At 35.8% G+C, this 228,450-nt stretch overlaps 10 protein-coding genes and 2 long non-coding RNA genes across 17 annotated transcripts; 2 read left to right on the top strand and 10 right to left on the bottom strand.

Moving 5' to 3' along the window:
• Positions 1–9,962: 9,962 nt before the first annotated feature.
• Positions 9,963–13,600, bottom strand: LOC128204444 (CD180 antigen-like). The gene has a single exon (XM_052905860.1). It carries the CDS (start codon positions 13,134–13,136, stop codon positions 10,896–10,898), a length of 2,241 nt encoding a protein of 746 aa, XP_052761820.1. The 5' UTR covers positions 13,137–13,600; the 3' UTR covers positions 9,963–10,895.
• A 9,956-nt stretch (positions 13,601–23,556) lies between these two features.
• Positions 23,557–46,978, bottom strand: LOC128206090 (peroxisomal acyl-coenzyme A oxidase 1-like). Of its 2 annotated transcripts, none has more exons than XM_052908256.1 (14): positions 46,815–46,978; positions 42,675–42,837; positions 38,221–38,381; positions 34,989–35,096; positions 34,235–34,354; positions 33,299–33,414; positions 32,401–32,570; positions 30,695–30,857; positions 29,977–30,167; positions 28,294–28,446; positions 27,136–27,241; positions 26,152–26,298; positions 25,036–25,242; positions 23,557–24,582 (listed from the first exon to the last, which is right to left on the bottom strand). In XM_052908256.1, exons 1-14 carry the CDS (start codon positions 46,939–46,941, stop codon positions 24,502–24,504), a joined length of 2,013 nt encoding a protein of 670 aa, XP_052764216.1. In that variant the 5' UTR covers positions 46,942–46,978; the 3' UTR covers positions 23,557–24,501. The 2 variants fall into 2 exon arrangements, with proteins under 2 accessions (XP_052764216.1, XP_052764215.1); XM_052908255.1 differs by lacking the exon at positions 38,221–38,381 and adding an exon at positions 36,096–36,256 and having other exon boundaries at positions 46,815–46,977.
• Positions 46,979–49,509: 2,531 nt separating this feature from the next.
• LOC128206091 (uncharacterized) lies at positions 49,510–54,773 on the top strand. Its single transcript, XM_052908257.1, has 4 exons — positions 49,510–49,680; positions 51,735–51,859; positions 52,458–52,608; positions 52,954–54,773. The coding sequence occupies exons 1-4, from the start codon at positions 49,647–49,649 to the stop codon at positions 53,370–53,372; spliced, it is 729 nt and encodes a 242-aa protein (XP_052764217.1). The 5' UTR covers positions 49,510–49,646; the 3' UTR covers positions 53,373–54,773.
• Positions 54,774–57,619: 2,846 nt separating this feature from the next.
• Positions 57,620–58,105, bottom strand: LOC128204443 (uncharacterized). Its single transcript, XM_052905859.1, has one exon. The coding sequence runs from the start codon at positions 58,103–58,105 to the stop codon at positions 57,620–57,622; it is 486 nt and encodes a 161-aa protein (XP_052761819.1).
• Positions 58,106–63,853: 5,748 nt separating this feature from the next.
• Positions 63,854–73,372, bottom strand: LOC128204195 (COX assembly mitochondrial protein homolog). Its single transcript, XM_052905575.1, has 4 exons — positions 73,164–73,372; positions 71,452–71,550; positions 66,507–66,600; positions 63,854–64,529 (listed from the first exon to the last, which is right to left on the bottom strand). Exons 1-4 carry the CDS (start codon positions 73,240–73,242, stop codon positions 64,373–64,375), a joined length of 429 nt encoding a protein of 142 aa, XP_052761535.1. The 5' UTR covers positions 73,243–73,372; the 3' UTR covers positions 63,854–64,372.
• Positions 67,782–69,434, top strand: LOC128204196 (uncharacterized). The gene is made up of 3 exons (XR_008256119.1): positions 67,782–68,183; positions 68,526–68,934; positions 69,178–69,434. It is a non-coding gene; the product is annotated as an uncharacterized LOC128204196 (long non-coding RNA).
• Positions 69,028–71,415, bottom strand: LOC128204197 (uncharacterized). Its single transcript, XR_008256120.1, has 2 exons — positions 69,892–71,415; positions 69,028–69,274 (listed from the first exon to the last, which is right to left on the bottom strand). It is a non-coding gene; the product is annotated as an uncharacterized LOC128204197 (long non-coding RNA).
• Positions 73,373–88,657: 15,285 nt separating the features above from the next.
• Positions 88,658–94,863, bottom strand: LOC128205477 (microfibril-associated glycoprotein 4-like). Its single transcript, XM_052907141.1, has 5 exons — positions 94,543–94,863; positions 93,848–93,981; positions 92,871–92,967; positions 90,600–90,764; positions 88,658–90,247 (listed from the first exon to the last, which is right to left on the bottom strand). The coding sequence occupies exons 1-5, from the start codon at positions 94,853–94,855 to the stop codon at positions 89,997–89,999; spliced, it is 960 nt and encodes a 319-aa protein (XP_052763101.1). The 5' UTR covers positions 94,856–94,863; the 3' UTR covers positions 88,658–89,996.
• Positions 94,864–106,436: 11,573 nt separating this feature from the next.
• LOC128204441 (angiopoietin-2-like) lies at positions 106,437–131,999 on the bottom strand. The gene is made up of 4 exons (XM_052905858.1): positions 131,855–131,999; positions 131,407–131,540; positions 130,433–130,529; positions 106,437–106,525 (listed from the first exon to the last, which is right to left on the bottom strand). The coding sequence occupies exons 1-4, from the start codon at positions 131,997–131,999 to the stop codon at positions 106,437–106,439; spliced, it is 465 nt and encodes a 154-aa protein (XP_052761818.1).
• A 38,833-nt stretch (positions 132,000–170,832) lies between these two features.
• LOC128205476 (angiopoietin-1-like) lies at positions 170,833–184,590 on the bottom strand. Its single transcript, XM_052907140.1, has 8 exons — positions 184,514–184,590; positions 181,271–181,391; positions 179,637–180,240; positions 178,517–178,684; positions 177,158–177,285; positions 175,193–175,289; positions 172,156–172,320; positions 170,833–171,919 (listed from the first exon to the last, which is right to left on the bottom strand). Exons 1-8 carry the CDS (start codon positions 184,522–184,524, stop codon positions 171,669–171,671), a joined length of 1,545 nt encoding a protein of 514 aa, XP_052763100.1. The 5' UTR covers positions 184,525–184,590; the 3' UTR covers positions 170,833–171,668.
• Positions 184,591–189,421: 4,831 nt separating this feature from the next.
• LOC128205475 (golgin subfamily A member 4-like) lies at positions 189,422–217,475 on the bottom strand. 5 transcript variants are annotated; one of them, XM_052907135.1, is made up of 26 exons: positions 217,265–217,475; positions 215,391–215,482; positions 215,034–215,165; positions 214,713–214,809; positions 213,783–214,407; positions 213,407–213,451; positions 212,510–212,590; positions 211,034–211,108; positions 209,446–209,520; positions 209,155–209,229; positions 208,453–208,527; positions 202,339–202,413; positions 202,058–202,120; positions 201,504–201,569; positions 200,826–200,909; positions 200,628–200,676; positions 197,949–198,013; positions 197,252–197,435; positions 196,765–196,860; positions 196,050–196,071; positions 195,025–195,123; positions 194,262–194,360; positions 193,926–194,003; positions 193,094–193,225; positions 191,902–192,007; positions 189,422–190,918 (listed from the first exon to the last, which is right to left on the bottom strand). In XM_052907135.1, exons 2-26 carry the CDS (start codon positions 215,424–215,426, stop codon positions 190,753–190,755), a joined length of 2,700 nt encoding a protein of 899 aa, XP_052763095.1. In that variant the 5' UTR covers positions 215,427–215,482; positions 217,265–217,475; the 3' UTR covers positions 189,422–190,752. The 5 variants fall into 5 exon arrangements, with proteins under 5 accessions (XP_052763095.1, XP_052763096.1, XP_052763097.1 ...); XM_052907136.1 differs by having other exon boundaries at positions 215,397–215,482; XM_052907137.1 differs by lacking the exon at positions 209,446–209,520.
• Positions 217,476–217,864: 389 nt separating this feature from the next.
• On the bottom strand, positions 217,865–222,675 carry LOC128204440 (uncharacterized). The gene is made up of 7 exons (XM_052905856.1): positions 222,485–222,675; positions 222,107–222,151; positions 221,191–221,271; positions 219,741–219,815; positions 218,669–218,743; positions 218,394–218,453; positions 217,865–217,895 (listed from the first exon to the last, which is right to left on the bottom strand). Exons 3-7 carry the CDS (start codon positions 221,262–221,264, stop codon positions 217,865–217,867), a joined length of 315 nt encoding a protein of 104 aa, XP_052761816.1. The 5' UTR covers positions 221,265–221,271; positions 222,107–222,151; positions 222,485–222,675.
• Between the last annotated feature and the right edge of the window lie 5,775 nt (positions 222,676–228,450).

The raw sequence follows: 228,450 nt of genomic DNA, 5'->3' as shown, positions 1-228,450 counted from the left end.
ACGCGGAGTAAGCTGTTATGGCATACTCATTTGGAACTCCTCGGCCATTTTCTGTCGATAAAAACCTCGATGTATGCCGGTACATAAGTAGAAGTTGTTCGTAAAAATTTAAATAACAGTTAAATTTATTAAAAGAAGTGTTATAACTTATATTCTGTATTACGAAGTTTAAAATGATTGCTAGTGAAATGTAAAATTGCATAAACAATTAAGATTCATACGAGTAAAGTCATATAAGTTAACTGCTTAATTGATATTACTACGCGATCTACTTGCATAGATTGCTGGCATTGTAAACCGTCTATATACACCCGAGGTTGTTTTCGATGGAAAATGACCGAGGAGTTCTGAATGATGACATACTGTGGTATTGTATTTCGGTGGACATCGGCGAACATATCGCTGCTCTCGACCCACAATATTATTAAGGTGAAGGTATTATAATGTGAGGGACTGGGACTGCTTCTTGACATGGATTGGCAACTGTAACACAATGACCCTCGCCAATCTGCTAAGGTCATTACTCTTTTCTTTAGCTACTAAGTGGTCAAAATGCCATAGCGTTATTTTCATTTGAGCTTCATTACCGTTACCGGCAGGTGTCAATTAGGTATCCTTAGAATAGATGGAAAGGTTAATCTCTTTATCATATGTTAATAACGACCCTAAGGCTTGAATAATTATTATCAAATGATCTGCTTTCTGATAAACTCATATATTACTTGGTGCCATCGAAGATCAATCAGGAACGGCCAAGGTCAACCGCTAATGGCTAATTTAATTACTGTCTAGAGATAAGCTTAATTACCTTGGGTACTTAAATCCTATCAAAGGGGTTTGGTCTATTCCATTTTGACGTCACTAGATATATTGATTGAGGAGCTCCTTTTTGTGGCGATTGCCATAAGATACTTTGAGTAAGGTCACGTGAGGTCAAATGTATCACCTGATATCCTTAAACTATTAAGGAAAATTAGGAAACACTTCTGAATGGTCAACTGCAATTTGGGTCAATTGCGAAATATGAAAACACTAATCCAGAGCTTGAGGGAGTTTTTAGGGTTTGGAGTCTGCTCTCGTTAGGATAGTCAAGAATGTAACTGGGTTTAAATCTTCAGGTCTATGGACCGAGATCAGGCAGCCTGCCAGCTAAAGATCTCAGAGTCAGCTTTGCTCTTCTTTAATAGATCAAATTATTTGGAACTAAGAAACAAATAATTGCTAACAATAAAACGTGTATCATCGGACGTGGTTGTTTTGACTTTATAACTATACGATAGAACGGCTAAGTGTAAAGGACGGGGTTTAATAGTGAGGGTGTTACAGTTCACACAACAACGATGAACAATAACTTTAACTATACTTACATATTCATCACGATTTCTATAGATTTCTATGTGCCAAGTTTCTGACAGTTTTGACCGGTCACGGAAATATATTACATTTGCATGTAAATAACCATTGAAGAAGGTTTCATGCATATATCACTATAAAATATATTGTCACTTGTGAAAGAGTATATCTTACACTATTCGTATCTCATTGGTAACGTCATAATTCCATTGGAAAATAACTTTTGAATCACATATATATGTGGCGCCATCTGAACATGTCTGTTTACGAAATATTGGTTCGTGAGATTTGCGAAGTAACACAGCAAGTCATGTAAGGTTAATTTACACTATGGTTATATATGGCAGTATTAATATAGCAGAACAGTTTTCGTATATTAGATGTTTAAATTAGCGATGTCTTTAATGTTCGGCCTATAACTATTTCTTGGACAGCGGACTGACACAAGGTAGAAGACTTTTGCCGCGTCCTTTTGATTGGCTGAGAAGAGGGAAATTGGCGAATGCAGCATTTTCATTGGCGGGAGCTGACGAAGTACTGCTACGGTGGCTGCTGAAGATGTATCCAAGAGCTGGATATAAAAGGGAACGCGCAGACGAACGGGGATCTCTTTTTGCATTTCTTTAGGCCTGACAACATCAAAATTTACACTAACATAACTAACAGTAACTTACACAACTTAAGACTACTACGGATGGCGTCGCAAATTTAACTAGATTGCTTCATTGTTGGTTTATTATAACAAATAAAATAACATTTAACATATTTTCGTATTTTTATTCTTGTTCAACAATAATTAACCTTCACAGATTAAAGACTAAAAAGGTGTCACTCTACCAGTAGCGAAATAATATCTTGCATTTCATAAACGTGGTAAACTTTATACTCTTACACTGGTGTCAGAAGTGGGATGCTGATATATTTTTAGCATCGACGAACTTTTGTTAAGATATCATTTCTGGGGAGAGTGACAGAACGGGAGCGGCAGAACGGAAAAGCAGGGCGGGGGTGGCAGAACTGAATTATAGAGCGGGACCGGATTTACAGAGCGGGAACGGCAGAACGGAAAAGCAGAGCGGGAGCTGTAGAACGGAATTGTAGAGCGGGAACGGATTTTACAGAGCGGAAGCGGCAGAACGGAATAGCACAGCGGGAGCGACTATACGGAATTGTAGAGCGGGACCGGATTTACAGAGTTGGAGCGGCAGAACGGAAAAGCAGAGCGGGAGCGGCAGAACGGAATAGCGGAGCGGAGCGGCAGAGCTGAATAGCATAGCGGGAGTGGCAGAGCGGAATTGCAAAGCGGGAGTGGCAGAACGGAATAGCAGAGCGGGAGCGGATTTTACTGAGCGGAATTGACTGCTTTATAAATATATACAAATATATACAACTGTTTAATGCTTATGTACTATCATACATTAAAGGAAGGAAGTTCGTAACCATCTTCATTTTTCTTCTTCCTTTCTGTACCCAAACAATTGTTCTACAATGTGTGATAATAGTGACCAATCCGACTCTGAGATCGACTTTAATATGAACCAACATGAACATGGGGACGATCATCCAGGTGATGATGGTGAGGGTGACCATGCTGAAACAGAACCGATGTTCAGGAGACGCCCACGCCCAAACATCAAACCCGACCCATTTACAGGAGAAGAAGATTGGGACCAGTATTTTACTTATTTTGAAGATTGTGCGGAGCTGGCACAGTGGACAGATAATGAAAACTGTTGTTCTTGGCAACCTCCATTAAGCAACAGGCACGTGTCCACTACAGGTCTCTACCTGTTTCGGAAAAACAAGCTACTGACAAGCCGACTTGAGCAGAAATTTGAAAAGAAAGAGGGGGAAGAAGATCAAGAACCACTTGAAGATACCATAAGGGTTCTAACTAGGAGCCAAACAGCAGCACAATCATCGCAACTGAAAAGGGCCGACTTTCTCTTGAACGACTGGGAACCACTAGACATCTCACGAAGTCAACAAGCTGACACTAACATTGGCACAATCAAACTTGCAAAAGAAGAAAACAGAACAAGACCAGACTGGAATGATGTTTCAAGTGCAACAGCTGAGACAAAAACTCTTTGGAGACAATGGAATCGGTTGCAAGTTTTAGGGGGAGTGCTGTTCCGGAAGTACGAAGAAGATGATGGGGGAATATTGCACCAGTTGGTTACTCCATCCGAAAGGCGTGAAGAGGTGTTAAAATTTCACCATGGCTTGGCAACTGGAGGGCATCTTCGGGTAATGAAAACCCTTTACAAAATAAGACAATCATTTTACTGGCCTGGGATAGCTGAAAGTGTAAAAAGTTACTGCATCACGTGCGACATCTGTTCGGTTAACAAACTTTCGAGACAGTCAAATAAAGCTCCACTGGGACAGTACTTGGTTGTAGAAAGAGGAATGGAAAGAGTACAAATGGACATATTGGGGCCACTTCCGGTCACGTCCAATGGAAGCCGGTATATTCTGGTTATGATAGACCGGTTTACCAAGTGGACAGAGTACGTGGCAAATTCAGATTTAGAGACCAAAACTGTTCCCAAGGCGTTTGTGGACAACTTCATCTGTCTTTATGGCATCCCACTTCAGGTGTATACGGACCAAGGCCGAAGTTTCGAGTCAAACTTTTAGAAGATGTGTGTACCTACCTGGGAATACAGAAGCTGCACGCAACATCGAAGAGACCCCAGGAAAATGGACTAGTAGAGAGGTTCAACAGGACATTTTTGGCGATGTTGAAGTCATATTGTCAAACTGAACAGGACAGTTGGGATACCCACCTTCAACACGTTTTAATGGCATATCGATCATCCCCACAAAGTAGTTCCTCAATAACACCGAACAAAATGATGTTTGGACGCGATATTCGTCTTCCATTACAGGCAGTAGCTGGGTAGCCTGAAAATAACCTAACAGACACAACACCAGAAAACTATGTTGCTGGACTACAAAGAAAAATGACACTTTTTCATGAGGTGGCGCGAAAGCATCTGAAGTCTGCAGCCATGTATCAAAAGAAACACTATAACTGCAACGCTAAAAAGAGAACATTCTTGGCGGGACAAGTAGTTTGGTTGCACGATCCCTCAAGAAAAGTCGGAGTCAGCTCTAAATTAGCCGTTAAGTGGAAGGGTCCATTTCTTATCACTAGGGTAATAGATGACATGGTATGCAAGGTGAAATTGTCATCTAGAGCATGTCCAAAGGCGTACCACGTGGACAGACTCTATCCATACAGGGGAGCAAACATTCCACGTTGGATTACCAAAGTCCATTCAAAATGCACATAAATTTGAACATACAATTATATTAACCAATAAACAATTTGTGTTAGTCTGTGGAGGTTTGTTTAAATAATATTAAAATTGTAAAAGCACACATCATTGTATCAAACTAAAGAACATTAAATTCAGTTTATCCCTTCATTCGCTATTCTATGGTTGGATATTTCAGGGTAAAATGCTGGTTGTGTGAGGTCTACCTTCAAAGCCAGAAGATGCTGCGTGCCCACATCATATCAGCCCACCGTCGATTATCGGTATACTGTCCATGGTGCAAGGCATCGGAGCGGATTTACACCAGGATCGGAGACTGTGAGGTCCATGTGAAGGCTGTACACCCAGAGGTGAAACTCCCTAAGGACAGATTTTACAGGGCTAATGCGTTCTACTTCGCGCAGCATCCAGAGGATTATGCCAGGGTAGCTGACTATGTCACAGATTATGATTCGTGTGCCGCGGATGAAGCCAGGAAGGCAATGAGGGAATGGGCTGATTCATTTCCTGACAGAAAGGAACGTACAGAACGGATGGCTGCGGGATGGAGATCAGGTGTAGAAATAAATTAAGAGCTGCGGAAGAACTCCAAAAGTACATCGTGGGGGACAACACCAAGCAAGGACCAGCGAAAGGGAGTGGACAGAAGAACAAAACATGAACATGGTAACACCAGTCAAAGAAGTCACGAAAGGAGGACGGAATGTGGCAAAGAGTTAGTGACCAATGGACAGGCGAAGGAAAGAGAGGGGAGAGAGGAGTCTAGTGCTGAGCCGGGAGAGAAGACCAATGTGGAGGAAAGATGGCAGAAAAGAAAGAGGGCGAAAGAAGAGTTGGAATATGTAGATGATATTGTGTTGGGGGAGGAGACGGCTCCACAGAAAGAAGCAGTCGGGCCATTTGGAGATGCTGGACATACTAGTAGTACACCAAGGAGCATTACGGCCAGTTCGTCTTCCTCATCATCAGAAAGCAGTGTACAGAGCCAGGGTGGATTTAAAGGCAGAGCAGTCCGTCTCGTGATGAAGGGCTGTATGCCTATGTGTCCACCGGCTAAGAGGGATTGGTCAAATGTCAAGGAGTTTTCGTTCCAGCGAGGTCATCAGAAGTTATGCTGGCCTCCAGCAAACTGGCGCTCCATGACAGCTGACCAAAGACTTATGGCCCAGAAGTATGCTGCCATCTTCCTGAAACAGTCGTTGACAGCGACTCCCTTCCCAACCCTTACCAGAAGGACCCTACTTGACAAGTACCAGTTCATGGCTATTGAGGCGGAAGGGAAGCCCGGGGTTGTAGAAGAGGACTGCGATAAGATAGACTCGAAGATACGTTTCTCTAACTTTGCATATCTGAAGGGAATAGCAAAGGGGGATATTACTGAAAATCGAGTATCTCAGGGAATATTAGGAAGCCTTGAGCGTGTCGAAAGGTGGACTGACTGCGACATGATTTTTGAAGGGATGGACACTAAGAGCATTAAGATTAGACTTTAAATTGTGTGCGTTTATGATATTTCCCCTCATTGAAGAGTGTGTTTAGGACGGTTTATATTCATACTGAGTAATGCTCAGTTAATGCGTTCCTGTTATTATGTGTTGTGTTTTAAAATGTTTGATGTGTTCTTAAAAAGTATATAAAGTTAGATATTTAAATTGTCTTATCAATTAATGAATTATTTATTCAAACTGTTGTATAATCCAGGAGGATTATTTGTAATAAAGAGAGGGGAAGTATAATGTGAGGGACTGGGACTGCTTCTTGACATGGATTGGCAACAACGATGAACAATAACTTTAACCATACTGACATATTTATCACGATATCTATAGATTTCTATGTGCCAAGTTTCTGACAGTTTTGACAGGTCGCGGAAATATATGACATTTGCATGTAAATAACCATTGAAGAAGGTTTCATGCATATATCACTATAAAATATATTGTCACTTGTGAAAGAGTATATCTTACACTATTCGTATCAAATTGGTAACGTCATAATTCAATTGGAAAATAACTTTTGAATCACATATATATGTGGCGCCATCTGAACTTGTCTGTTTACGGTTCTTGAGATTTGCGAAGTAACACAGCAAATCATGTAAGGTTAATTTACACTATGGTTATATATGGCAGTATAATTATAGCCGAACAGTTTTCGTATATTAGATGTTGAAATTAGCAATGTCTTTGATGTTCGGCCTATAACTATTTCTTGGACCGCAGACTGACACAAGGTAGAAGACTTTTACCGCGTCCTTTTGATTGGCTGAGAAGAGGGAAATTGGCGAATGCAGCATTTTCATTGGCGGGAGCTGACGAAGTACTGCTACGGTGGCTGCTGAAGATGTATCCAAGAGCTGGATATAAAAGGGAACGCGCAGACGAACGGGGATCTCTTTTTGCATTTCTTTAGGCCTGACAACATCAAAATTTACACTTACATAACTAACAGTAACTTACACAACTAAAGACTACTACGGATGGCGTCGCAAATGTAACTATATTGCTTCATTGTTGGTTTATTATAACAAATAAAATAAGTAACATTTAAACATAATTTCGTATTTTTATTCTCGTTCAACATTAATTAACCTTCACAGATTAAAGACTAAAAAGGTGTCACTCTACCAGTAGCGAAATAATATCTTGCATTTCATAAACGGGGTAAACTGAATACTCTTACAGTATCTTTCTACAAAAATAAAATTAAATACTTTGTTAAACCATTTTTTCCATTCTGATGGTTTATTTAGTTTGTGGTATTTGGTCCATCATTGGCGCAGATGGAATGGGAGCAGGTCTTTTCAACCCCAATATTTTTCAACCCCTTCTCAAAACGAAGACTTTTAAAACCTTAGACTTTATAACCAGTGCAGACAAATGACAAATGACAAAGGGGTTGAAAAGTCTTTGATTTCATAAATGACAAAGGGGTGGAAAATCTTGGGGTTGAAAAGTCTGACAGCCGGAAGAACAGGTAGATATTTCTTTCATTTATATGAAAAGGACATCAATTGATGAAAATAATCTGGCATTCGTCATCATAATTATAATACCGAATATTACGGAAATATTTTAAGCTTCTTATCAATACATTTCCTGAAATCGTTGAATAAAATTGTGTATTATATGACGACTCCTGACAGACCCTTTATATATGTATAAAAAAGACCAGTCAACCCCTTCAGGGTCGAGCATGCTTTTCTCTGAATGGATCTGTTGGCCTTGTTGGCCGTGTACGTTACAAATGGTGGCAGCGGTGGGATGAAGACAACTGCCGGACCGGAGTTGCCTTACCCGAGAGTTTTCCAGGCCAAGACTCGGGACGTATCTTCTCGGAGGGGAAAGTAATGTTACCGATCGCTATAGGTGAAAAAGCGTTTGCAGTACGTTGATGTACTTGATTATATGCAAATTGGCCTCGTAACCCTCTGGCTGAAACCCAAATTTTAGTTACTTCACAGCCTTATACTTGTCACAGTGTTAGCACTCTGAGGTTTAGACTTTGGAAATCTCTGCCAAAGGTCAAAATTGAATGGGACTAGTAAAAAATGGTCTGAATATTATTGTGTCACATGTACAAACAGTATTGAACATACTGACATGAAAGTCTTTCAGCACGGGCTGTGGTAAACCTGCCATTTCTGTCACATATCACTGGAACTAATTAGAGTTATGGTCCTTGACCTTAGTAAAAACAAATGTTTTTTGCACCTGCCGTTTCTGTCACATATCACTGGTACTAAATAGAGTTATGACCCTTGACTTTGTTAAAAAATATGTTTTTGCACCTGCTATTTCTGTCCTTATCACTGATACTAATAAGAGTTATGGCCCGTGACTTTGTTAAAAAATGGTTTGTGCGCCTGCCATTTCTGTCCATATCACTGGTACTAATAAGAGTTATGACCCTTGATTTAGTTAAAAATGGTTTGTGCGCCTGCCATTTCTGTCCAAATCACTGGTATCAATAAGAGTTATGGCCCGTGACTTAGTTAAAAATGTTTTTTCACCTGCCGTTTCTGTCACATATCACTGGGCCTCATAAGAGTTATGGTCCTTGACTTAGTAAAAAATGGTGTGTGCCCCTTCCATATCTGTCCTTATCACTGGTACTAATAAGAGTTTTGGTCCTTGACCATCGTAAAAAATGGTCTGATTTTTTTTGCGTAGCATGTTGCAAGGTAGTGTTCCTACAATCGTAAAACTTCACAATTTGGAATGTTGGTCACCATGACCTAATTTCTTTCACATACACTTGGTCTCACAAGTGTTATGGCCCTTGACATTAAATAATGAATTAAAACTTTGTGTTGCATGTAGCTTCACAAGTGTTGCACCTACATTAATGAGATTTCAAAGGAATGCTGGTTAGCATAGGTTGTTATGCACCTGCCATTTCTTTCTCATATCGGTTGGCTTTGTTCAAACTTGTTTCATAAGGAAAGAAAAAAATATTGCTCAATCAAAATAAGATGCACGACGGACATTTGATTAGAGATGTATGATAATGTAGTCCAAATAATTGTACATTGACGGATCTTTTTACGATTTTTGATATGGAAAATCCTTTCCTTGGAAGAATCCCGTAAAACACGTCTCTTATTTTAGTCTATATGCTAATGTAGACAATTTTTGGTGCTCCTCTTTCATCAGCCTGGTGGGGTATATAGGCCTACACTTATGAGAAACATCTCTGCTGATTCTAACTTTATTAAATATGTTGGGATGTGATGTGCACACATTTTCGGCCGCGCTCCCAAGTTTTCGTGTTCACTTTGCTTGCTGATAATTTTAAATATATGTATAGATAAAATATAATTACTATTCATAAAATTCTAGTTTAGTTCATTCATTCCTTTCATTTAGTTTCAATAATTGTAGAAATGTGTACACAAGAATGCGAATTGTAGTAACATTATATGAGATATTTCATCTACAATATTATTAGTATTGCAAGTTAAACAATAGCGTTACTCTCTAGATGTTCGGTTTCTGGCATACCTAGCAGTCTGAATACTCAGTAGAAATACAGATAGTCTTAGTCTGCAGAAATGTAAGTGTGTATATATATATTTTAATGTGATTATTTAGATTCTTGAACCGCCACTTCTGAAACTGACATGGATATATGTTTTAGATATTTTCTAATACCTAGTTAAATTAGGTGTAAATAGTCATGGCAATTAAACCACACATTTCGATAAATAAAACAACAACTAAAAACTTCATATTTCATTTCAGATCCTCTGATATGTAAATGAAACATTCAATTTATTATATAAGCTACCTTTTGCATCTATTTATAGAGGAACAAATATGAATGCAAACTGTTTTTTTTGTAACAGTGCGTGTATACCACTTGATAAATTGCGTCATAAATGCTAAGTCAGAAGGCAATATTTTGCTTCGAATGAAAACTTTAAACAAAAATAACTTCACTATTTCTTCACCATTTTAAAGAAACTTAGCGCAGTCTACGCCGCTTACATAGCCCCGCTATAGATTGATTGAGAGTTAAGTTTATATATAAAACACTTTGACAAACCTTTTCACAATACGGCCGTGTGATGGAGAACTGTCAAAATATTATTTTGGAAACAGGTTTGTCGGAGTGTTTGATAAACATAATCACCTTAAGAAACTTCGGTAATAAAACGAAAACGGGGCTCTTTAAGCGACATAGGCTGCCCTTGGTTTTATTTAAAATGGTGTATTTAAAGAAAAGTTATCTTTGATTTAAGTATTTATTTAAAGCAAAATGATGCCTTCCGACGTAGCATAGATGATATAAGTCATCACGTGGTATACACACACTTTATAAGAAAAAATCCTAAAAGCAAAGCGTTTAAAAAACGAACTTGCTTGCGCTGGGATATGAGATATTCCCCCGATCTGGCCTTTTCAGAGTGATATCCCATAGACCTTCAAGTGTGCCCTTGACCATTAAGGCATAAGCACGAATGCTATGACATACATTTCCGTGCTGCCATTTACTTCTGTGAGGTTTGATCCTCTACACGAGAATAAATGAGGGGGGGGGGCATTGTTAAGACTGAGATACTTACTAATCGTTGTATAACACTGACCCCAAAATGTAACTGTGTCCCTAACGATATAGATATATGAACACATAGTCATACAATATGACCAACAAAAACACAAAGCATATTTCCATAAAACAATTCTTAATCCAAAACAATTCGCAGTTTACCACAACATAATGTACGCTATATACAAAGTTCAACTAATGCTTCTACAAATTACAGTTACAAAGAGTGGATTTGAGATCTTCTACGAACACCTTTCCCCGTATCCCATTCTTGGTGTCGCACCATTTTCCTGAAGACGTTTTGGCAAGCAACGAACACCACGATTTCTTCATGGATTCTTGATTAAGTTGACTCAAAATGACAAGAAACATTTTCTTTCGCCCATCCGTCTCAACGTTCCCCATCAAAGCAATGTCAATCTGGAACTCGCACCAAGCATCTTTGAAGATATTGTCAGAAACGATTATAAGCACATGTCTGGATGCTTCCATTGCATCAAAGTAGGAATCTGATCTTGCATTTCCAATACTGCCGTCCCTGTCCCAAATATGAAGCTTGAAATTTAGTTCTTCTTCAACAAGCTTCCGGAAATCTCCAACGACAAAACCGCAATCGTTTTCATTGTAAATAACGAATGCGTCGTAAGTTTCCCCATCGTGATTTAAAAGGTGAGTAAGTTCTGGGTTGGTTGTTGCCATTTTTCTATTACAGCCTTTCTTAAACTTGTGCAAGTAGTACAGTATATACCATCTTTTCCAAAAAGCAACTGCTACAATAATTGAGATTCCAAGCAATGTACATGCAATAAAAATGTAAACAGGTATGAGTTTGTTTGGTAGTTTGCAATCTTCCTCAGTTCGTCGATAGTTTTTGAGTAATGTCCTAGCCATATGCCCGGGGAAATGACATTTATAACTATCTGGCCAGCCGACAAGTCTTACGTTCTGAAAGGTGCCTGAAGGTATTTCTTTAATCTGGTTCCTCAACCATATGGAACTCTCGTTACAAGAACAGTCAAACCAGTTGTGACCTATGTAAAGTTTCCTTAATGAAGACATGATTGGTTGAGGAATTAATATTTTGTGCCAAAATTGTAGTCTGTTATACGATATTGACAGGTATTTGACTGAAGAAGTAAACTGCAAGGACGACAGAAGAGACGTCAATTTTATGTTGTTCTGATCCAAATAGATTTTTTTCAAAGTCTGAAACCTGCGAAATATTTCAAAAGGAAATTCTTTCAGCCCTACCCCTTTCAATGTAAGCTTTGTCAGTCCCTTTAAAGGCGTGATCATATCCATTAGAGCAGTAATATTTTTCACGTGGTTGTCAGATAAATGCAGTGTTGCTACATGCGGGCATGGGACAAAAATGTTCTTAAGTTTACTTCCACTAACTAACAAAAAGTTTTTCTTCAAGTTCAATTTCTTGAGAAGTAAATTGTTAAAAGCATGGTCAGCAATTAGTTTTATACCAAACATTTGGCTATCAATATGTAAAACCCGAAGATTTGGCAAGTGGGCAAAAGCGTTGTCTTGAAGTGTTTCTATTTCATTCTTGCTGAGATATAATTCCTTCAGTTTTACCAGACACTTTGTGTAATTACTTGTTATTTTGGCGATAAGGTTGTTGTTAAGGTTCAGAATTGTAAGGGTGTTCCGTGCCATGCTGTTATAGGAACAGAGCTTTGGTGTGTACGGCCCAAGCTGGTTGGCGCTTAGATCCAAATGATTCAAATTTGGTGGAAAGTTTCCTGGTATGATTCCACTAGACGATTTAACCCAATTCTGTTTAAGGATTAAGTGCCGAAGCGAGCTTAAACATTCGATGCTTGAAAAATCCAGTATAATAATATCGTTATGCGTGAGGTCAAGTGTCTCCAAACTATCTAAACAATGAAATGTTGCGTCTTTTATATTTGAAATACGATTATATCCAACATTTAAAAGCAATAAGTCTGGAAATAAGCTCGTTCCATTTCCAAAACAAAAACTGACGGTTCTATCACTCAATCTGTTGCTCTGTAGGTCTAATGACTTTAGACCTTTGAGTTGTGTTTTACTAGCGGAGAAACCACTGATACTGTTCCGAACTACGGACAGATGTTGTAGACGATTGAGTTGAGCAAAGTGACGAGTGTTTAATACTGAAATATCGTTTCTATCCAGAGTCAAATTTGTCAGACTGGCTTTACCAGGCATCTTAATATGCTTATCAGTAAAAGTCTGCAGTCGCATGCCTTTGATAGAAAGGGTAAGGTTAACTCTTTCTGTCATACTGCTTATGGCGTTAAATATTTCTGTTATATTTTTGACTGTACACTCTGAAATCGATACTTCATTTAGGGAGGGAAAATGCAAGAAAGTATTATTATCCATATGCCATATGTCATTTTCCGTTGAGTAGAACTTTTTAACGTTGAGCGCAGCAGGGAACGTTTCCATTGAAAGGTATGAGAAAATAAAGTTAGAGACGTAAAGCCTATACACACTGTCTGGAAGTCTTTCATGGCGAATTGTATGGCGAGTTCCCTCTCCGTCGCAATAAACATTAGTATAACTAGTTTTCCTGTGTGTTTTACACTTGCAGAGGCTTGATCCAGGGCATTGGGAGCAGCGTTTGCAATCAGGCTCTCCGTGGTGAGAATCAGGACAATTAACAGGATCCCACAAATGCACACAAATTTATCCATTGTCTGCTTTTATACGAAAAGGATAATTAATTATAGGTTTAGCACTATTTCATGGCTTTTAGGTTATAAATGATGACACAAAGTTATTTTAAGTCCAATACTAAGCATTAGAACATGTCAAAATAATCCGTTTGATATCATTCAATGCAAATGGCAACCATCAAATGCGATATACACAACGCACGGTTCGTTGTTACGTAAATAAGATTCAACTTATTTTTTTTGGTCTGCTCATTACAAATGATTTTCCTGATTGCTTTTCAATTTCTTTCACATCCTTTTTTCAGTGATTATGAGTCACAATGAACATTAGACCCGATAACAATACCGACCACTTAAGACATTCCCATCTTAATTGAAATTGTACATGTTAATGCATATGACTGAGTGTTTAACAAAAATAGTAATTACAAAATGCAAATTGATGATTTGGTCAAGTGGGTCTATAACACAATACTAGTAATCACGAATTAGGATGAAAATGCTTGTATAGCGATAATGCACCATTTAATTTATCCTCTTAGATCTTCAGCATAACAACATTGCATATGCCAAATAAATAATTAGTTTAAACCTTTTCAGTTACAAACGATTGTGAATCAATGTAGTTGTGCCATATTTCACTAACAGCGCTAAGTACTCTATTATGGCATACTTATTCGGAACTCCTCTGCCGTTTTCTGTCGATAAAAACCTAGGATGTATGCCGGTACATCAGTTCAAGTAGTTCGTAAAATTTAAATAATAGTATTGATTGATTTTAGTGTTTTCACTTGTATTTTGTATTACGAACTTTAAAATGACTGCCAGTGAAATGTATAATTGCATAAATAATTAAGATTCACACGAGTAAAGTCATAAAGATAAACTGCTAAATCGAATCTATAAAAACAACAAAAAAAACTAGCGGTTCTATCATTCAATCTGTTTCTCTGTAGGTCTAATGACTTCAGACCTTTGAGTCGTGTTTTACCAGCGGAGAAACCAGTGATACTATTCCGAACCACAGACAGATGTTGGAGCCGATTGAGTTGAGCAAAGAAACGAGTGTTTAATACTGAAATAAAATTTCTATCTAGAATCAGATTAGTCAGACTGGCTTTACCAGGCATCTTAAGATGCGTATAAGCTAAAGTTAGCAGTCTCATGCCTTTGCCTGAGAAAGGGTAAGGCTAACTACTTCTGTCATACTGCAGTATCAGCGTATTCAAGACCGGGACGTATGTATTAAAGTTCACTGATACTATCAAGTCGAAATTAAAGTTGTCTTATTATGCATATTTCTTTGAGAGTTACTTTAGGGAAATGCTCTAAGTTTGCATGCCAAGTACAGTCATTAGAAAGGATTAAGCCAAGGTGCTTATGAGATTTAGTTTCTGAAATGTGATTGCCATACATAGACAATTCAGTATAGATACGTGGTTGTCGTTTTCTAGAGAACAGATTGTACATTGTTTTCGCTGGATTTAATGTAACGAGCCATTTTTTGTCTTAGTACTTAAGCTATCGATGTCTCTTTTTTAGTAGCCTTAAAGGGTTCTTTAACAAAGATTTAAAGACTGGCATTAGCGTCAAATAGTATAATATTACTTCCGATGTTCACAGCAATGTCGTTTTTGAAAATCAAAAATAATTTTAGGACCTTAAATTGACCCTTGCGGTTCTTCAGTCTCATTAAAGACCCAACTTGGTTTAGAGCCGTCGAGAACAACACGTTGTCTGCGATCGGTGAGATTATCACGAAACCATGAAAGTAAGTTGCCGCGAACACCAGGTTCTTGAAACATGACAAGCAGACCAATGTGACAGACGTTGTCAAAGGCTTTGCTGATACCGAAAAACACCGTTCTGACTTCAAGAACGTAATCTAAGACCTTAAAAATGTATTATAGAGGAAAGTAAGTTAATTGACAGTGGTATCAGCTGGGATAAAGCCGGACTGGAAGGGTGTAAAAATGATTGAATGTATGCTGATATATAACCCGTTCAAACACCTTTTCCATTGTATTCAGTAATGAAATAGGACGACAGTTTAAAGAAAGTGTCGAATCATCTTTTTGATAAGCAGCTCAGACATTAGCATTTTCCCACTGTTTTTGGAAAAATACAAGTTGAGAGAGAGATAGATCCTAGAATGTTAAAGAGCATAATGGCTGAGCTGAGCAGTGCGAACATTCTTTCAATATGCGATTGGTATACCGTCTGGACCCGACGCTTTATTAATTGTCAGTGTTGCAAGAACGTCTGTAATCTTTCTTGGAACCAGCGTAATATTTTCAAGAATGTCCATTTTAGGACAGTAAGTAACAAGTGGTACGTAATGACATCTATCGTTTAGAAAAGTTTGATTTCTAAAATTAGTATAATGAATTTCCGCTTCACAATATTATCTAGAAAAAGCTCGTCGCTTGAAGGATATAAGGATATACAAAGTTATAGCATACTCAATAATAAATGGTTTTCTTTCTGAGGTAATTGCTGAGAGATTTGCATAGAAAGTTTCTATTAAAGCGTTTCAAATGGCCGAAGTAGTTTCATTTCGAAAGCGTCGAAATGTGTTATTCACTTTTATAAAAGCGTAGCTAGCTATTAATCACCACTGCACCTTTTATTCAATTGCACATGTTCCTGACAAAGCGTCGCTTAGAAGTCATACCTGGTAATGTTTGACAAACATCTCTTTGAGGTAAAAAGATAAGCTTTGATCGAGATATATGAGCGTGATAAAAACTATGGTAGATTTGCTGTTTTTGATTATCTTGTCGATATGAGTTTTCCTGAAGATATTGCAATCCATGTGCAAACCAATGGTTTTTTTGGTAGTAATCTCCGTGTCTAGTATGTTGCCTTTAAATGTGTAATTATGTGTAAAATAGCCTTAAGTTGTCCAAATATTTAGCGTTGTGGGTTAGTATCACGTCATTCCGCGATAGATAATGAATACATTAATTTGTCCCTGTAATTATAAATATCATTGAAAAACAGTTGCGCAAGCAATAACGTTCTTTTATTTAAGTGTTAGGATTGGATTCGACAAAGACGCTAAGTAAAATCATTTTTCAAATGTTTCTGTTGAAATTTCTTTGTTATACCATAAATTGATTTCTTTCTTATACTTTTGAAGAATTGGCTCGACAACGTTGTTTCCATTGTGTTAATAAATATAGCTTCATAGGTTCATAGTTTATTTCAATGCATGAAGGCCATAGGCCCATGAGCATACAATAATTATGCATATATACACATATCATGACAATTCCTAGATCAGTGGTCAAATACAATTTCATAAATACAATTTTTAGAATAACTAACACTATATTATTATATAATTCAAACTATAATATATATTATACTATAATACTATCACAGTGATGAGACAGTGGTTGCTATATAGATATAAACTTATTACATATGTTAAATATGAACAAACGTATTTCTTAATTCAAAAGCTTTATGTACATACATCGATAATTTTCTACATGTAGCTTTCCTATCACTGGCAATAAGTTCAACACATTCAGTACATTTGGTCTTTTCCAATTATATTTACTGATGTATTGTTTTCTTTATACAATGTACATATAAGATGTAGTAACATTTTACAACAACGATCACAACTTTATTTGGTCGACGCCTTTGTCCTTCAACAGACGTGGTTTTTTTTTATTTGACGTGACGCCTAACAACCCAGAAAAATAAATATTCATGTTTAACCAATACACAGTTTTATTAACCGAGTGTTAACGTTTGACAAACAAAAACACGTGGACTTCGATTTAATATATATTATTTTGTTAAACAAAGTAAGTATTTATCCTACTTCGATTGTTATCCAGTTAAGCAACATATCAAATGGTATAAGGATTCATCAATCTGTGTAATCCAGGTGCTCGTGTCGTATCATTCATTCTGCATGATCGCACCAACAATACGTATTCATCTTTAATTCCACGATGAAATACAATAGTGATGTATAGCAGCAAGTATCACCTCACATTGAAAACTTTATCCAGTCTCTAAATAACAATTAAACATCCAGCATGAAAAATAGCATTGTTTTAGCTTTTCTTTTCTTTTTATACGGTACATACTCATATGATTTGTACGTACTTATATGAGCGGTGCATATTTACATGGGTACTTAGATATAAAATTCAGCCTTATATCTATCTTTTTATCCGCATCCATCTGTCTCAATTAAAGTTTTACAATTTTCTGCATTCATCTCAGTATACTATGGTTCTATATTACATACTGATTTTGTTTTTCACCCGTTATTATTCATTGTTACAGCTTTTCAATCTTCACTCTGTAGAGCAAAGTACCTCAGAATGAAAACTTTTCTCTTCCTGAAGCACTTCCAGTAACTATGTACACACAAGGTCTATAAGTATCTACCATGGCCGAGAGTGTAAGATAGGTTCATTCCGACCCGAGCGTAGGGTGTTTTGCGGAAACGAGGTTTGAATGACGGAATGAACCTATCTTAAACGAGCGGCTATGGTAGATGCTTTTTCTCCCATCTCAGTTAAACAAAATTAAGTGAAAATGTAGTTTTTGCTGGAACTCTTTTGTACTCAGTGAAAATAATTGCGTATGGATATGCGATAATTCCTGGTTGTCATTGATATGCGCGCAGTGATATAGATTATGTTAATAGTCAAATCGCTCTTCAAATAGTTCTAAGGAGAGTGAAGCATTATTTCTCGAAAGGTGCGTGAAAACTGTTTTATGGTTACATTTGAAGCGAGAAATAATTAATTAGCGTTCTAAATATTGCCACAAGACAAGGGTTCCATGATGCTACAAACGACAGACTTCAACAAGGGAGGTAATTATAATGTGAAACCTTTAAAAAGGAGTTCCATACGGGCATTTTATCTTCGCCCGTGGGCAAGATAAGAATTTCTAGCATGGTTATATTATTGGATCTACTTATCTGAGATGGGAGAAATAATGAAGTTACATGAAAAAAATAAATACTGTTTATGTTTTTTATCGCATCTATAAGTCAATTGTAAAACACACACACAAAACACAATCATATAAGAAAGACATTGAAGGATAGCACCAGCTGCGTCATCCAGGGACTATCAAAAGATATGTGGGTCACCGCCATTAAATGGTAAAGAAAACAAAGGGATACGCAATAATTTAGCACCCAAACAAAAACTTAAATTATTTTATAGATTGCCAGAGAAGAATGGCTGAGTATCATCTACACTGTTGGGTTAGAAGAGGTCACGCTTATCGGGAAAACCACCAACAAATAGTCCAAAGACAGAAGTAAATGGCATCGGGACACAATCTCTTTGTATGGGATATAAGGGCATTATTTTTGTGTTTCATATGTGTATGTTATTAACGAAACAAAGCATAATCGTTCTTATTTTAAAGCCACCTGATAATACAACTACACGAAACAAAATAAGATACTAGCTCATATTGACAATTCTAGTCTTGTTTTGAGGAAATTCTGTATTTGCCGATTTTGGAACCATCTGGTGTCTAGTTCCTTTAACGTTATATATTATATAACTTAAAATAAGGATTATTGTCTTATTTGTTTCCAGTTATTGCCTTTTAGTATTCAAAACCGTTTCCGTTGCATTCTAAAACCTGAAAACTATAAAACCGCTTTATAAGACAGACAGACAGACAGACATTTTTATTTAGACTTGTACAATGTACATCATCTACATAAACATATATATATTCATAAAACATGTCAACGTGTATATACAACATGTAACGGTAAATGCGTTTTTGTTTTAAATAACACAACATACTATGTGTAACAAAGCAATACACTATCATTTACTATGTGTAACAAAAAATGGAGGCTGAACTTAATATTTATCTTTCAACATTCAACAAATTATTTCGAATAACAAGAGCATATTTTATATACAAAGCTAGTTTAATTAATTCATTTCTATCATTTGATTTCAATAATCGTAGAAATTTGTATACAGAAGGGTGCATATAGTAACAACGTTTTAAATATTTCTTCCTAACATAGGAATAACATGGACATATGCATATAAAATGAAATTCATCTTCAATATCGTTAGTATTGCAAGTTAAACAGTACCGTTCCTCTCGAGGTATTCTGTTTCTGGCATATCTACCGGTCTGAATTCTCAGAGGAAATACAGATAACCTTAGTCTGGAGAAGTACAAGCGTAAATTTGTTGGTAAAATATCGATGTATTTTTCGTATTCTAATAAAGGTTTAATCTCTTTATATATAGTTAAAACTGTACTATTGTTAAGTGTTCCGAGCCAATTTTGCTGAAAAATATCTAGTAGTCTACGTTTAAATTCATACAAAAAAAACTTTACAATCTATATTGGCAACATTGTCAAATATATAAGAAAAACCATGAGCGTCTAACAAATTCTTAACATTTGATACCCAATTTCTTTTACCATTATTACAGTCTGACAAAGCTTGCTCATATACAGTTTTTAAAATAATATTATCAGTTTTAACTACTTTAAACCAATAGTTCATTATTCTCATATTATTATATACAGCAAACAGACAAGTCAGGAATGTGACACCTTCGTGTTTGAATACGATCTGGACATCACCATGCGCCCTATGTGACTTCCAGTAGGCATGAAAATGCATGATTATGTTATATTTTCGCCCCGCTTTTTTGGTTTATTTCCCCCTGCCACTTTGCCGATTTCCGCATTTTTTCTTTTAGCCGCAAAAAGACAATACCGCGAAATAACAGAAAATAGCCATTGTACCCCCAGGGCGTCTATCACGCCAAAACATTTTTTTTTTAAATTTAACCGAGCAAAATAATCCCCGAAAATTATGCTTATTCTAATACTGTTTAAATGATCATCAAACTTTACACATCTCATCTACCATTAGATTTCTGACTTTTGTATCACGGTAACAGAGTTTGAATATTTCTTGAAACAAACATCCAGGAAAGACCGGTGAGATGAACCTGGACGGAATTCCGTGGGACAAAGTGGTTACAATTGACTGGTGCATAATTGTCAATACAAAGTGTATTATGCGTTGCAAACACTACTTGAACCATGCAATCATAAAAAGATACATCGTACTTGACGGGTTTAACTTAAACTTACGAGTAAATTGTGAGTGTACTTCACAATTAATTGGTCGTTGATACTTTTCTTCTATCACAGTAATTACAGATTCAGTAATGATCTGCATCTCGCAAATCAACAAAAAATGTGTGAGAATATGGCTGTGCTTAGTAAAAGCTGCACTGTCACAGATATACCATTTTAACAACTTTTTTTATTTTTTGTCTTGGAAAGAGCAATTGTACACCAAAGATTGCTGACAAAAATTCAGATCACAGATTTGCATATTTCCGTTCGGAAATTAATGTTTTATGGCTTAAACCGTTACTGTAACGGTTTAAGAAAATTGCATAAAACATCATTTTTTTTTTAATTTAAATATAAAAATCTGCGATCTATTTTTTTGTCAGCAGTCTTATGTAACTAGTTTCCATGGATTTTCGCAAACATTGGTTCGTTCTAAGACAAAAAAATGTTGTCAAAACGTTCAATCTTTGAGAGTGCAGCTTTAAATCTAAAATGCGTGTGTTTTAACCCTAAGTGGCGTATCCGTCATATGGTATTACTAATACGTGTGTCACCATCTCTGACTAATACGATTCAGCCTCATATGATTTAAAACGCCAACGTTTGAAAAAAGACGAGACAAGTATATGCAATTCTGTGAAATACTTATATAAGGAAATGATAGTTCCGTGTGCCAGGACGTTCAATATCTATCCCAGAGGCGTTTATATTGCACATACAGCAATGATAAAAATACATCTAGGCATTCATCTGTTTAATTACATTGTTTGGTGGGCGACGTTTAAATTTAAGAGTTATTGGGGATATTGAGCGCAATTCAAAGTATGGCTTGAACCTTTGACCTTGACCCAGGGCCCTGGAGTGTCGGTTCCGCATATCGTGTAAATGTGGTTAACATTTTACCGAAGTTTCATCAAATCCTTCAAGGGGGGTAAGCAGATATGCAGCAGAGATGAATTTTATTCCAAAACACCTTTGACCATAAACTGTGGTCTTGTCCTTGAGCTGGTATGCCTGAAATGTAGGTTCTGCCTATTGTCTTTATGTGGTGAACATTTGATTAGAGTTTCATGAAAATCCTTTAACGGGTTTAGAAAATACGGACCTAAAATCTATGGCTCGAATATTTGACCTTGAACTGTGACCTTGTCCTTGAACCGTCATGCCTGAAATGTGGGTTCTGCCTATTGTCTTTATGTGGTGAACATTTGATTAGAGTTTCATGAAAATCCTTCAACGGGTTTAGAAAATACGGACCTAAAATCTATGGCTCGAATATTTGACCTTGAACTGTGACCTTGTCCTTGAACCGGCATGCCTGAAATGTGGGTTCTGCCTATTGTCTTTATGTGGTGAACATTTGATTAGAGTTTCATGAAAATCCTTCAACGGGTTTAGAAAATACGGACCTAAAATCTATGGCTCGAATATTTGACCTTGAACAGTGACCTTGTCCTTGAACCGGCATGCCTGAAATGTGGGTTCTGCCTATTGTTTTTATGTGGTGAACGTTTGATTAGAGTTTCATGAAAATCTTTCAATGGGTTTAGAAAATACGGACCTAAAATCTATGGCTCGAATATTTGACCTTGAACTGTGACCTTGTCCTTGAACCGGCATGCCTGAAATGTGGGTTCTGCCTATTGTCTTTATGTGGTGAACATTTGATTAGAGTTTCATGAAAATCCTTCAACGGGTTTAGAAAATACGGACCTAAAATCTATGGCTCGAATATTTGACCTTAAACTGTGACCTTGTCCTTGAACCGGCATGCCTGAAATGTGGGTTCTGCCTATTGTCTTTATGTGGTGAACATTTGATTAGAGTTTCATGAAAATCCTTCAACGGGTTTAGAAAATACGGACCTAAAATCTATGGCTCGAATATTTGACCTTGAACTGTGACCTTGTCCTTGAACCGGCATGCCTGAAATGTGGGTTCTGCCTATTGTCTTTATGTGGTGAACATTTGATTAGAGTTTCATGAAAATCCTTCAACGGGTTTAGAAAATCCGGACCTAAAATCTATGGCTCGAATATTTGACCTTGAACAGTGACCTTGTCCTTGAACCGGCATGCCTGAAATGTGGGTTCTGCCTATTGTTTTTATGTGGTGAACGTTTGATTAGAGTTTCATGAAAATCTTTCAATGGGTTTAGAAAATACGGACCTAAAATCTATTGCTCGAATATTTGACCTTGAACTGTGACCTTGTCCTTGAACCGGCATGCCTGAAATGTGGGTTCTGCCTATTGTCTTTATGTGGTGAACATTTGATTAGAGTTTCATGAAAATCCTTCAACGGGTTTAGAAAATACGGACCTAAAATCTATGGCTCATATATTTGACCTTGAACTGTGACCTTGTCCTTGAACCGGCATGCCTGAAATGTGGGTTCTGCCTATTGTCTTTATGTGGTGAACATTTGATTAGAGTTTCATGAAAATCCTTCAACGGGTTTAGAAAATACGGACCTAAAATCTATGGCTCGAACATTTGACCTTGAACTGTGACCTTGTCCTTGAACCGGCATGCCTGAAATGTGGGTTCTGCCTATTGTCTTTATGTGGTGAACATTTGATTAGAGTTTCATGAAAATCCTTCAACAGGTTTAGAAAATACGGACCTAAAATCTATGGCTCGAATATTTGACCTTGAACAGTGACCTTGTCCTTGAACCGGCATGCCTGGAATGTGGGTTCTGCCTATTGTCTTTATGTGGTGAACATTTGATTAAAGTTTCATGAAAATCCTTCAACGGGTTTAGAAAATACGGACCTAAAATCTATGGCTCGAATATTTGACCTTGAAATGGGACCTTGTCCTTTAGCATGCGCACATGGAATGTGCGTTCTGCACGTCTCCTTCTCAGCATGTCTCCGCTTAAATTTGTGTACAGTGCATGTCCTCCACTCAGCAGCAAGCACGGGGGGCGGGGAGACTGTGCAGATTCCAAATTTTATTTTTATGAAACCACACAACTTCAGGATTAAGGAATCAGTTAGGGGGATTTAACTGAATGGAATATAGGGTACTGTTATCGCCATGAATACCAAAACGAAACAATGATTTAATAAATTTCTGTTTATTTGTATAAATATGCCTTTTTCATCTTTATATATATAAATAAGCAATTTATAAAATCATCAACAATCACAATGGTTAAAAACGTATTATCATGAATCTACATTAAATAGAGTGTGTACTTACATAAAACAAAAACTTGAAAATAATACTTCCTTGCGGTTGTTGTACACATGCATGGTGAAAATGTTGTCACTGGTAGTTATATACAATTTAAAGGAATATACTATAGATATTCAATATAAATAAGATGAACATGGTTTATGAAGATTACAACAATACTGTGCTAAATCTTTGATTCTAACACTTTACATCAGATTTTTTTTAATTCAGACAATCTTTCCACTTACTGGTAATTCTTTTTATTGTACAATGATTTCACAAAGAATTTTGCAATTATCACCAATTTCAATGTACCTACACATGTAACACCTTATTTAAAAAAATCACTCTCATTAAACAATAAGTTTGCTTTAAAGAAGTCCATTAGTCCATCTTAAATGTATGTATTGTACTATTTTCTCAAATAAGTATTTCTCAGTACATGTAGTTATAATATGAATGTCGAGATTTATTGGTCAGTTTTACAGCAAAGTTTATAAAAGTTGCAAGAATTATTTTCAATTTCATTATATATCACACAAAAACTGTTTTACTGAAATTCTAGCTCTTGCAATTGTCATACGCTATTTGATAAGAAGACCCCCATGTGTGTGGAATGTCAAGATTTGATTGGTTTAGGTGTTGAATTTTAAATAGAGCAACTAATCATTATGTATATAGTTCCAGCATAAAGTCGTCTATAATTAAGTTCATGATTTTTTTTCAAACAAGTATCATCTAATGTGCCATGCCCACACAACACTCAATGGACATCATCGAACAACTGTTAGGTCAAAAGTTAGCTCCCCTGTAATCCAAGAGAGATCACTACATTCTTGCAGTTGGAGGATCAAAATTGAGCTCCCCTGACATCAGTGGTTTCAGTGTTGTGTAGTACGATGGCAAAACCTGCAAAGAAAAAAAACTGAAGCATACTGACGAATCTTAACTCATATGCCAACACATAATGGACTTCACAAATTCCTATGAACAACTGGTAGGGATTGTGCACAATGCCTTATATCCTTCAGGCAGACTCTGCCACAATGCTGTAAAGGCAGCTCAATAGCAAGTACAAGTGCTGCTATATATGGTAACAGTCAGATATTTATGGTATATCCAGTTATAAACAGTTCATTATATATGGTTTACCCAGTTACAAACAGTTTGTTATACATGTTATACCCAGATACAAACAGTTTGTTATATATAGTATACCCAGTTACAAACAGTTTTTTAAATACAGCATGTATGTTAAGCATTACTTAACTGGCATGTCTTAATAAGTTATTAGTAATATCATTGAAATTTAAATTACCTCTTCTAGTTTAGAAAAACGGAAAGCAAACTTAGTTCACTTACATCCTGTTTATTCAATGGCGAGTTTTTGGCATACTCGTACAACGCTTCATATACATTCCCATCATATCTTCCAAGGCAGCTTCCGAGCACCTGGTCAGGGTAGTCAAAGGCATCTACTAGTGCAACAGCATTGGGCCTGATGTCGGCAAACAAAGCCAACTGCTTATCAGCCAACATGGCTGCCTGCTGGCCTGACAAGTAGCCATCCTGAAACAATTGTGGCATTTAAAGCATGGTGCCTTTATAATATCTCAAAGTTTATATGCAATTGATAAGGTACAGAGGTTTTACCAAGGTCTCTTATTATAAATCACTGTCATGATATGGGTCTTTTAAGTTTGATTTAATTCTGAGTGTTATTTCTCAGTTAAGGTGAATGTAAGTCTGGTATGGCCCATGTCTGGTTTATAACAATGCAACACATGGGTCTGCTGATTGATTTCACACCAAAAGTTGATAATCCAATTAAGCTTCATAGCAGGGAGGGCATTACTTGTAACCATGCTGATAAAATCAGCTCTCTGATAAAGTTTGCGACTTTTTTACATATATACGGTATATATATATATTCTTTGAATTCTAGGGGATATTCGTGTATGTATGGGTTTTCCAACGAAAGAAATTTGCCGTTTTAACTGAAAACGCTGTTATTGCTTTTCTACAAAGTAGTGCTATAAGAATACAAAACCTTTTAATTAAGTCGAGCATGTATAATAAGAAAAACAACATTAGCTCAATGAGCTTTTTTCCGACAGCCTGAAACTTTTCTTTTGCTTTCCAAGTATTTAAATATTTTGTTACTGTATCTTTTGCAACTTAATATCATAGCATATTAATCTAGCTTTATTTTCAAAAGCAGATCAAACATTTTTATTAGAATCTCACACAGACCTGCCCCTGTATAAAACTCCCTAATATATTATTGGACAAATGTCCGGCTTAACAGATCAAAGGGAGATAATCTGGGAAATTAACAAATACTACATCTAAACAGTAGAAACTCCAATCACCTCTCCAAGTGTTTCAAAAAATCTGAATGAGAATCTAAAAATAGTTTTCTAGGCCCTATAGAATATACTAAACTACATAAAGTTCTTACAAAATTCCTGCACAAACCTGTAAAAAGTCCCCGAGCCTCTGTAAGATGCCGTTCACAGCAAACAGCTGACACAGGGATGTAAGAGCCTTCGCCACATTCGGGTCACTGGCACGAGCTTGGATGACGGCATTAAACGTACGCACTGTATATGCGTAGCTGTGCATCTGGAAATGTTACGAAAAATGTAAGTAAAGCTGAAAACCATGTTTATCTGTATCTGACCTTTCTTTGTACACAATGATTTACAGAGGAAATATTGTATACGGTCAAACTGACCTGGCTTAGTAACAATAACAATTTCAATATTGCCAGATTTTTTTCCCCCCACATGATGATATTCAACATTTTTATGTTATCATAGTCCAACATGATAAAAAGAGAGGTTAGCCTTATCATTATTAATTTCTAAAGCAGTATATTATGTGTTTTTGTAAGATTACTACTGTGATTCTATAATGCCGTACTTAACAAGCACATACAAGGTTTCATATCTTTGGCTGTATGTGAATTTGGTTTGTGGTCACGAAGCCGGTCAAGTGTATTTACTTTGTGTTCGCAAGTGTGTGTAATTAGGGTACTCTGGTTTTCCCCACAATATAAGACCAGACTCTCACATGACATAATGCCAACAAGTGGATTCAATGTTGTAATTGTCCTTTCCGATAGCACATTTATCTTCCCTGAATACACTTATACCGGGAGATTTAGTCCCTGGAAGGAGAAGTTATTATTCTTTCTTTTTGGTGCAGCCAATGTTTCTTGCATACTTCTTTGTTTAAAAACAAATACTTATACAAGAAAATTTGGCTTCACCCAAGCAAGCCAAAATTGAAACAAATTTGAATTATAATTTTTCTCCTTCCAGGGACTTAAACTCCCAGTTGAACTTTATTCAGGGGTAGATGAATGAGTTATTGGAAAGGAGAGTACTTGTTTCATAATCGGTTTAAATTTAAATGAAATTTAACTATTATAATTATTAATGGCAACTATGAGAGAACCTTGGCAGCCTGGACCATCTGAACGCCACACAGGTTGCGTGCTTCTTCCACGGATGTGCCGGACTTCAACAGTGCCTGTAGCCGTATAGCCACCACCTTGATCAGCCTAGGAAATATGGTACGGTATTTAGAAGATTTTAAGCTAAACGTACGCAAGAATTCTGTAATGAGGCCAGCTGTAGTGGAAACAGCAACAAAATATAGTTTAATTTTTAATTTACAGAACATATATAATATATCAAACTTAAGATTGCAACTTTATATATGTTATTCCATTATATGAAAATGATATATTAAAACTGATTAGAATGAAAGTAGGGCTTATTATGTGTCCCTCAAATTAAAACAACAATTAGTATTTAAACAAGCTGGGGTATTTAAAAGGTAGCTAGATTGGGCAATAAAACAGAGATAATTTAAATTTGCCAGTAAATTGGTTGAACAAATTACATATTTTTACATTTTTTTAATCTTTTCAATATAGTAATCAAAATCATTATTTCAAAATTAATAAAATAGTTTGAGTAAAATATATGGGTAGTAAATATGCCTTCAATGTGAAGAACAGATACTTTAGTAAACCTTATTTGTTGATGCCCTTAAAAACCTTGATTAAATTTGCAGTAAATTGCAGCCAATTGTATTAAAAAAGCTTGAATTTTTGTTTTGGTCAAAGTTAACCAAAACGTTTATTGATTGGTCAATATTTATCCAATAATTACTTCGAACCAATCAAATCATATTATGTGTAAAGCAGCCCAAATAAAACCTGTGAACAACTTATTAAGTTTTTTTGTGGCGGATCCATGGTCTAGTGGTTACACACTTGACTATCATTACAGGGGTCGCAGGTTCAATTCCCCGTCTCATCACTAAAAAATACTAGTCATCTTCCGGAAGGGACGTTAAATGGGGATCCCGTGTGACAGTGCTATACACTGGTGCACGTTAAAGAACCAGGGTAGCTCTAACCAGGGTTACATACTGTCTGTGCACTATGCTCCAAAAACCTAAAATGACTAATAATCTTAACGGAGCACTCGCCGAATGGGCAAGGCCCGAGTGCGAGTATAAATAAGCTGAGACACCCACCCATAAGTTTTTTATACAGTTGACTGCAGAAGTCCTTTTAAAGAATGGCCTTAACTTTAAATATACCTGGCAGCGGTGTGCTCATACAAGTCCACAAAGTCCTCCATGTTGAGGGCCTGGGTAAGGGAACTTTGTTGTTTCCCTGATCTGTTCAGGTAACTCATGAATCCTGGCAGTTGTTTGCCTGTGGCTACCAAGGCGTAAACCTTCACCAGATATCTAAAAAGAATGGTTTGAGGTTACTTTTTCAACCCTTAAAGGATTTTATAATTTGAAAGTCAAAGTAGATTAAGAAACATTGCAATGCAACGAAACCAGGTTTTCAATGGTTAATAGTAAAATATGACTCAGAAAAACACATTTTGTTCTTTTAGGAACAGTTACACGGTTTGTCTATAATAAATGAACTGAAGCTAAAAGTATTCTATTCAATTTTAACTATTTTTCTATTTTTTTGGCAACAGTGACATTGACCTTGACTCTAGGGGTCCCAAATACCATCAAATAAAAGGTCTTCATAAACTCTTCATATATACTCAATTTGGTCATGATATGTCAATCCAAACTAAGATATTCAGTTTCAACTGTTTTTTTTTTTTGTACATTGTGATAGTGACCTTGAACTTGACCCTATTGACGCCAGAAGCAATCCCATGAAAGATCTCCATAAACTTCCTATATACCAAGTTTGGTCACAATATGTCATCCCAAACTAAAAATATTCAGTTTCAATCATTTTTCTATTTTTAGTAAAAGTGAACTTCACCCAAGGTGTCCCAACCAACATTTGAAAACCTGGTTAAAAATAGATAGGGATCATCTGCTGGCCTTGATCAACCTCCCTGCAAAGCTTGAGGACCATAGGACCAAGCATACTCTAGTTATCAATTGGACAAACTATTAGTGTTCATCATTATAACCATGACCTACTGACCCCATAATCAAAAGAGGTCATCTGCTGCTCACAACCAACCTCCTTATCAAGTTTGAGGAGCCAAGAATCAAACATACTCTGGTAATCAATCAGACAAGCTTTTTGTGCCCAATGTCACTGCGAACATGACCTTTGATCTACTGACCTCAAAGTAATTGGGATCATCTGCTTATGACCAGCCTCCCTGACAAGTATGGCCCATATGACCATCATTCTCTTATTATCAATTGGACAAACTTTTCAGTTCACCATTACCCTGACCCTTGACTTACTGTCCTCAATATATTTAGGGGCCCAAGCACACAAGGACAAGAATTTTGTATGAACAACCATGAATTGTGACTTACTGCACATTATGCCACATACCGACTGAATGACATGTGCAAAGCAATGTAGCCTTCTTTGAAGCTGGGCATAACAATACAGAAGATATCTGACCTGGTTGATTAATACTTATTAACCTAACCTTATATACCAAATACTGTATTATTCAAACAAATTCCATTGAAAAGGAAAGTAATAATATGTGACACACAGAAGAAATATAACGACGTTTTTCTATTAACATGTTATTTTTGATAGGTAATTTTCTTGCTACAAATGCTTTTCAGAACAAAATGAGTAAATACTTTTCACTCAGAACAATGGGCTGAATGTTCAAATTTTTGTTGGACATTTCACTATTTTTGTAATATTTCATAATTTTGGTTTTGCAAATAAATTTCTGTCATTGTTGAATCTCAGCAACTATGTAAGTTTTGTTGATTGCAGAATAAATAATCAACTGTTAACGTTCCAAGTCCTTATATAATGACCTTGCACACTGCAGGTACATGACCGTGTTTTCGCCCTCGTATGTGCACGCAGGTGTAATGTTCGCCCAGATTTTCCCCAGCCCGCTGGCGTTTGTGTATCCATGACCCCCACATGCCCTTCTGAGCTTGTCAATGCCGTCGCTGGCAATATCTGATGACAGAGCCTTCAGTCCTGCTGCCAAAGCATGCAGCTGAAAGTCAATTCTGATAGTGATGATCAGTGGTCGAAATTAACACAAGCCCGCAAGCCCTGCACAGGTAAAATGTCTTCCCGGCTTGCTCAAATTCTAAATTTTATGTAGCACAGCCTGTTATAAAAAATGATGCCAGCAATAGTATAAAAAATCGGGCTTGTTCATCTAAAAATCTAATTTCAATGGCTGAATTATAGTGGTAAATACATGTGTATGTAATATGAACATCAATGTTTTGTACTCACCGGTAGCCAGAATATGTTCATACTTTACCTTATGTCTAAAATATTTTAACAGGTAGTAAAAGCTTTGAATGGTTTATATATACATATATATATATGAGCAGACACAGCCTCTCACCCAAGATGTTATGTATAGGATCCCCACAGGGGGAACTATCTCATGGCCTCCAAATGCAGAGACCAGTACTGGTTCTACCCAAGAAAAAGAGCATCACTCTAAATGCCATCAACATTCATCATAAATGTAAACAAATACATGTATAATATATTCACAAGACTTACCGACTGCATCTCTTCCAAGTTTCCCTTCTCAATGTCTGCTGTCACTCTGTTGTACTCCAGCCCCATGAAGATTCCGGTAAAGTACAAACCATAGGAAGCAGCGATCATAGGAAACAGCTTCTCTTGCTGGGTCTGGTAGTCTATCACCTGAGGTTCCGGACCACTAAATTTGGGAAATTGAATTTTTATGTCATTAAAATAACAATATTGCAGGATTATCATTGATATTTATTCAAATATTTTAAAAGCATCAGAGTTTTAAAGAATAACTGTCATATTTCAAATAATGACCTAGAGTTTCTCTACAAAGCATTTCCAAAACTATATTTCTGCAGCATAGTTTTGTCGAATGTTGAGGAAACTGTCAATCTTAACATAGAAAAAAGCCTAATTTAAGATCCTTCACGAATACAGCCACTGAAAGAAATATTTCAGGATTTTTTTTTCTTACTTGATTTTAAGAGAAAACGCAATTATGACACACTTGAGCAGGAACAGGTAACTTTCCTTCATGTAAATCATGCCACTTTTTTAGTTCAGTATTTCAGCAAATATATTATATTTCCTTTTGTTTTTGATTGGTAAACGATATTTTAATCAGATCAAGCCGTGGATATAAACAGTGGCTGACCCAGCTAGTGGGTAGTTTACAAATTATTATGTAGATCACTAAGTACAGAGTAAGAATATTCAACCATAACTAAAAAGGAAAACTATATGGGCAAGTGGTTGAGAAAGATGATGGTTCTTTAAAACTTGTACCTTAAAAAATGCTTTCAAGATGTTAACAAAATGTAATAAGTTCAGTGTCCCTGAACAAAGAATGTTGGGGAAAAAAGTAACATTTCTTCCAAAATATAGAGCACATATCCCCATTAATTTTAAGTAGATCAATATTTTTTTAATAAAATTAAAGAAAAAATATTGATTGTAGAAGCATATTTTTTCCTCAAATATTTCTTTCACTTCAACAACACAAAGACAGAAGGTTGGTTGTCCAGTTAGTGCAGTGGTTAGTGCACTTGCTTCTCACCAAGGCGACCTGGGTTCGATTCCCAGCTTTGCTCATGTGAGTTGGGTTAGTGGACAACATGCCGGACAAGTGGGTTTTCTCCAGGTACTCCGGTTTCCCCCACAACACAAGACCACACTCTCGAGCAACATTGTGCCAACAAGAATGACTTAGTATAAGTTATCATAGCTTTCTTCACAATCCTTGTAAAATATATAACGTTTAAACTAAAGACAGAAAGTACAGGCAAATATTTACACCCTATCGCCTCATCTTATCAATGCATGTATTGTATGATCACTTTATCGAATTGAGAACAAATTCTAAGTACTCATAATAACTTTTCTGAAGAGCTTTATGGGTAATTTTTTTATTATCCAAGTAAATTTTCGTTTTGATTTGTGACAAGTATTTAAGTATTCAACTGAAATTATTCAATTTATGATTTTGTCATACCTTGTTGGCATGATGGCGTCAATGGCTTTAAATAATCAATTAGTCAAATGAACTGTTACCTAACACTACACAGAATTAAAACCATATCCTATGACAGATGCGAGCACTCAGGGGTCTTAATTTTGCACATTTTACCGAGCAAAGTAATAACAAATATAAAAAGTATAAAAAAAGTCATATAACATATTTATACACCTACATTCACTTCTTATAACCAAAATAAGGACAATTTTTTTACCCAGGTCTTATTTCTGTTTGTCGCCTGACTGCGCTATATCTTGTTGCTATGGTTGAGGCCTGTGCGCAAGAACGTCCCATATCTCCGACAATGAGCGCTCGAATGTACACCATGGACCCATACGCTATCTTAGCATTCCTGGGAGCCACATAAGTGCCATCTCTCTCAACCTGTGAGGGATAAAAAGGGAACCAGATTCTTATTTGTACTGAGTACACTGTGTAGACAAAGCCCCATAATATAAGGTTACATACAATGAAAACTAGCAATATCGGGGCAATAATTGCTAACTCTAGCCATACCAAAGGAGTGAATAGGAGTCATATTGCTTATTGCTTGAACAAGTTATTACTAACCATAGAAATATAACAAGAACATTTATTAACCATACAGCTATCACAGGATATTGTTTTGTATTTCAAACAAAAGAACTTCTAGTATCACAGGATTTTTTTTAACTACAGAGTTATTGATTGGAAATTAATTAACTAAAGTGCTATCACATGAAATCCTGGTTTTAGGATTAATCGTGAACTTTATAAAAAAAAACCTGTATATGCCTTGGCATCCATGTGAGTATTGTCACTGCTAATTTGTGTTCTTAATCTTACGTGAATATCATAACTTTTTTTTAATATTAGCCATTTCTCTCCACTTTTATCCGGATCAGGCATTTGTCTTGTTAAAAGTTTTATTTTACCCCAAAATAACTTGGGATTAGTCATTGACATCTCAAGCCCCAAAGCTGTGCGTTTTTGGAACTGTAAGTTTTTATATATAACATAACTGACCAAAGAAGATAACATTGACATTTTTCTTAAAAAACCCCAACAAGCATGCAAAGACTACATTCATCAAGACATGAATATATATGACAACAGATAAATGGCCCATTCACCTTGGCGTATCTCATAAGCATGGCATCCCTGGGTACACGGTAGTTGTTGAACATGAGGAAACCATTGTCCATGCCTTCATAACCCAACTTGTTTCCGATGTCACCAAGAGTAACGCCTGTATAGAGAGAATAATAACTTTAATTTCTAGAAAAAAAATCCTTAAAAATCCTGTATTTATCTTGTCCGAGGTCCTAAGTCTGATCCCAGTTGACCATGTTAAAGCTGCACTCTCACAGATACTAAAAAGTAAACAGTTTTGACAACTTTTTTTTATTTTTTGTCTTGGAATGAGCCAATTTTTGCGAAATGCATGGAAACCAGTGATGTAAGACTGCTGACAAAAGATCAGATCGCAGTTTTTCATATTTACGTTTAAAAATCAATGATTTATGGCTAAATGTGTTACTAACGCTTTAAGAAAAACACATAAATCATCACTTTTTTAAAATAAATTTATATGAAAATTTGAGATCTGAGTTTTTGTCACCAGTTGTACATACCTGGTTTCCATGCAATTTTGCAAAAATTCGCTCGTTCTGTGAGAGTGCAGCTTTAAACAGCTGATTCTTTAAATAAATCGTTTTTCATGTTAAAAACTAAAAATTCACTAAGGGGGGTGTGAACTAAGATCGAAAAAGCTCTGTTTCTCCTTTTATTACCAACATCCAATGGCCGCTTTCATCAATGCAAAATTGCCCTATTGCCAATTTGCACCAGTGTCTTATAACCAATAATTACATGTAACTATGTCCTAATTGCCGACTTTAACCAATCTCTATTGAAACATTAATAAATGTGTTGCATTATGGGATTTTTGACCCACAGTTTGAAAACTGATGTGGAAAAGCAATCATTTTCTCCCCCAAAATTATTCCTGGGCCACATTTCCTGTCATGTGACACACATGTCATGTATTACGTCGTCCATGTTTTTACCTGGCATGGGCTTGTGGTCTTGCAGACTTCTGATCTGGACGACGAAGGCATGGATTCCCATTTTTTTACCCTTTGTGTATAGCTGAGCCATCAGAATCACATAGTTACATGTCTTCCCCACTGAAATGAATAAAAAAAAATATATTCAGCTGTACAACTGCTTTTTAAATTTTGTTTGCAATAGTCACCATCAGATAATTTGTAAAAATCAATTTACAAGTCATTTTCAAATTTTGTTCTCTTATTTGGATTATAATATATGAATTTAATCATATAATGTAGATTTCACCTGTATACCCCCAGCAGCCAATGTTTATGAACATTGTATGACCAGTATAATATTCTGGTTCTAAATAATTAATAATATCTTTATTATTATCCAGGATGTAATTCTCTTTTTTCCCTCAATGAACAATGAAGGAGAAAATCTATAGGGGGGGGGGGGGGGGGGGGGGGCATAAAAATAGATATCTGTTCAATGTCCATATTTATTTGAAGGAGTCACCCCACTTTCACTTGCCTGCAGAACACTCCAATAAATACCATCTAAATCCATTATAACAAAATTGATCATGAAATATTTTTAAACAATTTTTAGTGTTTTTTTTCCGATCCCATAATTCCATTTTTGAGTGTGTGTGTGTACTTTTTACTACCCTTTCCTGTACCAAATACTCAAAAAGCATCAAAGAAATTAGAATACAAAATACCAGAACATGGGGTTTTTGAATAATAATGTAACAAATTATCTTACAAGATCCTGGCCAGTATTTCATGGATGTGATGGTTGGGCTGTTAATGACGAATTCTTCAGACGCAGGATCATATGTGGCCATTGTTTCGAGCCCTCTGATAAACGTCCCTAAAGAAATAAGTCTTCATAATATTGTTTGATATTTTGCTTTTAAAGTATTTAAAAAAAATTTTTTATTGAATTATGCCTACACATATTAGTAAAATACAATACAATAACATAGAAATTAAACGGCAATTTCAAAACTATATACATGTACAGATCTTATTTTTATATCTCAAACTTGAGACTTACTGAGTAAGAGGTAATCACCCTATCACTAGACCACTCTTACCCTCAGACTCAAACTTGAGACTAACTGGGTGAGAGGTGAACACTTTATCACTAGACCACTCTTACCCTCAGACTCAAACTTGAGACTAACTGGGTGAGAGGTGAACACTTTATCACAAGACCACTCTTACCCTCAGACTCAAACTTGAGACTAACTGGGTGAGAGGTGAACACTTTATCACAAGACCACTCTTACCCTCAGACTCAAACTTGAGACTAACTGGGTGAGAGGTGAACACTTTATCACTAGACCACTCTTACCCTCAGACTCAAACTTGAGACTAACTGGGTGAGAGGTGAACACTTTATCACTAGACCATTCTTACCCTCAGACTCAAACTCGAGACTAACTTGGTGAATGGTGAACACCCTATCACTAGACCACTCTAACCCTCAGACTCAAGACTTACTAGGTGAGAGGTGAACACCTTTTGACTAGACCACTCTTACCCTCAGACTCAAATTCGAGACTTACTGGGTTAGAGGTGAACACTTTATCACTACACCACTCTTACCATCAGACTCAAACTGGAGACTTACTGGGTGAGAGGGAACACTTTATCACTAGACCACTCTTACCCTCAGACTCAAACTCGAGACTTACTGGGTGAGAGGTAATCACTTTTTCACTAGACCACTCTTACCATCAGGCTGAAACTTGAGACTTACTGGGTGAGAGGTGAACACTTTATCACTAGACCACTCTTACCGCAGGCTCAAACTCAAGACTTACTGGGTATCCAATAAAATCCAAAATATTTGTAACTGACCTACCATGACCCAATTCTGTCTGTGCATATGTCCCCAAAATCTTGAACTGTTTTGCAGGCGTGACATATTTCTTTATCTGTTCCTTTGTGCCCTGTTTTTCAATGGTGGGAATAAACATGTCCTGATGAAGACCGAGAGGGTCGTTTTCCTGATTAGACGCAGCCCTGTAGATGACAAGGGTGGTGGTTGTTGAAGTTTTTGGTATTATTGGTAGCGAATTTGAATGTTGTTAGTGCTAGTGATAATGGTGGTGGTGGTTGTGATGTAGTGGTTGTGATGTGGTGGTGGTGCTGCTGGTTGTGGTGATGATGATGATAATGGTGATGGTGATGATGGTGATTGTGATGGTGATAATGATGATATAAGGCTCCCCTATCATATCACCAGACCACTCTTACCCTCAGACTCAAACTTGAGACTAACTGGACGAGAGGTGAACACTTTATCACTAGACCACTCTTACCCTCAGACTCAAACTTGAGACTTACTGGATGAGAGGTGAACACTTTATCACTAGACCACTCTTTCCCTCAGACTCAAACTTGAGACTTACTGGATGAGAGGTGAACACGTTATCACTAGACCACTCTTTCCCTCAGACTCAAACTTGAGACTTACTGGATGAGAGGTGAACACCTTATCACTAAACCACTCTTACCCTCAGACTCAAATTAGAGACTTACTGGATGAGAGGTCTCGTTCCCTCAGACTCAAACTCTAAATTAACTCGGTGAAAGGTGAACACTTATCACTAGACCACTCTTACCCTCAGACTAAAACCCGATATTTACTGGGTAGGGTGAAAACTTTATCACCAGACAACTCTTACCCTAAGACTAAAACACAATATTTACTGGGTGAGAGGTGAACACTTTATTACCAGACCACTCTTACCCTCAGACTCAAACTTGAGACTTACTGGGTGAGAGGTGAACACTTTACCACCAGACAACTCTAACCCTCATACTAAAACCCAATATTTACTGGGTCAGAGGTGAATACTTTATCACAAGACCACTCTTACCCTCAGGCTGAAACTTGAGACTTACTGGGTGAGAGGTGATGACCCTATCACCAGACCACTCTTACCCTCAGACTCAATCTCCAGACTAGCTTGGTGAGAGATGAACACCCTATTACCAGACCCCTCTTACCCCCAGACTCAAACTTGAGACTTACTGGGTGAGAGGTGAACACCCTATTACCAGACCACTCTTACCCTCATACTCAAACTTGAGACTTACTGGGTGAGAGGTGAACACTTTATCACTATACCACTCTTACCATCAGGTTGAAACTCAATACTTACTAGGTGAGAGGTGAACACTTTATCACTAGACCACTCTTACCATCAAGTTGAAACTCAAGACTTACTAGGTGAGAGGTGAACACTTTATCACTAGACCATTCTTACCATCAGGTTGAAACTCAAGACTTACTAGGTGAGAGGTGAACACTTTATCACTAGACCATTCTTACCATCAGGTTGAAACTCAAGACTTACTAGGTGAGAGGTGAACACTTTATCACTATACCACTCTTACCATCAGGTTGAAACTCAAGACTTACTAGGTGAGAGGTGAACACTTTATCACTAGACCATTCTTACCATCAGGTTGAAACTCAAGACTTACTAGGTGAGAGGTGAACACTTTATCACTATACCACTCTTACCATCAGGTTGAAACTTGAGACTTACTAGGAGAGTGGTGAACACTTTATCACTATACCACTCTTACCATCAGGTTGAAATTCGAGACTTTCTTGGTGAGAGGTGAACACTTTATCACTATACCACTAATACCATCAGGTTGAAACTCAATACTTACTAGGTGAGAGGTGAACACTTTATCACTAGACCATTCTTACCATCAGGTTGAAACTCAAGACTTACTAGGTGAGAGGGAACACTTTATCACTATACCACTCTTACCATCAGGTTGAAACTTGAGACTTACTAGGTGAGAGGTTAACACTTTATCACTATACCACTCTTACCATCAGGTTGAAACTCGAGACTTTCTTGGTGAGAGGTGAACACTTTATCACTATACCACTCGTACCTCAGGCTCAAACTCGAGACTTACTGGGTATCCAATAAAATCCAAGATATTTGTAATTGACCTACCATGACCCAATTCTGTCTGTGCATATGTCCCCAAAATCTTGAACTGTTTTGCAGGCGTGACATATTTCTCAATCTGTTCCTTTGTGCCCTGCTTCTCAATGGTGGGAATAAACATGATCTGATGAAGACCGAGAGGGTTGGTTTCCTGATTAGACGCAGCCCTGTAGATGATAAGGGTGGTGGTTGTTGTAGTTATTGGTATTGTTGGTAGTTATTCTGAATGTTGTTTGTGCAAGGGATTATGGTGGTTGTGAGGGTTTTGGTGGTGGTGGTGGTGGTGGTGGTGGTGCTGCTGCTGGTTTGTGGTGAGGATGATGATGATGATGATGGTGGTGAGGATAATGATGATGATGATGATGATGATGATGATGATGATGATGATGATGATGATGATGTCAGGCTCATCTATCATATCACTAGGCAACTCTTACCCTCATACTCAAACTGGAGACATATTGGGTTAGAGGTGTACACCTTATCACTATACCACTCTTACCCTCAGACTCGAAATTACCTGAGTGAGAGGTGAACACTTCATCACTAGACCACTCTTACTCTCAGACTCAAACTCGAAATTACCTGAGTGAGAGGTGAACTCTTCATAACTACACCACTCTTATCCTCAGACTCAAACTCGAAATTAACTGAGTGAGAGGTGAAAACTTTATCACTAGACCACTCTTATCCACAGACTCAAACTGAAGACTTACTGGGTGTGAGGTGAACACCTTTTGACTAGACCAATCTTACCATGAGACTCAAACTAGAATGGGCTTTTGAGAAAAGCGCATGTCTCCCCCGAAGGCTTAGTAAACAGACACTTACCATAAAAATGCAAAGGCCTTCAAGTGCTGCTGTTTCTCAGGGAAAAAACGGCAGGTCTTTTATGGACAAAAAACAAAATAAACAAAATGCACGAAAGTTGAAATGAGACGCCAGTTATTGATCGGAAACGGTTTTCATCTTCAAGCCCTTGTGGACTTGACCTTTGACCCAGTGACCCCAACTACTGCATGACCCTTACAAGCATGCAAAGTTTGGAGACTCCAGGTAAAGCAGAACTTAAGTTATTGATTGGAAACCGTTTTTCATCATCACTCTCTTTTTGGACCCAGTGACCCCAAAATCAATACGGATCATCTGCCCAAGAAGACCTACCAGCATGCAAAAGTTCAAGACTCAAAGGCAATAGGAACTCCACTTATTGATCGGAAACCTTTTCTTATGTTCAGGTGTCTGTGACCTTCACCTCTGACATAGTGACCTCAAAAACAATGCGGGTCTTGTACACCCGAGTAACATCTCTACAATTTTTGGTAAACATATGTGAAAGATATTACACGCAAATGATTTTTACATGGAAGGTCACCACGACCTTGACTATTGACCTTGTTACCCCCAAAACAATTGGGATCATCTAGACATCATGACCAACCTCACTTCAAAGTTTGGTGAACCTAGATCAAAGCATTCTCCTGATATTGCACGGAAATATTTTTTTACATTAGAGGTCACAGCGACGTTGACCTTTGACCTTGTGACCCCCCAAAATATAGGAGTTTTCTAAACCTCATGATCAACCTCCCTACCAAGTTTGGTGAACCTAGGTCAAACCATTCTCAAGATATTGAGCGGAAATGTTTTTTACATTGGGGGTCGCCGCGACCTTGACCTTTGACCTAGTGACCCCAAAAACAATAGGGATCTTCTACACCTCATGACCAACCTCCCTACCAAGTTTGGTGAACCTAGGTCAAACCGTTCTCAAGATTTTGAGCAGAAATGTTTTTTATATTGGGGGTCGCCGCGACCTTGACCTTTGACCTAGTGACCCCAAAAACAATAGGGATCCTCTACACCTCACGACCAACCTCCCTACCAAGTTTGCTGATCCTAGGTCATGCGGTTTTCCAGTTATCGATCGGAAACGAAGTGTGACGTACGGACGGACTGACGGACTGACGGACTACCGGACTGACGGACAGGGCAAAAAACAATATGTCTCCCCCAGAGGACTACCGGACTGACGGACAGGGCAAAAACAATATGTCTCCCCCAGAGAGGGGGAGACATAATTTAAGACTTACTGGGTGAGAGGTGAACACTTTATCACTAGACCACTCTTACCCTCAGACTAAAACTCGAGACTTACTGGGTGAGAGGTGAACACTTTTTCACTAAACCACTTTACCTTAGGCTAAAACTCGAGACTTAATTGGTGAGGTGAACACTTTATCACTAGACCACTCTTACCCTCAGTCTCGAGACTTACTTGGTAAGACACTTTACTAGGTTAGAGGTGAGCGCCCTATCACCAGACCACTCTTACCCTCAGACTCAAACTCGAGACTTACTGGGTGAGAGGTGAACACTTAATCACTAGACATCTCTTAACCTCAGATTTAAACTTGAGACTTACTTGGTGAGAGGGAACCATTTATCACTAGACCACTCTTACCCTCAGACTAAAACTCAAGACTTACTGGGTGAGAGGTGAACACATTATCAACAGACCACTCTTACCCTCAGACTCAAACTCGAGACTTACTGGGTGAGAGGTGAACACTTTATCACTAGACATTTCTTAACCTCAGATTTAAACTCGAGACTTACTTGGTGAGAGGGAACCATTTATCACTAGACCACTCTTACCCTCAGACTAAAACTCAAGACATACTGGGTGAGAGGTGAACACTTTATCACCAGACCTGTCTTACCCTCAGACTCAAACTCCAGACTTTCTGGGTGAGAGGGAACACTTTTTAACTAGACCACTCTTACCCTCAGACTCAAAATCAAAACTTACTGGATGAGAGGGAACACTTTATCACTAGACCACTCTTACCATCAGGCTCAAACTCAAGACTTACTGGGTGAGAGGTGAACATTTTATCACTAGACCACTCTTACCGTCAGGCTGAAACTCGAGAATTACTGGGTGAGAGGTGAACACTTTATCACTAGACCACTTTTACCTTCAGGCTGAAACTAGAGACTTACTGGGTGAGAGGGAACACTTTATCAATAGACCACTCTTACCGTCAGGCTAAAACTCGAGAATTACTGGGTGAGAGGTGAACACTTTATCACTAGACCACTCTTACCCTCAGGCTTAAACTCGAGAATTACTGGGTGAGAGGTTAACACTTTATCACTAGACCACTCTTTCCGTCAGGCTGAAACTCGAGACTTACTGGGTGAGAGGTGAACACTTTATCACTAGACCATTCTTACCTTACCATACGGCTGAAACTCGAAACTTACTGGTTGAGAGGTGAACACTTTATCACTAGACCACTCTTACCGTTAGGCTGAAACTCGAGACTTACTGGGTGAGAGGTGAACACTTTATCACTAGACCATTCTTACCTTACCGTTAGGCTGAAACTCGAAACTTACTGGTTGAGAGGTGAACACTTTATCACTAGACCACTCTTACCGTTAGGCTGAAACTTGAGATTTACTGGTTGAGAGGTGAACACTTTATCACTAGACCACTCTTACCGTCAGGCTTAAACTCGAGACTTACTGGGTATCCAATAAAATCCAAGATATTTGTAATTGACCTACCATGACCCAATTCTGTCTGTGCATATGTCCCCAAAATCTTGAACTGTTTTGCAGGCGTGACATATTTCTCAATCTGTTCCTTTGTGCCCTGTTTTTCAATGGTTGGAATAAACATGGCCTGATGAAGACCGAGAGGGTTGTTTTCCTGATTAGACGCAGCCCTGTAGATGATAAGGGTGGTGGTTGTTGTAGTTATTGGTATTAATGGTAGTGATTTGGGATGATGTTAATGCTAATAATTATGGAGGTGGAGGTTGTGGTGGTTTTGATGATGATGATGGTGGTGGTGGTGGTGGTGGTGGTGGTGGTGATGATGATGATGACGACGACAACGACGACGACGACGACGACGATGATGATACATTTTGAACATTGTCAAAATTAAGTGAATTTTTAATTGGAAGATTTTAAGTTACTTGAGTAAATGTCAGGCTCATTATATCAATGATTGTATCGGAAGATCAAGAATTTCATTTTGATATTTAGTGTAACAATATGAACTGAATTTTAACTCACAAAAACATGTGTACACCTAAACTGAGTAATAAAGCTTTTATTTTCGAAATACATAGTAAAACTACTCAGATTTATTAATTCGAAAAAGCAATTGTATGAAAAATGTGTTGATAGACAGCAATTACAAGAGATGTTTGTCAAACATTATGCCACCCTGAGCGCCATATTGTCAAGAATATTTGGACAATTAAATGAAACATGCATGGACTGAAATGACATATGTCTGGGAATTGTCAAGTTTGCATTAAAGGTCACTGTGACCTTGACCTACCAACCGATTTACCAACAGACTCACCGACATGTGCAAAGCAATATACCCCTCTTCTTCGAAAGGGGGCATAATTATTGATGCTAATAAAATGTCATACTCCTTAAGGTAGAACATTTCTGCTCCATTCTTAAGATTAAGCTTCTGGACAAGACTGTTCAAGTAGACAGACTTCTTCACTGCCACATCGTACTGTGTCTCGCGATCCATATTCCACCATGGTGGAAATGATTGCAGATACCGGTCCTGGATTGCCAAATTCTCTGGAAGTATATTACAATTAAACTGTATTATAAACATTGTGCGGTTTTATTTTATGCTTTCTTATAGTTTATAGACATTTATTTGCCTGCTTTATTTTACATCAAACATGGGTCACTGTAAATAAGTCAAGCAAAAAGGCCACATATACATATATGGCCAAAAAAAAATGGTTTGGTTAAGATTACATCCTTTTCAAAAATGGGTAGAAAAGGTAGGCTTTTAAATATTATTTTTTATAAGGCTTTATATAAAAACGTTAATTTCTTAATTGGAGAATGGTGTTAAAGTAATCTTCTGTATAAAGTCTTTAAAGTTTAAACTACATATTAAAACACATTTTAATTTTTTTTAATATATATATATTTATATATATATCATAAAATATAAAAAAGTAATACCAACTGACTATAAAAACGGTAGGGTCTGTGCCAATTTCATAGGTGAGGTCAGGTCACAAGTCCGAACCAAAAGTGTTTTTTTAGAGATGGTTTCCCTCATATTCAATTATGAATAGACTTACATCTTGATAATAAAGAATGGTAAAGATGGGAACCTCAATATGGTTAATCCCATATTCAGTAATCGCCTGATTTTATGTGCAAGGCATAAAACCTTTAAATAACCATGAACTTTAAGGTATAAACAGTGAAAAAATCAATTTTATTTTGTGATCATCAATTTGAGCTATGTAATTTTGAACTTTGAACTTAAATTAAAATACTCATGGCCTTTTACAGGCATACAGAGTTAACAAACAGAATGCAATAATAATAATATGTAATTTTAAACTCTAAGCATCTTAATCATAGGTTGTTAGTTGTCTTATAGTGTTTCAGGTTAAGAGTGATGTCCCTTTAAAGATGCACTCTTACTCCCAGATAAGATTTACCACAGTTAATGTGTATGTGTTGATTTTTGAATAAGAGTATCACCTTTCTTCCATCATGGAGACCAGTGTGGGTACACTTTTGTCTTTTTAGAATAAAATTCTTAAGATCTAAATTCTTATATTACTTTACTTAATTATTGTTTACTTTCTGTCAAATTTATTATTTTTCAAGATCTTCCCAAGCCAACACAATGTGCCCTTTTGACCCTTAGCACCCAGTCCCTTGTCTGCAGAAACCCTGCCCTTTTGACCCTTAGCATCCAGTCCCTTGTCTGCTGAAACCCTGCCCTTTTGACCCTTAGCATCCAGTCCCTTGTCTGCAGAAACCCTGCCCTTTTCAATATTAGCACCCAGTCCCTTGTCTGCTGAAACCCTGCCCTTTTGACCCTTAGCACCCAGTCCCTTGTCTGCAGAAACCCTGCCCTTTTGACCCTTAGCACCCAGGCCCTTGTCTGTAGAAACCCTGCCCTTTTGACCCTTAGCACCCAGTCCCTTGTCTGCTGAAACCCTGCCCTTTTCACCCTTAGCACCCAGTCCCTTGTCTGCAGAAACCCTGCCCTTTTGACCCTTAGCACCCAGTCCCTTGTCTGCTGAAACCCTGCCCTTTTTAACCTTAGCATCCAGTCCCTTGTCTGCAGAAACCCTGCCCTTTTCACCATTAGCACCCAGTCCCTTGTCTGCAGAAACCCTGCCCTTTTCACCCTTAGCCCAGTCCCTTGTCTGCAGAAACCCTGCCCTTTTGACCCTTAGCACCCAGGCCCTTGTCTGTAGAAACCCTGCCCTTTTGACCCTTAGCACCCAGTCCCTTGTCTGCAGAAACCCTGCCCTTTTCAACCTTAGCATCCAGTCCCTTGTCTGCAGAAACCCTGCCCTTTTCAACCTTAGCATCCAGTCCCTTGTCTGCTGAAACCCTGCCCTTTTGACCCTTAGCACCCAGTCCCTTGTCTGCAGAAACCCTGCCCTTTTCACCCTTAGCACCCAGTCCCTTGTCTGCAGAAACCCTGCCCTTTTCACCCTTAGCACCCAGTCCCTTGTCTGCAGAAACCCTGCCCTTTTCACCCTTAGCACCCAGTCCCTTGTCTGCAGAAACCCTGCCCTTTTCACCCTTGGCACCCAGTCCCTTGTCTGCTGAAACCCTGCCCTTTTCACCCTTAGCACCCAGTCCCTTGTCTGCAGAAACCCTGCCCTTTTCACCCTTAGCACCCACTCCCTTGTCTGCAGAAACCCTGCCCTTTTTAAGTCCTGGCTAAAACTATATGTCTCATTTTCATGAAAGACATGTTTAATGATGTAAATGTTTTTTTCTTAAAAAGTTAGATTCACCAAAGAAGTAGATTCAATGTAAGTTATTATCAAAGTTTGACCTTTTTATCTTTTCAAATAATCAATATATCATTTCATATTCACACTTCTTCATTCAGACAAAATATGTTAAACATTTGTATGTGAAGTACAAAAATTAGAATGCTGGTTTTTACTACAGTGTAACATCTAGATCTAATTTCTGACCCTAAGCTTTCATTATCAGCATTTGACATTCAATATATTATTGTCCTGATAATTTTGAAATGTAAATTAAAAATCATTCAAATATCAAATTAACTGCAGTTGAATTTACTTTGATGTTTAACTCAAGCATGATTTTGTGAGCAACATATAGCAATTATCGAATGATGACATCACAAGTTTACAAGTAAACTTAAGATTTTTCAATTCCATTCAGGACAAATGAAATTGTTTTTTAACCACAATAAAATAAACCTGAGGGCGCTTTCACCTTCTTAAGACAGGGCCATAATTCAGCTACTTCCCAATTGTAAAATATATTTGTTTGTCAAAAATTATTAATAAAAAAAATGTAATTTTTCTTTTTTGTTTCTTTTAATCATGTGGAATCTTTGTTTGTGCTTATGCTATAGTGGTGTATTTCCCATTATTAGAATAAATAAGCTTGAAGCATACACATTAAATTTACCTTATTTGATGCACCTTCATGTTAAGATTTCCCAAAATGAATAGGCAAAGACTTTAACCAATTTTTGCTGAAAAAACTGGTGTAAACGCATGATAATATTCAAAATGTTATAATTAGACTTTACTTATACATTTCATAATACATTGTAATATACCGGTATATCTTTATTGGTTATAACTATGAGGCACCCTGATAGTTATGGCATTGGCAGATATTCTTTACTAAAGTTTAGTATGTCACATATTTATATATATATTTTACCATAGCATACTTGTCAAGTCTCACGGTTTCACTGTGAGTCTCATGATTTTGGCAATAGAATCACAGTCTCATGCTGACTTTTTAATTTTTCACACATTTCAATTATAACAAAATTCACGAAAATAAATATTACAGTTATATGAATAAATCGGTAATGCACCAGTCAATTGAAACCACAGCACCCACATGTCCGGGGAATTGCAGGAACTTTAACTTTCATCCAGCCAACCCCGGGTAAAATCCCCGCCCTGCGGGAACGAACTGATGGTAAATGCCAAATGCCCCGCACCCCAGGGACCCTACATAAAGCCAATTTCCCGCTATATTTTGTGCGAAGACAAAACCATCGCATTCACCCGGCACTACAGGGTCACCTGGAAGGTAAAAACACGGTCCATTTCCCAGCTATCCCCGGTATACCCCCGGACCTGGGGAGCCGTGGTTACAATTGAATAGTGCATAAATACTATAGTTTTCTGAATAGATCGGTAAAAAATTTGGTTTGTGTGTTAGTTGTGTCTGACCTAATGTTAACCATGGGAACCGATGTTAGCATGTTAACATGACCCCGAAACTATTTGTTTCTAACTCTTAGTGTCATTTGACCCATGACAGCTATTATTACTTGAAATACTGACTAAACTCACCTCTTTGTATTCTTATCAATATCTATACAATTCATGCTTTAAACTTACACATGGTCATGACATTGAAAAAAGACTCAAATACGTGCCGATTAGGTTTATATAAAATGTATAACGAACATCTTACTGTCGTTCCAGATTTTGAACTTCACTAAAGATGGAAGTAATTGTTATATTACAGCCAAAAATACAATAAATTCAACTTACGAAGATATCGTCTTCGTCTCACACTCTCTTTGCCTCCATATATCACTTCTGTGAGGTTTTCACGATCGAAAGAAGCTGTTTTCCTTTCTTTTGCTAAGTCTGGGTTGACTGAAGTCTGAGAAGACATGTTGACAGTTCGGGTGCTCTTGATTAACTGCGACGTCGCACGTACTAAATGTTAACCGATTACTTGATCCTCCAATCAGGTGAATGTGCTCCGTTCCGAAGTTTAAATAAATAAAACAAAAAATACAAGTACAGATTAAACAGTAAGAATAAACGCCCATTTTTATTTGACAATGGTTGATCAAGAAGGTGTTGTGAATCCAGAATTTAATTTTTAACTTGATAACAAAAAACGAGCAGATAAACATGTATTGATTGAATCATATTATATTTGATTGCATGTAGATAATTCAACAAGCAACATATTTCAAACTAACAATAGGGTTAGGCCACAAATCACAAATGTGTACCGCCACCCGCACGAAAGAAATGGCTTAATGTATATATAATTTCCTACGTTTGAGTAAAACGAATAAGAAGGAAATAATTTCCCCTTGTTTGTAATGAATTAACCGCCTGGTGGCGATTGATAAGCACGAGGAATTCGTGCGGATATGATTGTAAAGGCATTCAGTTTGGGGAACCGATCCGTTCACATCGATTCAATTGATTGTTAAATTTTACAAGAACATGTTTAAATTGTGAAAGTTTTCTGTCACTATACAATTTCATCATATGAATGATTAATCTGTTTTTCATTTGTCTTTAAAGAGCATAACCATGTAATAAAATATACATTTGTATAACTTGATAAAGTACGTATACATGAATCATAGAAATGATATGTTTTCTATACATCTTTGTTAAGGAGCTTATGGGTGGTGAGGCCCGACATCTAGTGGTACGAGAAAAATCCTGTAAATCTGGATGACAAACGGGCAGAGGTTTCTTAGTTTTCCCCAGAAGGAGGGTTTTTCCTCGGCCAGCCGACCACGTCTGTAAGCTCCATTTTTTGTCAGGCATGTTGTTACCTAGACATACTTTGCTCATGTTGCTAGTTCATGCTGTATGTGTTAATCGGTTTCCCGAGTGCTTCACTGAGACTTCCAAAATAATACCATTGAAATTCAAAAGTATTGATTTTGTTGTTTTCTATAGGTTATAAAATGGTTATTCTGGGAACATCAGTTTTAGTCTAAACCGTCACATGCATCTTGCACGTGCAGTTAGTAAATGCACAAGTAAACAACGAGTAAGGCTGCTAATCCCAAGATATAATATACAAAAGACTTAATAGCCTGGTATAATAATGTGTTGTTGGTAAAAAAGTGTATTAATTGCACGTTTTTACCTCACCAATCTTTGGAAAGTAATGCTTGAAAGTAGTAAATTTATCACTGTTATTTAAATACAACTAGAAATTGCGGACATTATCAGAAACACTAGCGTGCTATTATCGGGGGGGGGGGGGGGCTCTCGTGGTGGGGGCGGCGGGGGGCGCAAGATTCGGGTAGGAAATGAACAAGAGTGTAACCACCTTTAAGAACGCGACCAACTCTCCCATACGTACTGATACCTCTTCATTTTCTACCGTCCAAACCTTGCTTCAAATTAATATAGTGAGTTAAAGTTATAAATCGCGGTCCAATTTTTAGATTTTGCATATCGCATTCCGCCCTTTTGAATCCCGAATACTTCAAGGGGTGGTAGTGTTGGTGGTGGTGTTGTTGTTGGTGGTGTTGTTGGTGTTGTTGGTGGTGGCGTTAGTAGTGTTGATGTTGGTGTTGGTGGTGGTTTTGATGGTGTTGTTAGTGGGAGTGGTAATGGTGGTGGTGGTGGTGGTGGTGATGGTGGCAGAGATGGTGATATGGCAGAGTCATCAGTGGAGCACAGGTGATCATCACATACATGTAGCTTGGACATTAAATTATGGCCAATAAGTACGTTGATATTCTTTATAAAAAAGCAAATATTTGAAATATGACATTTCAATAAAACCCTAAGAGTTTGATTATATATTCTTTATTTAAATGTCATATTACTACTTTTTATTTTTAAAACAATATCAATGGACTGAAGTTCCATCATTCGGGGCTCCTCGGCCATTTCTATCGAAAACAACCTCGGATGTATGCCTGTACATCAGTACAAGTAGTACTTATTATTTTTTAAATTATATCATTAATTAGATGTAGTGTTTAATCATGTTTTTATTGATCTAAGTTTAAATTGATTGCCAGGTAAGTGTATTATTGCAAACACAATTAAGATTCCCAAGTGTTAAGTAATTAAGTTTAACTGCTTAATTAAATTACTACGCGATCTACTTGCAGCGGACTTAAATATACCGATTTCAGTGTACAGTAAACCGTCCAAATACATCCGAGGTTGTTTTCGATAAAAATGGCCGAGGAGCTCCGAATGAAGTTCCATATTTTAGTGTCCAATCTATGTGACGATCACCTGTGCAGTACACGTGCATCTAAATTCTTTCAGAACCTGATAGCAAATCTACCAAATATTAATTCTTCAAGGCATATAAGTGTATATACTTTTATAGATTTTATTAACAATTTATTTACAGAAGGGTCTACCAAGTCATATATACAAATAAATTTAAATCGAAAGTAGTCAATCTGGTAAAAACCCTGGGTTAATTTATACTGTATTGACGACGTGGCAATTAAATCACTGTCGGGATTTACCTGTAAAATTCCATATTGGCTACTTTCGGTTTAATTGCCTTTAACTTGTTTTTCAATTTCATTTAGAATTGATTTAAGATAATGGTTATTATGGTAAAGAGAGTGATAGTGTTCTGTTCTGATGCTTTGGGCTATTGTGTTTGCGTCGGAGGATGGTAAGTTGTTTTCCCTTTGTATTTTCATTACGACGATCGAATGTATTTATACATATATAACTTCAAAACTATAAATATCTGTTGGAACAATATATATATATATATATATATATATATATATATATATATATATATATATATATATATATATATATATATTATTCCCTCAGATATTTATAGTTTTGAATGTATGATGCAGAACCAAACAGCTGCCCCTAGCTCACTTTAAAGGGACTAGACACCAGATGATACAATTGCTAGAAAAAAGAAAATTGTCAAAAACTCTCAGAAAATTGACATCATTGTGTACAACGCATTGAATCTTTCTTACTAATGTATCACATCGCTTACGACACATGCATGATTCGCAGTTTTTAGCATTTTTTCCAAATCGAAATTAACTGGGGATTTCTACCACGTAAATCCCAGTACGTTAAAAATAGCGTCGGTACATTTATCTGCACTCATGAACAGATATGATTTAAACTGGGAGACCATTGTGCGCTATTTTTAAACAGGGAAACTGAGACAGCATAATGACTGTTGAATTAATTCTTTTAAACATGTAAAATGATGTATAATCAGCCTCCTACCACATTTAGCTCGCATTGACATTTCTAGGCTTGTTTAGTGGAAATAATGTATTTGCAGATTTTTGGACCATCTGATTTCTAGCTCTTTTAAATATTTGCATGTGGTCTCTGCTGGGTTACACGTACAGTGCCGTCAAACATTGCCTTGAAAATAACAAATACATGACTGCCATATCCCCCTCCAATTTAAGAACAGTATTTTCAACTTCGCCTTAAGACTAAATATTACATTTAAACAATGGACAATACCTCTAAATGCTGCACCAAGAGTTATTGTTCATGCGCAGTGGATTTCTCCGAAATGAGATCTACCAGTATATAGTTTATAGTCCATAACTCGAAAACTTTTCAAGAAATGCTCAAGACAAAAAGTATGACAATTAACAAAGGGCAATAACTAAATAACTATTGCACCCAGAGTAATGGTTCTTGTGCAAGGCACTTTTTCCTTCGCGTGAAATAAATGTATATGAAGTTTGAAGTTTAATACTCAAGACTTTTCAAGAAATGCTGCGGACAAAAAATAAGTATGAAAATTAACAAAGGGCAGGGACTAAAAAGTACTGCAGCCCGAGTAATGGTTCTTGTGCACTACAATTTCCTTAAATGAGTTATATCTGTGTATGGAGTTTGAAGTCAATAACTCGAAGAGTTTTCAAGTTATGCTCTGAACAAAAAATAAGTATGGAAATAATTCAAACAATATTGCAGCCAGAGTTGTGGTTCCTGTGCATTGCACTTTTCTTGAATGAGATCTATCTATAAATTAAGTTTGAAATCAATACCTGAAAGTCATTTTTAAGTTACAATGTATGGCCCGGACTAAAAATAAGTATGAGGCTCGCCGTATGCCGAAGATAGTCGACGTATTCCGAGTGTAGGAATTTACTTTATGATCGACTTCATTCGGAACTGCTCTGCCATAGTTCATCGAAAACAATCTCGAATGGACTGTTTACAATTTTAGAAATCTTTACATTTTAACTGCGCTGCAAGTAGATCGCGTAATTTCAATTTAGCAGTTCAACAGATGACTTTATTCTTGGGAATCGAATTATTTATGCATTAATTCACTTCACTGGTAATCTTTTTAAACTAAGTTATACGAAATACACTTTAAAACTCAACAATTAAAGAAAACTATTATTTACTTTTTACGAACTACTTCTGCTGATGTACCGGCATACATCCGAGGTTGTTTTCGAAAGAAAATGACAGAGAAGTTACGAATGAATACGAATTATTTTAGGTCAGATGTCACTAAATTTTACACAGGTCGAATGACATAAATAAAATCTAATTAACTAAAATAGTAAATTCCCTACTTGAAACTGTGATACTGAAACCAGTGTGACAGTGTACTTCACAAAATCGTTGGCACTGCTTGGGATTAAGAACGTTTACAGTTTTATTCGACTCTGTTTTGTTTCTGGCAAAATTTGTTTGTGTTTACTTTAATAGCGTGTGAGAGACCCAAGGAGGGAGAGAAGGCATGTGGCTCTTCGGACACTTCTGACCAGAACAACAACACACCCGAGGAAAGTGGTGTTTGGGACTCGGTGAAGAAAGGACTTCACAGTGTCAAAGTTAGAAGAATCAGTATAGCAATTAATATAAGCACTGTGTATATGTTATATTTTCAATATTTAACCACCGAATCTGAACGTTTCATTACGGTTTTATAACAAAATGGTAATTATTGAACTGTTGTGATCGCATATGGCTGTTATCAACACTTTATTCAAACACTTTTTTGGAAACAGTTTAATTTCTTTAAAACTTGGCCTGAAAGTTTTCTTGCGTTGGCCACTATCAAGACCTTTCCTAGCCACAATAATGCGCGTTTAGGGCACTTTTTAACATTTAGACATTCATTCGCCTGAACAAAAATTGTCAAAGACTCGGAAGAGGCTGTTAATATGGACTAGACTTTTCATTGAACAACATAGTCTTCCGATTGGAGCTTAACGGTTTTTGTCCAACATGTGTCCAAATCCGCTAGCCCGGCCGGCCTTAAGCAAAAATATTCGGCATGTAGCTGTAGCTGTCTTGTAATACTACTGAACCAGAGATGAAGAAACATCCGCTGTATTCATTTACCTGCAAGCATGAGTCGCTTCTGAACTAAAAAGCCCTATTCATTTGCCCACGCAACTCATACTAAAATGCTATGATTTCTCGAAGGTTTCCAAGTATGATGCAACTGAACTCGAGAGGCAACTTCATGGTGAGCTGTTTGACAGTTGGAAAGAGTCATGCGAAGTTATGAAAACGTCTAAAATTCGAGTAGAAAATCTCCAAGCCTACCTCGATCATCTAACAGATACTTATGAAGGTAAATGACAGGGATAATAACGTTATAACCAGAACTGGACTGGTATTCAATATTGCTTAATTGGATCTAAGAACGATGTAGCCGATCGGATTACTTGTTTGAATTTAAACACGAGTGTCACTTTCCCCCCTTAATTTGTCCGATTGATATACCAGTTTTTGTTTTACAACTGTAAAATGAACATTCTTTTGGGTGCCGTTAGAATTAAAAAATGCGTCGCCAAAACGACCCCTTGAGACGATGGTTTAGTTATTATGTGGCAACGGCAAGAAAACGCACAATTGATTATTTATCGTTGTGAAGCATCTTATTGTTACAATGTAAACATTTGTGTATCTGTTATAGGAATTGGCAAGGACACAAGAAAGAAAATGAACGGCGTGTTGTTTTCTGATGGTAGCTGGGAACACAAAGTGGTAGATTGGAACTTTTCACCAGGAAAAACAAGCGGCTCTAGGTACGGTATGCTTGCATTTGGCAAATCTGCTGATGCTAAATACGTAGATGCCATGTTTGTGATGTACAAAATGGATTTCAAAATCTCCCCTAAAGTCATCGTCACTGAAAAGCAAAACTCTGCGCTCTTTGGTTTCATCAAGTGGACTTCAAAAGAGGAGCACCTTGAAGAAACCAAACTTGGCCCAGGAACAATTAAGAGATTGCAGAATTTCTTTCGTGTTAAAGCTCTAGAAGGATTTTACAACGAAGGAATCATCGATGAGATTAATTATACTGCTACGCTGGACGAAAATTCAAACAGCTAAAATGTTATGATTAGAGCTTTAGCTCATGACTAAATACCAGCTTTCAATGAAAATCAGTTTGTGAAATATACCTGGAATAATATTTGATTTACAAAATAGGTGCAAGTAAAGTTAAAAGTAAGAGTGCGTTGTATTTTGCGTATTTTAACAGTAAAGACACGTATAAAACACGGATATGAAGGGGGAAAACTCCGATAAACTGGAAAACTCCTGGCAGTTATAGGCTCGATCTCATTAATTGGAACTAGATTGCATAATAATTCTAAAAAAACGGTTCTACAGGGGAGGGAATGGCTTAATGGTGAGTTTGTGAGTGAGTAAGTTGGTGGGTGGGTGCGTGGGTTGCGGGTGGGCAGGCGATCGATCGAGCGATTATCCAATAGAAGGCATAAAGCCATTCAGCACTATCACAGTGCTTTCATTTTTTGTATCGGGATTACTTTCTCCGGCGTCTTCGTCATCGTCGAAAGTTTGTTTCCGATCAAGAACTAGTCAATGGCTTTGTTTAACCTTTTGAGTCAGGAGTTAAACATTGTATGCACGTTTGTACTTTGGTCAGTAGGTCAAAGGTAATGGAGACCTTGTTAAGAAAATCGGATTCCACTCAATATTATGAAAATTAAGTGTTGCCAAGCATTTAAACACTGACTGTGCGTTAGTAATGACCACTAGATAACTCATATATGCATTCGGGAGCGGACAAGGAAACTTTTATTAAAATACTTTATCGGACTGGTTAGTCAATGACCCTTATTGACTCTGGGATCAGTAGGTCAAGGGTCAAGGTGGCACCCTTCAATCTTTAAATGCACGTTTGCCATGGTGAGTTGATGTCCCCTGTTGATTTTGGAGTCAGAAGGTCAAAGGACGAGGTTGAGATAAATTGAGTTCGATCAATAACGTGTGTATGCCATGTTCAAACGTTGTATGATTATCTGCATGGTCAGTAGATGATTTCTATTAATTATTGGGTCAGTAGGTCAACGGTCATAGTGAGCCTTTTTTTTTAAAAAAACCCAGATTTTTCCTTGATATATCCAAGACATTTGACCATAAGATCCTCAATCGTAGCATGGCTATTAGATGACACAAATCTGTTTTGAGGTTGCGGTTTTATTTTGGTTTGACAACATCGAGCGCTGCCGAAAGGCAACGCATTCAATCCGCAGGATCCCAGTTTCCTTAGTGTCTTAATAGTTTTGCAGTTTTATTCTTACTGTTGTTTCGTTTTGATATATTATTGATGCACCGTTCAACTGTCTGTCTGAAAAAATGTTTCACATTCTGGGTAAATATCACACAGCTCATAACTGATATTTAATGATTGTGTGTGTTATGATTGTACATGTAGTTGGAATTTAGAAATTGATAATAATTTCCAAAAATGAGAACACTATTGTATGCTTGGTACATAACTATATATTAAACATATGTTGTTGTTTTTTATCGTCACCTTGAAGCAAAATCAATGCTTTTTCATGGATTTCTACAGAGCATTAGGAAAAGAAAGAAGTTTTCGACTCACAGTCAGAGAATTGCACTATTCATAAAATAGTTATGGCCTTTGACGTTTTCGTCATCGTCAAACTTTTGTTTCAGATAAAATCCTTCTAAATGGCTTTGTTTTTGGATCTTCAAATTTTGTATGCACATTGGTACCATTCTATAGATGAGTCATCTTGATATGTGGTCAGTAAGTCAACATTTATAAGAAATCGCTTAATCGTGGGTAAGCTTATTTTTATTCGCACTCGGGCCTTGCCCATTTGGCTAGTGCTCCGTTAAGATTTTTCGTCATTTTAGGTTTTTGGAGCTAAGTGTTACCCTGGTTAGAGCTACCCTGATTCTTTAACGTGCACCAGTGTTAAGCACTGTCACACGGGACCCCCATTTAACGTCCCTCCCGGAAGACGATTAGTTTTTTTAGTGGTGCGACGGGGAATCGACCCACGGGATTGATAGTCAATTGTGATACCACTAGACCACGGATCCGCCACAAAAACACTCGCACCACTACTAAGTCGCCCCCCCCCATATAGATTACATAGGCGTTTAGGTGTGAGATAGTTATCAGAACAGAACAGAACAGAATGTTTATTATCTTATGCATATACAGCATATCGATGATTCAATAGAAAGTTTAGACATAACGTCAAGAAATGTACAAATACATAAACACGATAATGAATACATGTGTAAAAAAAACCACATTCAAGTCAGTGCATGATAGAAAAGATACATAAAATAAGCTGAGAGCGATAGGTTAACAAATACAATTGACAGGACTGTGATTTGCGTTATTAAGTTATACTATTCATTAAATTAAGACGTTTAATAAAACATTTACACAAGAAATTAGATAAACTGTTTAGAATTGTCTTATTTTTAGTTGACAGTAACTCAACAAATTTAAACATGCTTGGTCGAATCCTATATCTTGGGAGAATAAACCTTAGTCTAAGTCCATTGTATGCTTCACACTCGATAACGAAATGGTATTCATCCTCGGTCACACCTTTGTCACACAAAGTACACAGTCTATTTCTTCTTTCAGTTACTCTATGTCGCCCATGTTCAATTTCTAAACAGTGGGATGATAGTCTTAATTTTGTTAATGCATGCCTATGCTTCTTGTTATTTATAATTGATAACATAACATAACATAACATAACATAAAGTTTATTCTGATGTAAGCATGTACAGCTTATTATCAATCACACAATTCTTCAAATATACATGTATAAAAATGGTATACAGTCAAACAATAACATAGATAATGATACAAACACAGAAAACAAAATAATAAGTTAATTGACATGAGAGTGTATAATACAAAATATAACATGTCACACAGGAATGTTGATAGCAGAGTTTCTTACTTTATTTGCCTTTATCAAATAAGTTGCTATTTTGTGTAGTAAGTGTTTTTTCGTTGTATTCAGCATGTTTACAAATTTGAACATATTCGGTCTTCTCCGATAATACAAAGGAATATATTTTTCACGAACTTCCCTATATAATTGATAAGTGTGGAGAGAACTCAAATACAAGTTGAACTTCCTTATATAATGCGAGAGTTGGTGAGTTGTTTACAGCTAATCTCCAAGAAGTAATGAATTGATCTAACAGTCTTTGCCTTAACAAAACCATAAATACGTTTACATTCACAGATTGCGGATAATACCAACCATCATTAAAGCCGTTATAACACAGTAAATGTTTCACTTAAAAAAACAATTTTCAACCCCATGTTCACACTGCCTACGGGCTTCATTATACACATTCGGAACTCCTCGGCCATTTTATCGAAAACAACCTCGGATGTATTTGGATGGTTTACACACTCAAAAAGTGGTACGTTTAAGTCCGCTGCAAGTAGATTGCGTAGTAATTTTATTTAGCAGTTAAACTGTGTGACTTAACTCTTGGGATTCTTCATTATGTTTGCTATAATACAATTCAATGACAATAAATTTAAACTTAGATCAATAAATACAACTCTATAACACTACATTTAAATAATGATATAATTCAAACTTTTACGAACTACTTCAACAGATGTACCGGCATACATCCGAGGTTGTTTTCGATAAAATGGCCGAGGAGTTCCGAATGCATTATACAAAGAGCTAAGAATGCAATTCCCGTTATAATTTGTAACAAGCTTAAACCAGTACTTAATAATTTTGCACTGCCTAGTAATGATTAGCGGATAGCGTCCGGTCTCTCCATAGACCGCTGCGTTCACTGTTGACATCTTGACACCAAGAATTCGTTTGATGAACTTCTTGTGGAACATTTCCGCCTTTCCGGCTACTGAGAACCCCCATACTTTGCCACAGTAGCATAAAATTGATGTCACATATATATCAAACAGGTTTATCATAATGTTTAACGGCACGTCAATCCCCTTTGTTATGTCAAACAATGAGTTATCGGCGGGTACACGATAGAAAACTTGATTGAGAGTAATCACCTATTCTATATATGACAATGGGTCGAGAAATGAAGTAGAATAGGCATCCAATCAATATTTATTTACAAACATAAATAGCACTGGTGATTAAAATCATTCAAAATAAATATAAATTATATTAAACAAAACAGATTGATTTAAAAATATGTAAAGCAGGCATCGTACACTAATATAATATAAAAAGTAGCAAATATAAGTATTAACATAGAATAGCACTACATGGTGATAAAAATAATTCATTACAACATACAACAAGTAATTGATGAACATATTAATCTACAATGGGTGCGGTCTGTCGCTCAGTGATAGGCGCAAACCCTGCAATAAAGCTGACTTCTCTTAAAAGTTTGCTTTTTGTCATGTCTCCATCTTCGTAGTCTTCCCATGACTTGTGGAGTCGGCCATGGGCAGTCTTGTATGTCGCACGTTGGTAGCGGGTAAGGCTTTGCTCTGATAACAGTTTGACCTTGACATCGACGGTCCCTGCTTCTGAATGGAGTAGAGGAATCAGAACGTAAAGTGGGGCGCCAATTTTCCCATTTATTCGCCTATGCCATCCTTCTAACTCATTATTTGTTCTGACCGTTTCTTTGAAAGCTGACCGATTTTCGAGTCGCCGGACTTGTCTCTCGAACCAGTCGACCTTCACGTATGACATGAAGGTCTGGAGTGCTTCGTGGCCGGATTCGGTCGCGATGTCCTTTAATGTTTCAACCGCTGCCCGAGTGTGTTCAGCCGTCAGGAATGGAAGGGACATAACTTTGCGCATGAAACAGTATTTGTCTTGCCGCTTTACATATGCGGTTGATAGACCAAGTCCTTGATTTTTTCTGTAGAGCGCGTGTGTTAAATGGAACACGAAACCTTGTATTGTGTTGGGAAACACAGATCTGACTGCGTTCCAGACAGCTTATTCGAAGTCCATCATGAACCACTGCGCAGCGGGTTGGGCATCCATGGCGTTAGTAATAGCTGTGAAGACTCGAATGTAATCTTAAAGTGTTCTTCTACTCATCAAAATGTAGGTTGCGCTTTAGTCGACAAGACTACATGCCTTTCCCCATCGTCAGTTTGTATGTCATCAACGAGGAATTCGCCCACTTTGATGAAGTTAGTATCGAGGACAAAGTTCTTGTCTGTCAGTACTGGATCTTTAGGGCGAAGTTTCTCGCGAGAAGAGTTGACCATCCTTGCAACGTTGTACAGTTTTGGCAAGCAGTGGTCCCCTGGTTTTTGGATGGTTTTGATCACTGTTTCAGCAATATCAGCTTCTGACCGCATGAGTTGGTTTTTCCCTAATTCTTTAGCCAAGGTACATATAAGTACTTTATTTACCGCACCGGGATTAGATACGTGGGTGTGTTGATGCAAGCCGCGAATGTATGTTTCTCCAAATCGTCTTACTATGACTGGGCAGCTTACCTTCTTGTTTCGTACGCTATATATCCAGTAGACCTACTCGCGCTGTGTACGTTTTACGGTGTATGTAAAATCGTCACTGCTTGCCAGCTTTGATCCCCCACGTTAAGTACCATTATTGACTGTCGTATATGTTACTGACCCAGTCGCATCATCGATGACACCATTGTCAACTTGTGGATCGACCATGGACATGTCTAAGATGGTCTCTGGACGATTGATATGTCTATCCCCGACATCGAATGACGCGTCCAGGCTGGCTCCTTGTGGTTGCTGGACAGGCGACTGTGGGGCTGGTGATTGTGGCTGCCGGGCTTGCGAATGTGGCTGCGGGGCTGGCTACTGTGGCTGCGTCCATCTCCGGCAATTTTGTTGGTTTAATGCCGAGATGTTTCGATTGTAAGTTCACTTTACAGAAGCATTTCCTCTCCATTTAAACACTCTTTCTGAATGATTTCACTAACCCAGATTTAGCTTTGACATATAACCGAGTTTTTCAACATCGACCATGTCGGTGGTGTGTAAAAAAGGATCATTCCTATGAAGTTTTATCAAATTTGTCCAAGCGGTTTAGGAGAAGAAGATGATTATAACCAATTATTGACATTTTCCTTTAGGTTACCATGGCAACCAGAGTTCTGCATGGAATTCATTTCTTTGAACAATTTTGAAAAAGCACCAACCAAGAATCATTCCTATGAAGTTTCATCAAAATTGTCCCAACGGTTTAGGAGAAGAAGATGATTATAACCAATTGTTGACGCCGAACGACAGACGCCGGACATAGACCGATCACAATAGCTCACCTTGAGCACTTTGTAGGGATAGTAGGGCTATTTTAGAAAAGATAAGGAAAAAGGAGCCTAACAAAAAGGTAGGCAAAAGAAGGAAAAGAAGGACCCGCATGAAAGCATGTAAAGGCTTAAGTAAAACTAGTAAAGCTGAAGCAGTTGTTTCAAATCTTGTTAAAAGTACTTCAGATCAGAAGTTTATCTGTTGAACCTTCAGAGCAATACAGATTTCATTGCTTTAACTTCAAATTAAGAAAGTACATGTAAGTGCATTATTTGAACAAACTTTGTGGAGGGTCATCAAATGATGCTACATAACAAATGAGCCGCATCGCGCGATTTTAGGCCGTCGGACATAGTTTCTATTATTTTGTTTTATTAAAGGTATTTGAATTAAATGATATTTCAGAAAGAAATTCTGAACATTTCATGATGATATCATTTAAATTGCGTAAGATACGTGTTTACAAGTGTGAACATGTATTGCGCATTTTTAGTACTAAATTTGACGTCATTCAAATCATTTGATGTCGTTACAACAACACATTGTTTAAATGACGTAATATAACTACTAGCTTATAATTCAAATTATTTTCTTAACACGGAGTCATTAAGAAACATTGATTAAGATAAAAATGCTGAATCATTTATATATTTTTTATTATATTTGGCCGTTTTAAACACAGAATATTAATGCAGTCAAAATATGTCGGGACGAAAATCAAATTCATGGTTGCTATGGGGAAACATGAGTAAGCAAATGGTCATAAATTGTCGAGAAAATGGTGCACCAATGACAAACCTTTAAAAGAAAGAAGTTTGGAAGAAATTGATATCCATAAAAAATCTTTATTTTTGGCAATTTTTATTTATGACTATTTCTTTTAAAATAATAAGGCCAGAAGACCCAAAATCGCGCGATCGGGCTCAAATATCAAAGGTCTGGGCCCAGCCATTCCCGACAAATATATTTTCAAAGTTTATCTTGTATGACTCTATAGAGGAAACTAGTGACCCTCAGCTTTGACCCAATGGTCATGGTTTGAACTTGGTAGAGGACTTTAATAGGAGGTTACCAAAATCGAAGGTATAGGGCTTGTAGTTTGAGACAAGAAGATTTTCAGTTTTTACTTACATAAGTTAAAGTATAAGGGAATTGTGACCTCTGTAATGGTGCCAGTTTTGACCCCAGCGGCATAATTTGTATAAACTGGGAAGACCTCTGTATGATGCTATAACCACATATTTAAGGTCTGTGCCAAGTTGTTTTGGACAAAGATTTACCTACATGTATAGACCTTTATGTAAAACATGTGAAATGGCATGGTCAGTTTTGAACACAGGGGCTTTATTTGAACAATCTTGGTAGAGGCCCACTAGACAATGTTACACATCAAATATCTAAGCTGCAGTCCTTACAGGTTATGGTCAAGAAGTGTTACCTTTGGTTGTTGTGACATCAAGAGTTCTACATAAAATCAATTTCTTGAACAATTTTGAAAGGGCACCACCCAAGCAACATCCCTGTAGGAGATGTTAAAAGCAATTGTTGTTGGCGAACCCTAGACATAGACGTAGCACAAAAGCTCACCTTGAACACTTCGACCAACAGCACTCTCCGAGTGCAGGTTGTCTCTCTTCTACTGTTGTTTTCACTGCACCATTACATATATAATCATCTGGCCTTTGGCCAGTAAACTCAAAACTGGAGGCTCAATTCTGTTCACAAGCTGAATTATAACATTATTTTCAATTTCAAGGGGCCATAACCCAGTCCAGCAAAGGTTGTTGCTCTGTGATTTTGTCACTATCTAACTACTGTATAAGTAAAGTAAATATCAGATAAGAAATGGAGGCACTTATGTGGTCAAAAGCTGTATTATAGCAATTTTGACAATTTCAGAGGCCATAATCCAGTCATGACTAGGCGGATCTGGCTGGTTTTAGAATGTAAGCAACCCCTTATGGGTATCTAACAACTGTAAAGGTTTGATTGAGATACAATCAGATCTTAAAATATGAGACACACAAACAGATGCACATACCATGGACCACAGGGGCAGGTTGCGCTATTTTGACACACCACGCCCCTGTCCGTTTTGTTTTTTTTATCATTTTTTTTTTACAATTTTCAGTAAGAATATGATGTGGCAACTGTAACTTGTGATAATTGGCAAAAAACAACAACAACAAGAGCTGTCACAGTATGTGACGAATGCCCCCGAATGTGACATTGACCTACGAACAAGGTCAGTACATGAAAAGTTGATCTTGCCTTTACGTGTCAAATACATATGGCAAGTTATTTTAAATTGCCTCTGAACATAAAAAATACCACCCATATTTGACAACCTACACTGTTATGTCCTTATATTCAGAATTCCCTTGTGAATAAACACTTAGTGTATCTTTCACCTTAGAGGTAGGGACATGGGTCTTGCACACGACACGTCGTCTTCGTATGTGGAACACATGTAGCAAGTTATTTTAAAATCTGTCCATACAACAGAACGTTACAGCCCGGAAACGACAACCTATACCCTATGTCCTTGTATGCAGCACTCCATTGTGAATAAACACTAAGTGTGACCTTGACCTTTGAGGTAGGGACATGGGTCTTGCACGCGACACGTCGTCTTGGTATGTGGAACACATGTGGCAAGTTATTTTAAAATCTGTCCATACAAGGGAAAGTTACAGCCCGGACATGACAACCTATACTCTATGTCCTTATATGCAGCACTCCATTGTGAATAAACACTATGTGTGACCTTGACCTTTGAGGCAGGGACACGGGTCTTGCACGCGACACGTCGTCTTGGTATGTGGAACACATGTGGCAAGTTATTTTAAAATCTGTCCATACAAGAGAAAGTTACAGCCCGGACACGACAACCTATACTCTATGTCCTTATATGAAGCACTCCATTGTGAATAAACACTAATTGTGACCTTGACCTTTGAGGTAGGGACACGGGTCTTGCACGCGACACGTCGTCTTGGTATGTGGAACACATGTGGCAAGTTATTTTAAAATCTGTCCATACAAGGGAAAGTTACAGCCCGGACACGACAACCTATACTCTATTTCCTTATATGCAGCACTCCATTGTAAATAAACACTAAGTGTGACCTTGACCTTTGAGGTAGGGACACGGGTCTTGCACGCGACACGTCGTCTTGGTATGTGGAACACATGTGGCAAGTTATTTTAAAATCTGTCCATACAAGAGAAAGTTACAGCCCGGACACGACAACCTATACTCTTATGTCCTTATATGCAGCACTCCATTGTGAATAAACACTAAGTGTGACCTTGACCTTTGAGGTAGGGACACGGGTTTTGCACGCGACACGTCGTCTTGGTATGTGGAACACATTTGGCAAGTTATTTTAAAATCTGTCCATACAAGGGAAAGTTACAGCCCGGACATGACAACCTATACTCTATGTCCTTATATGCAGCACTCCATTGTGAATAAACACTAAGTGTGACCTTGATCTTTGAGGTAGGGACACGGGTCTTGCACGCGACACGTCGTCTTGGTATGTGGAACACATGTGGCAAGTTATTTTAAAATCTGTCCATACAAGAGAAAGTTACAGCCCGGACACGACAACCTATACTCTATGTCCTTATATGCAGCACTCCATTGTGAATAAACACTAAATGTGACCTTTGAGGTAGGGACACAGGTTTTGCACGCGACACGTCGTCTTGGTATGTGGAACACATTTGGCAAGTTATTTTAAAATCTGTCCATACAAGGGAAAGTTACAGAGCCGGACGGACGGACAGACGGACGTACGGACGGACAGACGGACGGTGCGATTTTAATATGCCCACCTTCGGGGGCATAATATTTTTTTATATATTTTATTATCTTTGTAAATATAATAATTTAATCTCGATAATATAATAATTTTTTTTTATTTTTTTGCCAATTATCACAAGTTACAGTTACCACATCATATTCTTAGTGAAAATTGATAAAAAAAAATTGATAACCCCCCCCCCCCCCCCAAAAACAACAACAAAAAAACAGTAAGGGGCGTGGTGTGTCAAAACAACGCAATCTGCCCCTGTGCCATGGACAGCACACCATTGCATAAGCTGTTTGCGCTATTGGCCAATAGAGCCAAAAATTGCTTATTTTTTCATAATCACCTAATGCATGTCCAAGTAACAACCAAGCCAAAATACACGCAATTTTGACCAATGACCATTTATAACCAATTTGATTTTTGACCAACAGACAAGTCTGTGTTTCTTTTTGTAAACATTAAAGTCAATGCACTTTTCCAATATTTAATTCCATTCAGTATGGAACATTCTATGTCACTGTTTTTTAAACTTTTAAACAGTGATAATACAGTCAATACCTGTTGGCTCAATATTGCTTGGCTCGAATTCCTCGATGGCTCGAACTGGATGTAAAGGACCAATTTAAAAAAAAAAATTGTAAGCATTCCCGCTTGGCTCGATATTTGCGAGCCTCGAAGTATTTTGGCCAGTCCCTGAGATATCAAGCCAACAGATTTCGACTGTATCTAAATCTTAACAAAAAACAAAAAAACCTTATACATAAAATATTATTCAGTAAAAAACACACAATCATGTGTGGAAACTAGAAAGTTATTAACCATAACCATCTCGACTGTTACACAATTTCTGTTCAGAGCAAATAAATATCATCATAAATGACAATGCTATGACAAAACAACAACATTTTCTATTTCTGATTTATAAAACATTTCTTATGAACAAAAAAGATACAAATAGCAAAAACAGACAAGAATCTCTACACTGTATATCAGCTTGTTTTGTGTGTGCGCTCCCATTCTTCAAATTCCTGATCAAACCTTTTCTCTGTTTCTTTCGCCATTCTGCACACCCCAGTTTTTCTAAACTCGGCTCTTTGTTTTATATACTCATCTCTCATTTCTTCAAAGAATCCATCCTTCTTGAACCTGAAAAAGTACCATAAACTTGACTTGTACATTAACAATAATTATAAGGATGGCAAAATTGACACTTAACTTTTTAAACAGAAAATTTCCTCTTTTTGCAACATGTTGGAGAGTGCTTTCTTTGTTTTTGTCTACACAATTAATACTCCCCATAAAGGGCTTTTTCTATAGAACCCAAGAGTCCGCCTATCTGACTTAAAGCACAATATATGAACTTTTTCCCAATCTTCAGAAAAAATCCCTATCAAAAGTAAAAACAGGATCATGAAAGTCTTTTTACCTGTACTGGTTTACCTTCAACGTCCTAATAAATAATGTGATGTAAAGTTTTGGGGATAATTAAATTCAGAAATCGTTGATTTTCATCACATTCAGAAACCAGTATGAAATAGTATCTGTCATGATTTATTGCAATAGATATTAACACACCAAGGATTGATATCTTAGCTGTTTCAGGCCTTTAGAAAGGGAAAAGAGACTTGTTTATAATAATTTCCTCATTCGCATGAGACTAAAAAGCTTGTTCTTTTAAATGTAAAATTTCCCAATGGGGGCATATTTTTGCAACGAAAATATTCCCAAATATCTAGGGTCTTTTTCTCAAAATGGACAGAAAAAGCACTGCTATGTTGAAATCGTAATAAGTAGACTAGGTGTAACTGTTCTTAAACTAACGTGCAGGTGAAACACTTAAAGCTGCACTCTCACAGATTTCAGGTTATGACAACTTTTTAATTTTTGTTTTGGAATGAGCCTATTTTTGTGTAAATATCTGCAAACCAGTGATATTATAAGACTGCTGACATAAAACATAAATTTTTGAACTTAAATATGAAAATCTGCAATCTGATTTTTTGGTCAGCAGTCTAATATCACTGGTTTCCATGCATTTTGGTATTAATTGGCTCATTCCAAGACAAAAAATAAAAAAGTTGTCAAAATGTTCAATCTGTGAGAGTGCAGCTTTAACTTACCCTGGTATATCACAGACTAGTTATTGAACTTAAATATTACTAATATTAACTATTATCAAAAAGCACAATATCATTATACATGTGTAATCAATAACAGTTGATTATGATTACATTGGACCAATTGTTCAGAACTTTGGTAAAGTTAACAACATGATTAATGACATTGTTGTTTACTTTTAAAGGTGAAATATTCTTTGTAGTGCTCAAAGATTCCATTAAAACAAGTGGAGCTAAAACATTGTTACAAATCTTGTGAATCTGTGAAACTTCCAACACAATACAGATTTGAAAGTTAACGACGAGTCGATGATGTTAACAATGTTGTTAACTTTAACAAAGTTCTAAACAATCAGCCCATTGTTATAACTAAATCAATTTGTTATAACTTAAATTCTCGCCCTATTTGAGCAGTGTGTGTATACCATGTGATAAATTGCGTCAAAAGGCAATATTTTCATTTGAAAAAAGACTTTAAACAAAGATAACTTCACTATTTTTTCACCATTTTAAATGGAACAAGGTGCAGTCTACTCCGCTTATGTAGCCCTGTTTTCGGTCCTTACCAGAGTTTGATTGAGAGTTTAGTTTCTTAAAACACTTCGACAAACCTTTTCACAAAATGGCCGTCTGAGAGAGCACTATTAAAACATTATTTTGGAAACAGGTTTGTGAAAGTGTTTGATGAAACTAATGACCTTATCAAAATTTTAGTAATAAAACTAATGTGGGTCTCTTTAAGCGGCATAGACTGCCCTTCGTTTTATTTAAAATGGTGCTGTAAAAGAAAGTTATTTTTCATTTAAGTCTTCATTTTAAGCAAAATGTTGCCTTCCAACGTAGCATACATGACGTAATTTATCATGTGGTATACAAACACTGTTGAGGCTAGGTGAGAAAAAATGCATGAACAGCAACTAACAATGTCAACAGGATCAGATGGAATAAAATTAATATATTATCAGAAAATTCTTTTAAAATGCAAGAAAGTGATAAAGGAACAAACCATTCATTTTGGCATCTCTTTAGACCTTGCATAGCTTTGCGACATCTCCAGGAAAAAGAAGCGTTTGGGTTGGCTTTCATGCATTCATGGAAATCTAAAAAGAAATGGTGGATTAGCTCTTCTTTCTAAAAAACATAAAACCAAGAACGTCGCTGATGAATGCCTACACCAGACTGTTCCTTTTAGTAAATCAAGGGGCATTAATAGACACTATTTAAAGTAAGAGTCATGGGCCTTGATACAAATTAGCATATCATAACTAGTAACATCTGTAGGAAGTTCAATGTGTACATCTTGAATGCAAAAGTTAAGGCCAAGTTAAGTTTTTAATTATTTTCTGAACTACCAGGGAAATTACTTGACAGTTAATAAAGGAAAGTTTTGGGCCTTGTAAGTTGTATAACATAAATGTGCATTTTGACACTAATAACATGTGTACCCGGTACTAGGTTTAATGTTTATAGTTTTGAATGACTTTTCAAAAAATTAAGTGGCAGAACTCAAACACTATAAAGACCAGAGTAATGGGCCTTGCTCAACATGTGGATTCTGTATCTTAGTAGCATGTGTACAAGTTTCAAGTCTATATCATAAATGGTTACACAGTTACAGTAATTATGGGGTCCAAGTTGAAGTTTTTGCATGACTTTTTCAAATTAGGAAGGCGCATAACTTGACAATTATTACTAGCATTTTGACACAAGTAACATTTGTATAAAGTTTCATGTGAATATCTTAAATGGTTATTGCCAAGTTTCAAGTTTTTGAATGTTTATAACAAGGCGCAACTTGATAATCATTTAAGCAGGAGTTATGGGCCTTGCTGAACATGTGTGACCAGGTTCTGACAGCACTTTTGTACCAAGATTCGAACATTATCTTGACCAGTCTTTGAGTTGAGGTCAAGGTTAAAGCTTTTGCACAAGGATGCTGACAAAGACGATGACAACAGGATATGATAATAACCAGTAGTCAAAATAACACAAGGATGTGTCGGCAAAATGCTATCCGGACTTGCTCAAAATCTGGATTTTATATAACCGGGCTCTTCTAAAATAATTAATGCCAAGCAACAGTGTAAATGGTTCCGGCTTTTCTATTCAAAATTGTAATGTCAATGACTGCAAACACTTGACTATTTTTTTCTTCAAAAAAATCCAGAAGCTAACAATAATATATCTTAATATATTTCACAACGAATGTTGTTTTGTTTTTCTATTTGGACATGTCATCTTTTAACCTTTATACATTTACAATTACACAAATAACATCTGTTTATAGGCACTACTGAATTTACAGTTTTTGAATCCTGCTGGAATTGACCTTACGACAGCGGCTTCTAAGACACGCCCCCTGATATCAAGGGAGCGAACTCTGTCTATGTCCGTCAAACAAACGAGGAAGTAATGGCGTCTCGCGTCGTTTCGCTTTCCGATATTCCTGACAAATTATCATAAATGTGACATTACAATGCGAAAAAAAATAGAAGTCAAAGGAATTTGTAACTGGCTGCTACATCGGAAGGCTCGATATATCTTTAGAAAATGACGATATCTAACATTTACGGGGTGAAATCTATCCAAGTCAGAGAAAATCGGATAGCCGCCATGTTGTCAATATTGACATCGATAAAAATGAAAAGCGTGTGTGTGACGCATACTGTAAATGCAAACAAGGGTAAGTTTAACTTTTAATAACACCGGTCCTTCTTACAGTATTGTTGAAACAAAGATTAAATCATCGCACAATATGAGTAAATCATAAATTGCCCGAATGGGGAACCCGGAAGTGACATTAAATAACAGTTACATGCCAGCTATACAGTTTAACCTTGTATTCTATAGAATGAGCAGAAATGGTTTATTGGGGTTACGCATAAAAAGTTTCAGTTCTAAGCGATTGAACACTCTCCCTTATGAATAATAATGTTATAGTTGACAAGTGACAATCGTGGGTGATACCAATCTGTAACTTTTGCATTGCTCAAACATTCACATGCTTTGATTTTTGTTCTTACAGAAATTGTGGAACATGTTCACACACTCTGGCTGTAAAAGTAGACCTGGGAGGAAAAGTGCCCCCGGTATGACTCGAACTCACAACCACCAGAACACTAGCCCGGCACTCTAACCAACTAAGCTGACCGGGCAGCTGGTTCTAACCCACACACACTACCCTCCCCCCATTTACCGGTTAAGGCTGGTGGAGGGTCTCCTGCTATTTACCGTTGACACCATTAAAGTATTCTGATTGATGGAGATAAGGAAGTCCCCTTATTATTGTCTTCAACAAGCCTACCGCCACAGGGGACCTAGCATAAGACCGGAAACCGCCCCCCCCCCCCCCCCCACACACACATGATATTTGCCAGTCCAGGCAATGTCAACCACAAGAGAAAACCAGTGATGACAAGTTTTACAAATAATCGGTAGGACCTATTTTAAAGCTTTTTATAACATTTAGTTTTACTTTGCTGTACAAAAGTAATGGACTATTTGTCCAGAGAAAAACAACAACCACAAAACATTAGCTATTATCTTGTCAATATTTCATTATGATATACATGTAGAAAGCAAACATCAAAGGCAGTAGCATTTACAGCTAGTATTAAAATATTTAACAATACATGTAACTGATTTATTTTAATATTGGCATCTTTTATTTATTTCAGGAAAGTGTGGTCTTTTGAAGAGAGTTCTTGAAGTTGTTCAGCATGTTGTTTTGATGGATTCTTAGAAGGATGTACCTCTATGATGTTAGCTTCAGTTCTGGAGTATAACACCAGTTGTTGCATATTTAATATCAGATTTATTAAATACATTGTTGTTTTGCAAACATTACTTAAACTTTGATATTTCTTTGGTGTTTATGTATGATATTGTAGGTGAATATCTCTTTATTGCAATGGCAAATATATTTTAAAATATATAGCATTAGCAGAAGTTATTTTTCACTGTTAAAGCTGCACTTTCACAGATTGATCACTTTGACAACTTACACAGGATTCGATTGCATTTATCATATTTTGGCTCGGAGAAGTTTGCTTTGTGATTTATATATTAGGTCTTAATTTAAAGAATGCCAAAATAAGCCGATTCTGAGACAAAAAGTGTCAAACTAGAATTCTGTGAGAGTGCAACTTTAAGAATACTGTTAATCGAGTGTGCATGTGATCCGGACTCTGAACATTGGATGAACTATCATTAAATATTGTAGATTTACGTAAATGGCCCAAAATATAATAATAACAATGAAAATATGTACATGTTTGACTTGTTCTTTATTCATAATAAGTCTAAGTCTTTACAGCACATGTTTGGCAGAATCAAGTTCTAATGAACATAATAATTGATTTAAATGTACAGTGAAATAAATTGTTTTATACCTTAATGATTCAGACCGATCTGTTCTCGTTTTGTTTTGGTGGCTCAAAAATTTATCTGAGTTTTGGAGGAGGCCTAGCTGGTGTGAGCTGGTCAAATACAGTGGCTGCTTGAGGGTCAGGGTTTTCTTGATTGGATTTCCCGTCGACAAAGTGCTGATATGAAAATAAGAAATCTATGAAATGTGGCGGAATGACAGCTACAAAAGCCATTGTTTACATAGGAACCATACGAGTAGATGAGATTCGGAAGCATGCGATGGTTCGGACAAAAATTTAGTTGTACGATATTTCCTGATTTACTTTGAAAGCAAAGCAGTTTATAAAAACTACATAACAGTATCAACAAAAATACCTTTATCTTGAATGAAATCAATCGTGTCCATGTTGAACCTGATATTAAATGGCCATTAATGCCGATTTGACAACACAAGCCAAAGCATAAATGTACGATGTTTATAGTTTAAAAAATAGTAACACTTATTTAGGTCATGCACGGACAATTTCAGTATTAAATAAATTTTGAGTGGATTGAAATAAGTAGTTTTGTTCAAAAAAATACTTTTGTACAGACGTAAAGATGTTTCGCCTTTGAACGATCTTTCAAAATTTCCAAGTTCAGCTGTTGATGAGGTCTTCCACAGAGTCTGATACAGCACTTGAATTTTTCTAAATAACTCGCTGGTTTCGAATACGGAACGAATTGGAAGCCATCTTTAGTCGGCCTGGCTACCTTGTATCCGAATTACAAGTGCCATGACAACACCTTTTTACCATAATACTTAAAAAGGCGAGAAATTGCCAGCGCATGTATATGACGGACTCTGGTCAGTTTGACGGACAAAATGGCGGATAGCAACACGGCTTATCAGCCCTACATTCTGATTGGCTGATAGGACCTGTCAATCAAATCCTGTCGTAAGGTCAATTAGTAATATATTTCATACATAAAAACAGCTTGATTTGAAGTTTCTGAAATATATGTAACATAGATGAATATCCTTATAAATCTTTCAAATAACTTGGTTAATCATGATCATTATCATTTAAGAACTTGTTAATGCTTGAAAAGGCACATTTAATTATAAATAACCAAGCAATCATTTTGCCCAATACATTGTCTATGGTTAACCTTTATTTGTGATTTCATTTCAAAATAATTCTAGATTTGTTAACATATTTGTGCTTGCCACATCTAAAACTTCTACTAGTTGTATAACTTCACTTTGCACATATAATTTAAGACCAAATATCAAATGAAATAAAATATGATATAAAAGGTTGTCTGGTTAACACCCTCGCTTCTAACCAAGGCCACCCGGGTCCAATAACCAGCTTGGGCGTATTTGAGTTCGGTTAATGGTCACCAAACCAGACAAGTGGGTTTTCTCCAGGTACTCTGGTTTTCCCTACAACGCTAGACCACACTCTTGCTTAATACTGTGCCAACAACTTTAGTGACTTTATGTAAGATATCATATCTTCCTTCAAATTTGTTGTAAATTAAAATAAACAACGTTGAAACCAAAGATAAAATGAAACTAAAATATTGATATATATTACCACGACTTTCTTCCTCACAGCGCAATGCAGATGTTTCCCTCATCTTCTTATAAACAATTTCTACCTCCACCTTTCGCAGGTATGTATCATCAGGGTCCCCTGGAAGGTAGAATTAAATATATAATTCTAATAATAATAATAATTATAATAATAGTAATAATAATGATAATAACTAATTTTAAAAGTAATAATAATAATATATCAATAATAATAAAAAAATACATGCTTATTATATGTTACACGTTGTTCTACATTCGAAATTAGCACAAGCCCTGCACTGGTAAAATGTCTTCCGGGCTTGCTCAAATTCTGAAATTTATATAGCAGGGCTTGTTCATAAATATGATTCCATGCAATAGTATAAGAATTCGGGCTTGTTCATCCAAAAGTCTAATTTCGATGACTGCAACAGACACAGGATTTTAAAAGCTAGAAGATCTACTGACATTCTTAATCTGCTCTATAATTTGAATTGTGGATTTGTGGTATACATTGCTATTTCAGTTGACATTTTGTCTAAACATCCTATAGTTGTGAAGGCTTTAATTTAGGCAGTGCCCAGACTTTTAGTCAAGAGAGCTGGACCCAGCACTGCAGCCTGTCGGTCATTATGATCTGAACAACTTTCTTATTAGATCATCTAAAATCTTTTCTAAAATAAGAAAAGGTGCAGGGGACTGAACCCATAAAATAAGATTTACAACAATTAATACAAATGTTTTAATATGCCAAATAGGATGAATAAATGTCGAAAACAATGGTTCTTATGATGGATACCAAGTTTAATTTGAAAATAGGTGCAGAAAACATGGTGATCATTAATTAATATTTTTGAATAATGCATTATTTAGTAAGTAGTAAAAGGTTTATCACTCAAAATTTATGTTTGTTATACATGTGTATGTTTTGAATTTGAATAAGAGTGTCACTGATGTAAGTTACACAACAATTATACAAAAAATATGTAAAAATATAATGTATTATTTATATTATTTGTAAAGACATAAAAATTAGAATACAATGGAAAAATCTTGTTGGTATGAGCTTCTTTGATCCATTTTAAGAAAAATAATGTTTTTAGGTTAAATGTCACTAAATGTAGTTCAGGTCATCTGACACCAAAGCAGGAGTTCATTCCTATCAAATGATTGTGCTTGGTGTGGAGCTTGAATACTAGCTACATGTATTTCAAAAACACACACACAATATATATTTACAATACCAACTATGATATATTATACAATCAAGTGCATTCATATATAAGCCAATCACATATTTTAATAGCTTTTTTAGCAAAACTTTATTTTCCAAGAGTTGGAGCGTTCAGGTGATGGAAAAATCATGGTCTAAAATAATATAAGCATTTTTGTTTTTTTTTCTTCTGCGGTTTTGTCTTCGCGCAAAATATAGCGGGGATTGGGCCTAACCCAAGGTCCCTTGGGTGAGGGGGCATTTAGCGGGGATTTTACCATCAGTTCATCTCCGCAGGGCGGGATTTTTGCTGAGGTTGGCTGACCGAAAGTCAAAGTCCCCTCTATTCCCCGGACCTGGGGAGGCCGTGGTAACAATTAACTGGTGCATTATATAAAAGCCTAACCTTATAACCACTTAAATAAGGATTAAGGAATAATTGCTTCAACAATATACATAAACAAACATTACCAAACAGTGATGATTAATTAAAACTATTAAACAAAATTAATTGTATTTACCTAATCCTAATGGCCCTGCTGTCAATTTAGGGCTTAAAACTGTGAATCCTTCTTCATTCTTGTCACCTTTGTCGGCCATGATTGAAACCGCTTACATCATGTAGTATGAAATACTTAATAAACTTATTACAAAAAAAATGAAAAGCTCGAATTGACACAGCAATATCAGACTGAATTATGGTACAATAAACTTTATCTACTTTACTTGTTCTGTTAAATAATATGTGATAATTATATAATACATGTAAAGATGTAAGCTTTATGGATGCAGACAACGCAAAAATGAAACTAGCAGCAGATAACAGTTCTTTGCGTGGTGCTAAAACCCGTTACCCGGTATCGCCTGGTACACGGTATCAATCGTAACAACTCGGCCATCTCCGGCAAGCTTCGAGATAGACTTGATAGCCATATCTTGATTCTAGCCGAGGAGGTCCGATTGACACGGTATCACTTTCCGATACCGGATTAAGTGCTACCGGGATATTATCAGATGGCAAATCTCGGTATGACATGACCCGCTATTTATTGCATATTGATTACCGGGTAGAGATCTCTGATTCTGATTCTGTCGGTACTTTTTTACTGTTTTGTTTTACCTGGTTTGTTTAAAAGTTTAAATTTGAAAGCCATAATTATGTTTGCGGAGTGCAAAAAATATAAAACACAATTTAATTTGTTTAATCTTAGCTTTGTATAGCTTTGAAAGGAAAATAGCAAAAAAAAAACGCATATAAATATGTATGTATGTATTTCTTTAGACCTTGCGGTCAAGGATAACCCGTAAAAGTGCAAGCACTTATTTCCAACGGGGTCCTTTGTTTTTGCTGAAGGGACAGCATGCTGAAGAGACAGTGGTGGGATACAAGGAAGTCCGGGTGCGATACCCTAGCTCTTTTTGGGAGAGGTCCTTGGTTCTTTTACGTGCTCGGTGTAAAGCACCGATACACGGGGTACAACTTTCCTGGGTTAAACCAGTACTGAGTACACCACTTTTCCAAGCACTACCCTTTAAATGCCAAGCGCCAGGCAAGGGAGCTACTTGTACCAATTTTAAACGTCTTTTGGTATGACGCGGCCAGGGATCGAACCCACGACCTTCCGCTCCGTAGGCGGACGCTTAACCACTAGGCCACGGAGACATATGGATGACATAATGTGCAATATGCATTTTGATTCAAAGTTATAAGAAACCATACCAGTGCAAAGTTATACAAACAACTAATTTAGATTTAGATTTTATTTGATAAAATTAGAAGAAAGGCAAAATGGCATAAATAACACGAAAAAAAAATAGCACTGCAAAATGTTTTTTGACCAGGTTTTCAACGAAAACCGGGTTATTAGAATGAGGTTAGTGTTGGGCGGACGGGCGGGCGTCAAACATTGGTTTCTGTTCAATAACTTAGCATTGATAGATATTGATTAAACTTGGTGTGTGGGTAGCTTATGTAAAGAGCTAGCTTGGGATTGCTTTTGAGGGGGGTGGGGCTAAGGTCAAGGTCACTGTTACTAAGAATTTAAAAATGGTGTCCGCCGAATAACTTTAGTTAGCATTGACAGATATTGATAAAACTTGGTGTGTAGGTAGCTTATGTACAGAGCTAGCTTGAGATTGCTTTTGAGGGGGGTGGAGCTAAGGTCAAGGTCACTGTTACTAAAAATAGAAAAATGGTTTCTGCCCAATAACTTTAGTTAGGATTGATAGATATTGACGAAATTGTGTGTGTAGGTACTAGTAGCTTATGTGAAGAGCAAGCTTGGAATTTCTTTTGAGGGGGGTGGGGTCAAGGTCACTGTTACTAAAAATAGAAAAATGGTTTCTGCCTAATAACTTTAGTTAGCATTGATAGATATTGATGAAACTTAGAGCGTAGGTAGCTTATGTGAAGAGCTAGCTTGGGAGGTGGGGTCAAGGTCACTGTTCCTAAAAATAGAAAAATGTTTTTTCTGCCCAACAACTTAGTTAGAATTGATGGATAGTGATGAATCTCAGTGTGAATATAGCTTATATGAAGCTGCAGATTGAACTTGCTCATACAACAAATTAATTGGCTATAATTTCTGATTGCCCATAACAAAAACCTGGTTTCGTCGCATTGCGGCGCTTCTAGTTTCAATAAATGTTATGATTTAAACATGCATGATATATATTAGATCACAAACATATGTAATGAAAAGTATAACCGTGCAATAAGAATGTGTTAATAAAATATCTTGGAAATTTCATCTAAATTTCTGAGAATTTTTGTGAACCTAGACACGCTGGCGCAATATAACTGATATTTCGTTATTCTTATAAATATATGCTGTATTTTTTTTATTTAAATTTAATTTAATTTAGATTAATTATGCGTATATTTGCAAGCGATACATTGCCAGTTCCAAGCTTTTTTTCCCGGATTTAATACCGACTGGTTTATTATTTATTTATTCATTCATTTATTCATTCACTCTCTCCCTCACTCAATCACTCACTCACTCACTCACTCACTCACTCACTCACTCACTCACTCACTCACCCACTCACCCACTCACCCACCCCCTCCCTCCCTCCCTCCCTCCCTCCCTCCCTCCCTCCCTCCCTCCCTCCCTCCCTCCCTCCCTCCCTCACTCACTCACTCACTCACTCACTCACTCACTCACTCACTCACTCACTCACTCACTCACTCACTCACTCACTCACTCACTCACTCACTCACTCACTCACTCACTCACTCACTCACTCACTCACTCACTCACTCACTCACTCACTCACTCACTCACTCACTCACTCACTCACTCACTCACTCACTCACTCACTCACTCACTCACTCACTCACTCACTCATTCAGTCACTCACTCACTCACTCATTCATTCATTCATTTATTGTGGTACCACTTTTTGCAACGCTTATTTTCGCAACTAACCATATTGTTAAATTATTCTGGCATGTGGCATAAACACCATTTCTTAATTTTAACGATGTAGGTATTTCTTGTACGTTGCAATTCGTATTAGAATTAAACTTGTCAGCATAAAAAAATCGACTGCATTTTAAATTGCAAATGTAAAAAAGGTAGTAGTCGTGGCAGCTTGCCATGGTTGCTACTGGGTTCGATGTATCTTATACTGTTATGATAATAGATTGGTATACGGTAAGTAGAAGCCCTATATATTCAGCCAGTTGTATTTGATTAATTAATTAATAATAACTATTTTAGTTTTACATTTTCTCCCATCCTGTCTACCTAATACATGCAATAATTCTCATGTTGGAAACTTGTAATCCAATGACAGTTCCCATGAAGATGAATTTGTGCTGAATGAGATGGCGCATACTGTATCTTTTTGTTTGTATTCCAAGTTTTTGTTTTGTTGACATAAAAGTTACCTGTAAACCATTAATTTGTTTATATTGATAAGATAAAATGCGCGTAATCGCTGTCATGTGCTTATCATTTAACCAGTCATTTAGTTCAATAACGTCCTCATCATTCATTGTTATATTCAATTCTGACTACCTTTGCACACTTTCTTCGCAATCATTTATTGTACTTGAATTTGTAACCACGGTTATATTTTCACTGATATTTTTATATTAGGCATGTCAATGTTAACCTTTTTTCTTGTTTATTGCTTCTTCGGAGGTGCCTTTTCGTTTCTCTTATGTAAAACATCATTCGAATCTTCAACGTTGGTTTAATTGTGGTCTGGTAGAGATTGAAAATCACAAGCTTCTATTTCATCATTAATTTCATTTTGTTTTCCTAATCTTTATTACCCTTTGCTATCTTTCAGATCTCAGATCTGAGTGTCTTAGTGTGCAGTACTGGAGGTTTTATTAATGAAATACACATCTTATTCTTTTCATTCAAATAATACTAAATTTATCATTACACTGTTTAAGAATAAAGGGCTAATGCTGTAAACAGTAATTCATATATATGATTTGTATTAGACAACATACATAGAATGGAATTATGATGCATCGTGCATTTATAATTATTTGTTTATTATTTATTTCTTATCAGTCACATTAATAATTTAATTTGATATGCATATTGTTTATACTAAAATGTTTTTGTATTACAATAAGATTAATGAAGTGCCTTCTCTAAATATTGGCCAATATACGGGGAATATAACACCTGTGCAGAGACAACAAACGATGCACAACAGAGAATTAACAAGCCAACCATTCCTTAAAGTAGATCTTTTAGTCTTTTATCAAAAACAAAACAATATCAAAAGCATGTAATAATTCGTTGAATGACAAAGATTTATTATTATATATTAACTGAAACTGAAACAAACAAAACATATACCTCGGTCATGAATCCTGTCACACAGAGATCTTATGTTAGCGACGATTTGTGGTGTATATCACCACAAAAGGAATACAACCAAATTCTGCGATTGTTTATGATATTAATTAATCGGCGTTTTAAATGTCAAAACACTATTTCAGTTTATTAATAAAACATTGAGTATAATTAAAATGAATTGTTGAAGGGGCTGTCAACCTATCAATACATATACATAATACTATTTCTCGTTCAATCAAACTCATACGCACCACCCCAGTTCTTTTCCAGTCGAAACTGAATCATTCGTAACTCCTCAGTGCTTTCGATGAAAAAAGGCCGAGGAGTTCCGAATGAAACTGAATAAGCTAATCAACTACTGCCCCATACAAGTCAAGTCAACACTTTTATTCACCTATATTCATGCAACACATGAAACAATGAGGTAATTGAGAAATACAATACAATTCAGAGGCCAAAATTGAGTATTCAAAGACATAACATACATTCAAGTTTATCACAGATAGACCAGATAGTCCCATTTTACAAAAGTAAGAATGAATATTGCACATAGATCATTGGATTCAATTAAGGTATGAATTGCGGGAGTGATGTCATTATCGGGGTATGAACGCAATTGGGCTGGTTAAAGTACGCGTGGAGTCCAAATCACTTCAACCAGCCCAATTGCGTTCATATCCCCGATAATGACATCATTAACGCAGATCATTACGTATGTTTACACCAATAGTTCATTATTTCATTCATTTTTTTTTAAATACTTCGTTTTATTTTTCATACAGTAAATATTCTCACCCATTCTGTAAATAGAACGACCCGACCGTAACCGGAAACAGTTTATCAAATGACGTCACAATAACATTTATCATATCATAAATTTTCATTCTCTAACATGTTGATTTTAGTGTTTCCGTTCCTGCCGACACAATACAAACAATAACAATTAAGATAAATAATTTTCAATTTACATGCAGTTCTTCGATGACTCACGACCCGAACATATCCGAAGTTGTTGCATTCATCGGATTATAATCGCAATGGCCAAAAGGCAGTTCATTTAAGGAATGGAAATTGAGGTGTAAATATACAGTGATATTATTTACGTATATAAAATGGGTTAAGTACAATGCGAAAGTCACATCTTTGAATTGATATATGCAAAATGTCTTCAATAAATAAGATTTTTTTATGTTTTAACGAATTTGTTTAAGAATAGCAGAGACCATTTTACACATATTCACAGATTCCATTTTATTAGATGTGTTTACCAACTATTCAAATTTATATATGCTTGGATGTCTCTAAAATAAAGTTTTATATACTGCTTACGTTCGTTATCAAAAGTATAGAGAGTCCCTTCAAGACAATGAAAACTATTGTAATTGCTTGATAGCAAAACACATGTTTAGGATCGGATGGTAAATGGTCTACAGCAGACAAGACCAAAACCAGGTTTCTCAGAAAATCAAAAGTCTCAAATGAACACTGGAGTATGGCGAAGCCAGGTTTAAACAGCAATGCAACTCGGATAAATATTTCTAACAAACAATAGTGATTTTATATAATGTAATACAATTTCAGAAAATGTGCATATAACCCCAAACATTCAAAATATGCACTGTACAGTTTCTGTGAATGAATAAAACATATATGTATAAAGTTAACATGGGATCCTGAATCACACGCCCACCGTAACACTAGCACGACACTTGACCTCCCCCTCCACAAAAACACACGCACACGCCCCCCCCCCCCCAAAAAAAAAACAACAAAAAAACAACAACAACAAAAAAACACAACAAAAACAACAACAACAACAACAACAACAACAACAACAAAAACAAACACACTAAAGTATGCTGCCTTTTACTTCTGACACCAGTAAAGTAAACGTGAAAGAAAGATTGTGCCAGGTGTGGGGCTCGAACACTTAGATCGATAGTTTCACAGTTTATTACCCATGTATCAAGGCGAACGTGAGACAGGGTCACGGTTAAAAACTAAATACCCATGAAACTAAGCGAACCTGAGAAACGGGTCAAAGTAAAATACCCATGCCACTAGGCGAACCTGAGAAACGGGTCACGGTTAACTACCCATGCACCTAGGCGAACCTGAGAAACGGGTCACGGTTAACTACCCATGCACCTAGGCTAACCTGAGAAACGGGTCACGGTTAACTACCCATGAAAGTAGGCGAACCTGAGAAACGGGTCACGGTTAACTACCCATGCACCTAAGCGAACCTGAGATAGTGTCACGGTTAACTACCCATGCACCTAGGCGAACTTGAGAAACGGGTCACGGTTAACTACCCATGCACCTAGGCGAACCTTAGAAACAGGTCACGGTTAACTACCCATGCACCTAGGCTAACCTGAGAAACGGGTTACGGTTAACTACCAATGAAACTAGGCGAACCTGAGAAACGGGTCACGGTTAACTCCCCATGCACCTAGGCGAACCTGAGAAACGGGTCACGGTTAACTACCCATGTACCTAGGCGAACCTGAGAAACGGGCCACGGTTAACTACCCATGCACCTAGGCTAACCTGAGAAACGGGTCACGGTTAACTACCCATGAAACTATGCAAATCTGAGAAACGGGTCACGGTTAACTACCCATGCACCTAGGCGAACTTGAGAAACGGGTCACGGTTAACTACCCATGCACCTAGGCGTACTTGAGAAACGGGTCACGGTTAACTACCCATGAAACTAGGCGAACCCTAGAAACGGGTCACGGTCAACAACCCATGAAACTAGGCGAACCTGAGAAACGGGTCACGGTTAACTACCCATGCACCTAGGCGAACTTGAGAAACGGGTCACGGTTAACTACCCATGCACCTAGGTGAACTTGAGAAACGGGTCACGGTTAACTACCCATGAAACTAGGCGAACCTGAGAAACGGGTCACGGTTAACTACCCATGCACCTAGGCGAACCTGAGGAACGGGTCACGGTTAACTACCCATACACTTAGGATAACTCGAGAACCGGGTCACGGTTAACTACCCATGCACCTAGGCGAACCTGAGAAACGGGTCACGGTTAACTACCCATGCACCTAGGCGAACCTGAGAAACGGGTCACGGTTAACTACCCATGCACCTAGGCTAACCTGAGAAACGGGTCACGGTTAACTACCCATGAAACTATGCAAACCTGAGAAACGGGTCACGGTTAACTACCCATGCACCTAGGCTAACCTGAGAAACGGGTCACGGTTAACTACCCATGCACCTAGGCTAACCTGAGAAACGGGTCACGGTTAACTACCCATGAAACTATGCAAACCTGAGAAACGGGTCACGGTTAACTACCCATGCACCTAGGCGAACCTGAGAAACGGGTCACGGTTAACTACCCATGCACCTAGGCGAACCTGAGATAGTGTCACAGTTTACTTCCCATGAAACTAGGCGAACTTGAAAAAGGTTCATGGTTTACTACCCATGAAACTAGGCGAACGTTAGACAGGGTCACCGTGTACTTCCCATGAAACTAGGCAAGCCTGTGATAGGGCCATGGTTTACTACCCATGAAACAAGGCGAACTTGAGATAGGGTCAACGTTTACCACCCGTGAAACTAGGCGAACTTGAGATAGGGTCAACGTTTACCACCCGTGAAACTAGGCGAACTTGAGATAGGGTCATAGTATATTTCCCATGAAACTAGGCAAGCCTGTGATAGGGCATGGTTTACTACCCATGAAACAAGGCGAACTTGAGATAGGGTCAACGTTTACCACCCGTGAAACTAGGCGAACTTGAGATAGGGTCATAGTATATTTCCCATGAAACTAGGCAAGCCTGTGATAGGGCATGGTTTACTACCCATGAAACAAGGCGAACTTGAGATAGGGTCAACGTTTACCACCCGTGAAACTAGGCGAACTTGAGATAGGGTCAACGTTTACCACCCGTGAAACTAGGCGAACTTGAGATAGGGTCATAGTATATTTCCCATGAAACTAGGCAAGCCTGTGATAGGGCATGGTTTACTACCCATGAAACAAGGCGAACTTGAGATAGGGTCACAATTAACTACCCCGAAAAATAGGCGAACTTGAGTTAGGGTCACTGTTTACTACCCATGAAACTAGGCAATCCTGAGATAGGGTCACAGTTAACTACCCGTGAAACTAGGCAAACCTGAGATAGGGTCACAGTTAACTACCCGTGAAACTAGGCAAACCTGAGATAGGGTCACAGTTAACTACCCGTGAAACTAGGCAAACTTGAGATAGGGTCACAGTTAACTACCCGTGAAACTAGGCAAGCCTGAGATAGGGTCACAGTTAACTACCCGTGAAACTAGGCAAGCTTGAGATAGGGTCACAGTTAACTACCCGTGAAACTAGGCAAACTTGAGATAGGGTCACAGTTAACTACCCGTGAAACTAGGCAAGCCTGAGATAGGGTCACAGTTAACTACCCGTGAAACTAGGCAAGCTTGAGATAGGGTCACAGTTAACTACCCGTGAAACTAGGCAAACCTGAGATAGGGTCACAGTTAACTACCCGTGAAACTAGGCAAACTTGAGATAGGGTCACAGTTAACTACCCGTGAAACTAGGCAAACCTGAGATAGGGTCACAGTTAACTAGGGTCACAGATAACTACCCCTGAAACTAGGCAAACCTGAGATAGGGTCACAGATTACTACCCCTGAAACTAGGCGAGCCTGAGATAGGGTCACAGTTAACTACACATGAAACTAGGCAAACCTGAGATAGGGTCACAGTTAACTACCCGCGAAACTAGGCGAACCTGAGATAGGGTCACAGTTAACTACCCGCGAAACTAGGCGAACCTGAGATAGGGTCACAGTTAACTACCCGTGAAACTAGGCAAACCTGAGATAGGGTCACAGTTAACTACCCGTGAAACTAGGCAAACCTGAGATAGGGTCACAGTTAACTACACGTGAAACAAGGCAAACCTGAGATAGGGTCACAGTTAACTACCCATGGAACTAGGCAAACCTGAGATAGGGTCACAGTTAACTACACGTGAATCTAGGCGAACCTGAGATAGGGTCACAGTTAACTACCCGTGAAACAAGGCAAACCTGAGATAGGGTCACAGTTAACTACCCGTGAAACTAGGCAAACCTGAGATAGGGTCACAGTTAACTACCCATGGAACTAGGCAAACCTGAGATAGGGTCACAGTTAACTACACGTGAAACAAGGCAAACCTGAGATAGGGTCACAGTTAACTACCCGTGAAACTAGGCAAACCTGAGATAGGGTCACAGTTAACTACCCATGAAACTAGGCGAACCTGAGATAGGGTCACAGTTAACTACCCATGAAACTAGGCGAACCTGAGATAGGGTCACAGTTAACTACACGTAAAACTAGGCCAGCCTGAGATAGGGTCACAGTTAACTACCCGTGAAACTAGGCGAACTTGAGATAGGGTCACAGTTAACTACCCGGGAAACTAGGCAAACCTGAGATAGGGTCACAGTTAACTACCCCTGAAACTAAGCAAGCCTGAGATAGGGTCACAGTTAACTACCCGTGAAACAAGGCAAACCTGAGATAGGGTCACAGTTAACTACCCGTGAAACTAGGCAAACCTGAGATAGGGTCACAGTTAACTACCCGTGAAACTAGGCAAACCTGAGATAGGGTCACAGTTAACTAGCCGTGAAACTAGGCCAACCTGAGATAGGGTCACAGTTAACTACCCGTGAAACTAGGCAATCCTGAGATAGGGTCACAGTTAACTACCCGTGAAACTAGGCAAGCTTGAGATAGGGTCACAGTTAACTACCCGGGAAACTAGGCAAGCTTGAGATAGGGTCCCAGTTAACTACCCGTGAAACTAGGCAAACTTGAGATAGGGTCACAGTTAACTACCCGTGAAACTAGGCAATCCTGAGATAGGGTCACAGTTAACTACCCGGGAAACTAGGCAAGCTTGAGATAGGGTCACAGTTAACTACCCGGGAAACTAGGCAAGCTTGAGATAGGGTCCCAGTTAACTACCCGTGAAACTAGGCAAGCTTGAGATAGGGTCACAGTTAACTAGCCGTGAAACTAGGCCAACCTGAGATAGGGTCACAGTTAACTACCCGTGAAACTAGGCAAGCTTGAGATAGGGTCCCAGTTAACTACCCGTGAAACTAGGCAAGCTTGAGATAGGGTCACAGTTAACTACCCGGGAAACTAGGCAAGCTTGAGATAGGGTCACCTATCTATTATCTTACTTAATAAATAATTTATACCTTATAAATAAATATGTCTATTTTTGTTTATATGCTATTCTTATCACAGAATGTAACTTAGTAAAATAAAGTCAAACACTTATGTTTCTTATTGCTTGTTAGTGATGGAAAGTGAGTGTACAAGAGGAATCTCAACGGGAGGGGACACTCCTCCCGTACCCACAGGACCCAACCATAACCCATCCACATCCACCTCATCCGCGGTGATATACTACCTTTCAATCTTTCAGTCTTGGTGCATTGGATAACTGTATAACAGTTTTTCTGACTTGTCTGCTTTTATATGGAGCAATAAAGATTGTAAGGCTGTAAATTTCGAGGCATAACCCCGTGTTTGGCGTAATCCGCCTTATAATAAAATTATCCTTAGAACAGTTAACGTGTTCATTCAGTCCATGATTTATTCGGAACACCTCGGTCATTTCCCCGTCGAAAAACAACCTTGAATGTATATGGACGATTTACAATGTCAGAAATCTTTACATTAATTATATACTGCGCTACAAGTAGATCGCGTGGTAATTTCAATGAAACAGTTAAACTACTTTCAATAAAATTATCGTTAAAACATATATCCTATTGATTCAGCCTATGATTCATTCAGAACACCTCGGCCATTTTCCATCGAAAACAAGCTCGGATGTATATGAACGGTTTACAATATCAAAAATATTAACATTAATTATAAACTACGCTTGAAATAGATCGCGTAGTAATTTCAGTTCAACAGTTAAACTTAATGACCTTACTCTTGGAAATTATAATTATTTGTGCAATAATTCTCTTCAATGGCAATTAATTTAAACTAAGTAATACACAAAACACGTTAAAACACTACAATTAATTAATATTATTATTTAAAACTTAACGAACTACTTTTACTGATATACCGGCATTCATCAGAGGCTGTTTTCGAAAGCAAATGGCCGAGGTGTTCCGAATGCCCGTGATAGCGGGTTTCTTCAGCAGTGTAGGGTTTGCAACTAAGATGCCTGACACGGGCCACAGTTGGTCCCAATTTCTCGAAAAAGTATTTAAAACAATTAAAAAGTGTTCTATAATGATTATTATTTAAAAGATATCAAAACATTTGCTTAACCTGTGTTTGAAATAAAAGGGACTCATTATTTTTCGAGAAATTGTGATCTTATAGTTCTGACATAGTGAATTATAGTACAGACCGTATTGAATAGCCTCTTGTCTTGCTATAAATGATATTTGAAAGAGGAATAATAACATGTTTGGTTAATTAAATTACGCATTGCATAGCGACATATTCCTTTAAAATTGGCGCGTATTTTTGCTTTTATAAATTCATACGAACAGAAGTGTAGGTACACGAAATCCGCCCACCTCTGTTTATATTTACCGGTCCAAGGCATGATTTAATCGTGTACCTTTGTTGGAGCAGGACCTTTAACCCACAATTATTTCAACCCCTTTGTTATTTGAAAATTCAAAGACTGTTCAACCCCTTCGTCGTTTGGGAAATCAAGGACTGTACAACCCCTTTGTCGTTTGGGAAATCAAGGACTGTACAACCCCTTTGTCGTTTGGGAAACCAAGGACTGTTCAATCCCTTTGTCGTTTGGGAAATCAAGGACTGTTCAACCCCTTTGTCATTTGGGATATCAAGGACTGTTCAACCCCTTTGTCGTTTGGGAAATCAAGGACTGTACAACCCCTTTGTCGTTTGGGAAACCAAGGACTGTTCAATCCCTTTGTCGTTTGGGAAATCAAGGACTGTTCAACCCCTTTGTCATTTGGGATATCAAGGACTGTTCAACCCCTTTGTCGTTTGGGAAATCAAGGACTGTTCAACCCCTTTGTCGTTTGGGATATCAAGGACTGTTCAACCCCTTTGTCATTTGGGATATCAAGGACTGTTCAATCCCTTTGTCGTTTGGGAAATCAAGGACTGTTCAACCCCTTTGTCATTTTGGAAATCAAGGACTGTACAACCCCTTTGTCGTTTGGGAAATCAAGGACTGTTCAATCCCTTTGTCGTTTGGGAAATCAATGACTGTTCAACCCCTTTGTCGTTTGGGAAATCAAGGACTGTTCAATCCCTTTGTCGTTTGGGAAACCAAGGACTGTTCAATCCCTTTGTCGTTTGGGAAATCAAGGACTGTTCAATCCCTTTGTCGTTTGGGAAATCAAGGACTGTTCAATCCCTTTGTCGTTTGGGAAATCAAGGACTGTTCAACCCCTTTGTCGTTTGGGAAACCAAGGACTGTTCAATCCCTTTGTCGTTTGGGAAATCAATGACTGTTCAACCCCTTTGTTATTTTGGAAATCAAGGACTGTACAACCCCTTTGTCGTTTGGGAAATCAAGGACTGTTCAACCCCTTTGTCGTTTGGGAAATCAAGGACTGTTCAACCCCTTTGTCGTTTGGGAAATCAAGGACTGTTCAATCCCTTTGTCGTTTGGGAAATCAAGGACTGTTCAACCCCTTTGTCATTTTGGAAATCAAGGACTGTACAACCCCTTTGTCTTTTGGGAAATCAAGGACTGTTCGACCCCTTTGTCGTTTGGGAAATCAAGGACTGTTCAACCCCTTTGTCATTTTGGAAATCAAGGACTGTACAACCCCTTTGTCATTTTGGAAATCAAGGACTGTACAACGCCTTTGTCGTTAGGGAAATCAAGGACTGTTCAACCCCTTTGTCGTTTGGGAAATCAAGGACTGTTCAACCCCTTTGTCGTTTGGGAAATCAAGGACTGTTCAATCCCTTTGTCGTTTGGGAAATCAAGGACTGTTCAACCCCTTTGTCGTTTGGGAAATCAAGGACTGTACAACCCCTTTGTCTTTTGGGATATCAAGGACTGTTCAACCCCTTTGTCGTTTGGGAAATCAAGGACTGTTCAACCCCTTTGTCATTTCGGAAATCAAGGACTGTTCAACCCCTTTGTCGTTTGGGAAATGAAGGACTGTACAACCCCTTGTCGTTTGGGAAACCAAGGACTGTTGAACCCCTTTGTCATTTGGGAAATCAAGGACTGTTCAATCCATTTGTTGTTTGGGAAATCAAGGACTGTTCAACCCCTTTGTCGTTTGGGAAATCAAGGACTGTTCAATCCCTTTGTCGTTTGGGAAACCAAGGACTGTTCAATCCCTTTGTCGTTTGGGAAATCAAGGACTGTTCAATCCCTTTGTCGTTTGGGAAATCAAGGACTGTTCAATCCCTTTGTCGTTTGGGAAATCAAGGACTGTTCAACCCCTTTGTCGTTTGGGAAACCAAGGACTGTTCAATCCCTTTGTCGTTTGGGAAATCAATGACTGTTCAACCCCTTTGTTATTTTGGAAATCAAGGACTGTACAACCCCTTTGTCGTTTGGGAAATCAAGGACTGTTCAACCCCTTTGTCGTTTGGGAAATCAAGGACTGTTCAACCCCTTTGTCGTTTGGGAAATCAAGGACTGTTCAATCCCTTTGTCGTTTGGGAAATCAAGGACTGTTCAACCCCTTTGTCATTTTGGAAATCAAGGACTGTACAACCCCTTTGTCTTTTGGGAAATCAAGGACTGTTCAACCCCTTTGTCGTTTGGGAAATCAAGGACTGTTCAACCCCTTTGTCATTTTGGAAATCAAGGACTGTACAACCCCTTTGTCATTTTGGAAATCAAGGACTGTACAACCCCTTTGTCGTTAGGGAAATCAAGGACTGTTCAACCCCTTTGTCGTTTGGGAAATCAAGGACTGTTCAACCCCTTTGTCGTTTGGGAAATCAAGGGCTGTTCAATCCCTTTGTCGTTTGGGAAATCAAGGACTGTTCAACCCCTTTGTCATTTTGGAAATCAAGGACTGTACAACCCCTTTGTCTTTTGGGATATCAAGGACTGTTCAACCCCTTTGTCGTTTGGGAAATCAAGGACTGTTCAACCCCTTTGTCATTTTGGAAATCAAGGACTGTTCAACCCCTTTGTCGTTTGGGAAATGAAGGACTGTACAACCCCTTGTCGTTTGGGAAACCAAGGACTGTTGAACCCCTTTGTCATTTGGGAAATCAAGGACTGTTCAATCCATTTGTTGTTTGGGAAATCAAGGACTGTTCAACCCCTTTGTCATTTTGGAAATCAAGGACTGTTCAATCCATTTGTTGTTTGGGAAATCAAGGACTGTTCAACCCCGTTGTCGTTGGACTGTACAACTCCTCTGTCGTTTGGGAATTCAAGGACTGTTCAACCCCTTTGTCATTTTGGAAATCAAGGACTGTTCAACCCCTTTGTCGTTTGGGAAATCAAGCACTGTTCAACCCCTTTGTCATTTGGGAAATCAAGGACTGTACAATCCCTCTGTCGTTTGGGAAATCAAGGACTTTTTAACCCCTTTGTCGTATGGAAAATCAAGGACAGTTCAACTCATTTGTCATTTGGGAAATTAAGGACTGTTCAACTCCTTTGTCATTTGGAAATCAAGGAATGTTCAACACCTTTGTCAATTGGGAAATCAAGGACTGTTCATTCCTTTTGTCATTTGGGAAATCAAGGACTGTTCACCCCCTTTGTCATTTGGGAAATCAAGGACTGTTCACCCCCTTTGTCATTTGGGAAATCAAAAACTGTTCATTCCCTTTGTCATTAGGGAAATCAAGGACGGTTCAATCCCTTTGTCGTTTGGGAAATCAAGGACTGTTCAACCCTTTGTCATTAGGGAAATCAAGGACTGTTCGCTCCCTTTGTCGTTAGGGAAATCAAGGACTGTTCACCCCTATGTTATTTGGGAAATCAAAGACTGTTCGCCCCCTTTGTCATTTGGGAAATCAAGGACTGTTCATTCCCATTGTTATTAGGGAAATGAAGGACGGTTCATTCCCTTAGTCATTAGAGAAATCAAAGTCCGTCCAATCTCTTTGTTATTTAACCCCTAAAAAGCCTAAGACTTTTTAACCCCCCTCTAAAACGAAGACATTTCATCATCTAATAAATGAAGACCTTTCAAATCTTTGATTTTCCACATTTGAAAAAAATAATAATTAAAACAAAAAGAACAATTTACTTAGTAATTTATTTTCAAATGAAGAATATAGTAAAATTATAAATAGTAAAACACAGTTCAATAAAGATAATGAATAAGAAAAGTGCATAAAAATATACAATTTACTTAGGATACACAGAGGGGATCATATATGAATAAGTAAAAACCATTGACATTGAATAAATAGATAAATACATACTTAAAACTCATAACATTTTTGACTAACAAAAAGTGAAATAGGGGTTGAAATGTCTTCATAATGGCTATTATAATATTTAAATTAAGGATTGAAAAGTCTTCAATACAAGTATTGTAAAGTCAAACCACGCAGGAGGTGAAGAGTCTTTTATAATTGAAAATAAAGTCGCTTTTTGTTAAGGGTTTAATGATCATGGGGTTGAAAAGTCCGACAGCCACGGTTGTCATTTGTAATAACAGTTTCGTGTTCGTTTGTATCTTGGGTTATTTATGATCTCGTTATTAAACAAGAACAGTGATCAAAAGTGGTCTATTGGTATAGTAACATAATCTCATCTAAAAGGAGTTTGAGCCCACAATAAGGGAATACTGTCCTCTTGGCCTCTCAAAGTGGGTGCAGTAAACCGAATTAAAAATGATTTGTTTCAGCCCTGTCTTAAAAATCGAGCGCAAGTGATCGGTATACAGTTGCGGTTTCATGAATTCATAACTTTAAAATCGAACGTAAGTGATCGGTATAAACTAAACTAAAATTCTGATTTGACATTAATTGTTTTCCCCCACTATATCATTAAAACTTTTTATAATTAATTATTCTCTCAGTGGCGTATCCATGGTCTAGTGGAGTCCCGTGTTACAGTGCTATACCCTGCTGAGCGTTAAAAAACCCAGGGTATTTATGACCACGGATATATTCTGTCTGTGCACTTTGCTCCAAAATCTTAAAATGACTAACAATGACGACGCCGAATGGGCAAGTATAAATAAGGATACACACCGCCGTACTCTCTCATATATCGTCATTGACTCCTTTTTGAAAAAAGACAGGTTAACTTGTATGGGTATAATTTTGACATAATATCTCTAATTGAAGCAACTGTATTCCAAACATGACAAAGATAATAAATACAATATATTACAGAACACATATAAAGCTAAACATGCATAACAGACTTGTAGATATTTATTTACTTAGACTTAAAGACAATATTTGGAAAAATAAAGGAAAGGTTTGTTTAATTCGAACAGTTATAGTATGCACAGTACCATTAGACGTTTTATTCACCACACTTCTAAATGTAATTGTGATTACTATTTCACTTAATCATTTCTTCTGATCATTATTGTCGACGTTTTCAGTGACGACCAGTATCTGAAACTGGGGTAGACCATTCCGCCCCACCCGCCGGCATATCCGGACCTCGTGCCCGGCGTGACGTACTCGCCGTTCAGGTTGATTTCCGTACAGTCGTTATACCACCATCCTCCGTGCATGTCATCCCCGCAGAAGCTTCCCTTGGCAGTGAAGTCCGAGCCATTGTTATGTCGTGCGAAGTATCGCGCATAATCCCCTTCAACAGAAGTATATCTCAGACTAATAACCTTAACATGCTTACATTTTTACTTCAATTGCGTGTTTTATGACTTACCGTTTTTAATTTAATTTTTTTTATAATAACAGGCTATTTAAGACTGATTAAAGAAAATATTAAGTATGCAACCTTCATATATATATATATATATATATATATATATATATATATATATATATATATATATATATATATATATATAAAAAATATATATATATATATATATATATATATATATAACAAAACCATGATATCGAACTGCCATTATTGTACCCGTATTATTAAAGCAGTGGAAATACGTAACGACATTTAAATCAATATTGGACCATACCGGCTGTTCCTGTGCCAAGGCCACCGACATGGAGGGTGTATGTAGGAGCGTCACCGAGACGGAACTCCGGCCACTCCTCATACGATGAATTTCCATCGGCTGCCGATATCTCCATTCTAATTGTGGTGTTTCCTTTGTCAGCTATTTCTTTGATGTAACTTAGGCCTGCAAAAGCATGAGCATCCATCAACGAGTTGGTTGACGGGAAAAGTTCAATACTATGTTAGATTTAAACTCGGTCTTAGTTAAAGTATAGAGTATAAGAATCTCTAATTTTGAAGAGTTTTATTCAGGAATTACCTTTTATTTTACTATGACTCCGAGAGAATTGGTGTAGGTCAATTAATATTGTTCCTAGAGGTATTTGTGTGATTTTGATGTCCAAGTGCATTTCTTGGCATATTGTTGTAGAGGGGCTGTCCGCAGTTTATTTTTAGCTAGAATACACAGTTTGCATCATGGTGGTTACCTTGGTAACCAAGACAACAGCCAAGATGGCCGCCATTTTTTCACACCATGAATAGTCTTGCTGCATTTATTGCGACTATTAAATGCAAAACAAATAATTATTTAAATGTATATGACCTAAATTTATAGAGATGCACAGAAGTCTAACAAACTACTCTTTAAGGTCATTCGGTGAAGGTAATTTCAAGGTTCGAAATTAAAAAAGCAATCCAGACAATTTCATTTATTGATTTAAGTGTGTTTTTTTAATTTAATATGTTTGTTTATAAAGGCGATGACAAAGTAGTATATAGTTTATAACGTTATTCCAATATATTTCTTAGACAACCTTAACGTATTTATTTTAAAACCAATGGAAGGGTTACATGTCTGACAATATTTTTTTTACTTAACAAATTGTTAAAAATCCTGTTTTGCAGGGGTCTATCAAAATGAATACTGTGCATCTATTTTATTTTCGGCTTTATACCTATTTTAAAAAAAAAAATATTATATATATAGTATGTATTCACTGTGCTATGTGTGGAGTTTTATACTGTTCTTCTATGTTTCTTGTTTGTGATTTTGTGTTCTATGTCTTTGGCGTTTGCCCGCTGCCACTAAACCTGGCCCCAATATCACAAAAATAATTTATTATTTTATGTTTAAATTTTTTTGCTACTGAGCTTGTTTCTGTAGCTTTTTGCATGAATATTTATGTTGACTAATAATTTTAAAGTCAGAAATGAGATATTTCCTGTCTATTTTCTATCTTTAAACGTTAATAGCGATCTATTTGTTGTAAAAATATATTGCATAATATTTAATCATATATTATATTATTTTATAAATTCAATGATTTCAACTTTATTTCGAACATATTGACTTACATGATTGTATCAATCTATATCACGCCTTTAACATTAATGACGCAACGCCATTGGTCCAGGACTAGTCACGCGCTGAGCTCATATGTTTTCATATTGGGTCACCAAATTTATATCGTACCAAAATGGCGTCTATTTTCAGATTGCGATGAATATTCCGGTGAATGAATGAAACATATAAACATGTAAACAGATTGTTTACGTGATATATATGTTATGGGGTTAGTAGGTGACCCGATATGGCATATACGGGGCGCAGGATACCATATTCGCTCCCATCGATATGGTTGGCTTTGCCAAGTATATCTCCCATATCAGGTCACCTACTAACCCCGTAATTTATAATATTGCCATTATTGCACTACATACCGGCGCAAAAAAGAGCATACATTCCTCGATAAGTGTGCCAAGAAACGCTGAGGACCAAGCAAATTACGCCCAAATACACCTAGGGACTAGACTGAATTGACTAACTCTGACCTTATCAAATAGGAAAATGTGAGTTGCACTGTACATTGCCTATCACGCTACTTTTGCTATCTTTTAGGGTACACTATTTTGCAAAGGTACTTTGCTTTTTGTTTTGTTTTTTCGCTAAACACAATTTACAAAGGCCTATTGCATTAGAGACATGTTGACATTGTTGTCTTCGATAGGAAATTCCTTTTGACAATATCAATAAATGTTTTTGTCATAATGTTTCATACAATCCAATCAAGCAGGTCTAGCCGATTTATTGAATAACACATATTGGCTCATCTAGGCACAACATATATTAATTCATAATGTCTACAGATTTTTGTGTTTCAATGAAAGCAAAACTTGAAATAATAGACTACCTTATACCTTTACGCAAATATGTTAATCAAGTTCTGCCAGAAGTCAAACCCCTGTGTGTTGATTCTTACCTTTTTCCTGTAAGTACCAAAAAACATACCTAACCAAAACTCCATCCCGACGTTGCCAAATCCATCGGTATACTCAGAAATGGTTCTGTAAAAGTCCACTGAACCATCATATCTGTGTTGGATTACCTAAAGAAGAGATGTTTGTGTATTATTATTTATTCCCCCCTGGGAGCCGGTTTGTTCCAGATAATTACACTGGATGACATTAATGTGTTTAAAAAAAACATTTGCAGCAACGATGACCTTGGGACATATAAGGTACAAGTTCAGTTTTCCAAGTTATATGCTGATAATGATTTTAAAACACTGTTCACCATGACATTGACTCTTGACCTAGTGACCCAAGACATTGAAGGAGTAATCTACTGGTCAAGTAAACTACCCTTGTGTAGTAACACGGTCCTAGGTCCAACATTTCTGTCACTATTGTGCTGAGAGATTTTACAACATTTTTGGATGAAATTGTGACCTTTGACCTGCTGACCCGAAAGGCAAAAAGGGTCATCTTCTGGACAAGTTTATCTTACTTATGCAGTCTCATATTCCTATGGTATGCCAAACTGTTTTCGAATCATTATGCAGGTTTCTAATACACTGACTTTGAACTTAACATACTGACCCAATGACAATATGGACAATTTGCTGATGGAGGACAACATAAAACTGAAGATGTTGTTTCTATTTCAGAACGTTTTTTAGTTATTGCGTGAACACGTCATACCGACCCTCCAGAAAGACGGACATTTGCAAATCTATGCCCATTTTTCAAAGGAGGCCTAAAACATAAATTGTAAGTTACAACATGTATCCGTTGGTTGTTTTTGTATATATCATGTTTTTGATTATGATATTCCTACGACTAAAACATCCGTTGCAAAACAAAAAAACCCCTTAAACATGAAATAATGTTTTTGTGTCTAATCACAATGTGATATTAATGCAAATGATAAAACATATGCATAACCAACAATTATATCTTGATAAAGGTTATTGACATTGATATTACCGTCCATCCACCTCCGGCAGTCGTCATGTCACAAAACACCGGGACCTTCACATGAAATCTCGATAACGAGAATTCATACACACCACTGGGTAGTCCCTGGTCCTGTTTGTGAAGACCGTAGCAGTCGTTTGTTCCTAAAAACAAAGCAACATGCTAATTCATTTATTTAAATATTAAATGTGCACAATTTGAAATGATCATCGAAGACTGATTGGAATTGAAGCTCCAAAATCATTCTACAGCCTTGCGATGACATTTTATTCGAATTTATTTGAAGGCGTTAACACAGTTGAGTGAAGCGTTTGTTTAACCGAGTGACAATTAGATTGACTTGTTATTCATATCTTAAACCACAACAGTTTAACCACCACTTGCCATATAAATGTTCGGGAAAATGCACCTACCATTATTTTTCAAATGTCAACTAGCATTAAAATACCAAGGAGTACCTTCAATAAAATGTTGCATTACTAGTGTGTGTGTGTGTGTGTGTGTGTGTGTGTGTGTGTGTGTGTTTGCGTGTGTGTGTGTGTGTGTGTGCGTGTGTGTGTGTGTTGCGTGTGTGTTGCGCGTGTGTGTGTGTGTGTGTGTGTGTGTGTGTGTGTGTGTGTGTGTGTGTGTGTGTGTGAGCTTGTACGTGTGTAAACAAGTGGCAAGGAAATATATGTCCTAACCTTCAGCATACACTTACTTACCTTCATCCGGTATAAGCACTACCTTTGTGTCGTCAGGTGTACGGATGATGTCATGTTCGGTGTCGGAACTGAAGACACATGTATTGGACACTTTGTCAAATTCGCATATGTTACATGTGCCCTTCGATCTAGCCAAGAAGCACATGTATTGACATTGTAACAGTGACACCACCACAATACTTGAAGTCGATGTTGCAACCTTTTTCCCTGTATATATCTTTGCTTGAAGTTGATTCATGGAACTCTTTATTGCATTCAATTCATTTTTAATTACAAGGACTAAAAATAATGCCACAAACTTTGTCACAAACATGTTGAACTATCACGCCTGGCACGCCAATGCTAAATGGTAACATTGCTTTCGTGCTTGTTCACTTAAATATGGATTATTGAGGAGAATTCCTACCATAAATCATTTATGAGTTTATAATGATGAAATTATTCATGTTACCTGTGTCTAGGCTTTACATGTTATGATACAATGGCAATATATTTAATTATTTAAATTAAAACACAGCACAGATTTAATTTTCGATACAGTGAGAGTGAAAATCTCGGAAACAAAATACCTGCTTAGATCAACCGTTTTGCATCCATATCATTTTTTTTCACCTTTATACGCAATGGCGAACGTGTAAACATCGGAACTTAATTCCATCTCCTTTGTAAACCTATAATTCATGCGTAATTTGTTGACATCGCAAATGGCAAACAGTTTATTGAGGTGAACATTAAGGTTGAAAACATCACGGATGAATGGCACAGAGAAACATGCCTTACGGACCTAAAAAAATGCAACCAAAAAAATACAAACATTTGAAATCGAAATCAATAATATTAGTATCAACATATATGTAAATAGCCTATACTCTTATTGTTAGACTTTGAACCAAACCAATCTTAACTTAGTAATAAGCTGAGGATTAAACTCGTTGAACAAACACGGTATATTAGAAGGACGCTGATGGTAAAACTGGTGGATAAAGTTAAATTCAGAAATAGGCTAAGGGTTATGTTTTAGAGCATCCAAAGCTAACTCATGAATACGAGTAGTGTTAAACTGTTGCAATAACCAAGGTAAACTCAGGAAAACAATTAGGTTACATTGAAGCAAACACTGTTAATATAGAGATACGATTACGGTCAAACTGTTAGAGTAGGAAATGTAAATTCAGGAACCCGCCGAGGGTTAAACTTTTGTACACTGGGGCAGACCAAGACTCAACCCAGGTACAAAATTCGAACACTCTTGGTGAAGGGCAAGTTCATAAGATAGTAAACCAAATATCAAAGGTCTGGGATTTGAAGTTTCAGAGAAAAAGAATTTCAAAGCTATTACTTTGTAATATATAGAAAACCTGACACCTCTGGGACAGAGCGACTTTGACCAAAGGATCATACTTTGATTAATCTTGGTAACGACTGCATACAAAATGCGACCAACTATTGTAAGGAAATAGTCGTTAAAAAAGTCAAGAATCATTTTCTCCGTCTTAATTTGTATTCACGGGAAAGATCAATAAATAAACAGGCTTGGCCATTCTTTTATTGTCTTCTGTAACCACCCCGATAACTCAATACCTCTTCAGATGGGGAAGGTCATCCTCTAATGGGTAATATAGAAATAATACGTTAACAATTGAAACCAGTGAGGCAGTAGCCTACTTGCCGGCAATCGACATTAAATAGTACCGTGACATTGGGAGTGGCAATCTCAACAAGTTTCTAATTGATGTATATTTTTGTATGAATTAAGTTGAATAGAATAGTTCGTATTTTGCATAAGATCAATGTATTTCATCATACTAGGCATAACAAAGTATTTTCGTTTAAAATATGTTCTTCGCAAATCATCATATACGTAATAAACACACCCGAAGTGAAACTCATCTTTAATATCACCACTATTACTTAGGTACAATAGCATTGATTATGGGCAGCCAGCTGAGTCCAGCAATAATTGTTCATTACTAGCCCAATTAGACTTTCCTTTCATACAGTGTCCTACAAGACCATTATACAATATGTTGACTATGCTGTTATCTTTATTGAGTGTTTTACACCAAACTGTTATAATTCTTGTATACCTTGGTATGTACAATGGGTATCTACCAAGTTCGCCATATATTGACATTATCAATGGGGACTGTTTTACGAGTAATATTGTTTGATAAAAATGAATTCCTTTCTATCTCTTTTTTTTCGAACCACAAATTTCACAACCATTTAAAAAACAACAAAACAACTGATGATACACATGCGTCAACTAATTGACATGAAGTACTTGATTTCAGAGGTTTGCTTTTTTAAATATGAAAGAATGACACAAAGAGTATTAAAGCCATTCTCCGCTAGTGTTGATAAGTTCAGCATAAAACTTCCAGTATAGGTTAACACAGTTTCAAGGTAATTGAAGTTGTCAACAGCTTCTAAGTTATAGCCATTGTATGACCACTTTTCAGCATTTTTTAAAGGACCGCGCTTTCTTAACACGACATTCTTACTTTATCAGGGTTAACTTTTTATCCCTAATTTTAACAATATGATTCACTCAAAATTTTAACTATTTTGCAAGTCTTCAGGGGAATGCCCCATTATTAACATGTAATCTGAAAAAGTAAACAATATATTTCTTCTAAGGTAATACCCAAACAAACACTATCAATTTGAAACAACTCCAAATCTTTTACAAATATTGAAAATAATATCGGGGAAAAGACGTCCCATTGCTTTAAGCCTATGACAATGTGCTACAGTTTCTTACACGTTCCTTTTAATTGGAATATATATCACGTATGATTTTTAATATTTTGCCACGTACACCTAGATTATATGATCTGAAATATAGACCATTTATATATGTACTTCTTAAAATCTATAAATAAACAGGCTTAGCGTTTATTTTCATTTAAGGAAATATTTATGACAGCATTTAAGACAAATAGAATCGACAGTTGAGGGACCTCCCATAAAACCAAATTTGGCATCTCTAATGATATCCTGATTTTCGGCCCACTCTGTAATGCATTGATTTCATTTTCCTATAAAATTTTAGAAAAAAAACAGCTTGCAAGTTTTAAACCTCTATATTTATCAACATCAAGGGGATCATTTTTCTTAAATAACGGAACTATAATACCTTCCATTCACTGGTCAGGAATAAAACCGGTATGAAGAATACTGTTGAACAAGTCAACGAAATGAGACGACAAAACGCCGATAGTAGCAATCCAATAATATTACATCTGAACATGAAAAATGTCAGTCAGTCGGACCGAAACTCTTACAATTTTAATCAGACCGATTCCAAAGTAAACATTAAGGACCATCGGACCTACGGTTTTTCCAATGTCCGTGTACAATGTATGAATAAAATATGTACTTTTAATACACTGACATTGTTTAGGAAGACTTTTAACAAGGTGCTAATACACTGCCATCATTTTAATGATTTATACAGATGTTAGTGCACATCTTTATACATTTGGTTTCATTGAAAAAGAAACCTTATGAATAATTATGTGCATATTTTGAATATATTTCTTATTTCATTCCGTTAGCAATGATGCAACCTTTATTTGGCCTGTTGACAGGGATGCTACGAAATTGTATTGCATGTTATCCTTAGTGTCATCTATTCTATGTTACTACGATAAGTGGTAAATGAATCAGTATGGCAATTGAAAACCTTTCATGGGTAGCCTAACTGCTAAATAATTTCACTTGAACTTGTATCAAAATCACGCTTTAGCGTAATCTTGAAGTAGAATTATGACATTTGTCATTCCAATTCTCGACTATGCAGACTTAAAAAACCGTTGTTATATTGCATCGTTCATCGAATAATTTTATTTTTATGAATATAACTAAAAACTGTCATGCATTCTGCTTTTCTTGTTGTCATGTTTATGTTGTTGTTTCCGTATATATATATATATACTCCAACAACAATATGGCTGCCGCCAGTTTCAGTTTCAGTTTTATTCTTAGACTGATCAACGGTGTTAGAAAATAATATGACCCGATCTGAACTTATAGTGAATATTGGCCATTAACTCACTCGATATGAATACTGTTCCCATACTTTTCTCATGCTTTATAGACGAACATGCAATAGTATTGCATGGCTAGGAGAACTATTTTCATTTCATGCATGCATTGATATCAGTCCTGATACTACTTTCATTATTCAAGTTTGCTAACGGACATCCACTGCGTAGCGTAGTGATACATGCCGTAAGTGAAGTGTGGTCGTGTTTCAGTGTATCGCTATGAACTAGGGCACTTGTGCCCTAGTCCAAAAATGGATTTGAAGAAAAATGCATGTAAAACTGAAGTGGTTGGGTGAATATGAATAAGGTTAGACTGTAAGCCAGTCTTTCTTTGATAAACTTGTTTTTATTTAGTATTGTTTATAGTAGAAATCGCACATCATTCTGCGGCGATAAATAAAATCTATGGAGCTTGATCCAAAACACTCTTATCAAACCGGGTCTGCTGTATCTGGTCTGTCTACTTCCGTGATCACGAAATATATAAACATTTCATTTTCCTTGTTGGCAATATGTTGGCACATTGATATAGTTTTTAGAAAAACGCTTTTACAATGAGTGTTGGCTGCTGCTGTTACTTTTACCACAATAAATCGCTGAATGATTACATAAAACTGTAACTGTCTAACATCTGAACACATCTTGTTTTTGTTCTAAGGAAGAAGTCATGGACTGGCGATAGCCTTGGTGTAGTCCGCTTCTTTGTTATTCTAAAAAAGAAGTCAGGGTATTACGAAGTCAGAGTTTCGCAATTGCTTTGGTGTAGTCCGTCTGTACGCTGTTATAAGGAAGTGGTCTAGACATTGCGATATCCTTCATGTAGGCCATTTTTTTGTTGTTCTAAGAAAGGAGTCAGGGTATTACGATGGTCTTGATGTAGGCCATTTGTTTGTTGTTCTAAGAAAGAAGTCAGGGTATTACGATGGCATTCGTGTATGCCGCTTGTCTGTCGTTCTAAGAAAGAGGTTAGGGTATTACGATGGTCTTGACGAAGGCCATTTGTTTGTTGTTCTAAGAATGAAGTCATGGTATTGCGATGGTCTTGGTGTAGGCTGCTTGTTTAATGTTCTAAGGGAGAAGTCAGGGTATTGCTTTGGTGGAGGCTGCTTGTATTCTGTTCGAAGTCAGGGAATTGCGATTAATTTCGTGTAGTCAGGCCTGTATGTTGTTCTAAGTTAAAAGTAAGGGTATTACGATTGCCTTGGCGTAGTCCGCCTGTATTTGTTCTACATTAGAAGTCAGGGTATTGCAATTGTCTTTGCGTAGTCCGTCTGTTTATCGTTCTAAGTTAGAAGTCAGGGTATTGCAATTGCCTTGCGAAGTCCGCCTGCATGTTGTTCTTAGTTAGAAGTCATTGTATTGCGATTGGGTTTGTGTAGTCCACCTGTATGTTGTTCTAAGTTAAAAGTCAGGGTATTGCGATTGAGTTGGTGTAATCCGCCTGTATGTTGTTGTAAGTTAAAAGTCATGGTATTGCGATTGCCTTGGAGTAAACCGCATGCATATCGTTCTAAGTTAGAAGTCAGGGTATTGCAATTGCCCTTGCGTAGTCCGCCTGTATGTTGTTCAAAATAATATGTCAGGGTATTGCGATTGGCTTGGCGTAGTTCGCCTGTATGTTGTTCTAAGTTAGAAGTCAGGGTATTGCGATTGAGTTTTTGTAGTCCACCTGTATGTTGTTCTAAGTTAAATGTCAGGGTGTTGCGATAACCTTGGAGTAAACCGTATGTATATCGTTCTAAGTTAGAAGTCAGGGTATTGCAATTGCCTTTGTGAGTCCGCCTGTATGTTGTTCTAAGTTAAAAGTCAGGGTATTGCGATTGAGTTCGTGTAGTTAGGCCTGTATGTTGTTCTAAATTAAAAGTCAGGGTATTGCAATTGCCTTGGCTTAGTCCGCCTTTATGTTGTTCTAATTTAGAAGTCACTGTATTGCGATTGCCTTTGCGTAGTCCGTCTGTTTATCGTTCTAAGTTAGAAGTCAGGGCATTGCGATGACCTCGGAGTAGTCCGCCTGTATGTTGCTCTAAGTTAGAAGTCAGGGTATTGCGATTGCCTTGGCGTAGCCAGCCAGTGTGTTGTTCTAAGTTTGAAGTCAGTGTATCGCAAGTGCCTTAACGTAGTCCGCCCGCTTGTTGTTCTTAGTTTGAAGCCAGGGTATTGCGATTGCCTTGGCGTAGTCCGCCTGTATGTTGTTCTAAGTTAGAAGTCAGGGTATTGCGATTGCCTTGGCGTAGTCCGCCTGTATGTTGCTCTAAGTTAGAAGTCAGGGTATTGCGATTGCCTTGGCGTAGCCAGCCAGTGTGTTGTTCTAAGTTAGAAGTCAGTGTATCGCAAGTGCCTTGGCGTAGTCCGCCTGCTTGTTGTTCTTAGTTTGAAGTCAGGGTATTGCGATTGCCTTGGCGTAGTCCACATGTATGTTGATCTAAGTTAAAAGTCATGGTATTGCGAGTGCGTTGGTGTAATCCGCCTGTATGTTGTTGTAAGTAAAAAGTCAGTGTATTGCGATTGCCTTGGCGTAGCCCGCCTGTGTGTTTTTCTATGTAAGAAGTCAGGGTATTGCGATCGCCTCTGCGTAGTCCACCTGTATGTTGTTGTAAGTAAGAAGTCAGGGTATAGCGATAACCTTGGAGTAAACCGTATGTATATCGTTCTAAGTCAGGGTATTGCAATTGTCTTTGCGTAGTCCACCTATATGTTGTTCTAAGTTAAAAGTCAGGGTATTGCGATTGAGTTCGTGTAGTTAGGCCTGTATGTTGTTCTAAATTAAAAGTCAGGGTATTGCAATTGCCTTGGCTTAGTCCGCCTTTATGTTGTTCTAATTTAGAAGTCACTGTATTGCGATTGCCTTTGCGTAGTCCGTCTGTTTATCGTTCTAAGTTAGAAGTCAGGGCATTGCGATGACCTCGGAGTAGTCCGCCTGTATGTTGCTCTAAGTTAGAAGTCAGGGTATTGCGATTGCCTTGGCGTAGCCAGCCAGTGTGTTGTTCTAAGTTTGAAGTCAGTGTATCGCAAGTGCCTTAACGTAGTCCGCCCGCTTGTTGTTCTTAGTTTGAAGCCAGGGTATTGCGATTGCCTTGGCGTAGTCCGCCTGTATGTTGTTCTAAGTTAGAAGTCAGGGTATTGCGATTGCCTTGGCGTAGTCCGCCTGTATGTTGCTCTAAGTTAGAAGTCAGGGTATTGCGATTGCCTTGGCGTAGCCAGCCAGTATGTTGTTCTAAGTTAGAAGTCAGGGTATTGCGATTGCCTTGGCGTAGTCCGCCTGCTTGTTGTTCTTAGTTTGAAGTCAGGGTATTGCGATTGCCTTGGCGTAGTCCACATGTATGTTGATCTAAGTTAAAAGTCATGGTATTGCGAGTGCGTTGGTGTAATCCGCCTGTATGTTGTTGTAAGTAAAAAGTCAGTGTATTGCGATTGCCTTGGCGTAGCCCGCCTGTGTGTTTTTCTATGTAAGAAGTCAGGGTATTGCGATCGCCTCTGCGTAGTCCACCTGTATGTTGTTGTAAGTAAGAAGTCAGGGTATAGCGATAACCTTGGAGTAAACCGTATGTATATCGTTCTAAGTCAGGGTATTGCAATTGTCTTTGCGTAGTCCACCTATATGTTGTTCTAAGTTAAAAGTCAGGGTATTGCGATTGAGTTCGTGTAGTCAGGCCTGCATGTTGTTCTATGTTAAAAGTCAGGGTATTGCAATTGCCTTGGCGTAGTCCGCCTGTATGTTGTTCTAAGTTAGAGGTCAGGGTATTGCGATTGTTTTGGCGTAGCCCGCCAGTGTGTTATTCTATGTTAGAAGTCAGGGTGTTGCGATTATCTTGGCGTAGTCCGTCTGTATATCGTTCTCAGTTAGAAGTCAGGGTATTGCGATTGTTTTGGCGTAGCCCGCCTGTATGTTGGTCTATGTAAGAAGTCAGGGTATTGCGATTGCCTTAGCGTAGTCCGCCTGTATGTTATTCTAAGAAAGAAGCCAGGGTATTGCGATTGAGTTGGTGTTATTGTTGTCGTCGTTTGGTATTCATATGAAGCCTGGTATGTGTCCGAGACAATAATGCAGGCTTTAATAAATCTTGATCTATGCCCCATGGTTTGAGAACAAAATAATTGAGCATATGCTCCGTCGCACTCTGTTTGTACAATCTTCAAATTTCATACATGTTAATATATTTGCAACAATCGCTTTACGGCGTTTACCATGTAGATATCACCTTTATTATCTACTTTAAAGCATATATAAACAAATATATCATATGGAAAAGATTCAACGTCTTGTTCGCAACTTCACGCAAGGTTAACAATGGTGCGATCTTTAAACACTACGTTAAAACAATGTAATTATTACACAACATATAAACACCTACAATACATTGATCAATTCAAAGGTACATTGTATTATTGTCACATCCTGACTTCTACTGTATACCCATAAACTTGTTTCTCTTTTCATGTATTTGAAATCAAATGCACACTTCTAGACATTGATATAACATGTGTCTTTCAGAAATGAATTTGCATACAATAACTAACATTCATGTATGAATTAACTGCTCTGTATTTTTTTCTTATTCATGTTATTCAATTGATGAAAGCATCAATAAGTGCTTCATCAAATGCAATGAGCGAGGCCTTTGTTGTTACCATTTGTGAACCAGAATTTATAATTAAATGTTAGATGTCAGATCGTCAGAGTAAACAATGAAAATCATGCGCAAACAATACATTCTACATAAAGCCTAAAATATTTATGCTCAATGTTCTGTTCCTTTAGAATGGAGTCGGCTTCCAGCGACATTGACTTAGTTACCGCAATGGCGATCGGTATGTTGTTCGTGCATCTGTCTTTCTGTCCACATGTTGTTCTTTCAAACGAGTCAGTAATACATTCAGTCCATAGGCCATTTATTGTAACAGTGCAATCTAAACACTTGGATTCTAAGCTGAAAATAAAGTGAACTCTACGTTGTGTACCTTTGCCATGCACTGGACGGTTTTAATATAAATTGGCACAGCTGATCACAAATAGAAGTCGGCACATGTAAGACCAATATTAGTAGATCTAATCCTAAGGTGACACTTAAGGGCCATTGTTCGAAATTACATGGCTTTAAGCTTGTCCGCGCTGTTACTTGGCAAGGCATAGAGAAGTTTTCAAAATAGCAATTATATATTTGTTAACATCATTTTCATTTTATATTTAACACAACAATAGTCTACATATCGTTTGTCATTTTACAAAAATGATATTTTCCAAATATTGATTTTCCTTATTTCTTTAAATTCAGGATCATGCAAATTTTCCAGTTGAAAAACAAATGACTTATCATAACAACAACTTCAAAAGATGCAAATTTATTTTTTTCAAGATAAATAACGAACCAGAATATGATTTCATAGACACAATTGCACACACGTTAAAAGTGCTGATACAGTGTGTGTATACCACGTGATAAATGGCGTCATATATGCTACGTTGGAAGGCAACATCTTGCTTAAAATGAAGACTTAAAACAAAGATAACTTTTCTTTTACAACACCGTTTGAAATGAAACCAAGGGCAGTCTCTGACACCTAAAGAGACCCGCCTTCGTTTCATTACCGGAGTTTGATAAGGTGTTTAGATTCATCAAACACTTCGACAACCTTTTTACCAAATAATGTTTTGACAATGCTCCGTCGAACGGCCGTAATGTGAAAAGGTGTGTCGAAGTGTTTTAAGAAACTACACTCTCAATCAAACTTTGGTAATAAACCGAAAGCGTGTCCGGAAGCGGCGTAGACTGCGCTATGTTCCATTTAAGATGGTGAAGAAATAGTGAAGTTATCTTTGTTTTAAGTCTCCATTCGAAGCAAAATAGTGCCTATCGACGTAGGAGGAGCTCTTTAAGCGGCATAAACTGCCCTTTGTTTTATTTAAAATGGTGTAGTAAAAGAAAAGTTATCTTTGATATAAGTCTTCATTTTAAACAAAATGTTGCCTTTCGACGTAACGCATATGACGTAATTTATCACGTGGTATAAACACACTGTAATCGTAATGACGGAAAACCTTAGTGCAGTTACATTTCTGCTGTTGGTCTTATTTGTTTCTGCAAAAAATATATTACGGCTCTAAAAAATACTGTGCGCTTATTATCACGACTATCTATCATCTTTGATTTCATTCTTTGAAACCTATACATTAAAAAGACAGAATAAAAGTCTTACATCATCCAGTTTAAATAGGAAAACAAACAGAACAGGGGGCATTCAATAAGCATCTTCGTAACAATTTTCAACTGAGTGAAAAATGGCCTCTGTATTGTGGCTGGTCTTTGATCGTTCAAAACTCGTTTAGAATGTGGATGGTCTTTGATCGTTCAAAACTCGTTTAGAATGTGGCTTGTCTCTGATCGTTCAAAACTCGTTTAGAATGTGGCTGTTTTTTGATCGTTCAAAACTCGTTTAGAAGGTGGCTTGTCTTTGATCGTCCAAAACTCGTTTAGAATGTGGCTGGTCTTTGATCGTTCAAAACTCGTTTAGAATGTGGCTTGTCTTTGATCGTTCAAAATTTGTTTAGAATGTGGCTTGTCTTTAATCGTTCAAACCGTGATTAAACTGTGGCTGATCTTTGTTCGTTCTGACCTTGTTTTGAATGTGGCTGGTCTTTGATCGTTCAGACCTCGTTTATAGACCTCACCACGACACTTAAACACGCGAGAAATTGAGGGAAATTTGATACATTTTTCAAGAGTGGGCTATATATAAGACGGTCTGTGCTTCCCAGTCAGTACAACGTTGACAAGGCTCACACTCAAATTTGTATTTGCTTTAAAAATATACTTTCAATGAGTCAGCCTCAGGGTTCGAATGTTTGCTTTCTGCGTGTTTGTAAAGAAATGGAAGAAGCGCGAGTTGTATATAAATGGAACACAGCTTGTTAGACAAATAATACTCATTCTTTTGTTAAAAAATAATAATATCAATGAGAACAGATACCTTATAATTGTAAATTACAGATAATAAATAATTACACGTTTTTAATTTTCGGTCATTCTAAATTTATTTATGTGAAACCCATGCTTTATTTCAATCTGCTTCTATAAATTCTCTTTGTCGCGATGTATCCTTAATAATTCATATGTTGTGATGACATGCAAATTGGAAACTATTGTTGTAGAACCATACATTTTGAAATGACACAACCAAAAGAACAATGCTTCGGTAATGCGGTAACTTTTTAAACTCTTGAAGTCTCCAGTAGCGACGGAATAATATTTGAGATATGAATGTTTTATTCATTGTAAAATTGATGGATGGCAGCAGACAAAGGGACAATCAGTTGTTTTTGCTTTACTAAACATATAACTCGGCATAAACCGTGCTTCGAATTATTGGCTTTGAAAATCATATATTATAAACAAGCATAATGTTCGTGCCGGGAATCAAGGACGCAGCAGAATAGTTTTTAGTAAAGTATACTTCTGAGAACACCAAAACGTTTCACAAAACGTACATGTCTTCAATTTACTGATGTACGTGTGTTCATTTGAACGGATTGATTGTTTTAGTAAATGTAAATTATAACTCACATAAAGCAGTTAAATAAACAAAGAATATAACGGCGTCTTTTAATCGAGTTAAAGATTTTTTTCCCATGGTTGTGACCTATATGGAATGGTAGGCGGGCGTGTTCACTATGACACCTGGTACCAGTTAGCCTGCATTCTATTCGGTGTGCGCAATAGTCTCGGGGTCAACTCTGTAAGCCTTTTAATTGAGTTTACAAGTTTTCACAGGGTGGTGACTAATTTGAGGTGAAAGGTGAGCGTGTGCTTTACCACACCTGACAGTTGATACGCCACCTATTTCAGCTTAGGTAGTATCAGAAGCAGCCAAAATGCGGGTGACGTTACACAGAATTCCTACGTATTTCTTGTTTGATTTGTTGGCGCTCTCAATCTCTACAATTGCACATTGTAAACAATTGAATATCAGTTTAAGTTATATTCGCTATGGCAATATTATCAGGTTTTACTTAAGAATTATATATATGTAACTGGCGGTGGCTTGTTGATTTTACGCCATACAATATACATGATTGTTAAGATGGAGTACGCGGGATCCGCCTCCCCCCTCCTCTTCGCCCCGAGAAAAAATGTGCATATTGTTTTTGAAAATGTTGCCGTATTGACGATTTATTTTCTAATTAAAATCAGTTCAGTTTGATGTTTTTGTTATGGAATCTGAATTTATACGCTATTAGTTGATTCCGGCGTACATAATCTCGGCAAACTTTGAGCGTTACCATACAACTAATACCGGCTAGGGACCAACTTTGCGCTATACCATACGTCTTGTACCGGTTATTGGCAAATTTTAAGCGATACCTATTGTCTCTTTCCGGGAAGGGTACCTTGACGAATACCTAACGTCTCGTACCGGTTAGGGACCAACTTTAAGCGATACCTAACGTGTCTTACCGGGTAGGGACCAACCTTTAGGGATGCCATACGTCTCGTACCGGATAGGGACCAACTTTGAGCGATATCATACGCCTCGTACCGGTTAGGGACCAACTTTTAGCGATGCCATACGTCTAGTACCGGTTAAGAACCAACTTTGAGCGATGCCATACGTCTAGTACCGGTTAAGAACCAACTTTGAGCGATGCCAGACGTCTCGTACCGGATAGGGGCCAACTTTGAGCGAAATTATAAGTCTCGTACCGCATAGGGACCAACTTTGAGGGATACCATACGTCTCGTACCGGATAGGGGCCAACTTTGAGCGATGCCATATGTCTCGTACCGGATAGGGGCCAACTTTGAGCGAAACCATACGTCTCGTACCGGTTAAGAACCAACTTTGAGCGATGCCATACGTCTAGTACTGGTTAAGAACCAACTTTGAGCGATGCCAGACGTCTCGTACCGGATAGGGGCCAACTTTGAGCGAAACCATAAGTCTCGTACCGCATAGGGACCAACTTTGAGGGATACCATACGTCTCGTACCGGATAGGGGCCAACTTTGAGCGATGCCATATGTCTCGTACCGGATAGGGGCCAACTTTGAGCGAAACCATACGTCTCGTACCGGTTAGAAACCAACTGAGAGAAACTTTATTGTTGTACCGGATATGGACCAACTTTGAACGATACCATACGTCTCGTACCGGTCAGGGACAAACTTTGCGAGTTCTTTAAGGCATTAGCTTATTTTTATGAAAGTGACCGAAGTCCTTCAGATAGATAGTGACCGAGGTTTCTCAGATAGATAGTGACCGAGGTCCTTCGGATAGATAGTTGCCGAGGCCCTACAGATAGATAGTGTTCGAAGTCCTTCAGATAGAAAGTGTCCGAGGTCATTCAGATAAAAAGTCGCCGAGGTCCCTCAGAAAAAAAGTGGCCGAGGCCTTAGATATAGATAATGGCCAAGGACCTACAGATAGATAGTGTCCGAAGCTCTTAAGATAGAAAGTGACCGATGTCCTTCAGTTAGATAGTGACAGATGCCCTTCAGATAGATAGTGACCGAGGCCCTGTATATAGATAGTGACAGCTGTCCTATAGATAATGACAGAGGTCCTACAGATAAATAGTGACGGAGGTTCTTCAGGTAGATGGTGACAATGGCCCTACAGATAGATAATGACAGAGGTCTTTCAGATATATAGTAACAGAAGTCCTACAGAAAGATATTGACAGAGGTCCTACAGATAGTTAGTGACAGAGGTCCTACAGATATATAGTGACATGGGTCCTACAGAAAGATAGTGACAGAGATCTTACAGAAAGATAGTGACAGGGATCCTACAGAATGATAATGACAGAGGTCATATAGAAAGATAGTGACAGATGTCCTACAAAAAGATAGTGACAGAGGTCCTTCAGAAATACAGCGATATAGGTCATACATAAAGATAGTGCCAGAGGTCATACAGAAAGATAGTGACAGAGGTCCTACAGAAAGACAGTGATATAGGTCCTACATATAGATAGTGACAGAGGTCCTACAGAAAGATAGTGACAGAGGTCCTACAGAAAGATAGTGATATAGGCCCTACAGAAAGATAGTGACAGATGTCCTTCAGAAAGACAGTGATATAGGTCCTACATATAGATAGAGACAGAGGTCCTACAGAAAGAAAGTGACAGAGGTTCTACATAAAGATAGTGACAGAGGTCCTACATATATATAATGTGACAGAGGTCCTTCAGGTAGATAGTGACAGAGGTCCTACAGAAAGATAGTGACAGAGGTCCTACAGAAAGATAGTGATATAGGTCCTACAGAAAGATAGTGACAGAGGTCCTGCAGACAGACAGTGATATAGGTCCTACATATAGATAGTGACAGAGGTCCTACAGAAAGAAAGTGACAGAGGTTCTACATAAAGATAGTGACAGAGGTCCTACAGAAAGATAGTGACAGAGGTCCTACAGATATATAGTGACAGAAATTCCACGGATAGATAATGACAGAGATCCTAAAGATAGCTAGTGACAAAGGCCCTACAGAAAGAATGTGACAGATATCCTACAGATAGATAGTGACAGAGGTACTACAGATAGATAGTAACAGAGGCCCTACATATAGACAGTGACAGATGTCCTACAGGAAGATAGTGACAGAGGTCCATCAGAAAGATGGTGACAGAGGTCCTTCAGATATTTAGTGACAGAAGTCCTACAAAATATTGTGACAGATGTTCTACAGAAAGATATTGACAGAGGTCCTACAGATATATAGTGACAGAGGACCTACGTATTATATAGACAGAGGTCCTACAGATACATAGTGACAGAGGTCCTACAGATATATAGTGACAGAGGACCTACGTATTATATAGAAAGAGGTCCTACAGATAGATAGTGACAGAGGTCCTACAGATAGATATTGGCCGAGATCCTTCGGATGCATAGTGACAGAGGCCCTATAGGTAGATAGTGACCGAAGTGTTTGTTCTAAGACTTTTTGTAATTTACATCCATTATTCTAACTGTGTATATTTTAGTAAACTACACATAAATAAATACAACTTTTTGAGATATCACTTAATTAATTTATGTAAAACCAATGATTTGTTACAAGTTTACTTCCAATATTTTCCCCGACATACCCATGAAACAAAAAACACCGGTGATTGCAAAACTTCACTTTCATACCATTGTTTGAGCAATTGTTCCATCCTGAATAATGCAGATGTTTTGATGAAATGCAAATTTAAACATATTCAAACTCTGTTCAAATCAATCAAAAAATAATTGTAATTGTTTTGGGTACAACGCAGCTTTTACAATGTTTATTCGTTTAAAAGATCGTGTCATTTCATCAGTGCCATGGTTTTGTGATCAAATGTTAATTGGAAACCTTTCAAACTCTAAAATACGCCATTGGCGACAACCTAATATTTGGGATATAAATAATTTATTCAATCTCTGACATGCAAATACTCTCAAACAATTATGACTACCAATATTCGTTAAAGGCAATCTCATCTATTATGTGCAAAACATTCAACTTATCCACTGTTGTTTTTAGGAGAACGCAGCTCATCAAATGTTAATTCGTTTGACAAATAGATCGTGTCATTTCATTAAGTTTGACAAAGGTTCTTCTACTCAAATTCATCTCAACATGTTTTTTTTAATCAGTGCATATTCATAGTCAATTACAGGTTTTGCGGTAACACTAATTTCATTTATGTGAACCTAATGATTTAAACTACTCTGCTTCTATAATTGCTCCCAAACTTCCATGAAATAAAAGTTCCCTAGTGTTGTCATTGTAGCGTTATGGCCCAAATTTGATTACGATTGACTTTAATGAAAACATTATTTGGTTCATTTATATCATTATCAACATCAAACCATATATTTATCATATAGAGTCATTCAGATTAGTCCTGTCGCTGTGGAAAAAGTGTATTATTTTCCGAGACACTAATGTGTCAACATACTTTAACATCTTAACCGATCCAGAATATTCAAGATATAATACGACGGTAAACTGTTATAACATACGGAACTCCTACGGAACTCCTCGGTCATTTTTATCGAAAACAACCTCGAATGTATGCCGGTACATCAGTACAAGTAGTTCGTTCTTTTTTTTAGTTATATAATTAATCAAATGAAGTGATTACCTTGTATTTATTAATCTAAGTTTAAATTGATTCCAAGTGAAGTGTATTATTGCAAATATAAGTAAGATTCCCAAGAGATAAGTCATTAAGTTTAACCGCAAAATTAAATAACTAAGCGATCTTATTGCAGCGGACTTAAACATACCGATTTCTGAGTAGGTAAACCGTCCATAAACATCCTAGGTTGTTTTTGATAAAAATGTCCGAGAAGCTCCGAATGCTTTTATAAAACGGTTGTTAAGCCAACTTGCATAAGTTGAATATTCTACAGCGTTGTTACGGACTATATAAGAAAGCTGTTTTGAACTATATGAAGATTGCAGGTAGATTGTTATTTTGAGTCTTGAACGTACCGTTACTAACACATCTATGTTTAACTTTATATAGTTTGCTATAAATGGTTTACAACGTTGTTATGCTTGAATTGAGACTGTTCGCTATGCACCATTTATAACGCAGTTATGTTTAACTTGAGACTGTTTGCTATGTACCATTTATAACGCAATTATGTTTAACTTGAGACTGTTTGCTATGTACCGTTTATAACACAGTTATGTTTAACTTGAGACTGTTTGCTATGTACCATTTATAACGCAATTATGTTTAACTTGAGACTGTTTGCTATGTACCGTTTATAACGCAATTATGTTTAATTTGAGACTGTTTGCTATGTACCATTTATAACGCAGTTATGTTTAACTTGATACTGTATGCTGTATATCGTTTATAACGCAGCTATGTTTAACATGTTACTGATTGCTGTATATTATTTATAACGTAGTGATGTTTAACATGACACTATTTGGTATGTATCGTTTATAGCGTTGTTATGCTTAAATTGAGACTGTTGTCAGTTTATCGTTTATAAGGTAATTATGATTAACTTGAGACTATTGTTAGTAAATTGTTTATAACGTTGTTATGCTTGATTTGAGACTGTTTTCTGTATATTGTTTATAGCGCAGCTTTGTTTAACTTGAGACGGTTTGCTATGTATCGTTTATAACAAAGTTATGATTAACTTGAGACTTTTGTAAGTATATCGTTTATAACTTTGTTATGCTTGATTTGAGACTGTTTTCTGTATATCGTTTATAACGCAGTTATCTTTAGCTTGGCACTGTTTGGTGTATTTTATGTTTAACTTGAGACTGTTTGCTGAATACCTTAAGCAACGCAGTCATGTTTAGCATAAGACTTTGTCTTTATTTCGTTTTTAACGCAGCTATGTTTAACTTGAGACTGTTTGATGCATATCGTTTATAACGCAGCTATCTTTAACTTGACACTGTTTGATGTATATTATGTTTAACTTGAGACTGTTTGCTGAATATCTTAAATAACACAGTCATGTTTATCATGAGACTTTGTCTTTATTTCGTTTATAACGCAGGTATGTTTTACTTGAGACTGTTTGCTGTATACCGTTTATAACGCAGCTATGGTATTTTGACACTGTTTGATGTATATTATGTTTAACTTGAGACTGTTTGCTGAATATCTTAAATAACGCAGTCATGTTTAACATGAGACTGTTGTCTTTATTTTGTTTATAACGTAGTTATGTTTAACCTGAGACTGTTGTCAGTATATCATTTATAACGTAGTTACGATTAACATGAGACTGATTCCTGTATATCGTTTATAACGTAGTTATGTTTAACATGACATGCTGTCAGTATATCGTTAAAAACGTTATGCCTTACATGAGACTGTTGTCTGTATATCGTTTATAACGTAATTATGTTTAACATGATAATGTTGTCTGTATATCGTTTATAACGTAGTTATGTTTAACATGAGACTGTTGTATGTATATCATTTATAACGTAGTTATGATTAACATGAGATTGATTGCTGTATATCGTTATAAGGTAGTTATGTTAAACACGACATGTTGTCAGTATATTGTTTATAACGTTGTTATGTTTAACATGAGACTGATTGCTGTATATCGTTTATAACGTTTTTATGATTAACATGAGGCTGTTGTCAGTATATCGTTTATAACGTAGTTATGTTTCATGAGACTTATTACTATATATCGTTGATAACGTATTTATGTTTAACGTGACATGCTTGTCAGTATATCGTTTAATACGTAGGTATGTCTTACATGAGACTGATTCCTGTATATCGTTTATAACGTAGTTATGGTTAACATGACATTCCGCCACTCAGTATATCATTTATAACGTAGTTATGTCTTACATGAGACTGATTCCTGTATATCGTTTATAACGTATACTGTTAAACATGATACTTTTGTCAGTATATCGTTTATTACGTAGTTAGGTTTAATTTGCGACTTTTCTTTGATCGTTTATAGATTGGCACTTGTTAACTTAAGTTATGTTTACTTTAGACGCAGTTTGACTTCATTCTGTTCCTGTGTCCCGCTGTTATGCTACATCATTTTTAAATTGCACCTTCATGACATTGTTTAAAATATTGTTCCATCTTTAATAATGCAAATGTTGTGATCAAATGCAAATTGGAAAATTCTCCCTTTCTAAAAAGTTTCCATTACTGAACAATAGTTGGGATATGAAACATCTATTCATTCAGACCCCATACCACGTGCGTAATACATTTTTTGTAATTGTTTTAGAACAACGCATGAAATGTTGATTTGCTTAATAGATCACGTCATTTGATTTGTGGCAGAACGTGCATTCAATTTTGTTTCTGAAACCGGAGGGGCAACTGTTATCTTTTAAACATGTTCCCTTAGGACAACATCAGAGCCAATGTGTTTAAAGTGGCACCAAAGTACCTGAAGCTTTTATTTGAATATGCCTGGATAAGGTTATTTAAATAATTATGGTATAATCCTGAGCTTTCATTTTCATGTTTAGTTTTATGTAAGTATGGATTTTAGTGCACACAAATAATAAAAGTAAATGTTAGAAAGGCAAAGCCATGATGACTGCCTACCACATGCTACCATGAACGCTTTGATCAATGTTGAATACATCTTCTTTTGCAAATATTGAAATGTTTAAAATATATTTGTTTTCTCTTTTACCAATTCCATGATATATTGATGTAAATTCTACTGACTGTTCGAAGAGTAACACGTTGCCTGTCTGTCTCTCTCTCTCTCTCTCTCTCTCTCTCTCTCTCTCTCTCTCTCTCTCTCTCTCTCTCTCCCCCCTCCCTCCCTCTCTCTTTTTCCCTCTCTACCCCTCTCCCTCTATCCATCTCCCTCTCTCCCCCGTCTCTCTCTCTCTCTCTCTCTCTCTCTCTCTCTCTCTCTCTCTCTCTCTCTCTCTCTCTCTCTCTCTCTCTCTCTCTCTCTCTCTCTCTCTCTCTCTCTCTCTCTCTCTCTCTCTCTCTCTCTTTCTCTCTCCCTCTCTCTCTCTCTCTCTCTCTCTCTCTCCCTCCCTCTCTCTTTTTCCCTCTCTACCCCTCTCCCTCTCTCCATCTCCCTCTCTCCCCCGTCTCTCCCCCGTCTCTCTCTCTCTCTGTCTCTCTCTCTCTCTCTCTCTCTCTCTCTCTCTCTCTTTCTCTCTCTCTCTCCCTCCCTCTCTCTCATTCTCTCTCTCTCTCTCTCACTACGCACTAGTAAATGTTTATTTGATACATATTAATAATTAAATTAAACAAATGACTTTATATTATAAAACTTGACTTTAATAAGAGTGAACAGCATAAATATAGTACAGAAATAATATAAATAAACAGCTTAAACATCCATGAAGAAAATTAAATAAACACTTTATTGTTTATGTATACAATGTATAAAAATACTTAGATAAATATTTTATTGTTTAATCATATACTATATTGCACTGTGATATTACTTTTATGAACAAAAACAGGCATTGTGTTGCATTCAAGGATAAAATGTAACACGTTCAAGGTGTCATTTGTGAAGGTTATGATCGTGATCGTGACTATATGAAATATAACTAGTATGAATAATTTAGATTTATACAAGAATGCTGCATGTATGTTGTGGAAAATTATATGGCATTGTTCCAGACTTTAAGTTAATAGATTATATACTTAGTGAATATGAAACAAGAATCATTGTAATTTGAGTTATATAACAGTAAAGAATCGAATCCAAACGCATTGTACGTAGATGCATTTGACATTCATGGATTAAAAAACCATGTGAAGTTTCCATAAATGTGATATTTCTGTACTAAACTCATTGTATATATTAGATGCATTTTTCATTCCGTGGTTAAAGGCACATACGAAGTAACCATAGATGTGATATGTCTGTGCTAAACTCATTGTACATATTAGATGCATTTTACATTCCTCGGTTAAAGGCACATGTGATACAGATACCATAGATGTGATATCTCTATGCTTAAAGGTTGTGTTTTTTTCTACAAAAAGATATCTTTATTGTAAGAACAAAAAAATAAATACATGAAATACTAAGGTTCTTACAGCTAATGATTTCAATCCTGAAAAAACAGCTTGAGGTCTGTTCGACTATGAGGGATTCATGTCCAAAGAAGGGTTCCATAGTCAGGTATGTATGTTCATTTCAACTTCTTCCACTTGTGATGCAAATGTACGAACAAAAAACAATCTTTACAACTTTACAATAGTCTAAAGTTAACAGCTCTCATTCCTGAACTTCAGAACAACTGATGTAAATGTCTAAAGGGAAAATATCTTTCAACAAAATAATATATAAATCATCTAATCCCTTTCAGAACTTCATATTTTATTCAGCTTTATGTTAATCATGCGAACCATATCTCTTTGCAGATTTAAAGTGACACTCTTATTCAAAAGCAATACATACACATGTATAACAAATATCAAGTTTGACTGATAAACTCTTAACTATTTATAAAATAATGCATTTATGGAAAATATTAATTACTAAAATAGTTATTGTAGTCTCAGAAGGTCGAAATACTGTGTTTTATGCTCATTTCTTTTAACCTAAACTCGGTATCCTTCATAAGAACCATTGATTTCGAAATCTTATTCGTGAGTAAGAGTGCATCTTTAATCACTAACCAAACTAAGCCCACACAATGCTTGAATAATGGTCATATTGATTCAAGTTTATCTGTCTTCCATCCTCCTATTATACAGGGACAATGTTGTCAACAACCGCATCATACTATAAATTTTCAAATCTTATAACTTAGGTTGATACACAACATCATGAAAACAAAAAAGATGGAATGGAAAGGTTTAAACATTTTTTATTTTGAATTTGAAAATTAAAATCTTTTGTTCTATATAGTTGATTCGAACTTAGTTTATAAACTGGCCGCTAAAGTAGTATGTTAGCACAAGACAAATGTGATAGTTCAGCGCAGGACTATTGTAACCCTTTATATTTCTGTACAGCCCCGATGTAAGGATTTGGTTTCTTCAAAAGATATGAAATGTCTGCCGATGGAAAAAGTTACATTCAATGACTAAAAAGTACATTATACATCTGCTCTTGATAGAAATAGGACATACAGTAATAAGTTGGAATCTTTGAAGACCAAAACAAATGGTTTTCTTGTTATCTATTTACTGACAGTTTCTTTTAACGTTTTCTTTACCCAAAACCTGTCAAATGATGCCAAATATATGGGTTTACTGGGCATGCACAATATTTGCATCGGGGTGTAGAACTTTAAGCATTTCATTGGTCCGATTCCTAAGTATCGTCGTATCAGATTCCTAAAGGACTTTGCGGGTTGGATTCTTCAAGGACTTTATGGGTCAGATTTCATAAAGCCTTTGTGGGTTAAATACATTAAGGAAATTGTGGGTCGGTTTCTATAAGGACTTTGTTGGTCAAATACCTTTAAGGAAATTATAGGTCAGATTATATCAGGACTTTGTTGGTCAAATACCTTTAAGGAAATTGTGGGTCGGATTATATCAGGACTTTGTTGGTCGGATTCCTTAAGGAAATTGTGGGTCGGATTCTATAAGGACTTTGTGAGGACTTTGTGGGTCAAATACCTTTAAGGAAATTGTGGGTCGGATTATATAAAGACTTTGTGGGTCAGATACCTTAAGAAAATTTTGGATCGGATTCTATAAGGACTTTGTGGGTCAAAGACCTTAAGGAAATTGTGGATCGGATTATTTAAGGACTTTGTGGGTCAAATACCTTAAGGAAATTGTGGGTCGGATTCTATAAGGAATTTGTGGGTCAAACACCTTAAGGAAATTGTGGCTCAGATTCTATAAGGCCTTTGTGGGTCAAATACCTTAAGGAAATTGTGGGTCGGATTCTATAAGGACTGTGTGGGTCAAAAACCTTTAGAAAATTGTGGCTTGGATTCTAAAAGGACTTTGTGGGTTAAATACCTTAAGGAAATTGTGGCTCATCTTCTAAAAGGACTTTGTGTGTCAAATATCTTAAGGAAATTGTGGGTCGGATTTTTTAAGGACTTTGTGAGTCAAATACCTTAAGGAAATTGTGGCTCGGATTCTATAAGGACTTGTGGGTTAAATACATTAAGGACTTAGTGGGTCGGATTCTGTAAGGACTTTTAGGGTCGGATTCCTTAAGGACTTTGTAGGTTGGATTCCTTAAGGACTTTGTGGGTTGGATTATTTAAGAATGTTGTGGGTCTAATACCTTAAGGACTTGTTGGGTCGGATTCCTTTAGGACTTTGTGGGACAGATTCCGTAAGGCCTTTTTTGGTCAAATACTTTAAGAAAATTATTGGGCAGATTCCTTTAGGATTTTGTGGGTCGGATTCCTTAAGAACTTTGTGGGTAGGATTCCTTAAGAACTTTGTGGGTCGGATTCCTTAAGAACTTTGTGGGTCGGATTCCTTATATACTTTATGGGTTGGCATCCTTAAGGACTTTGTGGGTTGGATTCCTTAAGGACTTTGTGGATTGGATTTTTTAAGGACTTTATGGGTTGGCTTACTTAAGGACTTTGTGGGTTGAATTCCTTAAGGACTTGTTGGGTAGGATTCCTTAAGGACTTTGTGGGTTTGATTTTAAAGGACTTTATGGGTTGGCTTCCTTAAGGACCTTGTGGGTTGGATTGCTTAAGAACTTTGTGGGTCGGATTTTTTTATGGATTTTATGGGTTGGCATCCTTAAGGACTTTGTGGGTTGGATTCCTTAAGGACTTGTTGGGTCGGATTCCTTAAGGAGTTTGTGGGTTTGATTTTTTAAGGACTTTATGGGTTGGCTTCCTTAAGGACCTTGTGGGTTGGATTCCTTAAGGACTTTGTGGGTCGGATTCCTTAAAGACTTTGTGGGTCGGATTTCTTAAGGACGAATGGGTTTAATTGAATAATTATTAAAGCAATTGTTATGCGTCTTGCTATATCGTGGGCATTGTCATTGGCAACACATGTATCAGATACCAAGTTTCATTTGAATATCCGTGCTTTATCATGTCTACGGTTTAAGTTTTTCACGACACATTGAAAAACAGGCAAGCAAAACGTATTCACCTCCATGTAGATGGTCTATACTGGGATATTTTATATATAATATAGCCATTATTTGAATTTGAGAAATGACTAAATTGCTAATTCAAGCTATTCTGAAACTGAATTAAACCCCTGAAAATTGAAATAAACATTATAATAAGTCTGACTATGTTGATACTAGTCTATTCAAAAATCCCTGTGTTCATATGTAGTCTGGAATCTGAGACTTATATTCAGAAATGTGATATTTTTAATATAACCAAAATAAAACATTCATATCATCCCTATACTAACGACAGATGATTGTATAATTGTAGCTAGTCATATATACGATGGACAGCAATGTTCACCAACAATGCTCAACTGATAAGATAGACAGCTATGTTCATCAACAATGCTCTACTGATAAGATAGACAGCAATGTTCATCAACAATGCTCTACTGATAAGATAGACATCAATGTTCATCAACAATGCTCTACTGATAAGATAGACATCAATGTTCATCAACAATGCTCTACTGATAAGATAGACAGCAATGGTCACCAACAATTGCTCTACTGATAAGATAGACAGCAATGTTCACCAACAATGCTCTACTGATAAGATAGACCTCAATGTTCATCGACAATGCTCTACTGATAAGATAGACAGCAATGTTCACCAACAATGCTCTACTGATAAGATAGACAGCAATGTTCACCAACAATGCTCTACTGATAAGATAGACAGCAATGTTCACCAACAATGCTCTACTGATAAGATAGACATCAATGTTCATCGACAATGCTCTACTGATAAGATAGACAGCAATGTTCATCAAATATGCTCTACTGATAAGATAGACAGCAATGTTCATCAACAATGCTCTACTGATAAGATAGACAGCAATATTCATCGACAATGCTCTACTGATAAGATAGACAGCAATGTTCACCAACAATGCTCTGCTGATAAGATAGACAGCAATGTTCACCAACAATGCTCTACTGATAAGATAGACAGCAATATTCATCGACAATGCTCTACTGATACATGTTTGATAAGATTACCTGGATATGCTGTTTCAAATCTTGAATCCCAAACTCAGACTCAAGGCTTCAGTGATTATGGCCCATTCAGTTTTCAGTGAAGGGAAAAAATATCTGATTTGAAGATAGTATAGAAGCTAAGAAAATACTCGAAAGTCTAGAATCCCAGAAGTTTTCAATGAAGACAATGCCAGGTTAGCACAAAGACCAAGCAACACACAACTATCAGAGAATATGGCTTATACACCAATTTATCGGCACCCATTTGTATCTGTGCTGAGAGTATCCTCAACATGGGAATTTCCCTACGAGAACAATCTGCACTGGTTTCCAATCAACCAGACAATTAAATCGAATCATTTAATTTCCGTCTTCAAAGTGCCAGAAATTTATAGTTCAAAATCACTTTTGAGGCCGTACAAATTGACTGTTTCTTCTTTGCAAAAGCACTATCATCTTGCTTTAATCAGCTCATTGGTACGCTTTTCTAAGTGTATTTACAAACAGTAATATTTTTTCGCAAAATGTCAATTGAATACACTCGGCATTAAAAAACTTTTGTCTTAGTTATTATTTACCTTTTTATCTTAAGACTGGGAAAAAAATGTTCACTTAATATGGTAAGTCATGCATGTTGGTCAAATGTTGATGCGAGAGTGTGGACTTTTGTTGTGGAAATCAGTGTGCCCGGAAAAACGCACTAGCCCATGGTTACACAATAAACTCACATGCGCCACGCCCTGGAGCTGCATTCACAAATGTCTTGAGTTTTAGTTTGAGACTTGGGAATCAAAACTGCAAAGCTTCATTTTACTTTACAACTTTTATTAAAGAAGGAATATCAGTAAAACTAGCAATATGTTGCACATGCAATGTTTAACAATTACTTACACATTTTAGTTCAGAAATAACTAAATTAAAGATACTTTATGATATTTAAGAACTCACATTCAAAGCCTGAATCTCAAACTCCGACTGAGATGAGTACAGAAACCTTTGTTGCGAAAAAATGCACTATTCAAGGAACTTACTGGAAAACTATTTACTTGCAAGCTTAATATTTCAAGGGAAACAAGTGCATTATGTCAAGGCTGCAATTTCTCAAACAATCTTAAGTCCCTTATAACAAAAGTGCGTATTTTTTTTTTTTGGAAGACTTTGACATGGAAAGTGATTTTAAGATCATTATGATGTTAAAAACTTGGTTAATTGAAAAGTAAGATATTTAAGGGTGATGTTTTAAAATCCATAGGATCGGAAAAACGTTTGACTTGTCAGTTATATATGTAAAGAGAAATATCTCCATGTTGACAAAGCCCCAATTTCTCAAACAAGCTAAAGTCCCTTATTAACTGGATCAGGCTCAGTATAGTTTGTTTGATGTAAAGTATAACTTGTATGATGATTTCCCTTTAGAGATTTTTGTCACTTTAAAAGGAAATAAAAGAATATATGTTTTAAAATCATCACGAGTATCTAGATTTTGTTTTGTTTAATTAAGTTTATAGAAACCATTTGGCTAATCGAACTATTAGGATACTCCAGAATGTTTTTTTATTATAATTGAGACGATCGGAAAGCCAAATATCTATCGCGAGCCCTCATTACTGTTTGATTTGAAATAATATGTCTAGATGTATTAAATCACAATATCGTATCGATCTTTCGACCCTTTCTCCGATCCTTTTCATACGGTAAGATGAGGGCCTTGCCACTTGGGGACTGCTATGAAGATGATGTACGGCATACAATCGGATAATTCAAAATCACGAAAAAGTCTGAAATCACTACAGTTTTTATACGAATTTATTTTAGCTCCATTTTGTAGATAAAGAAAAGCTGACATTTTTCGCTCGAGTACGTTTCCTTCACAAAATCCAGTGTTATGTCCTTTTTTCAGGGGCCAAGCCATAACTATACTACTAGACCACTCTCACTCTCTACCTGGACTAAGAAATAATAAAGTTATCAATATTCGGTGCTTCAAAATAGCTTTGACCTGCGAATCTAAATCAGTTTAAAGTTCACTTTCTCCCTTCTATCAATTTATTATTAATTTCTCGGAAAAATGGGACTTCCCCATTTAAATCAAAATACTTTTCCCATGACTATCAGAGACTTAAACCCTCAATGATCCCGTTTGTTTTCCCGAGGTTCAGGTACAACCCAGTCTTTATCTCCATGCCCATTGTTTCGTGGTCTGTGTATAATGATTTTCCTCATGGAGCTTGCCTTCGTGCGGAGCTCGCGATGTGTCTCAATAGAACTTATGCAACGTAATGTATAAAAACACTCGTCTGTTTGTGTGTTGTTCATATGAAAAAGAGGTGTAACGCAATAATTATATATCCATAATTATAAATGAGCGTATTGGCTCTGCCAACACGTATACTAGAAGAAGGTTTTTCGCGAGAACACAAGCGGCGACAATGCAACTAACGCTATAGTAACACCTCGACGTCTCCCTAAAAAACAAGACGTCGAGATAAATGTATTGATTACATTTGTTTATGTTATTTGTACTGCATTATATGTGACAACATCAAAAGAGACCATTTCATTAAAGGAATGTTTCTAATTATGAATATTATATAATAGCAACACACTTACGTGGAATAGATGAACTAATCGTCGATTGTCTGGCTTTATCAGTCATTCATGAGAGATCGCCTCCAACTGCATTGCTCCGACAATGCCGACAGTTTTCTCTCTGGAATGGCGGCATACGAGTCACCAAGGTTGGCAGTGTCCCAGTCAAGATGGAAATAATAAAGTGGTTATGAATTGACATTGTTTCACCTAGAGATTTGCAATAAAAAAACCTGCTAGTGGAATAAATTATTTGAAGAACGTCTCACACTTCACGTCAGTGGTAGACTTGCAGCGTCAGAATTTTTTGAACTCTTTTGATATGAAAACCTTCCCTAACTACGCATAAAGTGTACAATGTGTATGCCAATTTTGAGAGAGATTTTGAAAAAAAGTGCATGGTCAATATACCTTAAAATCTGTTGACATATGACCAAGTTGCATAATAAAACAAGCCAAAAGGTCTGTGAATTTGACCACCGACCAGTGATTTATCACAAACTGTGTACCGAACAGCCCTGATTTCAGTGAACGTTGACAGTCTCTCACATTACCTAGTTTGTTTTGTGTCCCAGTTGCATTGTATCGTATACATTTTAGGCGGGAAACCAAATCGCAAACTTTAGCCACAAATACCTTTTGTCAGGCTGAATTGAACTCGGGACAGGGTCTCGTGCACCACTACCGTAACGAATTGATGAACAGTTGTGCAAAGGTATTTTGATTTCAGACAATATGTAAGTAATTTCGATTAACCTCCTAGAAGCGTGACCTTGGTTTATGGCCTCCATACCTGGATATCCTATCCTGTGCCGTCACATCAGGCTTTTTGCAATTTTAACAATTCTACGGGCCAGAAAAAAACAAAATATGTAATTTTGTACATTTACTTTTATAATTGACCCTAACCTAAGAACTCTTGACCTGGTCCCAGTTGCACTACAAATGTTAAATTATTTTATATTGTTATATTTTTATTTAATTTAAATTTAAATTTATATTTTCAAATTTAATTATGTTTGTTTACAAACGAGATGACACAGTAGTTTATGGTTTATAACATTATGCCAATTTATTTCTTAGATAAACGTAGCGTATTTATTTCAAAATCAACAGCATGGTAAATATGATATTTTATAACTGTTAAGAAATCTATTCCGTAGGGGTCTAGCTAAATGAATACTATGTATATTTTTCTTTTTCAGCCATTATGTTGATATTTGGAATTAACATTTTACAGTCACAGTCATTTCAAGGTTAAAATACGAAAAATATCCAGAAATTTGCTACTTCCGGTCTATTTTCTACCTTTAAAAGTGAATTGCGTTCTGTTTTTCTTACAATATTGAATGCAGAATATTTAATCATATTTCTTATAAATTGTTACATTTGTAATTTTAACATATTGACTTAAATGTTTGTATTAAGCGTCAGTGCAAAATCGTTATGTCGAAGTCGTTGAAACATCGGAAAATACTTCGAGATAACGCACATTCGATAAAACCGAAAATAAATGTATCACTTAAACATAATACACCCGAAACACGTTCGACCTATCCAGAACATCGAGATAACAGAGTTCGACATATCAAGTTTCGACTGCAGATTGCCAATAGACCACAATGGCGATAATGACTGCCGTCTAGGTTAGCATTGTAAATGCCAAGATACCAACGTTCTAACCTGTCTTAGATGAACTGACCCCTACAAATACGCATAGAAACGATCTGTTCAACACAAATCACCCACACATACCCCTAGGCAATATTGAAAAATATTAGAACGTTAATTTACTGTTGGAAGGAGTGAAATATTGAAATGTTATTCCACTGAAAAATCTCTATTAACCACCGAAAAACATAAACTTAATTTAATATTATGATAACACCAAGATGGCTTAAATTCTGCGGCCTTTCTTAACGTATTGTGTATGCTTGTCGTGCATATCATTTGAACCTTCAATAAAGTACCTATGATTTCGATCTTGATGTATTATTGAACTATACTGTATACTAGTTCTTTTAACTTGTTTGATTTTATATGGACACGTTTCAACAAAGCTCGTAGGGTTAAAGATCGTAGGGTTGAAGGTGGTAGGGTTAAAGGTCGTAGGGTTAAAGGTCGTAGGGTTAAAAATCCTAGGGTTAAATATCGTAGGGTTAAAGATCGCAGGGTTAAATATCGTAGGGTTAAAGATGGTAGGGTTAAAGGTCGTAGGGTTAAAGGTCGTAGGGTTAAAGATGGTAGGGTTAAAGACGGAAGGGTTAAAGGTCGTAGGGTTAAATATCCTAGGGTTAAATATCGTAGGGTTAAAGATCGCAGGGTTAAAGATGGTAGGGTTAAAGATGGCAGGGTTAAAGGTCGTAGGGTTAAATATCGTAGGGTTAAAGATCGCAGGGTTAAAGATCGTAGGATTAAAGATTGTAGGTTATAGATCGTAGGGTTAAAGGTCGCAGGGTTATAGATCGTAGGGTTATAGATGGAAGGGTTAAAGGCCGAAGGGTTAAATATCCTAGGGTTAAATATCGTAGGGTTAAAGATCGTAGGGTTAAAGGTCGTAGGGTTAAATATCGTAGGGTTAAAGATCGCAGGGTTAAAGACCGTAGGGTTAAAGATCGTAGGGTTAAAGATCGTAGGGTTATAGATCGTAGGGTTAAAGATCGTAGGGTTATAGATCGTAGGGTTATAGATCGTAGGGTTCAAGATCGTAGGATTATAGATCGTAGGATTATAGATCGTAGGGTTAAAGATCGTAGGGTTATAGATCGTAGGGTTAAAGATCGTAGGATTATAGATCGTAGGGTTAAAGATCGTAGGGTTAAAGATCGTAGGGTTATAGATCGTAGGGTTATAGATCGTAGGGTTATAGATCGTAGGGTTATAGATCGTAGGGTTAAAGATCGTAGGATTAAAGATCGTAGGGTTATAGATCGTAGGGTTAAAGATCGTAGGGTTCAAGATCGTAGGGTTCAAGATCGTAGGGTTATAGATCGTAGCGTTCAAGATCGTAGGGTTCAAGATCGTAGGGTTATAGATCGTAGGGTTCAAGATCGTAGGGTTCAAGATCGTAGGGTTCAAGATCGTAGGGTTATAGATCGTAGGGTTATAGATCGTAGGGTTAAAGATCGTAGGGTTAAAGATCGTAGGGTTATAGATCGTAGGGTTATAGATCGTAGGGTTATAGATCGTGGGGTTAAAGATCGTAGGGTTATAGATCGTAGGGTTATAGATCGTAGGGTTAAAGATCGTAGGGTTAAAGATCGTAGGGTTAAAGATCGTAGGGTTAAAGATCGTAGGGTTAAAGATCGTAGGGTAAAAGATCGTAGGGTTAAAGATCGTAGGGTTATAGATCGTAGGGTTCAAGATCGTAGGGTTAAAGATCGTAGGGTTCAAGATCGTAGGGTTCAAGATCGTAGGGTTCAAGATCGTAGGGTTAAAGATCGTAGGGTTCAAGATCGTAGGGTTCAAGATCGTAGGGTTATAGATCGTAGGGTTCAAGATCGTAGGGTTAAAGATCGTAGGGTTATAGATCGTGGGGTTATAGATCGTAGGGTTAAAGATCGTAGGGTTAAAGATCGTAGGGTTAAAGATCGTAGGGTTATAGATCGTAGGGTTATAGATCGTAGGGTTATAGATCGTAGGGTTAAAGATCGTAGGGTTATAGATCGTAGGGTTAAAGATCGTAGGATTATAGATCGTAGGGTTAAAGATCGTAGGGTTAAAGATCGTACGGTTAAAGATCGTAGGGATAAAGATCGTAGGGTTAAAGATCGTAGGGTTATATATCGTAGGGTTAAAGATCATAAATTTCAAGGCGAAACCCGATTTTTAGCGTCAACTGCGTTTCAATAAAATTATCGTAAGAACATTTATCGTATTGATTCTGTCTATGATTAACTCGAAACACCTCGGTGATTTTCCATCGAAAACATTCTCGGATGTATATGAACGATTTACTATGTCAGAAATCTTTACATTAATTATAAACTACGCTACAAGTAGATCGCGTAGTAATTTCAATAAAACAGTTAAACTTAATGCCCTTACTCCTTGGAATAATTAATTATTTGTATAATAATTCTATTCAATGGCAATTAATTTAAACTAAGTTATACACAAACACGTTAAAACACTACAATTAATTAATATTATTACTTAAAAGTTCATGAACTACTTTTACTGATATACCGGCATACATCAGAGGCTGTTTTCGAAAGGAAATGGCCGAGGTGTTCCGAATGCCCGTGATTACGGGTTTCTTCAGCAGTGTAGGGTTTGCAACTAAGATGCCTGACACGGGCCACAGTTGGTCCCAATTTCTCGAAAAAGTATTTAAAACAATTAAAAAGTGTTCTATAGTGATTATTATTTAAAAGATATCCAAACATAAGCTGAACCTGTGTGTGAAGCTATACAGCTGTGGTATTCTATTCGCGCACATGAGCTTAGATTTATCTTGATAAAAGGGACTCATTATTTTTCGAGAAATTGTGATCTTTTTGTTCTGACATAGTGAATTATAGTACAGCCCGTATTTAATAGCCTCTTGTCTTGCTATAAATGATATTTGAAAGAGGAATAATAACATGTTTGGTTAATTAAATTACGCATTGCATAGCAACATATTTCTTTATAATTGGCGCGTATTTTTGCTTTTATAAATTCATACGAACAGAAGTGTAGGTACACGAAATCCGCCCACCTCTGTTTATATTTACCGGTCCAAGGCATGATTTAATCGTGTACGTTTGTTGGAGCAGGACCTTTAACCCACAATTATTTCAACCCCTTTGTTATTTGAAAATTCAAAGACTGTTCAACCCCTTCGTCGTTTGGGAAATCAAGGACTGTACAACCCCTTTGTCGTTCGGGAAATCAAGGACTGTACAACCCCTTTGTCGTTTGGGAAACCAAGGACTGTTCAACCCCTTTGTCGTTTGGGAAATCAAGGACTGTACAACCCCTCTATTGTTTGGGAAATCAAGGACTGTTCAATCCCTTTGTCATTTGGGAAATCAAGGACTGTTCAATCCATTTGTTGTTTGGGAAATCAAGGACTGTTCAACCCCTTTGTCATTTGGGAAATCAAGGACTGTATAACCCCTCTGTCGTTTGGGAAATCAAGGACTGTTCAACCCCACTGTCGTTGGACTGTACAACCCCTCTGTCGTTTGGGAAATCAAGGACTGTTCAACCCCTTTGTCATTTTGGAAATCAAGGACTGTTCAACCCCTTTGTCGTTTGGGAAATCAAGGACTGTTCAACCCTTTGTCATTAGGGAAATCAAGGACTGTTCTCCCCCTTTGTCATTTGGGAAATCAAGGACTGTTCATTCCCATTGTTATTAGGGAAATGAAGGACGGTTCATTCCCTTAGTCATTAGAGAAATCAAAGTCCGTCCAATCTCTTTGTTATTTAACCCCTAAAAAGCCTAAGACTTTTTAACCCCCTCTAAAACGAAGACATTTCATCATCTAATAAATGAAGACCTTTTAAATCTTTGATTTTCCACATTTAAAAAAATAATGATTAAAACAAAAAGAACAATTTACTTCGTATTTTATTTTCAAATGAAGAATATATTAAGAATATAAATAGTAAAACACAGTTCAATAAAAATAATGAATAAGAAAAGTGCATAAAAATATACAATTTACTTAGGATACACAGAGGGGATCATATATGAATAAGTTAAAAACATTGACATTGAATAAATAGATAAATATACATACTTAAAACAGATAACATGTTTGACTAACAAAAAATGTTGAAGGTTGAAATAGGGGTTGAAATGTCTTCATAATGGCTATTACAACATTTAAATTAAGGATTGGAAAGTCTTCGATACAAGTGTTGTAAAGACCGACAACGCAGGAGATGAAGAGTCTTTTATAATTGAAAATGAAGTCGCTTTTTGTTAAGGGTTTAATGATCTCGGGGTTGAAAAGTCCGACAGCCACGGTTGTCATTTGTAATAACATTTTCGCGTTCGTTTTTCTCTTGGGTTATTTGTGATCTTGTTATTAAACAAGAACAGTGGTTTAAAGTGATATATTGGTATAGTAACATAACCTCATCTAATATGAAGTGAGTTTGAGCCCCCATAAGGGAATAATGTCCTCTTGGCCTCTAAAAGTGGATGCAGTAAACCGAAATAAAAATGATTTGTTTCAGCTCTGTCTTAAAAATCGAGCGCAAGTGATCGGTATACAGTGGCGGTTTCATGAATTCATAACTTTAAAATCGAACGTAAGTGATCGGTATAAACTAAACTAAAATTCTAATTTGACATTAATAGTTTTCCCCGATATATCATTAAAACTTTCATAATTGATTATTCTCTCAGCGGCGGATCCGTGGTCTAGTGGAGTCCCGTGTTACAGTGCTATACCCTGCTGAGCGTTAAAGAACCCAGGGTATTTATGACCAAGGATACATACTGTCTGTGCACTTTGCTCCATAAACTTAAAATGACTAACAATGACGACGCCGAATGGGCAAGGCCCGAGTGCGAGTATAAATAAGAATACACACCACCGTACTCTCTCATACATCGTCATTGATTCCTTTTTGAAAAAAGACAGGTTAACTTGTATGGGTATAATTTTGACAAAATATCTCTAATTGAAGCAACTGTATTCCAAACATGACAAAGATAATAAAGACAATATATTACAGAACACATATAAAGCTAAACATGCATAAAAGACTTGTAGATATTTATTTACTTAGGCTTAAAGACAATATTTGGAAAAATAAAGGAAAGGTTTGTTTAATTCGAACAGTTATAGTATGCACAGTACCATTACACGTTTTATTCAACACACTTCTAAATGTAATTGTGAGTACTATTTCACTTAATCATGTCTTCTGATCATTATTGTCGAAGTTTATTTTTAGCTAGAATACACAGTTTGCATCATGGTGATTACCTTGGTAACCAAGACAAAAGCCAAGATGGCCGCTATTTTTTCACACCATGAATAGTCTTGCTGCATTTATTGTGACTATTAAATGCAAAACAAATAATGATTTAAATGTATAAAACCTAAATGTATACAGATGCACAGAAGTCTAACAAACTACTTTTAAGGACATTCGGTCAAGGTAATTTCAAGGTAGAAATAAAGAAAGCTTCCCAGACAATTTCATTCATTGATTTAAGTGTTGTTGTTTTTTTTCAAATTTCATAATGTTTGTTTATAAACGGAATGACATAGTAGTATATGGTTTATAACGTTATTCCAATATTTTCTTAGACACACTTAACGTTTTTATTTTTAAACCAATGGCAGGGTTACATGTCTGTCAATTTGTTTCTACTTAACAAATTGTTAAAAATCCTGTTTTGCAGGGGTCTATCTAACTGAATACTGTGCATCTATTTTATTTTCGGATTAATGTTGACTAATGATTTTAAAGTCAGAACGACGAGATTTCCCGGCTATTTTCTACCTTTAAACTTTAATAGCGATCTATTTGTTTTAAAAGTATACTTCATACTATTGATTCATATTTATTATTTTATAAATTGAATGATTTAAACTTTATTTCGAGCATATTGACATATGATTGTATTAATCTATATCACACCTCCAATATGAATGACGTAACGCCATTGGTCCAGGACTGGTCACGCGGTGATCCCATATTTTTTCATATTGGGTCACCGAATTTATATCGTACCAAAATGGCGTCTTTTTTCCGATTCCGATGAACATTCCGATGAATAAATGAAACATTTAAACATGTAAACAGGGAGTATACGTGATATATACGTTACGGGGTTAGTTGGTGACCCGATATGGCATATAAGAGGCGCAGGATACCATATTCGCTCTCATCCGATATGGCTACCTTTGCCTCGTATATCTCCTATATCGGGTCACCTACTAACCCCGTACTTTATAATATTGCAATTATTGCACTTCCCCACGGATAAACGCCATACTGACTGCTGTCATGGTTGTAATGGTAACTGCCATGATGACAACGGTCTAACGGCGCAAAAAAGAGCATACATCCCTCGACAAGTGTGCCAAGAAACGCTGTGAACCAAGCAAATCACACACAAATACCCTAGGGACTATACTTAATTGACTAACTCTGACCATATCAAATAGAAAAAAATGTAAGCTGCACTGTGCATTCCTATCACGCTACTGTTGCTTTCTTTTCCCATAGCATTTTATTTCTTATATTAGTGCTGTCATTTACACATAACAGTTTATTTAAGGGTCTTTAACACAAAGTTGGAGTGAGTGTATTGGGGGTTGGATATTGATGGTAGTTCTCATTAGGTTTTAAGGTACAATCCTTTGCAAAGGTAAACAGACTTCGCTTTTTTTGCTAAACACAATTTACGAAGGACTATTGCATTAGAGACTTTGAAATTGTTGCTTTCGATAGGAAATTCCTTTTGACAATATCAATAAATCTTTTTGTCAAAATGTTCCATACAATCCAATCAAGAAGGTCTAGCGGGTTTATTGAATGATACATATTGGCGCAATTAGGCACAACATTATATTAATTCATAATGTCGACGGATTTTTGTGTTTCAATGAATACAAAACTCGAAAGAATAGAATACTTTGTACCTTGGAATTTACGCAACTCCTTAACACAATAAAATATGTTGATCAAGTTCTGCCAGAATTCAAACCCCTGTGTGTTGATTCTTACCCTTTTCCTGTAAGTACCAAAAACATACCTAACCAAAACTCCATCCCGACGTTGCCAAATCCATCGGTATACTCAGAAATGTTTCTGTAAAAGTCCACTGAACCATCATATCTGTGTTGGATTACCTAAAGAAGAGATGTTTGTGTATTATTATTTATTCCCAATGGGAGCCGGTTTGTTCCAGATAATTACACTGGATGAAATTAATGTGTTTAAAGAAACCCATTTGGAGCAACGATGACCTTGGAACATATTAGGTTCAAGTTCAGTCTTCAAATTAAAGTTCAAAGTTATTATGCTAATAATGTTTTTTAAACACTGTTCACCATGACCTTGACTCTTGACATAGTGACTCAAGACATTGAAGGAGTAATCTACTGGTCAAGTAAATTACCCTTGTGTAGTAACACGGTCCTAGGTCCAACAGTTTTGTCGCTATTGTGCTGAGAGATTTTACAACATTTTTGGATGAAATTGTGACCTTTGACCTACTCACCCGAAAGGCAAAAAGGGTCATCTACTGAACAAGTTGATCTTACCTATGCAGTCTCATGTTCCTATGATATGCCAATCTGTTTTGGAATTATTATCCAGATTTTTTAATACACTGACTTTGAACTTAACATACTGACCCAATGACAATATGGACCATATGCTGGTGGAGGATCACCTAAAATTAGGTGTAGTCTGTATTTCAAAATGAACTGTCATACGACCCTCCAGAAAGACCGACATTTGCAAATCTATGCCCCTTTTTCAAAGTGGGCGTAATACATAAATTGTAAGCTACAACATGAATCCGTTGGTTGTTTTTTCTATATCATGTTTTTGATTATGATATTCCTACGACTAAAAACATCCCATGCAAAACAAAGAAAATCCCTTAAAGATTGAAGTAATGTTAATGTGTCTAATCACAATGTGTTATCAATACAAATGATAAAAAAATATGAAAACCAACAATTATATCTTGATATTAAAGCGTATTGACATTGATATTACCGTCCATCCACCGCCGGCAGTCGTCATGTCACAAAACACCGGGATCTTCACATGACATCTCGATAACAAAAAGTCATACACACCACTGGGTAGTCTCTGGTTCTGTTTGTGAAGGCCGTAGCAGTCGGTTGGTACTGAAAACAAAGCAACATGCTAATTCATTCATTTTAATACAAACTGTGCAAAATTTGAAATGATCGTTGAAGATTTGAATTGAATCTCCAAAATCATACTTCAGCCTATCGATGACATTTTATTCGAATTTATTTAAAGGTGTTAACACATTTGAGTGAACTGTTTGTTTTACCGATTGGCGCGCGCGCGCGTGTGTGTGTGTGTGTGTTGTGTGTGTGTGTGAGTGTGCGTGTGAGTGTGTGTGTGTGTGTGTGTGTGTGTAAACAAGGGGCCAGAAAATATATGTCCCAACCTACAGCATACATTTACTTACCTTCATTCGGTATAAGCACCACCTTTGTGACGTCAGGTGTACTGATGATGTCATGTTCGGTGTCGGAACTGAAGACACATGTATTAGACACTTTGTCAAATTCGCATATGTTACATGTGCCCTTCGATCTAGCCAAGAAGCACATGTGTTGACATTGTAAAAGAAACATCACCTCAATACGTTTAAATATGGATTATTGAGGAGAATACCTACCATAAATCATTTATGATTTTATAATGATGAAATTATTGATGTTACCTGTGTCTAGGATTCACAAGCTCTGATACAATGTCAATATATTTAATTATTTAAATTAAAACACAGCACAGATTTAATTTTCGATAAAGTGAGAGTGAAAATCTCGGAAACAAAATATCTGCTTAGATCAACCGTTTTGCATCCATATCATTTTTTTTCACCTTTATACGCAATGGCGAACGTGTAAACATCGGAAATTAATTCCATCTCCTTTGTAAACCTATAATTCATGCGTAATTTGTTGACATCGCAAATAGCAAACAGTTTATTGAGGTGAACATTAAGGTTGAAAACATCACGGATGAATGGCACAGAGAAACATGCTTTATGGACCTAAAAAAATGCAACCAAAACAATACAAACATATGAAATCGAAATCAATAATATTAGTTTCAACATATATGTAAATAGCCTATACTCTTATTGTTAGACTTTGAACCAAACCAAACTTAACTTAGTAATAAGCTGAGGATTAAACTCGTTGAACAAACACGGTATATTAGAAGGACGCTGATGGTAAAACTGGTGGATAAAGTTAAATTCAGAAATAGGCTAAGGGTTATGTTTTAGAGCATCCAAAGCTAACTCATGAATACGAGTAGTGTTAAACTGTTGCAATAACCAAGGTAAACTCAGGAAAACGATTAGGTTACATTGAAGCAAACACTGTTAATAAAGAGATACGATTAGGTTACATTGGAGCAAACACAGTTAATATAGAGATACGATTAGGTTACACTGGAGCAAACACAGTTAATATAGAGATACGATTAGGTTACATTGAAGCAAACACTGTTAATATAGAGATACGATTACGGTCAAACTGTTAGAGCAGGAAATGTAAATTCAGGAACCCGCCGAGGGTTAAACTTTTGGAACAGCCTATGGAGACTCAGAACCGCGCGGAGGGTTTAAATGCTGGAACAGCCAATGTATACTCAGGAAAACAATGAGGGTAAAACTGTTTGAAAACGAAAATTAACTTAGGAATACACTAAGTGTAAAACGTTTCGAACAATCAGTGTAAACATAGGAACTTGTTGAGGGTAAAATCTTTTGAACAACCAATGTAAACTTAAGAATACGCTGAGGGTAATGGTTTTGAACAAGGAAGGTGAACTAAGGAATACGCGGAGGGTTTTACTGTTTGAGCAACCAAATTAAACTCAGGATTACGCTGAAGATTTAGTTGTTGGAACATCCAAGTAAACCAAGGAATACGCTAAGGGTTTCACAGGTTTAACAACTAAGGTGAACACAGAAAAGACAATGAGGGTTATACTATAAGATATATATTTTAATATTAAAGAACGTTCTATAAAACATTACAAAATAATTAAAACAGTTGTAAAAGTTGTGGTAATTTAACAAAACAAAATATTATAGTTTTTATATTATTGTCTTTTTATTCAATTTGATTTTATATATAATCAGTGACCATACACGTCAGTGAAATAGTGAGTTTTGGGTGCCGTTTTGAAACTTGTCAATGTTTTACAGTCCTTTATACCAGAAGGAAGCGCGTTTCACAACCTTGCAGCTGCTGACGGAAAGCTTCTATCACCATATCTTACTGTTCGTCTTTTTGGCACCACAAGTGTTAAACAGTTCTTTTGAGATCTTAAGTTCCTAGATGGCGCGTATATTTCTATCATGTTCACTACATAAGTTGGTGGTTGGTCATTGCGTGCTTTATAAGTATGGGTAAGAATCTTGTACTCTATCATGCGTAATGTGGTCATATCTAGATGTTCTGGAAATGATTTGAGCTGCCGTATTTTGCACATTTTGTAGCTTGTTGATTGAACGTTTGGGTAATAGAAGAGCGTTGCAATAAACCAAACGTGATGTGACGAGAGAGTGACCGATTTTTTTGTAACTGTGCAAATGATTTTCTACATACACTGTTAACAAACTGTCGAATGAAGGGGTGCGTTTCAGAGAGATTTTACGATCTGCCATTATCGTTAACACCTAAGATTGGGAAAATACACTGGATGTACTTTAATAGAGATACTTCTGGCTGGAATTGCTTACATGGCACATTGAGCACTGGATGGCCTGAAAGGTTAATTTGACATTTGATATGGGGAAAGAGATGTGATATAAATAAACTGATTATGTTTTTATTAGGACTTTTTTAGATAAAATAAAATAAAGAAAAAGTTATAAAGCTCTCGATATTGGTCATATTTTGCATTTTGACATTGAAATGATTTTGACCCTGATTTGAAAATGCTTAGTTTCGTATGTCAATATGCAATACATTATAAAACATTTATCATAAATTCATCAAAATATCTATTTTAAAGTTAAACTGTGTTATATGAAAACCTCTTAGAAACAGCACGATCGCCTTGGGTCGCAAGGTTGTTTTAACACGTTTCATTAAAAACGAAAAGGCTATAGAGGAAAATTGAGAAATTCATAAACTCCAAATTTCTGCAGTACCTTCAATAAGCAAACAACAATTAATTTACTATCGAAAAACGAAATAAGCGAAAAATGAATTTTGACATTACAAGGACCTTGACATCGATAAAGTCGGTTATTTATGTTAATATCAAACACAGTATGTAATAGATACATGCCATGCATTAACATTTACTTTTAATTGACACTGCACCGTTAATTTATGATTCAATATGAAGAGACATACAATTTTCCACAAACCTTTGTCACGAACTTATATTATTAAACAATTTTAGAAAGATAAAAAGAATATGGGAAAAAATTAAGAGTATTTTTCCTACCCTGATAATGAAAGGACCATTAAATTGACATTGACCAGGTTTATTTTGATGTAAGTTGTCCAAAGGAAACTTTTGAAATGAGGATTTTCTTTACATATCAAAGATTATTTATCTGACATTCCTGAATAGAAGTATTGAGCATGACTTGAAATATACTTAAATTTTAGTTTACTGGGCTTGACCCTGTAGTTTTCATTGTATTATTGAAGATGCACCCTATTATATTTTAGTACAATAGTTCAACTACTAAAGTATGTATAGTCTTATTTTTACTTTAATTAGTTATGCACATGAATTTAATCAAAGTGCTGATGGCACTGATGGACTAGGGCTTCATACCGATGCAAATTGACTACTGTGAGATAAGCATTGACCCATAAATGACTGTACACATATTGCTAAGGAAATCATCGATTGCCTAGTGAGTAAGTGCTTGATATGGAGGAAATTAGTTGTTAAAATGCCATTGGTTGCTTAGGAGGTTGCTGGTTGCTAAAGAAGAAAGCTGCAGCTTAAGAAGTCATTGGTTACTAAGAAAATCATAAGATGCATAGTAAGTAAGTGGTCTATAAGAAAATCATTGGTTGCTAAGGAAGTAACTGGTTTCGAAGGAAGGCTTTGGGTGTGATAATTGTAGGTAGTTACGAAGTACTACGGGAGTCGACATACTAAATATCAAGGGTCTGGGTTCTGGTCATGCAGTTTCAGAGATGCTTTTCAAAGATTTTACTGTAAAAGTATATAGAAAACCTGGGACCCCAGGAGTTGGGAAATTCCTTACCAACGGGTTATAATTTGAACAATGTTGGTAAAGGACCACTACATGAGACTACATGTACATTCTTATTATTAAAAGACCTGGCCTTGCGGTTTCAGAGAAGAAGAGTTTCATATCTTTAACTATATACGTATAATTTTAATCTTGTACACTGGGGCACACCAAGACTCAACCCAGGTACAATATTCGAACACTCTTGGTGAAGGGCAAGTTCATAAGATAGTAAACCAAATATCAAAGGTCTGGGATTTGAAGTTTCAGAGAAAAAGAATTTCAAAGCTTTTACTTTATAATATATAGAAAACCTGACACCTCTGGGACAGAGCGACTTTGACCAAAGGGCCATACTTTGATTAATCTTGGTAACGGCTGCATACAAAATGCGAGCAGCTATTGTAAGGAAATAGTCGTTAAAAAAAGTCAAGAATCATTTTCTCCGTCTTAATTTGTATTCACGGGATAGATCAATAAATAAACAGGCTTGGCCATTGTTTTATTGTCTTCTGTAACCACCCCGATAACTCAATACCTCTTCAGCTCGGGAAGGTCATCCTCCAATGGGTAATATAGAAATAAGACGTTAACAATTGAAACCAGTGAGGCAGTAGCCTACTTGCCGGCACTCGACATTAAATAGTACCGTGACATTGGGAGTGCTTAGTATTTGTTTAAAACCAAAGGATAGTGTATCGCGTGTGGTGGTACTTAACATTAAGCAGCTACTTTACACAAGACACATGACAATAAGAACGAGTTAGGGTGTCGCAACACTATTTCATTGTGTCTAACTAGAACAGTTTTTCAATACTTCTAATACCTAGATATAATTGGAAATGCGGCAACGTTGAACTCAAGTCTTGATGGTTTCTCAGCTTGTCAAACCATACTGCAGTCCTTGGGTGTTTGGAATGGTTTATTTACTTTAAATGAAAAATCCGTTCTTGCATACAACATTACGATGTATGAACTTGCAAAGGTCTTTGATCTACTCGGGATTGTGTGTTTTATGAATGATATAATAATAAATTATGTATCATGTTGTTCATGAATTTACTTATGACATATGTTACCACAAACTCAACAAATTACGTTTTACATAATATTATATAGCTTACATCGTATGTTATATTCAATTGTCTTAATTTGATAAATTATGAATAAATAAAATATGATATCTTATTTGTAACGTCAACTTGTTGAAATCTGGACAAGTTATCCAGTATATTTGAAAACCTACTAAACCTGACCTAAGCTGAACTAAGCCAAAGTGTAAAACACATACTACCATTCAAAAAGGCTTTAATTGACATACTTTTGTAAACATCTGCTTAACATGAATTTAACAATAATGATAACAAACATTTTGCAATAATCTAGCAATAAAGTTTTATTCCTTTATGTCTTGACATGATATTTCAACATTTTACTGATGTACAATAATGAATAAAACCTTTCAAACCAGCAATCTCAACAAGTTTCTAATTGATGTATATTTTTGTATGAATTAAGTTGAATAGAATAGTTCGTATTTTGCATAAGATCAATATATTTCATCATACTAGGCATAACAAAGTATTTTCGTTTAAAATATGTTCTTCGCAAATCATCATATACGTAATAAACACACCCAAAGTGAAACTCATCTTTAATATCACCACTATTACTTAGATGCAATAGCATTGATTATGGGCAATTCTATTGTTACCATTACGACCAGTTTCAATACGTAACTGGTGAGACGAAATTCTCAATTAAGTAAAAGAAAAAAAGCCAGCTGAGTCCAGCAATAATTTTTCATTACTAGCCCAATTAGACTTTCCTTTCATACAGTGTTCTACAAGACCATTATACAATATGTTGACTATGATGTTATCTTTATTGAGTGTTTTACACCAAACTGTTATAATTCTTGTATACCTTGGTATGTACAATGGGTATCTACCAAGTTCACCATATATTGACATTATCAATGGGGACTGTTTTACGAGTAATATTGATTGATAAAAATGAATTCCTTTCTATCTCTTTTTTTCGAACCCCAAATTTCACAACCATTTTAAAAAAACAACAACTGATGATACACATGCGTCAACTAATTGACATGAAGTGCTTGATTTCGGAGGTTTGCTTTTTTAAATATGAAAGAATGACACAAAGAGTATTAAAGCCATTCTCCGCTAGTGTTGATAAGTTCAGCATAAAACTTCCAGTATAGGTAAACACAGTTTCAAGGTAATTGAAGTTGTCAACAGCTTCTAAGTTATAGCCATTGTATGACCACGTTTCAGCATTTTTGAAAGGACCGCGCTTTCTTAACACGACATTCTTACTTTATCAGGGTTAACCTTTTATCCCTAATTTTAACAATATGAATCACTCAAAATTTTAACTATTTTGCAAGTCTTCAGGGGAAAGCCCCATTATTAACATGTAATCTGAAAAAGTAAACAATATATTTCTTCTAAGGTAATACCCGAACTAACACTATCAATTTGAAACAACTCCAAATCGTTTACAAATATTGAAAATAATATCGGGGAAATGACGTCACATTGCTTTAAGCCTATGACAATGTGCTACAGTTTCTTACACGTTCCTTTTACTTGAAATATATATTACGTATGATTTTTAATATTTTGCCACGTACACCTAGATTATATGATCTGAAATATAGACCATTTATATATGTACTTCTTAAAATCTATAAATAAACAGGCTTAGCGCTTATTTTCATTTAAGGAAATATTTATGACAGCATTCAAGACAAATAGAATCGACAGTTGAGAGACCTCCCATAAAACCAAATTTGGCATCTCTAATGATATCCTGATTTTCGGCCCACTCTGTAATGCATTGATTTCATTTTCCTGTAAAATTTTAGAAAAAAAACAGCTTGCAAGTTTTAAACCTCTATATTTATCAACATCAAGGGGATCATTTTTCTTAAATAACGGAACTATAATACCTTCCATTCACTGGTCAGGAATATAACCGGTATGAAGAATACTGTTGAACAAGTCAACGAAATGAGACGACAAAACGCCGATAGAAGCAATCCAATAATATTACATCTGAACATGAAAAATGTCAGTCGGACCGAAACTCTTACAATTTTAATCAGACCGATTCCAAAGTAAACATTAAGGACCATCGGACCTACGGTTTTTCCAATGTCCGTGTACAATGTATGAATTAAATATGTACTTTTAATACACTGACATTGTTTAGGAAGACTTTTAACAAGGTGCTAATACACTGCCATCATTTTAATGATTTATACAGATGTTAGTGCACATCTTTATACATTTGGTTTCATTGAAAAAGAAACCTTATGAATAATTATGTGCATATTTCGAATATATTTCTTATTTCATTCCGTTAGCAATGATGCAACCTTTTTTTGGCCTGTTGACAGGGATGCTACGAAATTGTTTTGCATGTTATCCTTCGTGTCATCTATTCTATGTTACTACGATAAGTGGTAAATGAATCCGTATGGCAATTGAAAACCTTTCATGGGCAGCCTAACTGCTAAATAATTTCACTTGAACTTGTATCAAAATCACGCTTTAGCGTAATCTTGAAGTAGAATTATGACATTTGTCATTCCAAATCTCGACTATGCAGTCTTAAAAAACCGTTGTTATATTGCATCGTTAATCGAATAATTTTATTTTTATGAATATAACTACAAACTGTCATGCATTCAACGGTGTTAGAAAATAATATGACCCGATCTGAACTTATAGTGAATATTGGCCATTAACTCACTCGATATGAATACTGTTCCCATACTTGTCTCATGCTTTATAGACGAACATGCAATAGTATTGCATGGCTAGGAGAACTATTTTCATTTCATGCATGCATTGATATCAGTCCTGATACTACTTTCATTATTCAAGTTTGCTAACGGACATCCACTGCGTAGCGTAGTGATACATGCCGTAAGTGAAGTGTGGTCGTGTTTCAGTGTATCGCTATGAACTAGGGCACTTGTGCCCTAGTCCAAAAATGGATTTGAAGAAAAATGCATGTAAAACTGAAGTGGTTGGGTGAATATGCATAAGGTTAGACTGGAAGCCAGTCTTTCTTTGATAAACTTGTTTTTATTTAGTATTGTTTATAGTAGAAATCGCACATAAATCATTCTGCGGCGATAAATAAAATCTACGGAGCTTGATCCAAAACACTCTTATCAAACCGGGTCTGCTGTATCTGGTCTGTCTACGTCCCTGATCACGAAATATATAAACATTTCATTTTCCTTGTTGGCAATATGTTGGCACATTGATATAGTTTTTAGAAAAACGCTTTTACAATGAGTGTTGGCTGCTGCTGTTAATTTTACCACAATAAATCGCTTAATGATTACATAAAACTGTAACTGTCTAACATCTGAACACATCTTGTTTTTGTTCTAAGGAAGAAGTCATGGACTGGCGATAGCCTTGGTGTAGTCCGTTTCTTTGTTATTCTAAAAAAGAAGTCAGGGTATTACGAAGTCAGAGTTTCGCAATTGCTTTGGTGTAGTCCGTCTGTACGCTGTTATAAGGAAGTGGTCTAGACATTGCGATATCCTTCATGTAGGCCATTTTTTTGTTGTTCTAAGAAAGGAGTCAGGGTATTACGATGGTCTTGATGTAGGCCATTTGTTTGTTGTTCTAAGAAAGAAGTCAGGGTATTACGATGGCATTCGTGTATGCCGCTTGTCTGTCGTTCTAAGAAAGAGGTTAGGGTATTATGATGGTCTTGACGAAGGCCATTTGTTTGTTGTTCTAAGAATGAAGTCATGGTATTGCGATGGTCTTGGTGTAGGCTGCTTGTTTGTTGTTCTAAGGAAGAAGTCAGGATATTTCTTTGGTGGAGGCTGCTTGTATTCTGTTCGAAGTCAGGGTATTGCGATTAAGTTCGTGTAGTCAGGCCTGTATGTTGTTCTTAGTTAAAAGTAAGGGTATTGCAATTGCCTTGGCGTAGTCCGCCTGTATTTGTTCTAAGTTAGAAGTCAGTGTATTGCGATTGCCTTGGCGTAGTCCGCCTGTATATCGTTCTACATTAGAAGTCAGGGTATTGCAATTGTCTTTGCGTAGTCCACCTGTATGTTGTTCTAAGTTAAAAGTCAGGGTATTTGGATTGAGTTCGTGTAGTCAGGCCTGTATGTTGTTCTAAGTTAAAAGTAAGGGTATTGCAATTGCCTTGGCGTAGTCCGCATGTATGTTGTTCTAAGTTAGAAGTCATTGTATTGCGATTGCATTGGCGTAGTCCGTCTGTATATCGTTCTAAGTTAGAAGTCAGGGTATTTCAATTGCCTTGCGAAGTCCGCCTGCATGTTGTTCTTAGTTAGAAGTCATTGTATTGCGATTGGGTTTGTGTAGTCCACCTGTATGTTGTTCTAAGTTAAAAGTCAGGGTATTGCAATTGAGTTGGTGTAATCCGCCTGTATGTTGTTGTAAGTTAAAAGTCATGGTATTGCGATTGCCTTGGAGTAAACCGCATGCATATCGTTTTAAGTTAGAAGTCAGGGTATTGCAATTGCCCTTGCGTAGTCCGCCTGTATGTTGTTCAAAATAATATGTCAGGGTATTGCGATTGGCTTGGCGTAGTTCGCCTGTATGTTGTTCTAAGTTAGAAGTCAGGGTATTGCGATTGAGTTTTTGTAGTCCACCTGTATGTTGTTCTAAGTTAAAAGTCAGGGTGTTGCGATAACCTTGGAGTAAACCGTATGTATATCGTTCTAAGTTAGAAGTCAGGGTATTGCAATTGCCTTTGCGTAGTCCGCCTGTATGTTGTTCTAAGTTAAAAGTCAGGGTATTGCAATTGAGTTCGTGTAGTCAGGCCTGTATGTTGTTCTAAGTTAAAAGTAAGGGTATTGCAATTGCCTTGGCGTAGTCCGCCTGTATGTTGTTCTAATTTAGAAGTCACTGTATTGCGATTGCCTTTGCGTAGTCCGTCTGTTTATCGTTCTAAGTTAGAAGTCAGGGCATTGCGATGACCTCGGAGTAGTCCGCCTGTATGTTGCTCTAAGTTAGAAGTCAGGGTATTGCGATTGCCTTGGCGTAGCCAGCCAGTGTGTTGTTCTAAGTTTGATGTCAGTGTATCGCAAGTGCCTTAACGTAGTCCGCCTGCTTGTTGTTCTTAGTTTGAAGTCAGGGTATTGCGATTGCCTTGGCGTGGTCCACCTGTATGTTGTTCTAAGTTAGAAGTCAGGGTATTGCGATTGCCTTGGCGTAGTCCGCCTGTATGTTGCTCTAAGTTAGAAGTCAGGGTATTGCGACTGCCTTGGCGTAGCCAGCCAGTGTGTTGTTCTAAGTTAGAAGTCAGTGTATTGCAAGTGCCTTGGCGTAGTCCGCCTGCTTGTTGTTCTTAGTTTGAAGTCAGGGTATTGCGAGTGCGTTGGTGTAATCCGCCTGTATGTTGTTGTAAGTAAAAAGTCATTGTATTGCGATGGCCTTGGCGTAGTCCGTCTGTATATCGTTCTAAGTTAGAAGACAGTGTATTGCGATTGCCTTGGCGTAGCCCGCCTGTGTGTTTTTCTATGTAAGAAGTCAGGGTATTGCGATCGCCTCTGCGTAGTCCACCTGTATGTTGTTGTAAGTAAGAAGTCAGGGTATAGCGATAACCTTGGAGTAAACCGTATGTATATCGTTCTAAGTTAGAAGTCAGGGTATTGCAATTGTCTTTGCGTAGTCCACCTATATGTTGTTCTAAGTTAAAAGTCAGGGTATTGCGATTGAGTTCGTGTAGTCAGGCCTGCATGTTGTTCTAAGTTAAAAGTCAGGGTATTGCAATTGCTTTGGCGTAGTCCGCCTGTATGTTGTTCTAAGTTAGAAGTCAGGGTATTGCGATTGTTTTGGCGTAGCCCGCCAGTGTGATATTCTATGTTAGAAGTCAGGGTGTTGCGATTATCTTGGCGTAGTCCGTCTGTATATCGTTCTTAGTTAGAAGTCAGGGTATTGCGATTGTTTTGGCGTAGCCCGCCTGTATGTTGTTCTATGTAAGAAGTCAGGGTATTGCGATTGCCTTGGCGTAGTCCGCCTGTATGTTGTTCTAAGTAAGAAGTCAGGGTATTGCGATTGAGTTGGTGTTATTGTTGTCGTCGTTTGAAGGTATTCATATGAAGCCTGGTATGTATGGTGTCGGAGACAATAATGCAGGCTTTAATAAATCTTGATCTATGCCCCATGGTTTGAGAACAAAATAATTGAGCATATTCTCCGTCGTACTCTGTTTGTACAATCTTCAAATTTCATACATGTTAATATATTTGCAACAATCGCTTTACGGCGTTTACCATGTAGATATCACCTTTATTATCTACTTTAAAGCATATATAAACAAATATATCATATGGAAAAGGTACAACGTCTTGTTCGCAACTTCACGCAAGGTTAACAATGGTGCGATCTTTAAACACTACGTTAAAACAATGTAATTATTACACAACATATAAACACCTACAATACATTGATCAATTCAAAGGTACATTGTATTATTGTCACATCCTGACTTCTACTGTATACCCATAAACTTGTTTTCATGTATTTGAAATCAAATGCACACTTCTAGACATTGATATAACATGTGTCTTTCAGAAATGAATTTGCATACAATAACTAGCATTCATGTATGAATTAACTGCTCTGTATTTTTTCTTATTCATGTTATTCAATTGATGAAAGCATCAATAAGTTCTTCATCGAATGCAATGAGAGAGGCCTTTGTTGTTACCATTTGTGAACCAGAATTTATAATTAAACTTTTAGATGTCAGATCGTCAGAGAAAACAATGAAAATCATGCGCAAACAATACATTTTACATAAAACCTAAAATATTTATGCTCAATGTTCTGTTCCTTTAGGATGGAGTCGGCTTCCAGCGACATTGACTTAGTCACCGCAATGGCGATCGATATGTTGTTCGTGCATCTGTCTTTCTGTCCACATGTTGTTCTATCACACGAGTCAGTAATACATTCAGTCCATAGGCCATTTTATTAACAGTGCAATCTGAACACTTGGATTCTAAGCTTAAACTGAAGTGAACTCTACGGTGTGTACCTTTGCCATGCACTAGACGGTTTTAATATTAATTGGCACAGCTGATCACAAATAGAAGTCGGCACATGTAAGACCAATATTAGTAGATCTAATCCTAAGGTGACACTTAAGGGCCATTGTTCGAAATTACATGGCTTTAAGCATGTCCGTGCTGTTACTTGGCAAGGCATAGAGAAGTTTTAAAAATAGCAATTATATATTTGTTAACATCATTTTCATTTTATATTTAACACAACAATAGTCTACATATCGTTTGTCATTTCACGAAAATGATATTTTCCAAATATTGATTTTCCTTATTTCTTTAAATTCAGGATCATGCAAATTTTCCAGTTGAAAAACAAATGACTAATCATAACAACAACTTCAAAAGATGCAAATTTATTTATTTCAAGATAAATAACGAACCAGAATATGATTTCATAGACACAATTGCACACACGTTAAAAGTGGTGATACAGTGTGTGTATACCACGTTATAAATGGCGTCATATATGCTACGTTGGAAGGCAACATCTTGCTTAAAATGAAGACTTAAAACAAAGATAACTTTTCTTTTACAACACCATTTGAAATGAAACCAAGGGCAGTCTCTGACACCTAAAGAGACCCGCCTTCGTTTCATTACCGGAGTTTGATAAGGTGTTTATATTCATTAAACACTTCGACAAACCTTTTTCCAAAATAATGTTTTGACAATGCTCCGTCGAACGGCCGTAATGTGAAAAGGTGTGTCGAAGTGTTTTAAGAAACTACACTTTCAATCAAACTCTGGTAATAAACCGAAAGCGTGCTCCGGAAGACACAATAAATTTCATAGACACAATTGCACACACGTTAAAAGTGGTGATACAGTGTGTGTATACCACGTTATAAATGGCGTCATATATGCTACGTTGGAAGGCAACATCTTGCTTAAAATGAAGACTTAAAACAAAGATAACTTTTCTTTTACAACACCATTTGAAATGAAACCAAGGGCAGTCTCTGACACCTAAAGAGACCCGCCTTCGTTTCATTACCGGAGTTTGATAAGGTGTTTATATTCATTAACACTTCGACAAACCTTTTTCCAAAATAATGTTTTGACAATGCTCCGTCGAACGGCCGTAATGTGAAAAGGTGTGTCGAAGTGTTTTAAGAAACTACACTTTCAATCAAACTCTGGTAATAAACCGAAAGCGTGCTCCGGAAGCGGCAAAGACTGCGCTCTGTTCTATTTAATATGGTGAAGAAATAGTGAAGTTATCTTTGTTTTAAGTCTCCATTCGAAGCAAAATAGTGCCTATGGACGTAGGGGGGGGGGGGGGGGGGGGGCTCTTTAAGCGGCATAAACTGCCTTTTGTTTTATTTAAAATGGTGCAGTAAAAGAAAAGTTATCTTTGATGTAAGTCTTCATTTTAAGCAAAATGTTGCCTTTGACGTAACGCATATGACGTAATTTATCACGTGGTATACACACACTGTAATCGTAATGACGGAAAACCTTAGTGCAGTAACATTTCTGCTGTTGGTCTTATTTGTTTCTGCAAAAAATACATTACCGCTGGAGGTCCGAAGCCGCAACCTCCCTTCTCTTAAAATTACTGTGCGCTTATTATCACTACTATCTATCAACTTTGATTTCATTCTTTGAAATCTATACATTAAAAAGACAGAATAAAAGTCTTACATCACCCAGTTTAAAAAGGAAAACAAACAGAACAGGGGGCATTCAATAAGCATCTTCGTAACAATTTTCAACTGAGTGAAAAATGGCCTCTGTATTGTGGCTGGTCTTTGATCGTTCAAAACTCGTTTAGAATGTGGATGGTCTTTGATCGTTCAAATGTTGTTTAGAATGTGGCTGTTCTTTGATCGTTCAAAACTCGTTTAGAATGTGGCTTGTCTTTGATCGTTCAAAACTCGTTTAGAATGTGGTTGGTCTTTGATCGTTTAAAACTCGTTTAGAATGTGGCTTGTCTTTTATCGTTCACAAATCGTTTAGAATGTGGCTGGTCTTTGATCGTCCAAACCGCGATTTAACTGTGGCTGGTCTTTGTTCGTTCAGACCTCATTTTGAATGTGGCTGGTCTTTGACCGTTCAGACCTCGTTTTCAACTTTGCTGATCTTTCATCATTTTAGAACGAAATTAATATTAAATAGACCGCACCACGAAACTTAAACACCCCAGAAATTAAGGGCGATTCGATACATTGTTCAAGAGTGGGCGAAATATAAGGCGGTCTGTGCTTCCCAGTCAGTACAATTTTAACAAGGCTCACACTCAAATTCATATTTGCTTTAAAAATATACTTTCAATCAGTCAGCCTCGGATCGAATGTTTGCTTTCTGCGTGTTTGTAAAGAGATTGAAGAAGCGCGCGTTGTATATAAATGGAACACAGCTTGTTAGACAAATAATACTCAAACATTTGATAAAAGAAAATAATATCAATGAGAACAAACACCTTATAATTGTAAATTACTGATAATAAATAATTACATGTTTTTAATTATCGGTCATTCTAAATTAATTTATGTGAAACCCATGCTTTATTTCAATCTGCTTCTATAATTTCCCCCACAAATCGATGAGACAAAATATCAACGATTCCCTGATTGGTGAAATTTGCTTTTCATAAAATTGTTTGAAATCTCTTTGTCGCGATGTATCCTTAATAATTCATATGTTATGATGACATGCAAATTGGAAACTATTGTAGAACCATACATTTTAAATTGACATAACCAATAGAACAATGCTTCAGTAATGCGGTAACTTTTTAAACTCTTGAAGTCTCCAGTAGCGACGGAATAATATTTGAGATATGAATGTTTTATTCATTGTAAAACTGATGGATGGCAGCAGACAATCGGACAATCAGTTGTTTTTGCCTTACTAAACATATAACTCGGCATAAACCGTGCTTCGAATTATTGGCTTTAAAAATCATATATTATAAACAAGCATTATGTTCGTGCCGGGAATCAAGGACGCAGCAGAATAGTTTTTAGTAAAGTATACTTCTGAGAACACTAAAACGTTTCACAAAACGTACATGTCTTCAATTAACTGATGTACGTGTGTTCATTTGAACGGTTTGATTGTTTAAGTAAATGTAGATTATAACTCACATAAAGCAGTTAAATAAACAAAGAATATAACGGCGTCTTTTAATCGAGTTAAAGATTTTTTCCCTTGGTTATGACCTATATGGAATGGTAGGCGGGCGTGTTCACTATGACACCTGGTACCAGTTAGCCTGCATTCTATTCGGTGTGCGCAATAGTCTCGGGGTCAACTCTGTAAGCCTTTTAATTGAGTTTACAAGTTTTCACAGGGTGGTGACTAATTTGAGGTGAAAGGTGAGCGTGTGCTTTACCACACCTGACAGTTGATACGCCACCTATTTCAGCTTAGGTAGTATCAGAAGCAGCCAAAATGCGGGTGACGTTACACAGAATTCCTACGTATTTCTTGTTTGATTTGTTGGCGCTCTCAATCTCTACAATTGCACATTGTAAACAATTGAATATCAGTTTAAGTTATATTCGCTATGGCAATATTATCAGGTTTTACTTAAGAATTATATATATGTAACTGGCGGTGGCTTGTTGATTTTACGCCATACAATATACATGATTGTAAAGATGGAGTACGCGGGATCCGCCTCCCCCCTCCTCTTCGCCCCGAGAAAAAATGTGCATATTGTTTTTGAAAATGTTGCCGTATTGACGATTTATTTTCTAATTAAAATCAGTTCAGTTTAATGTTTTTGTTATGGAATCTGAATTTATACGCTATTAGTTGATTCCGGCGTACATAATCTCGGCAAACTTTGAGCGTTACCATACAACTAATACCGGCTAGGGACCAACTTTGCGCTATACCATACGTCTTGTACCGGTTATTGGCAAATTTTAAGCGATACCTATTGTCTCTTTCCGGGAAGGGTACCTTGACGAATACCTAACGTCTCGTACCGGTTAGGGACCAACTTTAAGCGATACCTAACGTGTCTTACCGGGTAGGGACCAACCTTTAGGGATGCCATACGTCTCGTACCGGATAGGGACCAACTTTGAGCGATATCATACGCCTCGTACCGGTTAGGGACCAACTTTTAGCGATGCCATACGTCTAGTACCGGTTAAGAACCAACTTTGAGCGATGCCATACGTCTAGTACCGGTTAAGAACCAACTTTGAGCGATGCCAGACGTCTCGTACCGGATAGGGGCCAACTTTGAGCGAAACCATAAGTCTCGTACCGCATAGGGACCAACTTTGAGGGATACCATACGTCTCGTACCGGATAGGGGCCAACTTTGAGCGATGCCATATGTCTCGTACCGGATAGTGGCCAACTTTGAGCGAAACCATACGTCTCGTACCGGTTAAGAACCAACTTTGAGCGATGCCATACGTCTAGTACTGGTTAAGAACCAACTTTGAGCGATGCCAGACGTCTCGTACCGGATAGGGGCCAACTTTGAGCGAAACCATAAGTCTCGTACCGCATAGGGACCAACTTTGAGGGATACCATACGTCTCGTACCGGATAGGGGCCAACTTTGAGCGATGCCATATGTCTCGTACCGGATAGGGGCCAACTTTGAGCGAAACCATACGTCTCGTACCGGTTAGAAACCAACTGAGAGAAACTTTATTGTTGTACCGGATATGGACCAACTTTGAACGATACCATACGTCTCGTACCGGTCAGGGACAAACTTTGCGAGTTCTTTAAGGCATTAGCTTATTTTTATGAAAGTGACCGAAGTCCTTCAGATAGATAGTGACCGAGGTTTCTCAGATAGATAGTGACCGAGGTCCTTCGGATAGATAGTTGCCGAGGCCCTACAGATAGATAGTGTTCGAAGTCCTTCAGATAGAAAGTGTCCGAGGTCATTCAGATAAAAAGTCGCCGAGGTCCCTCAGAAAAAAAGTGGCCGAGGCCTTAGATATAGATAATGGCCAAGGACCTACAGATAGATAGTGTCCGAAGCTCTTAAGATAGAAAGTGACCGATGTCCTTCAGTTAGATAGTGACAGATGCCCTTCAGATAGATAGTGACCGAGGCCCTGTATATAGATAGTGACAGCTGTCCTATAGATAATGACAGAGGTCCTACAGATAAATAGTGACGGAGGTTCTTCAGGTAGATGGTGACAATGGCCCTACAGATAGATAATGACAGAGGTCTTTCAGATATATAGTAACAGAAGTCCTACAGAAAGATATTGACAGAGGTCCTACAGATAGTTAGTGACAGAGGTCCTACAGATATATAGTGACATGGGTCCTACAGAAAGATAGTGACAGAGATCTTACAGAAAGATAGTGACAGGGATCCTACAGAATGATAATGACAGAGGTCATATAGAAAGATAGTGACAGATGTCCTACAAAAAGATAGTGACAGAGGTCCTTCAGAAATACAGCGATATAGGTCATACATAAAGATAGTGCCAGAGGTCCTACAGAAAGATAGTGACAGAGGTCCTACAGAAAGACAGTGATATAGGTCCTACATATAGATAGTGACAGAGGTCCTACAGAAAGACAGTGACAGAGGTCCTACAGAAAGATAGTGATATAGGCCCTACAGAAAGATAGTGACAGATGTCCTTCGGAAAGACAGTGATATAGGTCCTACATATAGATAGAGACAGAGGTCCTACAGAAAGAAAGTGACAGAGGTTCTACATAAAGATAGTGACAGAGGTCCTACATATATATAATGTGACAGAGGTCCTTCAGGTAGATAGTGACAGAGGTCCTACAGAAAGATAGTGACAGAGGTCCTACAGAAAGATAGTGATATAGGTCCTACAGAAAGATAGTGACAGAGGTCCTGCAGACAGACAGTGATATAGGTCCTACATATAGATAGTGACAGAGGTCCTACAGAAAGAAAGTGACAGAGGTTCTACATAAAGATAGTGACAGAGGTCCTACAGAAAGATAGTGACAGAGGTCCTACAGATATATAGTGACAGAAATTCCACGGATAGATAATGACAGAGATCCTAAAGATAGCTAGTGACAAAGGCCCTACAGAAAGAATGTGACAGATATCCTACAGATAGATAGTGACAGAGGTACTACAGATAGATAGTAACAGAGGCCCTACATATAGACAGTGACAGATGTCCTACAGGAAGATAGTGACAGAGGTCCATCAGAAAGATGGTGACAGAGGTCCTTCAGATATTTAGTGACAGAAGTCCTACAAAATATTGTGACAGATGTTCTACAGAAAGATATTGACAGAGGTCCTACAGATATATAGTGACAGAGGACCTACGTATTATATAGACAGAGGTCCTACAGATACATAGTGACAGAGGTCCTACAGATATATAGTGACAGAGGACCTACGTATTATATAGACAGAGGTCCTACAGATAGATAGTGACAGAGGTCCTACAGATAGATATTGGCCGAGATCCTTCGGATGCATAGTGACAGAGGCCCTATAGGTAGATAGTGACCGAAGTGTTTGTTCTAAGACTTTTTGTAATTTACATCCATTATTCTAACTGTGTATATTTTAGTAAACTACACATAAATAAATACAACTTTTTGAGATATCACTTAATTCATTTATGGAAAACCAATGATTTGTTACAAGTTTACTTCCAATATTTTCCCCGACATACCCATGAAACAAAAAAACACCGGTGATTGCAAAACTTCGCTTTCATACCATTGTTTGAGCAATTGTTCCATCCTGAATAATGCAGATGTTTTGATGAAATGCAAATTTAAACATATTCAAACTCTGTTCAAATCAATCAAAAAATAATTGTAATTGTTTTGGGTACAACGCAGCTTTTACAATGTTTATTCGTTTAAAAGATCGTGTCATTTCATCAGTGCCATGGTTTTGTGATCAAATGTTAATTGGAAACCTTTCAAACTCTAAAATACGCCATTGGCGACAACCTAATATTTGGGATATAAATAATTTATTCAATCTCTGACATGCAAATGCTCTCAAACAATTATGACTACCGATATTCGTTAAAGGCAATCTCATCTATTATGTGCAAAACATTCAACTTATTCACTGTTGTTTTTAGGAGAACGCAGCTCATCAAATGTTAATTCGTTTGACAAATAGATCGTGTCATTTCATTAAGTTTGACAAAGGTTCTTCTACTCAAATTCATCTCAACATGTTTTTTTTAATCAGTGCATATTCATAGTCAATTACAGGTTTTGCGGTAACACTAATTTCATTTATGTGAACCTAATGATTTAAACTACTCTGCTTCTATAATTGCTCCCAAACTTCCATGAAATAAAAGTTCCCCAGTGTTGTCATTGTAGCGTTATGGCCCAAATTTGATTACGACTGACTTTAATGAAAACATTTTTGGTTCATTTATATCATTATCAACATCAAACCATATATTTGCCATAAAGAGTCATTCAGATTAGTCCTGTCGCTGTGGAAAAAGTGTATATCCCGAGACACTAATGTGTCAACATACTTTTACATCTTAACCGATCCAGAATATTCGAGATATAATACAAAGGTAAACTGTTATAACATTCGGAACTCCTCGGTCATTTGTATCGAAAACAACCTCGAATGTATGCCGGTACATCAGTACAATTAGTTCGTTCTTTTTTAGTTATATAATTAATCAAATGAAGTGATTACCTTGTATTTATTGATCTAAGTTTAAATTGATTGCAAGTGAAGTGTATTATTGCAAATATAAGTAAGATTCCAAAGAGATAAGTCATTAAGTTTAACCGCAAAATTAAATTACTACGCTATCTTATTGCAGCGGACTTAAACATACCGATTTCTGAGTATGTAAACCGTCCATATACATCCGAGGTTGTTTTTGATAAAAACGTCCGAGGAGCTCCGAATGCTGTTATAAAACGGTTGTTAAACCGACTTGCATCAGTTGAATATTCTACAGCGTTGTTACGAACTATATAAGAAAGTTGTTTTGAAATGTATAAAGATTGCAAGTAGATTGTTATTTTGAGTCTTGAACGTACCGTTACTAACACAGCTATGTTTATCTTTATATATTTTGCTATAAATGGTTTACAACGTTGTTATGCTTGACTTGAGCCTGCTATGTATCGTTAATAACGCAGCTATGTTTAACTTGAGACTGTTTGCTGTATACCGTTTAAAACGCAGCTATGTTTAACTTGAGACTGTTTGCTGTATACCGTTTAAAACGCAGCTATGTTTAACTTGAAACTGTTTGCTGTATACCGTTTAAAACGCAGCTATGTTTAACTTGAAACTGTTTGCTGTATACCGTTTATAACGCAGCTATGTTTAACTTGAAACTGTTTGCTGTATACCGTTTAAAACGCAGCTATGTTTAACTTGAAACTGTTTGCTGTATACCGTTTAAAACGCAGCTATGTTTAACTTGAAACTGTTTGCTGTATACCGTTTATAACGCAGCTATGTTTAACTTGACACTGTTTGATGTATACCGTTTATAACGCAGCTATGTTTAACTTGACACTGTTTGATGTATATTATGTTTAACTTGAGACTGTTTGCTATATACCGTTTATAACGCAGCTATGTTTAACTTGACACTGTTTGATGTATGTTATGTTTAACTTGAGACTGTTTGCTAAATATCTTTAATAACGCAGTCATGTTTAACATGGTACTTTGTCTTTATTTCGTTTTTAACGCAGCTTTGTTTAACTTGAGACTGTTTTCTGTATATCATTTATAACGTAGTTACGATTAATATGAGACTGATTCCTGTATATCGTTTATAACGTAGTTATGTTTAACATGAGACTGATTGTTTTATATCGTTAATAACGTAGTTATGTTTAACATGACATGCTGTCAGTATATCATTTATAACGTAGCTACGATTAACATGAGACTGATTCCTGTATACCGTTTACAACGTAGTTATGTTTAACATGAGACTGATTACTGTATATCATTTATAACGTATTTATGTTTAACGTGAAATGCTGTCAGTATATCGTTAAACACGTAGATATGCCTGACATGAGACTGTTGTCTGTATATCCTTTATAACGTAATTATGTTTAACATGAGACTAATTGCTGTATATTATTTATAACGTAGTAATGTTTAATATGACATTTTGGTTTGTATCGTTTATAGCGTTATTATGCTTAACTTGAGACTGTTGTCAGTTTATCGTTTATAAGGTCATTATGATTAACTTGAGACTATTGTTAGTAACTTGTTTATAACGTTGTTATGCTTGATTTGAGACTGTTTTCTGTATATTGTTTATAACGCAGCTTTGTTTAACTTGAGACGGTTTGCTATGTATCGTTTATAACATAGTTATGATTAACTTGAGACTATTGTAAGTATATCGTTTATAACGTTGTTATGTTTTATTTAAGACTGTTTTCTGTAAATCGTTTAAAACGCAGCTATGTTTAAATTGACACTGTTTGATGTATATTATGTTTAACTTGAGACTGTTTGCTGAATAGCGTTTATAACGCAGTAATGGTTTACTTGAGACTGTTTGATGCATATCGTTTATAACGCAGTAATGGTTTACTTGAGACAGTTTGATGCATATCGTTTATAACGCAGTAATGGTTTACTTGAGACAGTTTGATGCATATCGTTTATAACGCAGTAATGGTTTACTTGAGACAGTTTGATGCATATCGTTTATAACGCAGTTATGTTTTACTTGAGACTGTTTGCTGTATACCGTTTATAACGCAGCTATGTTTAATTTGACACTATTTTATGTATATTATGTTTAACTTGAGACTGTTTGCTGAATATCTTAAATAACGCAGTCATGTTTAACATTAGCCTGTTGTCTTTATTTCGTTTATAACGCAGTTACGATTAACACGAGACTGTTGTCAGTATATCGTTTATAACGTAGTTATGTTTAACATGAGACTGATTGCTGTATATCTTTTATGATGTAGTTATGTTAAACATGAGACTGTTGTCTGTATATCGTTTATAATTTATAACGTAGTTATGTTTAACATGACATTCCGCCACTCAGTATATCGTTTATAACGTAGTTATGTCTTACATGAGACTGATTCCTGTAAATCGTTTATAACGTATACTGTTTAACATGCTACTTTTGTCAGTATATCGTTTATAACGTAGTTATGTCTTACATGAGACTGATTCCTGTAAATCGTTTATAACGTATAATGTTTAACATGATACTTTTGTCAGTATATCGTTTATAACGTAGTTATGTCTTACATGAGACTGATTCCTGTATATCATTTATAACGTAGTTATGTTTAACATGACATTCCGCCACTCAGTATATCGTTAATAACGTAGTTATGTCTTACATGAGACTGATTCCTGTATATCGTTTATAACGTATACTGTTTAACATGATACTTTTGTCAGTATATCGTTTATTACGTAGTTATGTTTAATTTGCGACTTTTTCTTTGATCGTTTATAGATTGGCACTTGTTAACTTTCGTTATGTGTACTTTAGACGCAGTTTGACTTTATTCTGTTCCCGTGTCCCGCCGTTATGCTACATCATTTGTAAAATTGCATCTTCATGCCATTGTTTAAAATATTGTTCCATCTTTAATAATGCAGATGTTGTGATCAAATGCAAATTTGAAAATTCTCCATTTCTAAAAAGTTTCCATTACTGAACAATAGTTTGGATATGGAACATCTATTCATTCAGACCCCATAGCACCTGCGTAATACATTTTTGTAATTGTTTTAGAACAACGCAGCTCATGAAATGTTGATTTGTTTAATAGATCACGTCATTTGATTTGTGGCAGAACATATATTCAGTTTTGTTTCTGAAACCGGAGGAACAATTGTTATCTTTTAAACATATTCCCGTAGGACAACATCAGGGCCATTGTGTTTAAAATGGCACCAAGGTACCTGCAAATTTTATTTGAATATGCCTGGATAAGGTAATTTAAATAATTATGGTATAATCCCGAGCTTTCATTTTCATGTTGAGTTTTATGAAAGTATGGATTTTAGTGCACACAAATGAAAATAGTAAAACAATGGATGAAAATAAATGTAATGAAAATGTAAAGAAACTACATAACACTTTATGTTAGAAAGGCAAAGTAATGATGACTGCCTACACATGCTTCCATGACGCTTTGATCAATGTTGAATACATCTTCTTTTGCAAATATTGAAATGTTCAAATATGTTTGTTTTCTCTTTTACTAATTCCATGTTATATTGATGTAAATTCTACTAATTGTTTGAAGAGATACACATTCTCTCTCTCTCTCTCTCTCTCTCTCTCTCTCTCTCTCTCTCTCCATCTCACTTTTTCGCTCCCTGCCCCTCTCCCTCTCCCTCTCTCCCCCGCTCTCTTTCCCTCCCTGTCCCTCTCCCTCTCTCCCTCTCCCTCTCTACCCCGCTCTCTTCCCCCCCCCCCGCTCTCTCTCTCTCTCTCTCTCTCTCTCTCTCTCTCTCTCTCTCTCTCTCTCTCTCTCTCTCTTTTAACCTGGCGACTGTCTAAGAACTTCTATTTACCCTTATATTACCAGTTTATAACATTGCTCCTGGGATAATTGTTGTCACAAATATCACTACGCACTAGTAAAGGTTTATTTGATACATATTAATAATTAAATTAAACAAATGACTTTATATTATAAAACTTGACTTTAATAAGAGTAAACAGCATAAATGTAGTACAGAAATAATATAAATAAACAGCTTAAACATCGATGAAGAAAATTAAATAACCACTTTATTGTTTATGAATACAATGTATAAAAATACTTAGATAAATATTTTATTGTTTAAGCATATACTTTATTGCACTGTGATATTACTTAAAAGCTTTTATGAACAAAAACAGGCATTAAGTTTGGTGGTCCTGGCTTTAATTTAGTAATAGTCCTTTCATGCTCTTCTAGAGCCCTAATATTATACTACTGTCTGACACGAAGGTTTTGGAGCATTGAATCATCCTTGCCTTTTGTTCAATCCATTTATGATAAAGAGAACAAGAATGAAATACATCTTATTTCAAATCATTCAAAGTACATGCATGATGGTCCATAAAACTTGTCTGTTTAAGTAATTAGATTATTGGACCCGCAATAGGGATCTTTACTTTTAAAGCAGCACTCTTCTTTCTGGCCAGTATACTTTGTTTATGGTTTCAAATAAAAATGTAAGGTTAAATTACTCACTACCTAAGTGCAAAAACTGCCAACAGTAAATTTACTTGTGTTCATGCATTTTCAAACAACCCTAAAAAATTTCAATACAGAATAAATTGTTGAAAAACCACGGCACAAAGTGTGTTTGTATTTTGTATAAAACCTGTAGTTTTAAATATTTACACTGGTGTAAAGATAAATTTTGATCCCTGACTGCAGATCTAGAGTACTCGGGTTCGAATCCTGCTGCCGGTGGTAGATGTGTCTCTATTTGATTTATTTCCTCTAGTCTTTCTCATTATTATGTTTACAAAGTCTTTCTTTTGCTTTATATTTGATTACATCAGAACAGCCGCTAATGGGCCTTTAAACTATGCCCCTTTATCACAATGTCAGATAAGCTTAGCAAGTCATATCACAATCATAGCCTTCACAAATGACACCTTGAACGTTTTACATTTTATCATTCAATGCAACATTAAACCTATTATAATAATCTATAATTGCAACCTAGATATTTTTACAAGTAAACCATAAACACAACCTTGACACTTTAAAAATTAGTCCATGAATATAACCTTCCAATATTGCAATTGACCATGAATGTAATCGTGACCATTTTACAATTGATCCATGAATGCAAATTTTAGTTTGATCCATTAACATACCATTAACATTTTCACAACTGATCGAATCATGTAATGTAGCCTCGACCTTTTAACAATTAATCAATACTTGCAACCTTGACCTTTTAACAAATGATCCATAAATATTTTGTAGTCTTGATCTCAAAAAATGATAAAAAATATAAAAATATAAAAGTAAACGTGACATTGACCTTTAACTACACAGCGACACACCTTCAAAAAGGAGCACATGTTAAGCCCTTCAATGGATGACAATTTAGGGATCTAAATATATCAACATAAAAGTATGTCATATACAATGTATTTTATTAAAGAGTAGTGAAATATGACTAGTAAGAATAATTTAGATTAAGAATGCTGCATGCATGTTGTGGAAAATTATATGGCATTGTTCCAGGCTTTAAGTTAATAGATTATATACTTAATGAATATGAAACAAATAATCAATTGTAATTTGAGTTATATAACAGTAAAGAATCGAATCCAAACACATTATACGTATATGCATTTGACATTCATTGATTAAAAAACCATGTGAAGTTACCATAAATGTGATATGTCTGTACTAAACTCATTGTATATATTAGATGCATTTGACATTCATGGATTAAAAAACCATGTGAAGTTACCATAAATGTGATATGTCTGTACTAAACTCATTGTATATATTAGATGCATTTGACATTCATGGATTAAAAAAAACATGTGAAGTTACCATAAATGTGATATGTCTGTACTAAACTCATTGTATATATTAGATGCATTTGACATTCATGGATTAAAAAACCATGTGAAGTTACCATAAATGTGATATGTCTGTGCTAAACTCATTGTACATATTAGATGCGTTTTAAATTCCGTGGTTAAAGGCACATGTGATATTGTTACCATAGATGTGATATGTATATGCTTATAGGTTTTGTTTTTTTCTACAAAACTATATCTTTGTTGTAAGAACAAAAAAATAAATACATGAAATACTAAGGTTCTTACAGCTAATGATTTCAATCCTGAAAAACAACTTCAGGTCTGTTCGAGTATAAGGGATTCATGTCCAAAGAAGGGTTCCATAGTCAGGTATGTATGTTCATTTCAACTTCCTCCACTTGTGATGCAAATGTGATGCAAATGTACGAACAAAAAACACAATCTTTACAACTTTACAATAGTCTAAAGTTAACAGCTCTCATTCCTGAACTTCAGAACACCTGATGTAAATGTCTAAAGGGAAAATATCTTTCAGCAAAATAATATATAAATCATCTAATCCCTTTCAGAACTTCATATTTTATTCAGCTTTATGTTAATCATGCGAACCATAACTCTGTGCAGATTTAAAGTGACACTCTTATTCAAAAGCAATACATACACATGTATAACAAATATCAAGTTTGACTGATAAACTCTTAACTATTTATTAAATAATGCATTTATGGAAAATATGAATTACTGATAACAAGAATGTAACCGTTTATTTAATAGCAGAAAGCGCTAAAATATTAAATGATTGGTGAATGCTAAAATAGTTATTGTAGTCTCATAAGGTCGAAATACTGTGTTTTTTGCTCACTTCTTTTAACCTAAACTCGGTATCCTTCATAAAAACAATTGATTTCGAAATCTTATTTGTGAGTAAGAGTGCATCTTTAATCATTTACACAACTAAGCCCACACAATGCTTGAATAATGGTCTTATTGATTCAAGTTAATCTGTCTTCCATCCTCCTATTATACAGGGACAATGTTGTCAACAACCGCATCATACAATACATTTTCAAATCTTATAACTTGAGTTGTTACACAATATCATTAAAACAAAAATATGGAATGGAAAGGTTTAAACATTCTTTATTTTGAATTTGAAAATTAAAATCTTTCGTTCTATATAGTTGATTCGAATTTAGTTTATAAGATGGCCGCTTAAGTAGTATGTTAGCACAAAACAAATGTGATAGTTCAGCGCGGGACTGTTGTAACCCTTTATATTCCTGTATTGAGTTACAGCCCCAAATTAAGGGTTTTGTTTCTTCAAAAGATATGAAATGTCTGCCGATGGAAAAAAGTTACATTTAATGACTAAAAAGTACATTATACATCTGCTCTTGATAGAAATAGGACATACAGTAACAATTTCGAATCTTTGAAGACCAAAACAAATGATTTTCTTGTTATCTATTTACTGACCGTTTCTTTAAATGTTTTCTTTACCCAAAACCTGTCAAATGATGCCAAATTATATGGGTTAACCGGGCATGCACAATATACGCATCGGGGTGTAGAACTTTAAGCATTATATTGGTCCGATTCCTAAAGGTATCGTCGTATCAGATTCCTAAAGGACTTTGCGGGTCGGATTCTTCAAAGACTTTATGGGTCAGATTCCGTAAAGCCTTTGTGGGTTAAATACATTAAGGAAATTGTGGGCCGGATTCTATAAGGACTTTGTGGGTCAAATACCTTTAGGGAATTTATGGGTCGGATTTTATCAGGACTTTGTTGGTCGGATTCCTTAAGGAAATTGTGGGTCGGATTCTATATGGACTTTGTGGGTCAAAAGCCTTTGTAGGTCAAATACCTTAAGGAAATTGTGGCTCGGATTCTGTAAGGACTTTGTGGGTCAAATACCTTAAGGAAATTATGGGTTGGATTCTATAAGGAGATTGTGGGTCAAATATCTTAAGGAAATTGTGGGTCGGATTCTATTTGGACTTTGTGGGTCAAACACCTTTAGAAAATTGTGGCTTGGATTCTATAAGAACATTGAGGGTTAAATACCTTAAGGAAATTGTGGCTCGGATTCTATAAGGACTTTGTGGATCAAATATCGTTAGGAATTTGTGGGTCTGATTTTTTAAGGACTTTGTGAGTCAAATACCTTAAGGAATTGTGGGTTAAATACATTAAGGACTTTGTGCATCAACAATGCACTACTGATAAGATAGGCAGCAAAATGCCTCAACAATGCTCTACTGATAAGATTGGCAGCAATGGTCATCAACAATGCTCTACTGATAGGATAGACAGCAATGGTCATCAACAATGCTCTACTGATAAGATGGACAGCAATGTTCATCAACAATGCTGTACTGATAAGATAGACAGCAATGTACATCAACAATGCTCTACTGATAATATTGGCAGCAATGGTCATCAACAATGCTCTACTGATAAGATAGACAGCAATGGTCATCAACAATGCTCTACTGATAAGATAGACAGCAATGGTCATAAACAATGCTCTACTGATAAGATAGACAGCAATGGTCATCAACAATGCTCTACTGATAAAATAGACAGCAATGGTCATCAACAATGCTCTACTGATAAGATTGGCAGCAATGTACATCAACAATGCTCTACTGATAAGATAGACAGCAATATTCATCAACAATGCTCTACTGATAAGATTGGCAGCAATGGTCATCAACAATGCTCTACTGATAAGATAGACAGCAATGTTCACCAACAATGCTGTACTGATAAGATAGACAGCAATGTTCACCAACAATGCTCTACTGATAAGATAGACAGCAATGTTCATCAACAATGCTCTACTGATAAGATAGACAGCAATGTTCACCAACAATGCTCTACTGATAAGATAGACAGCAATGTTCATCAAGAATGCTCTACTGATAAGATAGACAGCAATGTTCATCAAGAATGCTCTACTGATAAGATAGACAGCAATGTTCATCGACAATGCTCTACTGATAAGATAGACAGCAATGTTCATCAACAATGCTCTACTGATAAGATAGACAGCAATGTTCATCAACAATGCTCTACTGATAAGATAGACAGCAATGTTCATCAACAATGCTCTACTGATAAGATAGACAGCAATGTTCATCAACAATGCACTACTGATAAGATAGGCAGCAATGTTCATCAAGAATGCTCTACTGATACGATAGACAGCAATGTTCATCGACAATGCTCTACTGATAAGATAGACAGCAATGTTCATCAACAATGCTCTGCTGATAAGATAGACAGCAATGTTCATCAACAATGCTCTACTGATAAGATAGACAGCAATGTTCATCAACAATGCTCTACTGATAAGATAGACAGCAATGTTCATCAACAATGCTCTACTGATAAGATAGACAGCAATGTTCATCAACAATGCTCTACTGATAAGATAGACAGCAATGTTCATCGACAATGCTCTACTGACACATGTATGATAAGAATATCTGGATATGCCGTTTCAAATCTTGAATCTCAAACTCAGACGCAAGGCTTAAATGATTATGGCCAATTTAGTTTTCAGTGAAGGGAAAAAAAATATCTGTTATGCAGATATTATAGAAGCTAAGAAAATATTCGAAAGTCTAGAATGCCTGATAAAAGCTAAGAAAATACTCGACAGTCTAGAATACCTGTTGTTTTCAATGAAGACAAAGCCAGGTAAACACAAAGACCAAGCAACGCACAACTATCAGAGAATATGGCTTATGCACCCAATTCATCGGCACCCATGTGTATCTATGCTGAGAGTATCCACAAGATGCGAACAGTCTGCACTGGTTTCCAATCAACCAGACCATTAAATCGAATCATTCAATTTCCTTCTTCAATGTGCCAGAAATTTACAGTTCAAAATCACTTTTGAGGCGGTACAAATTGACTGTTTCTTTTTTGCAAAAAGCATTATCATTGTGCGCTAATCAGCTCATTGGTACGCTTTTCTACGTGTATTTACAAACAGTAGTATTCTTGGCAAAATCTCAATTGAATACACACTCGGTTTTAAAATACTTTTGTCTTAGTTATTATTTACTTTATTCATCTTAAGACTGTGAAAAAGTGCTCACTTAATATTGTAAGTCACGCTTGTTGGTCATATTATGTTGATGCGAGAGTGAGGACTTCTGTTGAAACCAGTGTTGTGGAAACCAGTGTTGTGGAAACCAGTGTTGTGGAAACCAGTGTACCAAAAAAACGCACCAGCCCATGGTTACACAATACACTCACATGCACCAAGGCCTGGAGCTGTATTCACAAATACCTTGAGTTTTAGTTTGAGACTTGGGAATCAAAACTGCAAAGCTTCGTTTTACTGTACACTTTTATTAAAGGAGTAATAGCAGTAAAACTAGCAATTTGTTGCACATGCAATGTTTAACAATAAGTACGTAATTTATTCAGAAACAACTAAATTTAAGATACTTTATGATATTTAATAACACAAATTTCATAACCTGACTCTCAAATTCCGATTGAGTTGAGTTCAGAAACATTTTTTGCGAACAATGTGCACTATCCACGAAACTAACTGGAGAAACGTTTGACTGGCCAGTTAAATATTTCAAGGGAAATAAATGCATGATGACAAAGCCCCAATTTCCCAAACAATTTAATGTCCCTTATAACAGGAGTACGTAACATTTTCGTTTAAGAGAGTTTTAATATTTTCATAGAACGATTTTTAAGAGAATTAAAACAACCTAGTCTTTATTTAGTTCAATCAATATTATGTCAAAAACTTAATTTAAACTTTAAGATACTTAAGGGTGATGCTTTAAAATCCACACGATCATAACAACGTTTGACTTGTCAGTTATATATTTAAAGAGAAATAACTCCATGATGACAAAGCCCCAATTTCTCAAATAATCTTCAGTCCCTTATTCACAGGACCAGGCTTAGTATAGTTTGTTTGGTGTTAAGTATACATTGTGTTATGTTTTCCCTTTAGAAATTTGTGATACTTTTGAAGAAAATATGTTCATAAGATCATCACGAGTATCTAGTTTTTGTTTTGTTTAATCAAGATTATATAAACTATTTTGCTTATTGAACTATTAGGATACTTAAGAATGTTGTTATTATAATCGAGACGACCGTAAAGCCAAATTTTAAGTGCAAGCACTCGCCACTGTTGATTTTGAAATATTATGTCTAGATGTATTAAAAAAACAATATCTTATCGCTCTTTCGACCCCCTTTCTCCGATCCTTCTTATACGGTACGATGAGGGCATTGGCACTTGGGGATGGCTATGAAGATGATGTACGGCATACAATCGCATTTTTCCAAAATATAAAAAAAAAAAATCTGAAAGCTGTACAGTTTTTATACGAACTTACTTAAGCTCAATTTTGTAGATAAAGGAATGCTGACTTGAATTGCTCGGGTACGTTTCCTGCACAAAATCCGGTGTTATGTCCTGTTTTTCAGAGTCCAAGCCATATCTACACTACTAGACCACTCACACTCTCTACCTGGACTAAGAAATGATAAATTATCAATATTCGGTGCTTCAAAATAGCTTTGACCTGCGACTTTAAATCAGTTCAAAATGTATAAAAATAGTGCTGCAGAACAAATTCTAACACTCGACTGTTTGTGTGTTTGCTCATATGAAAAAGGGGCGTAACGCAAGAATTATATATCCATAATTATAAATGAGCGTTTTGTCTCTGACAACCCGTGTACCACAAGACAGTTTTTCACGAGAATGCCAGCGGTGACAACGAAACTAACGCTATAGTAACACCTCGACTTTTCCTTAAAAAAGACGAGCTAAATAGATTTATTACATTCGAGTGTGTGTATTTATACTGCATTATACGTGACAACATCAAACTATACAATTTCATTGAATGAATGTTTCTAATTATGAACATTATATAATAGCAACACACTTACATGGAATAGATGCACTAATCGTCGATTGTATGACTTTATCAGTCGTTCATGAGAGATCGCCTCCCGACCACATTGCTTCTACAATGACGACGTGTTTTCTCTGGAATGGCGGCATACGAGTCACCAAGGTTTGCAGTGTCCCAGTCAAGATGAAAATAACAAAGTGGTTATGAATTGACATTGTTTCACCCAGAGATGTGCAATAAAAAACCTGCTGGTGGAATGAATTATTTGACGAACGTCTCACACTTCATGTTAGTGGTAGTCTTGCAGCGTCAGAATGTTTTGAACCTTAATATGAATACCTTCCCTAACTACGCATATAATGAACAATGTGTAAGCCAATTTTCAGATAGATTTTGAAAAAAGTGCATGGTCAATACACCTTAAAATCTTTAAATCTGTTGACCAAGTTACATAGTAAAACAAGCCAAAATATCTGTGAATTTGACCACCGACCATTGACTTATCACAAACTGTGTACTGAACAGGCCTGACTTCAGTGAAAGCTAACATTCGCTTGCATTACCTAGTTTGTTTTGTGTCCCAGTTGCATTTGTTCGTATACAGTTGAGGCGGGAAACCAAATCGCAAACTTTAGCCACAAATTTCTTTGTCAGGCTAAATTGCACCCGAGACAGGGTCTTTCGCACCAGTACCGTAACGATTTGATGAACATTTGTGCAAAGGTACGTTAATATCGACACTATGTTAGTAATTTTGATCAACCCTTCAGAAGAGTGAATTCGTTTATGGCGTACATGACTGAATATCATGAATATATCGAGTGTCGTCACATAAGGCTATTTGCAATTTTAACAAATTTACGGTCTAGAAAAACACAGAATATTTGATATTGTTCATTTCCGTTATTATTGACCCTAACCTAAGAACTTTGACCTGGCCTTAGGTTCACTACAAATGTTACGTTATTTTATATTGTTATCGTATTTATTCAATATTAATTTTAATTTATATTTTTAAATTTAATTATGTTTGTTTACAAACGAGATGACAGAGTAATATATTGTGTATACAAATTTTCCAATTTATTTGTTAGATAAACCTAGTGTATTTATTTTAAACCCAAAAGCAGGTTAATGTTTGTAAATAATTTATTTAATAAACAAATTGTTAATAATCCTGTTTTGTGATGGTCTTTCTAAATGAATGCTATGTATTTTTTTTCTATTTTTACATACATAATTACCATAGAATGCAAAAAATATCATTTAAATATATTTAGCATATATTGTAAAGATGTACAGATATCTAACAAACTACTCTTGAATGTTATTTGGTCAAGGTCATTTCATGGTAGATATACAGAAGAAAACCTGATGAACTCATGTATTCATTTAAATAAATTTTCAAATTTAATTATGTTTGTTAACAAACTAGATGACAGAGTAGTATATTTGTTTTATACCATTGTATTAATATATTTCTTAGATAAACGTAGCGTATTTATTTTAAAACCAATAGCAGGTTACATGCTTGTAAATAAAACTTCTAATAAACAAATTGTTAAAAATCCTATTTTGTAAGAGGCTTTCTAAGTAAATATCATGTATTTTTTTCTATTTCGGCGATTATGTTGACATACGGAATTAACATTTTAAAGCCATAGTCATTTCAAGGCTAAATACGGAAAATATCCAGAAATTGTTACTTCCGGTCTATTTTCTACCTGTAAAAGTTAATTGCGTTCTGTTTGTTTACAATATTAAATGCAGAACATTTAATCATTTTTTTATAAATTGCTACATTTGTAATTTAAAAATATTGACTTAAATGATTGTATTAAGCGTCAGTGAAAAGTCGCTATGTCGAAGTCGTCTGGACATCGGAAAATACTTCGAGATAACGAAAATTCGATAAAACCGAAAATAAATGTACAATTATAGGAATGACGTCACCATTACGTCATATGTACTTCCGTTGTGTGGAAAATTCTCAATAAAAAAAAATGTTTTTTATGATTGATAGACATGTTTTCACAAGCTCAATACACTGTAAATCAAAACTATCATTATTCCTGAAACTTTTATACCTTAAGTATCTATTCTTGCTTGATTTATCATTTAGAGTAGAGATTAAAGCATAAACCGCTGCCCTATAGTTGAAAGGTCATTTTGGAATAACTGTCATGGCGGACGGTGCAATTTTTAGAGTTTGTTTTTCAAGTGGAGTGATTTTTCTTAGGAATAACTTGACCCCCCTTTTTTATTGGCTTAAAATGTAATTTAAAGCTTGTGCTTTAAGAATATATGTGGTTATCATAGCCTGCATTCGCTCGAAATGCCTTTCAATGTTGTCTAAAAATTATAATTTTACATTGAATTATATAGGGAAAAACAATGGTGGTGTGTAACCTAAACCGTAAAAATCCCCGAAACACGTTCGACCTATCCAGAACATCGAGATAACAGAGATCGACATAGCGATTTTCGACTGTATATTGGCAATAGACCACTATGGCGATAATGACTGCCATCTTGGTTAGCACTGTAACTGCCAAGATACCAACGTTCTTACCTGTCTAAAATGAACTGACCCCTACAAATAAGCCAAGAAACGATCTGGTCAACACAAATCACTCACACATACCCCTAGGGAATATTGACTTCTTCTGTCCTTACCTAATACGCAATAAATGTGAGCTTCATTGTGCATTCTGTTTCACGCTACTGTTGCTTTCTGATTCTGTATAAATCTGTTTTATATTAGTGCTATAATTCACACATAACAGTTTATTTAAGGGCTCTGATCAACACATAGTTGGAGTGTTTGATGGAGGAAATTTATGTTAGTTCCCATTCATTATTTTTGCAAAGGTAAAACTTTGCGTCTTTTTTATCTTGCGTTTAACACATTTTAACTCCACAGATAACTAATCCTTCGTGAAATTTGCTCAACTCCTTAACACAATAACATATGTTGCCCAAGTTCTGCTAAAATTCAAACCCATATGTAATGCTTCTTGGCCTTTTCCTGTTTGTATTAAAAGCTTACCTAACCAAATTACATCCCAACGTTGTCAAATCAATAAGTAGATCAAGAAATGTTTCCAAAAAAGTCCACTGAACCACATCTTTGTTGAAATACCTAAACAAGATATATTTGTGGAATTATCAGTTTTAAGGAAATTATGCTGAATGAACTTGATGTGTTTTAAGAAGGAAAGCTTGACTGCCACGATGACCATTAGGCATATCAGGGACAAATTCAACATCCCAATTAAATTTCACAGACAGTGTGCGGATAATGTTTTTAAACTACTGTTCAGCGTGACATTGACCTTTGACCTACTGACACAAAACATTGAAGGGGACTTCTACTGGTAAAGTAACACACTCTTTGTGAAGTTCCACGGCCCTAAGTCAAACATATTTTTCGTTATTGTGCTGAGAGATTTAACAACATTTTTGGATGTAATTGTGACTTTTCACCTGCTGATTCGAAATGCAAGAGGGGTTTTTCAGAAAAAGCGAGCTAGATTATATGCAAACGTATCGTCAAATGACGCCGCTGAAATTGAGTCCTAGCCCTGTGTGCGCTGATATTTGATTTGGAAGTTAGAGCGGGCTAAACGATTAAAACAGTGAAAACTATCGAAATGTTAATTTAATGTTTGAAACAGTATAATATATTTAAATGTTATTCCACTGACAAATCTCTATAAACCGCCGAAAAACATATTATAAATTTGATATTATGATTACACCAAGATGGTTTCAATTCTGCAGCCTTTCTCAACGTATTGAGTATGCTTGTCGTGGATATCATTATAACCTTTCCTTAAAGTACACATGTTTTTCGGTCTTGATGCGTTATGGAACTACATACTAGTACTTATGACCTGTTTGATTTTATATGGACCGTTTTAATAAAGATCGCAGGGTTAAAGATTTCGAGGCGTTATCCGGTTTTTGGCATCAACTGCGATTCAATTAAATTATCGTAAGAACATTTATCGTATTGATTCTGCCGATGATTCATTCGGAACACCTCGGCCATTTTCCATCGAAAACTACCTCGGATGTATATGGACGGTTTACAATGTCAGAAATCTTAGCATGAATTATGAACTACGTTACAAGTAGAACGCGTAGTAATTTCAATTAAACGGTTAAACTTAATGACCTTACTCTTGGGAATAATAATCATTTGTGTAATAATTCTCTTCAAAGACAATCAATTTAGACCAAGTCAAACACAATACAAGTTATAAATATTCTCTTTAATTCCACTCTTCAAGTGACATGACATGTAGTGCAATTCATTATATAAATAATACAGGTTACCAAATGCATAATTTTTACAGATGCATGAATATTAGATATTCTTCATTAAAATGATCGAACCAATCCTTCAAATGTTTGTTTACAATATTTACAGGCATGCATACTCTGTATTTACCCGTCTAATAACTAAGAGCTTATCGAAAACGAAAAATAAGCATTTAGTGGCAGGTTTGAGATGTGTATGTTGGGGTACTTATGCGACAAAATGCAAACAATAATTTATCATATTTACACACTAGTTTTGCTATTGTACAGACTGATAGTGTCGTGAATAAATTTGCATGCTTTGTTAAGAAACATCTTAAAAGTTTCCTCCGGAAGACTGAACGCAGTGATGAAGTTTGGCTGGAAGAGTGAGCACATTCGATATTCATTATCGGTATTTTATTTAGTCATATAACTTCTTAAACTGAATTTCAAAATTAAAATTATCATGACTATCATTTAAAAATATCAAAACAACTTTAAAAGGAGACAAGATTAGAATGTGCGAAAAATAATACAGCTGTGAAATTAATTTCACGCTCATAAGCTTAGCTTGATCTTAGCTTGATCTTGTTAAAAGGGACTTACGATTATTCGAGAAATTGTGATCTTATAGTTATGACAGTTCAATATAGTACGGTCCGCATTTAATAGTCCCTATTTTTCCTTTTAAAGGATATTTGAATGAGAAATGATAATATATGTTGTTAATTATAGCACGCATTGCATAGCAACATATTGCTGAGTATTTTTTATTGTTATAAATTGATACGACCAGAAGTGTAGGTACACGAAATCCGCCTTTCTCTGTTAATTTTCAACGGTCCAGGGCATGATTTAATCCTGTACGGTTTTTGGAGCAGGACTTGTCACCCACAGGACTTTTAACCCCTTTGTCGTTTGGAAAACCAAGGACTGTTCAACCCCTTTGTCGTTTGGGAAAACAAGGGCTTTTCAATCCCTTTGTCGTTTGGGAAATCAAGGACTGTTAAACCCCTTTGTCATTAGGTAAATCAAGGACTATTCAACCCCTTTGCCATTTGAGAAATCAAGGACTGTTCATTCCCTTTATCATAAGGGACATCAAGGACTGTTCACCCCATTTGTCGTTTAGGAAATCAAGGACTGTTCAACCCCCTTGTCGTTTGGAAAATTAAGGACTGTTCAACCCCCTTTGTTGTTTGGGAAATCAAGGACTGTTCAACCTCCTTGTCGTTTGGGAAATCAAGGACTGTTCAACCTCCTTGTCGTTTGGGAAATCAAGGACTGTTCAACCTCCTTTGTTGTTTGGGAAATCAAGGACTGTTCAACCTCCTTGTCGTTTGGGAAATCAAGGACTGTTCAACCTCCTTGTCGTTTAGGAAATCAAGGACTGTTCAACCCCCTTGTCGTTTGGGAAATTAAGGACTGTTCAACCCCCTTGTCGTTTGAGAAATCAAGGACTGTTCAACCTCCTTTGTTGTTTGGGAAATCAAGGACTGTTCATTCTCTTTGTTTTAAGGGAATCCAAGGACTGTTTAACCTTTTTTCATATGGGAGATCAAGGACTGTTCACCCCTTTGTCATTTGGGAAATTAAAGACTGTTCAACTCCTTTGTCGTTTGGGAAATCAAGGACTGTTCAACCTCCTTGTCGTTTGGGAATGAAGGACTGTTCAACCCCTTTGTCGTTTGGAAAATAAAGTTCTGTTCAACCCAATTGTCGTTTGAGAAATCAAGGAGTGTTTAATCCCTGTGTCGTTTGAGAAATCAATGCCTGTTCATTCCCTTTGTTTTAAGGGAAATCAATGCCTGTTCATTCCCTTTGTAATTTGGGAAATCAAGGACTGTTCACCCACTTTGTAATTTGGGAAATCAAGGACAGTTCACGCCTTTTGTCAATTGGGAAATCAAGGACAGTTCATTCTCGTTGTCATTAGGGAAATCAAGGACTGTTTATTCCCTTTGTCATTAGGGAAATCACGGACTGTTTACCCACTATGTCATTTTGGAAGTCAAGGACTGTCCATTCCCTTTGTCATTAGGAAAATCAAAGACTGTTCAAATCCTTTGTCGTTTTGGAAATCAATGACTGTTCATTCCCTTTGTCATTAGGGAAATCAAGGACTGTTCATTCCCTTTGTCATTAGGGAAATCAAGGACTGTTCATTCCTTTTGTCATTAGGAAAATCAAGAAGACTGTCCATTCCCTTTGTCAGTAGGAAAATCAAGGTCTGTTCAACCCCTTTGTCATTTCAACCTCTAAATAGCCTAAGACTTTTGAACCCCCTGTGAAACGAAAGCATTTCAACCCCTGATAAATTATTGATTTTGCACATTTGAAAAGATAAAACTTATTCTAGTAAATAAAGCAATAAGAACAATTTAATTCGTAATTTATTTTCAAACGAAGAATATATTAAGAATAAAGCCAGTAAAATACAGTTAAATAAAAATAATGAATGAGAAAAGTGCATAAAAAATATACAATTTACTTAGCATACACAAAAGGGATCATTTATGAATAAGTAACTAACATTGACATTGAATCAAAAGATAAATATACATACTTAAAACACATAACATTTCTGACTAGCAAAAAATGCTAAAGGTTGAAATCTCTTAAATGTAGGGGTTGAAATGTCTTCAATGTGATTATGACAATATTTAAATTAGGGATTGAAAAGTATTCAATTTTAGTTAAGTTAAGTCCAACCACGCAGGAGTGAAGAGTATTTTATAATTGATAAAGGATTTTAATGATCTTAGGGTTGAAAAGTCCGACAGCCACGGTTGGCATGTGAAATAACAGTTTCGTGTTCGTTTTTCTCTTGGGTTATTTATGATCTTGTTATTAAACAAGAACAGTGATCAAAAGTGTTCTATTGGCATAGTAGCATAATCTCATCTAATAGGAAGTGAGTTGAGCCCCCAATAAGGGAATAATGTCCTCTTGGCCTCTTAAAGTGGATGCAATAAACCGAATGAAAAATGATTTGTTTCAGCTCTGTCTTAAAAATCGAGCGTGAGTGATCGGTATACAGTGGCGGTTCCATGAATTCATAACTTTAAAATCGAGCGTAAGTGATCGGTATACTGTGAGTGGCGGTTTCATAAATTCATAACTTTAAAATCGAGCGTAAGTGATCGGTATACTGTGAGTGGCGGTTTCATAAATTCATAACTTTAAAATCGAGCGTAAGTGATCGGTATACTGTGAGTGGCGGTTTCATAAATTCATAACTTTAAAATCGAGCGTAAGTGATCGGTATACTGTGAGTGGCGGTTCCATGAATTCATAACTTTAAAATCGAGCGTAAGTGATCGGTATACTGTGAGTGGCGGTTCCATGAATTCATAACTTTAAAATCGAGCGTAAGTGATCGGTATACTGTGAGTGGCGGTTCCATGAATTCATAACTTTAAAATCGAGCGTAAGTGATCGGTATACTGTGAGTGGCGGTTTCATAAATTCATAACTTTAAAATCGAGCGTAAGTGATCGGTATACTGTAAGTGGCGGTTTCATAAATTCATAACTTTAAAATCGAGCGTAAGTGATCGGTATAAACTAAGGTAAAGTTCTAATTTGAAATTAATTGTTTTCCCCGATATATTATTAAAACTTTTAAAATTGATTATTCACTCTGAGGCGGATCCGTGGTTTAGTGGTTACACACTTGACTGTCAATCCAGGTATTACAGGTTCGATTTCTCTCCACATCACTTAAAGATATACTAATTGTGTTCCAGAAGGGACGTAAAATGGGAGTTCCGTGCAAATCAGGGCATCTCTAACCACGGATACATTCTGTCTGTGCACTTTAATCCAAACACCTAAAATGACTAACAATCTTATCGGAACACTCGCCGAATGGGCTAGGCCCGAGTGCGAGTATAAATAAGAACACACACCACCGTAATCTTTCATACATCGTCTTTGACTCCTCTTCGAAAAAAAGACAGGGTAACTCGTATGGGTATAATTTTGACAAAATATCTCTAATTGAAGCAACCGTATTTTATACATGGAAAAAAATAATAAAGACAATAGATTACAGAAAACATAACAAGCTAAACATGCATAAAATACGTTCTGATATTTATTTACTTAAGCGAAAACACAAAATTTGGAAAAGTAAAGGAAAAGTTTGTTTAATTCGAACAGTTATATTATGCATAGTACCATTAGACGTTTTATTCACCACACTTATACATGTTATTGTGAGTACTATTTCACTTAATCATTTCTTCTGATCATTATTGTCGACGTTTTCAGTGACACCAATTGTTTGAAACTGTAGTAGATCATTCCACCCCACCCGTCATGATATCCGGATAACGTGCCCGGCGTGACGTACTCGCCGTTCAGGTTGATATACGTACAACTATTATACCACCATCCTCCATGTAATGAATCCCCGCAGAAGCTTCCCTTGGCAGTGAAGTCCGAGCCATTGTTAAATCCGTCGAACCTTCGCCGAGTATCCGCTTCAACAGAAGTATATCTGAGACTTTACATACTTACATTTTTGCTTCAATTGTGAGTTTTATGACTTAACGTTTATTTTGTTTAATAATAGTAGTTCAAAACTAATCATAGAACATATTTAGTAGGCAATCTGTATATTAGTAACAAAACCATACTATCAAGCTGCTATTATTGTATCCGTTTTATTAAAGCAGTGGAAATACGTAACGACATTTAATTCAATTAAAGACTATACCGGCTGTTCCTATGCCACGACCCCCAACATGGAGGGTGTATGTAGAAGCGTCACCGAGACGGAATTCCGGCCACTCCTCATACGCTGAACTTCCGTCTGCAGCCGATATCTCCATTCTTATGGTGGTGTTTCCGTTGTCAGCTATTTCTTTGATGTAACTTAGGCCTGCAAAAGCATGAGCATTCATCAATGAGTTGGTTGACCGGAAACGTTCAAATTGAAATACTATTTTAGATTTTAATCATGGTCTTAATTGAAATAGAGATTAATAGAAGGTAATCTTTTAATTTTGAAGAGCGTTATTTAGGAATTAATCCAGACTCCAAGAGAATTGGTGTTGTTCAATCAGTATAGTCCCTCGAGGTATTTGTGAGTATGTGTGTCAACAGCGTTTCTTGGTTTGTTTGTGTATGGGGATGTCTTTTGTCTAGCAAGATCGGCCAGTTGGCATCATGTTGGTTACCATGGTAACCAAGACAACAGCGAAGATGACCGCCATTTTTTTACCCAATGTCTAGTCTTACTGCATATATTAAACCTATCAAATGAAAACAAATAATGATCTTAATATAAGTATTATAAACTTCGAAGATGTACGTAAGTCTGACAAACTATCAAAAAATTGATGCAGTACACCGAATAAAAAATTACGTAAAATAATTTGTTTTAGCCCTTTCTTAAAAATCGAGCGTGAGTGATCGGTATACAGTGGCGGTTTCATGAATTCATAACTTAATATTCTCAATCAATTCATAAGGTCATTACAAATCAAGAGAATGGTTTTTAAGATAAATATACAAAAACAAAAATCTGACACTTTCAAAAATTCGTGTATATTTATCTATTCTTATTTCATGGTTTTATGTTACAAACAAGACACAATACTGAGATATAATTTGGACAAGTTTACAGCTGGAAAAATTATATAAGACGAGCCGTTAACGAAGCTGACGTATGGTTTCCTAGCTATGAACGAAACCTTTTATATCCCGTTCTGTTCATAACACTGTTAAATAACTCATTTATTCTATACCCTCATTAATCTCAATAGTTTAATGTTTTGGGATTGTATATAAGATATCAGTTTCTGACCGCATGTTGTTTTTAAACAAACGACAGTTGATCATGGTTATTACAGAGGATTTATGTCACTCTAACTTTAGAGCGTCTGTCGATCCCGAATTTTTCTTTCGCAATCTTTTCAAGCGTTTCAGTCATTCTCGTTTGAAGTTTGAATCGTACTACACGAAAACATATGGGATATTTGTACGCACGTACATCCCGATATGGAAATATATTTTACGGTTATGTGTTGTAAAAATGTCTACAATTGGACGTATAAATTTGGTATAAAATAATTAACATTTCTGCTTCTTTACATTTAAGCCATGGTCAGTTCAAGGCCAAAATACGCAAAAAACCCTGAAGGTTGATATTTCCCGTATTTCCCTTTAAACGTTAATAGCGTTCAGTTTGTTTACAAGTGATGGCAGTATATTTAATTATGTATATTATTGTGTATATATATATATATATTACTTTATGATAAGTCACTTTGAAATGATTAAAACTTCAACTTGAACATAATGACTTCAATGATTGTGTTAAACTATATTGCAGTTATAGCACTTTTGCACGGATTGTGGCCATAATGATTGCTGCCTTGCTAAACAATTTATTTAAACGTTATATTCATTATATTTCTCACTTATTGTAAAATAAGTTGAGTGTTTGACGGTCAGTGCTTGAAATTTGCTGAAAAGATACATGTGTTTACCATGGTTTAGTATTTATTAATCCTTCATGTCATTTATTTAATTTTATCCTTTCTGCTATTTGAATGGTAGTATACATGTGTTCTTGTGTTTAACATCAATTGTTTTATTATTCATTAATAGCTTTATATGACTTGTTGTTTATCGTTTTTGATTACATTTGAAATAATAGTATGTATACATGTGTGAATTGTGTAAAGCTGTATGTTATTATGTTTTGTTTTAGAAGGCCATATTGAAAATATGATGTTTTATAGTTGACACTGTAATTATGTCATAATGTGTTACCTTCTCAAAATAAAGATGTTACTACTACTACTACTACTACTACTACTACTACTACTACTACTACTACTATAATTATTATTATTATTATTATTATTATTATTATTATTATTATTATTATTATTATTATTATTATTATTATTAACTAACCTCTCTAAAATTTAAGATACCCATAAAATATGCCAAGAAACGATTTTGTCAAAACAAATCACACAAACACATGCCTACAGGAACTAGACTCAATTGACAAGGCTAAAAAGCAAGCCGTAGTATTACTTATCTTCTGAGCCCGTACCGATTTAATAATGATATTGGTTCGGTAATTATGCTGTAAAACATTACAGTTTATTGAAAGGTCTTCATCAACACAACGTGTGTGTGTGTGTGTGTGTGTGTGTATGTGTATGTGTGTGCGTGTGCGTGTGCACGCGCGCGCGCGCGTGTGCGTGTGCGCGCGCTCGTGCTTGCGTGCGAGTGGTTGTGTGTGTGTGTGCGCGCGCGTGCGTGTGTGTGTGTGTGTGTGTGTGTGCACGCGCTCGTGCATGCGTTCGTGCGCGTGTGTGAAGATGTGGGGTGTGGAAAGGCAAAAACATTCAAAATCTTAGTTTCCATTTAGTTTTGAGTTACAAAGGTGTGTTGATTGTTTTGTCTTGCGTTGAACACAATTAACGAAGAACTCTTAAATCAGCGATTACTATTTGCTTTCAAATTTTGACAATATGAAATATGTGTGTTAAAACTGACAATCGAATCAACAAGGCCTTGTGGATTTATTGAATGAGTAGTCTGAAGTATCTTGGAAAAACACATATGTATTCATATTGTCGACAGGTTTTTGAGAAAGCAACACTGGAAAACAACAACATTCTTTTGAGAAACTTCTTTAAACTATATGATAAGTTGTCCACGTTCTGCTTGAAATGTCGAACTCCTAAGTATTGCTTCTTAACTGTTTTCTGTAAGTATTCAAATCTTACCTAGCCAAAACTCCGTACTGACGTCTCCAAATCCATGGGTATACTCAGAAAGGGTCCTATAAAAGTCCACTGAGCCATCATATCTGTGCTGAATGACCTAATCAAGAGACGGTTGAGAATTATCATTTATTCCACCTGAGCGGTAAACTTGTACTTGATTGTTGTATTTTAAGAAGAAACACAATAACAGCAACGGTGACACTAAGGGTGATGTACGGGACATGTTCAACCTTTCAAACAAGTTTCAGATTTCTTTGCGGACAATGTTTTTAAAATACAGTTCACCGTGACAATGACTATTGATCTCATTACCGAAAACATAAAGGGGGTCATCTCCCGGTCAGGTACGACACACTCTTGCAGTTCTACGGCTCATGGCTCAACAGTTCTTGCATATAGTGCTTAGAGAATTTACAACATTTTTGCTGTATTGTTGACATTTGACCTGCTAACCTAAAAGGCAAAAGCGTTAATCTTCTGGTCACGTACATATGACGTTTCATGATAGTAGGTAATAAAAATGTTCACAACACTATTATATTCGACTTTGACCCTTCATTTTCTGACCCCGTAACAACATTGATTATCAACTGGTCAAGGTCATCCTACCATAAATGTTGTATGGTACAGGTCAAATCGTTTTTGAGTTTTTGTGCAAACAAGACCTGGTCGTCCGACAGAGAGAAATACCGACATTTGCAAATCAATTATTTAAAGAGACATAACGAGTATTTATCCATGGTTTTTGTTCATTATAATTTAATTCTGATTCTGATAACAATATTCCTACCACGAACACCAACCATTACAATACGTAGATATATCCTTAAACAATAATGAAATAATGTTGAATCGTTTGGTCAAACTGCGTTATTGACTGAGGTAGAAAGTTTCAAAACTTGTTTAATGTTATACCTTTTTAGTTACATATTTCAAAAATATCTGTATTGATACACACAGTAACAAAAACATACTGAGACAAACAAGAGGGCCAAATTAGCCCAGATCACTCACCTGATTGGACATAGGGTTCTATAGTTATTGACAACATACTGGACGCTGCCCGTCAAAATGCCACAGGAGAATAAATAAAACATCCCGTTTTAAACGGACTAAATCAAGGAACATATGTATTTGTTTAAAAGGTTCCGGAAGGCCGTAACTCTTAAAGCACTGTTACGGTGAATAAGTTCATGAATTCTGAAATTTATATTTTCAATGATTATAAAACAATACAATTATGATAAATAAATAATACCCCCCAAAAATGTTCAATTTAAAAAAAATGAAAAAATATATAAAAAATGATATTTGGTCACCAAAGAAACATTTCTGTGAAATCATTTGTGAATAGGGTCAGAGGGTTCTGAGGAGACTTTTTCAACGTTTTCCATTTAGACAGTAGCCCCGGCATTGGTGGCCACATTTTTTTAACGAATCAACATGAGGGGAAGGAATTTCGATAAAGGTTTACCTAAGAGATATTTCTATAAAATTGTTTTAAATTGGGCCAGAGGATTTTTAGGAGAATATTTTCATTAAGCCATATATTGAAAAGGAGCCCCTCCCCTGGCGGCCTGGTTTTTTACGAATCAACATGGGGGACATCAACATGGGGGAATTTGACAGATGCTCACCAAAGGATAATTTCTGTGAAATAATGGTCAAATCGGACCAGCAGTTACTGAGAAGAAGTAGTTTGTCCTTTCGGTTGCCATGACCACCACAGTTCTGCATGGAACAACTTTTGTTAAAGGAATTTGGACGACGACCACCCAAGGAATATTTCTATGAGGAGAAGTTGTTTTAAAGAACATATTGACGACGACGAACGACAGACGTCGCACTATCACCCTATCACAATAGCTCACGATGAACACTTTGTGCTCAGGTGAGCTAAGAAAACGTGACTTCTTTACACGCTTGTATTATTTTCCGAGAAAGCTTATGATATGGGTAATTTACCGTCCATCCACCTGAAGCTGTTGTCATGTCACAATACACCGGGATCGTCAGGTGACTTCTCCATAGCGACAAGTTATACACTCCACTGGGTAGTCCTTGGTTCTGTTTCTGAAGGTCGTAGCAGTCCACTGGAAGCAAAACGACATGCTTATCTGTTAAAATAGCAATATCATGATCATGATAACGATAACAAAACGTTTGAATTGTTATTCGAATTCAGTGTGGCATTCATCGGAGCACCTTGGCTATATTTCTACAAAACATGTAGATGTATATGGAGGGTTTACTTTGTCTGAATACTTAACATTTAACTTCGCTGAAATTAGAAAGCGTGATAATTAAATTACACCTTTTTATGTGCTGCTTTGTTATTTTAAGGCAAATAAGACGCCTGTCTGACACTGAAGAAAAAGTACCGACAGACACCAACTATGTAGGCGTCGCCGCCATATTCATTTTACGAACTACTTTTACTATTTACCCGGGGCTCTTCTTATGATTGAAATTGCCGAAGTATACCGATTGGTGTGGCTTAAGCTTTTAATTGCGTTAATTTTCATGTAGTGTGCGGTTTAGATGTAGTGCAGGATACGAGTAAGATGAGATAAGATGTAGTGCAGGATACGAGTAAGATGAGTTTAGATGTAGTACAGGATGCGACTTAGAGTTTAAATGGTAGCATGGGTAGATGTGACACGGAAAGAGTATATCTTTCTATGATGGTAATTATGTTTCGATGATTTACCCCAAATATATGCAATTTCAAATATACACTTTCACGTCCTAAATAAGTGACTTAAGGTTTGGTTATATGTAACGCTGTATGTTAGATATGACGATATTTGTGAATGTATGATCATATTTCAATCAACACAATTATAAATGGTATTTCTTTTAGTGATAAGCACAAGTCATTGACGTTGCTTTACAGGGGTAATTGTAATAATTTGTTCTCTGTAGATTTGCATGCAATTTTACATTTTATTATGTTCAAATTATGATTCAACTTGTGGCTGTAGTAAATAGGCTGTGAACAATTAAAAAATGAATGAAATGAACTGCCGAGTAAATGGTTGTTATAATGTCTGCTACCGGATGTGTTCTGTTATTCACTGTAAAACAATAATAATGTCATAAAGACTTGTAACCAAAAGACAATATTGCTCCATATTTAAACTATTATTCGCATGAAATGTGATATACTGCAGTTTAGTTATTTTACTCGGTTTGAAGACATGACATAGTATGATGAGATAAATGAATACACTACACAAATATAAATATTGAGTGTTTTTAAATTTACTGTATTTCGGTATATACTGATAAGAGACTATGTATCTGTCACCCCAAGGTACTCACCAGGACAATCTTGAATGGCACATTCCTCTGTATCAGTATCATTTCCAATGCAGATGCCATCAGTAAAAGGCGGAGGTACATCACATGACCTGTGTCGACTTCTGCTGCCCCTGTCACATGACTGAGAACACTCGGACCATACAGACCAGTCACTCCAGTAAATGTGAACTAGATAAAAAATAGAACAATATTTAACAGCAGTTGGACAACGCAGGTCCTTCGATTACTTTGCTGACCTTGTTAGTAAAGAAAACCATGACGACCAGTCAATCCAGATACTGTGAGCTAGTTAAAGAATATAACAACATTAAAAGGCGATGCATGCAGCACAGTAACTTCTGTGGCTACTTCTGCTGCATGTAGCACATGACTAAAAACAGAAATACCACGATGACTTATCTCTACATGAATTGTGACAAAGATTGTGGAGTATAGCGATAGTTAACGGCAAATAGGCAACGTTGGTTCTGTGACTACCTCTGTTGTCCTAGTGACATGACTGCCTATGTCTTCAGGCACTGTGAAAAAGAAAGACATATAGAAAAAAATAACAGTGGAACAGAGAAAAGCTCCAGTGACTATGTGAAAGGAAAAGTAACCCGACCAGTTACTCTAATGAGCTTGGCAATAAAACAGTATTATACGTAGTCAAATTGATAAATGCGCATTTATTTATCCGTATGTTTGAATGGGCGACGATGGTTATTATGTTCAGTAAATGTTGGGTTCAGTATTGTTACTCAATTTTATGGCCTAAACATTATTACCGACACAATAATTTGACGTCTCGTCAAATTGATTTTGACGCCATTTTTCAAAACATTGTGTCAGTTATATGGCGTGCCGTAGGCTTTTTCCCGTAGTTTTTATTATAATTTTGATTTTTTAACCCAGGTTATCAATAAATATCGCTAAAAGAGTGCGTATATGTTTTCTACTCGTGGCATAGAAAATCACTATGTGGCATACAAACTTCATTTTATAGTAGCAAGTACCATACAGCACAGTACAATGATCGTTAAACTGTAACATTGATCAAACAGGTAGCCATTACCAGAAAAAGTAATTCCATCAAACACGGAGACAATTAAATTCCTCACGTTAACTATAAGTTACTTACGAACCTTTATGGTGACCATGATACCGTCTTCTATTGTAGATCTCTGATTATCAATGATGCCAACAACTTCATTTGCTCTGCCTATTAGTTTTTCAACATTCTTTTCCAGCTCAATTGTTTCGTTTTGGGCGAGTACCCGTAAAGAATTTACGTCTTGAAGTATATTTGTTTTAAAAGTTTTAAGTGTATCTGTTTCATTTGCGAGATGGTCTAGGACTTGAGTATTTAAAGCAAGCAAAGTTTTATTGTGTTCTTGTTTTTCCCTTTTAAAGTGCATGTCCATATCAGTTTTAACTTCGGCGCTTATATTGCCCAAATATATCAATACATCAGAGCGCAATTGCCGCGCACCTTCAACTGTTGTATTATTTACAAAAACTTTCACATCAACGAAATCTTTTTTTTGTCTCGCAAACGCATGGTGGTACATTTCGAGCTTATTTCTGATGTCTTTAATTTCAAGTTTAGTATATGTTTCTTCCCCAGAACTCCCGGCCCTTGAACCGTTACTGTCATTATCAGTTCCGGATGTGGCAACATTTAATTCAAGCTTTGAGACTCTTTCAGTTAATGAACCAACATCTCCTGCAATTGTGTTCAATGTCTGAAACAAAAACACTAAAAAAATTAACGGGCAATAGAAGCCGAAGTTATAAACAGACATTCTATCAGTTGTTAATTACGACAACATATTTTAGATACGTTACAAAATCGTATGATCTATTTTAAGTTTTTTTCTTGCACACCGGACAGACATTTTTAGCACACGAGATAGGCATTTATGGTGAAAATTGTGCGTGCTGGAAATTCCATCGAGCACCCCCATGCTAGATGAGTCACGCGCAACAACGCCTCAGTTTATATATCTTTTGTTGCATGGTTTATGAAAATGATGTTGTGATATAGCATTAAAGCTCTATTAAAGATATAATCATATATTTTTCTTCGTCAATTTTTATCCATTGGATTAGTTGAGATTGGCCAGAAAAAAACATTAATCATGTGTTTTCTGTCCGGATAACAATTCCAATATACGAGCATTCTGCGTGGCTAGTAACTCGGCAAAGCCTCGTTACCGGCTAAGGCGCGTGCTCTGGATCTGATCATTCAAACTGGAACTGAAACACATGATCGATATGGAGATACGAAATTAAAATATGGTTCATGCATATGGGTGAAAGAGTAAAACATGTTGGTGAATGATAACTTGATGGCTTGATTGAAATGATATCATTTGGTCGTTTACACTCTTGCTTGAGAAAAACTACTTTTTACAAATTTTGGTGAACTTTTAGATAAGTTTTTTATTTGTGCTGAAACAAAATTCTAACGACATTTTGATTGTAAATATACTCATATATACCTTAACTAACTTACGTTCAAGACTAACTGAGTGCGCCATCAAGGTCAAAATTGCAAGATGGATTGGCAAGCAAGAGTCTTCTATCAATATTACTTAACAGCCAAAAAGAACAACATATTGACCTCAACAAAAATCTAAAACTGTATAATATATATCAGCAGCTATTACGTATAACTGACTAGCTAGCGCCCTCAGTCAAAGAACAGATCAGCCAAACTGTATACGAGTAATGACATGGAAGCAAGTTTTCAATAATATAATCTGTACATACCGTTTCAACGTAGGACTCGAAATATTTCATCCTTTTCATCTGACTTTCCAATACGTCCAACCTGTCTGCCAGACAGGTTGTCAGCATCGTCAACAGAACAACGAGACGTAACCTTACCATTCTGTAAACATTAAATTCATAAAAACATTACTTTTTAACCAAGAAAAATAAAAGATATATATTTAAAATATACTTTTATAGTCTGGGCAAATAAGGCGGTAGTATAATGAATGCTATCCATTTTCTTTGATGCTTTCCTGAACTGTAAGATTCTGAAATATGATGTTATTTCTGATTGATATGTTTAATTGAAATGAGCGAACAACTGTCTTATTACGTCTGCTCTATTATGGAATCAAATATGATGAAAATAATTGTTTTAACCTTCTCTGTGTTCATCTTTTGCGTACAACAATATACCAATTGGTGTTTATGTGACATTTGAATTTCTTTTGGCACCATAAAAGTAATTAAATTGTCATATTTGAATGCAGTGTCAGATAACGCTGTGCGTCGATGAGAACCGGGGACATTTCGCTAGGAAAAGCTCGTAATCATGAATAATTATTGAAGCAGTTTTGTTAGGTTATATTTAGTAACAAACTCCCTGTATGCCGTAAATAATATTTTTGCATAACGGATGTGTGTTTCCGGTCATGTGACCAGTGCTGGAACAACCAGTCGTATACACCCCATATAAGATAAGTCACGCGCAACATCGCGACATTTCTTATTTCTTTTATTGCATGGTTTATGAAAAGTATATAATGCCATTTCAATAAAGCGCAATCAAATATATAAGTATGCATGACTTATAGTTAAAATTGAAAATAAATAAACGCAATTTTTAGGGGAACCATAGTGATTTAAAATTTCTGCGCTTTATGACGTCAGAAAACAACGTCGCACGCGCTTTATTGTAAAATGTACAAAATTGCGTTTTCCACGTCAACATTGTCACAAATTGATAATTTTAGATATGCAAGAAAAACATCAATCATGTTTTTCCGGTCCGGATCGAAAAATCCGACCCTCGGGCACGCTGTGTGGCGTACCGTACCGGAAAGACATGATAGTTACTAATAATCTTCTAGTTTGAAGAGTATTAAATTGTTACTAAGCGAAGAAATTCTTCCATTTTTCTTAAAATTTTACTGAAACGAGATGTATTCAGTTCATGTTACCAATGTAGTAATGTGGAGTAAATAGAGGAAAATACCGGGGTTGCCGAAGATGATTTGAATGATACATAGGGGATATTATGATAGGACGCTTTTCTGGTGACAGGTCGCCAGAAAAGCGTTTTATCGTAATATTCCATTTATTATATACCTGCCTATTTAATTATTTCTTTTTATTTTTCGGTTTTAATTTGATTTAAATTTACCGCCATCTGTCACATGCGCGTATGAATTCGAATGTGTGGCGTATTTTTGTGTATTGAAGTGAAACGAAGTCGGAACTTACAGAATTCACTTTACTGAGCAAAATAAGAACAAAATATTTTATGTTTTAGCTCAATTAACATATTGCTAATACGAGAACAATTATTAAATGTCACAGCACAAATAAACAACAACCAAAAAGCGGTACTTATTTTACGAGTGTACACAAATCGTCATTTCAGGTAGACGTAACGCGGCCATTTTTAACAAAGTAAATATTCGTCGGATTTTATGACGATAATATTATGCAAAATTGAGGGAAGTTCGTGAGTCAATCGCTATTTCTATCGATGACGCGAATTCGCCTGCTTCTTTGTATGGCCGAGCTGCTCATATTTATGATAATCAACATGGAAATGCAACAATTTATGAACTTCGAAATGGCAAGAAACTAATTCACTGAAGTAGCTGTCTAGATAGATTGGAAGTGTTATCTGCTTCGTGCTTATCCTCATGGTTCTTTGAAGAGCCATATTCCTGAATATTTATATGCTTCTGGGAGCATGAGTAAAGTTAGATAATTTTATGTTTTTATAAGTTGAATTGACAGGTTTTACCTGTATTTTGTCACGCTATTTTTAGCAACGCGAAAGTAGTTCCGAGACTACACACGGTACTCGTATGGTAAGAAATCAGAAAACGACAGTATCGTGATACGGATTATTTAATATGGCGTGCTGTATTTTCACTGTTAGATATGGAAAAGGAATTTGATAGGCATATAATAAAATTACATAGTTCAGCCTTGTTGACTCATCATAAAAAGACCGGAAAAGCATGCTAGTCAATCGTGGAAAATTTAGTGTGGAACTCACTTTGAATTTATCAAAAAACCTGGCACCTTTCCACAAAGTCAAATCAAACGTCCCCGCACGGATGTTTAGACCATTTTCACAAAATAGCTAATTGGTTATTCATAATCTTAAGTGTGTCAGTGTATGAATACTAGCTGCATCTTGCATTGCGTATTTCACAGGTATACTTTTTATTGTCCTATAACAAAAACATATGTATTATACAGGTTAATGTGTTGACCATAGCGTTTGGTTGACAATGGCCCAAGTGAAAAATAACTTCGGCTAAAGCCATCGGCCATATGTTCTTCCCACTGACGCAATTATCAAGTTTAAGCCATGTCCAACTCTATAATTATAGGGAAACGCCCAGTAGCACACATCTTACGAAGTCTCTATTTTAAAGCACTACTAAGGCTAAACAAACAACTAACCGATATGAACACAATACTAGTATACAAAACAATACAGACAAACCACGCATGCATTATAATAAACAGTGCAGGATCAAAAATTTGACGTTAGGGAGGGCGTTAGGGGCATACCATTTTGGCTTGGGCCCCTCCTTTAGAACCAAAAGTTAGTTGGTTTAAAATGTTGGCAGAGGTTTAAGTGGGTATCCCCTCGCAGTTATGTCTTACAATTTATAATTGAAAATGGTGCATTTTGGGCCTAGTTTACCACTTTCTTTCTCCTGTATTGGAATAAAAACTTTTACGGGGGAGGGGTACTGTAAACTTATCAGCAAATAGACTTCACAAAATCACTGAGAATAGAAAACAAATATATTAAATCCCTGCCAACTTTACAAACTAAGCAGACTTCTCTGCTACCGGAGTTGAATGTTGATATTGCTTTCTAACATGATAATTGCATTTCAGGTAGGCGAATATTTTCTTTCATTTCTATTTTCCTGAAACTTATATAATATAATTTGGATTAAATTTCTCTGAAATTTTTTACGATTGTTTCATAAAAATAAATTGACTAAAATGCAAACTTACCTTGTATGCATGAAATGATTACTCCGCTTTAACTTTATCCAGCTAAAGATTAGGCACTGTTTCACAATGATCAAGCAAGCAGGCATCCGCGTTTCTGATGGCTGGGATAAACCACCAATCTTATATACGCAGCTATTTCGAGCCACATCCCACGTATGTTTTTAAGTGCCATAATTTTTGCATACTGCAGCGGTTTACAGAACGTTTATCAACAACAAACCATTTAGCACTGCATTAACAGGTTTCCACTTGTATATTATCATTTCTATAATCTCAAAATAGATAAAGAAACAATATAAGTTTTGTTAATCTGTTTCGATCTCGCAGTTAAATTTATTTTCGTTCTATGAACAATCAGATGCATTAAATCATCAGTTTCAGATTCGAAGTTTAAGGCACATTTGTGAAAATAAATGTAAAATACATGTTATTTTTCTTTAGGGGACATTTTCCACTATTCGAGTAATGAACACATCATTAAATTATTATTGAAATAAGCATTTAGAGAAATAAGGAAACATGATTTATTTTTGTATTCAAATCTAATCACTTGAGTCGTCAGTACGACCTTATCAACAAAGCAATTCTTTTAAAAACAAATAGTGTTGCGCATGTAAAACCGCATATTAGTTCATGAAGTATTTTAAATCCTTAACATTATATACATGGAATAAACTGTAATTCTTTAGATATTTGTTCAGTCTATTCCACTGAAAATGATAGTTAAAAATGGACATAATTCATGATAATCAAAAGCGAAGGTATTGTACTGTATTGCATTATGAGAACGGGCCAGGGCGACATATAGCTATTCCTTATTTTGTTCGTGCGATATCAACGTCCTGTGCATGTGCTGTCTCCAAAAGTAGTAAAGTTACTCTAATGTCATTTTAAATATTGTGCAACGTTCGCATTGTAAAGATTGATATGGCATTTCGAGCAGACAGTTACAGTTCTACACTAAGAAGAAACATACCGTGATTATATAGGGACTAGTTCCCTTTAGTTGCCTGTTTCTTTAACAGTGAGTTCATCTGCTGTAGTAGTCACAACAAGATATTACCATTCAAACTAAATTTCCTATACTTCAACAAATATCTTTGCCATGATACTTGCTGGAACCATTTGATACAAAAAAAACATAGTTTCAACAATTTGACATTGAAACAGGCGATGTAAGAACTCTAATCAAATACCGCCAAAGAATAAATATCTTATCTTCTTGGTGACTGTGTGGTAAATAAGTAGTACTCGTGTACTGTAAAGACATTCCAACGCACGAGTGCCAATAATCATACAACGAACGGCCTGTTTCAACCTGTTTAAATATTCTTGTTTACATGCACTCCAGATATATTCTTAGTTCCTTCAGGCTTGAAGGTCTTTAAACCCACAGTAAATGTATATATTCACTGTGTTGTTTGTGGAGTTTTGTGCTGTTGTTCCATGTTTCTTGTTTGTGATTTATTGCTTTTGTGTTCGATGTCCTTGGTGTTTACAATGTGCCATTAAACGGGTTTATTGTTAAAACTTTTGGCAACTGAGCTTGTTTCTGTAGTTTTTCATATAAATATTGACGACAATGAGAAAACTGGCTCTCACCTTTCTCAACTTTCCGTACTCAAACAAATACCTCGTATTCTTGATGTCAACATGTTTGTACAGTGCTTTTGTTAAGTTGATTCAATTTTGCCGCTTTATTTGATTTGTTTTTTAACATATCAACGCTCAGAATATAACAAAAACGCCGTCATGGTATTTACTAGACTGGTTATCGATCACAAGCATATTTTACTCAACTGTGTTTGCTTCCTTTTAAGATATTGATACTTAATATGTTCAAACAATTCAATAAATTGTGATACTTAAGTTCATAGATTATTTCACAGTCTCCGAATTTGATTTTGAGATGACGATTGAATTCACGTGTGAGCGTTCCACAGTCAGGCCGCAAAATGGTAATCAAAATCGGTCTGGACCGCAAAATGACAATCGATAATCAGCCCCGGCTGCAAAACCGATGATTGATGAATCATGCAAATAATCGCAAAACATTCTCAAAATCGATAATACCTCGGCATTTCAAAGTCAATCCAGGTAGTCAAATATGCGCCGCACAATATCTAGAAACCATTTCACCTGAATATCTTTATCAGTTGCAAAAATCATGTGCAAGAAAAGCCTGGCAATATGTGTATTTATATAATCATTACAATCAAGCTGTATAATAAATATACATTTTCCCTGAGGAAACATAAATACGATATTCTTAGATTTGTTCTTATATACAAGTACCTATTAAACTAGTTTTCACATATAATTAAGGATTTAGCAGTGTCATGAAAAGTAAAATATGAATTTATGTTATGCCATTCAGGCATTACACCTCTTAAAAGAGGGTTCACCAATAATAGTAGAAACCGTTTTTTGTAATAAACAACATTAATCTTATTTATTTGTTCAAATAGTGAATGCCGATGTAAAGGGTTTGAACAAGTTAAGACGTTTCTTTCAAATATTTTTACCAGAAACAGTCCACAGCCTAGTGTGCATGATCTCTCTTAAACGACCAAAGAGTACGTTTCTATAAATATTTACGTCGATGAAAAATCGTCTATAGCAGGCCATGAAGTTGTAGCAAACTAAAAAAGGGAAACTATTCTCCGTGTACAAAACAGTATCTTTTAGAAGGGTTGTTTAAGATTATGTTTTATTTGGAATCATAATATTGGTTGGTTGCGATAATTTGATTTCAAGTCTATTTCCTAAAGAAGATAAAATATATTTAAATGTTTGGAAGTGTATAGCTTAAATCATATAGTCAATTTAATACCTGTAAGAATATATTTTTTAGTTCATCATTGATTCATACAAATTGCTTTTCCGAACGTCCGTTATCTTTTTGTAAAGCACAAAGAAGTTGAATATTATATAATACGCCCGTTTTAATAAAGTTTAATGCGTGTTCCTGCCTCGTAAGAAGGTTTTGAAATAAAAACATGACAAAAATCAAGGAAATAATTTGGCATGGCCAAAAACGGTACCTCTGCAGAGAAACACACTCTCATTCAAATTTAAACAGGAACCGAGTTTACCAGGTGCCCTGCTGGCTGCAGATAAGCTGATTACAAAATCAACAAACAACAAAAAACATGGCAATTTCGTTACAAAGCAGGATCTGGTTTATTTAAAAGCCGGATTTTTATTATTTAAAAAGCGCTTTCTTCCCCCTTTTTCACATATTTTTATACGATGTAATACTAATCAAAACTTATCAAAGAACCTTTAATGTCGTATATACGTACGCCAAATAAATCGTTTGTGTGGATTTCGAATTAAAATGTAATAGCATGTGAGTTAAATGAGTTTGAAAGCATCAATTAAATATATTTTGTTTTATATAAAGATTGCTTTTACCGATTGCACACAGCAAATTAAATTTTACAAGAAGCATTATTTCAAAAACGTTCTTATTGTCTAACTACACTTAGAAATAAAGATGTTCGTCGCAGACGAATAATCTCTTATCAGAAGGACATTTTGAAGTATTGACTTATAATATTTCAATGTATATTTTAAGATGTTTGTGATGTGTTCGTGCGTATGTGGTATTTGTACGTTTGCGTCTCTAGTTAAATGTCGTTTGGCCCCTTTACCCCTAAATAGGGTATATATTTGAATGTTTGACTACTGGGCTTTTCCCTGCAGTTTTTTATTTTAAAATGGTTTCCTTTGCTTTTTTTCCTTTTCGCTGATTCTTGAAACACAAAACATGAGTACTGTTTGTTATTGTATCTATTATACTCAAACACGACAATAAACAATGGGTGAAGTTGCATTAATTTCCCTTTAATAATACACTCTTTTGCATGAATTGTTTATTGCTGTACACTAGTATAGCACTTGTTAATCGGCTCACACCTCTCTCAAGGAATATAACAGTGTTAGTGAAATATAAATCAACGAGTATGCATCAAATTGAGCTGCATTCATCGTCTTGGTATTGTTGATTTTTATTCCAGTTATTTCATTCGATGAAATATTAGTCTTGAAAGACTTGAGAAGAAAGACCTCTTAGTACAATTATTTACAGATTAGTTAAATTACAAGTACGAAAACACATCTGCAAACGACACTATTTTAATGTCATTACAGTGACGCAATTTTGCATGTCAACAATACAGACTTTCGCTGGTCGTGGCTTATACATATCAGCTTATCGAGTTAGTTCTCAAACTGTTCGTACAAAAATCTCCATTGGTAGCACTGTTAATTGTGATGGCTGGTGACCCCGTACAATTTTGGTATCATTTGAAAAATCATTGCTTGTACATAGCTGTTTTAAATCCACTAAGTTAAACCGCTGAGCATGTACAAACAGACACGTGTATACATACTATATAAAGTTGCATGTATACTGGTCTACTCTTTAGATGTATTGTTTTCAAATGCGTTGTGTTCACCTTAACGAGTTGATTAAACAACAGAGGAAGAGAAAAACATTTCTGATTACATCTCAATTCTGTGGAATCTATATAATTGGTATGCATAAGTTCGTTGTTATTTGAAATAAATACTAGTTAAACAATACGTTGAATTGCGTAAGTGAACATATCTATAAGGATATCCATAGAACGTTGTATACATTGTTTGCTTAAGGTAGTATTCGATAAGGTAATAGTTATTGTCCTTTATTAACCGGAATAGTTAAATGTTCTTTGCTCGCCCATTCAGAATATAGTAGCTATCGTTTGCACATAAAAACAATTAAGTTTCAAGTTACAAACATATGTGCGTATTGATACATTTTCAGTAGATATATATGTCAACACACATTCTGCAACACATTTTCTGCCAAAAGTATATAAAAATCCAGCCTGTTAAGTTTAATGATAAATAGAAACAAAGGAATATGTTTACTTTATTATTGAAAAGGACATATTATCAGAAGAATAATATGAAGACACATTATTGATAAAAAGAGCAAAATCATTCGCAGAAGAGTATGTTTACTTTTTTATTGAACATGATATTGATTATCAATAGTATAATAGAAGAAGGACGATTATTTGATGCAAAAACAAAGTTAATGAAATTTATTTACACATTTATATTAGAGGTATGACGAAAAGTTCCTGAAACATGTTTTACCTAAATATTATGGTTTTAACCAGTGACCCCCCGGATTTTAAGGTAGAAGCGTTACAAACCGAGCTGTATTGTCGACTTTTCATTCTTATCGCAAATACCAGTCTTTTAATTACCCCTTGCCATTTAAGAAAAAAATCATGTTAAAAGGCATGATTACTTTAGGTGTATGTGTTCTTTTCAATTTTGAGCAATGTTTGAAAGCCTGTCGACGTTACAAGCACCAATATATTAATTGTTAAAGTATTTAATATACAATAAGTAATGGCTGAAGGCTTATAGTATGTAATACACAAAAAATGGGTTAATGCTGCAACACAGTCGCATAACCATTTAGTTTTTGTAAGAACATACTTACAATCGTGTTAAAATTGTCAAGTATGAGTCGATTTAAGGCTATATTAAAAATAGAAACTATACTTATGAATGAATTTCAATCAACTACATAACTGATTAACGATATCACCTACATAACTGAATAACGATATCATGTGATTGCGGTTTCTATGATTCCAATCGCGTCATTACGCAAAACGCATCTTATTCTCACTATATTAACTACACAAAATGTTATAAACACTCATTCCTACGCTACTGTTAGCAAGCTATTCACGCTGTTAGCAACTTATAATTATAGTATATAAAGATATTATGATAATAAAGATCTGTTTTATATGGACAATGCACCTATCAATGGTTGCCTCATCCAGGCATGGTGGGCATAAGACTGGCATTGGACTTAAGAAATATCTAGTTAAAACCTCACCCGGGATATAGATTTTTTTTAAAGAATTTGGAGACCTGAAACATCACTGACTCCTACAATTTTAACAAAATGCCTTGCTACAGGTGTGGGATTTTGACAACACTATTCGAAGTGTTCCTTCAGTCCCATACCTTTCCGCAGTGGGGCAAACATTGATATGTGCATTATGCTAATGCTATCATTTGAAGGAGGTGCATAAAATACCGCCTATCACGACATACAGATATTAATGCTAAGTTACCATGTTTGGATTTCAATGTTCTGAATATAATTTTAGCTGAAATATACAACATTTGTATAGACTAAAACTCTCGAGGCAGCAATCTCATTCGAAAATCTTCTTATACTCTAACAAAACAAATTCCACGATCTGCCTCTGATTATCATTGCATGTGGCTATATCTAGGGTCAGGGGCGGGATCAACCTTGGCCCAAACACGAACGCCAACTGATGAACACCCATCTTGTTTTCACGTTGTAGATTCATAACACTGGAATAGGAACGCTAGAATATACTGTATAGGTATTAAAGTATGGTAAATATTTTAATAAGTGCATTCTAAATTTCTAAGATTTAGGTTCTAGGTAGGTTTAGTAAATTAATTTTTTCCAAAAGTAAAATTACATGGTATCAATACATGATAAAAGTTTAAATTTTCTAACAAACCTTTTTACTTTACTTTTATTAGGAAACAAGTTATGTAAAAGTGATTTAAACTCATACCGGAACTATGTTCTTTTTACACAACGAGCGAGTTACAAAATAATTTCAATCAAATCGAAAGTTGCGATAGTAACTGATTCATACCCTACCGTTAATACCATTTATTAAAGGGGCTAAACACCAGATGGTCCCGAAATAGTCAAATACAATTTTTCCTCAAAACAAGCCTATAATTGCCAATGCGAGCTTGTACGAGCCCGATAATAGATAATTTTACATGATTAAAACAATAAACGCAAAAATCATGCTGATGTCTCATCTGTGTTTCCCCATGTAAATCTGCACATTATTGTTTCCCAGTAAAAATCACATCTGTTTATGAGTACAAACAAAACAACCAACACTATTTTTAAACTTGGGATTTACGTGGTTAACAACCTCAGTTAATTTCAAATAGGAAAAATGCTCAAAAACTGCGATATATGCATGTGTCTTAAGTGATGTTATACATCAGTAATTAAGATTAAATGCTTTGTTCATAACACTGTCAATATTATGTAAGTTATGTGGTGTTTGTCATGTATGCTTTATGTGTGTCTTTCTAATAAAATAGTCAACGCAGCATAACAAAAGTTTACAACTATGGTACAATTCGTCGTGCTATTAATCACTTATGTTGGCTCTATGTTAGGTGACCGTGCGGTCTGATTAAGTGCAAAATTCAAAAGAAGACAAACTACTAGATGAATTGAAAAAAAGATCAATTTAGGTATAAAATAAGATGAAATCAATCGATTAAATATTACTTACTTGCAGAGATGTTTAAAGAGCACTTTAACCGTCTTATAGTTATTGGAATGAATTGTTTCCAAGGTGGATTTTATGATCTGCAATCTATCACTGGCTTTCTCCATCGCTAGAGGGAACAAGCAGGGACTTTTATCACTTATAACAATATTTAGAATAACTTGATGTAGAACAGTGAAGCAATATTAATGAGCCTAATATATCACTGGCTCTATGCCACTAGCTAAGGAGAAGAGATAAAATACTCATGGTTAGAACAACTGATATGGGTAGAGCAAACATGGTGAGGCTAAATATATCACTGGCTCTCTGACAACAAATTAATTGAAGAAAAACATTCACTTATAGAACTACCTGAAAAATGAATGTTTAAAGAATTATAGGGTTCAATTTATCGCTGGCTCCCTGTGACTTTGGGAGAAAGAATATACAATTACACTGAAAGCAAGTCATGGGTTAATTCGGTCAGCGGTTTAGCAATATATAATGTAGTTTAGTCTATCGCTTTCATTGCCAACTGGCAAAAAGTCGAGAAAACATCTCTCATAGCAACTGTTTTACAAACTGTATGCACTACAAGTCAGCTATAGAGTAATAGATAACGTTCACTTTATCCTCAACAGACAGTGTGCACACAGTTGTTATTATGTGTCTATATGAACTATAAATAAATATTATTATAGACAATGGAGAGGTTTGGAAATGTTATTTGAGCATATGCACTAGTTTTTGTGAGCTAGGTAATCAAAGAATGCTTTGTCTGTATTTATATAAATGTTTCACGACTTAGTCAGTAGCCAGGAAACATTCAACTAGTAAATTAGTTTCAAAGAGAGTGAGTCAAATGCATTGGATCCCATTAATTGAAACGAAACAACTGGTATAAAAACTGAATGTTTAAAAAATAGTTGAGTATTTGCAAAACAATTCTCTCATTGAAATGCAGGCATTATGTCTATTACTTTTGGTATACAACTTAAAAAAAGGAAAATCGTACGATATTGATGAATACCATGAAGATAATGTCCTACAAATGTCTCGGAACTCTTTAATAAAATTTCAATTTCATTTTCATTATTTCATTAATGATATCAAAAAGGAGATAGCTTAATTTGATCCTTTAATAAGGGATTGAAACTCGACAACAACACCAAGGCTTTGACATTGACAATTACTGACACAAACTCATACTCACAAAAGCCTTTCAAAAACGTTTCGCAAAGTGATTCTTCAAACAATCGGTTTTTTAGTTTTCTAAAAAAGAGCAAGAGGATTCCACACAGCACGTGAATGTCCCACTGTTTATCTCCAAGGTCATATCGCTCTCCTGGAATAATATTCATTGAATGATGATGATGATTTGAACCATGATAAGGCATCAGAGTTCATGTAAACCATATGACCGAATAATGCAGGTATAATTGAATAAGTTTGGAAATCAGAAAGACAATTGCCAAATTGAATTTAAAAAACAACAACGAACGAACAGCTAAATAATTGGATAACTAACAAGTGTACCACAAGAGAATGTCATGTATCAATCTCAAACGCAAAACAACGGTGAAACATGCTTAGTTTGTCTTTTGATTTCAGATGTGTGATTATCGCTGTGAATAATGACTTCATATCGTCATTTTAGTGCAATTATTCAATATCTTCCCATCTCAATAGAAACAAATATTGAGTTCTTGCACTAAGGTGACGATACGATATATAGAGGATATTTGTTTTTTCAGTGTAAGATCGTATATTATTTCATGAGTGTCTTAGAAAAACATATTTTAACGAGTGGCGATTTTGGCCAACATTTTCTGGTTTAATGTGAAGTATTTTGAAGGGGAGTTAACCATATTTTATTTTAAAAATTGTTCTAAAAGTGGATATTTTCACTCCTTATTTTGCGTGAAAATTGATATTTTCACTGTTGTTATTTCACTGATAAAACCCCATATTTTATCGAAAAGCATAATAGAAAATAATATGTATAATCAAATATTTCATATCATCTCAAACCTCTCCATTCTTACCCTGGTCGATCATATACTGCAGAGTCTTGATCTGCGACGAGCTGCCTACTATCCTGTAGATACCTTCATGGTGCAAGCCTGCAATAAAATAGTTTCAAACCTGTTACAGGATAAAGTCCGGCTTTGCTCCACAAACCTAGATCGATGGCTCTCAGTTCCGTGTCTGTAACAGGAGCATTAACTGGCTTGGTGATATTTTATAAGAAGCAGTTTGTTTGTTATAATCATTATCATCAACGTCTACTGAAAAGGTAACATCGATTTCACCTTTAAGTTTATACATAAATCTGCTTTACTTTCACAGATATTTTCCTTTTTCTGTTTACTTCCTCCTACCTCTACTTTCTATTGCATCGATACATTTTACAAGAAACATGGGCACTTCAGACTTTTCTTTGGAACATATCTCTTTGATGTCACCTCCAAAAATGGCATCTGAAACGAACAAAATGGTGGTAAAATTATATACATGTGTATTATTATAAACAAACTGATTTCTACTTAACATTCTGTGTTATTTCCTGTAGAAACAAGAGCGCTGCGCAGGAATGTCAACGTTTTGTTTTGTCAGTCAAACATCGGGCATTACTCGGCTCTTATTATAGTTAAACTGTTACGACAAAATACAGTTATTTTTTTAACAATGCCTTTTTAACTGTTATCTTGACATCTGTTCTACTTACATAAGTCTTGCACCTTACATGTCTGGTCCCATGAAAACCGTGTTTGCTAAGTTATTCCAATATTCCTAAATGAACTAGCCAAACTACAAAAAAAAAATACCAATGACGTTGCCTTGGACACATTTATTTTTGAATAGCTGCAATCTCTTCTATTCGATGTTCACTACGTTATTGTCCGGCCAAAATAATTTTTGATTTACACACAATAATCAAATCAGTCTAGAACAGCATATAAGAACGGCAACATTACAGAAGTACTGATGAAGGATATGTTGATACATACATCAATAATTATTATCCTGTTAAATGTATTTTATCTTGGATTGACTTGTCAGAAAGAAAACTATAATATAAAAGATTCTGCTAAAACAAGGCACACTAGCTGAAGACCACATCAGATTCTACAATGTACATACCATTTACAATACCCTTGGTTTCAAGCGGTCTCAGGCGTTTTTTCACGAAACGGTCAGCGACTTGTTTGACCATTTTTTTCGGGACCAATAAACTTGAACCTTCACACAAAAATATACACATATGATACATATAACCGATACTTTTAAACAACAAAGCTGATCATGGAATACAGATTAAGATCATACATTTGTAACTTTGTTACGGATAATTTGAATAAATGTTATCGATACCGTACTCTAACAAAATTAAATGACCTGTTTGCATTAAACCAATTCTCTTTAAAGATGTAACAATGACAACACCAGTATCAAAACAAATAGGTTACCGCAGTGTATTTATCATATGTTTTAAAGTCTAACGACAACAGATCACGGACACTTGCACAAAACAGACATATCAGTATCAAAATGGCTACATTTTATGGCTGCATCTAATGTAATGTTGAAGGAAATGGAGGTACACAGCAATAAGGCCGTGCCATGAGACAAAGGGTAATAATTAATTCATATTCATGAATCGAGTATGGTCTTCTTCGTATTTAAACCTTCATTTCCTCTTTAATTGTACAGTCTATAATTGCTATTTCTACCTCTTCTAAATAAGTTTTGGCAAAATGTTTGGAAAAAATAGCATTATCCTTTATAACAAGGTTACCATGGTTCAATTCTGAGCTAATTCACATTCTACTAGGCAGTTGTCATTAGCTATATATTCCTGTTTGTTTAAGGTCGTTTAACTTAGATCTCAACGCCAGTGGATTTGAATATCAAAAAAATGTTTTTACACAATGTATAATCGTTATTTATTGGTCGACACTATAGGCGATTGGGAATTTCACATAAATAGTCCTATAAGGGACAAACAGTTCCTGGTAAACTGGTATGTGCTGATACACTGAGACAGGGCAGAGCTGGGATGGATGGGTTGGTGGGACATGTTTGTGTTCTTACTGAAAGCGGGAAATAAATGAGAATAATTAGTATGTTAAGCTTGCATTTTCCAGCCTGCTTGGCAAACAACTTACCTGTCATGTCCGGGTGGCCGCCCTGGAAAGATATGATACAGAGAGGTTTATAAACGTACTTATGCGATATTTTTGTATGCTTTGTTTCTTTCATTTAATGTTTTAGAACAGCTTAACTTAAGGTATATCTGCAACTGATCAGCTGAGACCTGACCTTAAAGCTTCTGAACAAGACTTAAGATGTAATATACATGCAAGTAATTTTTGGAAACTATTAAATAACTTATATTATAAGCTTTGTTGGGACTTTTTCACGTTGTGTAGGGTCATATAGCGAACATTTTTATTTTTGTGTGAAATGTGGCTAAATGTTTGTATCAATGAAACAATAACTACAAAAGTTCAATTTTGCTCTTTTTTTATAAATATTAAAAAATGTGACAAAAGATTCTCTTAAGCGTAAAAACGCGTTAGTAATGTTATTAGAAATTTACTAATCAAAGGCTTGGTTTAACTCGATCTTGTTAAATTGAGTTTTTGCCCGTTGCTGTTCGGTCCTGGTTCATAAAAGTCAGCTAAATGTATCGTAGCCACAAAAATGATTACATTATCTATAAACGAGTCAGTTAACATCCCATTTCATTGAATGTATCAATCTCAAATTAACCTATGCTAATGTATGTGTTTGGTAATCAGAAATCTTCAAAAACATCACATTTCGTCGACATTTTCCAACCAACCAAACCTTCATATCTCAAGTCTCTGACGAACTAACCAGTTCCGTTATTTTTCTTTGTATGTGAAGAAACCATTTCTGCATATCGGTCTCGTTGTCAGCCTGAAGTAGCAGCATCTTGTCTGATGTCTTCAACTGAATTACATAATCAGGAAAATGTAACAATTAAATAACGTTGAAATTGTCTCTGCTAATATATTGAGAGGTGAAAGTGAAAAGGTTTTGATTTGCATTAAATAGTGAAGCCTTTTATCGTTGTCAACCCAAACATAATTTTCTGAATTTGGGATTGTTTGACAACAAATTACCGTGGGTTAAGCCTTACTTGATGCCTATAAAACAGGAGGATAAGTCTTCTTTCGATGGATTATCCATTTCATTTAAATAAGAGAATACCATTCTTGAAAAATGTGAACTTTCGGCATTCAATATTACATGCATAGTGTATCTAAGAAATTCTAAGGGTGAAATAATGAATGAAAATATAACGGTGATAAATACTTGCTGTATACAAATATCAACTTACAACAAATGTATTTTTCTTGCTTGTATAATCAGTACAGTCCTTCTTTATTTTGCAGCGTAACAAGGGTACTATCAGTTCAGGTTTTCCATGCGGGTAGTCCTTCGTTGGTTGAGAATCATTCCACGGCACGTAGAAAACAATATTTGAACCATCAAGTTGAGTAAAATTCATGGACCAATGCTTTCTGTAATTAAAATTAAACAGACATTTTGAAGTCTGTTAAATTACAAGGTCACTGCAATCACGTAGAAAAGCGCATTCATTCACAGTTGAATAATGATAAATTCACCATACATGTATGTCTATAGTTAACGTTTTACAGGGTTTGATGATTTTATCTGTTATGTTTAATTATCACAGTTTTTATACAATGTATGTATCTCATAATACTTATTAGTGCTTTTGATGCAAAACTGTACTCCAAACTCAAAATTAACAAATGTTAAATAGCCATTAATTAAAAGCTCCAAAAAAAATTACCAAATAACATATAAATGTTTTAAAGGCTGGTTATGGAGTCAGAGATACAGTTTAAGATTCCCAACTCTTGGGCAGATGGATGGATTGTCTTATTAAAACGCACGTTCGGTTAATACCATGTTATACGTTTCAGATTAAGCGTTGTTTCCCAGAAATGTTTTATCATAATCGTCAACTATAAGCTATGTTAATACGAATAAAGCAGCATAATAATTACCGATCCTTTTTTCTACCATTAGGAAGAAGACATATGTTGAGATTTCCTTCAATGAGTTCCCCAGTCTAAAAGTAAAAAAATATGTGTCGCTCGTTGGAGTGAGGATTTGTTTGACAGTTCAAGAAGCAGTTATTCTCTGGCTCATATTTTAACTCCGTCGAGGTTAGCTAATATGCTTTGCTGCCAAGTTATGGAAATATTGGAGTAACATGAAATATGTGACAGCACGGACGTGTATGACAATGAAGATGGCGATGCTACAGGACACCAAGATCCCAATACGTGTTTGCCAAGCTTGACATGCGAAAAAGGGTTTAGCGATTTGATGAACGTATGACGAATGCAAGTTCTGACGGTGTGTATGTTGCTATGACTGCACAAATTACCGATGACTGAAATAGGATCAAGGTTATCACAACATTTTATCCACTTGTAATGAATTAACATTCTAGTGGTTTTATGATCGAAACACAGCTTTTGACCCTCTCCCCATTTCTTTTCAATTTCAATGTCCAAATCCGCTTGCAAGATGTTTAAATTGAAAAAATAACAACAAAAAAACAATATCCAATCCCCCAAAAAACGCAAAGAAGACGGAAGTGTAATTTTAGTAAGTACTCTGTCATCAGAATTCTGTTAATATATGAGTTTGATCATTTATATATGTAAGACGCAATATAACATAACATAATGGGGATATAATATCAGAAATAGAGGGATGTTGTTGTTTCATATATGTCAGTAGACTTCGTCTAAATATAGTGATATGTGACAATTTTGCCGACCAAAATACTTTTAAAAAATGCCTTTAGTGAAGGTGAAAATTACGCATACGACTATTTGCAACTTCAACGACCCTATATTGACATTACAGTGTGACGTATTCCGAATATGTTATCTTCTCGGAAATACTGACATTTGCTGACGGTTATGGTTTTTTTGTGATAATTTTCTATTCCGGCGTGTGTACGCTTCCCACTGTAACCAGGACCCTCTTTGATGATTTTTTCTGCAATTTTGGTATAAAAATATGTCACATCAGACCCTATTTTTTATGGTGGACAATTTCGTCGAAGCGTATTAACATAAATATAATATATGCAATTTCCGATGCTTCAATGTTATTGTAATGTTTGTGAATAATGTTCTTTCCAAATAATACTGAATATCAATTTACGAGACTAAAGCGGTATACCAAGAGATATAAATCTTGCTAATCACCGAAGTTATTCTTCCTTATATTCTTCTTTTATTAACCTTAAATCTATTTCATTACTATTATCTATCAAGAAAAATGAATACATTATAATACAGCTAGCAAATGCACCTATCTTAATCTACAGAAAATATTTCATATTTGAATGAGCCAATGTCTGTGATTTCTTTTATTCAAAACATTGTTTTGATATAAAAAACAACCTTATATTTGAGTTGCCTTTGCTTTAATGGTGCAGATTTCTTTAGCTGATTTTTTACTCATACAATACGGTGTTTCCTGTTTGATAAACATACAATGAAGCGGCTTATTTAGCGAGGATTTAATATGTTCGCATTGTACTATTGGGAAAATGGTTTAAATGTGTGTAAATAATGTTTGTTACTTCATTTTTTTCGCTTTTACCTATTGGTATAAGGTTTGGAAGGAAACGGAAAGAAGAAGAAAAGTTATCAAAAAAGAGACCGTTTTGGGCCCTTACCACCTGTTTGTAAATTATTAGCTTTAGGCTACTTTCCAACCCATTTTCCAAAAAAACATCAAAGGACAATCGATTAAGTTTGACAACTTTGTTTAAGTAATATTTACAATAAAGCCGTCAATGACTGTCTGTCATAACTATACACTGAGCCTTCACAACAGGAATAAAGACAAATGTGTCCATATTCCTGGGTCAGAGATGTGCAAGGCATCAAAACCCCTTTTAAAACAAATATGACCAAATGATATTCCTTTTTTGGGTCTCACCGGGACTGTTAAATATCGACCCAATCAAAATCCCTTATATACCTGATATCAAGACTTTGCAAAACATGTATAGGTGAATAAGCGACTACGAGACAACGCTTCACTCCTTTCAATTCCATCACAAAACCTACACTGAGACTTGAATAGGTAAATAAGCGACCGTCAAACTACACGACAAAGCATAGAGAGCTTTTTATAATAAAACCCGAAGAAGTAGCCGATGACATACACATTATACCTTATGAAATCAAATGCATGCTACAGACAGATCAACTACTTAACAGCTGTTCAGCTTGGAGAAAAAAGGACTGCCTTATTAACGTTGTCATAATTTGCTAACCGGATAGCGGCCATTTCTCTTTCTCAATATATATACATGTATTTATTTTCATTTTCGTCAACAATGCTTTGCAAACAAAGATTGGTGTTACATACTGCCCAAAACCAGAAAAAACATAAAGCAACAAATGACCTAAACGGCGCATACAAGAACAAATGTGTCGTATATACATGTTAAAAGAATTCATAGACATATTTAGCTCTTTTAATAGCTGTAAACTCTGTCCAACAAGAAACATTTATGATTGAATGAGAAAACAATGGTGAACGTTTAAAATAGTCTGATCATAACTTAGGAGTCGCATCTGTTCTCCTGTACGATGTAAGTACACATTCTTTAAAAATTATCAGAAAAACAGTGCATACAGCACGAATACCTGTGTTCTTTTATGTTCCGACATCTGGTGTTGTTTGCAATTTTCATGGCTGTCAAAATAAACAAAGTTTCAACGACTTATTATCAGAAATCGTTTTAAACAGATTTGAACTGATTACGGATAATATCATTATGGCAGGATCAACATATGTTTTTTCTCTATTTCCGGGATTAAAGCCAACTTCAGTTATCCTCATACCTTGAAATGATCGCCTCTAGTTCTTTAACCCGCTTTTGAAGACTCGACACAGTATTTTGTAACCCATCTAGAGCCGTCAGGGCACTACAAATTGTGTAGTATCAAATGTATTTCCTAGAAGTGCATGGGTAACATACATTTACCCTTAAAGAAGTGACAATTAAAGGAATTCTCATGTTTGATGGTGGTCAGTCTTCGACAACAAATATGATAAAAGTGCTGAGAAAAATGGCTATTCGTCATTGTTAGATAAGAATGTGATAATTCAAATATAATTGTATAATACCACTGCAGGATTTCATTTTTGTTTAAGTTTTGGTAAAAGGGGTTGTTTTAAGCTTGATTGGATAGATTTTTACTCCTTTGAATATGTGTTGATTTAAGGCTTGCATTGACTTATTTCTACTTAAAGAAGTAGTATTAACAAGAACTGGAAGTACATGTGTGTTGTTTGTCCATAACAATGAATAAAATAACTCAACTTGAACGCATTTCACAAAAAGTTTGTTGCCAATACCTTTGTAGGAAATGCAAAACTGAATGCCACTTTAAATATTAAGTTAAATCTAAAATCTAAATATTAGTCAACTGCTAACTAAGATGTCTTTAACCAACTTATGAGCAATAGTGAAAGCAATTTAATTCAATTCAGTTATTTAACATGGATAAAACTCCTACGTTTTCAGATGTGTTTGGCTATGGTCATTCTCTGCCACCTCATGTTGCAAATCAATCGACTCTTGTCTAAAATTGAGACAAAGTAGCCATATAAACGTAGTGTTCATAAATATTTTGTTGTAATAGGAAGTACGGTGTGCGTTTCATATAAAATTTTAAGCGTTTTCCGGTAAGAAGGTAGCTTCCGCTTTCATGAGATTTAAAAGAGAGAGAATACATTACCTATGGCATAATTGTTTGTATATAGGTTAATAAAAGTATATATAATCCAAAATAACCTAGTTAGGTCAGTATAGGTGTTTATGAATGAATATTGACATCTATGAGTTTTGCTTTTTAAGCGTTTCTATCTGAAACCAAAAATGATCGATGCACCCAAATATATATAAAAAACGTTTTTTTCTAAATTACAAAAAAAATGAAAATAAAACATGAAAAGCCGCTATTCGACGAAACTAGTTTTCCAATTTCTTTGTTGTAACTAAACTGTATTACCGATGTATTTTGATAAAACATTATTACTACAACTAACAGTGAGATACATTTTTATATACCTCAAAAATGCAACCTCTGCTTCCAAAACGTATTTCAGGTGTAAACATTCATTTACTTCGTCTCTGAAAATTATATAAACTTATTTTCAAATCCGATAATATGATTACAATGATCGAAAATACTATAAAGTATCAATATTATAGTAAGTATTTTTATTTGTATAACTTCAAATATAATTGGATAAAACGTAATGTATTGTGTTTCTATAAAAGTCTCATAATCTCATTTTGTACAACAATCCGATAGTTTAGACAAAGGCTTCAGATAACATTTAATATACTCTAGTCTCGTTATCTCGGCATCGGAAAATCTTTGAACAAGTTTAAGTGTGCTTTCCTTCCTCTCCATCTTTGTCCTGAAAGGCAAAGAGATATGCAAAATTGTGATTTCCTTTAAAAGGTTAACTTATGTGCTTTATCGAAGCGGTCAAAAGTTATATGAGAAGTTTCAATATGGTTTGTCGCTAGAGCTAAAAAAATGTTTCGTTGCGGTTTGATAAATTGTTCGCAAGTCACATTATAAATTGTTAACTGATATGAGATAAGGCTTGCTATTTGTATCAGGGGCTGTCGTTCTATATTAAATAACATAAGTTCAACACTTATTATCAAGAGCTCTCGTATTATATTACATGACACAAGGTATGCAATCACAGTCACAGGTTTTCCTACTATACATCATTTGATATTATTAACAAATAATGTAGGAGGCTTCCGTGCTTCACAACTTGAGATAAAGTTAGCAATTAATGTAAAAGCTTTCGAACTATGCTTCATGAGATAAGGCTAGATATTATTGTAATAAGCTTTCGCTATATGTTACATGAGATAAGAAAGGCAATTCGTGTAAGAGGCTTTCATTCTATAGTTCATGAGATAAGTAAAGCAATAAGTGTCAGAGGCTTTCATTCTATATTTCATGAGATAAGTAAAGCAATTGGTGTCAGAGGCTTTCATTCTATAGTTCATGAGATAAGTAAAGCAATTCGTGTCAGAGGCTTTCATTCTATAGTTCATGAGATAAGTAAAGCAATTCGTGTCAGAGGCTTTCATTCTATAGTTCATGAGATAAGTAAAGCAATTGGTGTCAGAGGCTTTCATTCTATAGTTCATGAGATAAGTAAAGCAATTAGTGTCAGAGGCTTTCATTCTATAGTTCATGAGATAAGTAAAGCAATTAGTGTCAGAGGCCTTTATTCTATACTTCATGAGATAAGTAAAGCAATTAGTGTCAGAGGCTTTCATTCTATAGTTCATGAGATAAGTAAAGCAATTAGTGTCAGAGGCTTTCATTCTATAGTTCATGAGATAAGTAAAGCAATTGGTGTCAGAGGCTTTTATTCTATACTTCATGAGATAAGTAAAGCAATTGGTGTCAGAGGCTTTCATTCTATAGTTTATGAGATAAGTAAAGCAATTGGTGTCAGAGGCTTTTATTCTATAGTTCATGAGATAAGTAAAGCAATTGGTGTCAGAGGCTTTTATTCTATAGTTCATGAGATAAGTAAAGCAATTAGTGTAAGAGGCTTTCATTCTATATTTCGTGAGATAAGTAAAGCAATTGGTGTCAGAGGCTTTCATTCTATAGTTCATGAGATAAGTAAAGCAATTAGTGTCAGAGGCTTTCATTCTATAGTTCATGAGATAAGTAAAGCAATTGGTGTCAGAGGCTTTCATTCTATAGTTCATGAGATAAGTAAAGCAATTAGTGTCAGAGGCTTTCATTCTATAGTTCATGAGATAAGTAAAGCAATTAGTGTCAGAGGCTTTCATTCTATAGTTCATGAGATAAGCAAAGCAATAAGTGTCAGAGGCTTTCATTCTATAGTTCATGAGATAAGTAAAGCAATTAGTGTCAGAGGCTTTCATTCTATAGTTCATGAGATAAGTAAAGCAATTGGTGTCAGAGGCTTTCATTCTATAGTTCATGAGATAAGTAAAGCAATTAGTGTCAGAGGCTTTCATTCTATAGTTCATGAGATAAGTAAAGCAATTGGTGTCAGAGGCTTTCATTCTATAGTTCATGAGATAAGTAAAGCAATTAGTGTCAGAGGCTTTCATTCTATAATTCATGAGATAAGTAAAGCAATTAGTGTCAGAGGCTTTCATTCTATACTTCATGAGATAAGTAAAGCAATTGGTGTCAGAGGCTTTCATTCTATAGTTCATGAGATAAGTAAAGCAATTAGTGTCAGAGGCTTTCATTCTATAGTTCATGAGATAAGTAAAGCAATTAGTGTCAGAGGCTTTCATTCTATAGTTCATGAGATAAGTAAAGCAATAAGTGTCAGAGGCTTTCATTCTATAGTTCATGAGATAAGTAAAGCAATTGGTGTCAGAGGCTTTCATTCTATAGTTCATGAGATAAGTAAAGCAATTGGTGTCAGAGGCTTTCATTCTATAGTTCATGAGATAAGTAAAGCAATTGGTGTCAGAGGCTTTCATTCTATAGTTCATGAGATAAGTAAAGCAATTGGTGTCAGAGGCTTTCATTCTATAGTTCACGAGATAAGTAAAGCAATTAGTGTCAGAGGCTTTCATTCTATAGTTCATGAGATAAGTAAAGCAATTAGTGTCAGAGGCTTTCATTCTATAGTTCATGAGATAAGTAAAGCAATTAGTGTCAGAGGCTTTCATTCTATACTTCATGAGATAAGAAAGGCAATTCGTGTCAGAGGCTTTCATTCTATAATTCATGAGATAAGTAAAGCAATTAGTGTCAGAGGCTTTCATTCTATAGTTCATGAGATAAGTAAAGCAATTAGTGTCAGAGGCTTTCATTCTATAGTTCATGAGATAAGTAAAGCAATAAGTGTCAGAGGCTTTCATTCTATAGTTCATGAGATAAGTAAAGCAATTAGTGTCAGAGGCTTTCATTCTATAGTTCATGAGATAAGTAAAGCAATTGGTGTCAGAGGCTTTCATTCTATAGTTCATGAGATAAGTAAAGCAATTAGTGTCAGAGGCTTTCATTCTATAGTTCATGAGATAAGTAAAGCAATTGGTGTCAGAGGCTTTCATTCTATAGTTCATGAGATAAGTAAAGCAATTAGTGTCAGAGGCTTTCATTCTATAGTTCATGAGATAAGTAAAGCAATTGGTGTCAGAGACTTTCATTCTATAGTTCATGAGATAAGTAAAGCAATTGGTGTCAGAGGCTTTCATTCTATACTTCATGAGATAAGTAAAGCAATTGGTGTCAGAGGCTTTCATTCTATAGTTCATGAGATAAGAAAGGCAATTCGTGTCAGAGGCTTTCATTCTATATTTCATGAGATAAGTAAAGCAATTAGTGTCAGAGGCTTTCATTCTATAGTTCATGAGATAAGTAAAGCAATTAGTGTCAGAGGCTTTCATTCTATACTTCATGAGATAAGAAAGGCAATTCGTGTCAGAGGCTTTCATTCTATAGTTCATGAGATAAGTAAAGCAATTAGTGTCAGAGGCTTTCATTCTATAGTTCATGAGATAAGTAAAGCAATTAGTGTCAGAGGCTTTCATTCTATAGTTCATGAGATAAGTAAAGCAATAAGTGTCAGAGGCTTTCATTCTATAGTTCATGAGATAAGTAAAGCAATTAGTGTCAGAGGCTTTCATTCTATAGTTCATGAGATAAGTAAAGCAATTGGTGTCAGAGACTTTCATTCTATAGTTCATGAGATAAGTAAAGCAATTAGTGTCAGAGGCTTTCATTCTATAGTTCATGAGATAAGTAAAGCAATTGGTGTCAGAGGCTTTCATTCTATAGTTCATGAGACAAGTAAAGCAATTAGTGTCAGAGGCTTTCATTCTATAGTTCATGAGATAAGTAAAGCAATTAGTGTCAGAGGCTTTCATTCTATACTTCATGAGATAAGTAAAGCAATTGGTGTCAGAGGCTTTCATTCTATAGTTCATGAGATAAGTAAAGCAATTAGTGTCAGAGGCTTTCATTCTATAGTTCATGAGATAAGTAAAGCAATTAGTGTCAGAGGCTTTCATTCTATACTTCATGAGATAAGTAAAGCAATTGGTGTCAGAGGCTTTCATTCTATAGTTCATGAGATAAGAAAGGCAATTCGTGTCAGAGGCTTTCATTCTATATTTCATGAGATAAGTAAAGCAATTAGTGTCAGAGGCTTTCATTCTATAGTTCATGAGATAAGTAAAGCAATTAGTGTCAGAGGCTTTCATTCTATACTTCATGAGATAAGTAAAGCAATTAATGTCAGAGGCTTTCATTCTATAGTTCATGAGATAAGAAAGGCAATTCGTGTCAGAGGCTTTCATTCTATATTTCATGAGATAAGTAAAGCAATTAGTGTCAGAGGCTTTCATTCTATAGTTCATGAGATAAGTAAAGCAATTGGTGTCAGAGGCTTTCATTCTATAGTTCATGAGATAAGTAAAGCAATTAGTGTCAGAGGCTTTCATTCTATAGTTCATGAGATAAGTAAAGCAATTAGTGTCAGAGGCTTTCATTCTATACTTCATGAGATAAGTAAAGCAATTGGTGTCAGAGGCTTTCATTCTATAGTTCATGAGATAAGTAAAGCAATTAGTGTCAGAGGCTTTCATTCTATAGATCATGAGATAAGTAAAGCAATTAGTGTCAGAGGCTTTCATTCTATAGTTCATGAGATAAGTAAAGCAATTAGTGTCAGAGGCTTTTATTCTATAGTTCATGAGATAAGTAAAGCAATTAGTGTCAGAGGCTTTCATTCTATAGTTCATGAGATAAGTAAAGCAATTGGTGTCAGAGGCTTTTATTCTATAGTTCATGAGATAAGTAAAGCAATTGGTGTCAGAGGCTTTCATTCTATAGTTCATGAGATAAGTAAAGCAATTAGTGTCAGAGGCTTTCATTCTATAGTTCATGAGATAAGTAAAGCAATTGGTGTCAGAGGCTTTCATTCTATACTTCATAAGATAAGTAAAGCAATTGGTGTCAGAGGCTTTCATTCTATATTTCATGAGATAAGTAAAGCAATTGGTGTCAGAGGCTTTCATTCTATATATCATGAGATAAGTAAAGCAATTGGTGTCAGAGGCTTTCATTCTATAGTTCACGCGATAAGTAAAGCAATTAGTGTCAGAGGCTTTTATTCTATACTTCATAAGATAAGTAAACCAATTGGTGTCAGAGGCTTTCATTCTATATTTCATGAGATAAGTGAAGCAATTGGTGTCAGAGGCTTTCATTCTATAGTTCATGAGATAAGTAAAGCAATTAGTGTCAGAGGCTTTCATTCTATAGTTCATGAGATAAGTAAAGCAATTGGTGTCAGAGGCTTTCATTCTATATTTCATGAGATAAGTAAAGCAATTGGTGTCAGAGGCTTTCATTCTATAGTTCATGAGATAAGTAAAGCAATTAGTGTCAGAGGCTTTCATTCTATAGTTCATGAGATAAGTAAAGCAATTGGTGTCAGAGGCTTTCATTCTATAGTTCATGAGATAAGTAAAGCAATTAGTGTCAGAGGCTTTCATTCTATAGTTCATGAGATAAGTAAAGCAATTCGTGTCAGAGGCTTTCATTCTATATTTCATAAATAAGTAAAGCAATTCGTGTCAGAGGCTTTCATTCTATAGTTCATGAGATAAGTAAAGCAATTGGTGTCAGAGGCTTTCATTCTATATTTCATAAATAAGTAAAGCAATTAATGTCAGAGGCTTTCATTCTATATTTCATAAATAAGTAAAGCAATTAGTGTCAGAGGCTTTCATTCTATAGTTCATGAGATAAGTAAAGCAATTAGTGTCAGAGGCTTTCATTCTATATTTCATAAATAAGTAAAGCAATTAGTGTCAGAGGCTTGCATTCTATATTTCATAAGATAAGTAAAGCAATTAGTGTCTGGGACTTTCGTAATTTACTGCATGAGCTCATATTTGATCAATTAGTGGCAGACGTTTTCGTTCTATACTTCATTAGATAAGTAATGCAAGTAGTGTCTGGGACTTTTGTAATTTACTGCATGAGCTCATATTTGATCAATTAGTGGCAGACGTTTTTGTTTTATACTTAATGAGATATGGAAAGCATTTCGTGTCAAAGCATTTCATAAAATTCTACATGAGCTTTTAGTAGCAAATAATTAAAGAGGCTCCCGTACTTCTCAACTTTATATAAGGTAAGCAATTAGTGTAAGAGACCTTCGTAATATTCTGCATGAGACATTGATCAAACGGAAAAACGCCAGACCCACTAGGTGATGCTTTATGGTTTATAACACCGCCGTAAAAAATCCGAAATAAGTGAGTGGCAAGTGCACTCGTGTAGTAAAGAATTTCCTCGTACAATGGTAAATAGTTAAATGCATAGTTTAAACAAGATAACGGACAACCAGACCTAATATTTGATTAAAAAATACGGTTCTTTAATTGATAAACATGATGTATATAAACAAGCGTACTCTAATGTCGATATTTCTGTCTCTGCAAACGATTCCGCCAGTTTAAGACATCTTTTCTTGTCCTCTAATGCATGTCTTAAAGTAAAAATATTATTCAGTGTTATAATATAAATTCTACTTATGAATTATTATATAAGTAATAAAATAGTGAGCTCTATTACAGGACGCTTAACTAATAAACGTAGTGTTTTATGAAATAAAACTGAAATGTTTGTTCGTGATAAAGTTTAAATTTCAACTTCACTTTGAAAAGCTTATTGCTAAGGCAACCTGTTGTACATATCGAAATTGTGACTTATTATAAAAGGAAGGATAAAATTGAAAATCAAATACCACAATAGCTTATAAATGTATTTCTTTAGACCTAGCGGTCAAGAGACATTGGTGGGGTACATGGAGGTCTGGGTGCGATACCCTAGCTCTGTTTCAAAGAGACCCCTTGGTTGTTTTACGTGCTCGGTGTAAAGCACCGATACACAGAATACAACTTTCCTGGGTTTAACAAATACCGAGTACACCACTTTTTCAAGCACTACCCTTTCAATGCTGAGCGCCAGGAAAGGGAGCTAATTGTACAACTTTTAACGTCTTTTCGTATGACGCGACCAGGGAATGAACCCACGACGTCCCACTCAGTTGGCGTACGCCTTAACCACTAGGCCACGAGACTTTTAAGAAAACATAAAAAATCAATCTACTTACTCCATTTTTATGATTTCCTGGTTCAAATATTTCTCGACGAATCTTCGTTTGGTTATTTGGTCTTGAAGTTGAAACCTTTAAAAACATTTGTTATTATATTTCACTAAATTATCTACATGTCGAAACATATATTGAGAAGGGTTATGACATACAAGTTTAATGTGATCTTATATTAACAGATTGTGTTTTAGTTTCAGTTTATAGGTGATTTATTTACCATACAATGTTATGAGACCGAATACAAACAACTTTATGTAAAATGTAATAGTTGACAGCTAAAACTGTATTTACTCCATTTTGTCTAAATCTTTTTCGGCGAAGACTTTGGATGAAGTCTGCTTTCGTTTTCGATCTTCTATTTCATCTCTGTTACAAGAAAATTAAAATAAAAGCTGTGATTGTGTTAATTTTAGAACATACTTATGTTTATGCAGATATTCCTCAGAAATAAAATGAATCGTTCCAGCGAGGCAACAAGTATAAGAGTTCAACCTATTAATTTGTGTACATTTTCCATATATTAAACCATTGTCTTAATTTAGTGATTTTAGCTGATTGTTACGGACCAAATATCGAAGCTTTGTGCGCCCCTGGCCTAAGGACCATATTGGCGTTTCAAAAAAAGCAAATTTATAACGTTATATAGTATCTTTGATAGCTTTTGTCTTTTTTTTTAATTCTATTTAAATGGCAAGTTCGGAAGAAATCAGATTTTATGACAATGTTTTCTAGCAAAGGTAGTTCAAGACAATTAAGTTTAATATGTCCAGTCGCCGATATATGTTAAAAAATATATGTTAAAAGTCCGAGACGCAACTGTCGCATACTATTAAAAAATGTTTGACCGATGACAATTGCCGAAGACTTAAGACAAGAGCTGTCACAGAGACAGCGCGCTCGACTATTCCGCCGCTGTTCAGTGTAAGGATTGAAAAGTTTTGGCGAAACATGCATGGAAAACTGTTAGATTTCAATGCAATACTTGATGTGCTGAGATTATTTTCCATTATTTGCAAAATACAGTTATATAACTTGGTAATTCAATTACTTTGGGTGGTTGAATACCATTGTATAAATTCTCAATGCAATACATCAAGTAATTGCTGAGATATTATCCTATGTGTGCAAGCATACAAGACCTTAACTAGAATTACTTAGTTGCAAAATAAAGGGGCAAAAATTATATAATATGAAAGATAGAGTTATTTTACTTGATTAAAGAAGACGGTTAAATGGTTGTGAGCATGTGTGTAAAGTTTCAATGCAATACATGATGTATTCGCTGAGGTATTGTCTTAAAAGTGGTAACAAGCAAGATATAAACCTAAGTGTGCTTACACGCAAAACCTTAACCAGAATATCTTAGTTGAATAATAAAGGGCAATTATTTACATTATTTGCAAACTAGAGTTATCTTACTTGGTTAATTAAGTAGGTTGGATGGTTGAGTATAATTGTATCAAGTCTCAATGCAAAACCTTAAGAAGTTGCTGGTGAGATATTAACCTATGTGTGCTTGCACGCAAAACCTTAACCATAATTTCTAAGTCGAATAATGAAGGCCTATTATTTGCATTAAATGCAAATTAGAGTTTTCTAACTTGGTTAATTAAGTAGGTTGGATGGTTGAATACCACTGTATAAAGTCTCAATGCAATACCTGAAGTAGTTGCTGAGATATTAACCTATGTGTGCTTGCATGCAAAACCTTAACCAAGGTGTGACGCCAACGCCGACGCCTACTCCGACGCTTGGGTGAGTAGTATAGCTCTCCATATTCTTCGAATAGTCGAGCTAAAAATTGAATCAATAATCTATGCAATTATATCATAAAAATGGAAACAAATATTTATTGCAGATAACGTGTCTCCGTACTTACTCCAGCTTTGTTATTTCTTCTTTTGCGAAAGATTCTGCCACAAGTTGTTGTTTCCTTTGCTTTTGAATCTGCTGTCTTATAAAAACAAAATGATAACATTTGTTGATAAAATGTACAAACTATCTTATACTTGCGGCTACTAGTAATGAATTGAGTCAAAGGTCAAATGTTAAGATACCTAAAGATGACGTGTACAATAAGATTTATGTTTTCGGCCTAACATTATGTTTCCTAAAATTAAGCATACCAATTAACTGTATTTCAGATTAGCATCCACCTTTAGTACAAAACCATCAAGCTAAACTGAAAAAACGAAGTATCGAAAACACACGAATACCAAATGAGTGACATCCTATGTGAAATACGAGACAAGAGTCCCCTTAGGCGAGTCTTGAACATTCTCAATTGTTTAGTGCTATTCACTTCAAAAATAGTTTACATTAATCTTCAATTGTAGTGTGTTGACAATTGGAAATAACAGAGATTGTAGCATTTTCTGATATTGAATGGCAGGAATACTGGTTACTTATACTTTTGTCCTTTCATCAATAGTTCAGTAAAAGGAAATTAAGGTTATTCGGCAAGACGTCTGATGATATGAAATGTGTTGTGTTTTAATGTTCGCGAATCAAAAACCTGTCAACGGGCGCTAGTCATAAAGACGACTTGATATGGCCTCATTCAACTATAAAAGTAAAAGCCACAAAGGTTATCAGTAATTTGGAAGATATATGTAATTGTAGGATTGAAATATACTCAAGGTAATCTATTTGTCTGTTTCCAAATATAAGACCGTCATTTTTTGTTCCTAATTTTTCTCAGTAAATTCGGATGAAAATAAGTTATTCTTCAAACAGTAATAGCAGCACTCACTTTCATTGCAAAAAAGCCATGATTAAGAACACTCTTGCATGAGACGGGTTCTTTGGTATCTATTGCACTTGATATAGTTTCAATAAAAGGAATCAATTTCTTTCGTCTGGTTATCTGATAAAACAGTTGTATAATTTGTAACTATTGTGGATGATACGGATAACATTTATCTTAAAGTCGTACTTATATAAATGTATTACCCTCTGGTGATACAGATCAATACTTCATATATATACCAAAATATTGCATATACAAATACCAAGCAATCATTACAATACTTCATAAATTAATACTTAACATATATCGCAATGTATTTATATACAAAAACTGTACATACATAACAATATTTCATATTCGATAAATACTTTCTATTGACAACAATACTTCATATACAAATACTTTAAAACAGCACAATACTTCTACAAAATCTACAAATAACACACTATTGATTATACACATCTGAATTCTGCATTTAAGGAACAAATAACCGGATTGATATAATAACAGGGAATGATTGCAGTTTGGCTGGTTAAAGTATGTGGAGTCCGAAGAGGCTGATACAGAAAATAAACTCCTACAATTATTTCTTTTATCAAATCTTACCGTAAGATCTCTACTTCCTCCACTAGGTGTATTTTAACATGCTGCAGCATCAATCTCCCTTCATTGTCCAACATTATTGCACTGAAATCAAAACCTGTGACGTAAGTTTTAAGTTTCAAATTTATTTATTTTTTAAGTCATGTTAGGACGATTATTGAATAACCTCATGTCATGTTATCCCAAATTATCATTGAGGATTTTCCGATTTCTACCAAATTAAAAATCAAAACAGTTCCCTTTAGTCTCTAGTCATTGTCGTCAATCCCACATATTAATTTATTCATTTATATATGTACTAAACATATATGATGGAGTTTAATTAAGCCTTTGAAAACACACCCTTTGGCAATCAGAACTTTTAATTTCAATTTGTCGTTTTTAGATAGAAGTACTGTATTCATGATGAAATGATGAAGTACAAGTTCAAATGAATTAAAAACATAATATTTCCTCAACCTCGTGCACTTTTTATGCACATTGTAACCGTTTTACACTTATCTCTATTTATTGTGACCTTTAAAAAACACTTTTCAGAAGACACAATATAACGCATCCTCGCCGGGAAGAGGTTTGCAGCAAGTTTTCTTTTGGTGTCAGTATTGAATAATATTTTTTGCTAAACTCGTGTAAACAGTTTCCGACTAATGCTACAGAACAATATCAAATTGTGTCATTCTTGATAATTTACATGTTATAATATATATTGCAATGTAAATTACAGGGAAAAGCCCAGTAGTAAACATTCTGCGAAGACCCTGTCCTACAATATCAACTTGTAATATTAGCTTATAAAGATGGCTGCAGCAGGCAATTTATATGATGTAAATGAACAAGACAAAATAATATTAAATAGATAGTAATGGACATTAGAGGTATTTAAATAAAGCTGATAAATACCTTGACTGTCTTAGTTTGTCCGTCAGTTGTGTTAATACCTCTTCTCTGAAAAACAGATTCACCCAAAAGAATTACAGCTTTTACAGGACTATTCATACTTATTATCATACATTGTAATTACTGTTTATGCTTAAACACATTGAAATAAGATGCCTCGTTGATAAACATCGACAACTGTCAGTGCTGCACATTAATCATGATTGTCAATAATCAGTTTCATTTGAACTGCGATTGCTGGTTTTATTATTTGTATGTTGTTGCGCTTCGGATGGAAATTTATAACACAATTTGGTTAAATAATGTTTCATAACAATAACATATGGTATACACATCAATCATATGCAATTCATATAAGCAACAGGGATATAAACCTTACCTTTTGTTTCTCAATTGCGATTCATTTGTTATTTTTGAAGAATCCGAACCGGCGTAAGCTACATCACATGCTGCTATTTTCCATATTTTAGACAACACCTGTCCATCAAGCGTTTTATTTGTTTCTAGTTCGACTTTGCTTTGTTGTAGCTCATTGGAGATATCAGCATTTTTCTCAATTTGCAATTTATTTTCTTCAGTAAGTTCATTTAACTTTTTATTGAGGTTTTCGATGATGTGAACATGTTCTTTTAAAGTCGTTGTCTGTTCAATTTCCATCTGCTCTTTTTGTTTGGCAATACTTTCATCTAAAGAATTTTTATAAGAAATTTCAATAGCTTTTAATTGACTTTCAAGCGCAAATATTTTACCTTCATATTCAGTCTCCTGTTTCTTAATCTCTTCTTCTTTTTGAAATTGTATTTCTTTCAATGCTTTTATTTCATCATTTTTTCTTGTTGAAGTTTCATTTTCTTTATGTAGTTTTTCAATTGCATCCTGTAATGCTGCATTTAGATTGTCGGCATTGTCTTGTCTGCGCTGGTGTTCTTCAATATATTTTTGTAAAGTATCGTTTTTAGCGTGAGCATCACTTAACTGTTGTTCAATGCTTTTGTGATTATTAACTGAAATACATTAAAACAATAATTACTGTAAGCGCAGCCTATTTGCCTTCTATTTTTCTTTAATCCGGTGATTTTAAGAACACTACTGGCACAACTGAGCGAGATTCACTTGCCAGAGGGATCATAATTAACTCTTCTTTATATAAAATAAAACAATACAATATGATACAACATTTTTCGCTTTTAAACTTAAAAGTGTGTAAATGGAGACAATGTATGGCATATTTGCTATAGCTGCTTTCACAGGGGTAATTGTACAATTGGAAATCAAACCATAACACACATTAACGTTATTATATACATACCAGTTGATACCATGTGTTGCAATCCTAGTACAAACATGCTCGGTTCACGCATTAATTCTTCAAGATATTTGACGGTAAAATGTAAGCTTTCTGCAACCTAAATTAAACAAATGACTGTTCTGAATCAGTTATCGATATAATAAAAATGTTTATATACGAACGACTGACCAAATGTAAATTGTATATGGGATGATGTTTCTTTGATGATATCGTTCATCTTCTATCATAATAAAATTAATTACTGTTGTAACACCTTAAATATACTTTAGATATAAGTATATCTTGAGGACCATTTTATATTCACTCAGAAGGGTAACTAACTGCATCTGATCCTTTGGGTAAAGAAATTGCTTGCTTTGGTTCATGATTGTCATCTCGTTTTCTTGATATCCCTGAAGGTTTTGGGGCGACAGGCGGAGCATGTTTTGAATTCGTATCCGGTGATATGAAATTCTGGCATATAACATGCAGGGTTAAATCAATATTTGAATATAGAAAACAACATTGTGCGCGACATGAAACGAGGTCCCATGCCACACTACCAAACATACATTGTGAAAAACACTATACATCTCAGTAAAACTTTGTAAATGCTTCATATAGTGACAAATACAGGTAACCAATATTGCATTCGATTTTTAGTGAACAAAGGAAACATAAAGTGCGGATGTTTCTTACGCTTACTCTTCGGCGATCTGCTGGTGCACTTGCCATACTGTGGATGGTAATGTTGATCTATTCCGTATGTACAACACGCCACACAGAAGAGACTGAAGGATGTTAAAGAAAATAAACGTTACTTAAAGGGTAAGTTAAAAGTCGATTACAGCTTCGCCTGTTTCACTGTGAGGATCAAACGTAAACCCTAGCCGTTTTCGGAAGAAGTTCATGACGTCATAATACTTAAAGTCTGCATGGTTTTGTAATTTGCGATAGTTTTATTCAACTTTTATGTATAATTATTTATTATTAAGAAGCTTACGCTGGTACAAACAAATACCATTCACAGTTTTGTCCTGTTTTTCAATGTTCTTACTTAATTTTGCTGATTGTGCAAAAAGGATTATATGACACTTAGCCAGTTGAAGTTTATTTTTAAAACTTAGATAAGTATACCGTGTGACGTCACAACCTAATATATGAATCGATTAAGTCACGTATACTACACCAATAATCACATTAAAGTATTATTTAAAATACTTGGCCCAGATAGGCACGTTAACAGCTACGTTATAAAGACAATTTCCGAATGTCATGTAATATTGGCGACCACATTTAAAATGAAAAGGAATAATATTTGTTTTTTTATTTATAAATATATATGTTGACACCACGTTTTTACCTCGTATGTGAACAAAACGTTGATTGATATTTCGGACATTTCTCCCGGACATGAGTTCACTTATGATTATTTCTCTACAAGTGACCAAAACTACAAAGCCAATGGTAGGATGACCGAACATTGAAAATATATATGTATGCAAAACCTCAAACGGGAGAGTATACACAAATAAGTAATATACTTGTAAACATTCACCCATTATATACTGTATACGTTTAAGTAAAGATATGTGGTTTAGTGGCGGATCCGTGGTCTAGTGCGTACATACTTGACTCTCAATCCAGGGGTCGCAGGTTCGATTCCCCGCCGCACCACTTAAAATACTAATCGTCTTCCGGGAGGGACATTAAACAGGTGTCTCGTGTAACAGTGTTATACACTGGTACACGTTAAACAACTAGGATAGCTATAACCAGGGTTACATTCTATGAGTGCACTATGCTCCGAAAAACTAAAATGACAGTGGCAGCACTAATAAGTACAAATAAGCCTACACACACACGAAACGATACGCCTATGTACATTAAGCATTTAAGCAGTGATCAAGCATTTATCGTGGTCGCATTAAAATAAATTAGTGTACAACAACATTGTCCGCTGATAAACACCCGAAATACTTTTCAAAAGTTTGATTACAAGTGACCTTTAACCACATGTTCATAAATCGTTTTCAGTTTACAAAAAAACAGTAGAGGTGGATCGTTAAGTCTTAAAAATAGTATTGATTTATTGTAGTGTTTTAATGTGCCTGTTGTATTACTTAGTTTTAATTGACTGCCGGTGAAGTGTTATACTGTATAAATAAATTAAATTACCAAGAGTAAAGTCATAAAGTTTATCTTCTAAATTAAAATTACTACTCGATCTACTTGCAACTTAGTTAAATGTAAATATTTCTTCCAGTGTTAAACGTCCATATGACCGAGGAGAACCGAATGTAAGATGCAGGTTATATCTTATTGACTGTGCTTGTTCAATGGTTGAGCAGCGACGAGTAATATATATATGTTTGGTGCCACGAGAATGAATATAAATTGTTAGAAGCATCTTGCTGAAATTTGTATTGTGCGCTCTAAACACAATGAAATATTAGTAGCAGCTGAGAACACTAGGCTTGAGTAAAACTTATGACATAGTTTCAATAGTTACATATTTTGATATCATACAGTCTACCTAAGATACACGAAAAAAGTGTAAAATTGTTACTCACGATTATATGGTGACATATTGTTATTCAGAAGTTTTTTTAACTTTTGTCATCATACGGTTCCCGGAAAAACACTAAGATATCCGAGGCGGAGTATAGATGTTTCTTTGCTGTAATTATGTTTTATTACAATGAGAAAACAACTGTGAACACTCTCTCAAACACAGAGAGAATAATTTATTAAACCATTGAATCGTATGCCAGTTATATTATAACTCATTCTTAAATGAGCCTATGATACTCTTAACATACAAATATTAATTTTCAAGTAGCTATAAGGAAGTGTTCACTTTATTTATGACAGCCACTTTGTGTTCGCACATCCCAGATTGTGCAAAACTCAAGAGCCTTTCAATTACGATGTAAAAAATTGCATTAGATATCTTCACATAGATATGGTGTTAGTGTATTTTTTTGTGCAAAATGTGTTTGAAAGATAGTCACATTGACCCGCGCATTTCGGGCCGTCACGTCCTTTTTGCAGAAAACATTGTGTTTTTTACTCGCCCGTGTTATGTTTCCCAAACGTTTGAAAAGCAGGGGGAAAACATCGCGGGATGTTTGTTATCCCAAGATATAGGTTAGTTTTCACAAAACATCAGTTTATATCAGGAAAAGAATAATGATTCGACACCTGAAGTGAAATAACGCAAAACCATACTTTACTGTGTTTTTCTACTACGGAATGATATAACCAGATTTTATCGATAATGCACAATCCATTTAAACGTTTTAATTCTGGTCTGATAAACTTTAATCCTAGTATGTAGTTTGTTACTTCTATGTGAAAGTGTATTATATTTTCACTTAATTTCAGTCAAAATGAGAACGATGCGCTAATTGACGGGGTATACACAATTTCAGGCAAGTTAAAGTGACACTCTTATTCAAAATCAATGCAAACACATGAATAACAAATATACATTTTGAGTGATAAACCTTACTAAATAATGCATTCATGAACTCTTTTACTGATAACAAGGTTGTTTCCGTGTATTTAACAGCTGAAAACGCAAAAATATCAAATGATTGGAGAGTCCTAAAATACCGTCTCCTCAGGTTGAAATTTTCTTCCAAAACAAACACGACATCCTTCAGAAAACCCCCCATTGTTTTCGATATTTAATCATACCTTGGTGGTATATTAAAACAGACGGATCTTCGTTTGGTTATTTGGTCTTGAAGTTGAAACCTTTAAAAACATTTGTTATTATATTTCACTAAATTATCTACATGTCGAAACATATATTGAGAAGGGTTATGACATACAAGTTTAATGTGATCTTATATTAACAGATTGTGTTTAGTTTCAGTTTATAGGTGATTTATTTACCATACAATGTTATGAGACCGAATACAAACAACTTTATGTGAAATGTAATAGTTGACAGCTAAAACTGTATTTACTCCATTTTGTCTAAATCTTTTTCGGCGAAGACTTTGGATGAAGTCTGCTTTCGTTTTCGATCTTCTATTTCATCTCTGTTACAAGAAAATTCAAATAAAAGCTGTGATTGTGTTAATTTTAGAACATACTTAATAAAACAAGTATAAGAGTTCAACCTATTAATTTGTGTACATTTTCCATATATTAAACCATTGTCTTAATTTAGTGATTTTAGCTGATTGTTACGGACCAAATATCGAAGCTTTGTGCGCCCCTGGCCTAAGGACCATATTGGCGTTTCAAAAAAGCAAATTTATAACGTTATATAGTATCTTTGATAGCTTTTGTCTCTTTTTAATTATATGTAAATGGCAAGTTCGGAAGAAATCAGATTTTATGACAATGTTTTCTAGCAAAGGTAGTTCAAGACAATTAAGTTTAATATGTATGTGAATGTTGCAAGCACTCACAGTCCGAGATTTATCATACGTAAGCCAGCTGTACGCTGCGTCAAAGACCTGAGATTCAGACATAACGAGGAGCTTGTCACTACGAAGAAGGGAGATAATTTTGTCCTCAGATAACTAAAGTAGCTCCTCTGTATCAGCCACTGGGAGGAAGTTTTGGTAATTAAACTGCTAGGCTGCACGTTCCAGCCCAGCAGTCATTTACAACAGTTTAAACATATGCTGCCATAAAAAATATAATTTCTAATCAAAATCAATTATACATTTAAGTAAAGAATTGCAGTTTTAAGTATTGAATCTCAATCTGAGAACCAATACATTTTGAAATATAGGCCAAACGGTTCAAGTCTTGAATGGTTTTAATTACTTTGGGCGAAACATAGATAATCTCTTTTGGCAAGATGTTCACTGAGCTGTAATCAATTGGTCAAACGGACAATTGAAAGAGTTTCCAGTCGCCGATATATGTCAAAAGTCCGAGACGCAACTGTCGCATACTATTTAGAAATGTTTGACCAATGACAATTGCCGAAGACCTAATAATAGAACTGAATCAATATCTATGCAATTATATCATAAAAATACAAATAAATATTTATTGCAGGTAATGTGTCTCCGTACTTACTCCAGCTTTGTAATTTCTTCATTTGCGAAAGATTCTGCCACAAGTTGTTGTTTCCTTTGCTTTTGAATCTGCTGTCTTATAAAAACAAAATGATAACATTTGTTGATAAAATGTACAAACTATCTTATACTTGCGGTTACTAGTAATGAATTGAGTCAAAAGCCAAATGTTAAGATACCTTAAAACGACGTGTACAATAAGATATTTTCGGCTTAACATTATGTTTCCTAAAATTAAGCATACCAATTAATTGTATTTAAGTTTAGCAACAACCTTTAGTACAAAACCATCTGAAACGAATCATCGAAAAAACACGAATACTAAATGAATGACATCCTATGTACAATACGAGACAAGAGTCTCCAACATTCTCAATTGTTTAGTGTTTCCACATCAAAATGAGTTTACATTAATCTTGAATTGTAGTGTGTTGATCATTGGAAATTACAGAGATTGAAGCATTTTCTGATATAGAATGGCAGGAATACTAGTTACTAATACTTTTGTCCTTTCATCAATAGTTCAGTAAATGGAAATTAAGGCTATTCGGCAAGACGTTTGATTATATGAAATGTGTTGTGTTTTTTTCATCGCGAAGCCAAAACCTGTCAACAGACGCTAGACATAAAGACGACTTGATATGGCCTCATTCAATTATAATAGAAAAAGCCACAAAGGTTATCAGGAATTTGGAAGATATATGTACTTGTAGAATTGAAATAAACTCAAGGTAATCTATTTGTCTGTTTCCAAATATAAGACCGTCATTTTTTGTTCCTAATTTTTCTCAGTAAATATGGATGAAAATAAGTTATTCTTCAAACAGTACAAGCAGCACTCACTTTCATTGCAAAAAAGCCATGATTATTTATTTAAGAGCACTCATGCATGAGACGGGTTCTTTGGTATCTATTGAACAAGTTTGCCCTTAATAGTTTCAATAAAAGGAATCAATTTCTTTCGTCTGGTTATCTGATAAAAAAGTTGTATAATTTGTAACTATTGTAAATGATACGGATAACGTTTATCTTAAAGTCGTACTTATATAAATGTACTACCCTCTGGTGATACAGATCAATACTCCATATATATACCACAATATTGCATATACAAATACCTACATTACAATACTTCATAAATGAATACTTAACATATATCGCAATGTATTTATATACAAAAACTGTACATACATAACAATATTTCATATTCGATAAATACTTTCTATTGACAACAATACTTCATATACAAATACTTTAAAACAGCACAATATTTTATCTACAAATAGCACACTATTGATTATACACATCTAAATTATGCATTTAAGGAACAAATAACCGGATTGATATCTTAACAGGGTATGATTGCAGTTTGGCTGGTTAAAGTATGAGGAGTCCGAAGAGGCTGTTACAGAAAATAAACTTCTACAATTATTTTTTTTATCAAATCTTACCTTAAGATCTCTACTTCCTCCACTAGGTGTATTTTAACATGCTGCAGCATCAATCTCCCTTCGTTGTCCAACATAATTGCACTGAAATCAAAACCTGTGACGTAAGATTTTTAGTTCTGAAAAAGAAAGTTTTAAGTTTCATTTTTTTTTTTTTTGTAATGTTAGGAATTCAGGATTTGCCGATTTCAACCAAATTTAAAATCAAAAGAGTTCCCTTTAGTCTATAGTCATTGTCGTTGATCTCACATATTAGATTATTCATTTATATATCTACTAAACATATATGATGGAGTTAAATCAAGCCTTTGAAAACACACTCTTTGGCAATCAGAACTTTTAATTTCAATCTGTCGTTTTTAGATGGAATCTCAGATAGTTATAACGAAAAATAAATTTGTTAAGACAAATACTGTATTCATGGTGAAATGATGAAGTACAAGTTCAAATGAATTTAAAACAATATTTCCTCAACCTCGTGCACTTTTTATGCACATTGTAACCGTTTAACACTTATCTCTATTTATTGTGACCTTTAAAAAACACTTTCTTTTCAGAAGACTCAATATAACGCATCCTCGCCGGAAAGAGGTTTGCAACAAATTTTCTTTTGGTGTCAGTATTGAATAATATATTTTTTGCTAAACTCGTGTAAACAGTTTCCGACTAATGCAACAGAACAATATCAAATGATGTCATTCTTGATAGTTAACATGCTATGATACATATTGCAATTTAAATTACAGGGAAGAGCCCAGTAGCGCATATTCTGCGAAGACCCTGTAATCCCATATCAACTAGCAATAGCAAATAAAGATGGTTGCAACAGGCGATTTATATGATGTTAATGAACAAGACAGAATAATACGAAATGGATATTAATGGAAATTAGTGGTAACTAAATAAAGCTGCTTAATACCTTGACTGTCTTAGTTTGTCCGTCAGTTGTTTTAATACCTCTTCTCTGAAAAACAGATTCACTCAAACAAATTACAGCATCGTCAGGTGTATTCATTCTTATTCTTATACAGTGTCATTACTGTTTATGCATAAACACATTGAACTAAAATACGACAAATGCCTTGTTGATAAGCATCGACAACTATCAGTGTTGCACATAAATCATGATTGTCAATAATCAGTTTCAATACAACTGCAATTGCTGTTTGTATGAAGTTGCGCTTCGGATGGAAATTTATTACACAATTTGGTTAAAAATAATGTATCATATCAATAACATATGGTATACACATCAATCATATGCAAAACATATATGCAACAGGGATATAAACCTTACCTTTTGTTTCTCAATTGCGATTCATTTGTTATTTTTGAAGATTCCGAACCGGCGTAAGCTACATCACATGCTGCTATTTTCCATATTTTAGACAACACCTGTCCATCAAGCGTTTTAATTGTTTCTAGTTCGACTTTGCTTTGTTGTAGATCATTGGAGATATCTGCATTTTTCTCAATTTGCAATTTATTTTCTTCAGTAAGTTCATTTAACTTTCTATTGAGGTTTTCAATAATGTGAACATGTTCTTTCAAAGTCGATGTCTGTTCAATTTCCATTTGATCTTTATGTTTGGCAATTCTTTCATCTAAAGAATGTTTATAAGAAATTTCAATAGCATTTAATTGACTTTCAAGTGCAAATATTTTACCTTCATATTCAGTCTTCTGTTTCTTAATTTCTTCTTCTTTTTGAAATTGTATTTCTTTCAATGCTTTTATTTCATCATTCTTTTTTGTTGACGTCTCATTTTCTTTTTGTAGTTTTTCAATTGCATCCTGTAATGCTGCAATTCAATCGTCATTGTCTTGTCTACGCTGGTGTTCTTCATTACATTTTTGTAAAAATTAATATCGTTTTTAGCGTGAACATCACTTAACTGTTGTTCAATGCTTTTGTGATTTTTTACTGAAATACATTGAAACAAAAAACACTGTAAGCGCAGACTATTTTCTTTCTATTTTCCTTTAATCCAGTAATTTTAACTTCACCACTGGCAAAACTTAACGAGCTTCATTAGACAGAGAGATGATATTTGACTCTAGAATATAAATAACAATACTATATAATACACCATTGTTCGCTTAAATACTTTAAAGTATCCAAGTGGCACATTTGTTATGGTTGCTTGCACAGGGGTAATGGTACTATTGAAAGTCAAACCATAACACACATTAAAACTAGAATATACATACCAGTTGATAGTACTTGTTGCAATCCTGATACATACACGGTCGGTTCACGCATTAATTTCTCAAGATATTTGACTGTAAAATGTATGCTTTCTACAACCTAAATTAAAACAAGAAACGCCGCAATGCAACGAAACCAGGTTTTTAATGACTGACAAAACAACTTCAACCTTTGTCTGTTTTTCTATTTTTGGATACAGTGACCTTGAATCTAGGGACCCCAAATGCAATCCCATGAAAGGTATCAACAAACTCTTCCTTTATACCTGGTTTGGTCAAGATATGTAGATCCTGACTAAAATAAGTTTCAACTGTTTTTCTATTTTTAGTAACAGTGACCTTGACCTTGAATCTAGGGACCCCAGAACGCAATCACATGAAAGTATCCATAAACTCTTCCTATAGACCAGGTTAAGTCAAGAAATGTCAACCCTAACTAAAGATATTCAGTTTGAACCATTTTTCTATTTTCAGTAACAGTGACCTTGATCCTAGGGACCCCAAACGCAATCCCATGAAAGGTATCTATAAACTCTTCCTGTACACCAAGTTTAGATATGTTTTCCCTTACTAAAGTTATATAATTTCAACCGTTTTTCTATTTTAAGTAACAGTGACCTTGACCTTGAACCTAGTGACCCCAATCGCAATCCCATGAGAGGTATCCATAAACTCTTCCTATTGACTAAGTTTGGTCAAGATAGGTCAACCCTAACTAACGTTATTCAGTTTCAACCGTTTTTCTATTTTTAGTAACAGTGACCTTGATCTTAGGGACCCTTAATGCAGTCCCATGAAAGGTCTCCATAAACTCTTCCTGTTGACCTAGTTGAGGTAAGATTTGTAATCCCTAATCAAAGTTATTCAGTTTCAATTTTTTTCTATTTATAGTAACATTGACCTTGACCATATGGACCCCAAACGCAATCCCTTGAAAGGTACCCCTAAACTCTTCCTATAGACCAAGTTTAGTTAAGATATGTCATCCCTAACTCAAGTTATTCAGTTTCAACCGTTTTTCTATTTTAGTAACAGTGACCTTGATCTTTAACCTAGGGACTCCAAACGCAATCCCATGAAAGGTATCTATAAACTCTTCCTATTGACCAAGTTTGGTCAAGATAGGTCAACCCTAACTAAAGTTATTCAGTTTTAATCGTTTTTCTATTTTTAGTAACAGTGACATTGACCTTGACCCTAGGAACCCTAATCGCAATCCCATGAAAGGTTTCCATAAACTATTCCTGTTGACCAAGTTGAGTCAAGATATGTCATCCCTAATCAAAGTTATTCAGTTTCAACCTTTTTTATTTTTAGTAACATTGACCTTGTCCTTGACCCTACGGATCCCAAACGCAATCCCATAAGGGTCTCCATGAACTCTTCCTATAGACCAAGTTTAGTTAAGATATGTCATCCCTTACTCAAGTTAATCAGTTTCAACCGTTTTTCTATTTTTAATAACAGTGACCTTGACCTTGACCCTAGGGACCCCAAAGGCAATCCCATGAAAGGTACCCATAAATTCTTTCCATAGACCAAGTTTGGTCAATATATTTCAATCCTTACTAAAGTTATTCAGTTTCATAAGTGAGTTTGACTCCGCCCGGCCGCCCGCCCACCCGAACAACGACGTTCGCCATTCTAAAAAACAGGTTTCACTTTGTGAAACACTTGGTTAACATGCCTGTTCTGAATCAGTTATCAACATAACAAAAACGTTTATTTGCCAACGCCTTGACTGACCAAATGCAAATTGTATTTGAGAGGAAGTTTCATAAATGGTATCGTTCAACCATAATGATATTTCATTATGGTGTTACGACTTTAATAGGCTTTAGCTATAAGTATATCTCGAGGAGCATTTTACATTCAGTCACAATGGTAACTTACTGCATCTGAAGGGTCTTGCTTTTGTTCATACTCGACATCTCGTTTTATTGATATCCATGAAGGTTTTGGTGCGACAGGCGGAGGCCGTTTTGAATTTGTTTCCGGTGATGTGGAAATCTGATATATAACAGGCAGGGTTAAATCAATATTTGAATATAGAAAACAACATTGTGTGCGACATCATACGAGGTCCCATGCCAGTCTACCACACATACATGATGGGAAACACTAAAGGCCTTAGTAAAACTTTGTAAATGCTTAATAGTGACAAATACAGGTAACCAATATTGCATTCGAGGTTTAGTGACAAAGGAAACATAAAGTGCGGATGTTGCTATAAAAATGTTCCGCGTTGTTGCTTACGCTTGCTCTTCGGCGATCTGCTGGTCCACTTGCCATCGTGTGGGTGGTGATGTAGATCTATTCCGTATGTATGACAGGCCACCAAGAAGAGACTGGAGATAATACAAAAAAATAAACGTTACCTTTAAAAGTTAGTTACAAGTCTATGACACTATGAGGATCAAACGTCAACCCCAGCCGTTTTTTGATGAAGTCCTTGACGTCAAAATGCTAAAATATGACACGGTTTTGTAATTTGAGATAGTTGAGATACTTATTAGTTTTTTTAAATTATTAATTAAAAAGAAGCACTACAAAATATTTGTTTCAATGTTAGATAGCATTGCATTCCTCCTTGTTTAACTAGTGGTAAAGTGACTTGTGAAAAATCACTTTTGGTGAAATATTGATGTTTGGCGCGTGTCCTACGCTGGCACAAACAAATATTACTCACAGTGTTGTCCTTTTTTTCAATTCGTTAAATGAATTGCCTTTCAGCAATTGCTATTAGTCGTTCTTTTTACAGAATGGCTTGGAAAGTATTACTGTAAGGTTTTCTTAAATTAAACATTGCATTTTTAACAACTCTTGAATGCAATAATGAACTATTGGTGTAAATAATATTGGTGTAATAAGTACTGAATTGCGGGAGTGATGTCTATATCGGAGATATGAACGCAGTTGGGCTGGTAAAAGTAAGCGTGGAGTCCTTCGGACAATCCCGCAATTCATTCCGTAAATGGAAAAGTCAATAATTAAAAAATAGCAAAGCTTGCTGCCATAGTGTGTTGTTCTTTTAAAAAAAAATGAAAAAAATACAATAAATTCAAACGTTTTGTTGAAAAAAATATACCGTGTTTTCCTAACAATACAATGAAAACTAAAGGGACAAGCCCAGTTGACAAAATTAAAAAGAAACCTCTAAAGAGGTATATTGAACGAACAAAAAGCGTAAAAACACAACAAGTAAACCACAATATATCAAATATTCTATCGATAAATAATGGTGTAAGGATCAATGATTTTTATAATAAGTTCATTTTCTTGAATTGTACAATAGTAAAAAAATGTAAGACATGAAAGACATTTTGTCATTGATATCTCATTGCGAAAAGTATGTAAAGCGATCAAACTAATAACTTGAATGTTTCCAATTGATAGCTCTCAGTACTTTGTGATAACATGGAACTAAAGTTTTACCCACAATGATTATGCAGCATAGATAAATAACTTTTCTTCTCTGCCGTATTGCTAGAAGAGCACATTGGTTTTTAAAATTCAAGCGTTTAATTAAAAAAGGAAGATAAGCATGTTTTAATGACATATCCTAAATTTTCGTCATGTCTCCTTTTTTACTGTTTTGATAAATAACTTTGTTTCAGATTCTTAAATCTTAATCTAAAATTGAATGTACTTTCAAAATGCGTAGCAAAATCCTTAAAGTTTTTGTTTATATTCATTTGGTTAAATATAATAAATAGGTAAATGTGGAGTCTCGAAATATCAAAATTATCGAATAACAGAAAACAAATATGCGAAAAACATATAATACTCCGTATGGAACATTCATTAAATCATTTTTCAATGTATATGACATATAATGAACATAAAATATGCTTGATTCTAAATCAAATATCTATAAATTATTATTATTATACGAAATACCTAGCCCAAATTGGTACATTTGAAGCTACGTTATAAATGTAAATTCCGAGTGTTTCTCACTTATCTTTATTTCTGTAAAAGAAATCAATGCTTTAAAGCAATCGTATGATGACCGCACACTGAATAGATGTATACGCTCAAACAAGAGAGTTTGTACAAATAAGTAACATATTTGTTACATTTCACTGCAATTACCTTTAATCGCATTGCTAGAAATTAGGGCACGTCAATGTTGTCCGCTGATAAACATCCGACATACGTATTACTAGTCCTTTAACCACATGTAATGTAAGCGTTTTCAGTTTCAAAAAAAGAGTAGATTTGGTTCGCTAAGTTATAATAGTATTAATTTATTGTAGTGTTTTAACGTGCGTGTTGTGTTACTTGGTTTAAATTGACTGTCGGTGAAGTGTACTTTTGCATAAATAATTAAGATTACCAAGAGTAAAGTCATGAAGTTAATCTTCTAAATTATAATTACTACTCGATCTTCTTCCAGCGTAGTTAAATGTAAATAATTCGTATATTGTGAATTGTCCATATGGCCGAGCGAACCGAATGTAAGATGAAGATTTTATCTCATTGAGCGTGCTAGTTCACGGGTTGAGCAGCGACTAGTAATATATATATATATATTTGGTGTCCACGAAAATGAATATAAATTGTTAGAAACATCTCGATAAAATTGTTATTGTGCGCTCTAAACATAATGAAATATTAGCAGCAGTAGGGAACACGAGGCTTGAGTAAAACATATGACATACATGTAGTTTCGAGAGTTCTCTAACGACATACGAATTATGATTTCATACAGTCTACCTAAGAAATACGAAACAAAAATTGTAAAATTGATACTCACGATTATATGGTGACATACTGATATTCAGAAGTGTTTTTTTAACTATTGTCATCATACGGTTCCCGTAAACTCACTAAGATATCCGAGGCGGAGTATAGATGATCTGTTGCTGTAACTATGTTTTATCATAGAGAGAAAACAACTGTGAACACACTATCAAACACAGAGATAATAATTAATTAAACCATTGCATCGTAAGACAGTTAATTTATAACTCATTCTTAATAATGAGCCTATAGTATTCTTAACATACACATGTTTATTTTAATGTAGCTAGGAAGTGTTCACATTATTAA

Source organism: Mya arenaria, chromosome 10, assembly GCF_026914265.1.
Source record: "Mya arenaria isolate MELC-2E11 chromosome 10, ASM2691426v1".
Classification (NCBI taxonomy): domain Eukaryota; kingdom Metazoa; phylum Mollusca; class Bivalvia; order Myida; family Myidae; genus Mya; species Mya arenaria.
The sequence above is the reverse complement of the archived record's forward strand: the minus strand, read 5'-3'. Positions and strand labels throughout refer to the sequence as shown.

Coding starts and splice junctions, on each gene's coding strand:
- LOC128204444 (XM_052905860.1), bottom strand. CDS start 13,136: ATGGAAACGTTCCCTGCTGCGCTCAACGTTAAAAAGTTCTACTCAACG.
- LOC128206090 (XM_052908256.1), bottom strand. CDS start 46,941: ATGTCTTCTCAGACTTCAGTCAACCCAGACTTAGCAAAAGAAAGGAAA. Junction 26,299..27,135: donor AGATGGTCCAGGCTGCCAAG/GTTCTCTCATAG, acceptor TAACATTTCCAG/ATGCACAGCTACGCATATAC. Junction 24,583..25,035: donor CGCCATTGAATAAACAGGAT/GTAAGTGAACTA, acceptor TTTTCTTTGCAG/GTTTTGCCATCGTACTACAC.
- LOC128206091 (XM_052908257.1), top strand. CDS start 49,647: ATGCTTTGGGCTATTGTGTTTGCGTCGGAGGATG. Junction 49,681..51,734: donor TGTGTTTGCGTCGGAGGATG/GTAAGTTGTTTT, acceptor TTACTTTAATAG/CGTGTGAGAGACCCAAGGAG. Junction 52,609..52,953: donor TCTAACAGATACTTATGAAG/GTAAATGACAGG, acceptor TATCTGTTATAG/GAATTGGCAAGGACACAAGA.
- LOC128204443 (XM_052905859.1), bottom strand. CDS start 58,105: ATGTCCCTTCCATTCCTGACGGCTGAACACACTCGGGCAGCGGTTGAA.
- LOC128204195 (XM_052905575.1), bottom strand. CDS start 73,242: ATGGCCGACAAAGGTGACAAGAATGAAGAAGGATTCACAGTTTTAAGC. Junction 71,551..73,163: donor AGCAGGGCCATTAGGATTAG/GTAAATACAATT, acceptor TCTACCTTCCAG/GGGACCCTGATGATACATAC. Junction 64,530..66,506: donor AAGAGATGCCAAAATGAATG/GTTTGTTCCTTT, acceptor GTACTTTTTCAG/GTTCAAGAAGGATGGATTCT.
- LOC128205477 (XM_052907141.1), bottom strand. CDS start 94,855: ATGTTTGTGACAAAGTTTGTGGCATTATTTTTAGTCCTTGTAATTAAA. Junction 93,982..94,542: donor AGTGCTTATACCGGATGAAG/GTAAGTAAGTGT, acceptor CTTTGTTTTTAG/GAACAAACGACTGCTACGGT. Junction 90,765..92,870: donor CGGGATGGAGTTTTGGTTAG/GTATGTTTTTTG, acceptor ATGCTTTTGCAG/GCCTAAGTTACATCAAAGAA.
- LOC128204441 (XM_052905858.1), bottom strand. CDS start 131,999: ATGTGCTTCTTGGCTAGATCGAAGGGCACATGTAACATATGCGAATTT. Junction 131,541..131,854: donor GGTGCTTATACCGAATGAAG/GTAAGTAAATGT, acceptor CTTTGTTTTCAG/TACCAACCGACTGCTACGGC. Junction 130,530..131,406: donor CTGCCGGCGGTGGATGGACG/GTAATATCAATG, acceptor TCTCTTCTTTAG/GTAATCCAACACAGATATGA.
- LOC128205476 (XM_052907140.1), bottom strand. Junction 175,290..177,157: donor CAGCTTCAGGTGGATGGACG/GTAAATTACCCA, acceptor TCTCTTGATTAG/GTCATTCAGCACAGATATGA. Junction 171,920..172,155: donor TCGTGGCATAGGAACAGCCG/GTATAGTCTTTA, acceptor CTTCTGTTGAAG/CGGATACTCGGCGAAGGTTC.
- LOC128205475 (XM_052907135.1), bottom strand. CDS start 215,426: ATGGCAAGTGCACCAGCAGATCGCCGAAGAGTAAGC. Junction 214,408..214,712: donor GCAACACATGGTATCAACTG/GTATGTATATAA, acceptor AATGTATTTCAG/TTAATAATCACAAAAGCATT. Junction 197,436..197,948: donor AATGGTAGAAAAAAGGATCG/GTAATTATTATG, acceptor TTTTAATTACAG/AAAGCATTGGTCCATGAATT.
- LOC128204440 (XM_052905856.1), bottom strand. CDS start 221,264: ATGTTGGACAACGAAGGGAGATTGATGCTGCAGCATGTTAAAATACAC. Junction 218,744..219,740: donor GAAGAAATTACAAAGCTGGA/GTAAGTACGGAG, acceptor TTCTTGTAACAG/AGATGAAATAGAAGATCGAA. Junction 217,896..218,393: donor TGTTTTAATATACCACCAAG/GTATGATTAAAT, acceptor ATTTCACTTCAG/GTGTCGAATCATTATTCTTT.